We start from the raw sequence: 237,545 nt of genomic DNA, 5'->3' as shown, positions 1-237,545 counted from the left end.
AGTCACAGCCCCAAGCCCCAAGTGGCTCGACGGTATGTCTGCGGACTCACAACGCTATAAACCGGGTTTCGATACCCGTGGTGGTCAAAGCACAGATAGCCCATTGTGTAGCTTTGTGTTTAATTCAAAACAACAACACAGCCCCAATTCTTCTGGGATCGAATAGTAGTATTTGACTGTCACCCTTATAGCAAATCCACAGCACAAAAGCTTAGAGAGTAGATTTAGAGTCTAAGCACGCTAACTAATAGAGCTCACCCAATTCTTAGTTATATGAATCAATTTCCCCCTCTAAGACTATATTCCATGATTTTTTTCCTGGGGCTCTATTCACTTAAACTGGTAAAATATGATTTTTTTTTCCAAAGCAGCATTCATCTAAGCTATCAAGAAGTAATTCCTTCCCACACACACCAAAAAATAACATTCATGCATTGCTTATTCGGACTCGATTTGTTCAAGTGACTGATCTGATAAACTGTGAATACGGGAGTATATGTCTCGTTTCCTGTTGTCTGAACGTCGCTGTCCACATTTCGAGGCTTATTGAAGCAGACCAGGAGATGGCATTGATTAGCTGCACCCTCTAGTCGACTACTTCAGGATTATGAAATAACACGAAGTGTGTTTGCTACCGTCCTGCTCTTTATTGTAAAAGAGCAACATTTTAGGTTTGTGCAATATTAAATTGTTGAAACCATTAAGTTATTTATATCGTTACCTGTTTTGTTATTTTTAATATTATTCGTTTTAAGACTGTTTTCCATAAATGAATCATATTGTAAATACATATTACTGTTTATAGTATCATAAAACACAACCTTTCACTTTACAAAATATAATTTACCTTTCCAAAAATAGGTTGGTTTGTTTTTAATTTCGCACAAAGTTACACAAGAGCTACCTGCGCTAGCTGTCCCTGAATTACCACTCACTGCTAACTCCGGGCTACCAACGAATAGTAGGATTTGACATCGCATTATATGAATGGGCCAACATGTTTGGTGTGATAGGAAATCGAACCCGTGACACGCAGGTTACGAGCGCCCTAACCACCTGGTCATGTTGGGTGTTCAAAAATAAGAAGAGCTACATCTTTCTGTATTATTTATCAAACTTATTATACAAAATCATGAAGCCTGTAAGATTGTTCATTAAAATTGTCAATTATGATAGATAAATTGTCATAACACTTATTCTTACATAATATTACTGTTGTATTGTTTAAGCTTGTTTGTGGGCCCAGCATGGCGAAGTGGGTTAAGGCGTTCGACTCTTAATCTGAGAATCGTGAATTCCAATCCCTATCACACCAAACATGCTCGCTCTTTCAGTCGTGGGGGCGTTATAATGTTTCGGTCAATCGCACTATTCATTGGTAAACGAGTAGTCCAAGAGTTGGCGGTGGGTGGTCATGACTAGCTGCCTTCCCTCTAGGCTTACACTGCTAAATTACGGACGGCTAGCGCAGATAGCCCTCGTGTAACTTTGCGCAAAATTAAAAAACTATGCCACAGGCCACCGCAGTTATGTTACTACTGCTCACCGGAACTCGTATGTTTAAGAGCAGAAATAAAGGTCAAAACCGACAGATTTGTAGAAAGACAATGTTGTTGAATATGAAGAAGATCGGAACGTTGTTCTCGGCTTTATTTTGATAAGATCTGTGCTGAGATACATGTTGAACAGGGGCGTAGATTTTTTACACCCGATGGTGGGGATGATTTTTGCAACCACTTATGTGGACTGTTCAATTTGCAAATTGGTAATCTCTGAGTATGTAAACCTGAAAACTGTAAACATGCAGTCACAGAGTAATCTTGTTGCCACGATACTTCAAGGCTTCCATGAAGGTTTGTATAAGTGAGGTGTTGTGAACAGTTTTTATAATGTTAATAGAATAAAGAAAAATGTGTCACAAATTAACTGCCACATGAATTTATTCCTGCACACTGCACAGTATAAAAGATGGCCATTATACTCTACAAGGTTACTAAGAACTTTCATTGCATGAATTACGTTTTCAAATATTAATAAAATTAGTAATTATCCTTGATAAGTTTATATCTACTAAAAAACTGTTCATGTTGTTTGATAAAAATAATTAAAATGTCTTTGCGAACTCTTGAAAATTACACATCATTACAATGTATCACATAATTATTCATACTTTTCTTTCAAGAAAGATTCATTTAGTCCTCTAGTCTACATGTTTCCAAACGTAGACTTCCTTTGTGATGATCTGTTTATGAATTCTTTCATAAGCTCTTCTATATTTATCTTGTCGACCTCATCTTTGTGAGTGTGACAAACTGCTACATGGTTGAGGAGGCACTGAGACATAGTTGACCTTACCCACGTCTTCAACCGTCTTAATGCAGAAAAGCTGCGTTCACATTCGCAGCTGGATACTGGACATAAAAGCAAAATTTTTAATAGATGAAACACTTCACTAAACACCTGCTGGCTTGTTTCATGCATTTTACAGTAAGCATCCCTCGCACCTTTCAGAGATACTGCTTTTGTTGTTCCTTTGAACATGGGCAACTGAAACTCGAGCCATTGTGCAGAGTTATCAATCTTGCCAGATGTGATCATGTTCTCAAGTGCCAGATATTGCCTCAAGTCATTGTTGTCTGCATTGGAGCTGGTGGTCAAATGTTCTATGACTGTGTTCACAAATTCAAGATATTGGCTTCTGTAGTAATCTCTAGCTGTTGCAGAATGGTGTGCTGAGTAATCTCTAGCTGTTGCAGAATGGTGTGCTGAGCCATCACCTGTGATCCTTTTGGGGAATCTGCGAATGCGTGGTAGTTCAATAGGCACCAGATCTAGGGAAGTTACCTTTTTCTCAGCTTCATCAAATATCTTATTGTAATTTTCCTCTCTTCGTAATACCCGCAATTGCTCAACTGTCATTGCAGATGCTTCAATCATGCCAGATACTGTCGCTGATTTTGCTTGGAATGCACGGTTTAGTTCCTCTAATGCAGCTAATGGATGCTGAGCCATCAACAATCCTAAAACTGTCTTTCCTTTGTCAAATCTGTCCAGCAGACCCCGTGCTTTCACTGCTACACTGATTTTTCATTTGCTAATTCAGACAAAAGATCAAGGATGTTACTCTAGTGATCATTAGCACATGTAATTGCAGATAGGCGGCACAACCAGCGTGTTGGACACAGTGGGCGGAAGTATTTAACTGGACCATGGTACACACCACTCATGTTAGCGGCTCCATCATATGTTTGTGCTCTTAATGCTGACAGTGGTAAATTGAGTCTAGTCAGTACGTCAAGTATAGTCGAGGATATTGTTTCACTAGTTGTATTGGAAACACTGTACAAACCAAGAAATGTCTCATGGCCCTAAAAATACTCATCTACGTATCGTACACATATTGCTTCCTGTTCGGCACTTGTAACATCTTGAGTGCCATCAACCATTAATCCAAAGATTTTACTTTGCAGCACTTCGTGTGCTATGTTCCTCAGTATTTGATGGCTGAACATATCCATTATTTCATTCTGAGCCTGGGGTGAAGTGAATGTGGTTTTCTTTGACAAGTAGGCCGTCAACTCAGGATCTTCCTCTTCCAGGAACTTCATTAACTGCAGGAAGTTCCCCTCAGTATGTTCACGTAATGCTAAACCTTGACGAAGTAAGAAACGTAAACTTCTGAATATTTTGGCTAGATTTCTTTTGAATTCTTCCTGCTGCTTCTTTTTTCCATCATGTTTCTGGACAGTTACTGGAGTTACATCAAGTGAACCTTCTGGAGATATAGCGAATCTGTGCTGAGAGGAGGGTTAGTGTTCGTTGAATTTCTATTTTGCCTTTATCTAGTTGCGAAAACCGGTGGATATGAAGGTATACTCCACTGGCATCTCCAATTTCCCTGTAAAAAGAGGTCTCTATTTTCCGCCTTGGCACAATGAAAGTATGTGACTTTTGAGTCTGATTGTTGAAGTGCAGCCATGGGAACTCATCAAACCACTTGTTCTGGAAGTTGATATTTTGAGATTTTGCTTTCTGTCGTGGTATTAGTTGTGCGTCTGAATGATATGGCTTTCCACACTGTATCTGTGGAGTGTCAGATTTTTCATTACTGCACAAACTTGTTTCACAACTATCTGGTGGTTCATGATGTGCAGTAGTTGCACAAGCATTTTCAGACTCGTCCTCTGATGAACATGGTATTTCCTCTGTATGGCAAGTTTCTATTCCTTTGCTTGAGATTGTTGGATTATCTGCACCTACATTGTCTCTTGTAGTACCAGTAACTGGCTTGCAGAATTGTCTGATATCGGAAAGTTTCAGACGCTTGCTTGTCATAATTGGAATCTGTTTCTCAGATGACTCAACAGGCTAAAATACAGTCTTTATTGAAATACTCTAACATACAACGAACGAAGATAGGAAAGAATGGAAGTAGGACTGAACTGTACAATGTATTTAAGTCGAACGCGCGAACCACACAGTTACTACCGATCCGAATGATCGCCTGGGCATCACTGGGACAATAATGTGTGCCAGTTACAACACAAGTAATTGCAAGTTTCTCGAAAAATACTTAAACAATCACAAATATCTTATATTCCTGTTAAAGCTCATCAAAAGACAAACACGTTGTGATATAATGTCTATAAACACGTCTATTAAATGAAAACTCCTAAACAAAAAGTAGCAATACAATTCGAGTAGGGGCCTGGCATGGCCTAGCGCGTTAAGGCGTGCTCTTCGTAATCTGAGGGTCGCGGGTTCGCGCCCGAGTCGCGCCAAACATGCTCGCCCTCCCAGTCGTGGGGGCGTTTTAAAGTGACGGTCAATCCCACTATTCGTTGGTAAAAGAGTAGCCCAAGAGTTGGCGGTGGGTGGTGATGACTAGCTGCCTTCCCTCTAGTCTTACACTGCTAAATTAGGGACGGCTAGCACAGATAGCCCTCGAGTAGCTTTGTGCGAAATTCCAAAAAACAAACAAACAAACAATTCGAGTAGAGGCTTCAGGCCGTTTAAATCGCTCCTTTTGTGTTCTAATTATACAAGAAAATACAATATTCTTTACTATCTATGATAAGAGAATATATTGTTCTTTTACCATAAAGCACCAACACTTTATTAGAGGACGGTGATGATCTAAAATTTCATGGATTAATGAGGGCCGCAAACACAGGTCTAACGAGCCCTATTGTAAAATCGAGGCTCAGGCTAAATGAATGGAGGGGGGGGGGTGATGTAGGGCGCGTCTGGATCCGAGCGGCCCGAACATGTCGTTAACTGTACACTAAACGTACACTATAGTCAGCTGCTTCGAAAACTAAGGAGAGTAAAGCGTTCGACAATAAAATCGGCCAGACATGCATAAGTACAAATGGCGTAGGAAAACCGCACAATATACACATAAGATTGATGCAGCTACAAGCTACAAATGGCCTGCCAGATCTAGATCACAGGAGTTCACACTTGCGAGTAATATTTTCGAATTTCATGCTCTGTTCAATCTGTTGGGATGAAAATCTTACTTAATCTTACACTACGTACAAGACGTAGGTAGATTCTGAGAGAGTGCTTGCAAGCCTTGCATGTATACTTAGGCCTACTGACTGATACTTACGAACTATCGCCTAGATCGAAAAGCATAGAAGCACGCCTATATTAAAGATGTACATTTCGGCAACTGAAAAACCTACATCTAGGCCTAATTATGTTTGTTTGTTTGTTGTTTGAATTTCGCACAAAGCTACTCGAGGGTTATCTGTGCTAGCCGTCCCTAATTTGGTAGTGTAAGACTAGAGGGAAGGTAGCTAGTCATCACCACCCACCGCCAACTCTTGGGCTACTCTTTTACCGACGAATAGTGGGATTGACCGTAACATTATAACGCCCCCACGGCTGAAAGGGCGAGCATGTTTGGCGCGACGGGGATGCGATCCCGTGACCCTCAGATTACGAGTCACACGTCTTAACCACCTGGACATGCCGGGCCACCTAATTATGTAATTCGATTGGTAAGAACACGAGTATCACAAAAACAAACACACAATTTGTGGGTCTGTGATGCAATAAAACAATCCAACAGACCAAACTGTAGGGGGATGATTCTATGCATCATACCCCCACCTAAAATGAAGGGGGGATGTTTCCCACCCGTCCCACCCAGGATGTTGAATATAAAGTTTTTGTTAAACAATTAAAATTATTTAGATTTTAGTTTTTAGAAAAATTAAAGTATGTAAGTATAAAGACAGTGATTTTTAAATACTATTTTATAACATATTCATTTGGTATTGTTTGTTAAACATAAATTTACTCTGTACTGTATCAAGACCCGGTTTCTAGGGTTAATAGTCCACTGATCTGACATTGAGCCACAGGTAATTTATTCAGTTATTAATCTCTATATTACTTTATGTGATTAATAAAATAAACATTGGTTAAAAATACCTTTTGTCGTTATTTTTTACAGTCATGTATCTTACTCAGGTCGATTTTTGAGGATATTTATCATACACTGGTATCATCGGATTTGTTCACTTAGTAAATTTTGTATTTCCTGTTAATCGTTCAAATGATCAATAGTTTTACTAAATTATATTTCAGTTGATATCTGGCATTATAGTATGTATTCATTAACCCATCCAACTTTCTGCAATTCCCATAAATCAATACATATTGTAGAGTGGGGACGGTCATGAAAAACTTTAGCTAACTTAATAATACCTTTATGAAATTTTCTAAATACTTCTCCAGTGTGGCCTCCCAGTTGGACTACCGCATATTCAAAATTTCAAAGAAATCTATTCAACCCAAACTGAGATACACCGTACCAAAGTTAATCTGATTTTCTTCTTCCTCTTTTTATATGCACCGTATTTTTATACGCAAGGAATTTTTAAAAATGTAAAAACCAAAAACAACATATTTCCGAAACTTCGATTTTCATGAAATTTCCTACACATTTTAACATACCATTTACTCTACCTCTGTACTAAATTTTGCGCAAATTCAACACAATATTTAGCTGTTACAGCAAAAGAAACGGCGAATTTTAAAACATAACTTTTACTCAGACCTGCAGCATAAAATGTAAATAGAATCGTTTTGAAATTACTTACAGTAATTTTCCATATCTCACTTAAAAACTGGCTGTAATTTGGCTTTAACAGAATCTCAATTATTGGAATTACAGGCGGAACAAAAAACGACTAGGCCTTTAATAATGTTCAACATCCATGAGAAAAAAATTTTTATTGAAGTTTTAATTTAAAAATGAGCTATCATCACAACATTATGTTACAGAGTAGATTATGTGGAGGTAGTTCTTTTGTTACGTATTATACTTAATAATGGACGAGTCTCTGATTTGTGATGTTAGAATTTCAAATAGCGGGAAATTATAATTTTTATTTAGAAGTTAACTGAATGTCGATATATATCAAATTTATATTTTCTAACAAGATTGATACACACCGCTTTCTTTCTTAGCACAAATATAATATACAAACAACAATTTATAATAACTGTTATTACAAATAGTTGTCGCAAATAATGATTTATGTACAATAGTTTTGCCCCCAATGGCACAGCGGTACGTCTGCGGACTTAAACACTAAAATCCGGGTTTCGATACCCGTGGTGAGGAGTGCACAGATAGCCCATTGTGTAGCTTTGTGCTTAATTGCAAACAACAAGTACAACAGTTTTTGCAAACTTACAAACAATACGGAGTCTTATATCTAGTCTGGAACTGAATCTTTTATCGATGGTTCACAGAGAGCGAAGTAATCAAGGTTGATATACAGTTAAATTTCACTTGGCATGAATGCTCGCTAGATCTGTACGTACTTGTCTACTCTCGCGTAAGATTCTCACAATTGAAGTTATGCAGTGTATTCGTGGAAATACTAACATTAATTCTCTAAAATTGAACGGTTCGTAATGTTTGAAATCTACCTGGCCAAATATCTGTAGTTTTACGATTAATAAACGTTTATCACAATCATAGCTTTCAAGATTTATAGTACACTGACTATAGCGACCCAACAATATTATGCTCTCTCCCCGCATTTTGCGATGGCTACATTTTATACTCATTAGATGAGATTCTCGAAAATTCAGCTGGCAATAATACTGACATTTACGTACATATATGCATTTTGATTCTTATACTCGAAGATTTACAAATTTAGAGAACAGGAGGGACTTGCGCAATACACATTTAAAAATATAAGTTATATAGATTTCGAAATATATATTTAACTGACACAAACATCAATATTAAAATAAATATACATTGGTAAATCCATTATATATTGTAGACGCAGTTATAAATAAACGTACCTTGATCCTTTGTTGCAACACTCAGGTTATTTACACTAAAGAAAAACAACTATTTTTAAAATTTGTTTTGTATTCTAAACTTACTCTTTTTTTGGAATATTTATTGGTTATATCTTAAATATATCATTTTTGTGGAAATTTTAATTGTTTTATTTATTGTCCGGCTAAAATACCGCCTAGCTATAAAAATATTACGCAGTTATGATTGGTGATAATCATTGCGGGAGTTTCCGAGATCCGTGTTTTGAATGTATACATCGCAAACTCCATTGCAGTAAGTTTCTCTTGCTAGCTCCACGACAAAAATTGCTTAGTATATTGCGCCCAAACTTCTTGTAGATTACTAAATAAGTTACTACAAAGGGTGTAGGGGTACTAAAAAGTCTATTCGTTTCTTTTATATTTTGCCTAAGCTAATTCAAATATAAACAATATTATCAATACCCTTTCAAATTAGTTTTTTTACAAAACATCTGGTGTTTTTTTTTCAAAATCTTATGTGCAGAGTGAAACAAAAATTACCAGCCAATAATAGATTAATATTAGATGACTATAAAATGTAGATATTCGATGCTTTGTACAATATACAGTCGGCATGTTTAAGAAGCCAACCCCTATATCATGTATGAGGTGAAGTAATAATAAAAAAAAATCAATACACATAATATCCAATTTTATTTTAGACATTCTTAGAATAATTACCTTAAAAGACAAGGAGGTGTATTTAAAACGATGTTTTAGATTTACATTTTTCTTTGAAGAGACTGATTTTTACTTGGTACAATTTTATACGCGCTTATAGGGGTTGTGTCTCAGTCAATTCGTGTATTTATCTATTGTTATGAATTTTATAAGGACACTAAATATCTTCGTCGAAAAAAGTCAGTTTGTAATCGGTATGAGAATAGCTAAGAATAGAAGCGTCAGTTTAGGCAAGGTGTGACAATATCAATTCAGAATAAATTAGCTCGTCGTGGACCTGGATCATAAATGAAATATTTTGTTCTAGACCAAATAGAAGGCTCAGTACAGTTTGTAAATTTGTAAAACTCTTGTATATAAACCAATATTTGTAATAACCGTTATTATACATTTTATTTTTGTTTGTATGTTGAGATATATTTGTGTTAAGAAAGAAAACTATGTGTATCAATCTTGTTAGCAAGTATTATAAATTTAATACATATCGACGTTTAATTAACTTCTAAATTCAAATTGAGATTTGATCATATATGATTATCAGTTTTTTTGAAACGCCCTCCCTCGAACAACTAGAAAAGTATAACAAAAGTGAATTGTTTGAAATTGCCAAAAGTCTTAGAATTAGAAGTTAAAAATCAATGACAAGAAATGAAATAAAAATTGTATTGTTGAAATATTTGTCCATGGTGATTTGTTGTGTGTCGCCAGTAGCCAACCAGAATTGAGTTATGAAGATAAATTAGAAATCCAGGTAAAACTGAAACTAATGGAACTTGACCAAGCCCGTACAGAAGCCAAGAAAGAGTAAGCCCATATCAAGGTTCAAAAAGAAAATAAACGTTTCGAGGCCAAACAAGGCTGTATTGAAGCAGAAAAAGAACAAGCCAGTATCAAAACAAAATAGAGAGTAAACAAACCCCTATTAAAGCCGAAAACAAAATAAGGCTGAAGGAAATGGAAATTAGACTCAACTCCGATCGACCAAGGCAAAATGCCAGCTTTAAACTCAATTGATATGTTAAAGTATCACAGTTTAATGAAAATTAAGTTGATAAATACTTCTGACATTTAGAGCCAGTTTCCCAAACCTTGTAATGTCCATCAAAAATGCTCACTATTATTACAGAGTGTTTTAACTGGTAAAGCACAAGAAGCTTATGCTGTGCTCTCTCTAAAAGATTGTATAGATTATGATAACGTTAAAGCAACTATCCCTAAAGCATACGAGCTAGTACCGTAGACTTGTCGTCAAAAGTTTCGAGGGTTTCACAAGTCAGACTTATTTGGAATTCGCCCACAAAACATCCAGATGTTTGATTGATGGTGTAACTCTTTACTTATTGATAACAGTTTCGACAAATTAAGATAATTATATCTAATTGAGGAATATAAATGTTGTACAAGTGACGACCTAAAACCTTACTTGGATGAAAAGAAAATTAAAACTCTACAGAAAGCAGATTATCTTTCTATTTATTACACGTTAATACATAAAAACACTCTTTATAAAAAGAAATTCTTGCCATCCCAACAAAAACCAGTGTCTGTCCAATCCACAAAAGTTAAGGATTCTTCTAAAAATCCAACTTCTATACTTCGAAATCTTCAGACAGTCAGGATAAAACATCATAAAAGCTGCAAAGGCCTATCTGTCATTTCTGTAAAAAAAACTTTGTCATGTTATATTTCATTGTTGGAATTTTTAAGAGAAAAGGAAACAATACCAAGTGCGTTTGTGTCCATATACGGACATAGTTTCACAAATTCACCAGATATTGGTGATTTGGCACAAATAAAAAGGCTGATGTAATTAGGAAGGAATTTAGACATTTTGTATCTGCTGATTTTGTATCTTTGAAAAATAGCACTGCTATTTCTATACCCATACATATTTCACGTGACACTAGGGTGACTCAGTCATTGTTATTAGAAGGTGTATTGTCTTTAGATTAGAGTTCTGTCACTGGTAAGTTTGTTCTCCCTCAGGGTATTGAGAGTGATTTTGTTAATGTTTCTCTTCATAACATTTATTTAACACCAAATCTAGTTTTGGGACTACTTGTAGATGGAGTAAAACCTACTCTTCGAAATAAGAATGTATCATTATTGTTGGGAAACGATTTGGCTGTTAGAAAAGTTGTTGCTGAACCAAAGATAGTTAGCGAGCCGATCTCTGTTTTATCTGAGGTTGATGTTGTTACTATTTCGAAAATGGTGTGTTCATGAGAAATTGGAGACCACCAGATATGCCAGCTTCAGAGACTTTGGCTGTAGTTTATCAAATTGTTTTTTTAAAAGCATATCCTTCTGAAATATTGAAAGTTACCCATGGAAGGTCACCTAGGTGTCAACAAGATATGTGATAAAATTATTATGCATTTTGTGGCCAAATATTAGACAAAATGTTTCTCAGTGATAAAATTATTATGCATTTTGTGGCCAAATATTAGACAAAATGTTTCTCAGTTTTGTAGCACTTGTCATACATTTCAACTGTCTGAAAAACATAGTAAGAAAATTTCTGTTATTCCATTGAAACCTATCTAAGCTTTCAAAGAACATCTGTAATGTAATAATTGGTTGTGTTAAGCCAGGAAGATAAAATTTGTGTTTAAGCACTTTCAAGTGCTGTGTAATTTTAGTATCATAAGGTTAATTATATTCATTGTGTTATACATTATCATAATTTTTGAAATCGTATAACTCTTTGACAATGTATTGTATTTAATAAATTGTTATCAGTGTGTATATATACAGATATATATGTTGTTCTCTGCTTTGTTTTAGTAAAAGTGTTAATACTTATACCAGCCGTCCTATGATACATTTTAACTTTCGCTCATTTGGTTATCTATATATCTAGATTGCCCAACTGAGGTCTATGAGATGATATGATAGACAATACTTACTTATGGTGAGGAGAAAAATAAGGTTCGCGTAATGTGACATCAAATTACAACTGCTAAACTATGCACACAATGCACAACTTCTACCGAGTTACACAACGAAACTCGTCATAACCATCGCCCACAAAATAATTACCCTCAACATTCCTGATCTTAAAACCAAATAATCGCCAGATACTAGATTACTAAACGAATTAAGCAATAAATCTCACACCAAATAGTGATGTATAGCCAACAGATATAGAACGTAAGAATGAGTTTTATGGAATTACGTTTCAAAACATTACAGCTTAAGCCTATCAATCCTGAAGCAATTGAAATACCATTGGGTGATAAATATGATACAGAATCAGAGTAATTATTGTTTTGTTTTTTTTACTTTCTTGCTTTTTTATTTTTGTAGTTATTAATGTTCTCTCTGTGTAAACCTACACAATGAAATATCAATGAGCTTTCCACTGCATGGCAGAGATCTCCAGATTTTTACCACAGTGAATTTATAAACTTATTGAAAATTATTTGTAGTGGTTGTTTTCCTTAGACATCACTTGTGTGTGGTTGTCTTAGAACTTACGTGATATAATACTCCATAGTTTTTCTTAGAAGTATAATCATATGTAATTTTTACATTAACATTCTGTCTCACATAGACAGAACCACAATGATTTTAGAGAATTAGGAAGACTAGGAATGTAGAGTAAGTCAAAGTATTTTCAGGTTAAACTGATTTCTGTGTGGGTATTAGATAGGCCTGCATTATAACAGGAATATTTGCCATGAAAAATGAAAATATCTCTGTTTAACTAAATGACTGAGTTTTAAGCCGAGAAAATAAACGTATTTGACACCTAGTGTAAAGTGAAATACAGTTTTATTACGAGCAAAGCGAAAAGACGGCGTGGATACTTGAAGAGACACTAAACAGTTTACACAAATATATTTAATATACAAACAACAATAAAATTTATACTAACAGTTATTACAAATATTGGTATACATACAACAATTTTACTAACTTACGAACATTACTGTGTCTTTTGTCTGGTTTGGAAATGAATATTTTATCGACGGTTTATGATAAACAAATTTCGAATTCAGTGATGTCGAGAAAACCCACTTGTAAAGAAAAATATATAAAAAAATTTCTCAACCCAAACGAGCCATTTTTACATCTATAAATTTCGAACTGATATGAGTACAGTTCACTTAACGGGTTGCTTGCTCTTAATTTTTGTCTTGCCTCACGCCGTATATTAGCTGATTTTTTACCGACGAAGATATGTAATATCCTCGTAGAAATACTAACTTTCGAAGATGATTCTTTGAAGTTATAAAACTGTCTCCGTTCGTCGCGTTAATTACCTACTACTGGTACCCGCCAAAATATTATCACCCAAGATAATCGCGTTTTGATTAGATTAACACATCAAGGTCAAAAGAATTCTTGCAACACCATACGATAGGAAAAACATAAACACATTCATTTCAGGGTGCCCAGAAGAAATGTGAACGGGAGATTGAATAAATAACTTTGTTAACTAATGTTTACTGCCGTTACTTTACTTGAGAAAGACAGCATGCTAACTTACATGACCAGATGGTAAGAACAATCGACTCGTAATCTGGGGGTCGAGAATTTGAATCCTGGTTCAACCAAACATGCTCGTCCTTTCAGTCATAGGGACGTTATATGTGATGCTCAATCCCACTATTCGCTAGTAAAAGAGTAGTCTAAGAGTAGGCGCTGAATAGTATTGTCTTTCACTGCTAAATTAGAGAAGGCTAGCGCAGATAGCCCTCGTGTAGCTTTGCACATAATTCAAAACAAAACAAACTTATAGTTATGACACTGACGACATATACTTTTCATATAAATAATGTTTCTGGATGTTAAAGATAAAAAAACAGATGAGGGAAGACTATTTTTCCCACATGAATCAAACACGAGAAGGTATAATACATGTTTGGGCAGTTATCCATCATGGCGGTAAACTGCTATTTATATTTTCTAGAAAAACATCAATAGTACTTTTCATAGGCATCTGATGAAGAAAGTATTTTGCCACATGTTAGGGCAAGGTTTGGCAAGATGGCAATGTCACTGCCCACAGCGCTCGAATTAAGCAGGATTATCTTGACTAGGAGGATATTACAAGAATTCCATGGTCAGCAAAGTTTTTAGTTTGTAATCCCATTGAGAACTGTTGGGCAAAATTAGCCTTAAAATTGCCAACTATGACCCTTAATCAGCTACTATAGCTGAGTTACACCACCTTCTAGTGACAATTTGCGGTGAAATCATGGAAGATAGTTCAGTGATCTCATCGACAGCATGATACATCGTCTTGCAAAGGTCATTAGAGTACAAGGAAGATCAACCAAGTGCTGAATATTTAATACGAAATGATATGAGGCTAAAGAAGCTATTTGTTGTGATAGATGAAATGCTGAATTATATATCTTCCTACAGGTATGTGATGAAATTTTCTGCTGTTCTAATAAATCGTTTATGATGTTTATAGAACTTGTCTTACTATACGCATCACACATCTCAATGTTTAAAATAACATGTATTTCCCAATGTGACAGCACTATGTATATTTACATTCCATCATATTAATAATGATCTTATTTGTTAAAAAAAAAATCAGATATTTTGTCAAGGACTGTAGACAGATGTTGTTTGTTAAGTTTTGTTACGAACATTTGGACTTGTGGATCGGATAAATCTGTTATATTGTTAGTAAAGAATCAATATGTATATGAAAAAAAGAGTTCATAGTGTAGTATGGGACCAACTATGTGTTTTCTAGTTCTTACTGTCAATTAACACAAATAGACCGATATGTGTAAGGCAATACCGTGCTATAATGGTCCACAGTTGATGGCCCGTTCAAACAGCTATTGTGCATTTATAGCTGAATCTTGTTTTTCAGCTGTTATTTAACTAAAGTTGTATTGAAGCACAAGGTGTTGATACATAGACTTACTCTTGCAAACGGTTTGTGTGTTTGTTGTTAAGCATAAAGTTATACAACATTTGTACAAAACTTTATAACTCTTCAAGCTTACAACTGAGCCACTGGAGATGTGAAGAATTTCGGTGGCATTCGATTAGTAATTATTTATTTCAGAGATGGTAAAAACGTTATTCAGATTCTCCTCTCAAAAATAGCAGCACATTACTTGACCATAACAAACGACAGCTTGATCACTAATGTAATCTGTGTAGGGTACTATGGTAAAGCTGAGGTGGCCTTTCGGAACATGTCCACGTATGTGACGATTGTGTAAGTTGAAAACTTACGTGTATGTTCATATACGTTTGTAATTATATGTCTTTAACATTTGTATGTACACATGAAACAGTACAAATTCATTTTCAGAAAATTCCATTCAAATTTCAGTTCAACAACACAAACTATGATAAGATCAATGGACTAACCATGGGTAGCGAGTTTGCTCATTATAGTTTCATGTGTTAAACACATTTCATTGACGTAAAATATAAATTTAATATTGCCTCTAGAACAACACAACAACATTACAATATTCTATTAAACAAATTCCAAGCTAACCATATTAATAATCTTGCTTATAGATTATACTTAAACTCATATAATTTGAAATGTAATTTTCCAACATTCAGTCGTACGTTGTACTTTATGTAACCTTGTTGTAACGTTGTAATTTGTACTTTTCTTGTTTTCCTCTTGTGACATAGGTGTTATATAAGTTTATATTTTCATTTTGCTACGAAATTTCTCTTTTCTATACAGAGATGATTAATTATTGTATCAGATAATATCCAACTGATGGTCCATCGTCTCATGTTTATAAGGAAGTAATTTCTTTGTTGTTTTTCTCTCTGTGTATATTCTTTTAACCGTGGCACAGCAGATCATAGAACGGCTTTTAGTTTTTAATTTTTTATTTATCAAGTACAAACTTTCAGCTCATAGCTCCGTCATCTCTTGAACAATTAGAGATTTAATTACAGTTTTGAACTTAGGAAGTTGAACTCTTTAGATTTATACTCTGATCATGCCTAAGATTTCATACGTTAATTTACTCTAGTCCTGCTTTGAAGAATTTCAATTGAGAACAGGCTGGTAGAGGTCCTGATGAAAAAGAAAAGCGAAATACGAACGCCCCACGCTTAATATTGCTGGCGCATAAAAATATAACTAATAAGAAAAGGGGGAAAGACTCATATATGAATTTAATCTAATCCTGTCTAAAATATTTTCAAATTTGCGACTATTAAGGGTCTTCTCTTTTTAATATCTAGTATGTGATAGTTTTCCTGAATGTGAACAGATATAGTACTGTTTTTTAAGGTTTCTTTGAATCTCACATGTTTGTATGGCTATTACACTCGCACCTAATGCTATAAACTATATTCTTTGTCAGAGGTTGGGTATTGGTGATTTTGATTTCATAAGACTGTTGAAGGAGGACTTATGCAGAGTGGAGTGATGTTATATTTATTCATTTTTCTTCTAATATTTTCTCCTAAGAGTGGTGTATAAGGAGAAAACACGTTTTTTTCTTGTTTACTTTTGAAAATATTCTCCAAGTGTTTTATTTTTTCATCTAAGAAGAAAGCAAAGCAGATAGTAGCAGCTCTAGGTTTTAATGTTTTAATAATTTCAGGTTTGATAAAACTTGTATAACATGTAAGAAAATTTAAACACTTGTTTAAATATCTTTCTGATGAACGGTAGTGATTAGAATTTCTAAACTCATATCCTTCTGAACCAGAACATCAGAGAATGGAAGATGGTTTATTGTCTTCGAGTTCTGTGGAAAATTTTATATTGTGAGACCGGCTTTTCAGATAAGCATGAAAGGTTTAGAGGGGTCAGTAATAAGTGTATGGACTATTAACATTAAAATCCAGATTTTAGTTCTCTCAGTAAACATAGCAGTTATTCCAATATGGATTTGCTTTAACCAAACAAAAAATTAAAATATTTCTCATGGTCAAGGTTCACAATAATACAGTGTTAAAATGGTGTGCTTAAGGTATTTTTGCTGCTAAAGACGATAAATCTATGCGCCATGCCAAACTTCTGTCATATGAGAAGAGACTGAAATCTCTCAAATTATTTTCTATCGAGAAAAAAAAGTAAGGGAATCTTATTGTGGTGATTTAGATAGCAAGAGGATTAAGAAGTATTGATGAATCATCTTTTTTCATATTTAAAAGTAAGAAGGTAGGACTAGGAAATCCAAATATAAATTAAGGAAGGGTATAAGTCATCTTGAGTTTCGTTTTTCTAACAGGATGAATAACCTTTGAAATGGATTACATTCGGATGTTGTACAGGCAGTAAATTTAAATGGGTTTAAGAAAAAGCTGTAAACGCATATGAATGATAAGGGATGGCTTTCAGGTTGTGTTTTTAATGTTATTTTAATTTAGTTTAAAGGATTTGGCTTAGTTTGTTTTGAATTTCGCGCAAAGCTACACGAGTGTTATCTGCGCTAGCCGTCCATAATTTAGCAGTATAAGACTAGAGGAAAGGCAACTAGTCATCACCACCCACTGCCAATTCGTCGGCTACTCTTTTACAAACGAATAGAGGAATTGATTGAACCATTATAGCGTTTCTGCGGCTGAGAGGGCGAGGATGTTGGTGTGAAGGGGATTCCAACCCGTGACCCTCAGTTTACGAGTCGAGCGTCCTAACCACCTGGCCATGCCAGGCCCTGCCGAGATGTATAACAGGTCTCATGTTGTTCAAAAACATTGTTGTGTTGTACGATTGATCAATTAGGAATATGTTTTTGAAAGTAATTGTTTTTGTATATTTAAATCAATGAAAATTTATCAAGACGAGCATCTGAATATAATTTATAAGTATACAGAAGTAAAAATGCTAAAGAAGCAATACTTAAAAGAGATGACCAAATAAGCATGAAAAATATTGTTTTCGTAAAACACTAGAAATAGTATAGTTATTTTCCATACATGTATTGTTATTGGATTATAAATAAATTGTAAAAACGTGTCCATAAAACATTTATTTAGATACAATTTGGAAAACAAAAAATTGATCATTATTTCATGTCACGAGACGAACATTCATCTTGTTGGATAATAAAACCAGTCCGATTATCCTCTATCTCAACTTGTTAAGAAATGTTTAATAAATTAATAATAATCAAAGTATAATATATTTTGTATTTTTTTTAAGGGGAACCTTCAGTCAAGTTGAAAAATATTTACTACTGTCTCATGTAAAAGGGTACAAACATATATTTAATTAAAAACAAACAAATACGTTTTTTTATACTTTTTAGGATTATACACATTTGTGATGAAACTTGATATTTTATCTCATTTTTTTATTTTTCTTTACGTTATTATCGGGAAAGAAAATATAATCTATTGTTTTGCAAAATAACTGGAAAGATAACTTAAACAGCAGAAAATATTAAAATAGAAATTCACATTAAAGATAGCTCTTAAAATCCATCTATCCACTTCTAAATCAAATCATCCTTACAGCACGACATGGCCACGTGAGTAAGGCGCTCCACTCGCAAACTGATTCTTGCAGGTTCAAATCCCTATCCCACCAAGCATGCTCGCCCTTTCATCTGTGGGGGCGTTATTATGTTACAGCTATTCGTTGGTAAAAGAGTACCCAAAAGTTGGCGGTGGGTAGTGATGACTAGCTGCCTTCCGTATAGCTGCTAAATTAGAGCTAGCTAACGCTGATAGCCCTTATGCAACTTTGCGTGAAGTTAAAAACAAAACAAGAAACCTTACAGCAAACATTCAGGTTGAATCTTCTACAAAGTTATATCTATCTGAAAAATTATGTAGGAGGAAGTCTGAATTTTAGCCACTCTGGTATTCTCACTTGTATATTCACCCTCTTTTTTATTCAGTAATTCAAATTAAACCACAAATTTACAAAACTGTACCACTTTGGACACCTGAATGACATCTCCTTCAACCTTTCTGGGTCCAGCATGGCCAGGTGGTTAAGGTACTCGACTCGTAATCCGAGGGTCGCGGGTTCGAATCCCGTCGCACCAAACATGCTCGCCCTTTCAGCCGTGGGAGCGTTATAATGTAATGGTCAACCCCGCTATTCGTTGGTAAAAGAGTACCCCAAGAGGTGGCGGTGGGTAGTGATGACTAGCTGCATTCCCTCTAGTTATACACTGACAAATTAGGGACGGATAAAGCAGATATCCCTTGTGTAGCTTTGAGCGAAATTCAAAAACGAATCAATCTTTTTGTAAAATAAAAGAAATCTAAAATTATATGCTTCTCTCAGTTAATTAATGATATATATCATCTAAACACTTTACATTAATAAATTTGAATAAGAAAACTCATTCAGTTTTGATCTGTAACATATTACCAGATAATAAACCATTTAACACATTAGAAAATTTAAGTACGATATTCTAAGACAAGCCTGAAAATCATGTCTTTGCTCTGATAGTTTATACATGTTTAAACTTAGTTCACCCTTTGGAGTGTTTTAAACAACATATAGTTAGTATCTATGTCCTTAACTCTTTTGGATACCTAATATGAATAGCTTTTACTCCTTGTCTCCTTCTGTGACAGCATGCCCTTGAATGTAATACAATTACAAAAGCTTTTTTTTTTTTTAGCCAGATATTTGAAAACGTTTGGTGTTAATATAACTTGTTGCTAGTAATATAAAAGTAGTGTGACTGAAGAAAAGGTTCTTTGCTTAATGGTGGATAAGTCACCAATCATTATCGGCCTACTTCGATAAGGAAAACATTTTCTGATCCCACTGTTAGTATTACATGACAAGTGTTAAGTTTCAGAAAGATTTGTATATTAAAGTAGAAACTTTTAAGTAAATGAAATAGGTATAGTGCAAAAAAATTGAAAATAGCAGACACTCCAAGTTCGTAGTATTTATGTTGTATGTCTCCTCTCCCTTACAGTTCATTTACTCTTGATATTGTCAAATACTTTAAGTCTGCCAACACGTATCAAGTATTGGGGTTACACTACAGTAATATTTAATTCCTGCTTAGCCAGGCGTACGTTGCTGGATGTGGTTGATAATGCAACACATACCTTTTAACTCTTTCAAGAAAGTGGACTCTGACTGAATGAAAAATAGCTTTAGTTCATATCAAAGAATCCATTATAATGATTGTAATAAACTGAAACAACTTTGGATTAGATTAGACCTTAATTTCATTGGTTTTGCTTGTAATATTTAAGGATGTTTACATTCTGAGTGTAGTTTTATATACAGCGTGTAGACATTTACTCAAGAGTAATAATAATAAATTATAGATAACAAAAATAAAAAAAGCTGGAAAACATTCATTCTTTTTATTCTACAGATTATATAGTTACATAAGTTTTGCATTCTGTAGGTCTGGCATGGCCAAGCGTTTTAAGGCGTGCGACTTGTAATCTGAGGGTCGCGGGTTCACATCCCCGTCGCGCCAAACATGCTCGTCCTTTCAGCTGTGGGGGCGTTATAATGTGACGGTCAATCCCACTATTCGTTGGTAAAAGAGTAGTCCAAGAGTTGTCGGTGGGTGGTGATGACTAGCTGCCTTCCCTCTAGTCTTACACTACAAAATTAAGGACAGCTAGCACAGATAGCGCTCAAGTAGCTTTGTGCAAAATTCCAAAACAAAACAAAACAAACAATCCATGAAGAAAATGCTACTACTACTAGTAGTAATAATAAAAATAAAAAAAAATAATGAGAAAATTTAAAAGAAAAACAAGGATTAAGTGTCTAGTGCAAGGTGGCCAGCTTGTGCAACATTCCTTAAATACATGTTAAAAGGGGAGAGGTATTTAGGACTATTTACATCATGTACGTGGTATCTGTCGAGATCACACATTAAGTTATTCTTATGCCAATTCTTAATGAAATATTTTAGAGAATTATGCAAGAGTCTTTCAGATATTGTGTCTATGTTTGCATACTTGTGGATGAATGTGGATGAAGTGCTACGTGGTACTTTATATGCCGAAGTTAGTACTGAATTTTGTATTCGTTGAAGTTTCTGTAAATGTGTGGGTGCTATGTTAATCCAGGCAGGTGATGCATATTCTATTATGGGTCTAATGTACGTTTTGTAGATTTTAAGTATATTGTCTGGTGATGTTCCTTGGTTTTTACCTGAAAGACTTCTTGCATAGTTTGCTCTTTTCCAGATTCGTTTCAGTATATTTCTAATATGCGGTAACCACGTTACTTTTGAATCATAGGTTAGACCTAGAAATTTAGCAGAAGTAGCAGTCAGTAAAAGTGATCCATTCATGTAGAGCTTTGGTGGATCTTTTTTCAGCTTATTGAGTCTGCTGAATAATATCACTTGGGTTTTCGGAATATTGATTTTAATTCTGTATTTCTGGCAGTATTCTTCGATGTTATTTAGAACTGGTTGTAGGTTCGTTGCTGCAATTGAAGGAGTGGGGGCACTTTTCCAGACTGTTACATCGTCAGCAAACTGCGATGCATAACCTAAATTTAGGTCCGACAGAGGCATATTACTCACATACATGATAAATAATATAGGGCTAACAACCCCTCCCTGCGGGACTCCTGCTTCGGGTGAAAAGGACCCTGAGTGGACCCCATTCACATTTACTTTGCACTTTCGGTTTTCCAGAAAGTTGGACAGCCAACGAATAGTTTCCTGGGGTAAAGCCATTTCGTGCAATCTATGACGCAAACCATTATGCCACACTGTGTCAAAAGCTTTCTCAATATCGAGAAAGCAAGCTACAGAGCATTCGTTTTTGTTAAAGCTGTCAGTAATTGATTCTGTAAGTCGAATCAGGTGGTCTGAAGTTTGGCGGTATTTTCAAAATCCGTTTTGAATTTCTGGTAATTTTGAATTTTCTTCTAAGTATACTGAGAGACGATTACTAATTATCCTCTCTAATACTTTGCCAGTACAACTGGTTAAGCTAATTGGGCGGTAGTTGTTTGGTTTATTCGCTGGCTTTCCTTCTTTCTGGAACATTAATATTATTGCTTCCTTCCAAGAAACGGGGATATATCCAGCTGATAATGATAGATTAAATAAAGCTGTTAGGTGTTCATATAATCTCTGAGTGACGTGTTTTAGGAGGATAGCTTGAATACCATCTTCTCCAGGGGCTTTATTTTTTGTGTTGTTAATAGCAGTTACGACTTCCGTTACAGTGATATCTTTAATCAGTTGATGAGTGCTCCAGTCTTTTGTTTTCTCTTGATTTATAATAGTGTTGACTAGAAATTTAGGTGTGTAAATGCTTTTGCTGTGATCAATAAAGTTATTAACTGTGTTATAGAAGTATCTGTTCATGTTTGGTTCATGATGTGTCTTGAACGTGTTTTGTAGGTGCGTTTTTAAATATATCAGCTTTTTCTATGTCAGTGTACGCTGTTTCTCCATCCAGTTCAAGTGGTGGATATACTGTGTTTGTTGTTCCTGTATTCGTAAATCTTTTTAAGTGTGTCCAGAATTGTTTTGGATCAGTTTTGTGATTTAGTTCTGAACAGAAGGTGTCCCAGTTTTCTTGTTTTTGTTGTCGGATTAAATGTCGTATCTTATTCCTTATAGTGTTGATCTGTGTTTTAACTGGGGTTGCGATTTTGTATGTACTGTCTGCGGAGTATACGTCTGTTTTTAATTAAGTGTATTATGTCTTTGTGTGGTTGCCATGAGTGAGTTGTTGTGAAGTGTTTTTGTTTCGGTATAGAACTGTTGGCTGCATGTTTTAGACACTCAGAGATGATATGACAGTATGCATCTATATCTGATGCGTCTGCGGCAATATATAGTACTTCGGGAAGTAAGGTTTGATTTAAGATAGTTTGAAGAAATTGCCAATTAGCTTTGTTGTAATTCAGTTGATCTTTAACTTTAATTTTGTTTAAGTGAGGGGTGAGATTGAAGATACACCAAACTGGGAGGTGGTCACTATCCAAATCGTGACCAACATGAAAGTTTACGAGTTTGCGACTCATATTAGACGAACACAGGCATAGGTCCAGTATTTCACTGGTGCCGTGTGCGTACGAGATATGTGTCGGTGTTGCATCATTTAATAAAATCATGTTAGATTCATCCAGAAATTGAAAAAGGAAATTGCCGTTTGCGTTTGTACTTCGACAGTTGAATGCTATATGTTTACTATTTAGATCGCCTGTAATGATTAGATTAGGATTGTTATTATTCAATGAATGCAAAATATTTGCATCTAACACTGTACTAGGCGAGCAGTAGATGCCCGCCACAGTAACGTCAGTATGATTATGCGTTTTTATATTGATGACTATGGATTCGTTACGGGAAGGAATGCTAAGTTCCTGAACTATAAGTTCAGTCCTGTACAATAATAAAATACCTCTGTTTGGATCTCTATTATCCTTCCTGTCATGTCTAATAATTGAGTAGCCGTTTAATTTAAACCGATGGTAGTTATAGAGGAGAGTTTCACTAATTGTAATAACATCTGGTTTTATGGAGTTTGTTGTATCTTCAATCTAATGTTTCTTGAAAGCAAGAGCACCCTGGATATTGATGTGTAGTACTGTAAAGTTATCCATGTTTAGTGGAGTTCATGATGGAGGTTAAAATTTGCGGCAGGAATTTATGTATGTTTTTCGAAATGATTTATCTATTATGTCTGTGAGACTGTTGGTATTCGTAGGGTTTGTATATTCTGCCATAATTTCCGAGAAGGTGGAAGTTATGGCAGATGTCAGTGTGGTTTCAATCGTTGTTGGCGTGGTTGGTTGTGTGTCTTGAGGTGATTTGGGTAATTCGTCTTCACATGGTGATGGTTTTTCCTGTCGGAATTATGAAGTTTTGACCACTGCAGCATAAGTGTTTGTTTGTGTAGTTGTGTTTTGATATTGTTGTATGTGGTACTGTTAAGCTATATTTAGGAACTGGCTTGTCAATGTGCTGGTTGTCATTGAAATTTCTTCAGTGTAGAATGAAATGAAATTTCACCCAACTCTTTAAACCTTTTGGCTGTAAATAAAACTTTACAATGAGAGATTTAATTTGCATAAAACAAAAGAGTTCATATAATACCTGGAGAGGTATCACATGGAGTTAAAAGCTGTTCACTTGAAGTTTCACCAGGTTGAAGACAGCATTGTCGCAATCTCTTAAGCCTAGTTATTTTATTATGCATCGGGTTTGTGTCACAAAAATTGAGAAAATTACCACCAAAGAAGTTGCGAATTGCCGTTAATTCCATTATTGTAGTAGTTGCTATGGGAAAGATTATGATTTTTAATACAATTTTTGAGGCATATATACGGGTATTTTGACAAAATGTATTACAGAAACTGTAAGTAGACATTTTAACGTAGTAACTTGCTATTTAAAAAAAAAAGACGAAAAAAGAGTAAAAATTATTAGTTAGAGATACTTTAAACCAAATAGAATATAATCAGTGATGTCGAGAAAACCCACTTGTAGAGAAAAATATATATGTAAAAACGGCTCGTTTGGATTCCCAAACCTGATGATGACCGATAAAGGTCGAAACATTGTTCGCTCCTCTACGTAAAATATTTTCTCAACCCAAACGAGCCGTTTTTGCAAATATATTTCTCAACAAGTGGGTTTCTTGACATCACTGATAAATAATAACTAGATTCTTAAAGTTTCCGTCAACCATGACTACTCTAGACTAGTATTAAGTTTCTTGATTAAACGTGTAATTTGATAAAGTTTGAAACATCAGTGCGAATGTTTGACTGTACTATAAAAGTTATTCTACAATAAGAAGACATAAATACAGTAAAGATAAATAAAAGTTAACGTTAGAAAAGATAGTATCACTGATACGCATATACATCGAAATGCAATTTGATATTTGCGATAATATGCCTACAGAATTTTATATGCTATGTATAAAGATGGCGCTCCAACATCGTGAATTTTACCCTATAGTTATCTTCAAACATAGTTTACCTCAGTTGCTAGATAACCATGGTAACTGTTATGAATATATGTATATATTGTTATTTATTTTCATTTAAACACCAATATTATATCTATGGTAGTTATTTATTAAAAGCTTCATATTTATACTTCTAAATGAATTCAGTTGTTGAGACATTTTGTGTTGAAGATGTTTACAACCTAGAGTCTGAAATTGGAAAAGAATTGGAGAATATAATTGATGTTTATGGCGTTGAAGCTACTAATTTGATGCCCAAAGTTCTCAGTGCTTTAGAGCATTTGGAATTCTGTGTAGTTAGAAACGATCGTGTAGATTTAGAAGTATCATGCCTTAATTCAACTATTGCCCAACTTCAGTTTGAGAAAGTTGAAAAGCAAGAGTGTAAAAGCAAATTGGAAAAGGTAAGCACTCTGTTATTATCATTAATACGATATTGCCCACAGACAATGGAAGCCTATGTGAACTTGGAATCCACTTGGCCAGTTGAAGATGTAAGAGGGTAAAACGACAGATTGGATCAGGACCTATTTTATTCTAGCCCTCCAGTGGCACAGTAGTATGTCTGTGAACTAAAAAACCAGTTTTCAATACCCGTAGTGGGTAGAGCACAGATAGACCTTTGTTTAACTTTGTGCTTAATTACAAACAACAACAATTTTGACTTATCGACTTTAAGCTTATAACATATTTTTTATTGTTTCACCATATTATGTAAAATATTGTGTAATAACATGTGCTGACAAACTACTGCTAAAAGTAGTTGTAAATAGAAATTATAATGGTACAAGTTCTGCTTCTAGTTAATGTTGTTACATTTTTAGAACTTTGTCTTTTTGTACTTGTTAATTTTGTGTATCTTATGGAATGAATTGGATTAAAAATATTTCATCTACAATAAATTTGTAAACTAAATGATGCCACTGTATATCACTTGTATCACATTTTCTTTTATAAACATTATTGGCTAAAATACTTAACCTGATAAACAAATAATTGTATGGAAAAAGAAATCTGTTTGACAGTCACACAGCTGCTTCCTAACAGTTTATAAGACTTTACAGTATCATCATAAATGCTTGTAATATTATTATTAGATTGCACAAAATTTAATATTCAGTAAATTTGTGTGAAAGTGTTTTTTATTTGTTTTGTTAAAATCACTTTTGTATTAAACTAGTAACCTTAACTGAAAACATGGATTCATTTGTAAATAAACATATTCAGTAAGTTGTACCAAAAAAAAAAAAAAATTCACTTTCAAACTGCATTTTTACAAACTCTCACCTACAACATATTCCCTTTTTTTGCCACACTTTACAACTCATGAGAATGCTTCATAATCTTACCAATGATTATACTTAATTTTTGTCACTTCCTTAACATAATAAATGTTAATTTCATTTGACAAGCAAAATGTTCACAAGTTTTTCATTAAAATAAAAGGGCCAGTTTTGTATCATGTACACTTCTTGAAAAAATACATGACTTAATACACTTTGAATATGGTTGTCTTATTCTTATTTTTTATTTAGAGAAAAAAAGGCAATCTTGTTAAAGTTTACAAGATTATCAAAGGGATTGAAAGGATGAAGGCCTCTGATTTTTTTGAGCTGTATTAAGAAGACTGTAATATGATCAGATGATACAAGTTAATTAATTGTAAAAAAAAAAATCTGATTGGGTTTTTGGCTTATGGAATGAGTTGCCATCAGCAGTAGTGGAGGTCAGCACTTTACAAGATTTTTTAAATGTGGAACTGATAATTTCCTGGATAGGTAAAAAGTGGGTTTGATTTTTACATTCCATTTTCTTTGACATGGGTTGCAGGGACAGCCTTTGGGGACCAAATAGACTCTTGTTGGACTTCTGTGATATTATGAATGCAGAGTCAGTTCTGTATTATGTGCACTCACAAACTAAAGCTTGAATCTGCAATGTTTGAATACAGGGCCAATTCTTTATCATGTGCATACACTTTGAGATAAAAATTTGAACCTAGTACTCCTTGAATATGGGGCTAGTTCCATATCACCAGGATGTGGAGACCAGAACTTAAACAGTCTTTATTCAAGAACACTCACACATCAACCCAAACTCCAGGCAAAAACTGTTGAATAAAACTTAAGAATATCGTAAATCTTAACTATTCACTTCATCTAGTCATTGAGTCAAATTTAAAAGCAACAAATTTTATATGATAATAATCCTTTAAAGTTAACCAGTCACTTTATAAACATTTAATCAATAGATCTTAAAAATCAAATTTTAGAGTATTAAAACTGAATTTTTCTTAGAATTAATACGTAATTTATTCTTTTGATATTGAAGATCAAAATTTATAACAGAAATAAAAGCATTGCTTATCCATCAGCCATATTATTTATCTCATATTTGGGTGTTTACCAATCATGAAGCAGTGGAAGAAATATAGGTACAAGTGAGGTTTTGCATGCATATCAAAGTTTAAACTTTTAATACTTGAACTTGTGGAAACATTTCAAATCAAGAACTTGTTTAAATTGCCAAGAAATATTAACACTCTGTCATAGAGAAGTAAACATTTTCAAGATGAAATACATGTAAAGTTATAGGTATTGTAGAAATAACAATCACAACTTTTTATATACTGTACGGTTAGTAGTTAGGCAATTAGACAGAAAATTCGAGACTGAGGAACTGATAGATAGATGTAGAATTTCTCCTGCTCTAATACAACTTTTTAACTACCTGAGGAGGAGAAACATTGCAAGAAAACATATGAAAATTATATATACAAAATTTTGTATTGTGTAAAAATTAAATCTTCAAGCTTTGCATATTTTTAGTTTAAGTATATTTACATATCAGTTTTATTTTTGAATTTATTCAAAAGCTGAATTTTTTAAACGTAAGGGTTTTGATATTTTATCAATATTTTTAAACCATCTTGAAATTTTTATCATTATCTTTGTAAAAATATGTATTAAAAAAACTTCATGTAAGAATAGTTAGTGCCTTTACAAAGCTAAACCTAATACAAATAAGGTCCATTGAATGGTTATGATCAACATCATATAATAACTAGTTTATAGTCTGATTTTCTGTTTTCATACTTCACTCTGATCAGTAGTCTTGTATATTTTTAGCTGCACATTAAAAAAGAATAAGGATTTTATTATAATCAAGCATTCAAAGTTAAAAAGATTATGCAGCTCAAAATTTATTTTAACTTACAGGTACTAAGTTTATTATTTTCAGTGAGGGAAACAAATGAATTTTCTAGTTTGTGGCCTTGTGTTTAAGAACACTTAATTTTTAATCACTACACAGTTTTCTCCTTAATGCAATTGTTAAAAGTAGTACTCTAGTAAATCCAAAGTTAGACCTGTGGGAAAAGTTTGTGGTTTTTATATCAGAATTAGTAATGTGCTTTGAATTAATAATGTTAAATATTTCATACATATTATATACATATATTCTGGTACATTTATTGCACTATAGTTTTGATTACACATTTACTCCATATTTTATTAAGATTAATGGTCAAAAGTTCATGTTATTTAGCCAAGTTATAACTTACTTAGATTGTGTTTTGGTTACAAACATAAAAGTATGTTTATTGTGTAATTTCTCATCACTTGCTTGTGTATTGTATTTTATAGTTCACTGATTACATAATATTCTAATTTTGAAGTGACTTAATCTGGCATTTCTGTTTCAACTTTACTGCAAATTTCAAGGAAATGTATATTACATTAACAAAATGCCGTGCATTTGTATTTAACTTTTACGCAAGTGCCATGCTTATCATTGTCATGGATAATGGGTTACATAGCATGCATCATTTTGTTATTTTGACTGTTATTAACCAGTTAAACACATTCTTTCAGTTACATATGGCAAATGTTGATACACATAAATAAATTATCAACAATTTTAGTATAAAGTTAACCATTTGGTCTCTTTCTCATGCCTACCTAAATACTTTCCTGAACTTCTCCCTATTTAATTCTTTGAATATCCAATTTTTTTTTTCATGTGTGTTACATTATTAAGTTTTGAAAATAAGACAGTATGATGCACATATATATCTAATATTTTTGTTTAATTCAGTAGTACGTTATCGTTAGGGTACGTGTAACTTAATATAACTTGTAGAAGTTTCATGCAGTTTCAGTGTGTACTATTAATAGTCCTTATATTAAAACTAGTAAAATTGGATCTTTATTTGAAATACTGTGAAATGTGTTTATTACACATAGTATAATAACGATAATATCTTATCTATCGACTATACAGTATATTATGATGATGACCTCCTTTATAACTTAAGGGATCGTTGAGTTAGTTTACCGCAAACGTTTGTTTGGCATCTGAGGGTTTTATAGTTGAAATTGTTCTAGAAAAGCAAAAACAATATGATCCATTTTTTGGCGCGTACTTGAGCTGTTAGTGTCAGTTTATACTATTATTCGGTCAGGTGTGACAGCTGTAAGGTAGGTAAGTGTAGGAAGTGGTCTGGTAGGCTTAGGCCTTCCACCGGTTGTGCGACTTGAAATATTAATATTAGTACTGAGTTATATACACTCGTCAGTTTGATTCGGAAATGAGGCTATGTGTGGATTGTTGTGCCTTCTAACCATTTTTGTTTGCGGATGGGCTGTTGCCTTTTTCATGAGATCACAGGTAAGAATATATTGTACTTCGTCACCAGTTTTCAACCGTAATTATATATTTGTGACTACATACGTTTTAGTTTTTTCATGTGGATGAAGTGAAATAAGACAGATGTTTGATAAACAACTAGTACACGTCCTGTCCCAACCAAAACTATAATTTCGCATGTTCCATAATAGACGTATGTATTGCGCACGCGGGTCTATTAGTATTATAGTAACCAAAATTTCGGGAGAATTATTTTTTTCGGCGATGTCAGAAAATTTATGCTAAGATATGTTAGATTAAAAATTATTCAGTTAAATATCTTAGACGATAGAGAAATACAAAATAATCCTTAAGTGTAGACCAGCAAGTTACACGTATTATTGTTATTAGCACAAGTTTATAGCAATTTCGTGATAAAATACCAAATACGTATTACCTAAGGTGAAACTGATATGTTGCCTCGCTGAATTGTTAATTAATTTTCTGAAGGCTGTAAAAGTGTGATACTACGACATTTTTAGTTATCAATGCTAATAATTGTATTGTTACATAACCTTGAAAATTCGAGTTGGGTTTAACAGGCGAAGTCTACATAATTCATTTTGTAAGCTACTGTTTTGAATGTTTCGTTCTGTTACGTTTTAAATACTGGATTATTACAAGAATAAAGAACGCAAAAGTTATTTTGGTTTTTAACTAAAACTTAGTAAAAAATACAATATGTTGCATATGTTACTTTTTTGCCATTTGTTAGAAAGGTCAGTGATTGTATTTACCTTGAAATTATCCAAGTCATCACAGAAATACAACTGGTAAAATTAGAAACCAACATGTCTGCCAAATAATATTACAAATAGAATGTTGACCATCCTTCTGAGATTGGGTATAAATAGTACCAAAATTATACTTGATATTATTATTTGCATTGTAAAGAAAGGATATAAAAGATGAAGAATATAAGACGAGAACACAAATGAAAAACGTGGAAAAGACAATTTGTTTTTACTATTATTGAATGAGTTACATCAGCATTATTTGAAGCCGATAATTTAAAAGTTTAAGAGGTAATGGATGATTTTCTGAAAATTAAAAGGCTAAAATATTTACTTCACATAATGGTGGGTATGCAATGAAGCTATGAAGGATAAAAAGGCTTTTACTTTTATTGTTCATATGTTATGAAACCTTGATCATTCCTTAAAAGTCTTCAAGTTACAGTAATATATTGCTTTTTGTTTTTTTGTAAGTTGAGGTGTGTTATCAATGGGCTAATACAGGTTTTTCATTTTACTTGTGCGAAAGGCATGCACTAGAAATGCAAAGTAAAAGCTGGCTATTAAGCTTGGTGAATTACCCATCAAAAAATTTTAAAATGTGCAGATATAATTCCCACAAAACAAAAATCTTTCTGGACTTGCCAAAGTCAACCATTTAAAAATTTATATATATATATGTATAAAATATTTAAATGGTTGTTTAAAGAAATTCTTCAGTGTAAGCAAAAATATATGAGTTTTCTAAAATTTTATTAACAACTTTTCAATCTTTATAATGTTCCTTAAAGTTTTTTTTATTATATACAAATGAGATAAACCTTGCTTTTTCTTCCCCTCATGAATTTTTTCATCATAAGTTGTTTAGTAGTATCTTCCAAACACTTTTTCTTAAAGTGTATCTCATCTACAAGTTAGAACTAATTATAGAATTTAATGTATGTTTTGAAGTTATCCAAAAGGTGTGTCTTTGTTAGTGTAGTATTTTTCATCTCCGGTAGCTGTAAAACATTGGTTGCAAAATTCTATCGTACATAATTAACAATGATACTCCTCGATTCTTTGGCCACAAAATGTCTTCAAATAATAATTAGTAAATTTGGTTGTATTAAGAGCTACAAACGTTTTCAGTATAACATTTGACGTATTTAATGCTTTAATTCTGTTTTTATTTAAACGTAAACATATTGGTTCAGATAATTCGTTAAACTTTCAAAATCAGCCCTGAAATGTTTACGGTTAAAATCACAGATCACTGTTTGCTACAAATGTTTTGTATTTTTCAAAGAGGATTTTCATAATTTCAGTATTTTTTTGTGTTTCAAATAAAGTGACTGATCTCTTTTAAAGTGGATTAATAACACTTTAAACTTCCAATAAAATCAGCATAGTACTTGTAGTAGCTTGGGCTGTTATAGATATTGAATAATTATATTTTTTTAGTGCAGTGATTTTAATTTTTTACTATTTAGACATATATGATTGTTATAAATAATATGCTAGTAGCAAATAGTTTTGCTATTTATCATTATGCATAATAACTCATCTACAATATTAGTGCAAAATTGATGCATTATTAAGCATGTATGAGTTGTAATCCTCAATAAAGTAGGCCATAAGTTATAGTGCAGAGTTGCTGGAAACATGTTGTTGGAGTATTTCTTCATTTATATTTCATTTACTGATTTGAAAGCTATGCTTATTTTTGTGCCATAACAATTTGGTTAAATTTTAGATCTGCTAGTTTAAAACAAACTAAAATCTGAACAAGTGACAAAACATAATGTTGTGTTGCTGAGATCAGTGAATAACCAGCTAGCCATTTCTCTGCACCTTGTTAATAAAATGTAAAGTTATTCTATGCATGCATATTTTCAGATTCTATGAATAGTGGTTAACAAATATATATGTAGATACTGAATGTATGAATTGATCTCTGGACAAGAATAAGGCTATTAATGTTTTATTGCCATACCATAAAAAAGTATCTGTCTACTGTATGAATCTGTCTGCTTATTAATTCAATTATTAATTCAGAGAGGAAGCTCTCTGTCTGTCCTTTTTGTATAATGGCAGAGTATCTACATTATTCTGTTGTCACAATGTGTGTTGGTATATATTGACATCTTAGAAACTACTAGATGCCTAGGAGTTTTGAGATCAACTTTGTAAACTATATAGATATTTTACTGTTAAATGTGATGAGGGAATTGATCTGAACTGTAGTGTGACTTAACTGTGAGAACATTTGAGAACTATGACAGAAGAAAATTGTATTGCTGGAATTAATACTTTGTAAAGTTTGCATAAATTTTTTATTTGTTGAAAAAGCTTAAGTGGAGTTTACATAGGTTTGGACATATTTCTGTAAGGGTGGTGACATCAGATAATTTTGTGATCATTAGAAGATTTTCAGCATAGTTTCATAATAATACTTTTTATAACATTATTATAAAATCTGTAATAAAAATGGCTACAGAATCTATTTGTAGAGATAGTTTAGAAAAGCACCTGATAAACTTGTAATTTGACAGCTGATAATCAATGTTGATTTTTGAACAAGGTTTGCTTGTTTAACAAACTTAATGCAGTTTTTTTTTTGTTATAATGAAGGCACCATATTAACACTTTGTATCTTACTTTCCAAAAGGTGTTATGAAAAAGGTTAATTGCAAAGTTTGATTATTAGTAGTCAGTAGAAAGTTGCAACACATTAGTATAAAATATTCTTGATATTAAAAAGCAAAATGTAGTTATAAATGATAATTCTTGCAGTTGAGAGAATGTGGCCAGTGGGAATCCATAGGAAATATTTTAAGAACTTTGTTATTTAAAACCCTAATTCATTTTATTCAGAAAGATATATATGTTCTCAATAACTGAGGTATAATCTATATTATGAAACATGCTTTCATCCTGTTTGTTTTGATATACGAGATCTGTAATTAACAATATACATATAGTATTTTCCAAGAAACTGTTAATCAAAACTGACTAAGTTATACATTACACAGTAAAACCTACAGTATATTTTTTAGGAGAATTTGAAATTGCTTTTAGTATACTTAAGGTTATGTTGATAGTTGGTAAGTATGTCAAATTATTATTGGAATTTTATATTCATTAAAATACTTTTTATTTGTTAGTACATTGTTGCCTGATGAAGGTTTCAGTAAGAATGCTGAAAGCTCGTAATTAAAAGTATTGTAATGTAAAGAAAAGTCCATGTATAATTCCACCTATTAATTTACTTGTGTTAGGAGTCTTAAAAAATATTGATAGTTGGTAAATTGTCTTAGACATTTGTGACCATAAATAAGTCTGTATTATTAGATTATCAGTTTCAAGATAGCAAGTATATATTGGGTTGAGGAATAATTCGTGAGTGTTTTTTCAAGTTAAAAAAAATATATTCATAAATGAAACGCTTTTGCAAAATATTTCATGTCATTTGGTAGATAATTTTTTGCTCTAATAGATGGTGTGTTTTATTTTCATATGTCTTTAATTTTTGCTTTAATTTTCAGCTCATTAAATGGAATGTCAAGTGGACAAAATCGAGCATTTTCGACACCATCTGCTTTTCGCATTTAATTTCTTGCAATTTCGTTTACAACAATGCATACTATATACCTAGGTATTACATGTAATAAAGTATCATAATAAATGTTTTGGGTGTAATGTGTTCATGCATTGAAGTATTGTATAGTCTTGCATGTAATGCTTGAATGAAATTATTTAAAAACGCTCACGAATTATTCCTCAACCTAATATAACTATTAACTTAATTTTGTTTTGAGAAAATAAACAAACTAATAGTTGTGACAGTATAGACCATAATACAAAAAGTTTGCATTTAATGTTTTTTTAGAACTTTACCCAATCATTTGTATTTTAGCAAAATTAATAAAACATTTCTATTATAGGAGCTTGAACAGATAGAAAATATCTGGAGAGAAGAAACTAACAAGTTAAGTGAACTTGTTTCAAAGTTAAAAGAGGAAAATTTTCAGTTAAGCAATTCGCTGAAAGAAAAAGAGAACATCCTTTCTGAAAAATCATCTGGTAAGATAAACCAGCATTTCATAGTTGTATGAGACTACTTATGCCGTTCTACAGTGCGTTTTTTGTTTTTTATGTTTTCTGTACATGAGGTTTTCTGACATAATAAGCATTCTGAAATGTGGGAGTTTGCAGTAAAATTTACAATTTATTTTCAAATTTGAAGATAAAGTCCAGAGTCTAGATCCATATTACTTAATTAACTTAATCAATCATTACTTAATTTACTTAAAAAATTAAGTAGTTGAATTTTTGGATAAAAGTACTAATTGAGTTGTTATATTCAAAACTTTGTTGTAAAATCTATAGTGCTGTATAGGGTTTTTGAGTAGATTTTTTTTCTTATTCATATAACTTATTATTTTTAATATTTGAATTATAATTACACTTTTATCAAAGATTGTTGGTTTAGTGTTCAGTTGTAGGATTAAGCTGAACTTCCTGAGCTTGCTGAACTTCTTAACGTATTATTGAGACTATAACTGGAAATACTGTTAGAAGTGAGGGTATCAGACTGGTGATTCAGTGCTAATTAATTATTATAGACTTTAGTGTCTCTTGCGTATTCATTTGTTATCAAGTAATTCTTGTAAGTTTGTTATATGGGATTGTCTTCATTAGAATATACGTTACTTTTAAACCATTTAATTTTTGAACTACATAAATGTAAGCAACTTATTTTGATTAGAACTTCTTAATAATATTTACTGAAATAAAGAGGTGGCAAAATATTGTGTGATTGAAAGAATGTCGTTATTATAGGAATCTTAACTGTGTAAGGCACTCAAAGGTGTTTAACTTACTGGAAAAGATCAGAAAAAAGCTACTAGGGTGATTCTGGAAATGGAAGAGTTATCTTATATAGATATATTGAGATCTCGTAATGCATATATGTCATAAAGATTTTATTTTTCATTGTCTTACCTAATAATGTTTCAATATTTGCATTTTAATTACTTCTACAAAAATAAATAATGAAAACAAAGGAAAAATAAAAACCTCATAATTAAATATCAAACATTTTAATTTTAAGTAAAGCTATATATTTTATTTGTTATTTTCTTTGTTGTAATATTTGACATGGTTCTACAGGTTGTAGGTAAGTAATCAAAAAAATAACAAAAACAAAGGTTGCAAATACAAAATAAAATGTATAGTATTATTAGTATTTATAACAAAATTTCAAAGTATTTATGATCAGAGTTTACATATCTCACCTTTTCACACACATTTTCTGTGGTTATTTTATTGCTAGCAGATAGCTTAGAAACAAGAAGAAACAAAATTAATAATTCTGTTCTTTTCAGTTCAGACAATGTAATTATAAAGTAAATCTTCTGAGGGTTTTATCTGATCTTTTTACACTTATTTTCTCTGTTTATTCTGCTTTTAGCAGTTGACTTATAGAAACCTGCTAAATATAAAGCAATAAAACATTGTTCCTGTTTAGGTGTTACTTTCCTTTGACACTGTCAATATCAAATCAGTTTTTGTGGCACAATTCCTGGAACTTTCTTTGCTTTGAAAACACTGGGGTAGGACTTGTACTATAGACAATAATGGTTGCAATGAGAATTGTCTAAAGTACAGGGTGTTCGGAACGTCACTGTGCACTTATATATTTATTAACAGACAAAACTGTACAGTGACTTTCCGAACACTCTGTATTACAAAATGTTTGTGCTAAGACTTTGTAGAAAGCTTAAACAGTAATCAATGCACTGTTTCTAATATTTTGTAATGTAAGCTGAGATTTTGGCTACCATACATTACATATGTGTATATTATTACTATTTGCTAATAAAGCTTTAAATTTCTGTTATTTTTCTTTAATATAAAACAGTAAATAAAAATATTTGAAAAACAGTAATCTTTCAAATTAAGAAATTATCTAAGGTATACTAAAATGTCAATTGAAATCTACAGTTTGATACCAAGTTTACTGACATACATACATCTATAAAATAGTAGCTGTTCAATAAAATTTTGAATGTAAGTCACACTTTACATTGAGAATAAGATTTCAGTTATTAATGAAGTCATGATCATGGGTGATAGTAATTTCAGAAATTGATTGAGAAATGCTAGAGTGAAACCATGAGGGAGAGAGGTCACTAGAAACTGGTAGGGCTAATAGGATTATAGGTTGCATCTACAGAAGTATTAAATACAAGTCTAAAAAAATTGTAAGTTAATTATATAGGTCACTGGTTAGGCCACATTTGGAGTATTGTGTTTAATCTTGGGCTACTTATCTTAGGAAAGACATTGATTTGTTGAAAAAGGTTTGGAGGAGGGTTACTAAAATGGTACGTGGGGTGGAGAGGTTGTCATATGATGAGTAATCAGATTTTTAAAATAATCTCTTGAAAAAAGAAGAGTTAAGGATCTGATTTAAATATTTTAAGATTGTAAAAAGAATTACCAATTTTGATGATTCAACATTTTTCATAATTAACAAGAAGTATAGAATGATGGGACACAAATATAGATTTAGACAAGGTAGAAGCCATCTTCTAAGATTATTTTTCAAATTGGATGGTTGACCTATGGAATGGGTTGCTTTTAAATGTTGTGGATGATGCAAATTTGAGTGAGTTTGAAAAAGCTTGATAGGTATGTGAATGATAAGGGCTGACTTGAATGTTTTTTTAATAGTTTTAATTTGATTTATAGGATAGGACAGCCAAGATGAACCAAGAGGCCCATTGATTTTCTTAAACATTGCTATGTTATTGTAAAGGACAGTATTTTTTATTGTTACGTAAGACATAGGACAGTGTATGTTTTGCTATTACATTTATCACAGTGTAGGTATATATTATTTGTTTTGCTGTTTAACACATTACATACAATAATAGGTTTACTGTATAATGCAGTCAGGTAAGGGAATATGGTTTGCTCTTAATGTAGTGATTTATTCAAATTGCCAAATACAAATACAGTATTTGTGTGTGTGTGTGTGTGTATACTTGCATATTATATGATAGTTAATGGAGATTTTTATAGAATTGGGTTTGAACATTTATTCCAAAACAAACATACCATTATTCCACTTATAACTGTTACTTAACTGCCAGGGTTTCTTCCTCTGCTTACATAAGCACTGATCTAATTTTTTTTGCTTGCTCCCATCTTTTATACCTTATTCAATTGCCCTTGGTAATACGTATCTCATGATACTCTCCACCTACATCAAAATAATCTCTGGCCTGGTACTGTATTCATTATTCAGATAGTGTTATCACCTTTTCTCAACAAAATATAAATAATGGGTTTTCCAGGATTACAATCATTCAGAGATACTTTGAATGTTATCATGTTATGTTGATATTTGTAATAATCATTAGTATATCAATTTAAAGAAACAAATTTTTCTTTCTTCCAATTAGCAGACTATATTATGGTGTGAATTTCTGGATTATTATTTCCAGCATGAAAGCAAATTGCATCTCTCCTATCCCACCCCCGATATCTTGTGTTGTACAACAGTTGCAGGAGAGTCACTTTAGATTGAGACTGTTATGATGTTATTCATAGTGAGATGGAGAAATATATTCAGATTTGTGGTGGTTCTCTGGGGTGCTCTGAGACTGGAATTGAAAATAAACCTCAACATTTTGTTCCTGTGCCTTTTTTCAGTCTGCTTGTGGGATAGTGGTACATTTGTAGACTCACAACGCTTGGGTTCAGGGTTTGATTCCCTAGGGTGGCCCCACGGTGTGGATTCCTGTATGTGGTGCGGGGACCTCCCAGGGAAGGTTCAGTTCTTTCAGTTTACCTCTTCTGTGATCTAAACATTGACCCTTGTGTTTGCCATGTGTGGAAACCCGTGAAGTGGAGGATAGGATCCTGGTGGTTGAGGGGTCCAACCCTAACATTCCACTTTGGCCTTGAATTCCTGTAGATGGGTGGTTTTGGAGTGGCCCCCCTTGGGTCAATCACATCTCAATACAGTGAACTCCTCTTGCATTCAAAGGCAATTGGGGATATACCTATTGAGGTTACACCTTATGCTTTTTTTTGAATTAATCATGGGGAGTTGTTGTTAAGAGGGATTTGAAGAACATCCCTGAGTCAGAAATTCTCACTGGTTTGTCCACTCAAGGAGTTGTGCAGTGAGGCGTATCTCTACTCGCAAAGATGGAATTACGATACCAACCAGTATCCTCATTCTGACATTTACATTACCACGTCTACCTGCCACCATCAAGGCAGGTTATCTTAATTGCAGGGTACACGGCCATGCATTCCAAACTCTCTGATGTCTCCAGTGTCAGTGGTTTGGTCATTCAAAGACATCATGTCATGGTTCCTTGACGTATGCTCATTGTGGTGGCAAGGACCATGATGCCTATGAGTGTGAAACAGACCCTCATTGCATAAATTGCAATGGCTCTCACTTGTCCTACTTTTATTCTTGTTCTAAATGGTTGGAAGAAAAAAGAGGTGCAGCATTTGAAAACAATTCATAACATTACTTATCCTGAGGCTCGAAAGTTGCTATCCACCACTTCATCTTGGATGTATGCTGCTGCACTTCATTCCACAACTACAGTGGGAGTGAAGACAGATCTCTCTGTGCCTCCAAAAGAATTGTTCTCAAAATAAATGAAAAGTCTTTTGACCTCCATGGTTAAAAAAGTTAATGAATCAACTTCAACACCCATGTCTGGGCAGGATCCATGGAGGTCAATAGACCTCCCTCAAATAAGGACAGTAAGGAAAAAAGACATGGTTGTAAACAGAAGGGTTCTCCACCCACTTTGCCTACATGTAAATAAAAATGGCCATCTTGGTACAATAGAACTATCGAAGTTTACATTCTAATCTGGATGACCTCAAAACACTGATTGCTTCTTACCATCCTATATGTCTTTCCTTACAGGAAACATTTCTGAAACCTGCTGATACAGTTACCTTTCAGCAGTTTTCTGTGTACAAAAATGATAGGCTGTGTGATGGAGGGGTGGCATTTTTGGTTGATCAGCATGTGCCCACCCTGTCTTTGCCACTCGACAAACCCTTGGAGGCCATAGCCATCCATGTTTCCTTGGGTCATATCATCACTGTTTATTCTCTTTACCTATCGCCTGGAGAAACATATGGTCAGTCAGACCTTGATGCTCTCATTGAACAGTTGCTGTCTCCCTTTTTAATCCTGGGTGACTTTAATGGACATCATCCCTTCTGGGGAAGTGTTGATATTGATGGGAGGGGTCACTCTGTAGAGCATATGCTCTCTGATCACAACCTTTCTCTTTTCAGTACTGGCTCTTTTACTTATTTTCATGCACCTAATCAGTCCTTTTCTGCTATTTATCTCTCAATTTGCTCCCCTTCATTATTATTCCATTTTTCATGGAGGGTTGAGAATAATCCATGAGGCAGTGATCATTTTCCTATAAATTTGATAGAGACTGGCCGTGGTCATTGCCACCTGACCTGCTTGGTGGAAGCTGAATCATGCAAACTGGCCTTCTTTCACTGCTCTCGCAGAACTTGATCCTGCCATTGTCTGTAAGCCAACAATAGATGATTGTGTGGCAGCAGTAACTGACTGTATTATACAAGCAGATGCTCAATTTATTCCTAAAACCTGGACATGTTTTTCACTATATCCTCATCCATGGTGGAAATTTTCTTGCCACATGGCACGGAAGGGGTAAAAACAGGGCTGGGATAATTTCCATAGATATCCCACACTCTCGAATTTCATCTCTTTCCAGCAGGACCATGCACATGCGAGGTGGGTAAGACATCAAAACAAGAAGTAATCTTGGATTAAGTTCACAACCAGCATATCTTCTACCACCAGTTACAAAGTCATATGGGACCTTTATACCACACATCAAGCAGCTATGTGTCAAATGTACAAAAGCACTGAACATCCTTCGTGTTCTCTCTTCCACCACTTGGGGAGCGGATCGATGTTCTATGCTAAAGATATATCATTCTCTTATTCGATCGAAACTCAACTATGGATCACTGGTCTATGGCTCTGCCAGACCATCGGCCTTAAAGATGCTGGACCCCATTCATCATCAAGGACTTCGGCTCTGCACTGGGCTTTCCACACTTTTTCAGTTCAGAGCTTTTACATAGAGTCTCATGAACCTTCTTTGCACCTCTGCCATTTGCAACTGTCTTTACAAAATGCTTTGAAATTTCGTTCCTGACCAAAGCATCCTACTTGAGGTGGTGTTTTCCTTCCTCGGTGGGCCATACTTTTTGAGAGCATATGATCTGCCATTACTCCTTTTGGCCTTTGTATTCAGGTGCAGTTGGATGAATTGGGTCTGTCCTTGGATAACTTTGCTGTATCCATTGGTCAACCATCCCAACATGGCTTCTTACAGTCCCCAAATGTGACTTGTCTTTAAGTAATCTGAGAAAAGCAGACACTCCCAATTGGAAATACTGTCTGCTATTTGCTGAACATCTTTGGAACCATCTTTCCAGTCCTATTTATACAGATGGTTCGAAACCAGGTGACTGTGTGGGCTCTGCCATGGTTTGTTGTGGTTCAGTGGTTGCATGCAGAATCCCCTCTACAGCTTCTGTGTTCACTGCTGAACTGTATGCTTTTTCTCTTGCCCTGGATCACATAGAAGCTAAGCGGTACTCAAACTCCACTATTTATACTGACTCTCTTAGTTCTCTACTGGCCCTGGAATTGCTTCACATTAGTTCACACCCTGTTCTCACCACCATTCAAAACTGACTGGCCCATTTCTCTTTAACATCCACTTCTATCCAGATTTTCTGGATACTGGGCCACGTTGGTATTTGTGGGAACAAGCTTGCTGACACAGCACCTAAGTCTATCTGCTCTGGCACTATCACCACTGTGTCTGTTCCATACATGAACTATGATCCTGTATTCAAGGCTCAGCTCCATGCCAGCTGGCAGTCAACTTGGAGTGAGCAATGCAAAAACAAGCTTTTCCAAATAAAACCATATATTGAACTTTGGCTGTCTTGCTTCCATAAGAATCAGATAGAGGAAGTTGTTCTAACTAGACTATGCATTGGTCACAGTTTTTCATCTCATCATTTTCTTTTATCTGGGACTGATGCACCAATGTCTAGTCTGTGTAACACTCAGGTTACAATAAACCACATTTTACTTTCTTGCCATCATTACGACTATCAACGACAGCACCATTTTAAACTTGTTCTGTCCCAAGGTTTGTCCATAATGTTAGACAATGTTATTGATGGTGGTGACACTGTCCACCATGGTAATTTTTTTAGTTTTTTTTAAAGGCCATTAATCTTTTTAATGCCATTTACATTTTTTAATTTATACATTAGACCTTTTTTAATGTGATTCCCTTTTAAGAATCAAAGTCCATCTAGTTCAATTTGAAATAAGAAAGTGGCCATAACATTAAATAACTTGAAACCAGGACTGGAAAGGCCAACTGCAGGTGACTGACAATGGTTTCTGTACTTACCTGTTAGTCTTCCTGTTGAGTTATGATAATTACAGTCATGCTACAGAAAGTTCTTTACAACTTGTAATAGTGTAGTTTTTCTCTTAACATTGTAGACTAGATGAAAACATTGGTTTTGTGCTATTTATGTTTTTTTTTAAACTTTGTTTTGTTTTACCTTAATTTCCTTTTATGAATTTTACTAAATTAATTTTAACTTTTTACCGGATGTTTGGTGCAGATAGCCTAGCTGCTTTGTGCCATAAGTCACTAAATCAACCAACCAACCAATCCCTAGGGTGGATGTGACAAATTGCTCAGAGTTGCTATATTCTAACATAACTACTTTACCTCATAAAATACTGTTTAAATGACCTATTAAAAAACTAAAAGGAAGCCACTTTTGGATAAGTTGCCTTTTTGTTTTCTGTTGCTTCTTGGTCTGTGTGTGCTTTTTGGGTTTTGTCTTTGTTTCTTTTGAGCCTACACTTTATTTAATGGCTGAATAGTCTGGGACTGAATTTATATTGTTTTTTTCTCTTCATACATGCATATTGTGCTTCATGTGGCTCAAGGTTTACTTCTCAGGTCTTGTACAACATGTTATCAGAACTTTGTGATTTAGCCTATCACACTTGGAAGCATTTTCTGACTCTCAAATAATACATGTACTTGAATTTTGGGTTTGTAAGGTGGAGTTTGTAGATCACCTGAATAGTTCAATGTTCTCTGATGGCTTAGAGTAAGTCTTCATACTTACAATTCTAAAGAAAATTTGACATTTTGTTTCCTTTCACTTCACTTTCAGGATCACTAACTTCATTGATGATAAGCTGGATCCATTGTAACATGCACATTGGTTCATATTTGAGCTCATATATTCCTCTCTGTTATTGTTGGATTCTCGAATTACATTAGCTCCTACAGGGGGTCATATTTTCACCCTTTTTCATTAGTCTTAATCCCTGATATTGGTCTCTCTGTTCATTAGTTTCCACGAAAGATTCTAGTTGCATCCAAGGTTTTTGCTGCTTGGTCAGATTGCCAGAGGCATCAGTGATTATTGTATGTTTTCAGGGGCTATATAAGTTTAGTTCCAAGAATTTCTGGATGTGTGGTAACCTTAATCATGGGTGCTAGGAGCACTGTAGGTCTTTGAGTCACTGTTAGTCATTCAGTTCATATTTTCTTCACTATTCACCTGTAGGGTTTTCATCTTCCACTTTTCATCAGGAGTTGGAACTTAGTTCTAGGATTATCTGTGTTTGGTTGGTCTGGGGGGTAGTAAGAGAGTTGTGCTTGTTCTTCAGTTTTTATTTTTATCATTCACCAGACAAGAAACTGGTGTCCAGTCATCAATCTTCATTTTCTATATTAATGTGTAGATTCTCTAAGGTTCATTGTTATTCATTATCCAATCTGATTTGACATTTTTTACTGGGATTGTAAAGGGCCAAGGTGGTTGTAGTTGGTTTATATCTGCACTTTTCCATAGTAGTGATATATACCATGCACTTTGCCATAGTAGTGATATACCACCACTGTTGGTATTTGTGGTGCATAAGAGTCAGGTACTGCAGTTCTGGATATTTCCTTTTAGAATCGCATCTGCTTCTAAGAAGTTCTGCCATATCATATTAGTTTTTTCTCATCTCCTTCATTCCATTGTCCTGGCACATTTCATTCAGTGGATGACTGAATACTTCTGGTACTGTCTTGTTAGTTGTCAAACTATCACATCCTTATTATACTTTCAGAAACAACCAAGATAAGCTTCTTTCTTAGGACTGAGATATCTCATCTTTCACCAATTCAATACATCATCAGTCAAGGTATTTTTTATTTTTCATCTCATCTCTAAGTTGGGCTCAGCTGACTCCTATTCAGCTCAATGCTATAGAATAGGATGCCGCACTCTTACTCACCCCTCCTGCTTCCACTGCACAAATGGTTCTTCTTCTCTGGGAATGTGGACATCCCTTTTATCCCTAGTGCTTTTGAGACAAGAACATAACTGATCCTCTTATTGATTTCTTTGCAACTAAGGGTCATAAACATTGATTGATTGGTTTCCTCAGTTTTCTTTGTTGGGAACATTCTTTAATCTCGAAGGGTTTGGTACTACGTTATGGGTTCCTCTACTACCACCATGTCCAGAGTTCCTTTTCTTCATAAATGTTTTGTTTCATGGATGGGGTGAGTATACTAACAGTCAGGAATTCCAGGATCTATGCATAGACAAAGAGGATTTGTTACACATGTTTTCATCCTTATTGCTTTTCAACAGGCAATGCCTTGTGGTAGGGCCTTATTAAGGGGTAAATCATCAGGCTTTACTCTGAAAATTTTGTAGTGGTATCTTGTTTATCAAAGAGGCATATGGTCTAGAGCTCCTTGTTTTTTAATTTTGGATCTCTCCTCTCTTACCACTCTTTTATCTTGCCATATTCCATGAGTTGTGGCTGTTGTAGAAGGTCATTTGTCTCAATTCAAACAGGTTCTTCCAACAGAATAGGTGTTGCACTGCAAGATTCTGTTGGATTGGCTCTCATTGTATCACTCAACTTCTGGCAACTTTGTCTCAGTAACTCATCTTCAATACATGCACTCTATCAGGGCAGGACAGGATTACAACTGTAAGCCTACTCTCCACTTCATATACTACCCATGGTGTCAAATAGGATTTATTCCAATCCACTGTCAGGTTCTGTTGATAGCTCCAAATTCGCTGCTCCATCTGACTTTCTGTGCATGCAGTCCCTTCCAGTGTGTTGATCTCTTCCAGTTCTTCTTTGAGCTCTCTCTGCAGAGGCATATATGATCTGATATGGTACACCTGGCTTTCCAGAAGCTCAGCCTTCTGGAAGAGTGGTTCTGATGTCTCTTATAAAGTTCCCACGTATCTGTCTCAGTTTCTACATAGTTTTTAAAGCACATTTATCAGTGGTAATGGCATGCATGTAAGCAGTGGTGTACTGAGAGGAGATTGAACCTTGTTCAATCATTGGTGTCAACTACAACTCATTTTATGACATGGCTTGTTGGCAGAGATTTATTTATTTTTCACTGTCACCTTGTTTAAGATGGTTTTATTGTGACTCCATATGTTTTGAGTCCTCAGTATTTTCCATATTTCTTGGGTTGTTTTGGATACTTGGTCCCAAATCACCATTCCAGTTACCTACCAGATATATTAACTCTTTTGGCGCGCTGAATAACAACTTTGAATGTTTGGCATGGCGCTGAAAATATATGTTTGATACTTCAACTAATTACGGTATCAGTACTAAAAGCATGATATCTCAACAATAACTTAACAAAAGTCCCTGAAATATTCAGTGATTGTACCCAATACTATATACGTTAAATTCAATACATAAGAATAACAGGAATAAAGAAAGGTTGCCTGCCGTGCTGAGTCTTCAAGTCAACTGTGGTTGCCAAACCCGCCAAAGGGGTTAAGGTCACATTATGTATTTTTTCTCAACACCTGTTTGTGACCTGACTTTTATATGCCATGTATTCCCTTTATCTGCATGTTTCTTTTTCGTGGCTGTTGACTTAAGGATATCACCAGTCAAAATGATTTGTGGCATTTATCCAAAAAACCACTTTCTGTTTTTTGTACCTTCTCAGATAAGTTCTTATACAATACACTGTCAGATGGAAAAGAAGTTTGGTCCTTTTCTGTGATTCATCTGATTACTGTTACTTTTTTCTAAGTCCAATCAGATTTTAATATTGGTCATGTTCAGCAAATATATTAAAGGCTTTGTTGTCTATAATACCTTTAGAGATGCTAGAAAATGTTTTTTATTCTAGGCTTTCTTTCAAAACGAGGTAACTTCTGTGAGTCTTATCTAATTAGATTTCATTTTCTAATGCTGCTAGCAGCCCAGTCAAATTTCCTTCTGGAAGTTATTATGCAGACTAGTATCTTTAGCTCACATTATTTGCCTGATCTAGCAGTTTTCTGATCTGAGGGTTTTGTCTATCACCTGTAGCTATATAACCATTTCTACTAGATTATTCAGAAGGCTGAGTATGTAAACCTTTTAGGGTCCATTACTTTATTTCATAAGATCCCACTTTCTGGCAAGTGTGGCCCATACAGGTGTGCTTTTATCAAAACCAATTCCACATTAACAACCACTGTAGAAATGAGGTGTTCCATAAGACCACGTAGGAGCTAAACCAAGTAATATTACTGTTCTGTGATGGACTATCATAAGTAAAGTGTAAAGGGATCCTGCCCAGGTCTGCTTATGTTTTTGATTGAATAAATCAAGGTTGGTTTGCTTTTAAAAATTTAAGGAACTTGGATCATCTATTGCACTGTTTCCAGAACACTGTTCTTTAGGACTCTCCAATGCACATTATCCTTCAAATTCTACTAATGGAGCTTTGGAGTCCTTGTTGCATCTAATTTCCAGTCACTGGGGTGGTGAACAGAGTTTTGTCCTCCAGAGTAAATTTCTCCACCTTTGGAAAAGGGGCAAATTCAAAGCCTTTCTACCTAGGATCATGGATGTTTTCCCCAGATGTCAGTAGGAGTAGCACTAGTCTACTTGTAATACTGGTTCAGATTTTATACTTGGCTCTTTGGTTTGGGTGTGCATGGCTCAGATTTAGTGCATTGTTCATGGAAGGATGTCCACTGTGTCCTAATTCTGTCCATGAAGTGGTCCCATCTCGAGTCTTCAGTTAAACACAGCTGTTCCATGTCACAACATAATTCTGGTAGCAAGTGGAAAGTACCATGCCAACATAGTGTGGAAGTGAGGATAAATGTTGATAATTCTAGACTGGATGAGTTTTGTTTCATTTAATTGAGTAAGGTGTACATGATCCTGTCATTCCAAGCTGGGGGTGCTGCCTTTCAAATGTTTTCATGTTGAGGAGAATGTTTGTCCACTTTTGTGTTGCTAACTTTCTTTTTGTGATTCAAGTGACTAAAAATGCATCATTCTGTGGTTACAGATTGTGATACACTTATAAGTATATATATCTATATTGTTGTGGGCTAATTGCCCTAGCCATCAACAGGGGATATAAGGACCAAAACCTCTTAATCTCAACTCTGAATAGTTGAAACCTCAGCTATCTGGTTGTTGTTGGCCTATAGTGATGATCACTTATATACAATTTCACCCACAAATCGGAAATTCAGTTTGGGATAATGAGCATACCTGTTCTGGGTGTAGTACAGTTCCCCCACAAGGTTACCAATCTTTTATTGACACACTAATAATCTGTGTTGTTGCTTTCTCTCAGGATAATGCCTTCACTGATCCCTCCAGTTTATCATTGTGAGATCCTAGCTATAAGTGGGAAAAGAGGTATGTACATTTTGGAATTAAAATTTTCCTAAATTTAAAATGTATTTCAAATCATACTTACCTCCTATCATATTCTCTCATTCTTTCTCCCCACTAAGAACCAGTGTTAGACAAAGGGATTTAGTAAACCTTGAAAACGTGATGACATCTGAATGAGGTGTTTATATATAGTACCAGGATAAAGGGCACATTGACATAAGTGGATAATATCATGCAATAAATATTGCTGAGGGCAACTTAATTGGATATAAAAGACTGGAGGATGCAAAAATATAATTAGACTAATGCTTAGATGGGCAAAGGAAGAAACCTTAGTATTTGAGTAATAGCTATAAGTGTGTGTTGAGGTAAGTATTATTAGAAATATATTTTCAAATTAGGAAAATTTTTAGTAAAATGTTAACTTGTCTTTACCAAAAATGCATGTACTTGTCTTACAGCTAACATACCTGAGCAAGAACTGAAGGTGGTACAGAAATTGAAGGAAATTGTGGAGAGACAGAGAGAGCAGATTGATAAGAAAGACAGAGAATTTAATACAAAATGTAATGATGTTGATGCTGTAAGTACCTTATGCTAAAATTGGTGCTATTAATACCCCTTTGAGATGTGCATAAAAATGCTTTTAAGTACCCAGGAATGATACTAATCTGTAACCGGTTTTTTATGGTGTATTGTGTATTCTATAACAGTAAGAATGCTCCAAGCATTCCGTGATTGTATATATATGTTGCAGATATTTTGTACTGATTATGCTTTAAGTTATACTTATTGATATTGATGCAATAGCTTTGTGCATATTTTAATAATCTAATTTTTATGGTTTAGTGATATTCTAAATGCCCTGTATTAAAACATGCAGATATGTCATTCATTTTAGTGATCATATTCATGGCTTAAGAAACCTGTAACAATAATGATGCTACCTTTTTTTCTTCCTTTTTTCTTTTTTTTTTTTTTAACACTGCTTTCACAGGCCAATCACCCAGAATTTTAACTGCATAGTAGACTTTAGTATGTAACATCATTCTGAAATGAGCTAAATCTCTACTTCTAGCATTTTTCAGGTGGAATAAAATCCCACACGAAGCTTGATGAAAAAATTTACAGATTTAGTGACGCTCTTACAAGTTTCTAACTCCTATAGTACAAAGTAGTAAACTTAGAAGATTTACATATGGTGTCTTCAGTCTCTGTTTCCTTTTTTTTTAATGCCATTGACTAACATAGCAGTACAAGTATAACATTTCTCTGAATACATTTCTTTTGCAGAACTTGTTGCACATCGTTGGCAGATGAGAATGGTTTTGTATCATCAGATGTTTTACAAATGTCATTTCCAGTCAAGTTCATGAGACCATTTGGATTTCCAGGTTACTACATGGTGCATATAATCCTTAATGTAGCCATACAGAACATGAGCAAACAATTGTTTTTGTTAAGAGCACTGAATCTTGATGCCTTTGATTGAGCTTCTTCATTTGAAAAGCTTGAAGTCCCTGTAGATTTGATATCATAGAACTGCCAAATCGAGTAAACATTGTTACTGTGCTCTGTTGGAATACTACAACAATGCCTTGAACTCCTTGCTTTTACACTTGAGTTCTTGGATAATCTGAATTGTTTCTTCAATGTCACAAAATCCAAGAGATTCTCAGAAGTATCACAAGACATTTCATTTTCATCAATCACCAATTAAACAGCATAATCAATCTTTCCTTTTTTCTTTTTCTTTCTTCCTGTCTTTAATTTGCTCTGTGGCTGTTTCCCACCTAGTTTTCATGCAGTTTTGATTTCTGGATCTAAATCATTGCATCCACAGTGACATCGAGGGCATTCCTTGGAGTGCTGCACACACACATTTTGCACTTGCATTTTGTTCTTTTCCTGTATTAATATAGCTTTAGCAATACAAGATAGGTAAACTTACTATCTAAATGTCAGTATCTGTTTTGTGGCCAGTTGTATATCTGGTTTTCACATAGGGTGTGGCAATCACCTGCTTTTTGTTCAATTAGGTTTTGGTAAAAGTGTAAGCCAATAAATAAATGATTTGTAATGATTTGAAAAATTATGTCCAACAAATCATTGGTACTTAGCCTGTGGAGCACTGTTAAAAAGTATGTGGAGTTAGTTCAAGTATTTTCTAAGGATATTTGTGTAAGAAGCTGTCTCAGAAAGTTTTTTATCATTTTTATAAAAAGAATATTCAAAACTTCTAATATGAGACATTTTATATATGATTCAATCATAAAATTAGAAAAGTTACATATTAATTTTTGGAACTTCATAAGTAATTATAGATATATATGTCAAAAATCATTAACACACACTTCTTCAGAATAATCATAACTATATCAAGCTCTCCATTGACCTACAATACTAGAATCCAGATTTTGATACAGATAGCTGGTAGAGCACAGATATCCCATTATATAGCTTTGTTTTTAATTACAAACAAACAATTAACTATATCAAAATTTAATCAACTGAGGAAAGTTCTTACTTAAATTTCAATCTTTATGTAACAATTGTGATAGATACATTCCTTATTTAGTAGTTGATCCCCAAATAAGTGGTAGCACAATCTTGCTGTGGTTCTCAAGTATGTGTAAATTAGACAGTGCTATAAAAAAAACTGATTTGATATGGAATATGAAGGTTTTGTAGTCTAGAAGAAATGTTAGTTGTATTATGTATGCTGTTGGTTTTTGTAAGCTTTAGTTTTATATTGTTGAAAATTGGACAACAGATTAGTAGGATGTGGCATCCATTGTGAAGGTCAGTCTTAGTTGAAGATAGCACAGTCTGAATGAACTGGCTTTTGTGAAGAACTGTAAGTTTAATGTTGAAGGCCGAAGGGAAGAGCCTAGTAGAATAAAAGCATTATATCCAGAAAACAGTTTTTGCTGCTGAGGATTAGGCCAAAGAAATTTATGTGGGAGTTTCCTATTTTCTTCTGTTGTATAATTGTATCCTTAGTAAAGACATAGGACTTAAAGCTTTTCCTGATTTGGAAATAGTGGTTGTTAAAAGACTTCATAGTGTGTATAATATGGACATGTAATGGAGAAGGTATATTAGTTTAAAATAATTCATATTGGAAGGGAATGCTAAACTTGCACCTGTATATATAGCTAGGTGACATCAGATAATCTAACCTGTATAAAAGCCCTGTGTGTCATATCATGTCATACTTCATTTGTTGAAATAGGAGGATTCATAAAAGCCAAAATATATTTGTTTACACAGAATAATTCAATAACTTTTTGACCATTATAGGGGTGAAAGAGGACCAGGGGATGCCATGAAACTATGAAAACTATAAGTGTTGATATAATAAGCCTAAAGAGGTGTTATGGGATCATATCACTGTTATGTCAGCAATTAAACAAACCTCTTTAATCTACAGAGACTCTAAATTAAATATTTTTTTAGTTGGGTTGTCTATACATTTCATTTATTTTCATTACATAAACTAACAATAATATTAGGTTATACTTTTGTTGCTGAACAACATGACATAAAATCTATTGTTGGAAGGTAGTGTTATCAAAATGTAGTGGCTTTTTGTATTAGAAGTTGTTAATTGACTTCTGCCAATAAGTATTATATGAATATGCTAGAAATTCCTTTCATGAATGATCTTAATTTTGATTGTTCCACAAATGGATGTATAGCTGATGATGCATGTGCTTCAGCTTCTTGTTAGTTTTATCTGGAGGTTGACATTTCTTAGGTTACTTTCAGCTACTCCTGATGCTTTACTTCCATGGGTTTGGTCTTGGTAGATTAATGTTACACAAGGTAACTTGGTAAGGGTTATATGTGGCACCCCACTGAAGTTGTCTTCAGGGAGTGGCTGATCTCGTCAGTCTTGGTGTATACCCATGGACTATGATGAACACTTTTGGGATGGGGCGTTCCACGAGATGGCCATACCTCATCCGACCCAAAACAGGAGGAGGATTAACACCATCTTTAATTCAATTTGAGCAGAAAGGAAGGAATTAAGTTCCATACTGATCTACAAAATAGAGCACACATGTGCAAATCCATAACTGCAAACAGTCACCTGAGAACTTGACATTTCAACAAAAGCAGGAAGGGATGTGTCAGTTCAAAACCCATTGAACTTCTTCCAAACAGCATAAAATCAACTTTATGTAATGAACCTCCTTATGTTGGGGTACTAGAGGGACAACATTTACTCCATGTAACATCAGTTCAGACAGGACTGCACAGAAACTGAAGTACATTTGTGTGCAACCACATCCTCTAGGGCCCACAGCATGGAGGTGTAATACATATTGGAAAGATATGCATACAGCAAAAACCCTAGAATAAGGTTGGATAAAGAATAGTGATCAAAATATGCAAAAAGATTTAAGTTAATTGGTTCAGCTCTAATACAAAACTACTTTCTGGGAACTAGCATTCAGTTGATGGTGCAATGAGGAATCTCAATCAGAGGGGTATGTTGCATTGCATGGAATTGAATCATCTCTGTAAAAAATACACAAACTCATCCTTCAGATAGAACTGCACAAAAGCTAGGAGTAGCAACAACTTTCAGTCACCAATGGCACACAGGTGGAGCATTTTTTCTGAAATATATGTAACATCATTCCCCAAATAGAACAACACAGAAACTGGAGCACAATGCCAAACCTAGAGTCCCACTACATGGAACTATAGAAAATATATGCAACTTCACACTCCAGATAGAACTGTGCAGAATATGGGTGTGGTATCAACCTCTGGGATTCACCACATGGAGGTTAAGCACAAGGTTGGAGGATCTATGCCATCTACATCAGCAGAACATCACAATCTTACTTTCTACTCAATGGAAATCATCATATTTAAGAGGATGCCTCCTTGGTTCACCATTCCAGCTCTTTAGAATTGGAAAGTAGTTTTGGACTGGAGTTGACCTGGTGGCTATGGTCTGATTTTGGGACAAGATTAAATCAGTGACAACAGGTTTTCTTTTACACTTTTTATTTTGTACGAGAAATCTTTTTATCTCTTTTACAAATTGGTACTATAAGGGTTAAAAGTAGTGAACTTGATTGTAGAGACCCTATTCTGTTGAGCAACGGACTTCAGCCTTTGGCTTATGTAGACATGGAATTACTGGAGGGATAGAGAACAAAAGAAGTAGAGAAGGGTATGTATTATGAACTTAAAGAGGCTATAGTCAAAGGTCATTCCTTGATATAGCATGTGGGTAGAATAGTCTGTGGGGTAAATAGGGAGAAAAAGTAAGATTATGATAACCTGTGTAAAGGTGGAAGACATCACTAACCAAGCAAAAGATATAATGAAGGGGACTAGCAACAGTGCAGATTTTGTTGTGTATGTGGGGCTAATCATATAGGGAAAGGTAAGTCAGAGTAGCTATTCAATAAGTTCAAGGGATTGATAAAAACTTTTAAAGATAAAGGCCATAAATGCCATAAATTAATAGTGTCAGAGATACTGCCAAGAACTAATTGTGCAGATGAAATTTTGAGTAGGTCACTAGGGCTGAATACTAAACTGAAATTAATATGCAAGAATGAGTAAGTTAACTGATTAGATTTCCAGGATCATTTCAGAGGGAGGATGGAACTTTTTGGAATGGATGGTTTACATTTAAGTAAGAAAAGGTCTGACATGTTTGCAAGGTTATTAACTTAGCTGAAGGGAAATTTTAAACAAGGAGTAGATAGTGGTGTGGTCAAAGATAAACTAAATGAAACAAAATTGAGACATAGAAGAAAGTTTATCATAGAATATTGGTATTAAAGCAGTTACAAGAATAGGTTTAATTGTTACTATTGTAATGCTTAAAGTATAAGAAATAGATGACTTTAGGGCACTGGAAGGAATAGAAGATGTTAATATAATGGGAATAACTGAAACATTGTTAAATGTAGATGATTTTGACAACAGAAGTTTCTTTGAAATACCTTGTTATAGGTTATTTAAATATAGGGATAGGGTAGTAAAGAGAGGAGGAGGAGTGGCTGTATGTGTAAAGTGAGAGTTGCATCTTGTATATTAAGGATAACAGCAAGGAGGTTGAATCCATTTGTGTTTCCTTTAGTGGGTATCAAAGGAAAATGCTCTTAGTAGAAATATGTTACAGACCACCAGATGAAATTAGTAAAAACCTTTACAGTGAGAATAAGATTTCAGCTATTAATGAAGTCATAATCATGGGTGATATTAATTTCAGAAATTGATTGTGAAACGCAAGAGTAAAACCATGAGGGAGAAAGGTCACTTGAAATTGTTCAAGATGGATTTCTTCACCAATTGGTTAAGGAACCTACTAGAAACAATGCTGTTTTCAATTTATTATTAACTTCTAATATAGAAATGGTTGAGAGGGTAAAAATTGGGGAATATCTAGGTACAAGTGATCATTGCTGTATTAGGTTTAATATTTTTCCACATCTGGAAATCAAATTTTAAAAAAGAAGTTATGGAGGGATGCAACAAGAATTATCTGTTGCAAATTATGTAGCTGAGTTATTTGGAGACACTGAAAATGTGGAAAATTTTTCAATATTCAAAACAAATATATTCCTTAAAGAAAGAAAAGGGTAACTGCAAGTAAAAAAAATTAGATGATACATAAAGGGTGTGAGAGAGGAAATTAAGTAAAACATCACAAATTTAAGAAATTTAATTTTAGTGATATTGTAGAAGATAAAGAAAGCTGGTCAAATAGGAAATTTAGACATCCAAAAGGATGTATGAAAAAACTAAGCTGAAAACAAAATTTAATAGTAAATAATTTGTAAAGTATGTTTGGGGTAAACAAAATATTAGGATGGGGATAGGATACTTGGAAGGATGATAAAGGAAGGCTTGTATGCGATGGTTATGGAATAGCTAGCTTGTTAAATCCTGCTATTTTATCAGTTTTTACTAATAAAGACTGAAACAATATTCTTCATCTTGAACAATTGACAGATTAAAAAAATTGAAAAGTACATTGCATACATTTTGAGTTTGTTAGAATAAAGCTGTTTAAAGATTGAAAAGACTCCTGGGCCAAATAATATTTCCCTGAGGGTTTTAAAAGAAGTCAAGGTTTGGAAATGTGAACTATTTGCCATACCTGTTTGTAAGTCCTTGAATAATCGGCAAGTACTAAGAGTTAGGAAATTAGCTAATGGTCACTCCTATCTTCAAGGGAGATAATAGAAGTTGTTCCATTAATTATAGGCTTATTAGTTAGTTGTTTGGAAAGTTTGGTAATAGATACATTGCATAGTCAAATAACAATGTTTATAATTTTATCAGATAGATTATGTGGTTTCACTGAGGGAAAAGTTGCCTTACAAATCTTTTGACTTGCTTTGATAATGCCATTGCATATGTAGATGAGGATAAGGGTGTAGAGTTGGTATATCTGAATATTCAGAAAGCATTTGACAAAGAAGCAGATTAAAGGCTTGTAAAGAAACTTATCTCTATAGATGTGTGGAATATGTTAACTGATTGGATAGAAGAGTGTCTTGATAGAAGAAAGCAGAAGGTTCTTATAAATGGAGTTCAATCAAACTAGATAAATTTAGCTAGTGGTGTACCTCAGGGCTCAATCTTACAACCATTGCTTTTTTGACTTTATTGATGACATAGATGAAGGAGTAGTCTATAAATTACTTAAATGTACTGATGGTATCAAGGTCGTTGGTGTTGCTGCTGTTTTACAAAAGGAGTTGGGCAAATAAATAACATATGGGTTTTAGTTGTGATAAATGAAAGATATTACATGTAGGTTATCATAATTTGAATTATAATTAGATGGGAATAACCTTAACAATGTCATAAACTAAAAGGATCTTAGTCTAATTGTTTATCAGTTTCTTCAGACATCCAGTAGTGTGTTGTTGCTATTTGTAGTACTAATGGGAGTTTAGGTTGTATTTACAGAAGTACTGAATACAAGTTTAAAGAGGTTATAATTTCATTGTATAGTTTACTGGTTAGGCCACATTTGGAGTATTGTGTTCAGATTTGGGCTGTTTGCCTTAGAAAAGATACTGAGGTGTTTGAAGAGAAGGGTTAGAAGAATGGTGCCTGAAATGGAAGGATTGTTATTCAGGAAGAGGTTGAAAGCTCTTTTAAATTATTTGTGCTAGTAGAAGAAATTGTGCTAGTAGAAGTTGTCAATAAAGGAAAATCCTATATAATGTTAATGGATCCTGTTCCACTGGAATATGTATGGATTTAGGAAGCTATTTTTATATTTAACACATTTGAAATTCCCCAAAAAAAAAAAAAAAAAAAAAAAAACAGGTCCTGTATTAATATATTAATTTTGATGGTGGAACTGTTATGATGCATTCTAAAGGTGATGTTGCAACACTACAAAAGAAACAACAACAAAAGTTATCCTTGTCCTATACCTCTACCACTGTGCAGTTCACAACCTTCAACTGACAATTCTAGATTTAGTGAATATCTTTCCTCATATTGCTTAGTTTGAGGAAACTTTAAAATGGATTTTAAATTTAACTTGAATAGCCCAAAAAAGGAAAATATATGAAAAAGAAATTGCAAAGGTTATAGATGAAATTTTGCTCACTTTGATGTTAAACAGATGTAATGAGTCTCAGACAAAGTAAGATATTTAAATGCTATGCAGCAAAACCTACAGTGTGAAGTTACTAGTGGCAGTGATGAATCAGCAGATAAGACAAGGAAGATTCTTGTTGAAAGTGTCAGTTTCATCAAAAGTATATTACCTAAGAGATATCCTATAGCCAGTATCATATCTTTCATAAACCTTTCACGCTAATGACCTACTGTTGATACATGCCCAGCATGTAGTGGAACAATTTGTCTTAACATTAGTAGAACTGAAGAATGACTTAGGTGTACACATGCAGCACATTTCTGTACTGCCAAGAAGAAAGTTTGGAGATGGTTCAGCAGAATACTAATTGTCTGGGTGCTTTCTCCCAGAAACTAGTTTCACAATTAATATTAAACTAGTTAACAGAATATCCAAATACATTGAAAGGTTTTCCAACTTAATTCCACACCAGCTCAGGCATTTGGTGATATTGTCTACACATTTTGGGCAGAAGCAAGAGAACAGGTCATTTTGCATGAGAAATGTGAAATTGAAGTAATCCTAGTAAATTTTTGTATTATTTTCACTGAGGAGGAAGAAAAGGTAGGAAATTTACAACAATTATTTATCATAAAACTTCATAATGGTCTATCTGTGTTCTGCCCACTATTGGTACTGAAGCCATGTTTTTATTGTTATAAGCCTAAAGACTTACTGCTGTGCCACTGGCTTCATATTTGTCATTGGACAGTATTTTACAAATGTTTCAAAATACTTTTAATCTGTTCGAAGACAAATGTGCAGATTGAGCCGCATGTCAGCCTGAAGGTTTTGTTGATACCAAGGTTGAATATGCAAACAGAACTGGTATATTTTGTGCATGAAAATTTTCATATGTGCTTTCAGTCCACAAAACTATCAAAATTTTTTGCCTTATGTCTCCCTGGTGCAAATTCTTCTCACTATCTTCAAGAGGAGCATGAAAGAGGTATGCCACTTACAGTTACCAACCACAAGGGAAGTGAATCTTGGGGACTTACTGATTGTGTACATTACAAAATAATTGAAAGTATGGCTGTGGTAGTACTGTTTGGGTAGTATAGGTCACTCCATGAACAGCTTGTGAGCTTTTCTTCTGCAGCACTATCACTTTATTATCCTGGTCTTTACCTGTCTATTTGAGTTGTAGTGAGAAGACTGAATGGCCTGATCCCACCCTTACCACACTACACTCTTTGTCTTGGAGACCACTTGTGTTTGGGTTTTTGGTTGGTCATGCTGAATTTCTGCTCATCCCTGCGACAACTGGGGCTCTTTTGCCTTTCTTTCTAGGTGAAGAGTATATCCTGTTCAAGAAGAGATGCAGTCTTCCACGGTGCCCCTGCCATTGGTTGTTATACTATATGGGCTCTCATGAGCAAAACTCATCTAGCTTTAATGTTTGTACCAGCCCCTTCACAATTTCAGTGTGGGATTCTAGCTATTCTATGTAGAGGTGAGGTATCATATTCAAAGTTGTAATTTTCTTACCTGAAAGTATGTTTCACTTCCATACACCTTTACATATGTTCTTCTCATTTCCAGCTCCTCGCTAGTACAGCGGTAAGTCTACGGGTTTACAATGCTAAAATCAGGGGTTCGATTCCCCTCGGTGGGCTCAGCAGATAGCCTGATGTGGCTTTGCTATAAGAAAACACACCTTCTCATTTCCTATGCACTTTCTTCTTACTTCATCTAATGGTAAAGTTATTCAAAGTAGAAGTTCTTAATGGAAATTATTGTTCAAGCAGGTTGCATCACTTTCCTATTGGTGGTAAGCTATTGCCACATAATGATGTCATTATCCTCTAGCACATTTAACATTAAACATAGCTTTTAGATGGGAATTAACTCTAGGCTAGTAACATGCAGATCTCTCGGGGTAGATGCATGAATGATCAAGGTATTCTTTGTGTAAAAGTGAGTATCTATGAGAAGTGCATTTGCAGGTAAGGAGAATATCAATTTTAAATTAAAGTTATACTTGATTTGTTTGTGTATTTTATGGGATAGTGACGGACCAACTAGAATTTTCAACTATTTTGTTCTATGGACAAGAACTTTATGTATTCAAAAATAGACCCCTGTTAAAAGCTATCTGCCATTTTGTTTTGCCCAGTTAAACAAATGATCTAAATCTTTTTGTGGAGCAGAAGCAGCATCCTCAAAGCCAGCAGTGCTGAAGACATCATTGTCAGCAAATATCACTGATGTAAATCAAAAAGAGAAGAGGTCCTAAAACTAAAACTGAATTCTGAGGTGTTCTTCACTGTGACACTGATTCAGTTTGATTTAACTCCATTTATATCAAACCTCTTTCTTCTTCCATCTCTGCACTTTTCTATCTAGAGAGTCAACTTATTCCCAACACTTATAGATATCATTTTTAACAAGCCTTTTATGTGGGATACCTTATAAAATGGTTTCTGAAAATCTAGATATTCCAAATTCACAGTCATACTCTACACAAACAGCAATCTTTTCAAAGAATAGTAAGACAATAGTTTCCTATAGTGAAACCATAAAGACTATTTAACAAGGTTTTAAACATTTTTGGCAGGCAAACCTTTAGTCTGTATTGAGTTGTGCTATTGTATATCATGTTTCAAATTCAAAATATGTAAATTTTACCCTCCTGAATAATCTTTAATAATGACTGTTTTCATTATGCTTGTAAGGCAAAATATAAGTCTCCTCTTTTTGTACAGAACTTAATCAGTTCACACTACCCACCAAATTGTATTTGTCATGAGAACTAGATCAGCAAAAGCATGAAATTAAAAATTAGTTACTTAAGTATTTCAGTGAATAGTAAATGTACATAGTTAAAAATTATGCATTTTGTGATGGTTTACTAATAGCTTTATTTTCTGTGTAGTTTTCTTAAAATTTTACACTTGTGTTACATTTTGTTTTTAATCTCATTAGTTTGAAATAAGCCTACTTAAAGCTTGAGAAACCTTTGTCCAATTTATACACATTGTTATTATAAAAAGTCCTACCTGATTTTATATGGATCTGTATTATCAGATCCAGCAACAGGTTCAAAAGTTGGTGCTTTTAAATAAGGACTTACAAAGGAAACAGAAACACCAACAGCAGCAGATGAAAGCCATTATTGAAGAAAAAGCACAATTACAAGTATGCCTTGAAGAATGTCAGACGGAGATTCAGCAGTTACGTGACCAACTGGGGATAGCAATGAAAAAAAATTTCAAATTGGCACAAGCTGAAGTAGGTGGGAAGGAAAAAAAGTTAACTTATAGGTCTTGTTAATTCATTGTGGTCAGTCTTAACTTGCTTGTTCCTAATGAAAATTACTGTACCAAATAAATTATGATAATTTCAGTATGTAGACATGTTGCAAATTTTGTAATGAAACAGTTTTGAAAGAAGTAAGATTCTACTACCTGAACTAACCTGTCTGTACCTCTTACTTAACTTTTAAATATATTGTTTTATGATATTGCGTATTGTTCCACTGAGACAACTATTAACTGTCTTATGATGGGTATCTTTTATTGAAAATGACACAAGATTTTTGTCTTACATTTAAAATTGTATTAAACTACTTCATGTTCTCATAATTAGAATAGCATAAAATCTTAGCTAATAACCATATTTTAATAATATACAAGTTTTAAGTTCTTAATTTTATAAGGCAATATTTAAAAACAAATTTAAATTTCCCCTAGTGTGACTCGCATGACACATTTTAATGAGGTATCTTATCTCTATTTTATCCCCACACCCACAAGAAATTACAAAATTAAATGTAACTTATTCACTATAAAATTGTCATTGATAAGACAAACCATAATTCTTATAGCCCTCAATTTTGTTTATTACGGAGCAATCAAATAGGAAATCAGACTCCTCCTGCCACACCCATCTGTCACATCCTCTCTTTCTGGATTTGTTAACAGATTTCTTTTATATTTAATTATATTTTACCTTTAGTGAATATTCAAGATTTTCATCTTTCAAATGATGTATAACATAACATTATGTTCTGCACACAGAATAGTCAATTTCACTTCAAGTTTGGAAATGACTATAGTTAGCTTGGATGCATTTGTAATGGTTCATGTTGCATAGTTAGAAAGCAAGAAAAATTGTCATTGTTTGAAGAAATTGGTTTTTGCATGCTATTCATCTATGTTTTGTTGTACGTTAGTTTTAAAAATTATGGTTTACTATCATCAGCAAAAAGAGAGCAAAAAGAAAATACTCAAGTAAGTAACTTATTTTGGTTTTTATGTTTATTCTTTATTTATTATTAAAAATGTAACTAAAATGTACAAGTAGGTATTTCTTTAGGTTAGTTAAGGTTAGACTGGATAAAATAAACAATAATATAATAAAAGTGTTTAACAAGTCTGCACATGAGCAGCTTGGAGAAGTTTATGGGTAGTGGAATTTGATAGTGTCACATGAGATGCACATTCCAAAAGTGATTTACAACTTACAATGGCACAAATACAGCAATGGACTATACAGCAAAAATATTTAATTACAAATAGATGTTTACTGTTACAGGTTTAAAGCTGTTAAAGATAAATGAATGTAATTTAATGCTACATTTGAAGTCATTCTAGGAAGAAAAGGAAAGCAATTTAAATTTATTTTGATTGTTTTTTGGGGTGTTTGAGGTCAGTCAAATTGATCAAACTTGTATAGAGTTAGAATAGAGAATATATAAACTTTTAATGAAAACAAACATTTGAAATATATTTAGGAGTTTTAGAGATTACACATGAAATCTGGGATTTTTGAGATGAAGAAAAGTATATTCAGTCTGAACTTGAAAATCTCTTTGTACACAGATTATTCAACACAAGTATTCAATATATTCTTCAATAAATCTTTATTTTGATTTATTGAAAATATGGATTTTTATGTGTGTAAGACTTATAATGTTAACTGTAAGACTGCCAGATTTTTTTGAAGATGTACACACTGTATTGAAAATTAGAAGTATTGAATCTGTAAAGACTTTAATAAATAAGTATAAAGAGGTCGTATGACCAATCAAGTTGACTGAGCTCATGTGAAGAGAGTTAAATAAATGTAAGATTACACCACCCAATTAACACATCTATACACTTCTAAATACATTGTTTTATTGTAAATTATTTTATTGTTTGCTGTCTGGAATTATTTACATTATCTACAGTGTTGTTATTTTCTTAGTTTTGATCTACTTAGTTTGCTTAAGTCAGAAGTTGTCAAAGCTAACTTCTGTTAAGTGAACTAACATGTAAGATTTATATCATTCCCTTCATAAATTATGACAAGAGTTGAGAACCAATTTTATTGTTCACAGGGTAAAGTTGTGTCAGATTTGAAAGGAAAGATGGTAATAGACCTAGATGACCCTTTCAGACCACGGTTCACAATAGCTGACATGAGAAAAGTCATTTTTGAGAAAAATGAGCTGAAAACTAAGATTAGTGAGCTTGAGAATGAGCTAACATTATGCAAACCAAGTCTTGCATCAAGGCAAGAAATTTGATAAAATTTGATTTGGTAAAACTGTTGTTGTTGTTTTTTTCTTTCCAAAGGCTGTAAGTAAGATGTGTTTTTCATAATTTGTAAAATTGAATGGTAAAACAAAAACTTTCTGACAATGTAAAGTTTGAATATCTTGCAGCACATGTATCTCTGTATTGATAAAACAGCATAGTTCTTATCAGAGACTATTAATAAATATTTTAAACAAATAATGTTATACAGAAAACATTTTATCCTTAAAATCCTTACTTCTACCTATGTTACAGGACAAATTTCACCTTAAGCATACATTAAGTAATGTTTAAGAGAAGGGTAATAAATTTTTATATTTTGTAATTAGTGTAAACAAATTCTGATTTAAAATTTTTTTACTTAATGATAAGTTGACAAAATGATTTATTTTCAGAAAAACATATTATGTGTTTCAACAGACAAATGTTCTGTCAAAAAAAATTGCTTTTATTCTTTGATAGATTGTTTAGGCAGAGTATTCATGATGAAACTTTGTAGAATAGACGGCAACTGCCTGTTGTGGAGACACAAGTGTAGAAGATGAAATTTTGAAAGTCTTCCACCTTTCATCTTCAGGCAGAAGACTTTCGAAATGTTGTTCACTACACTTGTGTCTCCACAACAAACAGTTGCCATTCATTCTACAAAGTTTCATCATACTTGATTTTACCTTTTTAAGTTATTTGTCAGCTTATTATTATATTAGTGTAATATGCTTCCTTACTCAAAGAAAATTATATTCTTTAAATAAGAAATTTATATCTACATGATTTTTAAAGTTTTTGTGGAAGAATTTAGTTCCAGAATGGAAAAAAGGGTTTGATAGAAATCTGAAACTGTTATTATAAAACATTTTTAGGTCAGAGAGTCAATCAGATATTGTACCTCCAGTTGAGGATCTTCAAGTGCAAGGACCCATAAACAGAGAACCAGAAGAAAAACTTTTCCTATCAACCAAAACTTCTGGCATTCATCGGTTGTAAGTACAAGTGGAATTTGTGGTTTTTAACAGTTATTATCAGCTCTTTTAGACTCCTAAAAAATTGAAGAACTGCTTTCAATCTGCAAGTACCCTTGAAAGTATTTGTTGAATTTTATTGACTACTATGAACATGTTCTGTTAGCATACATTATTATAGGAGTTCTTGCAATTTTTTTTTCTTTTTGTGACCTGGACGTTTATCTATCTTTTACAAGTTATTAGGTAAATTTTTCATTAATTTTTAATTCAAATTTAAGAAGTAAGAAGCTTTTCTGAGCTTCTTATTATTTTGAGAATCAATTACCCTGTAATAGCTTAGTTTGAAATGTAAAATACTAGAAATAATACTGCTTTAAATACAATCTTCTAAGAAATAATTATCAAGGGAAATTTTGAGTTTAAAGTAAATTTTCTCATGATTGTGATAATATTTAACATCTATATTAGCATAATATGTGGCCAGATAGAATAGAAAATAACTAACCATATACATACGTGTATTTACACATGCATGTACATATATATTAATTTTACAGATACACATATATTTGTAGATGGTACAGAAGTACACAGTGTACGTATTAAATGTTAATTCTGAGATGACTGAGAAATATATGTATGAAAGAATAAAAGTTTCACTAATAATTTTTAAGTTTAAATAAATAGTAAGTAATAAACTCCTATCATTATAGAAATAATATTGCTAGTTCTAAATAACAATTAAGGTGTAAAAGAAAAAACAAAGAGGAGGTAAGTCTAAGTTTGAGGAAGATAAAACTTAGACCAGAATGTAACTGTAAAATATTATTCTAATCATATTATAGGCATAGTCTAAAACTGTATGAAACATTGCATTTCTTTATGGACTAGAGTAGACAAAGAAGCCCATGATGAACCATAAAAGTGTAATTGTAAACAGATGTTGAATGTGTGAAATTAGTTTTGGATTTTCTGTGTTAATACATTGTTTCAAACCTGATGTTTATTGACTAGGGTAGTTGTTTAGGATTTAATATGGAAATGTTTACTGCAGAAATAATTTTTCTTTTATTTTCGTCTATGCTTACATCCAGTTTTCGGTTTCTTGTACGGAGCTGATACCATCACTGCAGATCCTAGTTCAATTTTTCCATTGTGAATTGGTCTAATCTAATCTCATTTTGCAAGAGGTTACCTGCTGGTATCGTCAACGGACAGAAAAGGACACAAAAATTATTAACTTCACTGGATTGTTAATACTGTCCTTTCATTACTAATTTCATTAACTGTATAGCTAACTAACTAGATTGTTTAATGAAATTACAAGCTTTGAAGCTTGTAGCACTTTATATTTTTAACCAATTTGGAAATGATATTCAGTGAGAATGTTTCATAATTTTGCATCTTCAAAGGGTAACAAAGTGTGAAACTTTGAAAACTTATGGGATTGGTTAGTTAAATATTATACACCTATTGCAAATTAGAAAACAATTTTACTGAATGTTCTACTGGTTTTTTGAACCATTCATCTTTGCAAGGTAAAGTTTTCTATGCAGCAGACAATTAGGATATGGACCATCTGTATCGTTTCTTGACAAAAGATGGAAAAGTGACATGTTTATGCTATAAATGAATAAAAGGTTGGATGGAATTACTGCAGTGCAGAATTCTTTAGAAAATCTACACTTTTGGATAAAAATATTCAATATACAATTTTTGTAATTTAAAATTGCCAATTTTAAGTATGAAAGCTGCTCTCAGGAGGAAAATGGTTTTCAGAAAGTAAACCACTGAATTTATGATACATGAAAATATAGAAATCTATGATTCTGTGTGTGTGTGAAACAAAAATTGTATCTTGTACATACATTTTTAGGTGTAAATTTAAAAGTAAAGAAAGATGCTGTGATTTGCTACTGGTGGTAGCTTCATAATGTAAATGTCAGTTAACACAACCTAACAAAGAAATTGTTTGGCATATGGATAAGCTTTTATAACTACTTCCATTAATAGATATAGTATAGGTACCTTTCATGGAAAGAGAGATATCACACAGTAGTTAATAAAGTTAAATTTATTTTTCTTGAGGTTCTTTCTAAAACCTTAATTTTTTTCTACATTTATGAAAAAAAGTCATCCTCCTTGGTTGTTAGTTTTAAGATGTATTGCAGACTGAAACATTAGTTGTAAGCTTTTAGGAATGTAAGTTATAATCCAGATTGATTAACTTACAGAATGCATGATGTAGCTCTCATCATCAACTAGTTAATTTTATACATTGCTGGGATTTATTTTTTTATTTTATTTCCAAAATGGCAAAATAACTAAGAAAGTTGGAAACATTTTCACTGGTTAAGTGAAGTTCAGGGTAGCTTACAGTTGGTAGTTATAGTAAGCATAGCTTACTGTGGCTGAAAATGTATTTTTTAACAAATGTGCTGAGTTGGATAAAACTCAATGAATCTATTAATATAACCATGGATTTTTTCCCATATACATTGCTGAAAAGTGCTATATTGGTTCGAGTATCATTTCTGTAACTGGTTGGGTTACATAATGGAATTCAAAACTAATTTCTTTAGAAAGATTTGAAGTATTTTTAGTGTAATAGTTTAATAACGTAGTATTTTACTTAGAATAAAATTGCTATGAATTTCTTTCAATTACTTGTCCTTGTGAGGGTAGAGAAGCAGTTTGTCTAACTACTATCATCTAGTTTAACATAATGTGTGACAGGTATTAAAATTTGAATGAGCATACCTTTTTTTTCTTATATAATCTGGTGGTAAAAAAAATTGTTTCATATTGACAATATATGATTTTGATTTCTTTTCAGCTGTTAGTATGAACTATAATTTAAGAAAAAGTTAACAAAAATACAAGAAAAGCGTAAGTCCTTTGCATCTAATGTAGTTATTAATTTTGTTTAAACATGAAGAAGAAAGTGATTTGCATTCCACTTCTACAGCAGAACATGGATGGCTTTTGTTAATTTTATTTTGCTGTTTTGAAATGTATATGTAGGTGTGCTTGTTTAAGAGTATAAGAAAAATTCCACATAAAAATCAACTTGGTGAGCTAACCTTGCTACTGGTCAGCAGCTTGAGAAATAGAATCTTATCAATTTTTGACTGGTTAAAAAGATTATATTGTCAAAAAGGTTTATAAATTGTATGTGTTAATATTTGTATAGCAGCTAGTTAATTCCTCTGTATGAGAACTTTTTCTTTATGCATGCTACAATTCTTTTGGTACCCCCCCTTCCATTTTAGAAATTAGTAAATTCCAATTGTTAATAAATGACGCATGATGATTTACATGAGAAACACATCAGCGAAGACTCAACAATTTCAGTAGGAGCTATGACAAGTCTAGGAAGAAAGGTTGGACCCTGTAACATTCAATCTCCTGACTAAAGAAACTACATAAATCAGAAATCTACTGTTATTGCTCCACATATTCTTCTCTAGTATCTTTCTTCCTTACAACTGCTCTCAGTTTTTGCTGATAATCTTAACCTTCTCTTCCCATAATTTGTTCTCAACTCTGGTCTTGCAGACATGGTTTCTTTGTTGTTTGGACCTTCTACTAAGAACTCGGTTTTGACTGGTCATTTTTCCCTCCATATGCTTCATGGTATTGCATCTTGCTTCTTTTTTAAAGCTTTATGTATTTGGTCCAGTCCCTAAAATTATTGACCCATGGGTGATATTAGTTTGATAGCAGTCTGCTCTTACAACTTTTATAGCCCATTTGTATCAGTCAGAGCCTCACATGCTACCTATTCCTCTTTCTGTCCCACATCCTCCCAACCCTTACCCATTCCTTCAAATCTGAGTACTTCTTTTTGTTGATTTTCTCGATAGAGTACCACTCATTGTCACCAGTACCAGTGACTACCCTGAGGTTTTTCTGGTTTTGTAGGAGCTTGAATGTTAGAATTTCTTCCACACTCACTTCCCTTTGTTGATGATCTTTTGAAAGGTTTCATTATCTTGTTTCCTTTCATCCTTCTCAGGATCTCATGACATAACTGCATCTGTTAGATTCAGTTTGGGATTTACTTTGCTTTAACTTGTCCTTGGCAGGTTGATATGATGGTGCTTGTATAAAGTGACCTTGTTTAATGTTAAAATATTTTTCTGACAATAACCAGTAGTTGTATGTTACAAGTTTCTATTGTACAATTTTTTTTAATTTTTTAGTTAACTAAGAGACCTTGTATTTATTTTAAGAAACGTTTTTGTCATTATGTTTCTTTAAGCACTGAAGAACAAGAGTTAGATTATTTTCCTCTAAATTTTTTTTTGACATAAAACTTTGATCATATTTTAATGTCTTATGTAATTTTTTTCAGTCTTGTCCACCACATGGCTGATGGATAAGAATTAAAGAAAAAGTAATTTTACTCAGTGTGTATATTGATTTAATATTAAATTAACCCTTTTCTTGTTACTGAATTAATTTTACTGTACAAATACATCAACACTGAATTGCATGCAGTAATAAGTTTTTTTTCTTGAAAGAAAAGTAGGTGAAAATAATATTAACTTATGTTGTTTTTGCTTTCAGGCTGATTTTGCTTTTACATTAAAATGCCAAATACCTCATTTTGTATCTTCATTATGACATTAATAAAAATAGTATTCCATGATGATTTAGCAAATAATGTTTGGACTTGTGTCTAAGTATATACAGCTGAGATTCATTTGTAGTGACTTTCTACGGCATTTGTTAGAAGTAGAACTTGTATTCTCTTTTGTTGCTTCTTCAATATCTTCTGTGGAATAATCTTTTTTATTTATTTAATATTATTGGTGAAACAGTTCTGTCCATTGTTGATGTTAAGCTTTAGATTATATTGTTAGCTCAACCTGATTGTATAGTTTTTCATAAAAATTATTAAAGTTTCATATTATATATGTTATGTACAGACATGCATTAATATATGAGTATCTACAATAGTTTCTGCAGTGCTCCAATAATAACCAAGCCTTTATGTAAGAAAAATATGATGTAGAATCAGTTAATTCATTAGCTTCTTGAAATATATTTTGTATGATCGTTTTATTACCTGTTATAACCGCATATACTTTAAATTTCATTTACTTCCAATGCTAATAAATTCAACACTTTGTAGTTTTTATATCAAGTACTAAATTTTACCTTGATATAGTTTGGTACTTGTATAACGTCAGAAAAACTACAAAGATAATGCATTTGATATAGAATAACACATCAGACAAATATTAAAAGTTACCCAATAATACAAGATATAGTACCTCAGAATTGCTGTTACTCCTAAATGAGAAATTCAAAACTTAGTATTAGCTATGATATAACCACACAAAGAAGAGAATCACAAAACAATCAAGAGGTGGAAAAAATAATCTGTAAAAATCATCTTACATGAATATCCATTAACCAAAAATTGGACAAAAGAACTACAGAAGAAATTTGTGTTCACAATCTTTAATTCCAATAAGGTACTTTCCTCCACTCACAGTAATTGCTATTTTCATCAAGTGCCGTTCTCTATATGTAATTTTTCTTTATGCATGTCACACCCCTCAGTGTGATTCTGATTTTTCAGTTTACTTCCTCTGGGATCTAAAGATCCACCCACGTGTTTGCAGTGCCTGGTGACCCGTGAAAGGGAGGAAAGGATCCTGGTGGTTGAGGGGTCCAACCCTAACACACCACTTTGGCTTTGAATTCCTGTAGAGAATGTTTTTCCTGATGTCTGGCACCAGGTTATTGTCCTACCTTTCTCTAAGCCTGGGAAGGATCCCAAGATTCCTTCAGACTACCATCCAATTGCTTTGACGAGCTGTCTCTGTAAGACTTTAGAGAGCATGGTTAATGCTTGTCTCGTTTGGTTCTTCAAATCAAACAACCTCCTCTCGCTCACCCAGTGCAGGTTCCGACAACAGCACTCCACTGTGGACCACCCGATTCGACTTGAAACGTCATTCAGAGAAGCCTTTCTCAAACGACATCTTGTATCAATGTTCTTTGACTTTGAGAAGGCTCATGATACAACATGGAGGTATGGCATTTTGCGAAACCTCCATATATATGGGTTACGTGGCTATTTGCCTATTTTCGTCAAAAATGTTTTGATGGACAGGCAGTTTCAAGTTCGTTTGTGTTTAACATTTTCCTGTTCTTTGGCTGTCTTTTTTCCATAAGGATCGGGAAGAGGAAGTTGTTTTAACTAGATTACGCATTGGTCACAGTTTATTAACTCATTGTTTTCTTTTATCTGGAACAGATGCACCAGTGTTTAGTCTGTGTAACACTCAGGTCACAATAAGCCACATTTTACTTTCTTGCTGTCATTATGACTTACAACGACAGCACCATTTTAAACATATTCTGTACCCAGGTTTGTCCATAACGTTTGACAGTGTTATTGGTGATGGTGACATTGTCCACCTTGGAAATGTTTTTAGTTTTTTAAAGGGCATTTATCTTTTTAATGTCATCTTATGTTTGTCAAATGTCTTTTGAACCATCCTTTCATTCACATTTATATGGATGGTTAGAAATCAGGTTACTCTGTGGGCTCTGTTGTGGTTTGTTTTGATGGATGTACACAGGAACCCCTCTACAGTTTCTGTGTTCACTGCTGAATTGTACAACACTTCTCTTGCCCTAGATCACATAGAAACTATGCAGTCTACAAATTGTACTTTTTATACCAACTCATTTTGCTCTCTACTGGCTCTGGAATCTCTTCACATTAGTTTTCACCCTGTTTTCATCGATATTCAAAACTGACTGGCCTGCTTCTTTTTATTATCTTTCTATCCAGTACTTCTGGATACCATGCTACGTCAGTATTCATAGGAATGAATCTGCTGACACTGCAGTTAAGTTTGTCTGCTCTGATGCTATCACTTTTATGACTGTTCCATACATGAATTATGGTTCTGTATTCAAGGCTTGGCTGTGTACCAATTGGCATTTAACTTGGAGTAAACAACAAACAAGCTTTTCCAGATAATACCTCCTATTGGGCCACCTTATTTCCATAAGGATTGGAAGGGGAAAGTTATCCTAATTAGACTATGCATTGCTCACAGTTTTTAACTCATCATTTTCTTTTATCTGGGACTGATGCACCAATATGTTGTCTGTGGGACACTCATGTCAAAATAACCCTCATTTCACTGTCATGTAGTCATTATGACCGTGAGAGTCAGTACCATTTTAGACATGTTTTTACCTTAGGTTTTCTCCTGATATTGAACTGTGCCATTGGTGATGGTGGACACTGTCCACCTTACGAATGTTTTTAATTTTTTAAGGGCCATTGGCCTTCATAACTCTGTTTAAGTCTTCATTCTGACATTGGGCCATTGTTTTAACTTAATTTTCTTTTACACTTAAAAATAATTTTGCTATTATTATATTTTTTATGGGTTGTTTTGTACAGCCTAGTTCTTTGACCCATAAAATGCCAACCAACCAACCAATTTCCTATATGGTCAATCTTGCGAGTTAAATGGTACCTTCTGAAATTATTACTTAAAGGACAAGTAAACAAACCAGTTGTGTTTTACAAATTACTTTGAGGACAAGCCAAATGCTTAAGAAAATTTAACCACACTACAAAATATAAATAATGTAAGCTGTGTAACTTTGTAAATAATATACACATACAAAACAAGAATGTAACTGAAATATATAAAACTTAATCTAGTTTTTGTTTTCTGTTGGAAGCCATTCTTCTTTCTGAGAAATTTTCATCCCTCACCATGCTTCTTCATGTCATAAATGAAATGGCATATAAACAGTTACACTTATCACTGTGGCATTTTAAAGTTAAAAATATATTGATAACTGATGGTCATAGTAGGCTTTGATGGAATCTTCTGACAATTGATAAGAGTATGTAAGCTGATGGAGTGATGATAACCTTAAATTGGAAAAACTTTCAATCACAGAATCCTAAAATCAGCAACAATACAAAATTAAACACAGGACTGCTCTAATATACCAAAAACAAAGGATACAATACAGAAATACATTTAATCAAGTTAGAGCATTAAATGCAGCAGTAGTACTGCAGAAACTAGAAGAAATGTTCTGTAATAAATGATTATACATTTCTGTTTTACACTGGAAATAAACAACAGGAATAACACAATAAATCCTATGTACTTTCCTGAACAAAAAAATCTGTATATGTTAATGATCTCTGCTGAATATAACTTGCAGAATTAAAGTTGTGCAATATTGTGATGCAGGATTGTTGTATTTACTCTTAAATTTTTTTTTACTGAACTGTTCATTGATCATCATTTTGATGCCTTTACAATCTCAGTTTTGATGCTTAACAGCTTGATTGTCAATTAAAGTTTCAAGATATAATACAAAGTGTTGTTTGGTTAATTAGTAGTATTTCTTCTAGTCTGTGAAAAGATAGCATAATTATGGAAAGGAAATAGCACCATAATTTATAGATTCTGTTATGGATTATGCATTGGATAACATCAGTCACTACATTACAATGTGTGCTTATTTGCTTACAAGTGAACATATAGAAAAACATTCTGGATATCTGTGTCTCCTTATCAAATGATGGTCAAAAAATGCCATTTACAAATCAATTTAAGTTATTATTTTATTTATTTAACACTGAAAAATTAGTAGTACTTGCAACATTTATTACTGGCAACAAACAAACACAGAAAACAAATACTGGATTTAGCTTCTAGTTAATTACAACCAGGTATTCCAGACTAGAAATAATTATTAGAAAGAGTTATTTTGAACAAGGAGGAATTAAATATTTAGGGCAAAATTACTCTGGGCCAGAGAAAGTTGCAGCATAAGATAGTACACCTTTAAATTAACCAACGAAACTGAAAAACATCTACACATTAAAAAAAAAGGTGTCAATTTTTCAATAAATAAAAAATAAAGATTTAATTAATTGTTTGCATAAAAACAAAAATTCCAAATTTGATTTTTGGATGATATCAGCACACTGAATGATATGGTACTCCTACCCTAGTATTTGTAAGCACAAAATTTTTAACTTAGGGTTATGGTATGTTGCTAGAAGAAAAGTCGTTTTTTGGAAGTTCCAGTGCAGTTAGTGCCCTAATTGGTTTTAAAGCTTGCCCTGTTTTTAATACTTTATTTGAATTATGGTTTTGCAGCTTCATTGGAAATGAAAAACAGTTTATTGAATAAGATGAGGTAGGGTTAGCTTATTTTACATTCAACCTTACAAAGTTTCTTTCTACAGACAAGGATGCTGCATTAGGAAACGTTTACATTAAAACTTGTCAGCCTAATTATATACTTGAAAAACAAAATAATTAGAATAAATTAGAATATGAATAAATATAAAATGGCTTCAAAGTTTTACATACATTAAATGGAACCTTATGATTAACCATTTAAAAAAAATAATTTGATTATACTTTTAGCATGGCAAGAGGTATTGAAACGAGTTTTCAATCGAAACAAAGCCAAAATTTATAGTTGTATAATATGAAACATTTACTGAAAGTAGGAAGACACAAAAATCAGTAATTAAAATAATCTACAAAAAGGTCAGAATTTCGTATTGCTTCTTATAAAAATATCACAATAAAATGTCGAATTTTCAAAGCTACAAAGTAATATAAATATAACAAAAATAAGATATTTCTGAAGCTGCATAAACTATACAAAGACCATCTCAAAATTTCAAACTAATTTATCCAGTAGTGTTTGTTGGTTTTGCAATCAAATAAAATACACTATGTAACATGTGCATCAAATCAACACACGCGGTATTTTAGAATTTACTAAAACTTGGAACCACAAGTTAAAACTAACCGAGGTGTAAAGAGGTTAGAGAACAAACTTTTAGACTAACATAGAGAAAAAAATGCATGAATGAACCAAATTCAAACAAAAATTGTAAAGAAAAGCATAGGCTTGAAGAAGTGGTTCTCCAAAGTCAGGAGAAAAAGCCACAAAAAAACCAAATAATAAAGTTGATGAAAATAAGACATTTAAGCTTAACGAATATATTCACAAATACAACTTTTTGGAATGTATATATGAAAACGAAGTAACTCATAAATTCGTGAAGCTAAGATATGAAAAAAAAATACTGGTATGAGGTTGAAGTATAATCAAAATAAATCTTGACAAAAGAAGCAGAATTGATCAAAATATGAGGTTATTTTTGGCCTAGAAGTATAAAATACAACAGTAGATTTTGACCAATGATCTTCATTATTTAGCTCCCGAGTGGCTCAGCGGTATGTCTGCGGACTTAGAACGCTAAAAACCGGGTTTTGATACTCGTAGTGGGCAGAGCACAGATAGCCCATTGTGTAACTTTGTGCTTAATTCAAAACAACTATTCATTATTTAAATCAAACCTTCAGTGTACACAGCTAAACACATAAACCATATTTTACTAATTTCAGATTTCCTGAACCTATCACTTTACTGAAAGTAAAATTTGCCTGTGTTGTTATGTTGATTAAGAAGGGATATTTTAAAGCGAATCAACTTGTTGATTAAGTCCGATTATCTTCATGAATCTAAGATACAAAAGTATCAACATGTCGACGAGGACGGTTATCTTTATTAATTTATGATTCAATTAGACCCCCAGTAGCCCAGCGGTATGTCTGCGGACTCACACCGTTAGAAACCCATTGTGTAGCTTTGTGCTTAATTCTAAACAAACAGATAAATAATTCGATTAAATCGACATATCAGCTAATGATGAGTAAGTTTAGTAATTTAAGTGAATCAACAAATGATCTTTGTTAAAGTAAGGTTAAATTGATTCAACCTGTTGACGAAGGATGAATATCTTTATATAAGATTCAGAGCAATCAACTTGTTGCTTAAAGATGATTATATTTGCTAAAATAAAACTTAAATCAACTAGTTTACTATGGATGGATGTCGTTAATCTGTAATCCACGTTTTAAGGAAGTCAATTTATCCACTTTGGGGGAGGATATATTGTTATTAATAGAGGATTCATGTGAACCAAGTTACGTTGTTAAAAGTCATTATTCTTAAGATATATAAATCTAGGAACTGTACTAGTTTTGTGATTATGATGTTACTCTTTAACGATCTGTAAAACTGATACTACTCTGAATGTAAATTCTTAGAGGTGTTGATACTAATAAAATTATCACTGTAAATGTTAAGTAGGTCCTGAAAACTTGTACATTTTTGCTGATAATCATAAAAAGGTTTTCAAATAAATTAACTAACATGAGAGAAACTACATGTATTTAGATAGAAGATGTTCCTTGTGCATCTACATGAAGAAGTTCTTTAACGTTATGGAATTCAACTTTAAGCTTTAAAAATAGATTGGATTAGTAATAAACCAAAATGATAATGCATTTTTCTCAATAATTCAAAGCCCAAATGAACTGACAACAAACTTGTTATTAGAAAATACGTATATTATAAATGCAAATATCTCATTGTTAAGTTAATTTACATTATATCTTAAGTCAAACGAGCAGAGCAACGTTAATACAAAAGTAAATACGACACGTGTTTCTGATTGGCAATACTACCAATAGTTAATTTCTTAAGGCATATTTCATAATATGCAAGGTACATCACTTGTTATACTGACTTATATGCTAGAAAAGTATAATGCTGGCCAAGACACAAGCTCTCCACTTTCCAGTATAGTCCTATCAAACGTGTAGTTAGGTTAGTGTACTGTTGTCACTAATTCTGACTGTGCTATTAGCAACCACTTCTATTTTATTATTATTTAGATTATTTTATCATCAATTACTCAATATAATTAAGATGATTTAAATAATATTATTATGAGTTTGGAAACTTGAAAAGTATGAAATCTGACCTAATCTGTTTTTAAAATAACAATAAACTGATTTACTTACTCTAGGCTTCGTTCAAAATGTAAGTACATAAACCAAATACTTTTATATTCTAATTTCACGTTTATGTATTTATCTACATAGTGTAGAATATAATAATGGCCTAAGTATAGACTATCTTACTCCTAATTGTGCAGCAGCATCACTGAAGCACATTGATCAGCGTGTATACCATGTAACTTTGTTCCATCTCTAATTCCAAACTATTGACTACAATGAGACATTCAGCCAGTAGGAACTATTTATACCTTATTATTATTATTCATAAATGCATATAATTATTTTTATAATTTATGTTGTTAACACCAGGTACGTAGGGTAAATACGATAATATTAATGCTGTTACTTCTACAGTTATTTTATACTTAGGAAATTTGGCATTGAAACTATACTTCGGATAACAGGTTATGTTAAGCTTCTACTAGTAATTGATGCCCAAGTCAATGTGATTTAAATAGCTGCTGTCTTTTCTACAATCTTTGGTTCTTCCTCCACTTCCGTCTTCTTTTCTTTAGTCTTTTACTTGACCTTTTTTTTTTTTTTCTGAGCCATCAATCAACGTGCTATTTCATTTACAATATCATTTGGGGATCTTATCTATTATCAATGGGTTGCAGTTTAACAATCGTTTTAAGGATCATCACAAAGTTGGAGATAGGTTTTGTCAAAAAATATGGCTAAAATATTTGAGAGAACTGAAGGGTAATTTGATAACAACCTAGGTTCCAGGTTTTAGCAATATAGGATTCAACATGAAAGTGGATCACTAAATTGTTAAACTGCATATCCTGCCGTGATCTTCACTGTTATTAATCAACCAGAAGAGTGTGTTTTTGTATACTCCACATTCTAGGATGAATGAACGAAACCTCCTGGTTTGTACTGCTGACTATTCAAGTAATAGGTGTCCATCTCTTCACATGGCTCCTGGGCATGCAGTCGTGCATTTCTTGACCAAACTATTCATTGCAGAAAAAATAAGTTGTAAGATGAAGCAGATTTGTAGAAAGTTTTAGTGAAACAGTTTTTAAGGAAAGTGTATAATAAGATACAAAATTTTTAGAGTGAAATTATTTTTAGTGAATAAAAGCAGCAAACATCCAGTGAAAATTCTTTACTTACTTAATGTTTCACATTCAATTTTAGTAGTTAGTGGAGTACTAGTACTGTGGACACGAGTGCTGATTGGGTGCCTTAGAAGGTGTATCGACGATTATGTTACAGACCAGGGGTAGACAACTTTTTTTCATGATGGCCACAACAGTGGCTAATGAAAACAACATTAGCCATACTATTCATAAAAGAAAGATGTTAGTTTAATCAAAATAATTGCATTTCAACTAACCTTCAATGTGAAAACTCATGGGGATTTTCATTAACAAGTTTCGTGAAATTTTGCTTAATATCTATGTTGAATGAACATCTTAGCTCTGCTTCTAAATTTATATCAGTAAGCCGAGATCTATATCTAGACTTGAGAATATTTAGCGTAGAAAATGTTGATCCACAAACCCATGTGGACCTAAACATGGAAAATAATTTTGAAATTGCTATTTCAAATTGTTATTTATCAGAATAGTGAGCCACATCTCTGACAGAACATTTTTGTTTACTTTTTTATATGTTCTACACTTTGCAGGGTAAGCATCTCGTCTTCAAATCCACACTTATCCAAAGACAAAAAATATGTAATTTTCTTACTGAAATTTCCTAAGTCAAATTGAAATGGATCATGCAAAAATTCAAATATTAAATATCTAGAAAACTATTCAACTTTGGAAAATGTGTAAAATCATTCTTTTGTAATTTTTCCTGAAGGAAGTTTAGCTTTAATTGAACTTCATGAATAGAATGTGATTGCTTGCTTATTATTTTACCTCTTTCCTGAAGCTTTATATTCAAATTATTCAAGTAAGCGAGCCATCATTTCGCACAGAAAGTGCAAATCACACTGCCATGAGAAAGTTTCAATTTCAGGAAAATTTTCAATCTTACCTTTCTCAACAAGATACTCTTTTATTTGAGGAAATAAAGAAATAAATCATTCCAAAACTTTTCCTCTACTTAACTATGTTACATTTGCAAAATCAGTAAGATCATCAAAAGTACAGTCACTGCTTTTCTTTAAAGACTCAACAAACTGTCAATGTATGAGAGAGCTTTCACTTCTAATATAATTCACAATTTTTACAACAATGTCCATCAAATTTTTCAATTCATCACTTTTAAACATCTGAGCACAAATTTTCCTGATCCAAAATGCAATGGAAAATAGCAGCGTGGACTTCACATTATTTTCAATTAAATGCTCCTTCGAAAGAGAAACAAATCCTAATTTCACCCGAGTCATGGCGGAAGCACTGTCTGTTGTGACAGAAACCAGTTGTTTTTTTTAATTCAGATTGATTTTTTTTTTCATTTCAATAAATTTTTCAAATATGTTTTTTCCACATGTTCGATCTCGTAATCCACAAAGGCCAAGCATTTCTTTCCTCACTTGAAGATTTGAAGTTACATATCGAACCCAAAATATCCACTTTGCAGTGTCACTAACATCTCTTGACTTATCTAGTGCTAAAGAAAAATACAAACAGTCTTTCAGTTGTTCAAGCAACTGATTTTCTATGTCTTTCGCTAACTCTAGCATTCTGCGGACAATTGTTCTTCGACTTAATTGCAAGTTATTTACCTTTTGAAGAATATCACCTTTTACATTTAAATTATAATTCTCCAACAGAGTGTCAATGACTACAATCAATATTTCTTTTATTAGTTCAGCAGCAGAATATGATTTCTTTTTTGAGCTACTTTATAGCTAACTATCGTAACTAGTTTTATCGATGATAAAAGTACTTTTAGGCCTGCCTTTTGTTCATGAAGTTGTGCTTTCAGACGGCTAATTTAATTCATACAATTTTTGTTATCACCTGAAAATTTTACATCAAATTCGTTGTGAAAATCGTTAAAATGTTACTTAAGGTTGTATACTTTATTATTCCTATAAACTTTGTTACACAAAAGACACACTGGCTTAGTATTTGCTTCAATCACTGCAAATTTCAACTCCCAACTTTCACTAAATTCTCGTTTAACGTTCTCCCAGTCGCGCGCCATTCTCTTTTCGGTAGTAATGCCAGATTCAATTAAATTGTCTTTATTTTCTGAGTGTTCACCATCATCTGGATTCTTTCGATTTCGAATTATCCACTTACACATATTATGAGATAAAAAATAATATATATTTAAATACTTGAAAGCTGCACAATAAAAATATGTCTCAGTGATGACGAGAAAACCCACTTGTAGAGAAAAATACATATGTAAAAACGGCTGGTATGGGCTGAGAAAAAATTTTTATGTAGAGGAGCGAACAACGTTTCGACCTTATTCGGTTATCGTTAGGTTCACAAGATTATGGATAAAGTTGATTTCTGAACTTGAGCTGGCTACAATTGTGTTATCCAGTGGCCATGGAGTTGCCCACGAAATGTCATAAGATGCTGGCGCTATGACAGGCAGATGTCATGATAATGGAAGTGTCCAGAAAGCATGTTGCTAGGCTACCATGATGGTCTCATCATAGAGCTGCGATAACTAATAATTTACGTTTTATACTTTTATTACCCTGTAAAGAAAGCTTATTTAATTCTTTATATAATTTAGCATGTAGTTTCAGTTTATAGGTATATATTTACATATAATGCATGTTTCACTAGTTACAATGTGTAGTATAAGTTATATTCTTATGTTATTCCTCTACGTATGATTTTATTCATATTATTTTACTACAATTAAATGCAGAAAGTACAAGAATAGTGGGGTTTCGTGACATTGCTATTATGTCGCTACTACAATTGCCAGCATTATATGCATATCCACTTTATTTATATACTCATATAATTTTGTTTAAAATAATGTTTTGTATTGCAGAGATGTGTTCTAATAAGAAAAGGCTGCGTGCGTTCTGTGGTTAACTGAGCTGAAGTCAGAGAATTTGATCCAACAACAATTTAGAAGAGAGTACAACACATGAAAGCAATATTCAAAGGTAATGCAAGACAGTTTGCAGGGCTTTGAATGCCAGATTCTCTGACTGATAGATCAGAAGAAATGGGCCTCCTGTGTGGCTTCCAAAGAGACCCAACTCACACTTCTATGTTCTTTCTGAGTGGCCAATGAAGAACTTTCTGTGCAGCAAAAAAAGATTGCTGATTTATGTAATTTACAACAAGGCGTCACTAGAGTAATTAAAAGTATTATTCTGGATATTTTTAATCTATTATAGACAGAAATGGATTATAGATATGATGTGTATATCGTTGTTAATGGTGCACACATTGAAGTTGTGTAATGCTGTTTTAAAATCTTTCGAAATGGTTAAAGTCGCACTTATAAAAAAACTTTTGGAATTGGTAAATCAAATAAACAAAAATTCAATGCACAGTGTGTATCTGTTTTAACTAATCTGCTTACAAAACTCCATCATTCATTTGTGTACACCCTATATAAGAAATGAATGACCTACAATTTGTCCAATTATTTTAGTATTATAGAATCTATTTAACATAGTAACACTCATCATTCACTTGAAGTTCTCTGCAATTAAAATTCATAAAATTTCGTGGTTTTAGTTTCTTCTTCAATGGACATTGAAATAAACCTCTGCTGTTTGTTAGGAAATACAAATGTCGTAATGTAAGCACAAATACAAATGGTGTGGGGATATTTCATCGCTTTTGACAAAACAGAAATATCTCTTTCCGTACCTTTCAAAACTTTATAGTACATCACAAGTATTGACATTGACAAATTCTGACAATTCTTTTAAGCCCTGTCTTGTCCTAAACCAGTGTAATTTTTGTCATATCAACCAAGCTAGATTATATTTTAGATCTTTAACATTTTACACTTTTATTACTAATATGAATTCAAAACGTGTACTTATTTAGTGGTGTATCACGGGTAAACGCTGCTGAAGATGAGATCTCAAGGTGTTGCCCCCTTAGAACATGTATCGAATTAAACAGAAACCCTAATAAAATAACTTTATTACAAATGTAATTAAGTATATTATATTTGCAATTAAAAAGTTACACTTTTTTGTTTCTCTAGTGATTAGGTCCATACTTACCTTGTTGTGTTTGATTCATGCTTCAATAAAAATCTTCAAATTTTCCAGTTGTCGTTTATGCATTAAGAAACAAGTGCCACTCACACAGTCTTTACTCTCTTACTTATTGTACAAGTGTCAGTGGATCTTAGATATACTTTGCTTTGCTGTCATAGTTTAAATTTGAATTGAAAATTGCAGTTGTAATGAAATTTGATGGCCCCAAAATGCTTTCAATTCAGGTAACATTATCATTTATTTGTCAGGGATAAAATCAAACATAAAAATATTTGTTATGAAAGAAATACACTACAACACAGAAGTAGAACTGATAAAGGATAAACTTCCACAGAATAATATTTCATTTCCTAAAGTCGAATGCGTTATTTCAAGTAGAACAGAGAACCCAACAAATATAAAAATGTATGAACACGAAACACAGGATATCCCGTGTCTAGTACCAAATGATATTATTTTCTGGTATCAGAGATTTCGGGTTGAAGAATCTAAAATGTCTGCTGTAGTTGGGACAGAATGTTCTAATTGCCAACATAATGGGCATGTTTGGCAGCCTGTAAATCTTTCACACCTTTTATGGACTGTAATGGAGATCATCATAATACATAATGTCCAAACGAACACAAAAACCCATACTGCTGTAATTGTAAGCAACAACAAACTATAAAGGCTATTCTAAATATAAGTAAAACAAAACAAGGATTTATAAAATACATCATAATATTAGAGGAAACACTACAAAACACATAAAAATGAGCTAGACACAACAAACACCTGCAAAAATACAACTCCTTCAGACACCAATCGCACAAGCACATAGTGTACTTTTCATTTTGTGAAAATTCAAAATCAACTACGTTATAAATAAATATCTTATTCAAACTCAGCCACAAACAAAAATAAGTACAAAATCACAACCAAAAGTAACTAGTTAACAAATAAACACAGCTACAAAAGACCCTGACCTACCAAAAACACAACAAAATCAATATCCCAGAAAATTCCCATAATAGAAGCTGCTAAAACGCCTTTTTCGATATCATAAGATAATTTCAAAACCATCTTAACATCATTGCATAACATTACTCATCACAGTAGTCAAGAATAATTTCACACCAATTATACCATATATAGTACAACAACGCATAGGTCCCTTCTCTGCCTAAAGGTTTACTCTTATTTTCGGACTGTTCAAATTTTTTCTTACTTTATTTAGCCTATTTGTCTGTATTTTCATTTTATCTTTGTTAACATTAAAACCAGCACTTTCATAATTTTTGAAGTTTGAATTTCTCGACCAAACTAAATTGTGAATCAAAACAAACTTATCTGCCAATTTTGCAACTTTTAACAAAGTCTCAACTTTTTATATCTTCAGCATGCTCTTTTACATTAAAACGTGCCACGTATAGCAGTTCTTTAATCAAAAAGTTGTCTAAATTTTCAGTCTTTCTTCACAGGTTTAGATCTAAGTCGTTTTTATTACTCTACTTCTTTGCGTCTAGCAAATTTAACATACGACTCAGTAAATTATATAGTAATTTGTCTAAACATGTGCCTATATTTCTCTGGCATTTGTTCATATGTTTCTAAAACGTTCGTTCTGATAACATCATAATTTGCACAGTTTTCAAGACTGTTACGTATTATATATTATCTCGGACGAGCCTCCAACGTTACATATTATGATTTCAAATAACCTAAAACTCAGTTAAATTGTAATTTAAATCGAGAAGTTAATTAAATGTAAAAATGTATCAAATTTATGACGTTTGCCAACAAGACTGATTCATACAGTTTTCTTTCTTAATACAAATAGATTTTAATACACAAACAATAATAGGATTTGTAATAACAAACTTCGCACAAAACACTTCTCTCTCTCTATTTTCATTCATGGAAATTTTGAGACCTTTTTAACCAGAACATAACAAAACTGCTGTAGAGAGCGCACGTGCGAAAAACGTTATACACCTGCAGCGAATATAAGCTTTTACAAACGTAAGCCATCGTTATAAAGCTGTAGGTTGTTATAAAACGGCCCCAGCATGGCCTGGTGGTTAAAGCACTCGACTCGTTATCCGAGGGTCGCGGGTTCGAATCCCTGTCGCACCAAACATGCTCGCCCTTTCAGCCGTGGGGGCGTTATAATGTGACGGTTAATCTCATTATTCGTTGGCGGTGGATAGTGATGACTAGCTGTTAGGGACGGCTAGCGCAGATAGCTCTCGAGTAGCTTTGCACGAAATTCAGAACAAACCAATATTGTAAAACTAACAAGTAACATGTATATAGCTATAGATATCTACCTAATAACTAATTATCGTACAAATAGAGATATCCCCAATTCCTTGGTAGGTATTTAGGTTAAATTATACTTTCGTTACCTCGGAGGACGAAAAATAACCCGGGGCGGTCAGAAACTTTTGTTTCTCTTCACCCCGCACACGGCTGAATTTAGTTTAGCGCTTAATTCGAAATGGATTAATTGGACTGGAGGGTAGTATGTAACAAAGAAGAACAGAAGCCTTCAAACATAAATTACAAAGCATATTTAAAACACACAATGACACGGGTATGAACAACCATAACTACAATAAAATAAACAGCCACGTAACAAATAACATAGAATTATATATATTATATACCATACTTTCCAGTTAACATTAAAAACAGCAACACTAACAATACACATGAATACAATACCCTACTACTCACCAAAAAAATCAAAATAACTGAACTTGAACAAGCAATCAAAAGTACAAAAAACAAAGCACCGGGAAATGAAGGAATACAAACAATACTTCTCAAAAAAGGCACTCCAAAATTATTTGACCACCTATTAGCAATATTTAATTTATCTCTATACTCTGGATACATCCCAGTTTCTTGGAAGCAAGCTAATATTTTAATGTTCCACAAAGAAGGAAAACCAGCCAATAAACCAAACAGTTATCGACCGATCAGCCTGACCAGCTGTATTGGTAAAATTCTCGAAAGAATAATAAACAATAGACTCTCCACATTTTTGGAGATTAATTCAAAATTACCAGAAGAACAAAACAGATTTAGAAAATATAGACAAACAACAGATCACTTAATTAGGTTAACCGAAACAATAATAAACAGCTTTAATAAAAAAGAATGCACTGTTGCCTGCTTCCTCAATATCGAGAAGGCATTCAACACTGTATGGCACAATGGTCTCCGGTTCCATATGAATGAAATGGGACTACCGCGTGGAATTATTCGCTGGTTGTTTAACTTTTTGGAAAGTAGAAAATGCAGAATAAATGTAGAGGAAACTTGCTCTGAGTTCTTCACTCCAGAAGCTGGCGTCCCTCAAGGAGGGGTAGTTAGTCCTATTCTCTTCATCATATATGTGAATAATATTCCACTTAAAGATCCAAATCACGAATACTCCTCACAGTTCGCTGATGATGTAGCAATTTGTAAAAGTGCCCCAACTCCAGCATTAGCAGCCACTAACATACAACCGCAACTAAACAGAATAAGTGACTACTGCCAAAAATATAAATTAAAATAAACATAGCAAAGACAAAATTAGTGATATTTTCAAAATCAATGAAACATCAAAAAGCACAACCGCAGATTTATATGAATGGAGCGCTTCTCCAGACTGCTACATCTGAAACTTTTTTAGGATTAACATATGATTCAAAACTTACCTGGACAAAACATATAAATAACATAAAAACTAAAATTTGGCAAAGACTAAACTATGCTAGGAGTCTAACTGGTAAAAACTATGGAACAACACTTGAAAACATCCTTAAAATATACAAAATTTATATAAGACTGGTAGTAGACTATGCAGCTCCTGCATGGATTAACGTAAGTAAAAAAAACAACTGCAAACCAAACCACAATCATTACAAAATACACTAATTACGACAGAATATAGAGTATCCAAAACCACTTCCTCAAAGTTTATGCATAAATATTCAAATACACAAACAATAGCAGATAGATTCCTACCTAGTACAATAAAATATTTTGATAAAAATTGGAGAAAAAATGAACTGTTATGTGAACTGGACAGGTATTGCATATATGATGAAGGGAGTCCTAAACACCCCTCCCCGATTAATTTATATATTATATCATTGAGTTAAAATTAAGTAAAAAATAAAATAAAAATAAATAACTAAAAAGTATAATAAAAAATAATATATATATATATATATATATAACAATAATAATAAATTAGTGCTAGAATAAAACAGGCATCTATGAGCTAGATTTAGTGAATCTGAAAGTACAATATACATGGACATTGCCCTGAAAAGGGCCTAAGTAATGTTCATCACTCTGGCCCTCATGTATTAACTTTAAATATACTAAGCAGTCCACACTAACAATGAAGAGGAAGGAGGAAGAGGTATAGTGTACCTGACCCTCCCGGGTATACAAAATTTATATACTCAAACAACAAGAGAGACAGAGGTAGTATGTAGTAATAATTACCTTGGTTGTCATTTGATCGTTTTATTGTCTCTGTGGTACCAGTTGGTCAAAACTATGAAAAGGTCTCGGCGAGTTGGAATTAGTGGAAAAGTTGGAGTCATGCTGAGATCTTCGCTGGAAGTGTAGTTGTAGATACAACGGAACGAGCAACGAGGTGCAGGCGTACGTCAGTGCTGTTTACATTCAAGTACTGAGATTCACGCGAATTTAGGTTCTAAAAACGGATCTCTCTTTAGGACTGGGATCAAATCAATAGAATAATATAGATCCAATGAAACAGAATTTTGATGTGGAGGAAAACGGAAGTACCCTGAGGAAACTCACTTTCACTGTTAGGGCGCCAAATAATCTACCCTACCAGTGCCCAACGCTAGAAAGCTAAATGACATGTGTGTTTAGACACTTCAGTTTTCATTCAGAGCGTGAATAAAGTTGTAGGGAGAGAGGTATCGCCGCCATGTTCGTGGGGTGGCTACTGGTTCTGGAAATTGTTTAGTTAGTTGGGTACGATTACATGCCTTTTTGTACTATCGAGATGCTAGGAAGATAAGTTTTTTCTTGAGGGCGGTGGATGTTGCATGCTCTTTCGAGACGATAGGCTAATCGAATAGCGAGATTTTGGATTTGTTTCAGGTTCCTGAGGTGTTTGAGAGGCGTATTTGCTGTAATAATGTTTCCATATTCAATGATGGGGCGAATGTAGACCTTCTAAATGATTAACATAGTTTTGGCGCTGCATCCCTTGACAAAGCCGCTGATTCTCCTTAAATAGAAGATTCATTTGTAGATTTTTGCGAGAATGTTTTTAAAGTGATCGGTCCATGTTAGTTTTCTGTTGAATGTAATGTCTAGGAATTGGTGGGAGAGAATTGGAGCTTTGTGTTCATCATTTTAAGTTTGACTTTTGGAATGGATTTATTTTTTCTGGTGATTTTTTGTTTAAAGATTATGGCTTGTGCTTTTTTTTGAGTTAAGTGCTACACGCCAGGTATTATACCACGCGATTATACCGTTAAGGGTGATTTGAACTTTCGAGGTCGCTAGCGGGGGTTCACGTGACGTGCTCCATACGGGGTATGTCGTCGGCGTATTGAGAGGCATTCGTATACGTTAACTTTGGGAATGGAATATTATTAATATATATGATATATAACAGGGGGCTGAGTACAAATCCTTGGGGAGCGCCTGCCGAGAGGTGAACGGTGTGAGATGTTGCATTGTTGATTTTCACTTTAGCTGTTCTGTTATCTAAGAAGCTTGAGATCCATCTTGTTAAGGTTTATGGGAGATTGAAATGAAACAGACTGAATCGAAAGCTTGTTTTACGTCAGGATATACGCCTACTGTGATGTGGTGTTTATTGAAATCCTGTGTGATTGATTCTGTTTACCTTACTAAGTGATCAGCGGTCTGTCTATTTCTACGAGTGGCGTTTTGTATTTCAGATAGTAGCGTGTTTCTTTCCAAGTACCATATGAGACGCGCTGTTAGTATTTTTTCCAGAAGTTTACCTATACTGTTGATCAGGCTGATGGGTCTATAGTCTTTTGGGTTTTTGGTTGTTGGGGTGGTTTTGGGTATGATTTTTATTATGTAGTTTTAGATATATCCACCTAACAAGTAATAAATATATAGCTATAGATGTCCAACTATCAACTAATGAGTGTTTCGCTGTAGATAACCGCCAAAGAACTAACGAAAGTACAGTTATAGATATTTACCTAAAAAATAATGAAAATATAGCTGCAGATATCCACCTAGAAAGCAACGAAAGTACAACTATAACTATACATCTAACAACTAATTAGTGTACAGTTATAGATGTCCACTTAACAACTAATGTGTCTATAGATAAAGATATCCATCTTGAAAATAACAAAAGTATAGCTCCAGGTAACCGCTTAAAAACTAAGAAGAGTATAGCTATAAATATTCTTCTAAGAACTAATGAGTGTAGCGATATAAATATTCACCTAACATGCAATAAATATATTGCTATATATCTATATATATAGTTATATATAAATATATATAATCCAGCTATTATCTTACGAGTATATAGTTATAGATATCAACCTAACAAGTAACGAATGTGGAGCCACAGATATCCAACTAATAACTAACGAGTGAACAGCTTTAGATATCCAACTAACCTCTAACGAGCGTTTCGCGATAGATATTCTTGTAAGAACTAAAGAAAGTACAGCTACAGATATTCGCCTAAGAACTAATGAAAGTATGGATTAGATATCCACCTGAAAATTAAGGAAACTGTTGTTTTAGATATACATCTAACAAGTAATGAATCTTTAACTACAGGTATTCACCTAAAAAGTTATAAGTGTAAAGCTATAAATTTCGGTCTAACAATTAACGAATGTGTAGCTATATATTTAACAACTAATGAGTATATGGCTGAAGATATCCATCTAGCAAATAAACAATGTATAGCTATAGCTATCCAACTGACAACTAATAAAAGTAAAGTTACAGATATCCACCTGGCAAGTAATGAAGGCTTAGCTATAGATACCCTCGTAACAAGTAATGAATGATGTAGATATCCAACCAAGAAGTAAAGAAACAATAGCTTTAGATATTCACAAAACAACTTCAGAAAGTACAGCTGCAAATATCCACGTAAAAATAACGAAAATATAACTCTAGGTAACCGCCTAAAAACTAAAGAAAGTATAACTATAGATATCCTTCTGAGGACTAATAAGTGTAGAGATATAAGTATCAACCTCACAAGTAATTAATATATAGTTATAGATATCCATCTAGCAATTAAACACACTATAGTTATAGATATCCAACTAGCATGTAACGAATGTATATGTATAGATATCCAACTAACATATAACAAAGGTATATGTATAGATATCTAACTAACATATAACAAAGGTATATGTATAGATATCTAACTAACATATAACGAATGTATATGTATAGATATCCAACCAACATGTAACGAATGCATATATATAGATATCCAACCATCAGTTAATGAATGTAAAGCAGTCAATTTCCACCTAACAAGTAACGAATTTACAATTAAAGTTATTCAACCAACTACTAATGAATGTATAGCTACAGATATTCACCTGATAATGAAAGTATAGCTGCAATCTTCACCTGAGAAGTAAAGAAAATATTGCTATAAATATCCAACTAACAACTAATAATTACATAGCTATGGACATTCACCAAAGAAGTGATGAATGTATAGCTCTATATATCATTGTAAGAAGTAACAAAAATATAAATGTGCATTTCCATCTAACAACTAGCGATTTATTTAAATATCTTTAAATAGTCATCTGAAAACGAATGTGTAGGTATTGATATCGACCTAAGAAGTAATGAGCATAAAGCTATAGATATCAATCTAGCAAGTAATGAATGTATAATAAAAAATATACAACTAACAAGTATGTATAGTTATATATATCTGCAAAAGAGCTAATGAGAGTATAGCTGTGGATATCATATAAGAACTAATGAAAACAAAACTACAGTATTCAACTAACAACTGATAGAAGTATGGCTGCAGATATCTATTTAAGAAAGTGTAGCTTTACATATCCAACTTATAACTAATGAGTATATAGCTATAGATATCTACCTAACAAGCAACGAATGTTACATATCCACCTAACAATTAACAATGATATAGATATACACGTAACAAATGACGAACATATAGGTAAAGATATACATCTAGCAAGTTAAAATGTGTAGCTATGGATATTGAAGTACAAATAATGAGTGTATAGCTATAGATATCCACTTAACAAGTAACAAATGTATAGCTAACGGGTAATAAATGAGTAGCTATAGAATTCACCTAACAAAAAATTTATACATGGCTACAACTATATATCTAATAAGCTTTAGATATCCAAGTCACAGATAATAAAGGTAATGTAATAGATATCCATTTAACAGGTAATGATTCTACAATTATAGATATCCACCTGATAACTAATCAATGCATAGTATAACTGTACATATTTATCCAAGAAGTACTAAATATATAGCTATAGATATCTAACTTACACTCATTAGTTGTAAGTTATTCATACATTACTTTTGAGGTGGATATATATAGTTATTCACCTAACAAATAATAAAAGTATAGTTTTAAATATTAACATACAAATTAATTATAGCTATATATATCCACCTCTCTCTATATATCCACTCGATGATGAGTGTATAGCTTTAATTTCCACCTAATAAATAATGAATGTGTAGGCGCAGAAATCCACCAAGCAAGTAATAAAAGTATAACTACTAATGTCCACCTGCGAAGTAGTGAATGTGTAACTTTAGATATCCATTTAAAAAGCAATGAATATATAGCTATAGATACTTATTCAACATCTAGTGATTGTATACCTATAGATATACATTTAATAAGTAACGAACGTATAACTGTAGATATCTACCTAACAATTAATAAGTGTATACATATACAAATGTATATATTCAAGAAATAAGTAATGGATACCTAACTATAGGTATTTATCTAACAAATAATAAATGTAAAAAATTAGGTATGCATCTAACAAGCAGTGATGTATAGTTATACATACTTATCTAATATATAACAAATGTATAGCTATATATATATAAATAAATAGATAGATAGATAGAGATAGATAGATAGATAGATATACACTGCTGGCCAAAGAACATAAAGAAAAAATATGCATTTAGCGTTGTTAAACTCAACTACTTATTTGAGTAGAGCTTCAAAAGTTGAAAATAAAAATAAAAAACTTTTAGCATTTATTGAGGAAAATGTAAATACTATGAAATTAGCCTAAATACTAGCTGGTCAAAAGTTTAAGACCATACTGAAACGAAGTGTTAATCGGTAAACACGTAACGAAATTTAGTCATTTGCGTTCAAGCATTAGCGTTGTCAACATCTCCCAGTGACATCTCATGTGTTATATTGGGTAAAAACATGGCAAAGGCTAAAAAGTTGGCAGAGTTTGAACGTGGCAGAATTGTTCAGCTGCAAAAGCAAGGTCTCTCTCGATGTGCCATCGCTGGTGAGATTGGGCGTAGTAAAACTGCTGTTGCAAATTTCTTAAAAGACCCTGAGGGATACGGAACGAGAATTTCAAGCGGTCGGCCCAAGAAAATTTCATCGGCGTTGAGCAGGAGGATTCAACGGTTTGTCCGGCAAGACACCAGATTAAGGCCCTTACGGATGCAGAATGCAGCTAAAGAACAATATAACGGCATTTACGAGAGAAAGGCTTTAGAAACGTAAACGTCTTAAAAAGCCACGCCTCCTTCCACACCACAAAACATCTTGGTTAAACTTTGTTGAGAAGCACCAAACATGGGACGTGGAAAAGTGGACGAAGGTTTTGTTCACTGATGAGAAAAAATTTAACCTGGTTGGTCCAAATGGCTTCCAACGTTACTGACACGATAAGGATATCTCACCGGAGACATTTTCTACACGACATAGTGGAGGAGGTTCCATCATGATATGATGTGCTTTCTCCTTCCATGGAACAATGGAGCTTCAAGTTACACAGGGGCATCAAACAGCAGCTGGCTACATTGGTATGTTGGAGAGAGCATCCTTATTGACTGAAGGCCCTCGCTTGTGTGAAAATGACTGGATTTTTCAGCAGGACAACGCTGCAATCCCCAATGCCCGCAGGACAAAAAACTTTTTCATGGCGAATAATGTGATTCTTTTCGACCATCCAGCATGTTCGCCCGAACTGAAGCCCATTGAAAATGTTTGGGGGAAGGGAAGTCTATAGAGATGGACGTCATTTTCAAGCTGCATGATCTTCGTGAAGCCATTTTCACCACTTGGAATAACATTCCAGCCAACCTTCTGCAAACGCTTATATCGACCATGCAAAGCAAATGTCTGAAGTTATTCGCAATGACGGCTGTGCAACTCACTACTGAGACCTCTTCATGAGCATTTCCTACCCTGTTAAGGACTTCTTTTTGGTATGGTCTTAAACTTTTGGCCAGTTAGTAATTAGGCTAATTTAAGTAGTGATCACATTTTCCCTATTAAATGCTAAAAAGGTTTTTTATTTTTATTTTTTCATTTCTTATTGGCTCGGCATGGCCAAGCGTGTTAAGGCGTGCGACTCGTAATCTGACGGTCGCGGGTTCGCATCCCCGTCGCGCCAAACATGCTCGCCCTTTCAGTCGTGTGGGCGTTATAATATAACGGTCAATCCCACTATTCGTTGGTAAAAGAGTAGCCCAAGAATTGGCTGTGGGTGGTGATAACTAGCTGCTTTCACTCTAGTCTTACACTGCTAAATTAGGGACGGCTAGCGCAGATAGCCCTTGCGCGAAATTCAAAAACAAACAAACAAACCTTTTCTTATTTTCATCTTTCGAAGCTCTACTCAAATAACTGGTTGAGTCTAACAACGCAAAATGCATATTTTTTCTTTATGTTCATTGGCCTTAAGATTTTGGCGAGCAGTGTATATCCACCGAACAAGTAATGAATGTATAACTTTAGATACCCATTTAATAAGCAATGAACGTATAGTTATAGATACCCACCTTACAAGTAACAAATGTATAACTATAAGTAGCCAACTAGTAACTAATGAGTACACAGCTATAGATAATCGCCTAGTAAGTAAAGAACGTATAGCTGCCGTGATCCACCTAACAACTAAAGACTGTATATATACACACATATAAATATGGATATCTATCTTACAAATAATGTATATATAGTTATAGAAATCTCATTATCAAGTAATGGATGTATAAAGCTATAGATATCCATTTAACAAGTGATGCATGTACTATAAATATCTCATTAACAAGTAATGAATGGATTATAGATATCCGCCTAAAGAGTAATGAATATATAACTATAGATATCCACCAAACATCTGATGAGTGTGTATGTCTGCATATATATACACACGTACTTAACAAGTAATGAATGCATAGCTATAGATATCCACCTACAAACCAAGGGAAGTATAGTTATTTTTATCCACCTACAAACCTATGGAAGTATAGCTATAATTACCTATCTAACAGCTACTGACATCCATCTAAGAACTAATGAAAGTACAACAATAAACATGTTTAAAATAATTAACATTGCTTTACATGAGAAACTAAAGTTCAACTTTTTCATCTAATATCATATGACTGTTGCTTTACACTGTGACATAGTTTAATCTCAGGCAATATTACTGAACAAAAAGTAAGTTACTATTAACAGAAATTGTAAGTGTAATGATACTGGGTAATGATTTTGTGCCTACAGACATCTGCATCTGAAAAAGGGAATAATTTTAACCTCCGTCCTCACAACTTTTTCATTATTTTCAGCATTCTTTTTCAAATAGATATACTCAAATTTCTGTCTTTTAATAATAATGAAATAATGTTGATTTAATTTCTTTGAATACACGTTTTATAACCTTCATCTCACTAACGTTAGGCTTAACTTGACAAACCAACTCGAAATTTACAGTGCCGAATTAACTAAACAATCAATTAGCAATCTAATTTAGTCTCCCCTAGCGGCCCGGCATGGCCAAGTGTGTTAAAGCGTTCGACTCGTAATCCGAGGGTTGCGGGTTCGAATCCCGGTCGCACCAAAAGTCGTGGGGACGTTATAATGTGACGGTCAATCCCACTATTCGTTGGTAAAAGAGTAGCCCAAGAGTTGGCGGTGGGTGGTGATGACTAGCTGCCTTCCCTCTAGTCTTACATTGCTAAATTAGGGACGGCTAGAACAGATAGCCCTCGAGTAGCTTTGTGCGAAATTAAAAAAAAAAACTAGTCTTGCCTAGCAACCGTTTTATATGGTTGAAAAGATTTCCAAGCTTTCAAGACAATTCTACACATGCTAATCGCGTTACAAAAACTTTTCCTGTAGCAAAAACAATACAATATCTAAATTTGAAAACGAAAGAGCCATCTCCTTCTCTTTGGATTGTGAAGTCCGTTTAATAATCTTACTACACAAACAACAAACATAGCAGTTCTGCATTAAACTTCCGTAATTAACAATCAAGTAACTAACTCCTCACAAGTACCAATACTAGTATTACAACAATTAAACAATTAATTGTGTGAAACAAAGTATAGTCAGAATTTTAAGTGGAAAATAAAACGCTCTTTCTGAATTCATTGACTTTTTGGCTTATTTTCTTAAACAACGAACTTTTATTTTAATTGGGCTAGATAAAATTATCTTGTCTTCAAAATATCATTTCATTGGTTCATTATAAATAACTGATTCATTACAGTCTCGAATGTAATGTTTACATTTTTCACACTTGTAGCAGTTTATTTTCCTTCTCATCATACAGGAATAGTTTATATTTTCTAAGGGTTTTATCTGCAATTCTTGGCAACATATCCTATCTTTGCTGATAGGTTCTTATGATCAGAAGTTAAAATTAACTTTTATATAGCAGCTACTCAGTTTAGTTTCTTATATAGGAACCAGAGCTTATACTTTTATGCCATTTTTCCTCTCTGAACTCAGATTTTGTGTGTATAAAAAACAATGGTAGAAAGAATACAGGAGGGTCCTAGGCAAGCTGCCATGGCAATGATAATAGTAGGCATCATAGGTATATGTTGGTAAAATGTGAAATACTAATAAAGCCTGGTGGACTAGGACATTAATAGGTGTAACAGAGAGGTTTACCTGAGGCAATATACTCGTGATTGCACTTATTTATATGTCTATGTCTGTAGCCAAAACAGGCTTTTAGGACAGATTTTACTCGTAACTGTGTTCTTACCACTTTGAAACCTACATTTATAGTTGAACTTGAAACCAATCAAAATCTAATTGACCACGTTTCAATTCTGACTTTTTCTATCTGAGATCAAGTCTTTATTCTTTTTGGTTATATTGTCCAGTTAGCTATCCATTTGATATTGATCCTTTTAAAATCACTGATGTTTTAAATCAATGTAAATCTACAAAGGAGATAATTTTATTGACAATTTCATCTTTAGAAACTTGAGTGATTGTGCAGCAGTGTCTAAGACCTCAGTTATCTGACTGTGTTAGAGCCAACTGATGTCAAGCGAATAGTGAACGACAAATTGCTTAGTGACACATTCTAATAGTCAGAAGCCACAAATGGATCATCGTTTACTTATTAACGACTGTTGTACATTTCACAACTATTTAATTTATTACTACCTTAGTTCTTCCTGTAAATGCACTGTCAAGTATGGGTGAAAACACGGTATTAATAAATGAAATATTTATGAAAAGTAAATTTTGTTTATTTTCCTCAGCTCTCCAATTATCGAACTTAACCAAGTATCAACAGTTTCAAATATTAATAACTTAGACAAGTTTCACAAACAATGAATGAATTTATTTCATATTTGAAAATTTGAAAGTTAGGGATGACCAAACTAGCCGAAAGATGACAATAAAAAGGAATGTTTATTATGCAAAACATATTTTTCCTGTATTTTTTTTATTCCAACCAACTAGAATTTTAAAAATCATTTTTGCAAATACGAGGTCTGTTCAAAAAATACGCAGACTGTTTGAATTGCGCGGCTCCAGGGGAATCCGCTTGGTGTCGCTAGGTTCGCACAGATCAGCTGATTACGACGCCATTTCCCGATTGCAGATATCTTCATTTGTGTATTAGCTATGCGGTTTTAAGTGAAGTGCGATTTTTTCGTTTGGCGGATTTCAGAATGAATTACCTGAAGGAGCAACGACTTGCTGTGAAATTTTGTGTTAAACTTGGAATATCTGCGACTGAAACTTTTGCTATGCTTAACACGGCTTACGGTGATGTTGCTATGAAGCGTACGGCATGTTTCAAGTGGCATGAACGTTTTAAGGATGGTCGACAGTCCATTGAAGATGATGAGCGTCCTGGACGTTCTTCCACGTCAACTGACGACCCACACGTCGACAAAGTCAACACCCTGATGCGGGTAATTTGACGTCTGACTGTCAGAGAGCTTGCTGAAGAGTGTGGGATATCAGTTGGATCTTGTTACGAGATTTTGACCGAAAAATTGAAGATGCACCGCGTTGCTGCGAAATTTATGCCTCAGAACTCGTGAGTTTTTGGCCAAACACTCGATCACTGTTCTTCCCCACCCCCCTTACTCACCTGATCTTTCTCCTTGCGATTTTTTCTTGTTCCCCAAACTCAAAAGACCCTTAAAAGGAAGAAGATTTGAGACGATTCCCGAGATTAAGGCAAATGCGACGAAGGAGCTGGAGGACATTACAAAAGAAGCGTACCAGGACTGTTTCAACAAGTGGAAACACCATTGGGATAAGTGTGTGCGTTGGGGAGAAGAGTACTTTGAAGGGGTCCCAGACCTGTAACTTCTAAATAAAGTACATTTTGTTTTATGACGTCGTCCGCGTATTTTTTGAACAGCCCTCGTACATGTTTCTAGCTGTTTGTGTAGTTTTGACATTGTCCAAGAAATGTGATAAATTCTTTTTTCTTTGATCATCTGTTGTCCTGTACCATTTCCCTATGGATTTATGTGAAATTTCTCACTGCGAAAGGAACGCTATGATCTTTTACACTTGCAGATTAAATGGTACCATGAGATTATATCCACCCAAATTTTGAATTTGGAATGGCCACCAATGGCATACGCAACACATCCGTGACGAGATAGATGGTATTATAGAACACCGTTTATATAATGAATGCTATGCTCTCCTAATCTAGAACAGTCTTCAATTCAAATACAGATTTCAACTCTGCCTAGTAAAAAGAATTGCATCTCATACAATCCATTAGACGCTTCGATTGTTTGCAATAATTTTTTTAGGTTGTGTTTCGTCTCTTTCATCAAACTTAGTGAAAGTGGAACTTAAATTTACTCATTAATACAATTCCAAAATAAATATCCGATTATCCGCAGAAACCGAGCGAAAAGTGTATTTAAGAATACCATTCCATAAGTAGTTGCCAATGTTCTTGCACCATGTACGTCACAGGAAGTTGTATAATTTTACAATTACTACATATCAGTTACAGGAACCTGAACACGCCTATAAAAACTTGAATTATGCTAAACTTGTTTTTTTTAATAACTTGCTTTGGTTGATAAACTGATTTTTAAACAAAACGTGCTTATTAATTTAAAATGTTTATATTTCTGTTCTTGACTAGACCTCTGACTGTCCCTAAATGAAGAAAGTATACAGTTGCTGTAAGTATTCATTTTATTGCTTTACTGTTACACAGACAACAAATATAATAATACTCTGGTATACATCCTGTCGACGACTTGAGGCACTAAAGGAAAAACAGCAACACTAGGTTGTTTGAACATCACAATTTAAATGTATTCACAACATACTTTAGGAATTCAAAGAGAAAAACACAGTGCTAAGGTTAAAACAATAAAGGCAAATTCTCACTTTAAGATTTTGTAATTATTAATTCATGTACATTAAAATAATATATTATGTTTTTAGGTTATGTACTTCATATTTTACTCATTGTGATTAGGAAACATTTTTCAAAATCATTTTACAGTCTAATGTTAATTGCATAAATAATAAAGTTATCTAATTCCAATTACTTTTCTTCGCGCATATGTTTTAAAATATAACTGAGACTATTACTGACAACTTTCTAATTGCATTATAGAATATTGAATTGGTTTTCTACCCAACCTTAATTTCTTTTCAACAAAAAATATAATGTAAGTTTCTCAACTTCTTTGATACTTCCAAATAATATTTCATTCAGTAAGAAATGTGTAAAGACATTCTTCCAGAGAATGTGGGGAAAAGTTGTCTTTTTATAAACGACTGAATAACAACAAATAAATATCAATAGCAAACGAAAACAAAAATGTGAATGTTACACTTTTTATCATGACATTTTCATGCAGGTAGAACAAATTAAATAGTAAGATTAAATTTTAAGACATAAAAAATTCCCATGTACGCACAATTCTTGTTAGACAATAATGGTCTATCTCCTACAACTCCAGGTTTCGTATATAAAGTCACCGATCAGTACTCATGTTGAAAGTCTGCAGTGTTTGAAGTTAGCAATACATGTACAGATAATTTTCAGTTATTAATATATTCATGAACCATGTGTACTGTAAACACAACTGTCTTATTAATGTGATTTATTTTAAGCTATTAACTTATGAGCCAAAATTCCATAAAATTTAAATTCTTTGGTTGTAAGGGCCAGAACGACCTAATGAAAACCTATATAAGTTATTTAATTCATATTTAGATAAAAACAAACTGAGGCAATATTTAAACACGATATGAAAATCGTCTTAAAAATGCCGTTACGGAAGCAGTCGAATACAATATTTATGCATAGTTAGGTCAAGCCATTATTAAAATAATCGAAGCCGTTGGAACCGTCAGAACAACGTCTACGCATCATACCTCTCCGAGGATGAGGCGAGTCGATGCGTATTTATTTTTGTTTCATCCTTCTTCGGAAATAATTTCCATTATTAAAATAATGAAAATTAGTTGGGTGGCATTGGCCAGGTTTAGCAATAACCGTTAACACTTATGTTTATTTTTTATGGTCCCCTTTTTTATACTAACGCAGGATTACTTTCTAATTACCGTAATATTCTATATAAATATACTAAAATCTTGGCATATGTGCATATTACATGACTAATTTTGGTCTTAAGCCCAAAGTGAGAGACATTTATAACAATGTTAATCAATATGTGCGTAAGGTCGAAACTAATGTAATATATATAAACACAAAAGGAAGTTTTTCTAGAAATTCTTCGTGTGAAGGTAGTAAAGTCAATTTTATTTTAAACGAAATCTTTGTCAGTAACCTCAGAGACACACGAACAGTATTACCACCATAACACTATATGATCAACAACAAAACAAAATACAAATGTAAAGAAACGTTTGTATTATTGCCATAAAAACACAATATTTAACAATATCCTCTTTTTAAACAACAATATCGAATAAATATCACGATAGCCACGCTGTCTTCTAAACAGCTAGATAGTAATTGATAAAATACAGAATGCTTAGGTTTAACTTTGTTTCTTATTTTGACAACCAGTAACTACAATAAAATTTGGATGTAGTTCAAAATAAAAATACAGTTCGCTAGATAGTGTTAAAAATAATAATCTGCAAAACTGAATACGTTGTAAAAAGCACAAATCAAGGACAGAATCAAATATAAGCGATAATTCAACACGTATATGTAAATATGTACTTGTGTACTGTCAGTACATCAAGATTTTTCTACTATAGCTTATGAACGATTATAATTGTCATATTTCCATTGGGAACGCTTGAGAAAAATCATTAAATTCTGTTTATTAAGAAAACTTTCATACCAGTACTTCAGTTCAACTCAATAATCCTTAAGCTAGTTTTAATACCTTATGCAAAACTAAAAAGAAATTGTTTCCAGGAATTAAATAACATATGAAAACGAAGATCAATTGTACGTGTACTATTTTTGTAAAACTTTACTCTAACTCTGAGTGCGAGATCTGATAACACGAAACAATTTGTGATCAACCAACGTATTTGTTTACATCTAAACTTTTGAAACACCGTGTATAAATCACTTTCTGGTACACTAGTTGTTTTGTTTTAGTTTTTAATGATTTCCTTAAACTTTAACACATGTAAATATAATTCGGACTTTGTTGAACATCTAGGCACGAAGAATAATAATTTTAGTTAATAGAATGGCAACCTTAGTTTTATCGTACATGATTATTTGACTCCATGTGTACCCTCAATAATTCTAATTATCACAATTTTCATAAATAAAATCTGGCTAAAAGTTTATTTACGCGTAAATTTTATTTGGTACCTCAGATAAATACATGTGTGTGTGTGTGTGTGTGTGTAGCCTTGAAATTTATATTAGCAATAACATTGGTGCTCACAACACGTTACATACCATATTATACTGATATTACAGTAATTAGTTCGCCTCTCATCTTTATAACCACAGAAAAAATACCAATCCTACCCACATTTACGTGCTGTGCTAACATCGCCAATAGTCGCAACGCAAATCGTGACGTTTAGTGCGTTAATAATGTTTTAAATACATAATAAATATAAATATGTTTAATATGATTTACTGTCGTTCTATGTTTAATAATGAAATAGTGAAAGCTCAAATATTTGGCTTGGGTCTATGTGATGTGTTACGGTTTCGTACGTTTTAAGACGAACTACGTGCTACGACACAAGTCCTTTAATAATGAAACTTTTTTTTTTTTCGTATACGTAACAAAGAATGTAAAAAGTGATAATCCAAGAGATTTCAGTAATTTTTAAATCTTAATAATAATAATTATTATTATCATTTTAATCTTATCATTAAAATGTGGGTACCACATAACGGAAACGTTTGATTTTGTTAAACTACTAATTATTTTCAAATTTTAATTACACCAAGAAAATTTACCAGTATTAATTGCGACTTTTTTCAGTAATCAAAAATAACCATGTAAATTTGCAGTTTTATCATTCTTCAAGTAAGATAGAAATAAATCCATATTATAATTATGACTGTAATAAAGCGCCATGTTCTGGTTAAGTTCATTCCGCCTTGCACAATGTTTTAATCACTAACATATCTTTAGAAAAACAAGGAAGGTTAACAATTAGATAGGGTAATTAACATTCACCAGAAAGTGATACAATATTATTTCATGCTTGTGTAATAAATACATCCGGTATCAAACAAACTAATTTAAATGAAATACTACTTTCAAACTAATAAATGTAAATAAATAAATAGGGATCACACCAAAAATAAATAACACAACATTCTTTGAAACTTATTGTAAAAATAAATGGCATCAGTGTTTAAAAATCGACAAAAAGAGAAAACAATTTTTAATAATAACACACACTCACACATGTGTACACACACACACACAAACACGTTCTCGAAATATTTATGCAATAAAAAATAGGTGAAGATACGACTTATTTTGAAGGTAGTAATTTATCAGTAATGTAAATAAACAAATTTAGTTTTGTACGTTTCAGGTACTTGAGTTAAAAAACTGGGTTGCGAAGTTAACTTTAAAACTTGTATTATTATTATTTAATATGCATTATTATTTGGGGTGTATGACACTTATGACCTTCATAAACGTAACACCCAACTATAAACCTACTTCAGAAATTATATGGTGTTATACTTTGCAGCAGAGCTTCTTGACGACTGTTTTGTGCAATGGGTAAAAATAAACAAGCTGGAAATACCTGTTCACAAATCGTATAATCATGTTACATTTCGTATTAACCAAACGAAAAAGTAAAATACAACACTCTGTTAAACGTATTAAGTGTATTATTATTATTTCGGCATTTAGTTTACCGCATTACAGTTTTCATTTTTAGTAGTGAAATAAACAATGTCCTAATAATCCGAGCGGGTCACTTGTCACAAATTGAGAGTTTGAACAATAGCGTCGAATAATCATGTCTTTGTTTTACCAACTGATGTAAGATACGATACAAAATGTTACACATCATAGTTTATCGACAGGATAAAAATTCTTAACCCTAAAGACGATGAATTAACACTAACATAAAAACGAGTAATACATATATTATTTTCGTTGTATTAATCACTCTATCAGATTACCTAAGGGTTACTTTTTAAAAACCCACCAGATGTGAATAGTTTCATGCGTATACCTATGTTTTTTCTTTCACTTTTAAAGATACATTTAAGAGATTTGACTAAAATACAAAAACAAAATTAACCTTGATACTTGTTTTGTACCTTTACAGACGATATGTGTTATCCTCCATATTTAAAAGTCTGTCCCACTTTACCAAAAAAAAAAAACAACCCGAAAACTGCCCTTTTACAAAAGGCATGCTTTTTTAGTTTGTTTTTGTGTGTGAATAAAGTTGAATTAGTACTACTTTTACCTGGTCATCTTGCATTGTTCAATCAATTGTTACGTTACGGATGAATGAAAGGGTTTATTTTATTTAATTACGACATTGCAGAATTATCTGATTTTTTGCTTCAAACACATTTAAGTGATTTTTTTTCGAAACATAAATGATATTTCTAATTTGTTTTTGTTGTGGTTACAGAACAACAATGTATTCCGCTATACACATCATATACTGTAAGTGTTTGAATAACAGCTGCAAAGCACATCGAAAAGATAGGAAGAGCTCAAAACTTACATAACACTTAACCGTTAAGAGTTAAAACTTGAAATTACGGATTTATCTATTTAAATAGAAGTATGACGAATGGGACCCAAGAAATTTAATAAAACACATAATATGAATCAAACCCCGATACTGGCGTACAGAATTGGACTTCCAAATGTTTCGATAGGTAAAAGACGACAACAATTTAGGTATATGGTTTACTTTCTTGTGAAGTAGAATTTGGCGGCAGAATGCGGACCTGGTACATTAGCTTCTTACTGCGGCACCAGCTGAAACTGTTATCAAACATCAAGATATCTGAAAGAAAAACAAAAAAACATTAACACAAAGGTACAGTAATAATGACCAAGTTTATATACGTTTATAACATTTTAGCATTCCACCAGGTGGAACGAATGACAATGAATCAGGCTTCGGACCCCAGTGTTTACTTGCTTGTTTAAAAATAAAAGAACATAGAGTCACAGCAAGGGTACAGCCCCCAAATCAAAGGAACAAACAAAAAGATTTATTAACAATAACGTGTATTAAATCTACAACTAGGTAATTATGAAACGGAGACTCCATCAGGTATTTTAAGAAATAGTTTGTTTCATTGGAAAGCCACAAAAGCTATTTGTGCTGTTACATACTATAGTTTATTTCGGACGAGTCTTCAAGTTACTATTTTACGTATTACAATTTAAAATAGCCGTAAATTTTAATTTTATCTTAAAATATATATATACAGAGAAAAAGAGAAAAAAAAATAAAGAAAAGGATTGTTTTCAAAACAACAAATCCAAACTTATGATAAATGACACTTCATGAACAAAAACAAATCCAAGTAAAAACCAAACCAAAAACGCCGTACAACTTAAGCCCCCAGTGGCACAGCGGGATGTGTGCGGACTTATGCAGAAACCGGGTTTCGATACCCGCGGTGGAAAGAGCATAGATAGTCCATTGTGTAGCTTTATACTTAACTTCAAAACAAGCATAACTTAAAATGATCCCCCGGGTACAGACCGTAATGTGGGATATAAAATGTGCTCTAAGTTTTGGATGTGACTACCTGCAAACAGTTATGGGAAGATGGCCGTTCTCCAAAATAAATAAATGACAAATATAAAGGTGAGGTATGTAAGATAAACTCACCTCCTGAAGCTACACCATTATCTGACTACTAATCTCTCGCTGGTATAGTAGTAAGTCTACGGATTTACAATGGAAAGATCAGATAAACAAAGTCGATAGTCCAATGTGGCTTTGCTATAAGAAAACGCACACAAACACTTAACTTTCAGTCGCTGGAACACTATGGTGCTTCTGGCTTCATTCCTGGTGACACTCTAAAGATGATTTCAATAAGAACTTCAAGCTGTTTAACAAGATAACTTCTAAGAAAGTTTCCTCTAAAATTCACAATTTAACATTTTTCTGTTGATGTGCTTCCAGAGATATTCACGATGGATGGCCTTTGGTTTTGGTTATCAGTTTTATATAGATTCTTAACTGTTGTAATTTAGGTTGAATATTTTTACTGTTTCTGTCTTAAACCCTTGCTGCCACTGGAACTCCAACCCTTTGTAGTGTAACAGTCGTATAGTTCACAGGGATTTATTCGTCATAGACTGTAACATTGTTTGAAGCAAATCAAACCTAACATTAATATTTCTCTATGAAATAATTCCTTGCATGCAGTATTCCTAAATGTAAATAACCCATACATCATATTGTGTACAAAAGCGTCCTGCAGTATATATAAGTCACTTCTACGTTCCCTCTTGCTGGAACTTTATTATCATTTGCTCGTTGTATCAATCCATCGCGTGCTTCATCTCTGGAAGCAGTGCTTCAACTTTCATAACCAAATCAGCTTAAATGATGGTAGCTGTGGAACGAATGTCAATCAACATATTCCAAGGCTTCTGATCAATGTATTCATTGACATTTAGGCTTATTTTCTTAAATAACAAACTTTTTATTTTAATTGGGCTAGATAAAATTATCTTGTCTTCAAAATATCATTTCATTGGTTCATTATAAATAACTGATTCATTACAGTCTCGAATGTAATGTTTACATTTTTCACACTTGTAGCAGTTTATTTTCCTTCTCATCATACAGGAATAGTTCATATTTTCTAAGGGTTTTATCTGCAATTCTTGGCAACATATCCTATCTTTGCTGATAGGTTCTTATGATCAAAAGTTAAAAATTAACTTTAATATAGCAGCTACTCAGTTTAGTTTCTTGTGTAGGAACCAGAGCTCACACTTTTATTCCATTTTTCGTCTCTGAACTTAGACTTTGTGTTTATAAAAAAACAATGCTGGAAAGAATGTGTAGTTCATGGTCAACCTATTTACTCAATTTCACTTCACTATCCGCTTATTTATTCAATAATAATATTATTAATATTACACTGCTAAATTAGGGACGGCTAGCACAGATAGCCCTCGAGTTGCTTTGTGCGAAATTCAAAAAACAAACAAATCAATCTTGTTTGCAAATATCATATATTTGATACAAATCAACATTTAATTAATTTCTAAATTTGAATTACAACTTAAATCGGTTCAGGTTATTTGAAATTGTAATACATTAACATATGTAACATAATAAATCGGAAACTCGTCTGAGATAAAGGTGACTCAATTATTGTTGTTAGAAGGTATATCACTTTCAGATTGAGTTCTGCCACTGGTGTGTTTCTTATTGCTCGGAGTATAGAAGAGGACTTTGTTATTATTTCTTTTCATGACATTTATTTAACATTAGACCTAGTTTTGAGACCAGTTGTGGGTGGAGAAAGACCTACTCTGCCAATTATGTGTACATCATTTTTGTTGGGAGGATTCGATTTGGTTGGAGGAAAAGTTGTTGTCAAAATTAAAATGGTTTGCGAGCCGACAAACTCTTTCATCTAAAAATGATGATAGTGTTGAGGAAAATCTCGATTTATTTCCCTCGTGTGCTGTGCCTCGAGCACAGGCTAAGAAATTAAGCAAAAACAAATGATACACACTTGTTCAGAGGACGATATTACAGATTTCTCTCAAACATCTCTTGGATTCGACAGAGGTCTTGTGAATAATTACCCAACTGAGAATTCATTGGTGAGTGACAATAATGATTGTGAGGGATCTGGTTCAGCTAGTGAAGATTCGTTTACTAGAGGTGAACTGATCACAAAGCAAGAAAATAATCCACAAATCTCTTCATTATTTAGATATGCACTCCCAAAAGATGAATTAGTAATAAATAGATACTTTTTCAAAAAATGGTGTGCTCATGAGAAAATGGCGACCACTAAATATGCCAGTTTCAGTGGACTGGGTTGTAGGTTATCCATTTGCGCAAAATGTATATCGTGCTGAAATATCCTGAAAGTTACCCATGAACTTCTCATGGGAAGTCACCTACGTAGGTGTCAATAAGTCGTGTGACAAACTTATTAAATATTTCTTTTGGCCAAACATTAGGCTTTCTCAGGAGTGCAATTTGGAGTAATTCAAGATATATGATATCCTTTATTCTAAACAAATGATTTCCTGCATGGAACTTTTCCTTAACATATAAATAATAATTATGTAAAACTTAGCATTTAATGCATGACATTATCCTAAATGTACAGTTGCTTTTCGTAGACGAATTCTGATCATATATGCTCGTTTGTGTTTTAATGTGTAGAAAATTGCAGATGTTGAGTTCAAGCAAGATTAGTTTACACAAGACAAAAAATCTGCTTTTCCATATTATTTCACAAATATAGTTTACGATAGAATACTGGATTGTTTAATTAATCCTGTACTGTCTTGTTGAAATTAACTTTACTGACCTTCATATTAATTTTGTATAATTTCACGATTAGATAATTAATCCGTTTTCCCATAATTATATGATTCTAGCATGAAAGACAGTTTGCTTGTGATCGAAGTTAAATCTTGGTTTACAGAGTCTAAAATTATTACTCGTAAAACTTATTGTATGTATTTCCAGTTTTGTATGTTTGTTTTTGAATTTCGCACAAAGCTACTCGAGGGCTATCTGTGCTAGTCGTCTCTATATAGATAACTATCTATCTTCCATCTAGTCTAACGCTACTAAATTAGGGACAGTTAGCGCAGATAGCCATCGAGTAGCTATGTGCGAACTTCAAAAACAACAGCAACCACTATCAGTTGTACTTGGATTTAATAATACCCTTGAGAGATTAAGTGCCAAGCAAATTTTTATAGAACCCCTTGGCTTAGATGGTATGTAAGATTTGTGTGTTTGTTTTTTGGGAATTTCGCACAAAGCAACTCGAGGACTATCTGTGCTAGCCGTCCCTAATTTAGCAGTGTAAGACTAGAGGGAAGGAAGCTAGTCATCACCACCCACCACCAACTCTTCGGCTACTCTTTTACCAACGAATAGTGGGATTGACCGTCACATTATAACGCCCCCACGGCTGAAAGGGCGAGCATGTTTGGCGCGAAGGGGATGCGAACCCGCGACCCTCAGATTACGAGTCGCACGCCTTAACACGCTTGGCCATGCCGGACCGTATTTCCAGTGTTTCTGTTTCTAGACTTCATACACTGGTTATCCACATTTGTAACAATTTTTTTTGCACATCCAATTTAAGTAACTTTTAGTTTCTCTATATTCTTGTGTAAAAACTCGTGTTTTAATCCTTTCATCGTGGATCAAATTGCTTTAAGTTAAGCTTGTAGGTAAATAAAATCATAGACTAAATAAGACAGTATCACACATTTGTTATTTTAACAATACTTCATCTTTAGATAAAGAGAAAAACACGGTTTGCACTACACATGTATTTCATTGTACCATAAAGTTTGCTGTTTTTTTTAATTTCGTGCAAAGCTACTCGAGGGCTATGTGTGCTAGACGTCCCTCATATAGCAGTGTAACACTTGAGGGAAGGCAGCTAGTCATCACCACCCATCGCCAACTCTTGGGCTACTCTTTTACCAACGAATAATGGGATTGACCGTAATATTATAACGCCCCCACGGCTGAAAAGGCGAGCATGTTTGGTGCGATGGGGATGCGAACCCGCGACCTTCAGATTACGAGTCGCACGCCTTAACCCACCTGACCATGCGTATTATAAAGTAAAATTGTATATGTCATTGGTAACTCATATGAAGATCATCTGGTTGTTCTTAGCTCTTAGTGGAGAAAATGTTGGATTTGACATCTATAAAAATCTCTATATCTTTTGACTTCGGTAACTTAGTAGATATGCATATTTTAAATTTATTCTCATTTTTTTAAGTTTGCTATTTACGGTTAACTATAATTTTAAACAATTGATATAGAAACAATCCCCTATTTAAATCTCTGTTGTTTTTTTATCTCGCTAAATGTTTCTATTTGTCTCATTCCGATCCAACTATATAGAAGGTTTAAATCTCCAGATATGACCTGATCTATCATTGAAAAACAGTACTTTACAGTCATCCTCCTATGTGCAAATCCAAGGAATGACAAAGAACAAAGGGAGTTATGATGAAATCAACTTAACAACTCAACTCTGTCACAAATTACGTAAAAACTGAACATACAGGTGTAATTGAATTTTCTTGATAAAGTCCTTTTATAAAATAAGAAGGTAGAAAATGCAAAATATACGCACATAATGCGCAGGCTTTAAACCCCTTGATTTAGAATTACTGACTAAAGAGAGAAGAAGATCGGTCAATAGCAGCTACTGACTATATGGCAACTGTTAACAAAACAGTGGAATTGATTGTCAGTTTCAGAATGTATCTACAACTGAAAGTGCACGACAGATTCAGTGGTATAACATGGGCTCAAACCATAAACCCTCTGATACACAATCTGGCATGTTAATCACTAAGAAACATCTAGCGTATCACCATGAATTATTTTCAACTTATAATATTTTACAGATTTTCCAACTATTGTTCAACAAGGTAAATTTAAGCAGATTACAGATTATAACAACCAGTTATAATACTAATGTTTTGTCCATGTCTGTTCTTTTATGACTCGGTGGTAGATTTGCCAGCTTATAACGTTAAAAATTTGGGTTCAGTACGTATGGTGGGCACAGTGAAAGTAGTCCATGTTACAGCATTGCAGTTAAAAATAAACTGAAACTTTTGCTTGTGCATTCGAATGTAGCATAAAAATGCATGCGATAAGTGACATTGACCACAGGTAAATATCAAAATATGTTTCCTTCTGTTTATTAATGCACTTTTTAAACTCATGTACATTATATATAATTCAAGTTATTCACATATATTTACAACATTAACTATTATAATGTGAGTAAAAGGAGGAAATCATAAAATGGACTTGTATTTACCAGAAGACAATGTTTTTCATGATAGCGACCACTGCTTATATTTGACAAATACATTTTAGTGACTGAAAGTTTTTAAAATATTGTATACTACATTTATTCATTTGTGTATAAATACAACACTTTACTCATGGGAAAAAACAAACACTGATTTTACAAAGTGCACAGAATTTCAAAGTTAAAATTGCTACATGTTAACTTTCTAACGTACTACAATAGTTATAGTAAAATGATATTCCTTACAGCTTACTCACGTTTTCATGTGATTATTTATAGTTTAATACACCCTTCTGTTGAAGCATTTGCTAACATTACGAATGCTTAACGGATAGAAATTATTTTTTCATGTATATCCATACATACGCGTAAGATAAAAGAAGAACCCACAAAGGTACAATAGAAACTTGACCAACCTCTATTAGTAGTTATCTAATTATGGGTCCCCACCAACATTACATGACCATACTACCTCTATTGGTAGTTACTTAATTTACAGGTCTCCACCAATATTAGTCCTAAACCTGATTTAATGGTTACCATTTATGGTCACGTGTTTATAGTAACCATTCTGATCTGGGACGGAATGATGTACCATTATTTATTGTCAGGCTTAACATGTTTCTCTAACTAAGGATGATGTTTAAATCAAATAAGGAAACGAAAAACAGTAGTAAGTAAACTGATTAACCGAAAATGCATTCCAAGCAGTAGGATGAAAAATAGAAACTAACAGCTCCTCTTATAAGCAGTAAAAAGATGTGATTACAGTGTCGAAAAGCATCGGATTATTATGATAAAAGACATCAAACTAATAGAAGTGGTCTTGTAAAAAATAAGTAGCAGTTTTATTTTCACAGTTTGTTGCTATAAAACACTAACACTAATTGAAGTTTAAGATAAAAGTTTATTGCTGTACTATTATAATACTAATTGAATTCGGAGAAATAAGTTGTTACTATAACATTACATTGCTGGTTTAAGTGTGAAATGCATAGTTGGTCACGTATATTGACCATGGCTAACGGTCCATAAAAATAGAAGTAGACTTATAAAAATTAAGTTGCAAAACTTTAATGGGAAGCAACAAAAGGAGGAGCATATTGAAAAAAACCAACAGTAAATGGTTTACTGTAACAATCAGTTAATAAACAGTTAGGGTTTTGATTTTATAGAAAGTCAAAATATAGTAATTAAGTATGTTTGTTTTTAATTTCGAGCAAAGCCATACGATGATTATCTACGCATTAATTAAGCACAGGAATTGCTTCCAAAGTAGCTCTGAAGCACTTTTTGAGAAATAGGAGAAATACCTTAAAATATGTATAAAATGATATATCCTTGGTCAAAAGATCAGATTATCGCTTAATCCAAAGTTACCAGGAGGCTTTTTGTCCAAATATTGCCGTACTTCAAAGAATCAAAAATATTCGTCACACATACTCACTGTAAGTAATTATTACTACGATTCTCTAGTCTAGAAACGTATTTAGCAAACAATAAATTGTCTGAAATATGACAATGTTAACAAAATTAGCAAAATTAATCAAAGAAGTAATAGAAATGTTGAAAATTATTTTAGAAGTTTGAACTGAATTGACTGAACACAACTATGTACATTCGATGTTAACCAAGTTAATAATTTACTTTCTTAAACTGAAATGGACGAGAACTCTCTATTGTTAAAAAAGCATAAGTGCAGAGGACATTTCAAAAGTCTTCCGTGTTCAGCCGAAAATAGAAAACTTTGTTTTAAAAACAGAAGTTGTCGTCCATTCCAGTTTACTCCTTATTTATACCTTGCTTAACCAATTTCTCAAAGGATAATTTGTTTCTTATCTATGCTGATAAATCTTGAAAATTTGATCAATGAATATTCAACCATCCAGAACGAAGAATTTAGCCATTTTGATATAGAGCTATTTCATGACAATTTTGTTATCATTGACGTTGATTAATATTTGAATATTTTTAATTAAACTTTATATTTTATTTTAATAACCAGTATCTGAGTGAATTCTTCCTAGAGTTGATGAGTTTAACGCATGGCTGCATAATTTGGTAATAAATAAATTTATTTGTAACTTGTGTGAAGCTAACCCAACAACTATGCCTACTGGCCACTTGTTACACTGTCTTTCGAGGGATATTATTATAAAATATAAAGTTTATGTACTTTGTAACCTCAACTGATAGACTAACTATACCTATACCTTCATAAATATCTGTATTACTCAGAAAAGCAGCGAGTTGTGGCCTGAGTCCCCCTCAAAAACAATTCTAAAACGTACTGTGAGCATATTCAAAATTCATTAATTATATAATAAAAATAATATACTGGGTAAAGATAGCGAAAATCTTTCTTAATAATATTTAGTGAAAAATAATGTATTATATAAAATAGCCATCATGTAATATTATCTGTAATAATATGAGCCTTTCCGTGTGTATATAGTTTATTATACAATTGTAATCACTTAAGAAATTATTAATATATTGATTGGTATATGCCTAAAGTTAGAGATTACGTTTATTTTGAGCCAATTCACAAAAACTGCTTGCTTGTTTTAGCAAGAAACTTCACTATGCTTGCTAAAGAAATCAAACCCGAAGTTCAGGATCATAAGTCTTCAAACTTACCATTGAGCTACAAAAAAACTATTAGGTATTTATTTTAGCACAAATCGACACAAGGAGCTATACACAATGAGACCCCTGTGATGATGAAATTCTGAATTCTAGCAATATAGGCCGTTCAGTTTACCATTGAGCTACATACAAACAGCAAGGGTTACCAACTTATGAATTATACTAGTTAGAATTTTAATAAAAGCTGAATTCTTCACATTTTTATTTGTCTTTAAGTGCTATACAATGAGCTATATGTTGTTCGTGCCACGGGAATCAAACCCCTAATTTTACATTAGAAGACTTCAAACTTGCTGCTGGTGAGTTCTTCACATTTAAATTTCCATCGTAAATCCTCAGTACTTATACAGCATTTTGTTGTTAATGCTATAAGCCAACAAACTAAGCATAAGCCAGACCCAACTTATCACGAAAACAAAGTTTGGACACTAAATGTCTACATTAATACTAATCAGTAGGCTTAAGTTATTTTGGAATAATATGTTCAGCCTTAGATAACTTTATTTTTACGTACAAATGTTTAATACTAATAAGATGAGCAATTTCCTAAATTGTAGAAAAAGCCAGCATAAAATGTATAGAGGATTTTACCTGAAATTATAACAAACTAAAATGACTTCATGGAATAAAAATTTTAAAAAACAATAGTGTAATTATTCTGCTTTTTAGGCAAATTATATTGAAATAAGCACGTAATTAGAGGGTTTCTGTACTCAAAACAATAAAAAGAACATCAGAAAACTGGTTTACCAATGAACATATTCAAAATTCATAACTTCAAGATTTAAACAAAATGTTAATTGATATCATTATTAACAGGACAGATGAAAAAAGTTCAATACTCTAAGGTTTTTGGTAAAACTAGAACAAACGTTTTGTGGATAATTTCTGTCAGGACACCAAAGGTGAAAGTTGGGAACTGGGATATATCCGGTCACTCATTGTGTAATATAATTAAGTTATGTTCGGAAGTAAAAAAAACGTAAACCCAAAATAATATTAGGATTTGGTTCAATAAAAATTTCTCTTTCTAAAAACATGTTAAGGCATAAGTAATACAATACTTACATGTTCCTAGTTTTTCACAAACCACCATCCCATCTTCTGGAACAAGCTGACAATTTACCCGTTGGATAGATATTAACTCCTCATCTTGGTTCCATGGCGTCAGTTCTTCTTGATTAGGTCTAAAGAAAACCCCAAAGCCAATGTCATAGCACTCTGTCTGAAATTCCCAGCGAATAACAGATCCTGCTTTTTCTATTTTTAGTTCTACCGGAAATAATGATTTTTTCTCGATAACGACCTTTTTCAGGTTTTCTGCAGCAGACAAACGTCGAGAAGGAGCCGTGTAGTAAGAACATGGCACAAACCCTCCAGTACCAATCTAGGGTTAAAGAAATAATGATGTATTCAATTACACATTATTTAAACACGACAGAAAAATATTTGATGTTGTGTAAAAAAAAAAAAAAGACTAAGCTGGTGAAACAAGAATACTCATTAACTTTGACAGATGTGTTGAAAATACATCTAATATCATTATTTTTAATTATTCCTATTAGTTATTCCATTTGTGAATTCAAATCAAAGCTCACAAAAAAGTGATTGAATTACATCGTTTGTTTGATAAAAGTAACTGCTGAGAAGTTTTGTCCAATAGATTACTCCCATGGAAACTAAAGTTGTGTTAGAAATTATCTTTGTGTGCACTACTAGAAAGTCAATCTTACGGTGTAAAAGACATAAGCTGGTAAAATAAGAAAGTTCAATAGGTTTAGCAAATGTTCCATCAATTGATTTTGTGTTATGATGTTCTCATTGTAAACAAGAGAGGCTTAGCTTAGTGAAGTCAATGTTTAGTTACCGCACTAACAAGAATACTAAACTAAGTCATGATCTGTTAAACCTAACAGAATAAATGTTTTATCTTGAAGAAGTGAAAATGTAGCAAATTTTTAAGACGAGATTGGAGAGTTCCACGATTGTGAAATTAAGGGTTATTATTTCGCTTCTTTACAAGTCCTAAGTCATTTGTGAATTTTATAAGTACCCTACTGAAATCATAATATAAATTATCTGATGTTAGGAATTAAGCAGTTGTTGTTGTTTGTTATTAAGCACAAAACTACACAACGGACTATCTGTGCTTTGTCCATCACAGGCATCAATATCCGTTTTACAGCTGTATAAATCCGCAAACATACCTCTGTGCCACTGGGGACAAATTGACTAAATAGTTGAAAAACAACTTCAGATTTGAAAAGTTACACACAAAAGCTACCTGTTCATAGCACTCCCTAATTTTGAACTGATATTCAAGAAGAAAGGCAGCGAATCAAGACCATCAAATGCCAGCTGTTACCGACTACTTTGCCTGATAGATTGTGAAATTTGATTGTCATCCTTATAGTCTATTTTAGTGACAGCAGAATGCAAATTGTTAACACTCTGATATAAGGTCTCATTTTAAAAGATATTATGACTGAAAGCTTACTACTTGAATAGTTTTAATGTGAAAGATATGATCAACATATATAACTAACATGCTGAAAATTGTAATTTTTCTCTCTTCATCAAAACATGAATAAAAAAGTTGAATATCAGTTTTTTTATTTAACTTATCGCTCACGCTGAGATAAACCAGTTTTAGTTCACTCTACTTCTTATTGGTAATACTGGACACAGGTGACTAGAGAAATAAGAATATGACTCTTTGAGTCGTGGTCAGGACGTTAAAACCATACATATACAGAAAACACTTTTAGGCCAGAACTGCTGTTATTCAAAAACGTTTATGATGTTTGTTTTGTTAACTTCGCACAAAGCTTCTCGATAGCTATTTGCGCTAGCCGACACTAATTTAGCGGTGACAAACTAGAGGGAAGACAGTTAGTCAACATTACCCACCAACATCTCTTGGGTTACTCTTTTACCAAAGAATAATAGAATTAATTATCACATTAAAATGCCTTCGCGGCTGAAAGGGTGAGCGGGTTAAGTGACGGGGATTCTAACCTACAACCTACAGTTTGCTGAGCCGAGCGCCTTAACCACCAGTCCATGACAGGCCTCAGAAATATAGAACGAAATAGACGAGTTTCAAGAAATTTCACTCTTCAACAGTAACCCTGGACAAGCACAAATTGAAACACAAGACCGTGTCTATTTGGTTTTAGTCTGTAAGTTTAAACCGTACATAAGATAGAAACATGGGACAATTTACACTAAGTTTGGGACATCTATCCCTCATCAGTAGCACTAAACTAGGGAAAATTAAAAAGCAAAAGTGGGTTTGTTGTACTGGTGATCTATAAGTTGAAACCATGCACATGCAGAAGACACTGTATGATAGGCCTGCCGTTATTAAAAATGTCAAGAGGAAAAGCCGGACAAGTTTGAAAATGCTAAGAATTATTTTAAATCTTTAATTACTAGCATGGATACATTGTTCAGTAAAGCCATTCCTTTAATGTTACTCTTTTTGTGAGGTGTTGCTTTTGTCATCCTTTGCTTGTGTTATTATAGAGTTGTGTTGTAGTGACATTATATTTCTCAGTCTTTATAGCGCGTGGTTTTCACCCCATTTACAGCAGTTACGGGTGTTTTATTCTTTATTTCATTTTCACACTTGGTGATCCCCCCCAAATCCAACGCATCTAGGTGCATCTAGACTTTCTTAGCTTAATGCTATGTCTTCAGCACCTAAGCCAAGTTTACTTTTGCTGGCTTTATCTAATAGTTTCTGGTCTGAGATAGTTGGTAGATTTTCTTTAAAAGACTTCAATATCATGAAATTCTCTGTTCTTTGTGTGTCTTTAGTCCGCGTTTCGAGTCGCACTCAAGCACTTTACACTACTGTTCTTTACTGGTTTGTTTTGGGTTTTTTAGTTAAACTTTTAGTGTTTATACTTAGCGCATTATTGTTGTCTTGTGAACTTGTTGCTTCCTCTCTTATGTCTGGTTTCGCCTTTCTTTACGCGGTTGGTGGTTTTGCTATTATCAACGCTGAACTTTATTTCGCCATTAAACCGACGAATTGAATCTTTTGATCAGGTACTATCAGATCAGTGATCAAACGCGTCTTTCCAATCTGGAACACAGATCTCCAAATCTAGGTGTCTAAATAAGATTTGGTTTGTCTGTTTTGAATTTTATGCAAACTACAGGAGGGCTGTCTCCTCTAGCCATTGATAATTTAGCAGTGATAGACTAGAGGAAAGACACCGTAAACCCTTGGGCTACTCTTTTACCAACGAATAGTGATATTAACCATCACATTATAACGTCCCCACAGCTAAGATGGCGAGCAATTTCGGCGTTATGGAAATTCGAGCCCACAACTCTTAGATTACGAGTTTAGCGCCCTAACAACCAGGCCATGCCAAGCTCAGTCTAAATAACGGTTAGAATTTAGAGGCCAAGACAAAAGTTTAAATTCAAACAGGATAGATAATTATTTAAGTTGTCTTGAGTATATATCTTAGTGAATTTGATGAGTTCATTTTAAACTATCTGAAGTGCTACAATAATCATGTCAAGGAATTACTAGTTATTTATCGCATCAAACTTGTGGTAAGTTCTTAAAATTAATAGCAAATGAGCTTCAGCTTAAATTCACAAACGAAGTTAAAAGTGTAATTCATTTTACAATAATTATCAATCCAACACTGGATGTAAGTTAAAAGTTTTTTTTTTTTATTTATTAGTAATAGACAACCCTACGACAGTGCTTCAAATACGGATGTAAAGTATTCGGAACTTTAAGCAATAGTTAAAAACAAGCAGCATCAGCTTTAGTTATATGTTAAATTTGTTAAATCTTGTTGGAAATTATGAAGCTAAACCATGTTCTAAAGCAACATTAATAATTTTATACAGAACTTATTTGTATTGTTCTCTTCTTCTACACAGAAATGGAGCATTCTTAGAGACGCTCCAGGGACGAACACAACATTAAAATTCTGTTCAAGACTCTTTAAATATAAGTGACATAGACATTGAATCATTTAAAGAAGAAAGTCTTTTTTTTTTAATTTGCCAAGAATAAAACATTTTTTGCCCCAACGACATGCATAATTTGCTGTCGAATGGATTACATTTGACATTTCCAGATGTAGAAACTGCGCTGATATTTTTTTAAACTTTTCTTATGTTATTTACTATGTTGAAAGGAAAAGAGTAAAAACTGTTTATGGAACACAATATCCCAAGATCGATTTTCTTCTCCTCCACTTCTCACACAGAAAACGAGGAATTAGAACATATGCGTTACAAAACAATTATTGACCATTAGCAGTTGAAAGAGTCAGGGAACTTACTGATATGAAGTAGGTATTTATTCTTTACTTGTTTGAGTTTATGTTAAGAATTATTAAAATTACGCTAGTAATAGAGGCCCAAACTTGAAGTGTAAATCAGTAAGAGACGTGACAACCATAACCAATATAAACTCACAGTGGAACAGGATGCATCAGAACTAGATTTTTACCTTGCTTGGCATTACATAAATAGTTTGATGTAACCGAAAATTAATTGCTTTTAAGAAAGTCATATAGTATTCATTTGACGCAAAATATTCGTACACTCAAATCACAAAGATGTATTAAAATCGGGAATGAAGAATTTCTAACATTGGCTTATTGGCATTGGAAAACAAAGAAATATGGCTCATCTTAGGCAACCAGGGACACCTGGAAAGATACCTGCGACAAGTTGTACATCAGCTATGGTAAAAGTGTAATGTCTTGTAATAGTAACACTCCTCAAACATAACTTTCATGGGTGAAATTCGTCCACGTGATTCAGACAACAGTAAGAAATAAAACCAAGAAGGATTTTGTGTGGAACAGGGATGCAAGTCGCATGTATACAGGTTCCTTCCATATATATTTGTCCAACAAGGCATTTAACAAGCAGCTGGAAAATAAAACGGGTATTCATGCTATTCGATACAAAGACATGCCAGCAAACTAGTCATGTGCAGCACCTATTGATTCCTCTGCCATTAGAATGTTTAAATTGGCACTGGGAAACCTATGTTAGATACTGTAAGGCTCATGGAAAGAGGAAAGATGTACTTCAAACATAACAATCTCACGACAACAGTAAACACTTTACTACAGAGCTACTGTCAAGATACTCTATCGTCAGGTACAAGACTATAATGACCTTGAATCGTTTTGATACAATATACTCATGACCTCTCTATATTATTTTACTATCAAATAAATTTACAAGCTATTGTATGTAAACTGTTAATTTGTACTAACAAGAAGGTTCACGTTTCTACTTGCGTAATAAAAGTAAACAACGTTTGTTTTAAGTTCAAATTCTTCACTTACTTTGCCACGGTGAGTTTCAAATAATCGTAATAATGTTTCTAGATTTACCTATTTAGTCTAAACGTTATTGTTTTAAAAAGGTCAGTTCTACTATATCGTAAGTAAAAATATTATTTTTAATTACCAATGGTGCAAATGCATTAGATCCGTGTGTGATATTTCATGACGTCATATATACATCCTGAGAATAGAAAAAATATAGTTCTCCGTGATGGGAAAATCGTGGCCCCTATTGCAAGTCTACATGCATACAGGCTAAATAAATCGCGAAGTGGGGGTTGCACATCGCGTAATAAAAATATTTTTCCGGTATCATATAAGCAAGAGTTCCATTATAGTATGATTATATAACAGAAGTATTTCTCAACCATATTTAACCTCTTCATTACTGGTTGAGGTTATCGTTAAATAATTTTTCATGTAGACTAGTTGCCAGATAAGACTTGATGAAAGATTAAAGAACCAAAGTTACTTCGTTTTTTCAGTTCAATATTCAAATAAGCTTACTAACAAAACCTATAAAAAAACAACCTTAAAATTAAACAACGTACCTTTTCTTTCCATATGTTAAAAAACAAAACTTACAATTGTGGAAAATCGAGGGTCACCATCCTGATCAACTTTTGTTCCCCCCCAGTGTGATGGAAGTTCCACTGGGTCAATGTCTTCCAATAAAACTGACTTCCAGGTATCTGTAAATATTTTTCTCAGTGACAAGTACAAAAACTTAATGTTACAGTTCTAAACTCCAAAATACAAAAAAAATAATCAAACTGATATGTCTAATTATAGCGATAAAATTCACTTTAGACTTCAGATTTTATTTTTTTACAATCCAGTTTATTATTAAGTTCATTACGGATTTCAAATCAGAAAAAACGTCTAAAAACAACAATCACTTCCGACGGAAGTACTTTTAAGCTGGGAGCACCTTTCGCATTTTTATTGATTTGTCAAAAACAAAAGGCTTGGCATGGCCAAGTAGTTAAGGCACTCCACTCGTAATCTGAAGGTCGCAGGTTTGAATTCCCGTCACACCAAATATTCTCGCCCTGGGGGTGTTATATTGTTTCGATGAATCCCACTATTCGTTGGTAAAAGAGTAGCCGAAAAGTTGGCGGTGGATGGTGATGACTAGCTGCCTTCCATCTAGTCTTACATTGCTAAATTACGGACAGGTAGCGCAGATAAAGCTCGTATAGCTTTGCGCGAAATTCCAAACCAAACCAAAAACAAAAGTCAACTTTAATCGAGCTGGCAACTAAAAAGCACCTTACATTTTAAAGTACTACATGCTCTTTTATCATTTTAATCTTAATATTATTATGGTTTTTATTTTCTGAAGAGGGAAATTAACACTTTGCAAAATTGTTGGAGCAGTGTCACTATTGCAATCCCAGGTTCCGCCGCTTATGACAACGATAATAAAAAACAATAGCATATGCTGTTTAATGTAATTCTTATCACTACTATTATTATGCTTACTTTGTTTTACACAATTTTAACAGATACAAACATAACTTTGTGACATACAGACATATACACGTTCTACTCCTTGAGTTACTACTTCTTTTTTTTTTTTTCAAAACTCGGTATCTTTCAAGCAGTGCCGGATCCAGAGAGGTTGTAACCTTTGCAATTGCATGGGGTACTCAAATCAGTGCCGTTAATGGCGAGATATTACGGGAACTAACCAGAGGCCAGCTATATATTTCCAAACACCTTGAAATAAAAAACATATCGAATTTTCACATTTTTCTACACATCAGCGCAAAGCTTTTATTGAAAAATAAATTAAGATTACCAAATTTTGAAATTTTCTCGATTAATATCTGCAAAGTATTGAATCAAAATTGACTTTTATTTTTGCTTTTAAAGATTTACTTCAACCTTTCACGCCCAGCGATGCCAAAAATCTGCAACATAAATTTTTGAAAAATTATGCGATTTTGGAACATATTTGTTCTAAAAATAAAATTGAAATATTGAGATTTTAAATTTTCTTTCCAAATAAATTTTATTAACATTTGGTTCAGATGAAATAAATAAATAAAATATCAGAACTTTAACCCTAATTCGGATTTTTGCTGCCTGTTGAATTTTGTACTCAAATTAATGGAAACAAGTAAATTTTTGCCCGCGCAGAAAAAACAAACTTGTCAACAGAACATTAAAAGTTATCATTGTGTAAGTTTAACACGATTATGGAATTAGTTTTGATCTACAACATTTCTAAATAGTGAGTTTTAAAAATTGTTGTGTCAAAGAACAACTGTGAAAATCAACAGTTGTAATGATTTTTCTCACAAATTTCTTGTTCTTAGTTGTGTCTAAATAGAATTTATATTATATGAAACCTGAAAGTGTTTTCTTTCGCGTAATCTTTCTGCCATAGGGCTAGGATTTTTTTGCCTTTTAAGTATATATATATATATATAATAATAAAGGAGCCTGCGTGTGTGTGTGACCACTATAGCTCCAAGAGGAAGAAACCAAGAGACATCAGATTTTTAACGCATACTAAAAGGAATACGAGGGTGTGCATATGGATTAGTTTTTTTCTATAATAACAAAAGAATCTGTCTGTGTGTGTATGTGACCGCCACAGCTCCAAGAGGAAAAAACCTAGAAACCTAAAACTTTGCAGGCATACAAGGGGAGATTCTGAGTGTGTACACCTCGGCATTAGTTTTTGATTTATTTTTTCCTATAATAACTAAATAGCCAGTGTGTGACCACCACAATTCCAAGAGGAATGACCCTAAAATCTGAAATATTGCATGGATACTAAGAGGATTCCGAGTAAAAAAAATTCCAAATTGTTTTGCCCTGTAATTAAGTCCAATAGCCCTCAAACCCTATAATCCTGCTTCTTGAAAGCCTTTAGAAAAGTATCATAATTTTTATAAATCTCACTTACTGGTCAGACAATATTTCTAGCTTTCTGTCAAATACTCTTTTTTGGTTTTCAAACAAACGTGTTTATAAAATACAAATCTGAGAAATTAAAAAAAAACTAAACTGAATTAAGTTTGGAAAACAGCGACAAATAACTGGAAGAAAAACTACTTGCTCGTTTGTTTTCAAAGTTATTTTGCATATTCCATGCAGAAAAGATTACAATGTTCGGCTGTGACCTCTACTGCCTGTCTAGCAATGATTCCACAAGCCAAGGAGAACTAACTGCCCCAGTACTTATCCTACCAGTTCAGACTAGGATTGCTCCTTGAACTACTCTATGACACCGAACAACATGCATGAAGGATCACCCAAGATTCTGCCAAGAAGTAATAGGACGTCCAAAGCACTCAATCCAACCAAGAATCCTTTCAAACCATAGACAAAGACTACCAAGGCTTCACCATCCCTTCCAACCATAGTTGTCGATGGAGTTACTGGATTTTACTGTCAAATTGACATTACCAAAGAACTGCATAGCCTTCAACCTCTCTTCCTATATGTGGCATTTTCATCAAATGCACCATTTCCAAGGTTGCTGCTCACTTTTGAAGACTTGGCCACTAAATACTTTCACCGGAGTTAAGATCTCAGTCCACACCACTTGAAAAACAGCATTCAAGAAGGACCTTCAATTGCTAATGGTTTGGGAATACAAAGACGTCGTGCACTGCAATCAGCTGGAGTGTTAGATGCAGAGATCTTGAGATCTTCACCCCAGCCTCAAGTTCCTGAAAGCTTGAAAATCTACAAGATGTGCCAACTGCAGCAGCCTCCATGCTGCCTTTATCTTCAGCTGACGCAACTTCGACTCATCGGCCGGCAACTTACGTTGTAGGTGTTAGAGCTTCATCGCCTCCAGTTTAGGCATTCGCATTCATGCCTTTTTCCTTACGTCTTGAGTTATATTAGTCACCCTAGAACTTTAATAAAATCTCTGTTGTACTAAATCTTAACTGAAGTTATAAGTGAGAGGGAGAAGGGAAATTGTTGTTCCTTAACGCTCTTGTTCGGAAGAATCCGTAATTTCTTGTAGCCCTCTCTTCGTTCAAACTAAATTACTGTCAAGTTTAAATAAATAAGGATATACTGGCTTAAAAATGGACTTTCATTCGAAACACTACAGCTGTTTTTTGTTTGTTTGATTTTGTTTTTTATACAACAGGAAGCTGCCGCCAATTCCAGTGTACTCTTCATGAATACTCTGCCAACCTATCAAAGAATCCAAATTAAGTTTTAAAGATCTGTTTGCTACGGCTAACCTGAAACTTCCTAGCGGCTCTATTATCAATAAACTAATTTATAAATTTTCTTACCTTTTACATAGACATGTATTTTTTTCGCAGTTTCTTCACTCAACACAGGTTTCACAAGTGCATAGGCCAGAGGAAATATCTTCGAAGCTGTTGGAAAATTAAAAATTGTTGTGCTAATTATTATTTTTGTAAGCATTATGAATATATTTAAAACAAACAACCTTTAAATCAACAGTAGTGAAAATTGTTTTCTATCAAACTGCAGTCTGTGATTAAGAAAGGCCCAGAAAGTGATTCAAAATTCTCACTCTAGTGATAGTTTTGTAAGCTTAACTTTTAGCAATAGTTTACTAGCAATACCTACATTTTTGTCATAACTTACAATTATAATTTTCCCTAAAAGAGTCGTATTTTAGTTGTTTTATGGTATATTTGCAATCAAACGCAAAGCTGTAGAATGAACTATCTGTGATGTACCGACCGTTGATATCAAACCTAGACATTTAGCGTTATAAACTCTCAAACTTATTAGCCAACCACTAGGCGTGGGCTTTGTTGGAAGTGTTATTTTTTAATAATAATTTAAGAGAAAAAATCTTCTGCCATAATTTACAATTATACTTTACCTTGATATAGTTGTATTTTGGTTTTTGTATTCTAAATGTATTTTGAAGTGATATTTTACATTGTTGTTTTGAAGTTAAGCATAAAGCTAAACTAAGGACTATCTGTTCTCTGCCCATCACGGATATCGAAATCTGGATTCTAGAAGACATACAGCTGTGCCATTCACTGGTAGGGCTGATGTTTTACGAAAAATATAATTACATTTTTGTCACAATTTACAGTTGTAACCTTCTATGAAGAGGACACATTTTGGTTTTAGAGTAGCTTAAGAGTAGTTGTTTATTATTAAACACAAAGCTATACAAAGGGCTATCTATGCTTTGCCTACCATGAGTATTGAAACATGGTTTCTAGCAGTACAAATCCACAGACAAACCACTTTGCCAATTATAACATTCCATGACTCAGCCATGTTTCAGGCCCGGCATGGCCAGGGAATTAAGGCGCTCGACTCGTGATATGAGGGTCGCTGGTTCGAATCCCCGTTACACCAAACATGCTCGCCCTTTCAACCAGTTATAATGTAACGACCAATCCCTCTACTCATTGGTAAAATAGTAGCCAAGAGTTGGAGGTGGGTACTGATAACTAGCTGTCTTCCCTCCTGTCTTGCATTGTTAAATTAGTGATGGTTAGCGCAGATAGCCATCGTGTATCTTTGCATAAAATTAAAAAACAAACAAACAGCCGTGTTTTGATCGCTATATTTTAAAGGCAATATTTGAGGATATTTAAGAAAAAATTATATTTTTTGTCAAAAATACAATTGCCTATTTTCAAGATCTGATATAAAGTTTGCAAAACCTTCAGTGATTATTTTGTTTCCTTCTTATTTAGTTACAATAAATTATTTAAATAGTTTGTTGCTGTTTTTTCGTCTTTCCCTGTTTCATTCGTTTAGCACCTAAAATTCATTATTCTATATATAAGACAAAAGTTTGAGCTTTCTTTACACATCAACCTGAAAATTCTTACCATTAATCACATATATTTTCTTAAGTCGTTCAGGATAATTGTCCTCGCATATTGCTACCAACTGTGTAATCATGTCCACAGCTGTAAGTAATCAGAAAATTGTATTAGAGATCAACTAAACAATAAGGCATTATTTCTAAAATTATTTTTTCATGGCCGACTGAGGTTTGTTGTTATTTATGCTGACAACTGAAAAATAATTCTAAATATCTATTTTGTTGAAATTCACAAACTACAATTCTTTATTAATCACATTTGTTATTAGTATTAGGCCTATGATATTTTAAACACCACATTCTTTATCTAGTCCCTTACAGATTCTCAACAATTTAGAAGATAGGATTTTATCACACTGTATTCAAATATATCCACTGTTAAAGACGAGTTTCGCTCAATCCTGAGTTCTTCAAGTCGACTGGTATACAACAAACACTGTAGCAGTCGAAACACTATTTATTTAAGCCATTTGATAAAAGAAACAATTGTTATGACGTGAACTTTCCACAAGCTTGTAAGTTGGATAATTTTATGAATGCAAAAATAATCAAGAAAAACAGTTATTGTGAATATAAACGTTCAGCTGAATCATGTACACATAACTAGATGTTGTATCTTACAACTAAAAAAAAAATTACATGAACAGTTATTTCCTTAACGAATGATATTTCCACCATTCACATGCACTATGTTTTAACTTTTATCTTCAATAATATATACTTGTGGCGCTGTTTAGTCTTCGAGCACCCCACGGGATTAATGTTTCGCAAGAAATATTAATCTTATACCTAAACACCTGCCGTAATAGAAGAAGAAGTGGCGCACATGCACTTTTTCCTACTAAAAATAAAATAAACCAATGAGATATTAATGGACGAATAATGAAACGTAATACTTAAAGGAATAATTAATGTATCTATTAAGAATTAACTAGTTATTAACTTATAAGCAACAAACGGTACACAGTTTTGAGCTGAGTTAGTATGCCGGACATCGCATATGAAGGCTTATGATTTGTCGCATTCCTCAGTTTGTAGATCGTTGGTGTGTTAAAACTAAACATCGAGTCACACCAACTATTTGATCAGTGTGATCCAAGAGTTGGAGGTGACTAACGCCTTTCCTCTAGTTTACCAGCTCAAAATTACTGACAGCTAATCTAAACAGTCCTTGTAGCTTTGCACGAATATCTAAAACCAACTGCACAACCTTTCGAAAGGTTTACTCTAGTGTTCATTCCTCTTCCGCTTACATTTCATATATAGGGTCAGCACTGCAAAAATATGTGCATTAAAAGTTACATAAAATTTAGTTAAGTCTACTTATAACATGAGTGTAACGAATGATTTCATCTGTTTTATGTAAACTATTAGTGTCTTTTTAGTTGGAGCGTGTACACGAAGAATAGTAAAGTTAAAAAATTTAGAATGGCAAAAATTTTCGAACGACACAATCAAGGGAATTAGGCTTTTTTCATTTAAGTATTTATTGTGCTTTGAACTTTGACAGAAGAGTGTTTGACATTTGCATTTTTTTCCTTTTGGAATTGGGTTAATGCTGAGTCCTGTTGACGAGTTTGACTTAAGTGACATTATAAAGAAGTTGCATAACCTAAGACACATAAAACTCCATAAAGATCGTGACACAAGCGTAGTGTCTAACTTAAGTGACGCGATATAAAACTGCAAGATGCTTAAAATAACCCTCACTATGAAAAATATTGTTTGGTGCTTAGAATAAGCGACATAAACAGTACTCACTAAAGTTGTTGATGTAAGCGACATTGTACAATGCTCAATAAGATGCTTAATGCATAATTTCTCAGTAAAGAGCGTTATAACAAGAGACATGCTATGGGCCTTAGTACAGTGATTATATAAGTAGGTGTAAAATGAAGTTTTTTAAGAGTGATATATTGTAGTTGATAAATGTCTTTCGTGTATATTATAATGGTTACTAAGCGAATAACAAAAATAAGTGTATTTCTTATGATACTAAAGTATTCAGATCAGTGATAAGTATTCAACTTTCTAATTATGACTTTCAGTAGTAAATTTTATATTCTGCACAGATTTTGAAAGTTTATGGGTAAGTGGAAAGCTCGAACTCCCAAGCCTTCTCCTTCGCTGTGTGCAAAAACACAAGCGGCTGGGCATTTATTATACTCAACAATGCTCAAGTAATATAATACAAAACATGCGGTATCTTACCTTACTCTTTATCCCAAATGATATCGTTAAGTTTGGAAATACCAACATAATGTAAAGAAACTAGTTTTCTGATATCATCTTAGTGGCCTAATCTCAATTTTATTTTTACAGCTTGAACTAAAATTGACAGATCTAGAGTTTGCTTCCCCCCCCCATCTTAACAATTGGACTTAACCTAAGTTGAAATATGCATTGAAATATCTCAGTTTCACGCATATTTAACCTAAGCTATTTCAACTTATAAATTACATTTTCTCCATTACAATTTGATGATATTTTTATAATGATGTTATAAAACTAAATTTCACCTGGTTTCCAGGCTAGTTGCTTCATAGTAAACTTTTCCATGTCAAATATGACGCTGTGCGTTTCAATTACCTTTCCAAGCTGAAAAATAAACAAACAAAAGTTATTCTAAGCCTCATTATCAGTCATCAAACAGTTTACAATAATTTAATATCTATGTAATATGCGTTACCCAAACACTTATTTATGAAAGAAAAAAGTAAAACCTGGTATCAAGTGCCTTTCACAAATAGCAAAATATGTGAGACATAGTTACAATAAAGAAGGTTACTTTGACGATGTCACACTAGTTTTTGGGATAGAAGATTTTCGAAACGTCATCACTGCGATCTTCTTCATTGGTACTGTAGGGTAAAGTTTTGATATCTATTTATGTCATTCGTCACCAGTTATTAATTTTGTTTCATCATAAATACACTATCTAAATCATCGAATAAATTACCTTTGTTTTCATCACATTTATTTAAAAGTATCAATAATAATATGGAGAAACTTTCTGGCATTCTTCTACTATACAGAACATGTATCATATTTACATCAAAATATTACTTACCCTGAGAGTATTAATTACGTTTTGTTTTCACAGTTTTACCTCTGCATATTTCATATAATCTTTATTAAGTTTAATGTTTTTATATTAACTTATCTGATTGGTTTGGTGATTTTTTTATCCTTTATCCTCTGTTTTATTTAAGTAAATCATACTTTAAATATTTTGTATAAATCTATCCAAGTCCTTTCTGGAAACTTCTAAAACAGTATACATTGTTCAAAAGTTTAAGAAAGAGACACGCAGTTTGTTGCACGTAGAAAAGTAATGTTTTGTTGGTTTTCTTTATTTTTTACAACCCCATTTCAACATATGCGGCACGAATTACATGCAAAATGTTCATCCAATCACCTACCAAATGTTTTAGAACATTGCATGAATAACCTTTGTAAAGCCTTCTTGAATACTTTAGTATAGTTCACCCTCATTTGTAGCAACGTGTAGAGGCACAGACCTGCAATAATAACAGGTTAAGTTGCAATGTTTCCAAAAGTGACAAAATTCTGCAGCATGTTAAGGTACGTTGCCTCTGTTTGTTTTGATAAATTTAACGGAAAGATATTCGAGAGATATCTGCGCTAATTCCGTAATAACATACTAAAGTGTAGGCAGCTTGTTCACATTACTCTCCGCTAACTCTTATGATACTTTTTACCAACGAAAGTGGAACTGATCACACATTGCAATGCCTCCACACCTGAAAAGCGCGAGCATGTTCGGTGACGGGACTTGACCTCGCGTACCACAGAATAGGAGTCCAACATTCTAGCCACTATACCAGTGGTTCTTAACCTTTTTCATCGTCTTACCGCCTGAAATTCTCCAGAGTATTACTGTGACCCCTATAATAATTTTTGTAATGGTGAACTTTGCGTAAAGGTAGAATAAAACAAAACTATATAAAGATCCTAATTTATTGAAAATGTTACAAATAAACGACCTTTAGAAATGCTGCAAGTGCTAAACAAATGCAAAATCCATGGAATTACTGAACATCATACGAAACCTACTGATTCGCTCAGTGTGAGGGTTGATATAATGAGAAAATATACTAAATACGATGGAAACTTTTATATTTAAATTTTAAGTTCGATGTATTAATATTATATAGTTAAAAAAATTTAGGCAATTCAAAACGTTGTAATATAAAAATTTTGACTCAAAATTAGACAGGTGGTTGCGTAACAAGCATCTCGACGCGGTTCAACTGCCACACTTCAGCGTGTTTCTCATTGGTGGGCAGTTATAGACACTTGCTACAAAAACTTCAAACTGCTCCATGATTTCCCCAATAATTCCCAAACCTTTCGTGACCCCCTGAGAAACTTCAAACGACCCCCAGGTTAAGAACCACTGTTTTATACCATGTGTGTGTGTGTTTTCTTATTGCAAAGCCACATCGGGCTATCTGCTGAGCCCACCAAGGGGAATCGAACCACTAATTTTAGCGTTATAAATCCGTAGACTTACCGTAGACTCTCAACAAGAAAGAACAGCCCACTGATATTATTATGAGTGATTACTGCCCAGAAGTTCACTTTCAGAATGTCTCATATTTCATGACATGCTGTAAAAGACCTTGATTAAAGATTATTCATGAATGTGCAACAAACCTCATGTAGGTATGTTAAACAGTTTTTCTAGAGAGATTTTTCAAAAGTTTTTCCAAAATTCTTGGGCACTTTATATATGTAGATTTGTGTACGTGACTACTTGGACAAAGCGTTTCGTAAACTTGTATTAGACTTTACACTTAAATTGTGATTAATATAGTTATATATTTTAATTACGTGGAGCCAATCAGTTTATTTCGTCAGTTTTTCAAATATTTAAACGTGCGCATAACATTCGATAGTAATCCGAGCAATTTTTTACTTTTAACAAAGTGAGAAAATGCCCTTTATCTCAATTACAAAGTGTTTCAAAGTGATCCAGAATCTGGTTTGATCCAAAACTATTCTATAGGGACACTCTATCTCCTGTAAAAAGAAATAATGTAAATCAGTTAATTATTTTTCGAGAAATGTGCACGAACACGTATCCAAACCCAAATGCAATACTTCCCGATGGTATAAAAACACTACTAATTACATTGAACCAGTTTTTAACGTATTAAAATTGCTTATACACTATCATTCAGAATTATAAATCTTTCTAAAGAAATACGTTCTTTATAGCTTAATATATTTTATTTGGAAATATATATATGTATATGTATGCATATGTGTGTGTGTGTATATATTGCTAGAATGATATGTTATAGTTTTATATTTAAAATACATCGTTATACATACATTTAAATTGTTTGTTTTTGGTTTGCTTTGGAATTTCGCACAAAGCTACACGAGAGCTATCTACACTAGCCATCCCTAATTTAGCAGTGTAAGACTAGAGGGAAGGCAACTAGTCATCACCACCAACCGCCAACTCTTGGGCTACTCTTTTACCAACGAATAGTGGGATTGACCGTAACATTATACACCCCCACGGCTGGGAGGGCGAGCATGTTTAGCGCGACGCGGGCGCGAACCCGCGACTCTCGGATTACGAGTCGCACGCCTTACGCGCTTGACCATGCCAGGCCATTTAAATTGTAACAATGATGTGTTGCAGATTTACTTGGAAAAGACGTGCTATACATATATATACACACATCTATCTGTCTATATATATATATATATAAAACTTTGGTTAGAAGACACACATATGTACATATGTATATTTTGTTTTTGTACAATAATGTGCTATAGATTTATTGGGAAAAGCCCTACTTCTATACATATACATATAAAAATCAATAAATATCATACTAAGCAATACATTAATTGTTCAAAGGCAATTACAGTCAGTAGTATAAAACAGTAATGAATTTAACATAAACTAAAAACAACACAAAATAATTGAAATTTAAAATCACTTTTCCACTATCATTCGTTACTGTTGTCCTTAAGTCAAATAGGTCAATGCCTGTTGCCATAGTAACCAAATACTTTAGGGATAATGCATTTGGCAAAAACCAAACGCTGATGAGAAACTTGCGAGCAACTAAAGAGAATTAGTTAAGGGTCACAAGTTGAGTGCCTGAACCCACGATGTCTCAACTCCAATTGTCTTTTGATATTTGTAGCAAGATGTGGAGTGTTTGTATCTGTACAATATTCCCCCAGTAAAATAATTCTATGATTCGCAGTTGATAATTCCGTCATTTGCTAAAATTATCGATAGAAAAATTAATAAATAAATAATATACATCACAAAGTTAATGTGAGTTGTGTATATATTAGCGTCATACATACGATAATAAACAAATGTAACTATAATGACGTTAAAGATATTCTAATTAATATAGTGATAAAGAATTGTAATATCCTTGAGTTATCAACTATAGTACAAATGGGCGCGTCTCTAACACTCGGTATGTTACTCGGGAAATTCTGGACTAGTATGGACGTGGGAAGGGAGTAACTCTTTAATACTTAGAAATGATCTTAATTTAATAAAAATTGTACAAAGTAAAATATCCATTTGAAAGGTTGAGATACTTTCTACAAAACTCCCAACTTCAGCTCTCTCAATTGACGTTAACCAAAATAAGATCCTTAACATTCAATCATATAGTGGTGGGCTCAAACTAGCACCGACAACAAAATTTGATCTTTCCACCCAATACACCCCATAACCGAAGTGGCAAGTACCTACTTAAACTAAATAACTAATGCCCTCTACGTATTTGTGTTTTCTTATTATATATTCTGCGTGAATAACAGCTTAATATAGTTTTATATTTATTATAAAAAAGTAAAAAAGTCCTAATAATCATTATTTTTAAGTTTATATTTTAATAAATTGATATTGTGCATAAATAAATTGCTGTTATTACAAACTGTTAATAATATTTTTAATTGGGATATAATAATCCCTTTAAACAACACCGACGAAACGATGCCACTAAGGATATGTAAACCAAAGATGGGAAAATCAAATTCCCTTCTAGTATCAAAAATAGTCAGCTATGTATTCCCTTCTGTTAAATTAATGTCTATATCTAAATAATTATTATGGATGTCACTGTTATTGCTTTGTTTATAATTTAAGTTATATTGGGTATATAATTCCTGGATCAAAATGTAGCTTAATAATGAAGTAGAGTTGTCGATGTAACGAAAAATATACATATATAAATTAGGGTTTAAAATCTGATTTAAAAAGAAATATTCATAGAAAAACAGACACAGATTGGCCAGATTTGAAAAGAAATAAGAACCCATTAGGATACTCACTATTTATTAACAAACGTCTTCATTAAGGGTGATATAACAATTATACAGGATAACACAAAAGTGTTTGAACAGGAGAATATTTTATCGTTCTATCCATTTTATAGGCCTAATTCTTCCATGTCATTACAGAACGTAAATTTCAGCACTATGGTAATACTTCACTGATCCACTTGACAACTGAATGAGCCAAGACAAGAATATTTATCACTCTTTAGAATTCCCATACACTTGTAGTTAGGGTTTGTCATAAGGGTTCTACTTGAATGAATACACTGATCAAATTTAGCATCTGAAATAACTGTCACGGTACTCTTTGCATTGTCTAAACTATATTGAAATAAGCTAGCATATGGTGCCGGTATATATTAGAATAAATGAATTTAATAGCACTTCATAAGTAAACTTTGATAAAACAGTGTTTAACACCATATATATTATCATGCCACGGCCACCCAAAAAGTGTAGAGAACTGTCGGTAGAGCCGAGACTTCGCATAAAAGCTTTATGCGATACTGATTAGATTTTCCGACCAATTACTGTATGTTTGAAACGCTTCCCAAACACTGTCAAGTACGTCCTAAATCGTGAGACCAAGACAAGTAAATTTTAAAATAGGAAAAGAGGCAGAACACCTAATTTCAATGATACTGATGTTAGTTAAGTGTCTTCGTTTATGCAGTATTCAGGACAAGCGGAAGATTGTCACTGATCTTAAGAAAGAGATAAACGACCATAACAGAAAAGTGTCCAGATATATAGTATCAAGACGACTCAACGAGAATAAAATAGTGGTCGTGTGGCAGTTTAGAAACCTTACTTCGATCTCCAAATATTGTCAAGAGACTGAAATTTGCTCAGAAGTACAAAACTAGACTGTTGATGATTGGAAAAAATATTATGGACAAAGGAGCCCAAGTTTGAAATATTTGGTTCAAAAAAAAGTTGTACTTTCGATGAAAAAAATATGGAAGACATTTACCTTAATGTATAGCATGTAGCATGAAAACTGGAGGAGGCAGTGACTTATGGATTTATTTTCTGCCGATGCAACAGGAGATACTTCTAAAACAGAATAATGGCTCAGTGTAAGTAACCATGAGATATTGATACGTCATGGTATACCAAGTAGTTTGCGTATTATTGGTAAATAACTATACTGCCAAGAAGATAATGACCCAAATACTCATCCAACCTCAGCATACATTACTTAGCTAAGAAAGAAGCTATATCTCAGAACGGCTGGTATGGGTATTTTATTCCAAGTGGGTTTCTCGTCATCAAGAATCAGAAAGAAGCTGCTGGAGTCATTCCCCACAGAGCCCCCGATCTCATCTCAATTGAGCAAATCTTGAATTTGACAAATCAAAAACTTGATAAATCAAAAGTTTCTTCCAAATAAATTTTATCTCAATGTATTAAACACATATAGAATAAAATACCAAAGGATATTTTGATTAAATGCGTTGCAACAATGCCTGAAAGACTTCCTGCAGTTGTTTAAGTAAAAGAGGGACGCACAGAATATTAACTTTTTTGCTGAACTCAAGCACTTCTACTAGTTCAAGCTGCACTACTATGAAGATGTTTCACCTGGGAGCTACATTCCTTTTTTTTTTTTAAGTAGCCTGAAATCTAATTTTTCACTTTGTCGTAACGCGTTTGCACGGTATTATTTGTTTTTAATTAAGCATAAAGTTACACAATGGGTTATCTGTACTCTGGTCACCACTGGTATCGAAACCTGGTTTCTAGTATTGTAAGTCCGCAGACATACTTTTGTGCCACCGTGGAGATCCTGTACTTATATATATATATATAGTTTGATACAATAATGTATTATAGTTTTATTTATAACAGAAGTAGTTATGTATGCATCCATATATGAATAGATAGATATTTAGATTCTTAAATCAGTTTAGCTGTATTTAAAATACATGTATTGTCACAATAATGTATTGATATTATACCTTATTTAGAGAATACATACTTTTTCACTCTGATTCTTCATATCAACTTCGCTTTTCTCTAACAGATGAACAAAATGTTTGATAAATTCTGACTTTTTCACTGAATGGAAAAGCCCTATTAAATATACAGAAAATAATCATTTTAGTAATTCCATATTCTTAGGTTGTTTATTAACTAACTTGGGTACTTGTAAACAGATAATTAACTGAATTAAAATAAATTTAAAGAGCACGATATATTTGACTGTAGTAATGTTTCCACTGATGTACTCTATGACAGTAATAATTTCAGAGATGGTTGCCAACTGGCTGACTGCATACAATGTAATGGGGACGTAAAATGACACAATTCTGCCAATCACTTGCTTTCATGTTGCGTAATGGAGATGTAACCCTCGACGCACACGCTGATTGGCTGACTGGGGAAGGGATGGAGATAGAAATTGTGATATAATCGTTCCACGAAGTGGAATCAGATATCAGCTTGTTAAGGGAACGTTGCTAGACCGTCACGACACTTGACAGGCAGATTTCATGCTGCCATTATATTTGATGATTGAAGTTGTCGGCTGCCAAAGAGTGAATTGCTTGAAGATATCACATAATATATTATAGTTCAAGCGTTATTAAACATTGTGTGTGTTATTAGACTTAGTTCGATGAAATACGTAGTACCGGAGGGCGCGGCTGTCTTAGGGAGGAGTGATATCATAGTTCAATATCAGAGAGTCTGTTACTGCGGGAGATAGTGTCGCTAAGGTTCTATAGATGAATAGTTTTAATAAGCATATTGTGTGCATTTTACAAAGGCAGGTGGTGTTCCTATAGGCAGATGGTGTTAATAAGGATAGTGTTTATATAGGCGGACGGTTTTACCAAAGTTCTATATACAATTGGAGTTTCCATGGGCGGAAAGTGTTACTATACTTCAGTAGGATTGCATACAGATTTCAACTTGTCTTAACTTACGTTTAGTTTTCATTTATATACTTAACTGTATTTCATGTGTTTCACAAAGACAGACGTTGTTATTAAATGAATTGTCTAACAGAATACAGCCAATTGCATTACTATACTAGTGTTTATAGGGTGTATGATATTTATATATAAATAGTTGGTTCAATAGAATGATGATGTCATCACAGGGTGTCTCAACTTGTGATTATATTAGCAATGAGTAGATTTATTTATACGTCCTAAAATATAAATCTGTTATTTAGTAGCTCCATATTTTGAATTAAAAGAATTTAAAAAAAAATTAATTTTCTCTAAAGTAACTAAGTGGGGCACATAACAGTTATGTTATTAATGATAAAATAGTCGATTTTATTGTAATTTTAAATCAGATTTATTTGTATTACAAAGGCAGATGGTATTTCTATAGGTTTTATTATACTTCCATATATTAATTGCATACAGATTTCAACCGTCTCGGCTTATGCTCACAGTTTTAATTTAAAAATTTAACTGTTTTATTGTTACTAACACATTTAATGTTCTGCTGATAAATATTTATCACATTTAATATTTTGTTTATATAAACACGAAATGAAGTGGAAATATAGCCGATTGTGTTTTTAACGAGTTATTATACATTCAACACAATGTAATATAGTTTTGCTTGTATACTTAATTTTCATAACATACGTTTCCACAATTATCATCCTGAAAAGGACGCATATTTAAATTTCTAAATAATGTACAATAATTTCATGTCTGCCTTTATCAGTTGATTTGTTTCGCTTAACTTTAAAGTATCTATATAAATAATTATGTTTAACTATTCCTATTTTTACCTTTCGGTACATATTTTACACATCTTTGTCTAGAGCTTATTTCTTGCTAGTTTGGAGATTTATACATAAAACTTGGTGGTTTTAGAATACAACTTATAAACGAACTTTCTTTGTGCGTAAATCAAAAAAATTTCAAAATACTCGTCTTGCACATATTTCTAACTCATACCAATACTGTCTAAAAAGATAATAAAAAGGTCAAAAGCATTAAAAGTAAACATTTGGAAGTAGAAAATCTTCAAACACAGACATAGACATTTTTGGTAAATATTTGTTGTAGTTTGTAATTACAAGTTCCAGATCAAAGTTACGCTACTTTATAATGATTCAGATGTATATATTAGATATTTACATACAAATCAGAAATTATATTACACTGCGACATTTATCTTTATAGTTTATTAAAGCATTAATTTTTTCTCACAAGAATTCATAGTTTGTAATCGAAAAAGAGTTGGCTGGCAGTCATAATATTTAAAGAATATTTAATTATAAATCAAGTGATTGCTGTTTTACATTTATAAATCCAAGATATACTGTATATCATTACAGAATATAACAATGTACAATCACAGACTTGACAAGCATATTGATACTGTTATTAATAAAATTTTAAGATACATTATACATTACTATACTATAAACATCTTAACTTATAAAATACTGGACTTACTTTCATACAGATTTTCAATATTTTGTGTTGCCATTACTATTTTAGTTAGAGTTTGTATTTTCCATTCTTGTAACATTGTGTGAAAAGAAACATTGAATTTACCACAAGACATCGTACTACAATGTTATCACTACATAAATAAACAAATAAAGAATTCAGTGCAACTAAACATTTAAACTATTTCTACTTCTTCATTTTCATTTATTATGCAAAATATTTTACACTGACTATTCAAAATGATTAAACTGTGCCCAACGTACAGCAAATGGTCAAAATTCTAAACATTGATAATTCACTGACAATTTAATTCTAGTCTGTTTAGACTAACGAACAAGTGCCAGATAATTATTCTTTTATGATAAATTAAATCTCATGAATATCAATTTCTTAAAGTGTGTTTGAACAATTAATACAAGTCTCCATTTATATTTATTGTACTCCAATATGCTGTGTAAGCAAACTCACGCATACTGAAACACGTACCAACAAAACTTCACAAGGTATTATTTACGTAAACATCTTAGTTTATAAAATACTGATCTAAGCCCAATGTAATATATATATATATACCATCTGGTATGTACTTATTATAGCATGTTATTAATCAAATAGAATAAATCTCCAGAAACGAAAACATAAGGGACGTTCCACTTCAAAATTATTTTGAGCTGATATTAACATAGAAAGTTTTCATTTCGTTTAAAATTTCTGCAAAATACATTATGCACTTGAAATCCGTAACTATTAGTCGTTTTTGAACTGTGAAGTTTGGCAAAGTATAAACCAGAGTTGTAAAACATGCTTTAATCAAAGCAAGCACCATTTGCTTCAACACACTTTTGCCAACATGTAACGATGCCGTTTATGCCCTGCTGTAGAAATTAGAGTTTCTATGGTCAATGAACTCCCTGAAAGCTTCTTCTGCAGTTGCCTGATTTTTAAAGCGTTTATTGCTCAAAAAACTATTGTTAAAGTGCTTCAAAAAATAAAAATATGTAGGGGGAAAGGTCTGGGAAATAAGGTGGATGAGGCAAAACTTCGCTTCTAAATTCGTTCAATTTTCGGATCATCATCCTTGACAGGTCTTATAACGTCTATTTTGTTGATCTTCAGTCAGTTCATGCAGAACCCACTTATCCAACTTTTTGTCTTTCCAGTCACACTCACGTAGTTGACAATGCTTGATTTGCTTGTGCCTAGCTTTTCTGCAAGCTCACGTACTGTTGTGCGAGGGTCTATGTCAATTTCTTCCCTTAATGTGTTTTCATCTAAGGATAGCTTCCTTCCCCAACCTTCGTGGTCTTCAAGATTTTCATCTCCATGTCGAAACCTTTGAAACCAACGCCCAACTGTATGTTCAGTAACAGATTTATGGCCAAATGCCTGGTTGATGTTCCGTGTAGTCTCGGTAGCTTTTCGTCAAAGTTTGAAGTCTTGTCCATGCTGCCTTGGGGGGTGCAAAACTTACTGTGAGTAGAGTTGAAACAGCAGACAATTAAGACATCTTGCCAGTGACAAACGTTGGATTAAACCAACCAATCAACGACAAATTACTCAATATTCAGCTTTTAATTGTCATCATGAGAATTCCTACATTTATTTCTGGACAACCTAATACTTAGACTATTCTCCATCGTGCTGAAACATTAGTTTGATACTCTCCCCTTAGCTATCGATTAACATTGACGTGTTTTCACCATAGTCAAATACACAGGTCTCCAAATCTTTGTGAATAAAGGCTGGGGAGTATATCTTTTTAGGCATCGTGGGCTGGAGAAATCGTGGTAAAATTAAGGGATACATACATGATCAAAATACATAATCACTAAATAATTTCTCATAAGAGCACATACTGAAAATATTTAAGATGCACAATCGTCTTTTTTAGCATTACAGAGAAACATGAAACTGGTGCTTTCTTGACAAAATTACACTTAATTGAGGTTAAAGCCTAGTGCTCCCTATCATTAAAAGTTATTGCAAATTCTCATCAGATAAGGCTGATTGTAACTAGTTTCACGTACTTCATCTTTGAAAATATCTTTTCACAGAAATAGGTAGTGCCAAAAACTGAAATGAATCCACGAGCAAAGTTTTTGAAATGAACATATTGAACACTTGGAAGGCATTTATAGAACTCAATTAGGCAAGTCGGGGTATGTTGCTTCGATTTCCGCCAAAAATTCATGACCGCGAAATTCACTGTTGAAACTTCATGTTCCATGACATATGATAAATCCAGATATTTTGCACACAGATCCTACTGATGAATAATACAGTGAATAACCATAGATTTGGAACAGCCTGCATTTTAAATAGCTTTATAAATTTGCCCCGTTTTCTGCATCACAAACATTTTTCCCACGAGCTGTTGTAACGCACTTCAGCCGTTTCCATTTCAGGTTGTAGTGCGTTAGTGATATTCGACCTCTTTGGAAATGTCCTCATCTGTGATTGTTCCGTACGTACTGCGCACATAGATTAATTCTTCAGTCACTTCAAAATTAATATTGACACCGAGAATAAATAACAGCAAATGTGAAGTGTCAGACACATCTGTTGACTTGTCAAGCGTGATGGAAAAACACTTGAACTCTTTGGCCTTGTCTTTCTTCTGAGACAATATTTTTTCCAATGACTTCGCATCTTCGAGCAACTGTATTCGCCGAAAGACTGATAGTCTTAAATAAATATACTTTTTTCAGGACACATTTCTTCGGCTGCTTCAATCATACATAATTTAATTAGCTCACCATTGGTAAATGGTTTTTCCTCGCTTGGCTAACGGGTCTGCAACTCAGAAATTTGCTCTTGTTGCAGCTTCATTCTCGGCTTTCATCCTCTTAAATACAAACTGTTGTGACAATAAATTACGCTTCAAGGTTTCGAATTTGTCTGAACGTTACTTTCCCGTGAATAGTTTGACGAGTGCTTGGTTTGGTAATGTCTGTGAATGATGTATATTTTTAGCACTGCGATAGTCTTGTTGCATATTAAGCACAAGGCTTTGTTACGTGATTCAGTAACGAAGTAGTCCACAGTCCATTGTTCTTTAAAAACACAACATTCAGAGTTAACTTTTCTTTCTACTAACATAATAACTAGAAATAGCTATGAACTCGAACAAAAAGTAAACAGCAGCATTCACTGACACACACTGAGATACATGGGGCAAGAGTAGGAAGAAACACGCTGCTTCAGGGCACTGGGATGGATAAGTGAGATAACGTAATATTAAGTAATGTGAGTATTTTCCAGCAAATAGAAACGTGTATCGTAACTAGATTGAGTTTTGCTCAATATCCTTTTATTTTTATATCATTAAAATGAGAATGATAATATATCATTTTATTACTTTAATGAACTATTTGGCGAGCCGTATCGCAACTAGACTGACTTTTACTCAATTACGTTTTATTTTTTGTTTTTATAATATTAAAATATTATATTCATACTTTAATAAACTATTGGCGAGCCGGATAAACCGAAGTCGCTGGCCGTAGTTTGGAGAACCCTGGCCAAATATGCCATCATCAATAGGTGTAGGTAAAAATCACAGACTTGTCAAATATTGAACATAGTGCAGCATTTATTAACAGAACTTGAAGTTAAAAAAAAAGAGTTGTTTGTTTTTGAATTAAGCACAAAGCTCAACAAGAGGCTATCTGTGCTCTGCCTATCACGGGTATCGAAACATGATTTTTAGCAGTGTGAGTACGCAGACATGCCGCTGTGCCATTGGGGTGCGTTACAAAAAGACGTTTCTATCCATGATTGGTCACAAATAATGTGCATAAGTTCTACTTTTGTAACTTTAAAGAACAATATTGGTAAAATATTTTGACAAAATATTTATGTTTTATTGTTTTTTAATATAAAAGTTATAATCAACATGAAACAACGATTATTTCTCATTTTATGAATACACATTTACTATTTATTGTTAAAAATATATTTCGCATTTAAAAATTAAGTTGTATACAAATTTAATAATGAAGTACGGATTTTGTTTTGTATGCTACTAAACTTAACAGTGAGTAAAATTCGAACTTGTTTATTCTTTAATTTTTAATCCCCTTGGTGTGAATTCCTGTACGTGGTGAGTTGACCGCCAAGAGGAGGTTCTGTACCTTTAATTTACTTCTTCTGGGATCTGAACATCCACCCACGTGTCTGCCATGCGTGGCGACCCATGAAGGGAAGGTTTGTTTGTTTTTTGAATTTCCCACAAAGCTACTCGAGGACTATCTGCACTAGCCGTCCCTAATTTTGCAGTGTAAGATTAGAGGGAAGGCAGCTATTCATCACCACCCACCGCCAACTCTTGGGCTACTCTTTTACCAACGAATAGCGGGATTTACCGTCACATTAGAACGCTCCCACGGCTGAAAGGGCGAGCATATTTGGCGTAACGGGGATGCGAACCCGCAACCCTCAGATTACGAGTCGCACGCCTTAACACGCTTGGCCATGCCGGGCCCTAAAAAAACTGTTGAAGAGGCGTCTGAAGGGAAGGAGAGAATCCTGGTAGTTGAGGTGTCTAACCCTAAAAACCACTTTGGTTTTGAATTCCTGTAGGCGGGTGGCCTTGGGGTGACTTCCAGGGTCAATCAGCTAGTTCAACTGTCAACTAAGTACCAGTGTTGGATGTTCTCAACAAGTGTAGTTGACGTTGTGTCGGATGCTGGTGTTTAAGTATAGTGCTCACGAAACTCTGGAGCTGCTGCAGAGTTGTTTGGCATTGCAGTGTGTCCCCTCGTAGGGCTTCATGGTGGGTGGGGACAGTGAACTCTAAAATTAATTATATTTATTGTAGATACCCTTATCCATGAAAAAACAGGTTATCGGAAAACAACCGTGTATGGATAACTCTGTTATACATTATACAGTTGCCATCACAATCGGACTCAACATTGTCTGAGAAATCGTTAGGATGGATGTCACTCTTTTTCATTCAAAATGGATTAGAGGGGCTTGCTGGCTTTCCCAAGTTAGTAAGAAAGACTGTCAGAGTACACAGTCAAAAAATATGTTCAATCTATACTAAATGTATCATGACTTTCTTGAGTTAAAGGAATGTATGAACAAATAACAATAAAACTGATATTTTTATTGATTCACACTTTTCTGTGAATTTACAACAAAGAGAAATATAACAACTTCTGGACTGTGCACACTTTGCAACACAAGCCAATACTATATAAGAGTTTGTTCGTTTCTTTATATTATGTTATATGGTGACATGTCTTTAGTACAATGTAATAAAATGTCTCGTGAAAATTTATTGTTTGTTTTGTACATAATGCTACACAAATGAAAAGTATAAGCTAGAATATAAATGAAATAGCAATAGCAACAAAATATACCATATACAATAGTTGTTGAAAGTTAATTCAGTACTTGTAAGTTAAAAAGTGTAGGTAAATACTATATCAGTGGATCTTAAAATTTTGTTAATAAACGTTTCCTTATGCTTGTATTTCCTAACAGTCAAAGTTTGTCAACACTACATGAGTTGAACTTCTTGGACAGTATTAGTGTGTTTCAATTTACACATAAAGAAAGTTCATTTATAAGTTGCAATCTAAAACCACAAGGGTTTATGGAAAAAATTTCAAACAAGCAAGAAACAGACCTTAGACAAATAGTTGTGAAAATATTGTTGAGTATGCATTATTTTCAGGATGATAATTGTAAAACGTATGTTGTATAAATTAAATATAAAAGCAAAAACTATAGTACATTGCGTTAAATGTGAACTAAATTATTAAAAACAATCGATCATAGTATACACTTCTTTGTATGTTTGTACTTAAACACAGAGCTACACAACGGGCTATCCGTGCTTTGTCCACAATGGGTATCGACTTACTGCTGTGCTACTGGGGCTAACTATACTAATTATCTCATTAAATATTCATAAAAACAAAATATTGGATGTGATGAAACATTTCACCAATACATTAAATGTGTTAGTAACATTACCTGCATTGTGAAGCACATGTGTGTGTGTGTGTTTTTCGTATAGCAAAGACACAAAGGGCTATCTTCTCAGCCCACCGAGGGGAATGAAGCACATGTAATACAATTAAATATATAAATGAAAATTATAAACATAAGTTGAGACAAACTAAAATGTGTATGCAATTCTACGAAAGTAAAATAACACTTATCTGCCTATAAAAAACACAATCTGTCTTTGTAATAAAATTAAATTTATAGGTTAACTTTAAACCAAAATCAAATTTTGTCTGTTTGTTTGTTTGAAATTAAACACAAAGCTAAACAATGGTCTGTCTATACTCTGCCCACCACGGGTATCGAAACATAGTTTCTAGCAGTATGAGTCCACTGTGCGAATGGAGTACAAATGTTTCGTCAATGACTTTTTTAATTATTATGTTAAACCAATAAAAATTGAAATAACAGGTTTACATTTTAATGGCATAATTAACTCTAGACATTAATAATGTAATCTCAACTTGAAACACTTTATGTTTGAACTATTTGTTTATACAAATACCATCTGCCATAACAGTACTAACCTTAGTAACAAAACTTCCCACCAGTTAGTTAGTTTTTGAATCTCACGTAAATCTACACGAGGGTTATCTGCGCTAACCGTTCCTGATTTAGCAGTGTAAGGCTAGAGGGAAGGCAGCTAATCATCACCACCCACCGCCAACTCTTGGACTATTCTCTTACCAACAAATAATGATATTGACTGTCACATTATAACTCCCCCACGGCTGAAAGGGCGAGCATGTTTTGGTACGACAGAGAGTCGAACGCCCTAACCACCTAGCCATACTGGGCCTACCTCAGTTAATAATACAATCCACTTAGCAAAAACATCTGCATTTGTAAAACACGCGTAATGCAATTAAAAATATAAATAAAATATATAAAGATAAGCTAAGACAAGTTGAAGTCTGTATGCTGTTTAATGGAAGTATAGTTAGACAGTCTGCTTATTAAAACACAATCAGGCTCTAGAACGTTAGTGATACCATCCACCTAAATAACCTTATTAGCGCCATTTGCTTTGGTAAAACACACAAACAATGTGACTAGTAAGACCATTCATCTATAGGATTTGAGTAACACCATACTCCTATATAACCTTAATAACACTGTCCGCCGATAAAATATTGGTAACACTGTCTGCCTACAGAAACAGACCCTCTGGTATCGAACCACCTTATCACCCCTTTTTAAGACAGCTGTGCCCACTGGTACCACTTCGTTGAGCTATGACTTCAAGCAACAGGCTTTCTTTTGAGAACACTTGAATTATGATGTCACGTGATATCTTCTAGCAACTTGCTCTCAAACAGCATGACAAATTCCGCCTAAAGTATCATGGCGGCTTAGTAACGCGCTCTATGGTTCTTTTGTGTAGAAATAAAACGTTATAATTTCCACCCTTTTCCTCTCACAATCAGAGTATGGGTCCAGGGTCATGCCCTAAATACGTAAAGTGGACCAACTTTCCAATTTTAAACCTATCTACCTTTAATTAAATATCTAATCTTTTTGTCTTTAACTATTTCGTCTCATAGAAACAGGACAGAAAACAATTTTACAATGATGTTTATGACCTATCAGTTAACACGTAATTAAACTTGTTCATCTTACAGATATGATTCTTCATGAGTAACTAAAAATGAGTAAAAAGATATTTATAGTCATAGTAAAAATGAGTAAAAAGATATTTATAGTCATGCGTGAGATCTAGCGGTAGTATTTATTCCTAATTTTTGTTTTTATCTTTAAATATTAGCATTATCATTTAAATTTTGATTATTTTTCATCCACAAACGAACTGCTTTTTTATTGCTATACAACACTTATTCATTTTTCTGTCTTTTGTATTTACACATAAAATCTTATTTACAGCCCATTCTAACAGTCCTGTCTCACGTTATTACACTCATAGATTTTCATCCTCGTCACTTTCTGTTCCAGAGTCTTAACTAAATGGTAACTTACCCTTTATATCCATGCAACCAAATGGAACGATCCACAAAGGGCAACCTTCTTTATCATGCCCTACTAACCCTCCAGGAAAATACCTCTTTATAACCTAAACCAACAAGAAAACGCTTTTAGTTTTATCATTATATAGTAATGCTATATCCAATTTAGATTTCGTGTTGTTTTTTAAAAGAGAATACAAGTAAAGTGTTTTGTTAGAACGTCTATTATTTGCGCGTTGTACGCGAGAATTCAGTTACTTAGTTTTATAAAGACAACATAGTTTCTTTGTTAAGGCTAAAGGTTTTGTGAAAGACAAAGCTCTAGTGTTATAAGCGTTTTTTCAATATTTTAAACCACTTTTGGAAAGAAGACGTTTGAAATTTAATCATGCTCTTGAAGCTTTTGATTTTGACATTATAAACAATGATTTACGTTTATAAAATATCTAAAAAAGGTTACTAAATAACACCCCTAAGATATTGAATCACTTAGCCTTAATAATTTTATATTTGGTTTTGTCACAATGGAACTAATTCAAAATTCGATTTTTTTTTAACTTATAAAGATTTATTGATTGTTCGGAATTAAATGTTTGTTTGTTTTGGAATTTTGCACAAAGCTACTCGAGGGCTATCTGTGCTAGCCGTCCCTAATTTAGCAGTGTAAGACTAGAGGGAAGGCAGCTAGTCATCACCAGCCACCGCCAACTCTTGGGCTACTCTTTTACCAACGAAAAGTGGGATTGACCGTCACATTATAACGCCCCCACGGCTGTGAGGGCGAGCATGTTTGGCGCGACTCGGGAGCGAACCCGCGACCCTCAGATTACGAAACGCACGCCTTAACGCGCTAGGCCATGCCAGGCCCATCGGAATTAAATACAAATCTACACAATGGACTATATGTATTAAGAGTAGCCCAAGAGTTGGTAGTAGTTGGTGTCGATTGTCTGTATCGTCTTTAGTCCACCCTCGTGGAACTTTACTTAAAATTAAAAACAAACCAATCAATCAAAGATTAACTATTTTTGCAAGTAATATTTAATTGATCATTAAACTTATTTTTTTACAGTTAAACCTTTTTAAATTAATCCATTTAGCATATATTTGTGTAATATTAGAAAAGTTGTAAATAGCAAACGTAAGAAAATAATTAATTCATACGTCAGGCGGCTCATAATCTTCTCTTAAAAATTCGACATCCATTTGTTTTCTCCAAAAAATACTCTGAAAATAATTTTAGAAAAACAGGTTTTATTTGGTGATGTGAAAAAATACAACTTTCCATTATGTGCTCAAACAGTGATTTAAAACAATAATTATTTATATTTATGTTGTTAGAAAAATACGTAGGTTCAAGAAGTTTTGATAAAATTGAAATAAAAACCCTATAACCCGAACGCTTTCGAAAGATGGACCTTTCTTCTTCAGGGGCAAACTGAGAGTGGTGGTGTAATCGAACGAGTGATATATCTTAAGTTAATTTTTCATACCTGTTTTTATAAATTGATTAGTATAATATATCTTTTTCAATCAATGTCCAGGTGTTACATTTATTTTACTTAAACACCTAGGCATACTTTTAAATATACATATATTTAACCATTTCTAAACTAAAATATCCCTAATACCTTTTCACATAAACTCTCGTCATCGGCTACATTGTACTGGAAATGAGACATTTAGAACAGTACATAGAGAAATAAACATTTTCTGGAAAACCGGATTACCTTCATGATGTCACTAAACTCCCTCTCTATATATCACTCGTTCGATTACACCACCACTCCCGCTTTGACCCTAAAGCATAAAAGTTCAACCTTTCGAAAATTTTGGGTTATATTGTTTATATTTCAATTCCATCAATAATTATTTATAAAACTTCTTTAATAACAACGCGCTTTTACAATTAATTGAACTTTTCTGTTGCGAAACATACTGGACACTATGTCTTATCAGAATGTAAAATATAAGGAAAATCTTTATCGCTGGAAAAAGCTGTGTAGGGATTGTCACTGAACTTGGAGAAAAGAACCAATCAAGATAGGGATGGAAGTGAACATATAACTTTAATAATAACATAGCAAAATAAGCTGTCTAGACTTTACATGGAGACTAAAATCCTTATATTACTGGCTCTCACCCCCCCCCCCTTGTTATCGAAAGCTTGGTGTTTAAATAGAATCTTAGCCTTCGTCATTATACCTTTCTTTAATTAACCTCAAAATACTACTTTTATTACTATTTTACAATACGATAACGTTTTACTATTGGAAATTCTTGTTCTGTTTGTTTTCCTTGTAAGGAAGCCAGAAATTTGTGATTTATTCTCCAAGTAAAGTCGAGATAGTTTAGTCTGCTATGCGATCATTAGATCAACTAAATAACTCTTCATATCTAGCTTCTAATGACGGGTAGAAAAATAAATTCAAATGAATTTTTGTATTAGTTTAATAGGTGAGTCCTTTCTATTCCTACAAAAAAAGTATTAGCGCACTCAACGATAAGTCAGTTTTAGCATTTAAAAAGTTTTTAAACATCAAATGTTGCTACAACCACTTAAAAAGTTTGGTTTCAAACTGATCTAAATACATTCATAATCTATTCGGGCAGTAAGTGTTAGTACGTGTATCTGATAACTTTGATTTAAAGCTCTATGAACCAATAACGTATTACAACAAACAAGCACTTGATAATTGTACGAAACGCAATGTGTTACATCCGATAGTAAGTGTTACTACAGATATTTGATAATTTTGGTTTTAAGCTATATAAAACAGTGTTACAACAATTATTCAATAACTATGAATCTAAGTTGTATAAACCAATAACGTATTATAACTGACAGTGAAAGTTAGTATAGTTATCTGACAACTGCAAGAAAGACGATGTGTTAGAAAAGATATATGTCATATATTACACTGAACACAGAAGGGACACTTGTAACTCTAAAGTACCATATTCATGTTAGTATGGTATACATAATAAACCATAATAATAGTATGGTATACATTATTACACTATTGTAATAACTAATTCTTGCCTCTATAGAGGAGTAGTGTTTCGTTTACAACCGGTATCACACATTACCACTAGCAGCAGTGTTTCGTTTACAACCGGTATCACACATTACCACTAGCAGCAGTGTTTCGTTTACAACCGGTATCACACATTACCACTAGCAGCAGTGTTTCGTTTACAACCGGTATCACACATTACCACTAGCAGCAGTGTTTCGTTTACAACCGGTATCACACATTACCACTAGCAGCAGTGTTTCGTTTACAACCGGTATCACACATTACCACTAGCAGCAGTGTTTCGTTTACAATCGGTATCACACATTACCACTAGCAGCAGTGTTTCGTTTACAATCGGTACAACATTACGGTATCACAACCGGTATCACACATACCACTAGCAGCAGTGTTTCGTTTACAACCGGTATCGGTGTTTCGTTTACAACCGGTCACACATTACCACTAGCAGCAGTGTTTCGTTTACAACCGGTATCACACATTACCACTAGCAGCAGTGTTTCGTTTACAACCGGTATCACACACACATTACCACACATTACCACTAGCAGCAGTGTTTCGTTTACAACCGGTATCACACATTACAGTGTTTCGTTTACAACCGGTATCACACATTACCATTAACAACAGTGTTTCGTTTACAACCGGTATCACACATTACCACTAGCAGCAGTGTTTCGTTTACAACCGGTATCACACATTACCATTAACAACAGTGTTTCGTTTTCAACCGGTATCACACATTACCACTAGCAGCAGTGTTTCGTTTTCAACCGGTATCACACATTACCACTCACAGCAGTTCTTTGTTTACCACCGGTAAAACACGTTACCACATGCAGCAGTCTTTCGTTTATAACAGGTCGTAAAATTTACCATATGGAATAGATCGGAAGTATAGAGCAACTTATCAACAGTTACTCACCAGTCGCAGCATTGCTTCTGCTTCCACAAGATCGAAGTGTCTTGCTGAAATTAAAATGTGAGATGAACAACTATGTAAGAAAACTACTAATAACAAAAAATTACGACAAGAATAAAAAGAAATGAATGGTTTGTTTAACATTTCTAAAGGTGACACATCCAATATATGAAATTCAAAACAAAACAATAAATAAAACTTTTCTCTTGCTGCTTTCAATTTCAGACTCATCTCAAGTTATGTAACTTCTAAGTTTAATTTTGTCTAGGTAGCTGTTAGCAGTATTTGCAATCTAATACTAGCACGTCTAATCTCGTTCTTGTCTTGAAAAATAAACGTATTTGTAATGTGACACTACTACTTCTAATGTCGCTCTGTCTTGTAATACTAGTACTTCTAATTTTTGTGTCGTATTGAAAGTTAGCGATATATCTGATACTCTAATCTCGCTTTCGTCTTGAAACATAGCAGTATAAAATAACCTAAAGAAAACATAAGAACAACTATCTACCATTAATTCTATTTAAAAAAAACGGAGAAAGATAGGATTTTCAGATAATGAAAAATTAATGTTATTAATTATGATAATTAACAGCACAAAGAGAAAACAGAGAGGCAAAAATAATAATCAAAAATATTCTTCCAGTTTACCACATTTTTCTTTACTTATATATTTTATTGAAATATAATTTTCAGATTGGTTCACCGTACATAGTCATTTAATGACTAGATACAAAGGCTTTTATTTTCTAAGTCTAATTCTACATGAAACATATACGATTTAGCATGCAACATAATCAAAGGCAGTTTTAGCTCGTAATGATATACAGTAACTTGATAATTTAGCAAAATATATTGTTTTAATTTAACAAAACAATTCAATTTTAAATTACTTCAAAAACGTTTATACCTTTAAATGGCAAAGTAACTTGTTCGGCTACTCTCTAACTGCAAAAGTAATAATTATTATATTGATAAATACTGATTGTTTAATGTTATTTATAAAATTTATAATTGAAACCATCCAAGTCTTATATTTTCTGTAATTATAAAGGATGAGGTATGTTATTTTAGTTATTTTAAAAAAAATCCATAGGTTTTGGTTCTAAATTTCCACTTTATTCTTTAAAAAATAAAAAAAAGACTTAGCAAATGTTGCTCTTAATAAATAGTATAATGATTTTCAAATTGTATATTGTGGCAAGCTGCTAGCGGCGTTGTGAGTTTCACCAAATGAATAATAATTAAGAACATAAAATATACAAAAATACTGAATGTTGCAGTAAGGATGTTGCTTAAATCAAGGTAAGTGGGTTACTCGCAGGAATAAAAAGTTGGAAACTACTGAACGAATTAGTAAGACTCTTTGTTTGTTTGTTCTTTAGTTCTATGCTCTGCCACAATAGGGACGTCTTACTAGTCCGCCATGACAGGTGGCTATGACTTCGTAGTTCAACAAAGTTTCACCAAGGGGCGCAATTAATTTATGGAGGGCTGAAATTATTGTTTGATATCCTACAGGCGGTCATAATGGATGCTTAAATAATAGTACCACAAAGTAGAGAACGTACTTTTAAATCATCATGACAAGCGGCAATGAATTATACAATATGTATCTCATCATGTCAATAATTAGTCATTAATTAATTAAATCGTCCCTACAAAGGATGTTTAACACTAATTAATTAGTTATTCCTAAAATGGACAGTGAAAGCTAATTCATTAGTTAATTAATTAATACTTAAATTATCCTACCAGAATGTGCAGAATATGCTTCAAGGAGATAATGACTCATACAATACACGTCTCAACAATAATAGAATTAATCATTAATTCGATAGTTGATTAAATATAATGTCCCTAAAAAGAAGATTAGCACTAATTAATTAAAATATTTATAATTAAATCATCATAAAAAGAATGCTTAACATCAATTATAATTAAATCATTACTAATATGTAAAATACCACAACTTTCAGATTGGCCATTATGACGGAACACACGTACAAATATTTACATGTTTTTATTGTAAGTTCATAAAACTAACAAACGGTATCTAATGTCAAACTAGAACATGCATATGAACAGTTATTGTAACAGCATGTGATCAAATATAAAGCTTTCTTCCACAGTACCTTGGAGATATTAGCATCACCAATATATAGTTTACCAAAACTGATTGATTTAAGAACACTGACCGCCTTGGTTAAGTTAAAATATTGATAATGTTAAGCTAGGAATTGTCAGCTGTTTAACTTTACTTCACACACATACAATCTGGTTTTCAAGAATTACAAAGTGGTTACACACACACACGCACATTGGGTACACAACCCTACAACAAAAATACTGATATCATTATTGTCCACACTTCAATGAACTTAAGAAGAGAGAATGGTCACAACCTGAAGTGTTTGATATTCAAGATCACTGTCTGTCTTGTTTAAAAAAATATACAAACATAGAAAAACCACAGGATTGGATAAATCAAGTCTATTTTTCAATAACTTGATAGCTAGTCAAAAGAAAATACATAATAAGCCAAGCGATTAAAACTTTTGGTAACATAAATTATACAATTCATTGTTTATCATATATTATTATAATACATGTAAAATATCAATTACAATAGTTACTATATAAATGTGATATGAAACTCTAAATGTTCACTTTTACAGATCATTAAATATATCCAATTAGACCATAATTATAATCTTTGTCTATTTTTGTATTCACATTACACTTAATCTTGAAAATAAACACTTCAAACTCCATATCATTATAAAATTTCTGTATGAATATAATGTTTACCGTACTTTAACAAGAGTTTTCCTGTGCCACTGAATTTACTAGTAAGTAAATATAGTTCTTTTACCTTACATACTGTTACAAAACACTACATATATATATTCTCAGTTTGCGTACAATTATTATGTACTATCTACTCAATCATGAACGTGACAAATGGTCAGAAGTTCACACTTTGTTAACCAGCTTAGAATAATTTTCAAGATGAAAGATCGATTCACTTATAACTTATGAAATTTATTTTGACTACATAAGTATGCAAAATGTAATAAACATGTAATATTCTACATATTATACTTATTTTTATCAATATGTGTTCAAAAGAGTACAGTCCTTAAAACTTATGAAAAATGTTAGGCAATGTTATTCTATAATAAAGATTAATCAAATTTATTACTATTTACTACAGAGTTTATTAACTAAATGTTAAAATTAAAGATAGTGAAACGTTCATTATACGTGTATAAAAGGTTTGCAGTTTTGAAATTAGATGGACTGAATATGCCATAATGAATTCAAGTAAAATATCTCCATGGTGTTAAGGAACCAGAGTGGGAAATTAAAAGAATGTCCATGTGCTACATATTGTCCTATGGAAGTATAGAAACATCTTTATCAAGTGCACACAGTTTAACGTACGTTGAAATCTACATACAATTCTTAATAACGTTGCTTGCCTTTAGAAAATACAGGCTATACAAATAAATACATATCAATGAAAACAAAAACTTACGTTGTGACTTCATTCAAAGAATGGATAATAGGAGATTTATTAAAAGTAATATGTTTAAATGAATTATTTTGTCAAGCTACGTGGATATCACGAAGTCAAACTAGTGAAACAGTAAATTTTAAATCGTTCCATGACGTTTAAATAAAAGTCTTTTCCTGGACATTTTACACGTAAATAGTTAGGAGATGTAATTAAACATGTATTATGCAGCAAAATGATTTACTACAAAGTTTATTAACAAACGAAATTATATTCTTTATATTAATACATTCAGTAATTGTGAAATCACTAGGTATGATAAAATTCATCCATGACAAATAATTGTAAATTATTTGCTTTTTTTCAGACAAACGTATAATAAAACTTGACATTGGTAACTCTCTTATAATAGTCTTACCGTGAAATAATAGTTTTAATTAGGGCATTGATGACATAATCACATGTTGAAAATACTTAAAAACAATTTTTATTAATACCTCAATGTATATGTAGAATACCATCTTCCAAGTTTGTCAAGTTACATAAACATAATAAAGTTACACTGGTGAAAATTACATTTTAAATCATTGCATTAAGTAAACGTTTCAAAGAAATTTTACATATAATTGGTTAGTAAAGGTAAAAACTAATGGTGTTAAGAATCCTTTTTCAGGATGATTTACATATAAATGGACAGGAAATGTATAGAACTAACAGTGTTAGGCATCCTTTTCTTCAAGATGAATTACATACAAATGGTCAGGAAATCTAATTAACTGGTGAATTATTGTATTAATTATATCTTGTTGAGACACGTTTATACACGACCACCCACCATGACGGCCTAGCAAAATATTGTCTGATTTTACGTCATTGAACCATTAATTCATATTGACTGCCTAGCAGTGTGTTCCATGGTGGAATTTTGTGTAACTATGACGTAATGTCCGTCATGGCCGCTTGTCATATTGGTCTAGCAACACATCCCTAACAACGCCCACTCTGGTGACATGTTGTAGATCTCTGATCTCTGTTTTTATTTTCTAAAACCACAGAAATTTTAATGCATAAATAATTTGTAAGACGCCGGTGGAATTACATTAGTATTCTTTTAATTAGATGTTTTCTCAGTCAAATATAATTCTTATTGGAGAAATATACGAAGGAATAAACAGGATCACCGTTCACTACATTTTCCATAGTACATTAATTAACAGCATTGGAAAAGAGAGAGAGCAATTAATACAAAAATATTTAAAAAAATAAGGATGATGCAGCGATAACAATGCCAAAAAAAGAATAGAAACAAGGTAGAAATAAATACACTAAAAACATACACAAATTCTTACATAGGCAGTCACTGATTCAGTGTTACAAACTTATGGAAATTAGCTATTATAAGACTTTATAAAATTATTCATATTAAATGCTTTTATTCGAATTTAAATTCATACAAATGGCTTAACCCAACACTTAGTTATACATACGTTTTCTTTGAAAGATTAAACAATTTATGTAGGGATTTTTGTATGGCTTTGTATATTCATCCTTATCTTGTTTTAGTGTGTTTTGGTATTGCTATCACTACGTCATCCTTACTTTTTCAAAAATATTTTTCTGATTTGTATCTAAATTATTATCTAACGCAGCTAGTCCTCGAGCGAAATTTAACAAAAACAAATTTTGTATCACCTATCTGTATAACTTACCTCTAAGGTACCGAAGGAGAAAGTAATCATCATGTTCAGGTCTCAGGATGTCATCAACAGCTGTTCTAAACTGTCAAATAAGAGAAAATTAGAATCATAGTTTTATAATCCAAGAACGCTTGGCAAAGTAAAAATATCAATCGATTGAACTAAGCCCTTTATAAGTACAGTTATAAGTTAAGGTTTAGTATTAGTAGGACAAGTTTTGTGGTGTTTTCTATCGACTTTTAAAACACAGTTAGATGCAGTATGTATAGAATTTAATAAAAATAGTAAACAACACGTTTGCTTGCGTGGATTGTAAACACGAAATACTGGAAGTAAAATATCTATAGTAATATATAGTTAAGTCAGATGTTAATTTTATTTTTCGATATTATATAATATAACGTTTTATATCATTATTATAATACATGGATTTAAAATCTAAACTTCTCATTGTGGAAACCCGTAATCCAACGTTTTAAACTCTGAAGAAGAAGGAGGAAGGGGTGAAGGTAAAATGATTGTTACCAAAAATAAAGTTACAGCACATTTGTAGAAGGGTTTCAACACTTTAAAATTCCTTGGCACTTGTTCAATATTAAAAACTAACAACTGACATGACAGAGATGTTGTCAGTTGGTGGCGTGAAAGTCTTTAATATGTAAATTGTTGATCTGGTAATTGTATAAATAAATATTATTATTATTTTCAAAACATTACACTCCATATGATGGCGCAGTGATAAACGTCTAAACATGTAGAGTGTATTATATTTTTTGAAAAATTAGTTAAAATATTTTTCTCTAAAAATGGTCCCTCGCTCGGACAGCTGTAAGTCTAAAATCAGGTTCAGACTCCCCTCGGTAGATATAACAAATAACCCGATGTGGCTTTATTATTAGAAAAACACACACTTTCTAAAAATGTTGATTTTTTAAATATAATACTCAATTTCTCAATAGAATTAATTTAAGAAACGTCTTCAACACTATATTATTTTCTTTATGAGTTTGCAAGAACAATCTAAGAAAATGAAATTTTTATGTAAGGTTTAAGTTAATCATTTACTGTTTCTGTTGGCAACTGAGTTGCGCTAGGGACTCAGTCGGCGTCCATTACATTCATTAGCCGAACAAAACTCAATACTTACAGCGTCTAATGTCGCAGCCTGGTCAGGGGTGAGATCTCCAACTCTACCGCTCATCTCCCGTTGACGATATTTACGATTACTTAGTGAATTATCTAAGTGAAAAACTTGATTTCTACATAAAAGTTATTTCTTTTGGTTCGGGATATCTAGTTTCAGCGAACAATTTTACTTAAGTAAAATGAAAAGCTTTCCTCGGCTGATTCTTTCAAGACATTTCTTTTGTGAACTCTCTACATATATTCCCATAGGAAATATTCCAATTATCGCTTGGCCGTTCTAACCTCTCTAGCCTCTGCAATGTAGCTTCTCCATATGCGCACATTTCAGAATTTCGAGCGTAATCATGTATCTTTACATCAGCGCAACGCACTGTCTCGATAGGCTGGTGCTGCCACCTTGCGACAAAACATGATAATGTAATCGTAAAAATTCCACATACATTCAAAATGAGCCATACGTGGATGACGACGGTATAAACACACAATACAGATTTCGGCTGCTTTTCTCTCTTCAAGGCGAAGTGTTTAGTTTTCAATATTAAGTCTAGCTAGATGCAGTTTTCAATTTTTGTCTCAAATAAATTCTAAAGTTTTCTGAAGAATATACTTTTCTCTTTTATGGATGAAAACATATGGCCCGGATCAACACAATGTTAGCAATGAAGACACACAAAATACACTGACGAAGTTTCTCCTGCTGTTCCACTGTCTTCACAACACTTAGTGATAGTAATGAGATTTTTCCTGCTGTTCTATCGTCTTCTCAACAGTTAGTGATGGTAATGAGGTTTTTCCTGCTGTTCTACCGTCTTCTCAACACCCAGTGATAGTAATGAAGTATCTCCTGTTGTTGTACTACCTTATCAATACTAGTCGTAGAAGGAAAGTTTTTCCAGTTGGTCTATAATTTTCCGAACTCACTATTTTGTCTATAATGAAATGTCACGAGAATAGGCACGCCTGCTTTCCACTCGTTTTCTGCAATGGACGTTTGGTTTATCTCATCAGCTGCACTGAGAAGACAGCTAGTCGAATTGCTCGTAGTTCAATTTAACACGTTCACAATTACATCGTCTCTTAATAAATACAGCCCGCTTGTTGAAAGGAAGACTTTTGGTAATATTGATCACTTGCTCGCGACATATTTTCCGAACTTGTTCTGGCTTCCATTTTGAAGGTTTGATGTAAAGGAAAGTAAATTACCTTTAAGACGTTTAAGTAAAGAAGTTTGAAATATTACAGCGACTGAAGAGCTTGTAACTGTCAAAACTCTCAGACGCTCTTCAAGGGAATAAAAACTTTCAGGTGACTACTTAAAAACATGCATAAATTAAAACACATGATTACTGTTAAACAATCCTACCTTATGACAGCATTTCTAATTCGCACCCGATTATCTGAAGGAAAACTATAATTGATTTGTTTTACATTAAAAACTACGTGTTGACCATGATGACCGTAAGTAATAAGTAAAAACTGCTTATCCTAGACGATTATAAAAATAACCTATAAACTCTCTCTTTGCTTCTAAAAAGTCAGTTTTTCTAGATGTACTGAGTGAACCAGAAAAATTTACTAAACGTGCTGGTAATTGTAAAAATATTTTTAAATTATTATATATTAGAAACTACTTTTCCTAAGGATAATGAGACTCAAGTTATATGCAGGAGAGTTTTTACACGTATAAGATGTTTCAAAAGCTGTCACAGGTGTTCAGTACATTTTGCATAATTCTCAAATGGCATATGGAATTATTTTAAAATAAAGTTACTGTAAGCATTATCTGTTCTAGACAGTGTTCATTGGTCCTCGGAATATCCTACACTATGACGAAAATGTTATTAAAAATATGTCTCGTGTTATTAACAGGGAGAAAAAGAAGAGAAATAAGAACAGTTAGTTAGCAAGAAAAACAATCAGATGTAAAGTATATGTTCTTGGTACACTTTTGACCAAGTTCATACTTTTCTGAATAAAACGTATGATTCTCAAAGGAAAAGGGCCCAGCATGGCTAAGCGTGTTAAGGCGTTCGACTCGTAATCCGAGGGTCGTGAGTTTGAATCCCGGTCGCACCAAACATGCTCGCTCTTTCAGCCGTGGAGGCGTTATAATTTGACGGTCAATCCCACTATTCGTTGGTAAAAGAGTAGCCCAAGAGTAGCTTTGCGCGAAATTCAAAAAACAAACTCAAAGGAAATTTAGCTTTTACAGCACAAATATTTTTAAGATATAATAATATAAATATGCGGTTTCATGTTGCTTTCTTAAATAATCAAACATAAGTGAAGGTATTTAAACTGCTTACATACGAAACTTCTTAAACAGAATCTGTTTCATAATAGTAAAAGAATGTGCTCATTTACCACTTTGCGTACATTTACCAATAGTCTAACTCATACAGCATTTATTTTTAAACTTTCAATATAGCCATACCCCTGAAAACTATAACTTTTACAAGAATTAAAACCACAATTACAAATTTATAAAATGTAATCCTTATTTTGACCCACATATAAGTGTGTGAAGCTGCTAAAATAATGAATAAATTTTATAGGTTTGTGATTGTAGTTTTAGTTCTTTTTCATTTCTTTTAGCAGGATCCCTATTTCATTTTAAAATTCATAATTCTTAATATTCTTGTTTGTTTACTCTTCATGTTATATCTTTAGAAACTATCGCATATCTACCCATTGGTATGTTGCACCATCCGTTTCATTTAACTGGGTTGAAAAAAATATCTAAGTACTTGCATAATATGTTTATAATTTATCCTATATCTGTATATAGATATATGGATTTTTATCGAAATATCAAAAGCAGATACCAACGAACCAGTCAAGTAAGCTTGAGAAATCTTGTAACAATGGTCCGAATCGTTTAAGCGATAGCCCCGCTGACGTGTTCAGATAGGTATAAAAGATGAAAAATTGCTGTTTTAGAAATTTTTGAATTGTTATACCAGAAATGTTAGGAAACTTTGTATTTAGCCTATTATCAATACATATCCGCAAAATATATCTTAATCAATACTTCAAAAATTTGGTTTTTCGGTCATATTTTCAATAGAGAGGTTTTATTGATGTGTAATTATTTGGAACCTTGTTGGTTCCTGCTATTAAATACTACCGTGTTTAAAATTAGAAAGATTCGATACAGTATGCGATATCCATTTCTTTCCCGACCCATCCGTGCATATTAAGCAATACTATGCTTGTGGTAATAGCTTGTTTATTTGTTTGTTTGAAGTTAGGCACAAAGTAACACCATGGTCTATCTGTGGTCTGTCCACCTCGGGTAGCGAAACCCTATATATATATATATATATATATATCGTTATAAGTTCGCAGACATGCCGCTGTGCCACTAGGGAGGGTGTATGATAATAGCTACAGGATTGGGCAATCCAATTCATATTTCACATAATAGCCAAAGTAGTGGTCATTGTAGTCTTTAACATATATAAAAGCTAAAGGGCAGGCTATGATAATCTATAACTCATATAATAGCAACAGGAATTGGCATTGTAATACATTAATCATTTAACAGTTATAATGGATACAAGGCATCGTAGTTCATAACTCAAAATCTACTGGAGTGGGCAATGTAATACAAAAGTCTGATAATTTGCATGGCAGGACATAGTAATAAACAACTGGTATAACAGATAAAGGAGAGGATATAGCAGTCCATAACCAGTGGTGTAGGAAGAAGTTTCAAAATGGGGTGCTTGACTAGACATGCAGATTTTACAATGAGAGACTGAAAGCATAAGGAGCTTCTGAAAGCAGTTCTGGTGCTGCCAAAGACAGCTTATAAGGTCTAGGGAGGTCTGATAGCATGATCTTCTTATAAAATTTTGAAAAAAAAATAGATGATAGAATATTGAAGCTGGTGGCTTCTCCAGATAAATAACTTAGGCTTACATTTTGTATTGCTCACTGTAATGTACTGGAGCAAAGATTTTTATTCTTCTCATCACTGATAAAGTTCTTTCAGCAGTGGCTATTGTAACAGTAACTGTCATATACAGCTTTAAAATTCAGTGTATATGTGGATATATTTTGCTACAGGTTTGGATTCAATACTTCACATAGTGTTCGGATGTTGGTACCTTTTTTTGATAGTATTGCTAGTTATTTCTTAGTGTCGTAATATAAGCTCTGACATTAATTTCAAATAAAGTTTTAACTGTTCAAAACTGATATATTTCTAACAAGCTAGAATCGGAGATTCGGGAATGTATACATCTACTTGACTTTTATTAGCACACTTCAGAAATAAATTTGCAGTTTCTATAGTAATGTTTAAATCTTGTTGACTAAATCTCCTTAAAAGCTCATATATTGGTAACAATAATAGTTTCAACATGGGACATAGTTATCTAAAATTTATGTAATAGCTACGAGCCATAGCAATTTAGTTCACAACTCATAGCATATAACTAATAGGGCATAGTAATCCATAACTCATAGTTACAGAATCATATAAATAAATCCGTAACTCATATAATAGCTACAGGACAAGACATGGTTATCCATAAATCATCTAATAAGTACAGAAAAGGACATGGTAATTCATAAGTCATGTGATAATTACAGGACGGGATACTTTAATCTATAACTTATATAATAACCAAAGGACAAGACATGGTATTGCATAACTCATACAATAGCTACACGACAGGAGTTCATAAGTTATATAAAAGATATCAGAGTGGAAATTGTTAAACATAACTCATAACAGCCTTACGACAGATATGTTTACTATATAACTCAGAAAAGGCTACAGAACAACAAAATGTAATACACAGTTCGTATAATAGTTAGAGGAGTGAACATTGTATTGTATAAATCACTAATAGTTAGAGGTTAGGACATTTTAATCCATACAAGAGTGGGAATTGTAGCCCTTAATTCATATAATAGCTACAGAACAAAACATTCGTGGTGACAAGAAAACCACCTGAATTAAAAATGCATTCATAAGACGCCTGGTATGGTTATTAACACTTCAATTAAAATAAAGTACAGAACAACGTTTCGGTCTTCTTAGGTCATCTTGAGGTTGACAGATATTTTATTCAATAACTCATGTAGTAATTACAGGAGTGGACATTTGTAATGTATAACTCACAAAAATGATACAGAACTAAATATTTTATTTCATTTAATATTTTAATTTTCAATATTTTAATTCTGTGATGTAAAAGTATTGAATTTACTTAGATACAAAACAACCATGGTGGTTTCAGTCCACAAAGGTATAGAAATAAGTTTTCAATCTGCTGTATTGATTAGGACGAGTTGCAGTAAAAGAACTAAAGAGAATTGGAGAGATATTCATCTTCAGAACTGAATACAATATAAATTAAACGTACGCAATTTCTGAGGCTTCTGACATCACATACACACACAAACATACAAACAGAGAATGAGGTATAAAATATGAAGATACGAAGCCCTTTAAAAGCTATAACGTTTTAGAACAAATATAACCATTTGAGAGTAATACTATTCAAAACGTTATAGAAAATTAGGTTGATTAATATTTAGAAATAAGTGAAAAGTTAAGTATCTTCTATTAACGAGAATTTCTAATAACAATGAGTAGACATAAATTAGTGTTAAACTAGTATTTCTAGAAGGATCTACACTCATTTTGCTACTCATGTAGTGAGTGTTTTAGAATAAGTTCTATCGTAAAGCACGAAAATACACAATGGGTTCGTGCCTACCACAGGTATTGAAACCCGATTTGTAATATCGTATTTTCAAGAGTACAACTACGTTTGTTTCGGAAATACGCTAGCGGTCCATAATTACAAGTTCCTAGAACAGAATTATACCCACCGTTTAGGCTACTGTAATTGTATAGAGATTTGTTTGACTATTACTTATATCAAGCACCCACTTTCTCCAGAGTGCAATGCGCGGTTTCGCGGCAATAGGTTTTAGACCACGAACCCTTAACCTTGTATTATTTCCGTCCAAGATAATGTATTGAATACTCATCTCATCGTTACAGTTGCTGTGGCTGGTAGATGAAGAAGTAAAAAAGCGAAATGGAAATGGAATTCACAAGCTTACCAACACAGCAAAATAACTATAAAGGCTTTAATTATCGAAAGTCATGCTGAATCTTGGATCATCCGATATTGTATGTACTTCTACACAAAGAACTGAAGAAACGGCCACTCTCTGGAATTTCCAAAACAATCTGTAGTGACTAACATCCCTATTTTACGACAAATGTAGCCGTAAAACTAAACAACCAATGAAATGACAGTTTATAAAGACCAATGAAAACTTCATAATCATAATATTGATCCTTAATATTCTAGAACTGTAGGTAAGAAATCCGATAATCAACCCAGCACGTCCAGCTTTGGACACGTTTTCTACACATAAAACTAAACCTGTATTGAACCCACTAGTGTATATGATTTACTATTAAATACGAACTTAAACCAGTGAATAAAAAATTAACTTATTTCTTGCATTACCTTCCGTGCCATTCGCACCTGACTGCATAACGTACAAATAAAGAGACTTTATTACCTATGTCTACATATAACAGTGGCTTGAGGTGCTAGTTCGAGTTTACTTTCTTCCATTTGCAACACCGCAGTATTACTAACAGAGATCTGAATCTGGACGAGGTGTACTCTAACAGATAAATCCCTCGGATCTGGGGAATAGTGCAGGAAAGGGGAAGACAAATCGCAATTGACAGTGTCTAGAATTTATTGTGCAAATTTGTATTTTGTTTGAAAAAAAGGTTGAAAAGTAAACCAATGAAAACATAACTAACTATTTTAAGTGACTATTCGGATATTTACTGATAATGTTCTGCTGCTTTACTTGATTATCTCTGGGCTTCAACGATAGAATTTCACATTCTAAATGTCCTACGTTTGAAGTCTCAACTGCTTTTGTAGCGCTCTGTTAGCGTTAACAAAATCCGCTGCTAAGCGATCTCTCTTGAGCTGATCTGTGACTATAATATATATAACAATCTCATTTTGTTTTCTATAAAATATTGTGTTTCTTATGATATCCCATACCGAGAACGTATTACAGCAACAACCTTATATCGTTTAATGAATAGAAAAGACTACTTGAATATTTTATAACTTACATGCACTCCCAAAGTGAAAAGCGCGATTTTTCTTGTTCTTAAGCGGTAACGCAAGCTAATTAATGGACCATGTTCGACTCCCTTTCGACATTAATAACTATATAGCAGACTGAATTAGTTTACAGAATATATCTCTCTGAAAATAAAGAAGGCATATTTATTAAATCACATAGTGTATTGTAGACAAATTTATAGTCCATTGCTGTTCAATTTTAAGATGGATTGGACTTAAAACTTCTAACGGTTTTCAAGTTACAACTGTTTGACAGACTAGAGTAATGGAAGAATAACGATGAAACAATATAATAAATCAAGTTTTTTGTAAACATAATTCTGTGCATTGAAACAAAAAATCGAATTTTTATAAAAAATGGACACATTTTTCACAAAGATCACATGTGATCTTTCTTTAAGTCATTTGGGGAAGACAAATAATCCAGATAGGACACACCATCAGACATTATTTTTTGAACAATTCTTTTGTTCCTATTTTTACGGGTGGTTCGAAATCAGGTAGCTTTGTGGGCTCTGCCATAGTTTGTCATGTTGTTGTTTGGTCGTTTAGTTTTTGTAATGGTTTAAGAGATAAAGTTATGTTGTCTAGGCTTCGCATTGGCCTTAGTTTTTTAATTCATTGTTTTCTTTTATGTGGGATTGGTATGCTAAGTGTGGTCATTGTAACATTCAAGTCACAACTGTTTGCGTCTTGCTTTACTGCCATCATTACAACTGTGAATGACAGCACCATTTTTCGACATGTTTTTCTCGGGATTTACCCCTGACGTTGGACTTTCTTAATGGTGATGGTGATAATTGTCAAGCTTCCTTGTATTTTAAAAATATTTATAAACTGTATATATTTTAAATTCTATTCAAGTTTCTATTTAATTGTGGGCTTGATTTAGCTTTTACCTTGTTCACTTTTTGCTTTTTATAGTATTTTTATTTTTGCTTTTATACAAGTAGTTTGGTACAGATATTCTTGTTACTTTACGTCAATAAACACCAAAAACAACCAAACAACCACAAAACTGATTAACTAACTTAATTAATTCAATCTGACAGTTTCATAGTGTATTTTTTTACGTACTGCAGGAAGCTCCAAGATTCCACACAAGCCTTAACATTCACGAAACAACAAAACTTCACAAAATCATATCTATAAATTTCCTCTAATGGAAAACTTGAAATAATAAATAAATAATATACGCAGACATATACTGTATGCTTATGAACGTTTCTTAAACTTGTATGTGTGTGTGGTTTATATATATAAAGACTTAAAATTTATATCTATGTATTAGTTGTATATTCTTGTTATAATCTGTTCTTCAAAACTAAACCTAATAACACTTAAATGTTTGATCTAATAACAGACATATTAAACCTTATTATGTTGCTCAGCATTGATATAAAATTAGTCTAATTACAAGCTGTTTGTATATTTCTTTTACATAAACACAACGCAAAATAACGAAATACATTCTTGTCAATATTATTGAAGAGGATGCCTAAAGAATAGTGATTTAATATAACACCAGCTGTATATCATGGATATTTTAAAAACTGTTTCACCCTAATGCCTTACTTAATTTGTTGTGGGTTTAAGTGAGCAAACCAAAGAAACAGAGTTAGGTCAATTATAATGATGATGATCTGTGTATAATATGTGTGTGTTTATGAATCATTTCTAATTCACCATACAGTAACCTAAATAAATTTAGGTGTGTGAATAAGGTTATGAAATTGTGCTTAATTCATTATCTGATAAAATATAGCAGAACAACTACTTAGTAACTATATATTTATGGTACAGAATTATTTTTCACCATAAGTAAAATGTACGGATAAATTTAATCTTTCAGAATTTTATACCTTTACTCATAGGTCCATGAAATGCTTCATCTTCTTTTACCTTTATATCCATGAAGTACTTCATGCACGTACCTTTATCAATAGTATACGTGAAATGTCTCGTGTACCATTATCTCCAATGCCCATTAAATATTTTGTCTAGCTTTACCTAAGTAGCCAAGAAATAGTTTGACTGCTTTTTTTTTAATTTCGCACAAAGCTACTCGAGGGCTATCTGTACTACCCGTCCCTAATTTATCAGTGTAAGACTAGAGGGAAGGCAGCTAATCATCACCACCCACCGCCAACTCTTGGGCTACTCTTTTACCAACGAATAGTGGGATTGACCGTCACATTATAACGCCCCCACGGCTGAAAAGGCGAGCATGTTTGGCGCGAAGGGGATGCGAACCTGCGACCCTCAGATTACGAGTCGCACGCCTTAACACGCTTGGCCATGCCAGGCCAGTTTGACTGCCTTTAGCTATACATCCATCAAATACTTTGCTTGCTTTTACCTATAGGGTCCATGAAACCCTTCGCATATCTTTACTTATAGTGTCCATTTAATGGTTGTTTAGTTATTTGGCGTTTTATGACGCAAAACAACTACGCTATCTGCGCCAAACAATCGGTAAAAAATTAAAAGTGAAGTATAATTATTAATATTTATAAAAAGAAATCATATTAAACCAAAACAAAGTCTAATTTTTTATTCAAAGACATAAATAGCATTATAAAGGCCAATGGCTCTCAAAAAAATAAAAATATTTGTAAAGTGGACAGCGTCATTTTCGTCAACGTCCAGCGTTCAAAGTCGTAACGACAGCACGATGGTAAAATGTGGCCTATTGTGACTTGCGTGTCACACAGACCACACATTAGTGCATCAATCCCAGATAAAAGAAAACGATGAATTAAAACACTATGATCAACGCATAGTCCAGTTAGAACAACTTCCTACTTCTGATCTTTATATAAACAAGACGGCCAACGTCCAATAGAAGGTTTTATCTGGAAAAGCTTCTTATCACGTTACTCACTCCAAACCGACTGCCAACTGGTGCAAAGCCGAGTCTTGAATACAGGACCATAGTCCATGTATGAAACAGGTACGGCAGTGATAGCACCAGAGCAGATACACTTAGCTGCGGTGTCAGCGAGCTCGTTCCCGCGAATACCAACGTCACCTGGTATCCAGAAGAACTGGATAGAAGTAAATGTTAAAGAGAAATTGACCAGTTGGTTTTAAATATCGGCGAGAACAGGGTGAGAACTAACGTGAAGCGATTCCAGAACCAGTAGAGAACTAAGCGAGTCGGTGTTAATAGTACAATTCGAGTACTGCTTAGCTTATATATGATCCAGGGCAAGAAAAATGGCGTACAGTTCAGCAGTAAACACAGAAACTGCAGATGACTTTCTATGGGCAACCACCAATCCACAATAAACCATGGCAAAGCCCACAGATTCACCTGATTTCGAACCATCCCTATAAATGGGAATGGAAGGATGGGTAGAAAGATGGTCAACAAATAAAAGACGGTATTTACAATTGGGAGTATCCGCTTTCCTCAGATGACTAAAAGTAAGGTCACACTTGGGAATGATGATAAGCCATTGTGGGATGGGCTGACCAGTAGATATAGCAATGTCATCCAAGGACAGATCCAATTCATCCAACTGCACCTGGATATGAAGGCTCAAAGGAACAATGGCAAATCGTCTGTTCTGAAGAGCATGGTCCACTGAGGAAGGAAAATGCAACGTCAAGTGGGATGCTGTGGTAAGGATCGAAATCTCGAAGCATACAGTAAAGACAGTTGCAAACGCCGGAGGTGTAGTGGAGGTTCATGAAACTCTGTGTACAAGTTCAGAACTGTAGAAGTGCGGAAAGCCCCCGTGCAGAGCCGAAGTCCCTGACGATGAATGGGGTCTAGCATCTTCAAGGCCAATGTCAGGGCAGAACCATAGACCAGTGACACATAGTCTAGTTTTTATCGAATAATAGTACGATATATCTTTAGCATGGAACATCGATCCTCTTCTCAAGTGGTGGAAGAGAGAGTATGAAGGATGTTCAATGACTCGTAGTTGCTTGATGTGTGGTGTAAAGGTCAGTTTATGGTAAAAAATAAGCCCCAAGAACTTTGCCTCAGGGACCATAGGAAGTATAACTTCACTGACATAGAATTCAGGATTGGGGCGAATACCCTGTTGGCAGCAAAAGTACATGCAAACGGCTTTAACAAGAGAAACAATCATGTGCTCAATAAACCTCATGACGACTGCCACTAAATGTGGAAGTCGTTTGTGTAGAGCCCATTTACAGCAGTAAGAGGAATTTGTTCAGTGATGGCATTAATCTTTATACTGAAAAGTACGGGAGTATGTCAAACCCACACGAACTTAGAATCGCCTGCCCATTAAAAATTTTTAAAGAAAAATGGGTAAATGGCCATGCTACCCATATAACTGAATGTCTTGCAAAATGCCATCATACGTAGTAGTATTATAAGCCTTTTCAAGCTAAAGACTTCCCTGATTGACATATAAACTCAAACCAGGTAGTCCATGGTGGAGCACTGTTGTTGGAATTCACACTGAGTGGGCAGGAGGAGATTGTTTGAGTCGAGGAACCAGTCAAGACAAAAGAGATGGTAGAAAGAATATATCTTGACCATCAGACAGCAATATCAAAGGGGCGATTATAGTCATAGAAACGATGAGCCTGAAAGGAAAGAGGCGATTGCTTTGCCTGACAGATTTATACTGTCAGATACCCAGGAAAAACCAGCAATATCAAAAGGGAGACAGATTTATACTGCCCACTGACCTTCCACATTTTGTCCCATATAGCTTTAGAACTGATGGTAGAAGAGATGATGGTTTTGAATTTAATTCAAGATTCCTTCTGGCTTTGACGTCTTACCTGCCAAGTATGTGCACGGGCCCGCTGAAAAGCGATGTGGTTCAAAAGTTTAGGATACCTATGAAAAGTATCCCAGGCCTGTTTTTGAGCCTTCTGTGCCATGTGGCAGGCAGGATTCCACCACGAACGAGGATATAGTGGAAAACGTGTCGAGGTTTTAGGAATCCATTGAGCAACTGCCTGTATAATACAGTCGATCACTGCTGCCATTCAGTCGTCTACTGACAGCTTACAGACGAAAGCAGGATCAAATTCCAAGAGAGTAGTAAAAGAGGGCCAGTTAGCTTGCTCCAGCTTCCACCAGGGCACGCGAGTCAGGAGGAATTGACCACGGCCAGTCTCTCTCAAAATGAGAAAAAAAATTATCACTACCCCATGGGTTACTGTCAAATCACCATGAAAAGTGGGAGAATAGTGAAGAGGAGCAGGCCCAGAGATCAATAGCAGTAAAAGGCTGTCTAGGTGCATGAAAATAAGTGTAAACACCACTATAGAATATAGAATGGTTGTAATCTGAGAGTATATGCTCTACAGAGCGACCCCTCCCATCAACACCAGTACCTCCCTAGAAGAGATTATGTTAATTAAAGTACTCCAGGTTTAAAAAGGGAGATGACAACTGTTCAACGAAAACATCAAGGTCTGATTGATCACAGGTCTCTTCAGAAAACAGGTAGAGAGAACAAACAGTAATGGTACAATCCAAAGAAATATGGATGGCTACGGCCTCCAAGGGTGTGTTGAGTAGCACAGACAGGGTGAGCATATGCTGATCAACCAGCAGTGCCACCTCTCCATGCATTCATCCATCACACAACCTGCCATTTCTGTACAAATAAAACTGCCGAAAGTTGATTGTATTAGCGGGTTTCAGAAATGTTTCCTTAATGAAAGACACACAGGATGGTAAGAATCAATCAGTGCTTTGACGTCATCCAGGTTAGAGCATAAACCTCGACAATTACATTGTATCAAAGTGGCCATTTTTACCTATGTATAGGCGAACTGGGTTGAGAGCCCTTTCGTTTTCGATCACTGCTTTTCTCTTTATTTGAAGAAAGTCTATCGACCTTCATGGATCCTATCCTGGGTCGATTGGGCAGGCCTCTGTCATTGGAAGTGACTGAGGGCGTGAACAAATTATCGTTTTGAATCTCAGGGCCAGAGAAGAAGATGGACCTAAGGAAATGCCCAAACTCAAAACCAAAGAATGTGAAACTGGGGTCATTCCTGGAAGGAATGATAGGGACGACGTTTTTTTAACCATGAAGGTCAAAAGACATGGTTGGAGAACGATTCTTACAGAGGCATAGAGAGATCCGTCTGCACTTCCACTGTAGCAGTGGAACGAAGTGCAGCAGCATATGTTCGAGATCGAGTGGTGGACAGTAGCTTTCAAGCCTTGGGTAAACAATATTGTGAACCATTTCCAAATGCTGTACCTCTTTTTCTTCCACCCACCTAGAGAATGAACGAAAGTAAGATGGGTGAGAACCACTACAATTAACACAATGAGAGTCTATTTCACACTCATAGGCATCGTAGCCCTTGCTACCACAACAAACACACGTCAAGGAACCATAACAACTTTGAGTGATCAAGCTGCTGGCATTGAAAACATCTGAGAGGATTTGGAATATATGGCTGTATTTTACAATTTAGATAACCTGCCTTAATGGTGGCAGGTGGACTTGGTGATGTAAACATCAAAATTAGGACATTGATTGCCATCATAATTTCATCTTTGTGAGTGGAGATATGCCTCACTGCTGAATCTTGGGTGGAGAAACCAGTGAGGATCCCTGACTCGGGAATGTTTTTCAAACCCTTCTCAACAATATCTTCTCGTGACAAACTCAGAGCAGTATGGAGAGTAACCTCAAAGGGTATATTCCCAATGGCCTTCGAATGTAAGAGGAGTTCAGTGTGTTTAGGAGTGGATGTTTCCACCAATATTTCACCAGAACAAAGCTTTTTGACTGACTTTAAAGAGCCAACAAGTCCCTCTAGTCCCTTTTGATAAAGGTTTGTCCGATAAAGAATGTAATATAAAAATATGTGGTGCACGTGTTGAACAAGTTGGAGATTGCTGTGCAGAATCTTCAAGACATGGTCGTTTATGTGTGGTCTGTTTTTTCAATATTTTATTATTTAGAGTTTGATTAGAGGGATAAATAATAAATAAAGAATGTTTAAGTGCTCACTGACCTAACCCACCATGGAGCCCTGCGAGGGGACGCACTACGGTGCCAAACAAGGACATTGAGGCAATGCAGAGAAGGTAAACTGAAAGAACAGAACCTTCCCTGGGAGGTTTCCTCATCACATACAGGAATCCACATTGAGGAACCATTTAATGACTTTAGGTATTTTAACACATTATTGCCAATTATTCTATAAACCTGATAAATTTTTAGTTTACTAAGCTGAAAACCAACCCAAAAATTTAGAGCATGAGAAATAAATTGGTTGTCTGATGTGTCTTTCATGTAATGCCAGAGAAACCAATATGCAAAGAGTAGCTCAGTTGTGAGTAGTTACTATAGCACTCTGGAGCCAGAAGTAATAGAAACATCCGAGGACATGAGGAGGGAAAACAGTTAATTAACCATAACATCCAATTATAGAGTAATTAGGGATTAAAGAAATATCATACAATTACAAGACATTATGCCAATTATTGACATTAATTGGAGATAATTATGGTTTAAAATGATAAAAACATAGAAACGACTTTTCTCAAATCTAAGAAAAATAGGCGGAGTTTTGTAGCAACATAACAACCTTTCTCAACAAAATTCATTAACAAAATTTTATAACATGTATCATCATTGTTGTATTGCATGGAAATGGTGCCAGGGAGATTTTAGTGTACTTTTCAACATCTCAAGAAAGACATCGTTGGTCATAAAAATAAAAAATGCAATGTGCCTTAGTTGTGGTTTGTTAAATACTACTGACTATAATAACATGTAATGGGATGTAACACAGTTTCAGAAAAAAGGTAAGACAATAGAACAAACAGATACGTTGTTGTGAACAAAATGAAATAAGAATAGGTTATGAAATAGAATTCAATACAAAATTACAATAATACGATAAATACAATATATCGTAGCATAATGGAGCATAGCGTTGCAATGAAATAATGAAATTGTTTATATGTCTTCACCTAGTTTTCCTTATGTTTACCAATAACTAGCAGAACACCTAAACTCAATGATACTGATGTTAAGTATCTTCGTTGATACAGCCTTCAGGCCAGGAGAAAAACTGCTACTGATCTCAAGAAAAAGATAAATGACCATATACCAAATGACAGAAGTGTCCAGATCTACAGTATCAAAACGACTAACAAATGGTCTCTAAATATTGTCAAAAGACCAAAATTTGCTAACAACGTGCAAAAATGAACTATTTATGATCATAAAAAGGTGTTATGGACGGATGAGTCCAAATGTAAAATATTTGTTTCAAGACATAGGTTGTACATTTGACGGAAGAAAGGTGAAAGAAATATACTTACCTTAGTGCATAGCACCTATCATGAAGTATAGGGCAGGCGTTATGATGGTTTGGGGGTGTTTTCCTGCTGAGTTGACAGGAGATATTTGCAAAATAAATGGAATAATGGACCAGCGCAAGTATCATCAGATAATCATCCGTCATTGGTAAAAATTATACTTCCAAGAAGATAATGACCCCAAACACTCATTCAATCTATGTGAAAATCTTAGCTAAAGAAGAAGTAGCCAAAGTGATTCAACTGATGCATATGGCCTTCACAGAGTCCTGATCTCAACTGAATTGAGCAAATCTGAAATTTGATAGATCAAAAACTTGACAAACAAAAAGTTACTTCCAAAGAGACTTTATGAGAGTATATAAGAGACATTTAGAGTAAAATCCTAAAGGGAACTTTGATTAAACTTGTTGTAACAATGCCTGAATGGAGGTGGACAGATACGATGTTTGGAGCTTCCTGATACTTCACGATATAAGACTTGTTTATTTCGTGTGAATAAGACTACTGATAGACTGTAACTTTCAAACATATTTATATTTAATTTATCCTTTTTCTATTTAACATTATGGATGGTGAACACTAACGGATTAAGGATGCTTGCAGAATTGAGAAAATATTTAAGTTCACGCTATTTCATAATTTGTTTACAAAAGACAATTTTTACAATTTTGGTCAGGATCGTTTTTGTTTCTGTTTTTCTGCCTACTGCAGTAGAAGGTGGACAGGGGCTGGCATTATTTGTTCATCACCATTCTCAATTTATGAGTTTATATTGTAGGATAAGCTAGGTAGAGTTGTTACTATTGATTGTACATATAATGATTCTTCATTTGTATTGTTTAACATGTATCCTCCTTCGAATACCTCTGAGTGAGTTTGGTTTCTTAATGATTTAATTACTTTTTCCAACAAATAAAAACTTGATAATAGTAAGAGATTTTAATTGTGTTACGGAAATTCTGTTAGACAATTCTACGGTAAAATATTATCGCGATGCTAATCGTCACAGTTTTAATACTTGTTAATGAGTACTTTCTTTATGTCATGTGTGTTTAGGTTCCTTTATGTAGATACAGAAAGATGTGCATACGATAGAGAGCATAGTATTAAGGGTGGTTTGAAGATGGTGAACGTTCTAGCAATCCCCCACTGGTACAGCGGTAAGTCTTCGGATTTACAACACTAAAATCTGGTATTTGATTCCCCTCGGTGGACTCAGTAGATAGCCCAATGTGGCTTTGCTATAAACACACACACACACACACACACACATATTATAGCAAGTACCTTTTTTCGTACCAGGTTCGGGCCAGGAAATTGTAAATACAGCGTGTTTTCACTCCAGAGGGTGTGTTAGTTTCTGATTCTAGAGATATTGAGACTGTTCTACACGACTTTTATTCTAACCTTTATCGGTGGGAGGATGTGGCAGATGCGACTATAGTAGAGGTATTGTGTTATTAATCTTATGTGTGATGCTGACATCAGTGTTGGTGAAATTAGAAAGGTTTTGCAGCACCTTAAAGAAAACACATCTCTGGGGGAAGATAGGTTCACTATAGAATTTTACAGATGTTTTTGCCTTCCTTTACTGACGATTTTGTACAGGTTTTACAGGAGATTTTCGTACGAGGAGCCTTGCTTGATAGTATGAAGTTTGATATACTTACTTTACTTCCAAAGGAGAAGATAGGAGATTACCGGAGAACTATCATCATTATCGCTTCTGAATTATGACTATAAGATATTGACTGAAATATTAGTTCCAAGATTATCTTAGATTATAGGTAGTATCATTTCACAGGACCAGTCTGGGTGTATTTCGGGTAAGGATATAATTGTGATGCCCTTTATTTTGAAATTGTTGATGGACTGTCTCGACAGCTGGGAGGGATTCTGCTCAAGGTTGATCCAATGAAGACTTTTCATCATGTTGAACGTGACTACTTGTTCTCGTTGCATAAGAGGTTTGGGTTTTGAGATAACTTCATCAGGTGGATCATTATCTGTTATTCTGGAGTTTCCAGTATTGTAAAATGTAATAGACGTTTTACTGCCTCTATTAGTAATACTCGAGGTTTCCGCCAGGAGTGTCCTTGTATTAAGAAAGAAAACTGTGTGTATCAGTCTTCTTAGCAAATATTATAAATTTGATACATATTGACACTTAATTAACTTCTAAATTTAAATTACAGTTTAACTTCAACATAATACGTGGTATAATAAGTTGCAGGTTCGTCCGGGATAAATTACAACACGTAACAAGGATCTTTGTATTTTAAATTTCACGCAAAGCTACATGAGGACTACTTGAACTAGCCGGCCCTAATTTAGCAGTGTAAGAGTAAAGGGAAGGGAGTTGCTCATTACAGCTCACCGTTGACTCTTGGGCTACTCTTTTTCTGACGCCCTGTGGTATTGACCGTCACAAAATAACACCAACATGTCTAAAAAAGCGATCATGTTTAGTGTGACGTAGATTTGAACCCGCAACTGTTAAAGTATGAGTTGAGCATCCTAACCCTCTAACCGTGCCAGGTCTGAAAACTTTTGTAAAGTCCAAGGTCTTGATTGTGCCTACTACTATTGTTAGGACTCATTGTCGGGCTGAACCTTGTGAATTCTGACTTATTCTATGAGAATTCACGACTAGTATAAATTTCCAGGAAAATACTTAATACACTCCCTAATTTCCAAAGAGTAACATCGTTCAAAATTTATATAATTTTAGCAAAACTGTTTCAATATTGTTTTCTAAATAAGTATTTCAGATATTATTTTACAAAGACTTCTACATCGGTGCAAACATTTCAGATATTCCTTCCAATAACTCCTATACTAGTCAAGTATTTCGGATGTTGTTTTCCAAATACTATTACATCAAGCACATATTTCAGATAATGTTTTACAAAAGCTACTATGCCAGAGAAGTTTTCAAATATTGCATTTCAAATACTATTACGTCAGTCAACTATTTCGTACGTAGCTTTCAAACATCTCCCACACTTAGACAAGAGTTCCAAAAAATATTTTGGCCTTTACACTACATAAGTGGTTTAGACTTTTTTTGTAATAATTCCTACAGGAGAAAAATATTTCGTATATTTTTATTCTCTTATTAACTTATTCTCCAAAAACTCCTACAAAAAATACCTATACACCATGAAAGTATTTCGAATATTTCTGCACTAGACAAGGGTTTCAGGTTTTATTTTTCCAAAGATTCAAATGTTTGATTTAGCTTCTTCAAATGCTCCTATTCTAGAGATAAGTTTCAGATGTTATTTTCCTTAGTCTCCAACATTCGGCACGTATCTCTGATTCTGTTTTCCACAGACCCTTTATCAGACAAGTATTAAAATAAACGAAATTTTAATTTGGTAGTTTTCATTTTTCAAAGTAACGTAGTACCAAAAAAGTAAATTTAAATCATTTTCTTCAATGCAAAAAGAGTTCTAAAGTTTCTACATACGGGTGCGTTTCTCTTAACGCCTAACTTTTAAAATGAGGTAGTTGTTCATTCAGTTCCATTCAAACTATACAATATTCATTTAAGGAGAAAGAATCGAAACTTTAGATACATAAATTTTGTTTAACGGCAAACAAGACTGGGTGGGGTAATAAGATATAAAGAACTGTGTGGTGTACAGAAGAAGAACGTTCTTTGTCTTCAAACAGTCCTGACATGAGTGTGCGATAACAAAAGAGAAACATTTATTAAGGAAAACATGATTTTATACTGAATTGATATTTTACGTCAACAAGACCGCCAGGCATGCCATAAACCTGCCCCACAACTCCTGGCTTTCTCAAGTGAGCAATGATTGGTCATCTGTACAAGCACATGTTGCCGGAAGGTATAAACTACCTTTTATAGTCATAAAAAACTAGCCTACGCTTTTGAACGACAAAACGAAACCACAATGAGTCTCAGAACTCCGCTCTTCAGTATCTGTACGGTTTGTTGACTAAAATTATCTTAACCCCTCACACATATCGTTAAGAAACCGGTTTGCACAGACCTTGCCGCTAGGAGTCAGCACTGATGACGAAGTGTGCAGGTACAATGGGCTGTCCATATAGTATTTGCTTCAAAGTACGGGTCGATAAAACAGTTGTAGCGGGTATACACACTTTTGTTGAATCTGAAATTAGGCCAAAGTATCCACATACGTGATGATTTCTTGATTTTCGTTCAAAAATACTTTTTCTGTTCCGTGTTAGGCATAATTTCAACTGGCAAAGGGGAGGTGCGAATTCCACAGCCCGAGAAGTGGTGTCACATTTGGTAAGTAAAAGCCGTTGGATGTGGGTTATATCGGCAGTAGGACATGACTTTCATATCCTCTTATACTTACACTACCCTCAAACACAGGTAGATTAAGCACAAGTGTTCACGAATGTTAGAAATGTTAGGTCCAACGTAGATGTAAAGTTAATAATCATCCCAAGTCACGACCGTAGTAAAACTTTGAAAGAATTACATTCATGTGCTCTATTCATAATGTATCATTCTTATTCAAAGTAACTCCCTATCTTTAAAACCTCACATCAAAGTTTAATTTGTGGAAATTAAACTTTAAAATAATATACCTGAAAAAAAAACACATAACTTTATGGCTAGAAGTTGTTGTTGTTTTGAATTAAGCACAAAGCTACTCAATGGGCTCATCTGTGCTCTGCCCACCACGGGTATCGAAACCCGGTTTTTAGCGCTGTAACTCCGCAGGCAAACCGTTGAGCCACTGGGGGGCGACTTTATGGCAATCCATTGTAACAAATAAAATAGGCTTAAATGAAGTTAAATTACGCACTTCCCCCACATCCAGTACATATAGATTTGTGGTTCTTATTTTTTTAACTTGTTATTTACTCATTTTACTAATAAGAAAATATTTTGTCTTAATATAAATAGCGACTTTATCGTCTATTTATGAATTGTTCATTCTTTTTAAAAACAAGAACAAGAATCAGCATTAGAATAAATAATCATAAGTGTGCCTTAGTACGGAAAATGTCCCTCAACGGTAAGCTTAAATACTAATACGATAAAATTTGAGAATCTATCCCTGCAATGCGTACAGTCCTGATAATTAGTGTTAGATTTTTGTATCTAACACGTAATACAGAGAAAAGTACGACACAAAGTTCAAAAGGTGCATAAGGTAAATTAAAAAAAAACTAAACATTTTCATGCGATTAACAGTTATATTTTGTAGTCTCGAAACGGTAATGACACGTTAATAATATAGTTGCTAAGATTTTTAAACTTTTTTTTATTAGTGGCGTGATGCTGGTAAAATATTGTATGGTAATATGTCAATTATAGACAATCTATTTTGAATCTTCATGATTTTTTAAATATCAAAATTTATCAGGCTAACTAGACTGCAAGAACACATTCAGCCATAATAAAAATATATATTTTAATTTACGACAGTCGAAAATTACATGTACGAAAAAATAAGTCGTTGGCGTATAACGTCAAAACTGGAAATCGTTATTTCTGTTGTTGTTTTTGAATTAAGCACAAAGCTACACAATGGGCTATCTGTACTCTGCCCACCACGGGTATCGAAACCTGTAAGTCCGCAGACATACCGCTGAGCCAGTGGGGGGCGTTATTTATGCTAAGAGTAAAAAGTATTAAAATGTCATAGCTTTTATGGAAATAGGGTTGAATTATTTGTTACAGTCCCCAAAACGGATTTCCAATAAGAAGAATTATGTAATAGCGTTGCACCTATACACTTTTGTACTTATTTGCAGACGAAATGTTGCTCTCACACATCTCAACAGGCTGCTGGACTTCAGCTCTGAGATCCTAAAAAATATAGGACAATGTCAAACTGCAACAAGTGAGACACTATGTATCTCAGAACGGCTGGTATTGGTATAAATACTTTTACTGATAAGGAGAGAACAACGTTTCGACCTTCCTAGATCATCTTCAAGTTAAGAAAGAGAGAGTTTGAATATGACTGTTGCCGGGCACTTCTTAGGGAGAAGAGTGTAAACAGGTATGGAATTGTATGGGGCGTTGCAGAATATGTTAGGTTATTAATTAGTATAGGTATAAAGGTGTTCCTTTTTATTGTTTAATTTTGGTTTAAGTTTCTGTATAAGTAGGGCTTCTTTGATTTTGCATTTGTTTATATTTGTTTCCCTACTTAATATCTGGGTGTTTTGTATGGTTATGTTGTGTTTATTTGAATTGCAGTGTTCAGAAACGTGTGAAGGCGTTTTTTGTGCATGTGTGTTCTTTGAATCTAGTTTCAATTTTTCTGCTTGTTTCTCCAATATAGAAGTAATGGAAGTTGTTGCATTGTATTTTATAAATTATGTTGGTGTTGTGTTTGTCAGTGTAGTTTTTACATAGAATGGACTTTAGTTTTGTACCTGGCTTTTTTAATAAATTTGATGTTTAGTGGAATGTTGTGTTTTGTTGTAAATTTTTTTCCAAATGTTGATTATTTTTTCGCTGATGTAAGGAACATATGGTATGCAGCAGTATAAGGTTTTGTAGTTTGTTGTATCTTGGGATTTATTGGTGTTGGTCTAGGTATGCGCGTATAATTTTTTCCACGGTTTTTTGAGGAAATTTGTTGATGTTAATGAAGTGTTGTTTTATTTTCTTGATTTCATCGTTAATTTTATCGGGTGAGCAAATAAAAACAGCCACAAAACTATTCCTAGCAGCTCGGTATGGACGGGTGGTTAAGGCACTCGACTACCCATCATACCAAACATACTCACCCTTTCAGGAAAGAGGGGGGGCAATATAATGTGATTCGTTGATAAAATAGTAGCACGCTGCTACATTAGGGACGGCTAGTGCACATAGTCCTTGAGCAGCTTTGCGCGAAATTCAACCTAAACTATTCCTATAGAGGTATTTTTTTCTTCTTACTAATCAGTGCTTTAGTTGTTACAATACAAACCACAAAATAAAAGAACGACCCTGATACATCTTAGAAAGTATTGGATTCACATCTAAGCCTGATAGATTCTTGTTGTTGTTTTTTTCCGTTAGCAATTAATGATAGCCTATCCTAGTTTATAAAAAAATGAAATAATTAATGCTTGTTCGTTTGATTATATCGAAAATTCTGATGATCACTAAGACATTACTTATTGACCTTATTGAAAATAATTATCAGTGGCTCAACGAGCGTTATGACCAGATGTGCCGCTGCCGGCAAGTATTAGTAAAAAATATATTATGGCAGATATATTTTCAATATAATTCAATAATCAAATTGGAAGTTTATATTTACAGTGTTTGTCAAACACAACTATTTCTTTTAAATATGAAGAGAAACGTAGAAGTATTTATTATAAATAACAAGTGTTTATACTACCTTACTGGCTGTGTTTTAATCATAATTTCAAAGAAAATTATATTAATTTGATATGCTAAAAATCGAGTGTTTAGCGTTTTTAAACGTACTGGACTTTCTTTACAAATGTTTTCTTTATTTCATTTATACCCCCAAAGTGGCGTAAATTATTTGATTTATTTTTCAAATTCATTAGGTATCTAGTTAACTAAATGAGTTTTGGTGAACGTTACATATGTAAATTTAATTATTCTACCCTTAACACTTTAATGTACGTTTATTTAAGACATTCCGCTTATGATAATGTTCTAAGTTCAAAACTTTCTTTTGATAAATATGGAACTTAAACCTTGAAAAGCGCATATTTTATTATAATTACAAAATTAGCTTCTGGAAAACAATATCAACTGAATTCGCAAAAGTTTATTTTAATACCGTATAGCAGGACATCGAATTATGTCCTGTTTCTTTTTGTTTATTATACGAAAGATGTACTTTCTCAGCTTGAATTATCTATTTATGCAAATATAACTAAACTTATTGTCTTGTAGGTGTGAATAAAAACCAAGTGATATTACCCTATTACATCCCTTAATTATAGTTAATGCTATTTTCATCAGGACATTTATGTAAAAACAAAACCACAACTATAGCTAACAAGCTTCCGTTCTTGAGTTTATAGGTGGCCGTACTTGATATTTTTAAAACTTCAATCTCGGCTATTAGCTTGTAACGTCTTTTCACCGTCTCTGAAAAATTGAAAATGAGATTTAAGCTGTTCGTCAGAATAAGAAATTATTAGCTGCTGCTGAAAATAGAAGAAACAATTTAAAATGAAGAGTATTCGATTTTCGGGAAAAATAGAATAAAAGAGACTGATATGTTAAGACTGTCCAATTAAGGACATGGAGAGCATTGTAACGTACGTTGTTCACTTTATGACGTAATATTTACAATAATAATAGTAAAGCTTTGCATCGATAAGAATTTATCTTAAACTTGTACCTAACACCACTTTTTAAAAAGACGTCAAACTGGGCTCACATAGCAAACCTTACGTGTGGTGTTTACAATACCTCAGATATTAGATTTCTATCGTTCTTTAGTTGTGTAAACTGCGACGGTCTTAGGAATAAATCAGATATAAGGTTGCTCTTTGTTCTTCAATTGTATTCGTAAAACAAGCATTACAAGTGGTGATATAAAAAGGAGTATATAGTTAAACTCGCATAGAAAACAAACATAACGAAATTAAATAATAGGCTAAGCATTTGCCAAGTTTTTGCCACGCCTTTGTAATAAACTACGATTTGACAAGAGCGGTACTTCGAAACGTCGTTCTTCTTTAAATAAAAAAAACAAAAAAACAATTGGCGATTGTCCAATCTATTACTTAATTGCGTGTGGTGCTACCAATACCTCGGATATTAGTATTCTCTTTCTTCAATTGGTTTTGTATGGTAAACTTTATGTGCGGTGCTAACAATAGTGGGTTATTAGATGTTTGTTTAGTGCCTCATATAGTTCGACTCAGAATTGATTATCGAAACAAAAGTTTAAACGGTTCGGCGTTTACTGGGTTGTGGATATGTCTTGAACTACTGTCTGTATTTCTCCACATTGTACTTAGATACAAACGGATAACATAGTGTAAATAAACTGTTTGTAGCAAAATCACGTTTTGATGATTGATCCCAAATTGTAACTTCTTCTCCTGGAAATTCGTGGTTTAGTTTCTTTTTGAAGAAGTCGACATCTTAATCGGGCAAAATTTCGTTTGAAACTATGACAACCATCAGGTGTAGTTTATAATAAGCAGTGATTCTTTAATATTGCCCAAGAGAGATTATTTCATATCATACGACAATAAACTCTGTAATGTAATACAACCGTGGTACTGTGACACAATATTGCTGTGGTTCCGTAGCATAACAAAATTGTGATTCTGTAATAATCAAAAATCCATGGTGTACTGATATAACAAAGTTTGTTTAGTTGTTTTGGAATTTCGCACAAAGCTACTCGAGGGTTATCTGTGCTAGCCGTCCCTAATTTAGCAGTGTAAGACTAGAGGAAAGGCAGCTAGTCATCACCACCCACCGCCAACTCTTGGGCTACTCTTTTACCAACGAATAGTGGGATTGACTGTCACATTATAACGCCCCCACGGCTGAAAGGGCGAGCATGGTTGGCGCGATGGGGATGCGAACCCGCGACCCTCAGATTACGACTCGCACGCCTTAAAACGCTTGGCCATGCCGGACCAGATATAACAAAGTAGTGACTCTGTGCTATAATACAACAATGGTTCTGCGAAGTACAACCTTAGTTTTGTAATGTAATTCAACCGTAATATAACTGTAATATAACACAGCAGTAACTATACTATAAAGCAACATCAGTTCTATTTTTATTTACTTTAACGCGTTTGAAACAATTTGAATTAATTGATATTTTAATGTGTTTCTTCATCCACAAAAATAAAAAATATAAGCTATCACGACGATAATAATCTGTACTATCGCGAATATTTTGGAATTTGTTTGTTTGGTTCGAATACTCGAGCAAAGTTACACAAGGGCTTTTTCTGCTAACATCCCTAATTTTAAACTGACACAGTCCAGAATGAAGTAGTTGATTAACAGCACTCATCGCCAACTTTTGACCGTCACTCTTATAACGCACAAACAGTCCTAAAGGTACAAAGTACGATTTTACTGCTACAAGATGCAAACCGACGATGAACCTATGAAAGCGAAGTCTGGCACCTCAACCACTAGACGACGCCTACTCTTCAGGAAATAAAAAATAAAAATACTCATTTTAGAACTATCCTGTTTTAGAAGATGACGAAATGTATAGATAAATAGGAGTTTTTTCTGGGATGGTTTGGTCGAGTTTTTCACATACTGTTCTTCTTTTTTTGTAAAGTGTAGAAACATTTGCCTTTTTCACATCGGTTTTATTTACGAATAAAACATAAGTTTGTTAAAAGAACTAAAAAACTTTTTAGCTTAAAATTGGGCTGACTATTATAATCTCAATATAAAGCTTCTAAAACAGTTTATAGTACTTTGTTTGTTTTGGAATTTCGCACAAAGCTACTCGAGGGCTATCTGTGCTAGCCGTCCCTAATTTAGCAGCGTAAGACTAGAGGGAAGGCAGCTAGTCACCACCACCCACCACCAACTCTTGGGCTACTCTTTTACCAACGAATAGTGGGATTGACCGTCACATTATAACGCCCCCACGGCTGGGAGGGCGAGCACGTTTGGCGCGACTCGGGCGCGAACCCGCGACCCTCAGATTACGAAGCGCACGCCTTAACGCGTTAGGCCATGCCAGGCCCCTTTTATAGTGCTTCTTATTGTCTTAGATTATTTTTATTTCTTACACAGCGTGGAGTCTGAATTTTTCATGTAAGATGTTTTACTGGTATGTTTATGTAAGAATTAAGTCCAATAATATTTTATCAGATATAATTCTGTTATCATGATGAAAAATATATTTACACGTGGAGGATTACACCAATAACACTATAATTTTATGAGAAGATAAATTTAGACAAAGCTCCGTTGGGTAACAACACATTTTTACTGGTAAATAGCTATCAATTGTAATTTTTAAATTATTTCGCTGCCTAATGTGAACATAACAATTCCAAGAGATTGATGTTTGTTTGTTTATTTTCGAATATTCATGTAAAGCTACTTCAGGACTTTCTACGACAGCAGTCAACAGCATAAAGGAGAGGTAGCTAGTCAACAGCACAAATAACCAACTCTAGAACTACTCTTGTCTGACAATATACTGAGATTTGACTATCATCCTTATAACGCAACCACACCACAGAGTGTAGAATCGCGGTGGTTTATTTTTTTTCTGTCGTGTTAACAGAAAGCAAATGATGGACCAGTAGATCCTTAGTCCCAAACGCTAACTATTAAGGAACCGATTGTTTTATTTTTAACATATTTTTCAGTCTAATGAATAATAAAGCTGAATTTAAAGTTTCTTTTAGGATGATTATTTATGTATCTATTCAATTCAGTTCCATAGAAAATCTTCCCCTGACTCACTAGTAATGTCGATAATTTATAACGTAGCAGAAACAATCAGTTGTATATATCTGCTCCTGACAACAAACAAACATGAAAAATTTAAATTTAAAATGGTCGCTATGTGGATTGACTCTAACAAGTTGTCAGAAAACGAATAAACATACTCAGCAATAAATATATCCACCCCTACTACCAGACATTAATACAGTTTCTCAGACATACTTCGTATCAGTTGGCGTACGATGATGTGATGAAGGATCCTGTCCCATATTTCAGTCACTGGTACTTTAAGTCATCTGATGTCATGTCTAAAGGAATTTCAAGAAATATTTGGTGTTATTTAGATCGGGGTTGCACTACATCAAGATAATGGATCAAATTGTGTTTCTGGAACGTTCTACAACTAAGGCCAACACTAACCGTAGATTATCATCAGTAAGTAAAACCGCTCGTCGGAAGCACAATAAAATCTTTACGTCCATTCATTTATATATCTCTCTCCACACCGTAAGTGATATTTAGTGATGTTACACTGAATACATCATTAACTTCAACCTATGTCTGGGAACCGCAAAGATGTGAAATCCGGAGACGTTGATTCCTATTATCTTGGCAACAATCCAAGCAAGATGCTTTGGTGCATAGACAACTACAGCGTTGAAAGGGGTCTTCTTGGCCGCCCAATTCAGGAAGTCATGTTTAGTGTTTTGAAGTCCATGAGCAATGGAGTGGAGAATCCAACAGCCATATTGTACAGATATCAACCATTATATAACATAGTTTACCTCCCACGACCTAGTTAAAGCTTTCTAAAGTACGACCCATATTATGTTAGGTATTCTTACTTTCCACTGAGGGTCTGAAAACATCAAAATAAAATGTTATATATATCTGGGGTTGTCCAGTTTCATCATGTAAAAAAATCCGACAATCTTAACTTAGTTCAGAATTCCAACTAATAACCGTGTCTGGAAAATAACCAAATTTAAGGTATCTATATAGTATATTAGTAAACGAAAAAAATTGAAATTAAAATGGCGATATTATGCTGGAGTTTTCTATATTTATGAAAACAACCCTCTCAAGACACATGAAATGTTTGTTTGTTTTAGAGAAAAGTCACATTGGGCTAGCTGCTATATTCACCGCGGGGAATGTTTAAATCCGTAAACCTACAGCTGTCCCACAAAGTGACTACAAGAAACGAACACCTAACTCAACATATTAATTTTTAGTATTGCATGCGGGTGTAATTTTCCAGTTTGTATTAAATGTTTGTCCCCGTTAATTTTGTTGCAAGTCAGGTTCATAATGGTGAGTAAAGAAATAATTAATTGGCGAGCATTGGGTTAAAATACTACTAAAGAAAAAATCTCACTAAGTTGCTGTGAAACTCAATAAAATTAATTTTTATACAAAACGTTTCGTTATTAGGCCTACATTAGACATTACACTTTGATACACTAATTGTACTCTTATTATTATAATAAAAAATATTTTTATTCGTTTTTATATTTCCGATTATTTTGAACTTTTACTTATTGTTATTAAAAACATTTAAAAGAGACCAGTAAAGATCCATCATTCTGTCAGACTTTTCCTTTGAGCTAAGATCTCAGACCGTTGAGGTAAGTTTATCATTATAACAGACGCTGACTATGACGTCATATGGAAGTGGGAGCAGCAGAAAAATTATAGATTAAATGAATCTGGGCGGTGTTATGCCTAGATGTCTAAGGAAGATGGATATCGTCCATTATCCTTTCCTTCTTTCCTTGGCAGCATCCAGTCTCGGTTTGGATGAGCTGAACGCTCTTTGTCTTAATCTAACTTTTCAACCAAATATTCACATTGTTTATAAAATACGTTTTTCTGATACTAACGACTTTGGCATTACTCCATCCTTTATAATGAACAAGCCTAACCTGCTATGTAGATTAACAGCCTGCGGATCAAAAGGTTCATGATTTGCTAAATATGTTTCACAATTTAAACTGTAGAATGCCTAATAAAAGTGATTATCAATCCCATTATTTTGTTCATAGAAACAGGCAAAGATCTTTCTGCAGCAATATATGCTGCTGGCTAACTGCCTTTTCTCTGATTAATAGTTTCAAATTCTCTCAATCCTAGATGTCTCTGTTCTGATTGTTTAATCTACGAGAGTGCATAAGGTGCAGTGCTCTAGTTTCGTTCCTTGTATGTGGAACAAATGTTAAATATTTCTGCATACATAACTGCGGTTCTCCATTGTTCAAAATAGATGTGATTTAGTTTCAAATTTGAAAGTTAATGGCAACAATTAGGTGTTAATAAAACGTCACCGACTTTTTAAGGCGTTCCTGAAATGACTTTTCATTACACTTAACTGCTGCATTTCATAAATAACTTTTTTATATTCTTTTAATAGACATTGTAAACAGTTATGAAAGTACCTGTGCGAGCGATCACACATCACTATACAACGTGGCGCTTAAATATATATAAATGGATTTTATTTACAACTAAAACGTGTTCTGGAGACACGGATATAATTTGTTATTCACATAGTGAATGCAGGAAAAAAAGACACCATCGCGTGTGTTTATGACTAAAAAGTCGGGGTAGGAACCAAGTTCCGAGACATAATGAAAGCTCTGTGTCACGTTATCTCTCCACAAGAGTTAACTTTAAAAATGATATATTATTATTGCCAGTGTTATGGATCATGTGCCTACGTATTTGTACCACAAATAATAGATAAGAGGCTGGTGACACCTGGAACCATTACACCCTACATGGCGGTAAATGAATAGCATGTCGTAATAAGTTGTTTAAATATTCTTTAGAATCCTGAAAACCTTTAATGATTTACTATACACTGTAGATATGTGTTTCAATAATAAAAAAGGTAATAATAACGTGATGGAAACTATGAAAAGAGAAACAGACGACATTAAAACCGTGTCGCTTTGTTGACATGTATTTATTTTAAACAAGTTTTTTTTAACTTTCTCAGGTTTTTCAATAATATGTATACAAACACATGCCTAGATAATGCACATTTATATATTTAACTTAAATAAAAATAGGTAGGAAAAAAGAAAAATAGATTAAAGAGCACAATTTCTCGAGAAAGTGTGAATGAATGACAAAAGCAAATAAGATACATTTCATTGTTTTCCATTCGAAGATTAATATAACATATACAAACAACAAGGGACCATTTGATCCTTCAAGGCTATCCGTGCTAGTCCACCGTTAATAAAAGTAAAAATTTAAGGCCACACCCATTAAAGAAATTGTCATTTCCTTTCTTAAGTTCATCTAAAATGTTAGCTTCCTGTAATGTCGTGTGCTGAATAACTTGTTTGAAAAATAAAACTCTTTTAACCAAAGATTATCTTGTCTTTACCAAATCCTAAGCTTGTATTCTCTCATCCTCTTGAGTTCAAAATATAATTAAAAGAAATCAGAGGCCTTTATCCGATCAGTCCCCCGGAAAGTCTTGTAAACTTCAATGATATCATTATTTATCCTTCTTATCTCAAGAGAAAATAAGTTAATGGATCTTAATCTATCCCTTAAAAAACGACCCTCCCATACCTACTGTAGTTATCCTGTAAATACTTCCTAATATATCAATATTATATCTTACATAAGGAAATCTGAAACTGAAACTGAAATCGGATACATAGATATATCTTCACTGCAATATCAGTTACTTATGCATGATGATATATTACTAATTCAGTGGAAGACAATTCTCACTGGCAGGACTGGCCCGGCATGCCCAGGTAGTTAAGGCACTCGACTCGTAATCCGAGGGTCGCGGGTTCGAATCTCCGTCACACCAAACATCCTCGCCCTTTCAGCAGTGGGGACATTATAATGTGACGGTCAATCCCACTATTCGTTGGTAAAAGAGTGATCCAAGAGTTGGCGGTGTATGGTGATGACTAGCCGCCTTCCCTCTTGTCTTACACTATTAAATTAGGGACGGCTAGCGCAGATAGCTCTCATGTAGCTTTGCGCGAAATTCGAACAAAACTAAAGTGGCAAGACTCATTTTTTCTCTAATTTTTGAATATAATGGAAATTAAACACTTGTTTTGGCACAAGTTTTAATTGATAGTAATGGAAGATGGTAAGTTGATAAACTCAGTTAGCTATATTGACTAATTCTGAATGAAAATTATTTGAGCACGACCTAGTTGTAACATTCTTGGGCTCGTTAGTTCGGTAGTTCATGATTAGAATCCTATTGTCTCATAAATGTTCTCCGCATTTCTGAGCTGTGGTTGCGCAATAAAGTAAATATGAAATCCAACTGTTTTATCAGATTAGAATAACCAAGAGTTAACGGTTGGTACTATCACTTAACTGCTTTTCCTCTTGTCTGTCAGATCAAAATTAGAGACAGCTATGTGCATTAGCCCAATTGTAGCTTTGCATAGAAATCCTAAACCACAAACAGAGATAACAGTAATAAAATTGGACATTTTATTCTCATATGGTTTAGCATGGCCTAGTGGTTAAGGGGGACTCGACTTGCAATCTGCGGATCACGGTATCAAATCCCTGTCACTGGATGTACTCACCCTTCCAACCATGTAAGCATTATAAACTTACGGTCAATCTCATTATTCGTTAGTGAAGAGCAACCCAAGAGTTGGCATGGATGGTGTTGACTAGCTGCCATCCGTATAGTCTATCACTGCTCATGTAGCTTTGCGTGAAATTCCAAACAAATCGTACTTGGTCTCGTTTTGAATTTATTTCGTCACACTAGTTTCATCACGTGGTCTTATTGCAATGACTATTAAATGAAATAACCCACTTGAACCTTGACGATACTATAAGTAACTGGTACAGAAAGAAAAGTCTTCAAAGACGGGATAAACGTTTTATCAGGGTGATTCACACGTTTTAGTTGCTATCTCTTGCTAAATATTTAGAGAATATAAAACCCTATGCAGCTCCAAGTAGTAGTCCTAGTCACCTATTCTGACTGCTTAGCACTGTTAAGTCTTAAGAAAAAGGAGACGAGCAAAAAGAGTTAACGGTGTTGTCAGGTGAGGCCAGGAAGAGGACATGGTTCTAATAAGCTGGTACAATAGATATCAGAATGATGTGTAAAGTGTATATGTGGTAAATGATTAAAAAAAGATGTAAAACAGTTACTAAAGTCAATAATTTGACTTAAAATAACTATGGATAAGGTATTAATGAAAATTAACTGAAGACAAGTAAGTGATAAAAAGTGACTTTTAAAATAATGAATTGACGGAAAACAACTAGGATAAAAAAACAATCTATCTACTAGCCTGTCCAGCTTTCATTCCAGTTACTTGTCTACTTCTCTGTTTATCTGTTTCCATGTCAATTTTTCTCTCTGCTTGTCTCTTTATCTTTTTTCTGTCTCTCCATCAGTTCGTCTAACCTTCCTTCCAAAACGTATTTAACTTTATAGCTTGCCCAACCCTTCATCCAAGCGTTTCTTTCTCATTTTCTGTCTCTCCCTTTGCCCCTTTGTTTGACTATTTATCTTACCATCATTTTCCTAAAAATGTCTACAGATACTTCGCTTTCTTTTCTGTTTCTCCACTGATCTTTCTCTTTAGCACTCTTTTTACTATGCGTGTAGAATGTATAATATTTGATAAGCTGCACTCTACATTTTGATAAGCTAGTATTTAATGTATGATGAGCTTGAACTCCATTCTCTAATAGTACTCCACCCTGATAAGCCAGTGTGCTATATTATGATAAATTAGTATTGTACATTCTGGTAAGCTAATAACGTAATCTCTGAGAGGATAATTTATACTTTCTGATAAGCTGGTACTGAACATTTAGATCAGCTACTAATGTTGTCTCTGACGTACAGACTGATGAAGGCAATGTTTGTTCTTTTGTTTAGAATTAAGCAAAAAACTACACAATGAGCTATGTGTGCTCTGCTTACCACGGGTATCGAAACCCGTTTATTTAGCGGTGCGAGTACCGCTATGCCACTGTTAAATGACAACTTACTATGGTATTCATAATTCCCAACGAAACTTGATACATTGTGACATTCATGTTGAATTGAAACACATGTTCGATACTGTGCTTATTTAATAAAGAAAACTCTATACGTAACAGGATTATATATTTAGAAAGGGAAGCTAAGTTTCATTAGAGGCACATTGAGAACCCTAACTGTGGCTTAGAAATTTTGGGCATGGTACAGTGTGTTTCAAACTTTGTCACCAAAATTGTTAAATATGACACCGAATCAGTGTATCCTTAAACAAAACTACTAAAAGCAACTCCTATTCTGGCCAGTGTTCATTGAACACATTGACACATAGTTCATTCAAATCTTGGATTTCGTACTGGCGAAAACAAAGCAAATTTGTTAAAAAAGGAAATTGGGTGTACAGTATTATGTGGTTTTTGAGAGTTTCGTATCAAGTACAGACGCTCTTAGATAAAGGTTATGCTTCTCAATATGCCTCTGGTAAAATATAGTTCCTCTAGGTCAGTTTTTAAAGTATGCTCGTTTTAAATATTTGGTTTTCTTTATAATAACGCCGTTGTTTGCTTTTACAAACCACCTAATAACATGATGCTGAATGATTAAATGTAGTTTCGTAGACACGATACAAAAGTAGATTCAATACATAGAAGTTTTATCATAACACCTGAAAACTTGTTTTGTTTGTTTGTTTGTTTCTGAATTTCGCACAAAGCTACTCGAGGGCTATCCGTGCTAACCGTCCCTAATTTAGCAGTGTAAGACTAGAGGTAAGACAGCTAGTCATCACCACCCACTGCCAACTCTTGGGCTACTCTTTTACCAACGAATAGTGGGATTGACCGTCACATTATAACGCCCCCACGGCTGAAAGGGCGAGCATGTTTGGCGCAACGGGGATGTGAACCACCGACCCTCAGATTACGAGTCGCACGCCTTAACACGCTTGGCCATATCGGGCCAGGTAGTAATAACACGCTTGGCCACGCCGGGCCAGATAGTAATAACACGCTTGGCCACGCCGGGCCAGATAGTAATAACACGCTTGGCCACGCCGGGCCCCTGAAAACTTGTCAGTGGAATATTTGTGAATAGTTCATTTTGGCGGGAGAACACTTGCACAGAGGATGTTTGAAAGTCACTTGATCTGAAGAATAATATTAGAATACCTTCACGAATGTATAACAAAACAAGCTCATTGCTTTCGAAAATTCAGTATAACGCTGCATATGTTGCCCCTAGGGGACGACAAGAAGATATCATCATCCTTATATCAAAAAAGACTTTCATGAAAAGTAAACAAGAAAGCAGTTCCTACAATTGCACCATAAATCAGTTTATTCGTTAGGGTTAAAACAAGTCAATTTTAATGCAATTGTTAGACAAACTATCGTGTAAAACTTTTCATGTTACTAGAAAGTATGATGTAAACAGTTTACATGTAACCACAAAGTATGATGTAAACAGTTTACATGTAACCACAAAGTATGATGTAAATAGTTTACATGTAACCATAAACTGTACTGTTACCACAAACTATGACGAAAAAAAGTTTTCACGTTAGTGCAAACTATGATTTAGAGAGATGTTAGGTGGTATAAAAATGTAAATACAAATTAAGTAGCAACTTACATTTTTTTAAAGTTTAACTAACATACACACACAGAGACAAATATGTTGAAGTGAATAATTTCCTTTATTAAAACCAGATGTCAAGGAGTAATAGCTATTAATGATTTAGACTTTTAGAGAGATGTTAAAGTTTTATTGAAAGACAGACCAATTTTACATTAGTACTAGTTATCAAAGTGTATATATATATATATATCTGGTAATTTTAAAACTTCTACTGTGTAATTTTAAAACTGTGCAATTTCAATAACCTGATTCTGATGTGCTTTGTATTTTTAACCAACACTCCGCCACAGACACTAGTACATACGTGAAACAAGAAGACAGAGTTTAATTTGATTTTTAGAAAAGTAATTGGCCCGGCACTATTCCCACTATTCGTTGGTAAAAGAGCTGCCTTCCCTCTAGTCTTGCACTACTAAATTGAGACGACTAGCGCAGAGAGCTTACGTGGAGCTTTGTGCGAAATTCACAATAAACAAACAAAAGTAATTATTGACGAATATATAAATTTCTATACCACTGGCAATGTTTGTTATTTAATTATTTTAATTCGGAGCCAATCAGCAGTATTTGTAATGAAAATAAGATATGTTATTGGGCACAAAACTGGTAAATTTCACTAATTATAAGTTTCGTTTTTCAAATTGGCTTTCTTATTAACGGACACTTTTGGAGATTTGATGTGTATTTAGATAACTTGCTTTGATCAGAAGTTAACAAAATTCTACAAGATTAGAGATATGTTATGCTGCTAAATGTTATAAAACTTCAAAATGATATTGCAAAGAAAGTTTCTTTGGTGTCTTTTAACACTATTGTAAAACTAGCTGGAGTACCTGTTCCCTGGGTTTAGAGTTTTTGTCACTATGATTAATGAAAGGTTATCTTAGGACATAAAAAGTTGCTTCCCTTACATGTAATTGTGAAAAATGTCAATAAAAACAACAAAATGTAAAATTAAACTTTTGTTTGTACCCCTTTATCAACTTAATGAACTTCCACATCGATATGGGTGAAGATCCATCCACACCCTGTAAAGTAGTTACATGGACAAACAACAGAGTACTATTGTATTTATATATATTAGTCATTATAATTCAGTTACACCACTAGTTTAAAACCACGTGAATAATTTAAATAGCTCTCAGTGGCATACCTGTATGTCTGCAAACTTAAAACACTAGAAACCGGGTTTTGATATCCGTGGTGGGCAGAGCACAGATAGCCCATTATGTAGCTTTGTGCTTAACTTTAATGCTTTAAATAAAATCATAATTAATAGTTTTTGTTCTTGAGAATCAGTTAGAAACTACTGAAATAAATTATATTTTCATGGTTGTCTTCAACGCTCCTAAAGATAAAATTAACACCTCTAATACTAGAGATTTCTTTGTTATTCTACTTTCCAGCCTAAATTTCTTTGTTACTTCACTTTCTAGTCTAGACTTTTTGCTATGCTACATTCCATGTTCAAGCTTATGTTTAGTTACTATTCTACATTTTACTTCCCAGCCTATATTTCTTTGTTATTTTACATCCAAGCTTAGAAATCCTTGCTATTCTACATTCTTTTTCCCAGTTTAAATCATGAAAAGGCATCATGAAAAGTTTCAATAGGAAACTCATATCGCAGTAAATTACTTCACATGTAAGGTGTGGAATACAAAAGTTTTGTAGTTAGCTCCTCGTGTAATACTTATCTACGGGCTTCTTAGGTAGTTAAACCTAACACATAAGTCTATATTACGATGCATAATAATTCCAAAACACCTAACTTGAACAAAGTTTAAAAGATTCATACGCCGAATATTTTCTTAAAAAACTGAAAATGTGTTGTTTTTTAATGTGGTTAACATACGTACACATTACATAAGATGTTGAAATAAATGATTACTTTATTTGCCACCAGGTGGTTGAAAATAGTAGTTCTCTATAAAAATACTGTTGCTAAATTACAATTACATTACTAATAGTATAGAAATTTATATATATACTAATGAACTAGGAACTTACATTTTTCTTAAGTGTGACTAACATACACGCATAGAGGTGAACACGTTCAAATGAATAATTTTCTTTATCGTACAGATTTCAAGAGGTAATAGTTATTCATGGACAAATATATAGAAGTAATATTGTACTGATTAAAAGTGAGAAACTGTTGGAAATTGTAATTAACGTTTTTTTGTGTTTTTTTAAATACGACAGTGAAGAAATAAAAAAGGGTACAGTACAGAATGTTTTGAGCGTCTGGAGAAAGAGCCTTAGCATGTGACCTATATTTATTCCTTCGGCAACTTAGTAATCACCTCTGTTATATAGCCTTAGGGCTACAGTATTGTCATCCTAAAATTATCGATACTTATCTTTAAATTAGGGTGTGTTACCTCACATTCTAAACATCTCATTCACAATTACCACAAATGTCTAGCCTACTGACCCTATTTTTAGAGAACTTTAAGTTTAGGTAAAAACATTGCTTTGTTAGAGGATGATCATATTTCTTGTATTAAAACCATTGTTTGAAAACAATGTTATGCTTGAACTGGCTATGTCGTAATCCTTTGTGTTACGTCTGTCACAGTTCCAGTAATAATATTGCCTTTCTGTTTGTTACATTCGTATACTCTATAATAATTCTATTGTTGTGGTGCATGCAACATTGTAATTTCGAAGAGATTTAAGTTGTCGGTATGTTTCATTCTTTCACCCAAAGTTTCATACCAATATCAATGTACTTCATGTAATACTAATATTCCATGTTACTCTGTTTTATAGGTACGTCACGTAATATTACCACGCCATTACATATGTATTTCAAGTAATAATATATTTCAAGGTAACTCCATTGCATATGTAGTGAACCTAATACTATTATTTCAGGTAACCCTCTTACATGGGTAGTTATGTAGTACTATCGCTTCAGATGACGTGTAGTTCACTTAATACTATCACTATAGGTAACCCTGTTACACGCGTCGTTTATGTGATACTGTCATTGCAGGTAACACTGTATATGTTTGTTTTTGAATTTCGCGCAAAGCTACATAAGAGCTATCTGCGCTAGCCGTCCTTAATTTAGCAGTGTAAGACTATAGGGAAGGCAGCTAGTCATCACCACCCACCGCCAACTCTTGGGCTACTCTTTTACCAACGAATAATGGGATTGACTGTCACATTATAACGCCCCCACGGCTCAAAGGGCGAGCTTGTATGGTGCTACGGGGATCCTAACCCGCGACCCCCAGATTACGAGTCGAACGCCTTAACCCACCTGGCCATGTCGGGCCCCACTACATATGTAGCTCACGTAATATTGTCACTCCAAGTAACCCCGTTACATGTGTAGTTCACGTAATACTAGTATTCCAGGTAATTCCGTTACACGTGTATTTCATATAATATTCTCCTTCCAGGTAACCCTGTTATACGTGTATCTCGTATAACGATACCTCTCCAGCCAACCCCATTATATGTTTTCTTATTTAATAGTATCACTCCAGGTAATTCCATTGCGTTTTTAGTTCATATAACATTATCACTCCAGATTATCTAGTTACAGACGTAGTTTACGTAAAATTGTTATTCCATGTAACCTCATTACGCATGTAGTTTATGTAATAATATTACTCCAGGGTACCCAATTGAGTAGTTCATCAAATACTGTCACTCCAGGTAATGCCGTTACTTGTGTAGTTTAAGTAATATAATCACTCCAGGTAACCCCTTTAGTTCTGTATTTCATGTAAAATTACTACTCCAAATAATTCCCGTAAGCATGTACTTCATGTAACATTATTATTATTTCAGATAATCCCTATGGCCCGGCAGAGTCAGGTAGTTAGGGCTCTTGACATGCAAGCTGAGGGTCGCAGGTTCGAATCCCCGTCACACTAATCATGCTCGCCATTTCAGCCGTAGGGACGTTATAAGTGATAGTCAATCCCACTATTCGTTGGTAAAAGAATACCCCAAGCGATGGCGGTAGGTGGTGATGACTAGCTGGTTTCCCTCTAGTCTTACACTGCTGAATTAGGGACGGCTAATGCAGAAGGACCTCATGTATGTAGCTTTGCGCGATATTAGAAAAAAAAAACAACAGATAACCCCTCACTACCCATTCAGATAACTTTGTTACACAATTAGTCCTTGTAATAATTATCACTCCAAGTGACACTGTTAACATGTATTCATGGAATATTATTGCACCAATTGCATCAATGTTTCATATGTAGTTTATGGAATATCATTGCTCTACGTGAACTTGTTACATACACATAAAGACATCATTTCATACCATTTTTCTTGTTAAACCTTTTTCTATATACATGATGGAGTTCGTAAACACAACCTGTTTATATTTTTTTATATATTATGAGATATACGATTGTAATTTCGGTGTGTAGCAAGCACCCTCGAGTCGTAGGTGACAATATTTACATCATTCAGTTACTTGTACACTCATCGGGTCTTTGATATGACTTATGCACCAACAGAAAACGTGTGTTGAGGTTATTTATATTTAAATCTAAATCATCTGTTTACTTCTAAAATAAACTTGTTTTAATCTAATGGTTTAAGAACCTTATTTCGATTGAAGTTCAAATTACAAGTTATGTATGTATGTATAAACAAATCATTAAAATGGCTAAATTATAAACAATTAGTACAGTACAAAAATCTTACGTTTCATTGCTACTTGGCTGCTTTCATTTGTTGTGGCTAACTTTTTCATAAGCTTTATCACGGTGTTTTATATCAGCAAGTGGTTTCCGCAAACAGAAACGGGTTGGTGCGTTTCTTTTATTCGCACGAATTCGTCAAAAGCAGAATTTGATCTCCTATATTGCTCAGGAGAATTAAAATGTGTCAACGTGTTTCGAGGAACGTGTCAAACTCATAATAAAGTAAACATGAAAACAATAAACGACAGAACTTGTTCCTGCGCGAGAAAAGATGGAAATCTACTAATATTCCGACGTTGTAAAGTGTCGTTGTAAATTCTATATCTCACACATTATAAGCCTTATATTACCCAATATCCTTTTGATTTAATTTGTTATTTGTATCTATCACCCTTTATATGCGTTTTAAAGTGTGTAAACCCTTGGCTGTTTATTTTTCTGTTTTATTTCTTCAGCTGGTCCTGTACCACTACTACGTTAATGCTTCAAGACTATAACGCCAAGGATAAGTCAATTGACTTCACTTATCAGCCCCTAAGGTTTTACAGAAAAGGTGATATTTAGATAAGGTGACAGCAGCGAAAAAATAAATTACTCGAGGAATGCCTTTAGGGACAATGATGTCAAAAAGTCATGTGGAGTATAAATAACCCCTCCAAGTGCTTATATTCATCTTAGGTGAAAAATGAAAAATTTGTCATCTAATATCGTGTCATCTTAGCGGCCTACATAAAGAGGGGTATATAATAAAAGTGGTCTCAAGGCCACAGCAATATGTCTACAGATAGCTTTGTGCTTAATAACAAATAATGAAGATGGAGAAGTTAGTCAAAACTAAAAACATCAGAACCTCACATGCTAACTTCTAAAAGGGAATGTTTAACGTCCAATATGGTAACGATAAATGAAATAAAGTTTCGTAACGTCATGTATTTTATTTTTCTTCTGGCTGTTTAATTTCCCACAGTTCTAGAAGTACTTAACTATACATTATCATTCTTCTATAATTTCTCAAGTTACTCGTAATATTTATTTAAATGTCTTTATTTTCTGTAAGTAAATATGATTATTTCATTATCATGTTTAATATCAAAGTAAAACAAGCACCCTGTTCCACTTACACCATCCTTTCAGCAGGTCGTGAGAATAATTACATAATAGGTGTCGCCTTTCGCCATGCCGTCAGACCAGGATACCATAAGCACCACCAGCGGCAGTGAGAGAACTAATCCAAACGTGACTACCACAACAGTTGTAACGAGAAGAGTGGAACCTGGTACACTTAAGGCTTTGGTAAGATAATTATTTCGTTACTAAAATCAGCTTGTGGTATCCAAGTGTAAACTTGTAGTGACGCCTTTAACCAAAAGTGAAATACTCTTACGCGCCATAATCAAAATTATGTAGAAATAGGATATTAATTAAAAAATAAATCTCTTGTTTATGAATACAGATCCGTCTATTTTAGAGATATTTTGTAACTAAAATACAAAAATATTATACATGAATTTTAACTAAATATTTCATAGTAATTTAATAAATTATACAGCAAAGTATCCTGCAAATAAGTAATCTCCCGATGGACTTTTCTGAATACTATGTATAATAGCCACAATAAGCTTCATTAACCTGTTGACTGCCAAGTATTTCAGCTGCTACAATACAACTCTAATGCTTCTTCATTTTGTAACTTTTTCGTGACGCCATTTTGGATCGAAAGTGAAACAATTTGTAAGTAGGTCAAATGCGTTGAAGTTAGGTATTATTGAGAACGAATTAACTCGTCCGTGGCATTGTGTTACCGATCGGCTTGGACGAGTTATCTCGTCTACGGCACTGAACAGGTTAAACGTTAAACAAGATATGTGCAACACAATCTTTAAAAGTTTTTCGCCGATACCAAAAATAGTTTTAAGTGTTTCCTTTCCCAAATTGCAACAGAAATAAAAGAATTAAAAACTTATACATTTTCAAGTTGAATATATATCACTAGTATTTTTGTTTCTAATAACGTAAATATAACAAAGCGATAAACTGTCTATCATAAGATCAATTTAACAGGACTGAGGGTTGGTTCCCTGGTGGTTTGTGTGCCGGACTTTGGATCTATGATTCGGCGGCCCACGTCTACCAAGTAAATCGTGTTCCACACTTTGAATCCGTAGGTACATTCTAAAAGTGTTGGTAAAATCTCACTATAGTCTGACAAGAGTAGCACGAGGGTTGGCGGAGGGTAATATTAACTAACCCCTTTTTTTCTAAGCTATAAATTCCAAACTATGGACGGTAAAAGCAGACGGACGTCGAGTAGTTTTGTGCGAATAACCTAAAACAAAAAAGTACTTATCACTCTTACCAAACTTTTTTCCAGGAAGAATCTCTTAGTGGTTTGATTTCTGCCTCATAGCCGAAGGCTAGCTGTAGATGAAGAAGGTTTGTTTTATTTAATTCAAGTAAATTGGTACTAAATGCCAGAATATATATAATACGCAATAAGTTACAAGGCTAGCCGAAATTCAATTTTTAAAAGCAAACCTTCGTCTCTGTTTTCCCAGTATGATATATGGATTTTTTTTCTTAGGTTTTTCGAATGTTTCTCAAACCTTACCAAAAGCTCCGCAAGTATGCATAATATTTATATAAGACAAATATATAAGGTTTCTATCAACTTAAATCATAACTCAACTTGTATGGAGGATACTAACTCCCGATTCAAGAAATTTTCTCGATAGGTCATTGGTAGTTTTTCAAACCCTTTAGTGAAGGCAACTGAGAATGTAGCATATTTTTTCAAACACAATACGCCTGCAACATACAGTACAGACAGAGCTCAACAAGTCTTACTCGGATACGGTAAACATAGTAGTATTCTAGAAGCTACATACGTATCATAAGTTTCATCACTAACAACTGTTAGGGCGCGAATCAACAAGCTAGTTTTCTTGTTTAAGTTCAAGGTCTTACGACGCAAAAATCCGAGACAGATAGTTAATTGTGTAGCTTTGCGATGAAACAAAAACAACTTTTAAGAAATTAGCTGTAGACAGAATTATTAATAAACAACATATGGTTAGTTAACATTTATACTTTAGCTATAGATAAAATGATTAATATATACAACATCTGATTACTTAATAGCTACAATTTACCATTAGTTAACATTGACACTTTAACTGTAGAAAAAATGACCAAAACACATTTGATTAGTTAACATTTACACTTTAGGTGTAGACAAAATAATAAATGCACGTCTGATTAGTTAGCATATACACTTTAACTATAGATAAGATAATTAGCATGCATACATCTGAATAGTTCACATTTACACTTTACTTTTAAACAAAATGATTAACATACAACATCCGACAACATAACAACAACATTTACACAATAGCTGTGAGCGAAACGATTAACACACAATATCAGATTAGTTAACAACTACACTTTAGATATCGGAAAAATTATTAACACACGACATCTGATTAGTTAATATTTACACTTTATCAGTAAACCAAATGATTAACCCGTAAACGGCGGCCATCATCAATTGATGCGGCTACCTACAAAATGTTAATACACAGCATCTGATTAGTTAACATTGACATTTAAACTGTAGACAAAACGATTAACATACAGCATGTGCTTTTACTTGAACTGATCTTGAAAACTGCGTGATTTACTGGTCAACAATTAACCTGTTGTTTTGATTATTCTTGTTCGGTGAACAAAGTCACCAAACAGCCTGCTGAGTTAAGTCACGTATTGGTCTACCAGGCTTATGTTCATCAAAAGTTCATTTAATATGGTCCTCTGTTTCACTTAATTGTATTTAGAGACCTATATGGTTTTCACTAGAGACTAGTGTCTTAGTTTTAAGCTTCAGAGTTTTTAAACTCTTTGTTAACCTGAAAATGATCTAAGGAGGTCGAAAAGTTGTTCTGTACTTTATTTTAATTAAACTTTTAATACCCATATCAGCTGTCTTTAAAATGCGTATCTACCGAATTTTTTTTCATAAATTTTTTTCACAATTTCCAAGTAAGTTAAAAACTTAGTAATTGATTTTTCTAACATGTATGTACGTGTGGTGAAATTTTGATTTTATCTATTTCTAAAATTTATATATCCGGATATTCGTTACAAGCACCTTTTTAATGTGTTTTTTAAATACAAGTCTATGGCAACATCCAAGTCCTTTTCAAAATAACTACTTAGTTTTCTGTTATATTAACCTAGAAATGGCTCAAAATAGTTATTACTTTTGAAGCTTGTGTCCTACTTGCTTTTCATGTTAAAAACAGTTATTACTTTGAAGCTTGTATCCTGGTTTTGTTTGTCTTTAACAGATGCCGTTATCACTGCGTAGCTTGTGTCCTACCTTGTTTGATACTATGTCATAGCATTGTTTGTTCATTAAAGGTTTCGTTAACACTCCGTAGCTTTGTTTGCCCTTTAAAGATACCATTCTCAGATTGTAGGCTGAATTCTAGTTGTGTTTGTTTGATAAAGATACCACTCCTTAGTTCGTACTTCAACCTTGTTTGTGTGTTATGTATTTGAGGCGATACATATTGTTATTGTTCAGTAATCTGGTTGTTGTATCTATCTACTTTTCAATGTTAAAAATTAAACCTTATCAGAAAATTACCTTACTCCATCTTTAAGGGATGCAAGTATGCTATTTATTAGCGTTAAATAAAGAAAAAAGCTGTGACTTCCTAAAACCCTATTGTAGTCATGGTAACTACTCACTATAATGAAATAGACTCACGACCTGAGCGTTTGTGTCCACTTCTAAGGCCTTACGTCTATTACACACCCATTTTCGTCATTTGTAATTTTCAATAGAACAGAAGTAAGAATAAAATGCCAAATAACAAATACAAAAACATCATTGATTGTTAAACGGTTTGTATTGTGCACATTTAACCCACAAATTATGTATTGAGATATCTATATAATAAAATTTAGTATCTGTATTTGTATGTCACGCAATTCCTCCGAAACCGTTGGTTGAACCGAACTTTAAAGGGCTCCAAAAGAGTCGTCTCAGCCTCGAGATTTGCGCGAAGTAAAACTTTTCACTTAACCCCTTGGGGAATCCGAGTATTTCGTAAAGACACTACTACTAAAGCGAAAACGAAATTTACATTAGAGAACATAAATAAGTAGTCTTACTAAGTACCATTCGTAATTGGGTTAAAAAATTAACCTTACATTATAGTGACAATGGTACTTAAACTGTTAAAGTGAAAAATAGTAGTTCAAGCATCATAGTGGCACAGCGGTATGTCTGCGGGCTCACACCGCTAACAAACGGGCTTCGATACCCGCATGGGCAGAGCACAGATAACCCATTGTGTAGCTTTGTGCTTAATTCTAAAGAAATAAAAAATAAAGCATTATAGTGGTCCTGTAAATGTGGACCATAGACACACAGGCCCTAACCCAAGAGTCGTGGGTTCGAAACCCCGTCACACCAAACATGCTCTCCCTTTTAGCCGTAGAGGTATTATAATGTGACGGTCAGTCCCACTATTCGTTGGTAAAAGAGTAGCCCAAGAGCTGGGAATGGGTGGTGATGACTAGCTGCCTTCCCTCTAATCTTATACTGCTAAATTAGGGACGGCTAGCGCAGATAGCCTTCGTGTAGCTTTGAGCAAAATTCAAAACAAACCAAAGACTCTCGGGTTTTGTTTTCCTTTCGCGTAAACTTTTTGACATTCAACATATTAAATATTTTTTGAAGAAAACTAGTGACTGAGTCTTGTAACATACTTGGGTTTAATTAACAGTCTCATTTCAGTAAAAAGACAAAGTATCTGAGGTGATCCTTAAATTTTCTTATCGACATGAGTGAAATACAGATATAACTATTACGGAAAAATATTTAATTCATCTTCAAAACCTAATACATAATTACTAAGAGAAAGTTTGAAGTGGTTCAACAATGTTTTGTGATCTAAAGATTACCCTAACAATATTTCAAGGCCATCGTTAAGTTTACTGATCTAATGCAACTATAAGAGGCAACTGAAAGTTTATAGTAATGTTTATTGGCCTGGTATAACAACAAAAGGTGGTTGAAAGTTTAAATAATGTTTAGTGACCTACTTCAACAATAAGAGGCTGTTGAAACTTGCATTAAGTTTTGTGCTGCAACAAAATTTATAGACCTCAAGCAACAAAAAGAGGTAGCTGAAAGAAAGCTTTAGGTAGTGCTTTATGGCCTTGCAGTATATAATATATAATAGTATATATTATATTATATATAGTATATAATAGCTTGCAGTAAGTTTAGTGACCTGATGGTGATAACAAGCGCCAGTTAAAAGCTTGTTTTGCGAATATATGACATCAGTAAGAGGCAATTGAAAAGTTTTCAATAAAGTTTGCAAATGGGCTAAACCAGTTGTACAAGAGCTTCATCAAGTAAAGGTGAGGGTTTGGCCTATCGTAGAGCTCTAGATTTCAGAGCTGACAAGTCGGGTTCGAATGCATGAATACCATAAAATATCTTCCAGAATTTAAGCTGTGTATATGGAATGAGAGTAATAGCCAATCCTTTAGTGAGGTTACAATAAGTAGAATACTGCTGACTGGTTGCCTTCCTTCTGGTGGCTCACAAGTAAACGGTATTTATAGTGTCCAGATACCTTCAGAGGGTTGAATACTGTTACGTGTTATTATTTATTTCTAACGAGCCTCCGATATATTACGTAATACTATTTCAAATAACCGTAAATTTTAATTTTGAGCTTAGTAGTTAACTAAATATTAATATGTATTAAATTTATGCCATTTGCCAACAAGATTGATACGCGCAATTTCCTTTTTTTTTAAATAAAAATACGCCAGATGGTTAAGGCACTCGACTCGTAATCTGAGGATCGCGGGTTCGAATCCCAGTCACACCAAGTATGCTCGTCCTTTCAGCTATAAGATTGTTGTAATGTGATGGTCAGTCCCACTATTCGTTGGTAAAAGAGTAGCCCAAGAGTCTTACACTGCTTAAAATAGCCCTCGTGTAGCTTTGCGCGAAAATTCAAACCAAACAAAAATATATTTTAATATAAAAACCAAACCAGCACAGTTTATGATAATAGTTATTACAAATAATGGCTCATATACAAGAGTTTTACAAACTTACAAACAATACCGAGTCTTATATCCGGCCTAAAACTGAATATTTTAAAACTGAGTTGACATTTTTTTACCTCACTTGAGCTAACGAAGTATTTCTTCACTAGTCTTACACCAGGCATAAGCTGATTCCTTCCAGCAAAAAAAATTTAATGTCCATGAAGGAATAATACCGTCCGAAGTCATTCGCTGAAGTTGAACAGTTTGTAATGTTCGAAATCTGTAAACGTTCCTGGTCAAATTCTGTAGTTTTCCGACGAATAGGCGTTAATAACAATTATAGCTTCCTAGGCCTAAAGCGCAATGACCATAGCAACCCAATAATATTCTCTCTCTTTCTTCTGTCTCTCGGGGAAGTCGCCGTTTTATAGGAATCACACGAGTTTGTAGAACTTTTGGCAATATTCTCGCGCACTTTTGTCAAACAAGTATTGTTGATTTTCACTTTCAATAATTCTTAACAAGTTTTGAGAACAAACAGGTCTTGCGTTATGCATTGGCCTGGCATGGCCTAGCGCGTAAGGTGTGCGACTCGTAATCCGAGGGTCGCGGGTTCGCGCCCGCGTCGCGCCAAACATGCTCGCCCTCCCAGCCGTAGGGGCGTTATAATGTGACGGTCAATCCCACTATTCGTTGGTAAAAGAGTAGCCCAAGAGTTGGTGGTGGGTGGTGATGACTAGCTGCCTTCCCTCTAGTCTTACATTGCTAAATTAGGGACGGCTAGCACAGATAGCCCTCGAGTAGCTTTGTGCGAAATTCCAAAACAAACAAACAAACAAGCGTTATGCACAAGCAAGAATATTCATCACATGCAAAAAAGGCAACTATACAGAAACAAGCGTAGGTATTATAATAAACGTATAACGATAAATTCGTTACAAGTACCTATATTCAAACAATTTTGTACATTCAAAACAGCAAGTCACGTGATAGTCACAGCAGACATGTCGTGATATAATAGAAGGAATCATAGCTAACCACATATTGACGTTCATTGATGCTACGTAAATTATAATGTGATGTGTTTTGTGTTTTTTTCTTATAGCAAAGCCACATCGGGCTATCTGCCCAGCCCACCTAGAGGAATCGAACCCCTGATTTTAGCGTTGTAAATCCGTAGACATACCGCTGTACTAGCGGGGGGGCTTATAGTGTGATGCTATGGAAAATTCATTGCAATTTCATGAAGCATGTAAGACTTCTTTCCGATGCAAAATAGTCACACACTCAGATCTTAAGGATGTGAACATTTCGATAATTTAAAATTTCCAAGACAGTGATATCCTTTGCATTATATAGCATTGAATTCAAAGGAATATGGATTAACTTGGGACACCAAGACCATCCGAAAAGATACCTGCAACAAGTCATAACTTAACTATGAAAAACAAGTTGTGGCGTCTCGGAACAACTAAGAATCTACAAATGCAAATATTGGTGGCTAAAGCTGTTCACGTGCTCCAAGCAACAATAGACAACGTAAACAAGATGGATATCTTTCTGAAAAAGTGACACAAGTAACACGTACACGAATATCTTGTGCGATTTATCTGTTCAACCATCGCATACGTGAAGCAGCTGAGAAATAAAACGAGTATTTATATTGTTCTATACCAAAACATGCTGTTTAAGTGGTCAAAAGCAGTGGATATGCACTTTTTTATGGTTGAACTCTTAAAATGGCCAATGAAAAACTATCCTCCGTGTACACTAGATGGATTAGGGAAAAGCAATACAGTAAGGAATTGCGTGAATTGGACATAACATTTTTTAATGGAAAGTACGCTGTTTGGCTATTGTCCAGATGCGTGGTTATCAGATAAAGAATGATTGGACGTGACGACATTAACTGTAACGACATGGTGAGGCACCCAAATTGTCTTAATATTAATGTACGCAACCTTTGCATTTGTTCATTGTTTAACATTGTATTCAGATTTCAAATCGATCAACATAACACTATTTCATGCATAGTCTTATCATATTAAAGCAAATAGTTTAAACTGAATGGAAAGTCAACCAATCATTCCGTCAACTACTACCCTTAAAAAAGACCAATGAGAAGTTTCTGGATATTTCTTATTCTTTTCTTATTTCTGAACTTTTCTTGTAATGTGAATACATAAATCTTTAACACACGGTTTAAACGTCGAAAGATGACAAAGCATTAAAAACATACACACTGTTGGCCAAATTCTTAAGGCCAGTGGACGTAAAGACAAAATATGCATTTTGCGTTGTTAGACTCAACGACGTATTTGAGTTGAGCTTCGAAAGATGAAAATAAGAAAAGGGAAAATAAAAATAAAAAACTTTTTTAGCATTTAATAGGGAAATATAGCAGTGTATATACCTAAAACTTTGAAGCATTATAATGTATGTAAAAACAGTGTTTTAGAAAACGCTTGTATCTTGGGCTGAAATTACAAAATCTGGTATTGAGAGAAAGTTCTCTTGACCTTTGTGAGATAAAAAGTGGATATGAAATGCTGATTTTACAGTATTCTGATTTTGAATCGGAAATGGACATAGTAGAAGACTGAAAAAATTAGAGTTCATATAATTTTTACCTCGAATTTTAATATTTTTATAATTTCATTTAGTTAACTTAAAATATTTTACTTAGATTATTTTATCGAAGAACAAGTTCATTATAATTTTGCCCTCATTATTTGATATATGTGCAATAATATTTTTACTACGTTAAGTTACTGCGCATAAGCAATATAATTGTATATCATAATTTTATCCAGGTTAGTTCATCTAAGTGCAATATTTTGCTAAAACTGGGAAGTTTTTGTTTTGTTTTTCTAATTGCATATTGTATTAATTATGTCGATATAAACATATATCCTTACATTTCGTACAATTAAATTGAGAAATTGCTAAAGCTTCGATCAGTTGTATAAAGCCCAACAAAACCTTGGTCTTTTAAGGGTTAATAGCTGGTTTTCCTTTTTCCTCCTTGTCTGTTATTTGCAACCGCTGATTCGCTTATCACTGATACACTTGAATCGCAATTTTATCATTTCGTGTAGTTTCATTTGTTCCCAAATTTCTTCTTAATGCCACACAAAGGCTATCTGCATATAGTCGTTCCTAATCTTGAACTGATATACTAGAGGGAAAGCAGTTGATCTATAACACCATTCCCCAAATCTTAGACTACTCTTGTCTAGTCAAATAGTGGGATATTGTTGTCATTCATGGGCTCAACACGTGGAGCGCATTTTTACAGTGAAACAAATGTTACATTCTTAGCTAGGAACACGAGCACCTATACCACGCACAGCTCATATCATTTCTTTTTGAAATATTAGTCTTATTCTGTGGTTATTACCAATAACAAATGGCGCTATACATCTTTGTGGCTTATAAGCGTTAACTAAATGCATTTCTTCTAGTCTATCAGTTCAAAATTAATGATGGCAGCAAATAGTTCTTGCAATTTTGTCCGCCCAAAGTAAACAAATGACTTGTATAACAGTTATCCAACTTTGTGGTAGTAGCAACCAGTGGTATACTGAGCCACAAGATACTGATAAAAAAAACATTGTGGCTTGAGTAATGGATCGTGGGTGAGATTACAGTTGTCTAATTTAATCTAATAAAATATGTAAAGATTTAAAGGCCTTTGTAAACCTAAATAAGTTGATCAATTGTAGGGAATAGATTTACAGCTTAGTATTTTCCCATGGTTACTAATGTGAGTGGACTGAAAAAATTAAGTATTTATAAATAATTTCCTATCCTGTAATGTATAATTTTTGTCTTTGGTTCTTTTTATGAAAACTAATAGACTTCATGCATAGTTAACTATATTTATTGTTCTGTCATAAGCTATTGTAGAATGTAATTGTTTTGCTCTTTTATACTACCTGTTTATAAGTATTATTTATGCTTACAAATGGATACTAAATTAGCAATGAGACTATGAATGCTGTGACAGAATGTTTTATTTTCAATGTTTCGACTACACGTCTTCAGGAGATTATGGCACTGCCTCAAAAGAGTATTTATACAGATTTTCCCGGAATAAGTTTTTGGTCACTTTGCCTTGCTACACATTAATCAGCCCAGGGAAAGTTCTGTTCTTTCAGTTTACCTCTTCTGGGATCTAAATATCCAACCACGTGTTTGTCGTGCGTGGTGACCTGTGAAGGGAAGGAGAGGATCCTGGTGCTTGAAGGGTCCAACCCTAATACACCACTTTGGCCTTGAATTCCTGTAGACGGGTCAATCGGCTGTTCAACTTGAGCTAGGATCAACCAAATACCAATGTTGGATGTTCTCAACTGGTGTTGTGGACACTGTATCTGATGCTGGTGTTTGGGTATAGTGCTCACGACACCCTGGCGTTGCTGCAGTGTCCTTGTTTGGCATTGTAGTACGTCCCCTCGTAGGGATCCATGGTGGGTGGGGTCAGTGGGCACCGGAATTTTCTTTTTATCCTATGGATCTTCCACATAAAAGTAAAATAGTGAAAAAATAGTCCATAGGTAAACGACCACGTCTTGAAGTTTCTAAGCAGCAATCTTCATCATCTGTAACACTTGTTGTACCTCATTTTCTTATACTACATTCTCTTTCACACAAACCTTTAGGACAAATGTCTCCATTTTTCATTCAGAAGGGACTAGAGGGACTTGCTTGCTCTCCAGAGTCAGTAACGAGGCCTCGATCTGCTGACATATTCGTGAAAATATCCCCATCTCAACACAGTGAATTCCTTTTGTATTCAAAGGCGATTGGGGATATACCTATTGTGTCTACACCTCATGCTATTTTCAATTCATCATGAGGAGTTATTATTGAGAAAGATTTGAAGAACATCCACGAGGCAGAGATTCTCGCCGGTTTCTCCACCCAAGAAGTTTCTGCAGTGAGGCGTATCTCCATTCACAAAGATGGAATAACGATTATCACCAATGTCCTCATTCTGACATTTACATTACCACATCCACCTGCCACCATCAAGGCAGGTTATCTTAATTGCAGGGTACGGCCATACATTCCAAACCCTCTCTGATATTTCTAGTGTCAGCAATTTGGTCACTTGAAGATGTCATGCTGTGGTTCCCTCACGTGTGCTCGTTGTGACGGCCAGGGCCGCGATGCCTATGAGTATAAAACAGACCCTCATTGCTTCAATCGCAATGGCTCTCAACCGTCATACTTTCGTTCTCGCCCTAAATGGTTGGAAGAAAAAGAGGTGCAGCATTTGAAAACGATTCACAACATAACTCACCCTGATGCTCAAAAGTTGCTGTCCACCACTTCATTTCAGGTGTACTTCATCTAAGAATACTTCTTAAACTAAATGAAAAGTCTTTTGACTTCCATTGATAAAAAATAAGTTGATGAAACAACTTCAATACCTATCTCTGTCCCTAACATACATTCCGGCAAATCCAAAGATCCACTTCCTTTGGTTCTCGAAATACGCATTTCCTCGGGTACATTTTCTTCTCCCACCCCAAGATGCAAATCAATTATTTGTTCACGTCCAAAGTCACTGTAATCTTCTTCCAACAGCAAAGACCTGCCCAATCGTCCCAGAATCCATGGAGGTTGATAGACCTCCCTCAAATAAAGATAGTAAAGAAAAATGTGTTGTCATAAACAGAAGGGTTCTCCACCAATTCGCCTACACATAAATAAAAATGGCCACCTTGCTGCAATGGAACTGTCGAGGTTTACATTCTAATCTTAATGACACCAAAACACTGATTACTTCTTACCATCCTGTATGTCTTTTCTTACAAGAAACATATCTGAAACCTGCCGATACAGTCACCTTTCAGCGGTTTTCTTTGCACAGAAATGACAGGTTGGGTGATGGACGAGTGCATAGAGGCGTGGCACTCTTGGTTGATCAGCATGTGTCCACCCTGTCTTTGCCACTTGACACACTCTTAGAGACCGTAGCCATCCGTATTTCCTTGGGTCATACCATCACTGTTTGTTCTCTCTATCTGTTGCTTGGAGAGACATATGATCAATCAGACCTTGATGTTCTCATTGAACAGTTGCTGTCTCCCTTTTTAATCCTGGAGGACTTTAATGGACATCATCCCCTCTAGAGAAGTGCTGATATTGATAGGAGGGGTCGCTCTGTATAGCAAATGCTCTTTGATCACAACCTTTCTCTTTTCAATACTGGTTCTTCTACTTATTTTTAAGCACCTAGTCAATCCTTTACTGCTATGCATCTCTCGGTTTGCTCTCCTTCACTATTCTCCCATTTTTCATGGAGGGTTGGCAATAATCCACGAGGCAGTGATCATTTTTCTATAATTTTGAGAGACACTGACCGTGGTCGATGCTACCTGACCCGCGTGTCCCGATGTAATCTGGATCAAGCAAATTGGCCCTCTTTCACTGCTCTCGCAGAACTTGATCCTGCCAATGTCTATAAGCCATCAACAGACGATTGTGTGGCAGCAGTAACTGACTGTATTATGTGGGCAACTGCTCAATGTATTCCTAAAACCTCGACACGTTTTCCACGACATCCTCGTCCGCATTGGAATTCTGCCTGCCACGTGGCACAAAAGGCTCATAAACGGGCCTGGGATAAGTTTCGTAGGTATTCCACACTTTCGAATCGCATCGCTTTCCAGCAGGCCCGTGCACATGCTCGATGGGTAAGACGTCAAAGCCAGAAGGAATCTTGGATTACGTTCACAACCAGCATATCTTCTACCACCAGTACCAAAGTCATATGGGACAAGATTAGAAAGGTCAATGGACAATATAATTCTGTCGCCCACTCGATCATGCTCGCTGGTGGCCAGGAAGTCGCTGATATCTAGGTAAAAGCTTTTGCCAGGTATCTAGCACTTCTGCTTCTTCCTCCACCTTTTTATCCATCAATACTCTGGCAGAGCAGTCACGTCTTTCCTTTCGAGCTGATTGTCTCTATGTCACTTTACGCTGGTGGAACTTAAGCTGGTCCTTCATCAATCTGGCAGTAGATCGGTTAGACTTCATGATGTACACTATGAAATGCTGCGCCGTCTCTCTCCTGCTTCTCTTGCTATTCTTCTGATTGTTTTTAACTGGATCTGGCAGAAAAATATTTATTCTGATGCCTGACGTCAAGCTATTGTCCTACCTTTCTCTAAGCCTAGGAAGGATCCCAAGATTCCTTCAAACTACCATCTAATTGCTTTGATGAACTGTCTCTGTAAGACCTTAAAGAGGATGGTTAACGCTCGTCTTGTTTAGTTCCTCGAATCAAACAACCTTCTCTCACCCACTGTGGACCACCCGATTCGACTTGAAACGTCAATCAAAGAAGCCTTTCTCAAATGAGAACATTTTGCATCAATATTTTTTGACATTAAGAAGGCTTATGATACAACATGGAGGTATGACATTTTGCGAGACTTCCATATACATGAGTTTCATGGCCATTTGCCCATTTTTATTAAAAATAAATTATTGGACAGGAGATTCCAAGTTCGTGAGGGTTCGACATTTTCCCGTTCTTTTCTACAGGAACTTGGAGTCCCTCAGAGCTGTGTTTTGAGTGTCACACATTTCATTATAAAGATTAATATCATCACTGAACAACTCCTTCTTACTGTTGCAAACGGGTTCTATGTCGACGACTTCCACACCTCATGTTAGTTGTCGAACATGAGGTATATTGAGCAGCAGCTACAGACTGGTCTCAATCGTTTATTGAAGTGAACCACAGCAAACGACTTTAACTTCTCTCTCTTTCTCTAAAACCGTTTGCATGCATTTTTCCGCCAACGGGGTATTCACCCAGATCCTGAACTCCATATCGGTGAAGTTGTGCTACATGTGATCCCTGAGACGAAGCTCTTGGGGCTTATCATTGACAGTAACTGTACAAGAGCACTGAACATCCTCTATGTCCTCTCGTTCACCACATGGGGAGTGGATTGATGTTCTATGCTAAAGATATATCATGCTCGTATTCGATCAGAACTAGACTATGGGTCACTGGTCTATGGCTCTGCCAAGTCCTCGGTCTTAAAGATGCTGGACCCCATTCATCATCAGGGATTTTGGCTCTACAGCAGGGCTTTTTGCACTTCCCCAGTCCAGAGCTCGTACACAGAGTTTCATGAACCTCCTTTATACCTCTGCTGTTTGCAACTGTCTTTACTATATGCTTCAAAGTTTCTATCCTTTCCACAGCATCCCACTTTGGGTTGTGTTCTCCTTCCTCGGTGGATCACGCTTTTTCAGAACAGACAATCTGTCATTGTTCCTTTTGGCCTTCGTATCTGGGTGCAGTTGGATGAATTGGGTCTGTCCTTAAATAACATTGCTGTACGCCATTTCTTTTGCCCTGGATCACATAGAATCTAAGCAGTACTCAAACTGCACTATTTATATTGACTCGCTTAGTTCTCTACTGGCTCTGGAATCGCTTCACGTTAGTTCACACCCTGTTCACGCCGATATTCAAAACCGACTGCCCCATTTCTCTTTAACATTTACTTCTATCCAGTTTTTCTGGATACCAACCCTAACACACCACTTTGGCCTTGAATTCCTGTAGACGGGTCAATCGGCTGTTCAACTTGAGCTAGGATCAACCAAATACCAGTGTTGGATGTTTTCAACTGGTGTTGAGATCTGATGCTGGTGTTTGGGTATAGTGCTCACGACACCCTGGCGTTGCTGCAGTGTTCTTGTTTGGCATTATAGTACGTCCCCTCGTAGGCCTCCATGGAACGCGGGAACGATCTCGCCGATACCGCGGCTAAATCTATCTGTTCTGGCACTATCACCACTGTGCCTGTTCCGTACATTCAAGCTTCTCCAAATAAAACCCTATATTTGACTTTGGCCGTCTTGCTTCCGTAGAGGAAAGAGGAAGTTGTTCTAACTAGACTGCGCATTGGTCACAGTTTTTTAACTCATCATTTTCTTTTACCTGGGACTGATGCACCAATATATTGTCTGTGTAACACTTAAGTCACAATAAGCCACATTTTACTGTCTTGTCATCATTAGGACTCTCAACGACAGCACCATTTTAAACATGTTCTGTCCCCAAGGCATAACATAACGTTAGACGGTGTTATTGATGATGGTGACACTGTCCAGCTTGGAAATGTTTTTAGTTTTTTTAAAGGGCATTAATCTTTTTAATGTTATTTAAGTGTTTTTTTAATTTATTCATTAGACCTTTTTAATGTGATTTTTTTAAGAATCAAAGTATATCTAGTTCGATTTGAAATTAGAAAATGGCCGTAACGTCAAACAACTCGAAACCAGGACTGAAAAGGCCAACTTCACGTAACCAATGCTGTTGTTTGAATTACCTGTTAGTCATCCTGGCGAGTTATAATTAAAATTTTGATGCAAGTCTTTTAAAACTTTTATCACTTTACTTTATGGAAACAGTTGTGACGTCAAATAACTTGGAACCATGACTAGAAAGGCGAACTTCAGGTGGCTGACGGTGATTTTTGAACTTTTACCTGTTAGTCTTCCTGGCGAGTTATGATGATTTCAATTATGCAACATAAAGTTCTTTACAACTTGAATTACTGTAGTTTTTCTCTTAACACTGTAGACTAAATGTAAACGTTGGTTTTAATGCTATTTATGTTTTTTTTTATTTGTTTTGTTTTAACTTAATTTCCTTTTATGAATTTTACTAAATTTAATGTCAACTTTTTGCTCGGTGTTTGGCGCAGATAGCTAAGTTACTTTGTGCCATAAAACGGCCAAATCAACCAACCAACCAAATCTTAAAGCTTCCATTATGTGTTTATTTTCTTGATCTAAGAATTCTAGGCTGGATATTCATAATGCCCTCAGGAAGAAATCCAATGCCATCCTGTCTTTGTTGTTATGTGCTGAGAAGTGTATAAAATCGTCTCTGTTGGTTTGTTTTATATACACAGAGAACCTCAGCACTTCTCCAAATCAAAGTGGAAAGAAATAGTATCTTTTCATCTTGCTCTTCTTTTACTGTGAACTGTTTGTCTTCTAGTATCCCATTCAGTCTCAGCAATGTTGTCTGTACTTTTGTTTTCTTCGTATTATGGGTAAAATATCGTCCATATAGCTCGGCCACATCGAGTGTTTGCCTACAATGCCTTTCTAATGTTCTTCTTACAATGTCTCCACTACTAGTAAAGCTAAAACAGCACTTTATGGTGAGCCAATGGCCATAACGATACAAGTTTGGTATAATCTATTCTTAGCAGGAAAGAGATGCAGTAAAGTCTACATAGGTGAAACTGGCAGAGACCTAGTAACAAGACTAAATGAACACAACAAATATCAGAAGATACACACACGTACATGATAGGAACACATGCAGGATAAGCAAGACACGTGCCTAAGTAAAAGAGTGAAACATAATAGAGGAAAGCAATGGATGTTGCTTACTCTTAAATGATTGGAAGCAGCTGCAAATCTTGTTAAACTAAAGCGGAACGATGTTTGGTCAGGTGATCATCGACAGACGACGATAATGGATCGATCAATATGTGGTAAGGCAAAGTGACTAGGAACATAAAGTGGAAGAATTTGCACGAATATCCTTGTAAGGCATCACGGTGTCAAAATCTTCTGAAAAAGACTTTTTAGTCGAAACGTTGAGAATTAAAGGTCCTGCCATAGCATTCAGTCTCGTTGCTACCTAAGTATCCAATCTGTTTATACATAACGTTTCACTTTTAATTTCATAAATTTATGGATGGAATGATTGTATGCAATGTACTTATACAAATTAAATGCTATAACAATACACTACTTATTATTTTATATTTGCCATTCTTTTTTTTCTTTCCGTATTTAGTCTCCAGATTCTGTGTCCACACCTAAGCATGGTAAGGTTTAATGCTATTAGATAACTGTATGCTAATTTGTTAAAGTCTTAATTAAAATTAATTCTAATCGAATTAGATATTTATGGTCGTTTAATCAAACATTATGATAGTGAAGTGATTGAAAGTATGATCTTTAAGATTAAAAGTCGTAAAATAGAATTATACTATGTTTATGGTTATATACATCTGATAAGTTACCGATGTAATTCCGATTTTATAAATCAAAGTAAATGAATGAAATAAGTTTGCGTTTAGTACATATTTTGTTCACTACCTAACAATAGTGACATTCTTGTATGTGAATATATTTTATGCCAGTTGATCTATTTTAAGTTAAAATTGCCTTTTTAAACACTAGCAAATATTTCGAGTAACATTACATTAAAAGACAGAAATTATGAGCCATTACCTTGTTTAACATTAACTTAGATCATAACTAAAAGTCAACTGGGTATGGAATGTAGCTAATTAAATATACTGTATTTAAGTTTTCACTTATAACAGTTAAAATGGATTGTTTATTCAGTTGACTACACTCATTGTTAACGATATTTTCAGCCATAAACCCAATAATATTTCACGAGGTTCAGCTAGTTGAGGAGATTTAGATTAGCCCTAAATCCATTTACTAAACTAACAATGCAAACGTCCTTATAATAAATGTGTAAGAAGTGAAAATAATAAACAAGATAGATTAAATATTTTAGTTATTACTTTCGATGAAAGCAAAGGTAGAGACATTCATTTGTATGCAAAAGACAGTGTAATAAGGTTCTTTTTTATTTACTCTTAGGATTACTTTGAAATATTTTTATTGAAAACTACTTATCCCCAATGGGGTAAACTTACAGACTCGCAATGCTAAAAATCTGGAATTACATTTCCTATGGTATGGGAAGTGCAGATAGCCAATTGTGTAATTTTGCATTAAGTAAATAACATTAAACACAACTGCTACTCTGAAAGTTCATTTTTTTCAACATATAAAGTCATACAAAACATGGAAAATAAAATAATTAAAGTGTATCGTTTATTGTTTCTTTTACTTACAAATTTTATTTTAATTTTAAGACGAATATTTCTTTGCTATTTGTTTTAAAGGATCTGTTGTAACATTTGTTATTAATTGAGATACTCACAAGTGTACTGTTAACCTAAGAGTTAATAACTTCTGGAACATGGAACATCAGGAAATGTATCAGAGGTAAACTGAATTTGAAAAAAGAGACCAAATGCAATTTTAAAGCAAAGTAAAAACTAATCAAAGGCGAACAAGTACATTTTATAATACAGTGTTCCTACTAGGGGGGAACTCTTTAGTAGAAATTTTATAATTGAAAAACTTTATTTGTTAGACACTAAAAGAGTAAAGCACTATATAAAATGCTATTTCTCTAAGTATGCACGCACTTATGGTAATTTTAATAGTAAAACAAAGGAGATTATATATATATCCTCAAGCTATCATTTGACTTGCCGTCATCTTCATTGTGACCTCGCATACAGAAATCTTTCCCACAAGAAAGCGAATGTGACATCATAACAAAGTGAACGAGTACAATAGGTAGTAGAGTGAAAGAAAGTAACCCATATTCCACAATTAATGTCCTATTGTCAAAAATACACGTACAGTCAGAAACATGCATACACGAATATTTTCCAAATTCTTGGTGACCTTCACTTTCCTAACCTAAATACATTAGAAACACTTAATATGCTTTGATTTCCTCTTTCTTTCATATTCAGACCATACTTAATTTTAATTTTGAAATTAAATTAAGTAACTTAAACCTGAGCATTGTTCATGATACTCGTGTTCGTTGCTCTCAATCCTATAAACACTTATTTAATACTACACAAAGACATAACAAACCACATAAGCCTTCAATAAAAAAGAAGAAAATGAGCATAAAAAAACCGTTTAACAATGATTTCATTTAATTATCATAAAATCCTATTGTCGGTCGGTCACTCTCGATTTCTCCGCATATTGAGTTCCACAAGTCCAATGTCCATTTCGTATCCTATTATACTTCTTATCTTGATCGCCCATTCCCATGTAATTTAATTTAATCGTACATTTCGGCACATTTTCTGCTGTATAAAAGCCTGTCAAGGAGAAGGTTCCAAAGACCACATCAGGCATGGTTTTATGTTTGTAACCCCGCATCATTATGACATGAAGCTAGGCAGGGTCCATATAGGAAAATCGGAAAGACTTCCGTGATCAAAGACCCATATGGAAGTCCATTCGCACTCTATCGACGTCTCTGAAAAACAACTCAAAAGTTAACGCAAATCTATACTTGGGAATCATTACAAAAAAGCCTTTGTTAAAATAAACCTAAGATATCAACTATGTGCAGTCTCAAAAGAAGAACAATTGTGTATGCAATCACGTGGTCATCGTATCTTTTAATCTTTTATTCATATGCAAAATTTTGCTCAGGTATATAAACTGAAATTCAGGAACAATATGTAGATTGTTCCTGGAAAAGGAAAATTTATATTTCCCTTGTGTATTGCTCAGTTTCATACACAATAGCTTCCAATGGTTCCCGTAATTATAGTACATAATAAAACTTCCTTTAATAAAATTATATCACAACTAAGATTGAAGCAAATAACGATCAGGTCATAAGTATATGGGGTACTTAATAGTAACGTTTGAGTTGTTGATAAAACAGGATAATTTTTTAATTTATATCCCATGAAATACCTATGCATAGAATTACAAGGTGAACAATGACTACAACTTTGTTAACTGGTGAAGAAGGACAGTATTTTAAATCATTTCACATAAACCACTTGAACTTAAAATTGCAAGATGAACGTAATGTGATAACTGCTGTCATTATCTAAAAGGAAAAACAATCTTTTGTTTTTGTTGTATAAAGCATTCATACACAAAATCGTAAAATGAAGAGGAAATAACTTCTGATGAAGAAGGATTGTTATAATTTTACTTTTATAAAATTCAGTTAAATTTTAAAAGTATAATTACAAAGTTAGCATTGGAAAATCAAAATAAAAGGACAGAGAATGCACAAAATTTGTTACTCAGCCTGAGTAAATAGAATTCCAACAGCAGACCTTCCCGGATGGTAGTGGACATATGCCTTATAGAGGTGGTCTGTCAGATAATTTATTTTGCCTTATCCAAGGCTCTCCCAGGTCTGTGAAAGATCAACTTTGATTTTCTATCATTCATCTAGACCTGTCAGAATAAAAATGTGTGGTCAACTGAATTTTGATCTGTCAGAAGTTCAGCTAGAAGTTAAGTTTCAAAGCTGTACAGTCCGGCTACGTCCACTATCTGTTCTAGAAGCAAGTTTTAGATAGTATGTTAAAACTACTGCTTTCTTCTAATGTAATTTCTGAAACAAACGGATACTCGCTTGTATATTGTCAGTTGTGTATTTATTTATCTCCTGCATCCGTGACTGTCCTGTATAACCACCAGGTTTCAGAAAGGTCCCACACTTGACCAGCATACAGCTCAGCTGGACAAAGTTATCACTACCACTACAACACAACACAATTATCTCTAACCCATATGCCCATGTCTCTTTATTATTCAAATAGTGTCTTAATTCAGACACTAATTGAGGAATAAAAAGGCAAAACAGTAAGTAAGGCTTGTTCCTACAGTACGATCACTAACTTCTAGCGATAGAAATCCATTAGTATAGCCATCTCAATTCCACTTGACTTTAGTACGGATAGGAGCAACTTCAAAGCAACAATACGTGGATGTTATTTTCTGTCACTGGCTGTACATCTAGTCTGCAGTATTATGCACCTTGTGCGGAAACAGAGGGTGATCAAATATTCAGTGTAACTGCAATTATAAAATATTTCGATCTGAACAAATGAAAATATTAAATCATAACAAATAAAACACTCAGTACATCAAATTAGCATCTGACATACACATAACCTGTTTTCTGTGGATTTCACTTTCTACAGGTTACTTAACACAGTTAGAAATATTTTGATTTAATCTGATCCAAAATATTCTTCACTACTAATACTGAAAACTGTGAATAAAAACGACACTTTCTTCCAAATGTATAATAAAGTCACTCATTATTTTTAACTCGTCAACGAAAAATCCACTACCTCATCAATATTTCAATGTCAAAACTGAAAATATATTTTTGCCAGCCTTAGTTAAAATATTAAATGAGCTGTACCTTCATCATGGGTTTACTAGATTAGAAGTTGCACTTTGCTTCATATTTTAATTCCTTAATATTTATATCATGTTTTAAGTTTCCTTCTATAGTGCTTGGCAGCTGTATTCCTTGTGTAATTGATTTATTAGTGTCGTACAACATTCATAAACAAATTTATATAACATCCACATATGTATGTAATTACACACACATGCGCATACTTATGTGCAAGTATACATTGTAGTATGTATGTATTTTAACATTGCATCATGTCGTATATACTGGTAGTATTACACATACTACTTTTGGCACTTGCACCATTACCATGGTAATCTCTCCTAGCGTAGTTATCGTAATGTAACGTCATCTGGGAGACGGGTAACTAAACTTGTTCTTCAGTTTTACAAAATAAGTAAGTGGCAAAACAACCCTGGAAAGCTAAAATATTTCAGCCACAATTCTTTAGCCAGGTTATCGCAATATTTGTAATATAATTCATCAGTACAATTGGCATAACAAACAAATAAATGAAGATAAAATCAGTGAAATGTGCTTTTATTGTTAGATTCAAAACTGTATTAAGAAAGAACGCAATACTGTGCATTTGTGAAAGCTACATATATATATATATATATATATATAATAGCCAAATATGTGTCTGTCTGTCACGCTCTGTATCTCAGTTAATTGTAAAAATATTATATATAACAAAATGCTTATATTCCAAGAGTACAGGAAAGATTCATTTTCTGCAATTCCTAAACGTTCATATCGAAATCTGTTTTTGTTTGGAAATTTCGCACAAAGCTACTCGAGGGCTATCTGTGCTAGCCGTCCCTAATTTAGCAGTGTAAGACTAGAGGGAAGGCAGCTAGTCATCACCACCCACCGCCAACTCTTGGGCTACTCTTTACCAACGAATAGTGGGATTGACCGTCACATTATACACCCCCACGGCTGGGAGGGCGAGCATGTTTAGCGCGACGCGGGCGCGAACCCGCGACCCTCGGATTACGAGTCGCACGCCTTACGCGCTAGGCCATGCCGGGCCAATATCGAAATCAACAACAATTTGTCAGCCTTCGTATGTGCTGTGTGGTCAATCTGAGAAAAGAAATCTTATTAAAATAAAAATGTTTCTTTTCGTAGAGAGATTTCACAAAACAAAATGGCACTTCCTGTGTCGGCTAATTGGGAGAAAAAAATTAGAAGAGAGAAGCTAAATGAAAAAACACTTAAAGAGAAAAACATGTCTGACTATATATTTGTTGTTGTTTGGAATTATACACATGCATCGTTTAATAAATTGCGGTGAATTACATTGAATAGCTTCCCTTTGACACTTTTTATAGTAACAACAAGGATTGATGGCATTCAGTATAAAAACTCCACGATGCTAAGTGGCGAATCTGAGCACTCTAATGTACTGAAAGCATCCATTACATAGAAAAACAAATATTTTTGCCAACAACGCATTATATTCATCATTTGCTTAAAAACAAATGAAATATAATTCTATTATTGAAATAACTCGTGGAATGACAAAATACGGTTATCTGATCCAAGAAATTCGGTTGACTGCGCATTTTATATTTATTCATAACTATTTTAAGGGAAATTAGCATTGAGTATATATATGTGTAAAGGATATGTAAAATTTTCTCTTACATGCACACAACTTCAGTTGACTGTTGGATTAAATATTGTGAAAATTCAATGCAAAACGTACCACTTGAATGATCAGACAATGAGGACCACATCATTTCTCTCTTCATGTGCATTAAAAATCCTAGCAATCATTCACAGTGCTGTTAACTGTAAATTTTCTAGGTATTAGAACTAATAACATCACTTATTATACCTATGAGTGGGCATCGCATGATAATGTGAGCAGTTCTTGGAAGATTCCATAGAAACATTTCACTACTAAATATTTCTCTGGGACCTGGAAAGTGAGAATGGTAATTCATTTTTGTCATGTTAATTTCGTGATCAACAAATCATTCTAACTTCCTAATCGAATTGAATCACACGACACCTTGAAATAGTGCTTCGTTAGTTGTACGATATACAGTCATGATGCATGGCAAGTGTTTGTTCCAATCACTTTTGTTGGAATCAGCAAATTTTGCAAGCATCTGCTCTATAGTTTGTTATCCATTCTTCTCAATATGATTGAGATAATGTGATAATACAAGCTACATGTATTCCCTCCATCCAACACAACTTGTAAAATAGCAGAATTGTGTCATGAGCTCACTGGTCCGTGTGATTTTTTGCAATTCTTTTTCATAACATCATACATATTGATAAATGTAGTCACTGATATCCATTGCTTCACTTATGATGGACTGTGCTAATATGCATACCAATGGATAGACTTGTGCCTGCCTAGATAACCACCAGCACATACTAACTATTCAGTCTACAGCAGTGGTTCTTAACCTGGGTTCAATCGAACCCCAGGAGTTTGGTGAGTCAGTCTCAGGGGTTCGGCGGAGGTCAAGACATACACACTGTGTGTGTGTCTGTTCCATTCACCCCACTCGTATGATTCGTAACGTCATGCTCCACTTGGCCATCATTGGCTGCGGCTGATCCTGTCACATCCCTTGGCCTTAATATCTGTGTTGCAGGGAACTTTGCGCGCTTAGCAGTCGACTTGTGACTGTAGTAATCGTGCGTCATTTGTGATTTTTTTTCCTAATCTTTCAATCCCTTCATACTAACTATGTCGATCAAAAACAGAAAGTGGTCGGACGAATACGTACAATATGGATTCACATGTATAACAGAACATGATGGGAGTCAGCATCCTCAATGCATGATTTGCAATGCCAAGTTGAGCAATTCTAGTCTAGTACCGGCAAAACTAAGAGAACACTCCCTAAAGCTGCATAGATGGGAAATACAAGAACACAACGCTTGCTGAATTCAAGGTAAAGAGAGACAGGTTCGATGAAAAGGCTACTTTGCTTGTTCTCGGCTTTGTACCCATCGACAAACCGATCCTCACAGCATCGTACAAAGTTGTGTACTTGATCACAAAGCAGGGCAAACCACACACCATTGGTGAAGCACTCGTAAAACCAGCTGCGTTGAAGATGGCGAATATCATGCTGGGAAAAGCTGCTGAAATTATGTTACCCCAAATTCCTATTTCAAATGACACCATCAGCAGCAGAATAGATGACACGAGAGATGACATCTTGGCTCAAATAGTTGCAGATCTGATTTCAAGCCCAGCAAAATTCAGCCTTCAACTCGACGAGACTACCAACGTTTCCAATCTAAGCCAGCTTGTTGTATTTGTGCGCTATGTGAAGAACGACGAGATAAAAGAAGATTTTTTTTTATTCTGTAAGCCTCTTACAACAACAACTAAGGCAGCCGACGTGAAGAAACCTGTGGATGACTTCTTCAGAGACAACGATCTTTCGTGGGATATGGTTTCTGCAGTTTGTTCAGACGGAGTTGCAGTCATGCTGAGACGAAACTTTGGTTTTGGTGCGCTGGTGAAAGCCGATGCACCACACATCATTGTAACGCACTGTGTTCTGCACAGGCATGCGTTGCCAACAAAAACCTTGCCTTCAAAACTGACAGAAGTATTAAAAATTGTAGTGGAATGTGTGAACTTTGTGCGAAATAGTGCCCTAAAGCACCGCATCTTCAAAGAGCTGTGTAATGAAATGGGCTCTGAATTCGAGGTACTTCTGTACCATTCTAACGTTCGGTGGTTATCCCGGGGAAAGGTGCTGAATCGCGTTTTTGCCATGCGTGTGGAATTGGCCCTGTTTTTGCGAGAACACCAACACTGTCATGCAAATTGCTTTAAAAATCTGAGTTCATTCTTATTTTGGCGTACATGGCCTATATCTTCAATGCTCTCAATCATCTCAATCAACACATGCAGGACAGTGGAGTCAACATCATCGAAGAGGAAGAAAACCTGAAGGCTTTTCAAAAAAAAGCTACCATTATGGAAACGACGAAAAGAGAATGATAACTTCGCAAACTTTTTCCTGCTGGACGACTGTGTAAGTAAGATCGAAGATATGTCTGAAATCGAAGACATTTCTGTACCCGGGGAACTGAAGCAAGCAATTGCGATGCACTTAGATGAGCTCGCAAAGTCTTTCGTCGATATTTTCAACGGCTGTCTCATCCATGCTGGATATGACTCTCTGGTGGGGAAGTATCCGTCTTTTCAGAACAACAACGTTCTCAACGTTTTGATGTCACCAAATCGTAGCGTACCTTTTTATTGCTGAGAAAGTCCTTGAGATACTCATACCGTTTGTTATAACGTATCTTTACGAGCAATCCTTTGCGAGGATGGTAGACATAAAAACGAAGAAAAGGATCAGACTTTGTTGCGAAAATGATATGACAGTAACACTTGCCAAAGTGAAGCCGCGCATTTCTGAACTTGTCTCCGAAAGGCAATAGCAAAAGTCACATTGATTTGCAGTAATATTCATTGAGTTATGTTTTTGTTTGTGTGTGAAATTCATGTTTTGTTCTTTGAACACAGTGATATTGTGTGCAACTGACGCATGGTTCATTTTGTTCACTAATAAAATATCTACTTGTGTTTTAAATTGGAAAAAATCATATTTTATTTTTCCAATTACAAAGGGTTCAGTGAATGCAAGTACGAAAGTTCCGGGGTTCAGTACCTCTAGCAAGGTTAAGAACCACTGGTCTACAGGATTTCCCATTGATTCAGCAATATGTCTGAAGATTTATAACACCCAAACTTGAGTTTCAGTACTCGAAATGGGTAAAGCATATTTAACCATTATACACCTTTATGTTTAATAGCAAAATGCAAATAATCTTCAGAAATGCATAAATGATATCCAGGATTATTCTCTGGAATCGAGAGCCAACAACACACTGCTAAGGTAAAACTTTGTCTCAGTCAGTTTTACCTGATGGCAGCACACGCAATACAGCATTTGCACAATCATTCAACATCAAAGTGCAAATACAACCAATAGAGCAACATTATATGTTAGCACATATACATGTAACACTTTTAGGCCTATAACCATTACATTACGCAAACAATGTCACTATTTTAGTAATATTAATTCCACACACGTGTCAAGGATCAGAACGTTCAACATATAGAAAGAACAAGAAAATTCATCCAAATGTCTGTTTTGCTGGACCAGGAAATTATGCACTTCCAAGTCATACTCTTGCAACATTGTGATCCAGTGTGTAGTTATCCTTTCTAGGTTTTTAAATTTTCTTGAGCCACTCCAGCAATGCATGATCCATACAAATAATGAAGTTTCGACCAGATATGTTATGTTGCTAGTGTTTATGTATACTTGAGGTTTTTTCTTTAATGTGAACCATCTGCATACCGAAGCTATTAATGTATTATTATTGTGTACATACTGCGTGTACCACGCTACCGTGCGAATGTAACTGTACCAATGCTATTCCACTGCTGTGGTATCAGTTACCATTATAAGTGGACAATCTAATTCTGGTTACACTGATACTTGAGCTACAAATAAAGTTTATATTAACAATGAAGACATTGACACAAACTATATCCATAATAAATGTGTTGCAATTTTAGCGAGAATTAATAATGGTACAACAATCTTAAAAACTCGACCATAAGATATTGATAATCCAATGCAAAAGCAAAGAAACTACAAATGATTTTTTTGCCCAAGAGTTGAGGTGAACCTTATAATACTGTGATCTTTACATGGCCCATAGATACTTTATCTCTTCCCCACAATATGTCTGAAGATTTATAACACCCAAACTTGAGTTTCAGTACTCGAAATGGGTAAAGCATATTTAACCATTATACACCTTTATGTTTAATAGCAAAATGCAAATAATCTTCAGGAATGCATAAATGATATCCAGGATTATTCTCTGGAATCGAGAGCCAACAACACACTGCTAAGGTTTACTTCGTCTCAGTCAGTTTTACACATTGACACAAACTTGTTTCTGAAAGGCAACAACAAAAGTCACATTGATTTGCAATAAATATTCATTGTCAGGAAGTGGAAGAGCATAAACGTGGAGTCATCTCGTTAACCCATATAAAATCAACATAGAACTTTGACATAATTTCCTTCTTCCTGACAATCACTACTGGGGATGACCATAGACTCTTTGAAAGCTTCATAACCCCACTTTTTAACATTCAATGCATTTTAGCACTAAAACCCTAGTACTAAACCTCGTGGTGCAATTGTTTTATCAAATATGTGTCACTTGTATCAGTGCTATGACAGTTTGTAGTTGTTTACCCTAATTACTAGTAATAATACCCAACTTGGGCAATATTAGTTTTTGGAACTAAAGTGGCATTCGTCACAGCTTGTTGAAAATCCTCCAAAATCTGCTGAGCAGTTAGGTAGAACAAGTAGTTTTGCCTCATGAAGCAAAATATGGGTAGCTTACTCCAAAGTAACCACCATCCCACAACCAAAACACTTGATCGTTCTTCCTATCAGAGTGGCATCTGTATTGAAACGTAATTGGCAAAAATTAACGAGAAAACTTTAGAAGCCATAGTCACTCCTTCGATCAGGTTGGCCAGTGTTACAAAATTAGAATGTATTAGGGGCAATTTTCCACTAAGCTTAGCATGACGCAAGCACTTCAAGGAGACAACTTGGTTGAGATACAATCACTGCAATCCACATATTTCTCTCTTGACCTGTTTTAAGTTACAACCTCAAACCTAATCATCACTGATATTTCCTCCATAATGAGAAAAGTGTCGCTCACACCCTGATATGTTGCATTATCTTCTTTGTTAGTAGAGCCAAACCATGTCTTTATCACCATCAAATTGCTGTTCTCTTAAGTGTTCAGATAAATTAAGCACAAGACTGCTCGAACTCAACATCAAACATTCTACTGCTTTTCCTTGAGTCCAAGCATGCTAAGCAGTCCAGATCTTCTTTAGCCAGACTCTTGAACTTTGAGGAAGATATCAGTTTTACCTCATGCAGAAGGACTTGTTGTGGCATATCAGTCTTCAAGATATGATAGAGTAAGTCTGGTCAGGAATCCTTACTTCTATACATATATTACATCTATGTATTGAGCTGCAGAACAACCTCAGGTTTTCTTAAAACCAATTTTCACATTGGCAGCATCCTTATGGATAATCATGTTTACTAGTTAGTGTCCCTGTATTAGTTACTAGCAAAATAAGTTCGGTAATAAACTGGTCATCTTCCAATGGCACTTCAAGTTTCTTTTCAGCTGGTCTCGGACAAGTGTTACCAGATATAATGTTGAGTTGCTCTAGTCGGTGAATGTCTGAGAGTCCTGTAAAAACAGTTGCATTCAGTCTCAAGCACAACAAACGTCTTGTCTATTTATTTCATAAATTTTGTACAAGGCTATTCGAAGACTATTTGCACTATTCTTCCCAGATTTAAAGTGATAGAGTAGAGGAAAGACAGCTAACTCTACCCACTTCCAATCAAATAGTGGAAATTACCATTACTTAAAAAAAACCGACAGCTGAAAAGTCAAGATTTATTAATGGGATTTTATCTACAACTCTTAAGTACTAGATTGCAAGTCAATATGGTGGCCTTTAGTTGACCAAGTTTTCTGTGCATGTAAAGATTGATCTCTAGCTCTGGAGGCCACAGACTGTGGCAGTTCCTTTTCTTGAGTCTGCAGCTGCAATGTTAGGTAAAAGTTGTAGTTTGCAACATAATCTAATATCCAGAACAGGACTTTTCTATGATCAAATACACTTTAAGATTTTTGGTGATGAACTCTTCCTCAATATTATAAATCATTTTACTTTTAGAAGAAAAATTTCTGGTTCAAAAATACCTAAACTGAAAGTACAAGAAAGTTAAGAAGAGCACAACAGTAACGTGTGTGTACAAAACAGTTTACACATGCATTGCAACAGTGTTAAAGCAGGAAATTATGACGTAAGAATACATAAATATAAAGCTTCCATAGCACAAGGACTGAAAAAGCAAATAGGAATGTCTTTTCTAGTGTTTTATGTTGATGTACTACTGTAGATCTTAATATATATACTCATTTCATCATTGTATGCTGTTAGATGCCTATATACCTATATATATCTGCTTTTACGTTTGTCTCTGTTTATTCCTGCCTGACGGTAAGGGTAGTGTTTCACTTCTTTTTGTCTGTTCGTATGTTAACAGCATAACTCGAAACTTTTACATTGGATTTTGATAAAATATGTTTAAAAAAGACTAAACATCTCTCAAGTACTAATCAAAGAACATTCGATAAATGTACCTCAAAGGCCAAGAACATGCTGAAGGCCAGCCACTTTCGTTATAATTAAACTGTTACTCTCTCTTTCCTTAGGTTGTAACAAAACGTTAAGATAGTTCCAACACATTTAAACTGATATTGTTTTGATTCTCATGAATATTTGCAATATGTGCAACATTTTCACTTAAGTCAGACGCTGATATTAAAACTTTTGAAATGACACAAATAAAGGATACTCTCATATATATTGAAAGTGTTCACCTATATGTTTTATTTTTACAGAAGAATGGACTACCTGCCGCCGAGTGATAAATCATAAAACCAGACAGGTAAGTTCATGGATGATTCAGTCATCTCATGTTATTGTCATTGCAGTACTTCCACTCAACTTTAAAACGGAATAGCTGAGGAGTTCATTTTAATGTTTTGAATTTAGAGCAACATTCTAACTGTCGTCAAATACAAATTTACTTCCTGGCTTATTTGACTTGTTTTACATGTTCTACTCACAATCCCCTATAATCTGACTGAATACAATAAATGCATGTTTTGTTCATATTTGTACGAATGATTCATCAGATAGAAACACGAGTCCAGCGCCAGCTGGTGTATGAAGATGGCAAAATAATCGCTGACAGCGGACCGCAAATAACAACGAAGACGACAGAAGACAGTCGAACAGAGGAATCCGAAAATACAGAGGTAGGTATTCCTAGTGGAATTTTAAATGTTGAATAATATTTGCTCGTCAGTACTGAATAGCAATATAACAACATATTTTACCTATGTGTTTTTTCTTCTATATATACACCCTGTAAATTTTGTATTTGTAACGACTGTCGAATCACATGTGAAAGCCACAAAACTTGACAACGCTGCACTTAGAAAACTCATGTACTGCAGATGACAGCATAGTAACAAACATTATGAGGCACTTTATTAACGAAACCGTAACTTTACCATAATAATGGATACCTTTATACTTTAGTAAAAGTCCACCGATGGGTAAGCGGTAAGTCTACAGACTTTCAATGATAAAATCCGGGGTTAGAGTCTTCACTGTAGAAATAAATGGAAATTGCTCATTGTTTAGCTCTGCACAAAGAAAACATCAACAAATAATCCGTTATAATAAAGTGGAATGCATGTGCGTTTTGTTAATACAGTAAAACCTGTACAAGCCGGAAATATCAAATTTTGCAGCGTTATCTTAAGATTTCTCTTATAAAAGGCCCTCTATATGGTGGAACCTCATCCATCAACAAGTAGGATTAGAACCTGAGTAAGGCGGAAAAAATGTTTTTGATTAAATATTAATTTTTTATTTAATTAATAATTTATCTAAATATTAAAAATTCTTATTTAATTAATAATTTGTTTAAATATTAATAAATTCTTGTTTAATTAATAATTTGTTTAAATATTAATAAATTCTCGGACATTTTGTTACAGTAAATATTGGTTAAATATATTATGTTCTTTTTTCTGCCGTCATTATTTTTGCAGTTAAATTAGACTCATGATTTGTAGAAATATATTTATCTTTTAAATGCAATATTCTACTCTTTAAATAATTCTCACAAAAAAAATAAATTCCTATCTTCTCTAATTTTAAAATTTAGGGAAAATTTACCATAGGTAATAGGTAAAAGTGAAATTCTGAGCTGTTTTAAAAATATAAGGAAGAATCAACTTCCTGAAGAATGGAAAGCGAACAAAAAACCGTGGATGACAAGTGATATATTCGAGGATTTTTTTTACAAATTTAACAAAAGAATGGAACAAGAAAATAGGAATATTCTACTTTTCCTAGATAATGCAAATTGTCACCCAAATGTTCAAATTTCGTTTAGTCTTTCTATCTCTATGTACAACATCACTTCTACAGCCACGAGATAATGGAATTATATAGTGTATAAAATTGAAATACAGAAAATGGATGGTTCACCATGGACAACTGTAAGAGAGCACCTGAAATGACCGTGAAAATTGACGTGTTAGATGCAATTGCATTTTTAAGTCATTTAATCAAATGCATAAAAGATGAATGCGTAATAAAGTGCTTTCGAAACTGTGGATTTATTCTTGATAATGGCGGAGATTGTGGAAAAGTTATTTGTTATGATGATTCTAGTGATCCAAACTCTGATTGAGAAGACTGATGCAGATGATTCTGTGAACGCGGAAAGTTTTGTAAACGTTGACAAGAATGTTTTAACAGAAGCTGATGAAATTGATTTAAAATCTATAATAGAATCGCAAGATGATAACAGTGTGAGAGATGAACAAAATGGAAGAGATAGTGAGGAAATAGAAATAACTACTTCATCGCAAGTGGTAAGTTATATTAACGCTATCAAATTGTATGCAAAATGAAGGGGAAAAATAAACTTCATGAAAAGGCCGTAGAACTGGCGTTCTCTTTTAACCGCATGAGAAAGCCCATTAAAAAAAAACGAAACAGTTGAAATTGTACACTTTCTTCAAATAAATTTCATTACAATTTTGTGTACATGTGTTTATTTTGAATGTCTATTTTTGTTCTTATTGTAATAAATATAGCATAAACAGTATAATAACTTTATTCACAAACTTCTTACTTTCCTCGAGTCAAGCAAGTATAACGTTCCGCTCAAAAATTATATATAATTAAGAAAATGTATGTTCACTATGTCTAAACCGGAAATTTTACTCGGTCCCGTGCGATTCCGCCTTAGACAGGTTTTACTGTATATATATATATATATGTTTGCATAGAATATATGATATACAAAATATTATAATTAATGTTATTTCCTCGGAAGAGGCTGAAGACCGCCTGGAGGGATCACCTGCACGGCAGTGTATTATCTGTCAACCACTGTCTGCAGCTGGTCGTAGACATACTAATCCCATGGTAACAATTACAAAATGCAAAAACAAGTTCAGTTATAGGTTTTAAGATCTTTAATCTAAATCAGAGAAAATATTGAAGTAATATAACGGAACAACAACACGTTTCCGTATAATTCGATAACGAGCAATATAGCATTCCAAACTCCACTCATAAAATCAAAGTTCAAAAAACATGATAGAAAAATAAAACTAATTTACCTACGTATATTTCATAAAATGATAGTTACATTGGGTAAAAATAATAATTTTCTCTGTTACTAAAAAACGTGCTAGTAGCATGACGTTACTGATTCTAAAAATGTTGAAAGGTAATGATCACCTCTAGTTTTCAAGTTATTGAATTAGTCAAATATTCTTGTATATGGTGAAAATAAATTTTTCTTTAATAACTATCTATTCAATGCAAATTACATTTAAGAATGTTCAAAACGCAATATATAATAACAATTTCAGTTTAAAAAACAGTGGGTATAATAAGATTATATACAGAAAATACATTCAGGCTATGTGCAAAACATTCATTACAGTATTATTTTTTATTACAAAACACCTGCTTCACTTTATGTGCCTTTTGTAACTGAGACTGAGAAGACGTTGTACGAATCAACAGTAATCTTCTATCATCACAAGTTTACATCGTCCTTGATGTTACTCTTCCACTGAAGAAATTCCTTGGTGGAAGCGCTTACCATGCTTATTGCTCACTGTTCATTAAGAAAAAAGTTTAAATGGAAGTGTAAGAAGTGCATCTTTAATGACATCCAAGATCCCATCACAGCATAGTTTTCATTTCTGTGATTTCCAAGTAAATTTTTGACGGCAAGTTTGAATGATTTCCAGGCAGCAAGTTCTTTCTGATTAAGCACTGTTTTAAAATCCTCATCTATTAGCACTTCCCGAATGTGTTACTCACAAAGATACCTTCTTTTACTTTTGCTTAATGGTTATTTGAAAACTTGTCAGACAGTTATCTGAAACCGTAACCATCTTTGTTCACTCCTTCCACAACATTCTTATTGAGTCGCAGTTTAATATGAAGTGGGGACAGAAACACATTTTGAGGATTCACTAAAGGTTGATACCTGATATTCTGTTTCCCTACTTTATAATTCTCTCTCTCACTGGCCATTCCTTCTTTGTGAAATTATTTTTATCATCTCGGCTGTCCCAAAGACAAAAAAATACAAAACAATAACAGTGTTGGTATGCCCAATCTGGAGGCCTACCAGGAGTGCATAACTTAATTACCACATATCTTGGCCCGGCATGGCCAAGCGTATTGAGACGTGCGACTCGTAATCTGAGGGTCGCGGGTTCGCATCCCCGTCGCGCCAAACATGCTCGCCCTTTCAGCCGTGGGGGCGTTATAATGTTACGGTGAATCCCACTATTTGTTGGTAAAAGAGTAGCCCAAGAGTTGGCGGTGGGTGGTGATGACTAGCTGCCTTCCCTCTAGTTTTACACTGCTAAATTAGGGACGGCTAGCACAGATAGCCCTCAAGTAGCTTTGTGCGAAATTCAAAAACAAACAAACCACATATCTTCTACCTATAGTGACCAACATTTGATGGCCTCAAGTATAATCTGCATTCTTTGATAAGGTTCTTTCATATTCACAGCATGAGCAACAGGAATCGATTATTTAGTGTTCCCATTGCGCAAAACTACAGCTTTCACACTTACTTTAGATGAGTTGATAAACAAATATCCATTCTTGAGGATTATATTAAGTACATAATTATTTCATTAATTCACCAACATTTATACAGAAACACGAAGTATCTTACATTCTACAGTGAGAAGCAAGACTTTGTTGGTGACTTCAGTAAATCAAAACTCTTGTTCCTGGAGCTAATAAATTACATCGCGGTACACAAGAGACAAGAAGCTCCTCATGCTGTTTTAATATAAACAAGTCATGAATCACATCATTTAGCTCTTCTTGTGTGGTCAAATAAGACAGTTGAGGTGCCACAGGAATAGAATTACGAGATGAAGATGGTTTACTGTCTTCCTTACAGGATAACTATTCTGTTTCCCAATTTGTTAGTGGATGTGGTAATGAAAGAACATCCACATGAGGTACTTGTTTCATTACAAACGTGTTGGCCCGGCATGGCCAGGTGGTTAAGGCACTCGACTCGTAATCTGAGGGTCGCGGGTTCAAATCCCCGTCACATCAAATATGCTCGCCCTTTCAGCCGTGGGTGCGTTATTATGTGACGGTGAATCCCACTATTCGTTGGTAAAAGAGTAGCCCAAGAGTTGGCGGTGGGTGGTGATGACTAGCTACCTTCCCTCTAGTCTTACACTGCTAAATTAGGGACGGCTAGCGCAGATATCCCTGGTGTAGCTTTGCGCGAAATTCAAAACAAACAAACCACTACAAACGCAATATCCAGCTATTTAATAGATTGCTTAGTTTTACCTGGATATCCTGAAACACTAGTCATACAAAAATAACAGTCAGTTAGATAATATTTGGGCTCACACCATATAATGGGAACTGCAAATAGCATATTTACTATCCTCTTACTCAGCCACTGGGTCAAGCCAGGCGTGCGAATTGTACAAAATACATGCAGAGCCCAGTGCTTTCGTTGGTCACCAGTGTTACACCAGAATAAGCGGTAGTAAGCTACCTTTACCTTGTGTGTGATGCTCTTCCTTCGTGAAACTGTAACATATTTTTACAAATGTAGCAGAAATGGTTTGGGTTATTTTTTGCGCTTTCGTACTTTTTTTCAAATGGAAAAAAACCCAGCATTTCAATTATTTTTAATATAAAAACATTATGTTTACAGAATTATAGTTTAAAAGTTTTGTAGAATTTGATTATACAGTAAGCATGATGTGAAGAAGAAAATCGGACTATTTTTGAATACGCATGGAGCGAAGCAAAGTGACCAGCTGGGTAAGTGAAAGGCAACTGAGAGACAGGCGTTTGGCTCCGCTCCTTTTACATTCACATGAGGGACTTTTCAAAAGTTCTTCTAGCGAATTGAGCACGTGAGAGTTTCATGATTTCCGGGTGAAGCAAAAATATGGGAATACAGCGAAAGTGTTGCAATTCGCTATATCGAGAACAAACAGCATGTATGAACAACGTATTTAGAATACAATACAGTCAATGTCTGAAGTTATCAAAAATATATACAGCTCTTACCTTTTAAACTGTCCAAGTAAACGTAAGGTCACAGCATAAATCTGTTGTACTGAGTTGATTAGATGTTATTTCACATAGTGCTGACAAAATGTAAGATATTATAATGACTTTTCTTTATACATTATTGAAATCAGCGCCACCTTAAAATTACCCGGAATCACATTTTTTATTCAAAAATTCAACTTTTTTATCCAGTATTCTTTAATAATAAATAATTGTTGGAGCAAAAAGGTACTTCCTGATAATTAACACTTTATTTCTGAAAGCAAGGTTTTATTTTTATGTATTCTACTAGGTGGATATTTTTGGTATCAAAATTTATGGTCATAGGTGTTAGTGTAAATTGTAGTTTCAGTCTTCCAGTGACAAAAATCGAGATTATAAGTAATATTTATCCTGCAATGGTACGTTCTACATACCAAATGTCCCGGCATGGCCACGTGATTAAGGCACTCGACTCGTAATCCGGGGGTCGCTGGTTCGAATCCCCGTTCCACCAAACATGCTCACCCTTTCAGCCGTGGGGGCGTTATAATGTTACGATCAATCTCACTATTCGTTGGTGAAAGAGTAGCCCAAGAGTTGGCAGTGGGTGGTGATGACTAGTTGCCTTCCCTCTAGTCTTACACTGCAAAATTAGGGACCGCTAGCATAGACAACCATCGTGTAGCTTTGCGCGAAATTCAAAACAGACCGTATCAAAATTTCAAGTAATAAGGATTAGTACATCCTGCAAGTTAGTATATTTTAATATTAAAAATTAAGATCATATGTTTTGTATCGACATGTTCAGACCGTGACCTAACAGGTATTGAAAATGGGTTTGAACATCAATCATAAGTTATTTACAAATCACTATTTTAAACCTATAAGGTTCTTTTACAAGTCTTGAAACTAACATTTAAGAATTATTATATTACTTCAAATGATGACAGTTTTATCGTGTTTATTAAATGCCTGCCATGTGTATTTTCACTTTACAACTAGCGTACAAATCTTGGAGATGACGCTGGATTCGAAATTGTACCCGGTACGTCTTGTGTTATCAGTGAGAAAACTGAAACTCATCAGATTATGAAAGAAAACAAGGAAGAAAACATGCAGTTGCATAATGAAACATTTCATGAGCTTACGGGCTCGGTAAGTACTAAGAGTTCACGATTTAGTCATATCAGTTTAACACCTACCACAAGAACCAGCCCAAAAACGTTTAGTATTAAGCCTAGGGGAATCACTCCGGAAATCAGTGATTTAGGGTTGTTTTGATAGATCTTGATGAATGAAGCTCACCACAATTTATAAAACAAATATAAGTTAAATATTAATGAAAAGATGACTTGATGAAATCCATATGGATTAGAAATCATTTTCTAATGCTTCGTGCATCTGCTTTAACTTCAACACTGCATTTTTGGTCTCTACTGTGTACCATACGTTCCACAAAATACTGAAACTAATTATTTCTTATATACGATTCGAATCCCCCTTTTGAAGTTAACGATACTATTGTGCCAGTTTTTATGTTTCGTTCTCAATGCAGTAATCAATTGACGAATCTCCGATTCAGTAGATATATCAAATCGATTGCAATATCTTCAAATAAGTTCTGACCTAGACCAACGGTTTAGCTTAATCGCTGCATTTAAACCACTCAAGAATGTTACATTGTTACATCATTTTACTTTACATTTACAAGTTAACTTCTCCATGTTGGCTCTCATGGTCTCAGATCAGGTCATGGGTTTGGTCCAGCGACCGAGACCTCGAAAGTGGTCCCAAATGCCTTCTTTTTGTCCAATTGAAACAATCCCAACTTTTTCTGAATGACTTATTTTTTGGATCCACCTCAAGATGCAAGGCTGGCTCGTGCGGCAGGTGTTAAATTATTTTATGATCCTGTTCATAAATAAAATATAGTTCGAAAGTTTAAGGAAACTTTAAATGTACACTGTTGTTAATTTCCATATAAACCACAAATTTGCTGCACACTGTATATTTCGAAAATAAGACTAATCACTAATACTCGTCCCCTGCTGGTATAGCAGTAAGTCTACGGATTTACAACGCTAAAATCAGGGGTTCGATTCCCCTCGGTGGACTCAGCAGATAGTTCGAAGTAGCTTTGCTATAAGGAAACACAGATTAATACTTAGCATTAAGATAATAAAACCAATAAATAATTAGCAGTCAAAAATATATTGTGTTATTTATCCTTATAATATTTTTAAATTGTAAGTAACAATCAAAATAATAATTACAATGGATCTACTTAATCTAGTTGATACCAAAACAGTTGTTATTCATGCAAGTTATTCTGTCGTATCCCAATTGGCCTGATGAACAGGGGTGTTTATCGAAATACCTTGTCAGCTCTGGATATGGCATATATAGTGTGGTTGACATATTATTACTTATTCAAGTTACTTTCACTTGTAAGTTCTTAAATTACATATTCATAAGAGATAACTTTTATTGGGTAAGTCTCACTAAAGCACTCGATGGCAATGCCTTTTAAAACATTATATTAATGATTCAAATTCACAAACTTGCTTAAACAATAACACATTTAACACAAATAATGAAACATTTAACACTAATGACACTTTATTTTATACTCAATATTAAGTTCTAAAATGTAAATAAATAACATTAAACACTGTGATACGTTTCAAACCCACAAATAAAGCTAATGAATAATATTCAACAAGCACTCAGTGACACTGAATTATAAACACTGCTTTACGTTTCACGTAATATTCACCAAATCACCTAGTAGTAACTTTAAATAAGTTTGCAATCATGTTTAAGCAAACAAATAGTAAAAATATTAACCAAAGATTTTCTTACTCCTTATAATTCTGTAATAAGTTTTTTTGATGACCGAGTTAATAGAAGTCTCTATAGTAACCATAGATACAGATGTTTTACATTGTTTTCTCCTTAGAGATTGGATAATACAGCTGATAAACGTTAACTTCGTAGGGGCTCTTTAAAAAGCACGTTTTGTGAACTCTCTAATATTACTAAAATTCAAAAACTTAATATATTTTAATACATACGAAGGTCTCCTTGATAAATAAATCATCACTGTGTATGAGCCTTAAACCGCATTTAGGGTTTGAAAAATATTGTTTGAAGAGAAAATTATAGAATAAAAAAAACCCATTAAAATGTAGTTTATCTATATCTATTATAGTTTTACCTCTGAAAAGATTAATCACTCTGAAACATCTTTTTAAAACTTCTAAGAATTCTTTACATTTCATCATTTCATGTTAATATTGTGTTTTGACATTCAATGAGTTACGTTTCATCCTAGCTAAGACGTTGCGAATATATATGAAAAGTTATCAAATAAAACCATCACTAAAGAACTACGTAAGCAATAAAGAAATACATTTTACAAGCTGAAATTTTTTTAATGCTTTGTTACTAGGAATTTCATCAGAGGGCGCTGATAAGTCCAGATAATGCTTTGTCTATCGTAACTAACGACATTGAAAATAGCCAGTCCTATCCAGGAAAAATTGTCCATTACTCCTGTCGCTCAAATAAAGTCACAGACAAAGAAGAGGTCAAAGAAGTGTCTGAGCTGAAAGACGGCGAGCTGACCACTGAAACTACTCGAACACATCATCATGAAGAACAGGAAGATGATGAAGTACCAGAGAACGCGGTAGACGAGGCAACTCTTCCAGAGATTTTCAAAGAAACAACAAAAAATATCGAATACTATAAAAATGATGGTGAATTTGAAAATTTAAGTGAAAATATACAGTGTGAAAGAGACAAGAACATGATTCGAGAAACTTTTCCATGCGAGAGAGACCCAGTAGTATGGAAAACATTAGGTGTTAATGAGGAAGACACTATTAGAAATAGTGAAACCACCCGTTGGTTAGAAAACTACTTTGGCTCAGAAAGCGGAGGTAACATAACTGAACCGAATAGAACCAAAGCTGGTGGAAATGTAATTAAGATTCATATGACTAGTACACCGCGACTTGTCTCGAGGGACAAACCACAGCTCGAATATCGGGAAAAGCGGCCTTATAATAATAATTTAAATGGAGTAAAGGAATCACAATTTAGTCCCCAGATAATTACCGAGGTTGGTTCTTCTCCGTCTTCTCCTTTACTACAGCCTACATCTCAGTTAAACTGGAGAAAATTTTCTAAATCTCCTGCAACCCCCTTAAAACATACTTCTGTAATACAGACGAATGAAATAGTCTCTAAAATACCTCCAAAAACATACTACTTGGGCAACGATGGCACATACAAACAACATTATAAGCAACCCCTGAAAAAACAATCAACTCGTTGGAAATCAACACCTTCCATCATGAATGATTTTTATCTAGGCTTAAAGAACGAAGAAGAACATAAGGTTCATCAAGAAAGAGCCTGTCGTCCACAGGATCAATCTCCAGAAGGATCCGTTCAAAGATCTCATTATGAGATGAAAAATCATAAAATATTTACATCGTGCAACAGTTCAAAGACTTCAAAAGAGGCCTGTTTTCGCGGAGAGGATGCCTCAGTTTCTCAGACTCTTCCTAGACGTACGAAATTAATTGAAGACAGGCAATACAATAGAATATACAATACCCCTGAAGTACAAAAGGAACGCAAAAATCAGAACAAAAATGATATTTGCGTTCAGGTAGATTTGTCAGATGAGGAAAATCGACCTTCAACATACACTAGAAAGGCTTTCCCATCTCCAGTTCGTGGTTCCAGGAGGCGATCTCCTTCTCCAGTTTATACTTCTTTTAACCTGAACGCAAAAACTTTGACAAAGCCTTCTGGCGAAACATCATCTTCCAAAGCAAGCAAACCAAACAGTCGTGCTCCTGGACTTAAAGTTTCGTCCTCTAAATCACCAGCTCAAACGTTCTATTTTGGAGACGAAAACGACGTTGGCTACCAAACCATTAAGAGAAAACAAGATGGACCAAATCGTCAAGTCAATTCTTATGGTACTAACCGGCGGTACTTAAACCAGACTCCTTTCATCAACAACGAGTACAACTATGAAAGTGATTACAGTCCTAGTTACCACGAAGGGCTTCATACAATAGAAAAAAGGTGTTAGTTTAGCTCAACGACGACCTGACTTCAATAGAGGCATGGGTGATGTAAGAGAATCATTGGTTCAAGATTCTGACTATCGCATACGACAAGTTTTTAAAAAATACTCCAAAAAGAACTTGCCTAGAACTACAAAAGCCGATGAAACGCATAATCAACGTCTTCGATCTTTAAATAATCACAGTGAAACCTATACAAAGGATAGTTATGTGAATCAAAAGAAAAGTCAATGCCAAGACGTCATTTGCAATAACATCAACACGTCTATCACTTCTCAAGAGAATCATTCAGGGCCCGAAATACAACGTCATCGCTTTTTTGCGAAACCATTTAGACTCCAGTGAACCAGACCTCACGTCCTTTTCAGATGAATCCAGTGGGTACAGGGAAAGCAGCAGCAACAGAACAACTAGAGATGTGCCGCCACTCTTACCTAAAAATTTAAGTAGTCTTTCTTCTTCTACCTTGTCTAGCCCAGTACCTCGTCTCATTAAAATTAGCCAGTTGGGAAATTATGAAGTCTCTTTAACCCCATCTCCTCCTCATTCTCCATCAGTATCTTTGCACAATTCCACTCTTAACCCACCCCATGAAAGTTTGTTTAGAAACAGTTCAACACCCAAAATGAGATCAGATAGTAAATCGAGTGGCTATTCCTCGAAAGTCAGTAGCCAAACTCCAACCGTGTTTCCATTATCACCTTTTTCAGCATTATCCAGTCCTCTAGAGATGAAAACTATGTCAAACCGTAATCAAGCCAAGTGGTCTAAACAAGACATTGATGGCCTCCCAGTGTGAATAAGAGATAATAATAGTTTATACGAGTCCTGAAAAGATCAACATATTGGGTAGTGTAGGAAGTCTAATTTCAGTCTCAATAATGGGTCGGTTTTCCTGTTTGTTGATGTATCTCGGTAAATTTTGCGTCACTCTACTAGATTTTTTGCACGAGTTCTGCTTGTTCAAATTTTCTTTAATAATACGATGTTGATTAGTCAAGTCAAAACTGTAGTAGTATTTTCTTGTTGAGGTAAGGGCAGACAGAACACGCTAAGAAAAACTCTAGGAGAAATTGAAGACAAAACTTTTCAAACAAAGACAAGGGTGATCTTTTATTTTTATTTTGCAAACAGTTATATATATGGTTCATTGGGCATTGATAAATATATCAGTGTTAGTGGTAATACATTCAACAAAGTATATCAAGACATGTAAAGTCAATGTGGCTTTTCTTGTATAGATCTAGGAAACTGTTTTATGTTCGTCTTACCACAAGCCGGACAATAGGCCATCCATGTTGTGTATGCCGCAGGGATCTAACCTCGAATTACAGTAATTTAAGCTCTCAGGCTTGTCATTGAGCCACCGGTATCTGTCTTAAATTATTTTGCAGCGAACATGTCTACCATACTCCCTCACTTTGAAACATGATGTCACGCATAGCTTTCCATCAAAAAGTAATTTCATGTATTCTGATAAAATAAGATTTAATATTCTAGCTGTTTTGTAAATTATCCAATAAAATATTAGTTGCAGCAAATTGGATTTTATTAAATTACTGACTTAACTGGTAAAGCTCTCACATTATCACATGCATCTACAAGTTTCGTAAAATAAAAGGTTTATAATAAAAATGTATGATCTCAAATAAGTACGTGGCTGTTTATATAGCAATATATTTATCCGATTTGCAAAAACTGTAAAATATTCTAATATGCTTATCCGATTTGCGTGGATTTTTAAATGTTGATACTAGACTTATCAGAATTGCATTGATTTCGAAATGTTATTAGAAGTTTACCCAAGTTGTGTACACTACAGAATGTTGGTCCATCACATTTGAGAAGAAAATATCTTCAATGTATTTTGTATTATCAAAGCCATTGTTGAAAAATGTGGTTTCGTACTTTTGTCCTCTGTGTACTCAGTGGCCAACTTTACGAGTGTTTAAGTACGTGTTAGCGCAACAACAAAAAATTACAGCGTTTCAAAAGTACTTGATTTGACAAGTTGTTCGTGCTTATATTCACCTTAGAACCTTGTATTGTTATTATGAGTTTAATGGATGTTAATGCAGGTAAATAACATTTGGTTGTTAACAAATTGTTTTCACATTTTATGTCGAAAATTTGGATTTTAAAAATTGAACTATTTGTCACTTATTTTTGGTTTTCGCTCTTTTAATTACGATATAAACTTGAGTCTGAAGAATAGTGAACTTTTTAAAATAGTTTATTAAATCATAAATCTACTAAAGTTTGGACTAGAAAACTAGTTATTATTTCTTCTATGGAAACAGTTTAAGAGCATAGTTTTGATTACATGTATATTTTTTATCTTTTTTACTGTTATTTAAATTAGATACTATTCTTGACTACTATAAAAGTAGATATTTAGCATGTTTGACACTTAATGGTAGAAAATTTAAAGTAATATTTAATTTTTCAAACATCCACCATCTATACAGAAGGAAACTCTACGTAATTTTTAATAAGTTTGTAACTTCTTTTTCTTCTTTTTGTTGTTAAGACTGCGAAACCAGGAGAATAATTTAATAATCATGCCTGATATTTCAATTTTCTTTATATCCCAGTGAAATTAATTTATAAAATACTACCATTGCTACTTAAACATTTATTAATATGTTTTTATGCGTTTATAATGTAAATCGCAGCTAAAATTGTTAATTTTATATTTTCAAAGCCAGCAATTCTCAAATTTTCCTTTTATTCACAAGCCATAGTTGAATGAGAAATATTTATTAATCGGAAACTTTGTACAAATGTACTTCGCTTTATAGTGTATCCCCTGGTGGGACAGCAGTAAGTCCACAAACTTACAACACTAGAATTTGGGATTCGAGTACCTGGGTTGGACACAGTAGATACTCAACGTGGCTTTTTTGTATGTAAAACAAACACTATATTCCACATAAGAGTGCTACAGCAGTTTCATCTACAAGAGATACATAATGTTTAATACCCAATTAATTATTACCTTCGAGCTCTATTATTTTGGCTCTCATCTTAATAATAGTAATTTGTCAGTTTTATTGACTTAAGAGTCTTCGGTAAGAAACGAACACAATAGTCACGTGTCATTAATTTGGATTGTAGGTAAATGCATATGTTGCTGTTGTGTAGAGATAATTTGCTAAGTAAAAGTAGAAATTTCAGCCGTTTTATTTACAGAATCATTACAGAAATAAGTTTCTCTCTATGTGGCATATAACGAACATTGTTTGTACATAACAAGCTTTAATATCAAATGGAGATTAAAGATGGAACACTGGCCAGGCGGTTAGGGTGCTCGATTCATAATCGGAGAGCCGCGGGTTCGAATCCCCGTCGCACAAAACATGCTCAGCCTTTCATCGGTGGAATCAATATAATATGACGGTCAATCTCACTATTTGTTGATAAAAGAGTAGCCCAAGAGTTGGCGTGGGTAGTCTTACACTGCTAGATTATGGACAGCTAACGCAGATACCCCTTGTATAGCTTCGCGCGAAAGTCAAAAAACAAAAACATGGTGCATCTGTGTGATATGGTATGGTGATCTGCACTTAAGTACACGATCACTTGTTATTATGTTTTTACTATAGATTATCTATCTGATACAAATTTACTAACATCCTGGGCTAAGCATAGCCTAACGGTTAGCATGCCGAACTAAACATCTTAGGGTCCATGGCTCGCGTCCAATTACTACAGAAATGTGCTCAGCACTTTGAAGCCGTTAGTGCGTTAATAGAATAAGGGTCAAATCACAGTTGGAATAGCCGAAGATCTGGCAGTGCCCAATATTGTGTAGTTGCTTTATTTTTGGTCTATCAGTTCAAAATAAGGGCAGTAAGTATAGATAGCCCACATATAGATTTCAACGAATTTTCAAACTAAACAAACGCTGTTTCATTTCCTTATCTTTTGCTGTCATCCAAAAAAAATAGTCTTTGGTAAAGGATCCAAAGCTAGATTTTTTTCCTGTTGAAAGGAAAAGCCACTCAATTGTACCCCTGTCTTTCAACGAGAATATCTAAACGACTTCTCACGCCTATATTATAAGCAGTCTTTATGGATAATGGTGTTGCCACCTACGTTAAAAATAATGTGTGAACCTGTACACACACACAAGACTATGAAATAACAGCGAAAAGCAAACTGAAGATCTACGCGCGGCGCAAACACTTCAATCAAACTTCCGCCAGGGAAGGTTGCAATTTTGTAGGGCAATGTTTTGGTTAATGGTAATAACTTTTTCATCGATATAAATTTTAATCTTTCAAATATTTCATGCGTTTTGGGTTCTGTTTTTTGTTGTTGTTGTTTTACATTCACTACAACTTTCTGTTAAAAAAATGCAAAATAACCGATTTAGAATTAGGAAAAAAAAATGTTCAACAACAAATAGCTTCGAAAATTTTTTGGCTGTTTTTCTCGTGAAAAATTCAAGAATCCAGGCCATTGTTTCAGATAAAAAAAATCAATCTGCTTTTGGGGAAGGTTCAGAACCTTTGTCACGATATTAATGCAAGGCAAATTTAAACCCCTTCGTATGTGGGTAATTACTTTCGATCTATAGGTATCTCCTCTGCTGTTACGTTATTTTTGTATATTATATACGTTACGAATTTCTTTTCTTCTTCACCACAGGTAAAATTGAAAGGATAATCTGTGACGTAGAATCCTAATGCATTCCCTGATTGGCTGTACTCTCTGATGTAAACTGTTGTTTTGTCTATTCAAAGCTCATCAACATAGCTTGGGTCAGCAAATCAATGAAATACAATTAGGCCTTTTATAATGGTAATGCGAATATAAGACTTAGAGTTTTTGAATCCTTTTTAATTAACTGTAAAATAGCTTAAGTTACTTTTGGTTATTATATGGTGAATTAAAAACGACTAAAAATTTTCAGATTTATATATTGTTGTAGAAATTAATGCATATTTTTTACTTACGCGCTACCCACTTGCACAACTGTACGTTTGCGGACTTATAACGCTAGAAATCGTGTTTCGATACCGCGATAAGCATGGATAACCCACTGTGTAGCTTAACTACAACAATTCTACTTGTGAACTCTAGCTGTGAAATAAACAACTTAATAGAGAGTAAATATATTAAGCATAAATGTTGAAGTTAAAAAAAAATATATAAGCCCGAATCATAATCTTAAGCCTCTAACGATTTTTATAATGAAACATCTTAAAATACTTTAAGAAAGCTAAATCTTAACTTTCGTATTTGACCAAATGCAATTTTATTTTGTAAGTATCTTAAAACAATAAAAATGAATGGAAATAAAAGAAGAAATTCATTTTATGTCTCTGCTGTTTATTTACAGATGATTTGACAGTTCTGGCATTAACTGTTTCAACACAGAATAATTTCAGGAACTGTTAATACAAGCTTTCATTAATATTCATTACCCTTATCTATTATTGAATAAATGACTACTCACAATTCTTAAAATGGTTGCTGCCACTTCAACTAGATTATGTGAATGACACTAGACGAAGCCACATAAATGTTACTTCCACTTTGCCCCTTGTAAAGAAAGATCAATTTTTCAAAACCAGTCAGATTA

At 33.9% G+C, this 237,545-nt stretch overlaps 3 protein-coding genes across 14 annotated transcripts; 2 read left to right on the top strand and 1 right to left on the bottom strand.

The window, feature by feature from the left end:
- The first annotated feature begins 24,849 nt into the window (after positions 1-24,849).
- On the top strand, positions 24,850-78,597 carry LOC143244582 (RILP-like protein homolog). 4 transcript variants are annotated; one of them, XM_076489532.1, is made up of 7 exons: positions 24,852-25,304; positions 34,247-34,385; positions 47,601-47,722; positions 58,811-59,014; positions 61,107-61,282; positions 62,166-62,285; positions 78,101-78,597. In XM_076489532.1, exons 1-7 carry the CDS (start codon positions 25,038-25,040, stop codon positions 78,111-78,113), a joined length of 1,041 nt encoding a protein of 346 aa, XP_076345647.1. In that variant the 5' UTR covers positions 24,852-25,037; the 3' UTR covers positions 78,114-78,597. The 4 variants fall into 4 exon arrangements, with proteins under 4 accessions (XP_076345649.1, XP_076345647.1, XP_076345646.1 ...); XM_076489531.1 differs by lacking the exon at positions 78,101-78,597 and adding an exon at positions 63,362-70,652; XM_076489533.1 differs by lacking the exons at positions 24,852-25,304; positions 78,101-78,597 and adding exons at positions 29,204-29,568; positions 63,362-70,652.
- A 16,398-nt stretch (positions 78,598-94,995) lies between these two features.
- LOC143244581 (SEC14-like protein 3) lies at positions 94,996-151,551 on the bottom strand. Of its 2 annotated transcripts, none has more exons than XM_076489529.1 (12): positions 151,204-151,551; positions 150,069-150,138; positions 144,843-144,886; positions 142,044-142,106; positions 140,893-140,986; positions 130,452-130,546; positions 123,637-123,715; positions 121,122-121,202; positions 119,580-119,666; positions 115,891-115,997; positions 110,030-110,348; positions 94,996-100,287 (listed from the first exon to the last, which is right to left on the bottom strand). In XM_076489529.1, the coding sequence occupies exons 1-12, from the start codon at positions 151,255-151,257 to the stop codon at positions 100,175-100,177; spliced, it is 1,206 nt and encodes a 401-aa protein (XP_076345644.1). In that variant the 5' UTR covers positions 151,258-151,551; the 3' UTR covers positions 94,996-100,174. The 2 variants fall into 2 exon arrangements, with proteins under 2 accessions (XP_076345644.1, XP_076345645.1); XM_076489530.1 differs by lacking the exon at positions 151,204-151,551 and adding an exon at positions 150,482-150,535.
- Positions 151,552-170,684: 19,133 nt separating this feature from the next.
- Positions 170,685-237,275, top strand: LOC143244577 (uncharacterized). Of its 8 annotated transcripts, none has more exons than XM_076489507.1 (8): positions 170,687-170,940; positions 172,422-172,672; positions 191,512-191,667; positions 208,319-208,349; positions 221,084-221,130; positions 221,381-221,503; positions 227,850-228,002; positions 230,299-237,275. In XM_076489507.1, the coding sequence occupies exons 3-8, from the start codon at positions 191,551-191,553 to the stop codon at positions 231,958-231,960; spliced, it is 2,133 nt and encodes a 710-aa protein (XP_076345622.1). In that variant the 5' UTR covers positions 170,687-170,940; positions 172,422-172,672; positions 191,512-191,550; the 3' UTR covers positions 231,961-237,275. The 8 variants fall into 8 exon arrangements, with proteins under 8 accessions (XP_076345624.1, XP_076345626.1, XP_076345627.1 ...); XM_076489506.1 differs by having other exon boundaries at positions 191,509-191,667; XM_076489509.1 differs by lacking the exon at positions 191,512-191,667 and having other exon boundaries at positions 170,685-170,940.
- The last annotated feature ends 270 nt before the right edge of the window (positions 237,276-237,545 follow it).

This window comes from Tachypleus tridentatus, chromosome 2 (genome assembly GCF_004210375.1).
Source record: "Tachypleus tridentatus isolate NWPU-2018 chromosome 2, ASM421037v1, whole genome shotgun sequence".
Classification (NCBI taxonomy): domain Eukaryota; kingdom Metazoa; phylum Arthropoda; class Merostomata; order Xiphosura; family Limulidae; genus Tachypleus; species Tachypleus tridentatus.
This window is presented reverse-complemented; position numbering and strand designations above follow the sequence as displayed.

Excerpts from the sequence above, each read along its gene's own strand:
- LOC143244582 (XM_076489531.1), top strand. The coding sequence starts at position 25,038 with ATGAATTCAGTTGTTGAGACATTTTGTGTTGAAGATGTTTACAACCTA. Across the intron at positions 25,305-34,246 it reads GTAAAAGCAAATTGGAAAAG|GAGCTTGAACAGATAGAAAA; the intron begins GTAAGCACTCTG and ends TTTCTATTATAG. Across the intron at positions 59,015-61,106 it reads TCAAATTGGCACAAGCTGAA|GGTAAAGTTGTGTCAGATTT; the intron begins GTAGGTGGGAAG and ends TATTGTTCACAG.
- LOC143244581 (XM_076489529.1), bottom strand. The coding sequence starts at position 151,257 with ATGAGCGGTAGAGTTGGAGATCTCACCCCTGACCAGGCTGCGACATTA. Across the intron at positions 142,107-144,842 it reads CAGAAGCAATGCTGCGACTG|AGTATTTTTTGGAGAAAACA; the intron begins GTGAGTAACTGT and ends AATTATTTTCAG. Across the intron at positions 100,288-110,029 it reads TTGTGAAAAACTAGGAACAT|ATATCTTGATGTTTGATAAC; the intron begins GTAAGTATTGTA and ends TTTTTCTTTCAG.
- LOC143244577 (XM_076489508.1), top strand. The coding sequence starts at position 191,551 with ATGCCGTCAGACCAGGATACCATAAGCACCACCAGCGGCAGTGAGAGA. Across the intron at positions 191,668-208,318 it reads CTGGTACACTTAAGGCTTTG|TCTCCAGATTCTGTGTCCAC; the intron begins GTAAGATAATTA and ends TTCCGTATTTAG. Across the intron at positions 221,131-221,380 it reads TAAATCATAAAACCAGACAG|ATAGAAACACGAGTCCAGCG; the intron begins GTAAGTTCATGG and ends ATGATTCATCAG.